Source organism: Watersipora subatra, chromosome 6 (genome assembly GCF_963576615.1).
Source record: "Watersipora subatra chromosome 6, tzWatSuba1.1, whole genome shotgun sequence".
In the NCBI taxonomy this organism is placed as follows: Eukaryota; Metazoa; Bryozoa; class Gymnolaemata; order Cheilostomatida; family Watersiporidae; genus Watersipora; species Watersipora subatra.
Genome location: NC_088713.1, coordinates 7,758,095 through 8,046,452, shown reverse-complemented (window position 1 = coordinate 8,046,452; position 288,358 = coordinate 7,758,095). Strand labels below are relative to the sequence as shown.

Genomic DNA, 288,358 nt, shown 5'->3' with positions numbered 1-288,358 from the left:
TCGGTCCCGCGTCTTGTGCATCTGCCAGCAAGCACAACGCTGCTACCAGTGCCAAACTTGCCAATACAACCTTCATCTGTAAAATATGACAAAGAATCTTTTGTTTCTGTTTAAAAAAACTTCAAACAGTGTACTCAATATACTGATACATTAAATGAAAATAAAAAAGAAACATTTAAAATCATTTGCAAAAACCAGTTGAAATCACTAAAAACTAGTACAATAGGTTATTTAGTGGGAAGTAAATTATTTAGTGGGAAGAAAACAATACATTTATAACCTGTTAAGCTCTGCGCTTCTCAAAACCAACTCCAAGTAAATGTGGTTATTATAACAGTGTATACAATAATCAGCTATGTCACATATTGTTACCTAGCAACAAAGTTTTTAAATATGCTAACCTACTAAAAACACACGTTCGTACAAAGTCGGTGTAACTGAACTAAATTGCCCCAAAAGTTATGTTCTTAAGTCTACTTACAAGATATTGAAAACCGTATTAAAAACAACATTGTTAGCTTAAAAAAGGGAAATGGATGCTTCTTTGAAATTATATATAACTGTATGGTATATCACATAATATATTAAAGAGTGAGTGAATTTAGGAGCTAAAAATATATAAAAGTTGTGGTTGCCAAAAAATGGAATTTTCAATTCTTTTACATTGTTTACTTGAAGTTGGAGTTTTAGTTTGCTCATATAGCATGACCTAGTTAAATACAGTTACACTATATTTAATATACTGACTTCTACAATACCATTACTGGTATTGTAGAAGCCAGTAATGGTATTAGAGACCAATTTAATCATCGCATATACTAGAGACAGCTAAAACAGCCTCATGTGTAAATTTACTTAAAATAATATTGAAGTCCTATACTATAATATACAGTAATATACATGTATCATAAGGAGAACATATTATGATGTATTTTACATAAAATACAGAATATGAAATAATATAGTATGAGAAAACATAAAACTGTACATTGGCATGATATAATATATTAAAATGTATATTTTTCATATATTGTATTTATTTTATAATAAAATACAGCCTAATGCAGTTCAAAACTATATAACATAGTGTAATTGAATTTAATTTGAAGGAGAAAATATATTATAATATAATGAGATTTAATATAGCTTAACTTAAAATCATGTAATTTTGTATAATATAGTATACACGATATACAGTAATATAAAATAACATAGTGTAATATAACATAATTTAAGGAAGGTTATTTTGAATTAATATAATTGCATTTGAAAAACTTAATAATACAATATAGTTAAACGGAATATATTTTGTTATAATGCTTCAAAATGTCTGTAAAGGATATACATGTAGTTCCATCTGTTAATGGGAAAGTACTTCAATGTCAATCAAACTTAGACCGCAAAAATGACTAACAAACATACTTTTGGTTGCAGACTGATCCCAGTTTTCCATCTTACAAATATTCCAATAATAGTTATGTTAATAATACTGTTAGTAAAATTAGAAACTACACTATTTAATATGCCTTGTACTGATGTTGAAGTACCTCCATACCTTGAACTATATTATCTTATTCCGATGAAGTCAGGCTACCTGAGAGTGTTTGAAATCCAGTAAGAGAAACAATTGGATCTGCCACGAATTCTGTAAATCAGAGCTTATATACATGGAGAGGCAGCCAGATCTAAAGCGCACAATAGGGTATTAGCCACGGTACACTGGCTGTTAATGACTCGATGCTAATCCGGTACAACTTTATGCTACCCTCGACGTTTTCTCATGCTCTTGATTTTGGACTCACCAACCAAACAGATCAAATCATATTTTCTTGATAGAAGCTGAAACAAATGCTAAGTTTCATAATCAAATAGTCAGCAGGTGGCTGTTTAACAGGATGGTTCTCAGGTACTTGGTAGAGTTTTAAAATCGAAAATGTATAGCGACCGAAGAGAAGGCATGGAACATAAATGAAATGCTTAGGATTTCCATAAACTTATAGACACAAAACTACAAAGCTATAGATACCTACAAAATTTATTAGCATAGATAACAAAATATATTTACCAGCCGTTAAAAGTGACTTTTGATATAAGCTTCCTTCTAAACATCAAGATAGTGTAGTGGTTAAAGCTCTAAACCAGTAACCAACAGGTCGGTGGGTCAAATCCCAGGAGACCCAGTGTATAGTGTTATCCGCATGCAGCAGGCAAGAGACCTTGGAAAAAGACCTTTCTATGGGCGATGCATTGCAAGAATATTCTTAGTTAAAAAAGTGTTAGTTAAGGTACTGTGAAATCCTTAGACCTGATATAGGCTGCCATATCTGATCACATGACCTGATATAGGGCTGTCATGCCTAGTCATGAGAAACCCTCTCAAAGTGTGTCTACAAAGCTTGGTGCCTCAAAAATATCCTAGAGAAGTCATCTCATATGCTATTAAAGTATAAAAATCATCTCATATGCCATTGAAGTGTGACAGTGGGATCATCAGTTAATGGTAATGTTAGAGAAAGATTAATTCTGGGCCTTAACTATTCATGCATTGTTGGGAAACACAATGATATCATCTGCTAACAGATTTTCACAGCATGTATACATGTATATTTGTCTAGTCTAGTTAAATTGTTTCAAAAAGTTGTTTGAAATTTTAGGAATGTAGGTATCCATAGTAGGTATCTATAGGTAGGTATATATACGTAGGTATCTATAGGTAGGTATATATAGGTAGGTATTTATAGGTAGGTATATATAGGTAGGTATCTATAGGTAGGTATATATAAGTAGGTATCCATAGTAGGTATCTATAGGTAGGTTTCTATAGGCAGGTTTCTATAGGTAGGTTTCTATAGGTAGGTTTCTATAGGTAGGTTTCTATTGGTAGGTTTCTATAGTTAGGTTTCTAAAGTTAGGTTTCTATAGGTAGGTATCTATAGGTAGGTATCTATAGTAGGTATCTATAGGTAGGTTTCTATAGGTAGGTTTCTATAGGTAGGTTTCTATAGGTAGGTTTCTATAGGTAGGTTTCTATAGGTAGGTTTCTATAGTTAGGTTTCTATAGTTAGGTTTCTATAGTTAGATTTCTATAGGTAGGTATCTATAGTTAGGTTTCTATAGTTAGATTTCTATAGGTAGGTATCTATAGTTAGGTTTCTATAGTTAGGTTTCTATAGTTAGGTTTCTATAGGTAGGTATCTATAGGTAGGTATTTATAGGCAGGTACGTATCTATAGGTAAGTATCTATACGTAGGTATCTATGTGGTTTTTATGCTCTGATTACTGCAACAATATTTTGTCATTAATGCTTTCTAAAGGCAAAACTTGGTTAGAAATGTAATATTTGTCAGAAAAAACATTATAAAATTGATATAATGTTGCTTAATTATTTACCCAAAAAATGTATTTACTGGAAGAAAAATTTTATTTTTGTTTATTTTCGTTTCCTGCTAGCCAGAAAAGCAATATCATTTTAAAAATTAATTAATTCTATTGCTTCTTGATATTTAATTTTATTCTTATCAAACTTTTGAAAATGTTTCAACAATGAGCAATGAGCATGAGCATAATCTCTGAGAACAATGAGCATAATCTCTTATTTGTATGTATGTGCTCTGACGATCAAAAAAACGAAATTTTAAATTTTAGCTAAATATAAACTATATCATAAAAAGTAAAAATATTTTGTTAGCAGCATCTCAAAATACGGTGATGTAAGGCTGGCTAATCAAGGCAAGCTTAAATTTGCTGTATTTACCTCTTTTATTGTTTTGGGTTTCTCAAAATGTTATTGTTACGCATTATAAAGCAAGACTGCATTGCAAAGCACATGAAGCAAACGAGATGCTATTTTTAGCTCTTCAAAGATGATATTGTACAAAGTTTTAGCAGATTTTATCTCAAAATATTGTTATTTTATCATTTGCAACTGTTTTTGATGTTTGAGGTGATCTGATTGCCAGATTGTTTCAAGATTAAAATCGATAAAACTCGATCGTGGTTAAAACGCTCAGAGAATATTTCTACAAAATGACATCACTATTTGCGTAAGAGCTGTAGCTGATAGGCACAATTACAATTCTTGTTGCGTTATGTAATATCAGCTATTACGTAATGCAATAGCTAATATCAGGTAATTGCTATAGTTGATATTAGCTATTACGTAAAGGTACGGCCACAGATAGCAATTTTTTGTTGGTTCTGACAGAAATCACGAAATGAACACAAAACACAGAATTTTTGGGGGAAATTCACAGAATTTTCAGAGCTTTGCATGCATACCAAAATCGTCGCCTTTAATTGCTTAATCAAATTATTAGTTAGCATGATTCTAGCAGCTTTTGCAATATATTCATATAGTCCGAGGCACATAACGTGAAACGCAACAAAAATACTAAAGCAATTTGGCATAGTAAATACAATGCAACTGACTTGATTACGCTAAAGATGGCAACTTTTTCTATAACAGAACTTTTGCTGCTTAAAAAGAAATTGTTATTATTTAAAAAATGATTCGCAGCCATAGTGTCCAAATGACAAAAACCAACAATAGCGCAATCTAGGCAGTTGCGTCGTATGTCCGTGCTGAATTGCACTTGTATTATTATTGTGTGTCGTAAAACATGTTTTGGACTATAACAAGACATGTGCCTCAGACTATATAAATTGCAAAAATTGCTAAAACCGCGCTAACTAATAATTTGTTCAACCAATTGAAAGCGTTTTGTCAACAATTTCGGTGCTCATGCACAGCTTTGACAATTCTGCGAAGTTCGGACAAATAATTCTGTGTTTTTCATTCAATTCGTGATTTTGGTCAGAACCAACGAAAAAACGGTTTTGTGTGGCCATACCTTTATGCTTTCTTATTCTGTCAGCCTCTCTGCACCTGTAGACATCCTAATTACACTTTCTCTTGATCTGAGTGTTTTAACAAAGATCAAGTTTTGTAAATGGTTATTTTTAAATATCCTGACACTCAGACCACCTCAAACATCACAGAAAATCACAAAACATCACAAAAATACTGATGCTTTCTAATAAAATCTTCTATTGTAAACATATGGTTAGGGTGTGGCAGGACCTCTTCTCTTACAGCAACTTCCGTCGTTCTTATTCACTGATAATCCTTTGCCACGCTGTGCTAAGCATTCATGTCCCAATGGTATCGCTTCAGCAAGTTCACGCCAGACTCAAGAGATTAGCTAGACATACTCATTAACTCCATCTAACTATCTGCATTTCATCTCATCTGCACCAGATAATCTCTTTGGCCGTATTCTCTCCTGCGATCTTAAAGGTGAGGAACTCAAACCAGTCCGTAAGCATTTGTTGACTCCTAGGCTATGGCAGCTTCCTTTTAGAGCGCAGTTTTACTTTCTGCTTCATTTGTTAGTGAACGTCATAGATGGAATAATACGCATCACAACAAATTTTTTTTAGAGAAAATGAAAGCTTCAGCTTTTACCAAAAACATTTTCAACTGCATATTTGTAAAATAGAAGCCTATTGGAATTTTCTTCTAATAGGTCCAGGTTATATGCCACTTGTTTTAGTAGCTAACTTGTTATATATATGTTATACTCTATATGTTTCAGTAGCTAACTTGTCAAAAACATCTTTCAATAACGATGTTATGTTGTTGACTAAAATAAAACAATTAAAATAAAGTATATTACTCATCAACAAATCGGATGTTCTTTTGTTAGTTTCTGCATTTCAACTATTTTATTTTCATCCCATTTTTATCACAGTTGCAACTTATTGTATTTAGTTTGTCAAAATATTTAGCGGTCTATTCTTTTAAACAATCAAAGCTAGTAAACAATGCTTTTCTTGTCTTCCCCACTAGAGAGTATGTCATCATCGTCACCATGACTACTAAACTAAACACTCTTGTTTTACCTTTTATGAGCAAGTTGTTTCAGGTGTTAGTTTTCATTGTACCCTTGAGCAAAGACTTAGCATGCTTTTGGTCTATTTATAAAGGTATATGGATCAGTTTCCGCCATCAAACCAACTTTTCAATCATTTCCTGACAGTTTATAACACTTCAGATTCCCTTTTTTAGACAGTTTTCTATATAACATTATTTTATAATATAACAAAACATAATATTATAGCATATTTTATTACATTCTGGATGGAAGGATGATTTAAATTGTTAGTTAGGAAACGCTTTGTGTTAGAAGGTAGCACAATTATGTCAGCCATTGTTTTATCTCTTTATTGTGTTTGCTTTAATATCATTTCTAACTTTCACGAAAATCTGTTGAATTATTCATGGTGTATGAGAGATAGGGAGAGAGAGAGATACGGAGAGAGAGAGATACGGAGAGAGAGAGATACGGAGAGAGAGATACGAAGAGAGAGAGAGAGATACGGAGAGAGAGAGAGATACGGAGAGAGAGAGAGATACGGAGAGAGAGAGAGAGAGAGATACGAAGAGAGAGAGATACGGAGAGAGAGAGAGATACGGAGAGAGAGAGATACGGAGAGAGAGAGATACGGAGAGAGAGAGATACGGAGAGAGAGAGAGAGAGAGATACGGAGAGAGAGAGATACGGAGAGAGAGAGATACGGAGAGAGAGAGAGAGAGAGATACGGAGAGAGAGAGATACGAAGAGAGATACGGAGAGAGAGATACGAAGAGAGAGAGAGATACGGAGAGAGAGAGAGAGAGAGAGAGAGAGAGAGAGATACGAAGAGAGAGAGAGAGATACGGAGAGAGAGAGAGAGAGAGAGAGAGAGAGAGAGAGAGAGATACGGAGAGAGAGAGATACGAAGAGAGATACGGAGAGAGAGATACGAAGAGAGAGAGAGATACGGAGAGAGAGAGAGAGAGAGAGAGATACGAAGAGAGAGAGAGATACGGAGAGAGAGAGAGAGAGAGAGAGAGAGAAAGAATGGGATGCACATGTGCACAAAATGAGTCATGTGCGATTACCAAGACAACTATTACATGTATATCATTATTGTATCATTATTACAATTATTTGTTGCTGTTCAATATCAAGTTAATTATTTGTTATCACAAATTATTTCTGTTTTTCGTTTTGCTATTTATGAGTGACTACTCTTATTACCGTCAAAATAATAATATAATTCTCTCATTAATCTACTAATAATTATTAATTATTAGTAATTACTGACTACATTTGTTCACTAACTTCAGTGCCAGTTGATATCAATTTATGTGACTTAAAATATTTCTTTCAAACACAAACAACTTCTACATGTACCTGTACATTAATACTTACAGAAATTCATTACAAACTGAAAACTTTTGCTATTATTTGTTTGTCAAGCTTAAATAGTTGAAAGCAGTTACTTGATTCTACTTGATACTAAGGTTCAAGGCTGATCTCGTTGCAAGGCTGACAGCAGTTGCAAGATCGGATCATCCATGTTATTCATGTTATCCATTATTATACCCAATCGTTATATTAGTTGACATTTGACCTTTGACTGACACAAATGCTTAAAATACACAGCCTTATGCAATGACTTATTTGGAATGATTTCATTTTTTTATTTTTATGTTACTATATATATTGTCTCTTAGCAAAATCAACAGCGTTTGCAAATATATTATTGTTACCATTGCAACAAAACACTACAGAGATTTGATTGTATGCGTTTAATAAAGTACATTTATAAGCCCAATAAAATCATCAAGTTACAGACAGCAGGTAAAAACATCTCAAGCTGTTTCATCTGTAAGCAAAGCTTTGCTGCTCGAATTTGAACCACTTCCATGCAAACTCTTCCAGCGCTTGTAGAGGGCAGTGATTATCTCAGCTGTGATCACATCAGTTGTGTTCTGACTGAGGAGACGCATGCAAAATATTCCATCAAGACTCAAGTACTCTCCTACAAGAAGTTATCCTTTCATGATAAAAGATTTTATGCAACCAAGTCAATGAGATCATTGAATATAAAATTAATGGAGACATCAGATTTATTTTAAATATTAGATCTCCAATCATTGTTTTTGCTTTGATTTGTTTAATTAAAAATGCATTAATCAAATGTAGTTTTTTTGTCTAAAATAGCATTGGTTTAAGGATTTTTATAACAAATGGACCATCTCAGATTAGGTTTTACAAGTTTAATAAACCCTGACTATACCTTGTACTTAAAGGTTGACTTGCAGCAATATTCACACTACAGTTATTTGATATGAAAAGATTCACCATGTCTTACTCTGTTGTGTTGTAGGTGCAAAATATGTGGGAATGTGATTACAAGCTCCTAAAAGCTCAAAAACAATCAGTTAATCGCAGCCACATGAGACCGCCGTAGTTTGGATTCTCTTTCCAAAACGGCTCAAATGTGACGTATTTGTGGGAGATGATTTCTGTTTACAGTTTCATGCAACCTTATTCGTCAAAATATTTCACAAATATACTTCACGCATTCAATAAAACCACGTCTATTGTTCTTACGCGTCTATTTTATCGTCATTTTAATGCTGTCATTGTCTGATAATCATGACGAGCCTGTTGGTCATTTGCGATAATCGAAAAGTGCTGCAAAAATTATTTGCGAAGTATTGGGTCACATGATCAGATTACGACTTGCCAATTAAACCAAGCCAAAACAATACTGTAAAGTAGCGCGCATTTATATTTGATACGGGGTCTTCGGTAAAACCCAAAGTGTTTGTCATAAACTAGTGCTACGATAAGTTTTATATTGAGCTTTTTATTGGTCTTTCAATTCACGGGAGAACATCACGTTACAAGCCGATAACCAAATTTCATGACTACGTCATCGAAATAAAGAGATTCCAATTCACGGCAGCTTTTCGTTTTTGAGCTTTTAAGAGCTTGTAATCACATTTCCACATATTTTGCACCTACAACACAACAGAGTAAGACATGGTGAATCTTTTGATACCAAATAATCGTAATGGGAATTTTTTTGCAAGTCAACATTTGATATTCATTCCGTTAGCAGAGAAATGTATTTAAACCCTTTAAACCCTGCCCATTCTTGTCAATGCGTGTCAGTATCCCCGAGCAGCTTTTTCAATGATCAGAGGTTTTTAAACTTTTATTAAACACTACATGTCCAATTATTTATTTGATTTTAGTGGCTAACTGTTACCCCGTCTCTCTTTTTGTTGTATAGCATTATTTGGAAAACATTTCTGTTTGAAATGAAATTAATGCCAGTAAAGTAATATATATATAATTATAATTTTCAGTAAATAATAGACTAAAGTCATCCTGTCTGTAAAGAACTGTAACATAAATGTCATAAAAATTTGCTATTATTCGCTAGTGCAGACAACTCCAGTGTAGTAACCCATTTGCTTATGACACGCCTCCTGGTGTAAACCAAGTATTAGTAAAATTGTTACATAGGCCAATAAGAGGTCATCAGGTGTACTGATAAAGCACAGAGAATAAGTTAATGGACAATTGTACAAAAATACCTAAAGATGGTCTATTGGTGCAGGTATTAGGTGTTAGTCTACCTGAAGTCATGAGTTCAAGTCTCACATGAAGCAATCTTTTATTTCGACTTTTAACCACGTCTGCAGACAAAAACGACTCTTATCATAGAAAAGATTATTGTAAAGTATGTTGGAAAGAGCGATGAAAGAAAGTAAATTGCTAGAATGTTAAATTTGTTAATAATATTTATGGTTAATAAATATTTTCCCGTTGTTAATAACAACGAGAAAATAATTATTATTTTCCCGTTGTTAAAGATGAACTTACACAATTATTTTGTAGATTTTATCAGAATGTTTGGGTATTTTTTTATTATTTGCAACTGTTTTTGGTGTTTGAGGTGATGTGATGGCCAGGATGTTTCTAGATTAACAACAATAAAACTTAATTGTGACTAAACCGCAATAAAATAACCCAAAATAAAGTCAATATAAAGTGTGAATATGGTGTTTATAATTGCAAGGCGATTTACAGAGTAAAGACGTGTAGTGTTTCAACTTGAATGCTTGATAGTTGATAAGAACTATCGCAACGATAACAACTAGTTACATCATTTCACAGGCTTTTTTTCTAGATTTTTTAATTTGTGATCAAGTTTTATTGATTTCATTCTAGAAACATCCGGGTAACCAGATCACCTCAAACATCAAAAGCAATTGCAAATGATAAAGAATACCCATACTTTCTTATAAAACCTACAAAAAAGTGTTCAAGTTAATTTTTAAATGCACTTTTAGTTGCTAACTAATAAGTCTAATGTCAACTACAAACTGGTCTTACGATTATTACTTCAAATTGTAAAACTGACAACCCCTGTTTACCTTTACTCAGAACTTGAGCTAAGATTGCTTCCCAATTACTAACCTACGTACTTTGTATAGAAGTTTTGTGTGTCCCTGCTTTTAGTGTATGTCACAGATTTTTGACAACCTTTCGTTTTTTGTGACGCCATTCTATCGTTGTCTGCCATCTTTATGGACAACTTTTATCGTTAAAAACACGAAGCTTCTGCAATTAATTATTGCAAACAATGCTTGCATCTTGCAAATTTTTTATTTTAGTATCAAAACAACTCCGAAAAATACTATTAATCAAGAGAATGACGATCGTTTTCTACAAAGATGGTGGCTTTTTCGTGGACGAGCGCATGTGTAAACAAGGTGATGACGTAAAAAAAAATGATGGACAGTTTTTAGCACTGAAGCTTAGTTTTGTATACAAGTTCCCTGATCTTCGATCGTATTAACAACTGTCAAACTTTTTATCTTTGTGTAACGTGAATTCTCTGCTACCTTCAGCGCAATCATTACCAAAAATTTCAATCAGTGTGTCACTACAAACTAATGTTCTGTTGGCTGCCATTTTTTATTCCTCGATCAATAAAAGGTGCTCTCAGCTTTTCGGCGATATTTTAAGAACTAATGCTATAATCACCTTGAACCTTCAGAAATGAACTAAAAACATATTCTCAACGGAGGGACTCAAATTTCACAATTTCACATAAACTAGAAGTTCAGAAAACTAAACAAAACTACACAGCCGAGCTTACTCAGACTTGAGATCAAAAACAATTCTCCAAATTATTTTGCATCCAGGCTTCAAAGTGTTCATACTCTGCTGTAATCACAATCACAAAACCCAATTTTGTCTAACCAAAAACACAGCGTAAGTAACAACGCTGCATTATTGCAACAATCTACCAAGTACTGCCTCAAAACTATTGACGTTTACTATCATAGCAGCGTTGTGGCCGTATCCTTCGTTTTTTCGTGACGACATTTTATCCTTGTCGGCCATCTTTATAGACAATTTTATTGTTAAAAACATGAAGCTTTTGCAATGAATTTTTGAAAGCGATGCTTTTGTTTGCAATTATTTTATTATAGTATCAAAACAACACCAAAAAGTACCTTAAATGAAAGAATAACGATCGTTTTCTACAAACATGGCGGCTTTTCCGTGAAGGAGCGCATGTGCAAACTGCTTTATGACGTCAAAAAAAGTGATTGATATGCTTGATTAAAATTTATTAGTGGCTGTTGCCTCATCAAGTCAAAATTACCACGAGATGTTTTGACAAGATGATTACCGATAAATGTATTTAGGTCATCATGGTCAGCAGCGCTCACTGTGTCCATGGCTCCCATGACCTTGAGGTACTTCAGTATGAATGACTTCCCTCCATTTGGTCTTAGATTGATCAGGAGACACCAGAGTAAACCTACAATTGAAATATGACTTTACTGATAACTAATTAATAAGTTTCAGGGTGGTCTGGGGTAGCATCTTTGATTGTTAACCGTGGGGTTGATGGTTCTGTTTAATGCCGATCTGACAAAAAAGCTGTCAGCAGGTTTTCAACCCTGAATTGCTTGATCTTTCTGATCTAGAACATAACTTTGAGGCCGTTAAAGAACCAACTCTGTCCTTCGCACACTGGCAAGCAAAATGGCTACTGGCAGACTGGATTTGTTGCAAAATGCATTAATCTGACAGTTTTGTAAGTAGTTTATCACAATGTATCAGAATTTTTCCATCAATCATGTATGTTTTGATGTTCAGTCTGCAAAGAGGCCAACCATGCGTTGCTGGCCCTTTTTGAAAAGCTAAAGAAAACCATTATAAGTTAAGTTTAGGGTTGAAGATGTCGTTACAGTGGTAATCGCTGCCAATCAGTCAGAGATGCCTGATGTCTGATTTTTAGAAAGTGAACAACCCAACTTCAAGTGAAATGTTCTAGACAAATGATCCGACAACAAGCAGGGGATAAAAATTTGGTCTGTAAGCTTCCAATGTTTTTGTTGAAGATGCACTCGCACAAAATGTTAGTAGATTTTATAAGAACGTATCAACATTTTTATATCATTTGCAAATTGTTTTGACGTTTGTTGTGATCTGATTGCCAGGATGTTTCAAGATTAAAATCGTGAAAATTTGTTTGCGGCTTAAACGATAGAGTAAATTATCTAGGGCTAAGTATGAACAGGTTTCCACAAATAGTTAAAGTGGCACTAATTACACAGGAGTACCTGCCTGTAAGTGTCATCAATTGGGAATAGGACAATATAAAATTAGGTCAATTAAAAGACATGGACATAAATATACACTTGCAAATAGGCATAGCCATAGAAAAGGGCGTATAAATAAGCATAAATAGAGCCATAGACATAGGTATACATGTACATATATGTATAGATATAGACATACACATAGATGTAGACATAATCATAGACATAGAGGTATACATAGGCATACTGTAGGCATACACATTAAAATAAACAACCATATACATCAATATTGACATATATATAGACATACACATAGGAAAAGATAGATAGGCATAGACATAAGCATGCACATAGGCATCGACATAGGCATAGGTACAGGTATAGGTGTATGTACTTATAGACATAGTAATAGACAGTGACATAGCCATATACAAGAATATTATCATGAAAGTAAATTAGGCTGGATGAAGCAAAGAAAACTCAATTTATAGTAAAAAGATTCTTTCACCTTAAATAAATTTACAAGTTGGTGCCTTACTGGTTTATTATGTTAAGTTAAACAGTGAGAAAAGGTAAGGATATTTAGGAGTTAGCAGCTCTTGATTTTCACAGTAATACATATGATGGTGGCCGCTTTTGCAGCTACACAACTCACAACTTATCCCTGTGTGTAGCTTAAACTAATAAGGTTTTAGTCATGATTCTGATTTTGTTTAACATCATTGAGGCCATTGCACTCTAAACAGAAACAAGGGAAAACAACAATGCGTGTAAAATTGAGACCAAAGAGCATAACTCTTGCATAAGGTAAACACAAGGTCTACATTTTAGAAGAAAAGCTTACCAAATGCTGTCAGACCAGCCAGCACCACCAGCCACCACCAAAGCAAGAGGAAAACCTTTTCGTTAAAAAGGTTGACAGAGAGCACGCACTGCAGTGTATACCTATGTATGTTTCCTCCCATTCGTCTTATCTAGAACAAAAGGAACATTTGCAGTTCGAGGTCTCATTCAGTGGTCATTCAGTGAAACATGTGACTGTAGATTGTAGTTTAATTTTATTAGTTATTGGCTATGCATGGTACTGATCCTTAAAGCATTCTGATATTTGCATATCTGAAAGAAAGGTTGCATGAAAGGCTTCATGTAGCACATCTAGGTCTGCTATCATAAACAAACCACAACCAAAGACAGTCGTAGTCGCCACAACTGACTACAAGAGAGATACGGAAAAAGAAAGAGAGAGAAAGAGAGAGAGGGAGAGGGGAAGAGAGGGAGAGTGGGAGAGAGAGAGTGAGTGAGTGAATGATAGAGAAGGAGAGAGAGTGTGTGTGAGAGAGAGAGAGAGAGAGAGAGAGAGAGAGAGAGAGAGAGAGAAAGAGAGAGAGAGAGAAAGGGAGAGAGTGAGAGAAGGAGAGAGAAAAGGAGAGAGTGCGAGAAGGAGAGAGAGAGAGAGAGAGAGAGAGAGAGAGAGGGAAAGAGAGAGTGAGAGAGAGAGAGAAAGAGAAAGAGAGAGAGAGAAAGGGAGAGAGTGAGAGAAGGAGAGAGAAAAGGAGAGAGTGCGAGAAAGAGAGAGAGAGAGAGAGAGAGAGAGAGAGGGAAAGAGAGAGTGAGAGAGAGAGAGAGAGAGGGAGAGAGAGAGAGAAAGAAAGAGAGAGAGAGAGAGAGAGAGAGAGAGAGAGAGAGAGGGAAAGAAAGAGTGAGAGAGAGAGAGAGAGAGAGAGAGAGAGGGAAAGAAAGAGTGAGAGAGAGAATGGCATGCACATGTGCACAGGAGTCATGTGTCATTACCAAGACAACTATTACATGTATATTAGCAACTCTACGAAGGAAAGAGAGATCAAGGCCATCTGAGAGATGAAGGTTTAAATAAGCATAACATGCGGTTGAGAGAATTTGACACAAACAGATGACAAGAAAAGTCAAACAACAGAGATAGCCAGAGATAAATCCTAAGCCATAAGGCGGTCATTGTCGATTGACTGCAAAAAAGAGAGAGAGATCATAGTATGAAGATATATAGTAAATATAGTAGATATATATATAGTAAATTTTATTATTATTTAATGTAACTGGCTAAGTAATCTAGCATTGTTAGAGATTGTAAGATGTCGTTGCTATGGAAGACAGATCAATGCAAATTGTTTTCCACTGCTCATCTCTGACAAATTCTTTTCCAGCCGGTCACTCACACATCTACATGTAGCTGACAATGCAATAAAGTGAGTCACCCCTGTTAGTTTTTGACCTCTGATAAGATTATTTCTGCTTGAATGCATTTCAGTAAAGCGCAACTTGCAAACTGGTGTTGGTTGAATTATCAAAGTTCAGGTGTCTGCGCACAAAATGTCAAATTACAACGACAAAGATCTCATTTCCTCTTTTAGGCCAAAATAAAGCTTTATGGTGCAGCAGCATAACAGCACAATAAGTTTAGTTATGGTTGAGTATAGTTTTTGGTCTTTTAAAACTCTTTAGCACAAAAGCTAACCCAGTTTGTAGCAAGATTTTTGTTCCGCAGACATAGACTTGTTTCTCGCTCCATGCTTACAAATTTCTTTGCATTTGTTTCCTTTATAAAAGTTGTGACAAAACTTACTAATATGAATGCATAGTTTCATATAGACTGTAAGTCAATCTCTCCTTAGGCCTCTCATTGCTACAGCCAAAGTATTAAAGAGATAGCTCTATTATACTAGGATGCAAGAAACTTAATAGAACTGAGGCTATGAACACATGTATGGGGTCATGTCTCAAGATGGAAATGCATAGCCTTGCTGATTGGTTTATTTTCCTTTAGATAAACATAGACAGTATCAATGATTGGTCACACAAGGGTTCAAAAGACCACTGAACACCAGTCAATGCCTAGTTCAGCATCCATTATATCAAGAAATAGCTTATTTTCCTAATCTTTCTGTAGAAGAGCATGCAAAGCCCAATGATAATTTGAGTTAAATATGTAGACTAAAGGCTAATTTATCAATAAAATTAAGATCAATAAATAAGTATTCAATTTGTAGTATTTGTTGATTAGATATGACTTTACAATCCTTGTGTGAATGAATCCAAAGCTTACATCATGGCAACGTAATGTCGCAAAAACCAAATGAAACTCATCAAATTTAGTAATTTAGCTTTAGTTTTATGGTTCACGGAGTACAAATATGAATTATTAATAACCGCTAAAATGATAGATAGTCATTTTTTCCTATTACTGCTAAAAAAACTAAAATAAATTTTAAATTTCAATTTAATTGAAAGTTATTAAAACTGTGAAACAATTAAGAATTTTTCAATTTGTAGTTTAGTTTATTGTTGCAAAAGTATTTAAAGATAATACATAGATAATGTTATTAATCTTTAAATGTATCTTATTAGTAATAGAAGCAGCAACCAACTTTTCTGATCATTTAGAGCCCTGAATCAATGTTTGAATAACACCAAAAGCTATCGGAGCAGAGACTATCATTTTATTTTATACGATTAATTTATTTGCTTAGTCATAATTTTATCTAACAGTTTTGCTGCCGATCAGCTTTTAAACGATTCATTCACTTTTGTCATCATCTAATAATGCAATTGTACCAGAACCTCAATCTAATACAACTATAGTATGCAGATTAAAAAAGGTAAAACCTGCATTTCAAAATTTTTTTCAGAGTTAAAAGTCATAAATTGCTGAAGTTTTTAGTTTAGTTGAGAAATTCTTTTAAGTTAAGTTAAACTGGTACAAATGTTACCGGAAAATATGGTATGTTCTTACATGAATACTGCAAGTTATTTGTCATTTTGTAATCATAAGTAGCATTCATAGGTCTGTGGACTAAATAAGTACCGCAAAGTCGCAATACGTTATCCTTGGAAACATGGGATTCTCTAGATATTTGCCCCTCTTATCATTGAGCGAAGTAACTGCTCTCCACCCATAGTCAGCAAAGCCAGGACCTAAAAAAACATCAAGAGTAGATGATAGACTTACCAGGAATGCTGCTGCATTTATAGTTCAGTTTGCGGTGCAACCTATGTGTAAGTAAAGATAGTTCTTAGAGTTGCGTTTCCTTTATTTCAGTAAAGACAACTCCAAAAATGCAAGTACTTACCCATCATTCCACTAAGCATGTAAATAAGAACAATCGGGACAGCGAGATAGAGGCATTTTGTTATGACATACATGATGAAGAGGTAGCGGCCATATCTGTTTCCCAAATGCACTCTTCCCTAGAAAATATATACAAGTAGTTTGATTCATTGCAGTCCTATCTATGTGTAAATCTAATTGTTTGTCCCTCATCTGTTGTTTGTATGTCCAGTTGTAGCAATTATAGCCTAAAATAATAAAAATATGCCTTTCACTGAAATTGACTTCGGAACCACCAGTTCTGCAGACATGCGATCTAACCACTATGCTGCGCATACCTATGCAGTGATTGCAAAAATCCTATTGGTTACTAGTAGTACTGTTGAATATCATGATTGCATGAGAGATCATGAGTAGTAACTGAAAGATTATAAAGCCCTTATAAACACAAGCTGTTTTCAGAAGGATAGACACGGCTTTTATTATAGTAAAGATTTAGACTAACTCAAGTTACTAGCTTTAGGTAATCATTTTATTACCCGAGCAACGCGGGCATTCAGCCAGTTTTTTATATAATAGACTTGGGTTATCAGCGCTTTCAAAATAGATGCAACCTTTGACTAAAATATTAATTTATAAATTAACCTACTATAGAAAAACTAAGAGTCTTTCAGATGATAAGTTCTTGAGTCTCCAGGGGATGCATGAAAATACATGCAGTTGAGTTGACTTGGAATACATGATGAGCAGTAGTAGAGACTCTCAAACTTAAAGCTGTCTTCTCTACATATCAGTTTTGGAGTTGACACAAAACTTACTTTATCAATTAAAAGATGAAAAACCTTTTTAGTTCAAGTTTGAGATTGTCTACCCATGTCTCATTTCCTCTCACCATTTGCTTTTACAAGGTTTCATCGACGGGATGCTGCAAAAACTCAGAGCGCCCTTTACACAGACTTGTTTATGACTATCCATCAGCTGTTGCTTAGCACACAGTTCAGAGTACTCAAGGCTTCTCAAGATCTCAGTGTTGCTATCATGACTAGTGACTAGAGATAGGCAATGTCAAAAGTGCTGATAAGCTAATCTGCTTTTATTACTTGATCGATGTTTGCCAGTTTGTTAGGAGAGATGAGGACCTGTTACTCATTGTCATTAACATTGCTTCAATATTCTCATGAGTATCAGAACATGAATATCTCAGCCCAATACCTTCAAGCCTTTTATTTTCTTTATATACTTCATGAAATCTACTACTTATATTTACAGAAAAAACTCGGTTTCTGTCATTAAACCAACTTATCGACCATTTCTGCCAGTTCATAACACCTCAGATGAGTTTTTGCAATTTGCAATTTGATATTATATTACATTATATCTTATTGTCTTATAGGCTACTATGTTTTTATCAAATTATAATATATTATATTGTATTATATCATGTTTCCTTTTCAATGAAAACAATTTTGCCACTGTTTTCTGTTTTTCTCCACATGCTACACTTGCCATCATTTTTAAAATGGCTAATCAGACGTGAAAGTGATGACCTTTTTAAATAAGAAATGGAAAGATAACTCTTTACCTTTTTGAAAAAAGTTGTTACAAATAAAAATTCTAAATAAGGAAAATAAAGCAGTATGAATTATTTTTTATTCCTTATATTTATTTTTATAAATATTTTTATATTTTATTTTATGAACTTTTATTTATGTAAATAATAGATAATAATTATTATAAATAGTTACTAATAAACAAAGCACTGGGTAATAACGTTCAGAATAAAATATGGTAGCCATATTTGTTTTTCAAACGTGCTTAAGCTATAGTATGTCCAAAATAACTCACTTTTTCAGGAGTCCTATAGAAGACCTCAAATTTACTAAATTTGATAAGATGAACCAAAAAATAGGTAAATCCATATTTAATATTGGTTCAAAAAGGAACATGTATGTAGTTGCTCGGTGCTGGAAGCTCTGTCAAGAAGGACACCAATGTCATAATTATGTTGCATGGAATCAAGATTATGTCACAAATACAACCGCATTGTACTGTTTAAATTGAGTCTACTGTAATAAGTTTTGCAACGTGAATGCAATTCTCAAAACTTTGTGAAGTAAAAAACAATGTGAGAATAAAAGCTGCACTTTTCTCTTTACTTATGTTATATCTGATTTCGGTAGTTTTCGATTAGCACTTGGAACTTGGAGTTGTCTCTTCTTTGGATAGCTCATAGAGCGATGTGCAGTCACCGGGTTATTTCGCGTCGCTTGCGTTGTGTTACGGTACTGGTACCTATCCGTCTCACATTGCGGTTGACGTTTGAATTAGCCCAAAGGTGGCGCGATTTTTCCTTAGCCAATAGATTTGTACTAGCAGGTCTGCGTCACAAACTCAACTTTTCTTTTAGTGGGACAGTTTGCCAATACCATTCCTCTCTTGACTGGGAACAGCAAGTGATCCTGTCTACACTTCCCAGAGTTTAGAGAGATCAGATTTTGCTATTCTACGTGGCGTGGCTTCTCTCTTTTGGATCCCTGGTGAATAGACGTGAGATTTTGCTGCTGATGACATCAAAACCAAAAATCTACGCTGGTCATGGCGGGTTGTGTACATCCCAGAAGGGGTGACCAACTCGCCGTGCGCACTCACTACAAAATAGGTATGTTGAATCCCCGTATACTTTCATTCTCTTTGAATTTAATAATAGGTGTAATCATGTAATAATCGTCTCTCTGAATAATCCTTAATCAGAAGCAATAATAATACTTTTTCTTTAAGTTAAGAATAATTTAATAAACATAAATTTTTGCTCTAAGTGAGTGCAAACATTAGCAATCCTTGTTATGCTGAATTGTGTGGCTAGTTCGATCGTGTTATTAATCCCCTCACTCCCTCTTGTTAATTCGAGTAACTGAGAACGCCCAAATCCCATCATAACATTTGGCGGAGATGCCAGGTACTGAAAACGCCCACGTCTCGTCATAACACCTACATGTATACAGATGCTTCCCAACTTATGAACAAGATACGTTCTGGGCGTTGTTCATTAAATGAATTTGTTTGAAAGTTGTTTTAGACTATAACTTGTGCAGTGCGCATAGACTAAATTGGGCCTGCACTGTCCAAACTGGGTCTACTGTAATAAGGTTTGTACCCAGTCATATAGCAGCGTGAATGCAATTCTCTAGACTTTTTCAATTATAAAACATGTGGCAAGATAGTCTTATATAGAAAAAACTATGGTCGTGCTCAGACTTTTTATCTATATACTTATGAAACTCTGATCGTCTTGTAGTCTTGCTTGATAACGTCGCACTAAATAGCAAAATAATCTATATATAAATCTCAGAGTCCATCGTTTGGTCTGTCCAGTTATAGGTATTAAAATCTAGGAATAAGAGATCCACTTCGTGCTGGATTTTTGATCTCGGAACATCCCATACACAAGGTGATAGTGGAACCAATTAAGCTATGTGAGATACAATGAACTCATTAGACAATATGAGTCATTATCTCAGTTAAAATATGCATAGGACTCCGCGCTACCAACATCACTAACGCTTGCTCTCACGTTTCTTATTAGTATGTTTAGCAATACGGATAGTAGCTTACTCAAATTAGTCATTGAAAATGCGCCAGGCTAATGGCAAATGGCAGACAACTACATTATCAGCCACTGCTTATAAGCTGTTTTTAATACTCATGCAACGCCAACATTCGGTTAGTTGTAATTAAAGCCACCAGCCGTAATTAAAGTTTTTCACAAAAGGTTGCAATGCTATGTACTTGATTACATTACATTCAGTTTATCATACTGACGGCCTACTAACTCTACCAATCTGACTGCCACCAAAATTTGTTGAACAATCGTTACTACAATAATAGCGGCGTTACATGGTAGTGAAAAATCCTGGCATGAAAAAAAAGTTATAAGAACAGAGTGCCAGAGCTTCATGCATAAAGCCTGGTTCCCATATACATTGCAAAGCACTGGCGATAGCACAGCAGGCTATTAGCGGTGAAATGGGAAACCTACGCGCCGGATACCGCCGAAGACCACCGGTAGTTGCCGGCGGTATCGAAATAGTTTAGCTCTGTTCAGTTTTCGCAAAAGGTTGCAGGCAAAACTTTCCCGAAATGCACTGTACATGCGAAGGTCACCGTTATAGAAACGGCATGGCAAACGAACATTTTATTTAATTACACAATTATGTTTAGCGATGCAGCTTATATGTGAACATATGCCGCTGAGCCTAACGTCGCAAACGTTTTGCTGCGCAAATTACCGCCGGAGTCTCGCAATCGATATGGGAACCAGGCTTTACCTACCGCTTAGTTAGTGTAAAAAGTCTGGCCTCCTGCAGGCAACTGGTCACCGTAGAACTTAAAGGTTTTATATGGTAAATGTGCCACATATATTTGAGAAGAAACTCAAATATATGCCTTCACTTGATTGCTCTCAATGAACAGCTCATAGATTGTTGTCAGAGAAGCAGTGTAGCAATTAGGATAACAAATGTAGGAAATCCCAAGGTTGCTCTAAATCAGTGCCAGGCTTGCTGCTAGTATGAAATATTACCGCTGACCTTGGTAATATTGTGTCAGCAACCAGACATAGTAAACATGAATCACAAAGTCGGTCTTTATAGCCACAGTCTTCTATACTCAACTGTGATTGGCTGAGTCGGTGTAACATTTACATTTCGCGATGCAATAGCAGATTTTAGTGCCCACATCTAAACTGGTCTACAATCATTTGCAATTTTCATTTTGAAACACCATAACTAATTAAATAACTAAATGTGTTCTATCGTTTTGACTATTACCACATATGCAACATTTGTTTTGCTTTATTTCTTGAAGGAGGTCTTGCAGTATTTAAAGGCTAAAGAAAACTGAAATGCTTGAGTTTTCTATAAATCAATTGCAAAGTTTCCGTGCATCGACAGCATAGTGACGCACCCTTGTGGTGCTGCAATGCCATCGGGGATACAGCGGTGTTAGTCTCATTCCGTTGTTTTGGTGCCGCGTTTTCTGGTGTTCCGGTGTTCTGGTGTCACTTTCAACTCTTTTTTCTAATACTGGCATTCAAATAGAGGTGGTGTTCAATTAGAGGTTTGACGGTAGTTTAATTCTTTACTATAATAAGAGCCGCGTCTTTCCTTTTGAAGCCAGTTTGTGCTCATAAGTACTTTATATTTGTTAAGTTACGAGTCATGACCTCTCCCGCAATCAGGATCTTCAATCGTACTAGTTCTAACCAATAAGATTTTTACAAGCACCCCACAAGTATGCGCAGCATATGATTAGGTCGCCTGACTGTAGAACTGGTGGTTTCAAGTTCAATTTCAACGCAAAATGTATGTTTCAGTGTCGCTGCTTAGAAGGGATACACCCGTACTATGCACCATCTCTGTGCCATGGAAGCAGCCTTGGTGGCTGATGGTGTTGCACTTGTGTGGGCGCATAGGTCTTACTTTTCTGTCACTTCATATTCAAAATATTTAGTTGTTGAAGGGCTATAGTTTATCTATTTTTACTTGAAACTTCTTTTAGATACAACCTTGACATAAGGCACCAGACAACCATCTATAGCATCCTATGGAAACATGATCTGATTGTCTGCCCATTGTAGCACATCGGCATTTGTGTCGCTGCACATTCGCTTTATGGAGACTTAGTAAAAATGAAAGTAGAATTAAATGCATAAAAAGTACCCATTGAAATTCAACAGTAAAACCTTTAATATATAAGTTATGTCTTTTCTGCAAGCAACAGATTATGAAACTGCAGATAAAATTTTGTTTTAAATTGAAGACGCGTTCTCTCTAAATCTACAACTTCCAGACCAGCTATGGCCAAATGGCGGATCTAGATCCGGATCTTCGTAGTTTTTGATAAAGATAAATTTGTCAGATTTGGCTGTGACCGATCATGGCCAAAATCACGTGGCCATCTAGACATCAGAATCACTTGCTCTAGACCCTATCTTGTACTCACGTGGCCTGTCATATGCCTATGGTACGAGATGTGTCGATCTAGCTGAGACACAATGTACTTGTTTGCCTCATCTCGCTTCTCAGGATTCAAGTTGTCAGCATCGCTAGTGACAGATACAATAGCCTCCACATCATATCCGCTCGACCACATGGCAAACTGCCAAAAGTACGCTACAACATAGAGTTATCAGTTTGTAGAGAGCTGGTAAAAGGCACTGTCAGCCATGTTGCAATTGGGTAAAGGATTATCGGTTCGACGGAATCAGAAAATTTGATAATCTTTAGAAAAAGTAATTATGTGAACTACTTGAAAGACAAATAATGACTACAGTATAGATAATAATAAATTAAATAATAAATTGTCATGATCACAGAAACCATGGTTAAGTCGAGATTATAAAATTTAGAGTTATCTACACTAGCAGAAGGAGAAAATTTTCACAGCTATTTTGCGAAAAGATTTTGGTTCTAGCTTAGTTACGGCAGATTTTATGGTCAATAAACTGAATACACGTTTACCATTGGTGTGAAACCATAGTTCCTTGTGTTACTTTAAAGTCAGATAACTCAACTTCGTGATTTGCGACTTAACCATGGCTTCTGTGACCGCGACTATTATATTTATATCAGAATCACTTCCTTAGGTAAATAGGTTGAGGAAAAATGTGGTGAAATTCACTAGAATCGCTTTTATATAAGTTTTAAGCTGACAAATATCATCTATTTTCCTAGTTTTGAGTAGACATATTTCTTCTTTTCTGGAATATACATGTTGTATAATCAGAATGTATACAATGGCTTAGTGGTCTACAACGCCTCAACCTGCAAACAGCAGGTTGAGGCTCTATTTTTATTAAAAAAAAAGCCTCTGGTAGTGACAATAAAGATATTCAACCTTAAATTTCTCTCTGTAACTAGGCATGGATCCTGCTGTTGAGCTTCCTGTGCCACTGGACTCAGACATGTCCAGCCAAGATCCCAATAATTGAGTAATAATACTCTTAAAACATGTACACCTCTGCTTGGCATCAAGCTAAGCAGACATCATACTCTAAGTATTTATCAGGGGTTAGGTGACATTTCGAATATGTTGTCAACATTAAATACTGCACATCTGGATAGGATTATCAGCACTAACTACAGCGTACCTATATAGGAAGGTCAACACTTGCTACAACACACTTGTATAGAAGAGTCAACACTAACCACAGCCTACCTGTATAGAAGTGTCAGCACTAATTACAGCAAACCTGTACAGAAGTGCCAACACTAACTAGCACACCTGTATAGGAGTGTCAACACTCACTACAGCACATCTCTATAGGAGTGTCAACACTAACAACAGCACACCTCCATAGAAGCGTCAATACTAACTACGGCACATTTGTATAGGAGTGTCAACACTGACTACAGCATACCTCTATAGGAGTGTCAACACTGACTACAGCGCACTTCTATATGAGTGCGCAGTTATAATGTTATCTAGCCTGTGTTCCTTAGTTTTGCTTACCAGGAATTGAGAAAACAAACAGCATGAAGGCAAGAATGATGGGCACCCACTGGTAGTAAGGCAGTTCTTCTCCAGAATTATGGTCAAGTGTTGGTAGGCCTTTGGGGCCAGGCAGGCTGTCATTTATGTGCACCCGATAGGTATTTTTTATCTACAAGATAGTGATAAGCATTAAAGAGGGAACATGTTATCACTGCAAACATTTATGATAAATAAAATACAAATATGTACTCAATGCCAAACAGTTGGCAAAACTTAAAATGTTTAGAACAGAAAAGGATAGATATAAAATAGTGGAGCCGCGCTTTTAATCTATTTAGATTAATCTATTAATTTAATAATCTATTAATCTTTAACCTTTTAATCTATTTAGATTAAATCTACTTCATTTTTAATATGTTTCTTTGCTCAATCATTTTTTAGCTTAATGTGTGAGTAGAAATGTTTACTTATAGCCTACTAAGGTAGTTACAATGTTATATTACGTTGTACTATATTTATAATGTAATATATCATAATATAACGTATTACATTAAAATTACAATATGATATATTATAATATATTATATTATAAATATAATATAGTATATTATATGTACTATAATTATAATATATATAATATACTATATTATAATTATATAGATAGAATATAATATATTATAATATATTATATTATAATTATAATATAATATATTATATATTATAATATAATATATTATAATATATTATAATAGCCTTAGTTCCTTAGTTCCTTAGTTCCTTAGTTCCTTATAATATATTATAATATAATATATTATAATATAGTACAATATTCTTTAATAAATAATTTTACAATAACTTATAACATTATAAAAACTAAATATTATAATATATTATAACGTAATATATTATATTATAATAAAATATATTATAATATACTACATTAAATTATACCATATTATAATATATTATATTACACTAAACAATACTACCTTATATTGTATAACAATAAAACAACAAATAAAAATTAGGAAACCATTCATTCTTTATGGACTATATTTTACTTGTTTCTCATAATTATGTACTTAATTTATTTTAGAGTACCATACCATGGTCCTTATTATGGTCGTTATTAGCTCACCCAGCAATAGTTGTCAGCATACTTGACCCAGTTGTCATGGTATTCCTTCGGAGTGAAGCAGTCAATCGGATCACCGACATAGGTTTTAGTAGCGAGAAAGAGAGAGACAGACATTACCACCCCTAAACAGAGCCAAAGTTAAGAAGTTAGGCTACTCAAGTTTATCCCTTTAACACGAGGTAATTATAAACAATAAATTTACAACATCGAACACCCGGAACCTTAAATTTTTTGTGAGTAAATACAGTTTGTATTATAAAAAACAAAATGGCGCTGAAATTTAGTAGAAGGGACGGCGTGAACCTTAGTTTCTGACACCAATTCTTACTGAAATATTTGCTCTAATAAAATCTGTGTCGATCTATTTGCCCAAAGCTAAGGTTGGAGGTTAGGAAAAAACTTACTCTCAACACAGGATTCATAGTCACACCTATTCAGCATGGTGTACTAACACTCTAACACAGGGGTTTCCAACCAGAGTTCCAAAACAATTTCTTAAACTTTTCTTGACAATCTTAAACTACATGTATATGCAATCTTAAGCTATATTTAATTAAGTTTTAATTATGTGAGAAATCTTATTAGCTCACACTAAAATATATATACATGTAAAGTGAGAACTATTGCTCAATTTTCATGTAGTAATTGGGAGCTGTTTGTGAATAATATGGCAACCTGTCTGCTCCTTCTATGGAAACTAAATCTTGTAGGGATTTTTGAAGTTATCTCCCCATGCACACATTTTTTACACATTATCCGATATTGACACTTGTCAGAGTGCATTTCATGATGTGTTTTGCTATTGTAGTATTGAGTCTTTTCTTTGAATCAAAATTGTACCATTACATCACTGTCTGTATATCATATTCTATGTCTACTAGCCGACAGGTATAAAAACAGTTTATAAACAATGAGAGGTAATGTAGTTGCCCGTCACTTGCCATTAGCCTGGCACATTGCCAACGACTAAATTGAGTAAGCTACTATCGGTATTGCTTAACTTGCTAATAAGGGCCATGAGAGCAAGCTTTAGTGACGTTGTGTAGCGCAGAATGCTATGCATATTTTAACTGAGATAACGACTCATATCACCTACTGAATTCGTTGCAGTGTTTTGTGTAGCTTAATTGGTTAGGTTATTGCCGGGTGAATCAAGAGGTTCTCAGATCAAATCCAGCACCAAGCAAATCTTTCACTCCTATATTTTACTAGCTATAGCTGGACACACAGAATGACGGACTTTGATATTTTTGTGTATAGCTGTGGTTCACACCCTTTTCTCCTAATTATTTCTGGTAGTCAAAGTCAGACAGTGATTTCAACCTGTGGTAGATACTTAATGACTAGCTGGCTGTATTTGAGATGGAATGTGTACTATCAGAAAGCTGACAGCCCAAACACTCTGGTTGAGATGATCTATAGATGTCTTTGAGGTCTCTCTGGTAAGCTTCTCAATATTACTTTAAAGAAGAACTCAGGCAAAATTTTAGTACATTTTATCAGAAAGTATCGATATTTCAGTACATATTATCAGAAAGTATTGATATTTTAGTACATTTTATCAGAAAGTATTGATATTTTAGTACATTTTATTAGAAAGTATCGATATTTTAGTATATTTTATTAGAAAGTATCGATATTTTAGTACATTTTATCAGAAAGTATCGATAAAATTTTATCGATATTTTTAAAAATGGGTATGACAGTAGCCGTTTTCCAGTCTTTAGGGACAGTATGGCTGGATAAAGAGTGTTGCATTATCTTGGTAAAAGTGGATGCTATATAGGAGGCTAGGTGTTTCAGCAACGAGGTACTCAGTTCATCTGGGCCAGCAGCCTTAAAAGGGTTAAGTTGTTTTAAGAGTTTTAAGACACCATGGTTGGAAACAGTTATTGCCTTGGTCTTTTTTTTGGTGGAGTTTACTACAGTTTCGTTTGTTGGGGAAATGGGATAAGCATTATTATCAACTGTGAAAATGGAAGAAAAAGTGTCAGCAAAAGTGTTGGCTATATTATCAGATGGCTTGCCAGTGTTGTCGTGCAAGGTTTTGACTGTGTTACTGGAACCTCTTTTTGAAGATATGAATTTAAAAAGTGGTTTATTGTTGCCTTCCATCAATTCATGGCAGATATGGATATTTAGAAAGTTATTATAGTCTTGTCTAATAAGTTTTTTACATTTTTTAATCTGAAGCTGGAGCATCTGTTTATTGTCGACGGTCGGGTACTTTTTAAATGTTTTAAACAATCTATTCCTTTTATGAATCTCTTTAATGCTGGTGTGCTTAATCCAAAAGTTCTGTTTACATTTTTTAAGAGAAAAATGAGGGATAGAGGCCTTAGCTGCTGCCATAATTCCAGTTTTAAAGGATTGCCAAATGTTGTTAATGTTGGATTTGATTGATATTAAATTAGTTATTTGTCTGTCAAGGGCTTGGGATTGGGTTGCTAGTTCAGTGTTATTAGTTTGGTTATATTTAAATTTAAAAACGGGCGATAGTTTGGAGAGGTTTGCCTGTTTGGGACTATCAGGTATGCTCACATCAAAGTGCACATAAAAATGGTCAGATGTGCTTGGCTCTCCATGGGCATTATTAATTTCCATGGAGGATAACACAAGGTCTAAAGTGTTTCCTTTAATATGTGTTGAAAAATCAACAAGTTGGGAGAGACCATGTGTTTCAAGGAGGTGAAGAAAATCAGTATGCATTCTCCTGTTTTGACTGGATTTCAAGGTCCTACCAAGCCACTGTATCTCAGGTAAGTTAAAGTCACCGGTAATGACAAAAAATGGGCTGGCAAGGGATTCAACCCAGTCGAGTAGGCCATCGATGTTTTTTACACAAGGTTGATGATAAAACAAGAAAAGTGGAAGGTAAAATTATGTATATTTATTTTGAGAGTAAGAATTTCTGAATCCACAAGTTCATCTACACATAATACGTTTATAGGGGAACTGTCTTTGATGGCTATAAGGACACCACCGCCTAAGCCTGGGCCTTTAGTCCGGTCTAGGCGGTAGATTGTGCAAAGATTTGTTAATTCACCATCTTGCACACTGGTATTAAGTTTGGTTTCTGTTATGGCTATGATGTCAGGGGAATAGGTGTAGATTAATATGTTAAGTTCGTGTGTTCTATTTCTTAGGCCATTGGCATTCTAGGTAATGCATTTAATAGATTTCAACATTGAATTAATTCATCCCCTGAGACCTTATATATTTTATTATTTTTTATTTTATATTTGATTTCTGGATGAGATACCGATAGCTCTTTTCTCTTTTGACTTGACTTGACTTGATATTTTCTGAAAAAATGTACTAAAATATCGATACTTTCTGAAAAAATGTACTAAAATATCGATACTTTTTGATAAAATGTACTGAAATATCGATACTCTCTGATAAAATGTACTAAAATATTGATACTTTTTGATATCGAGTATCAATATTTTAGAACATTTTATCAGAAAGTATTGATATTTTAGTACATTTTATCAAAAAGTATTGATATTTTAGTACATTTTATCAAAAAGTATTGATATTTTAGTACATTTTATCAGAATGTATCGATATTTTTCTGACATTTGAGATTGTTTTGATATTTGAAGTGATCTGTCTGCCAGGATGTTTCAAAACTAAAAACCAACAAATTAAAATGCTCAGAAAAAGATTGTTACGAAATAATGTCACTCATTGCTATAGTTGAGATCAGCTGTTGTGTTATAGTTGCAGCGTTACATCTTTTTTTGCATGGTCTGTTTGCATATATTGATCGGAGTGCTTTAATCGCGATGAAGTTTTTTGATTATCATCTTGAAACATCCTGGCAGTCAGATCACTTCAATCATCCAAAATAATAGCAAATGATAGAAAAATATCGATACTTTCTGATAAAATACTAAAATGTCTATACTTTCTGATAAAATATACTAAAATATCGATAATTTTTGATAAAATGTACTAAAATATCAATACTTTCTGATAAAATATACTAAAATATCGATTCTTTCTGATAAAATGTACTAAAATATCGATACCTTTTGATAAAATGTACTAAAATATCGATACTTTCTGATAAAATGTACTAAAATATCGATACTTTCTGATAGAATGTACTAAAATATCAATATTTTCTGATAAAATGTACTAAAATACCAATAATTTCCAATAAAATCCACAAGAATTTTGTGCAAGCTCATCTTTAGTGAACATTAAATATTTTCTCTAATAGAAGCTATATCCGCTGGTTGACAGAGTTAGTTTGTGAAAAAAGATTGCATCGCTCTGGATTTGAACTCACATAGTTCAGTTTTGCAGCGCGGCTCAATATCTTCTGCACCAATGGATCCCTCATTAGGTATTACATCTTGTGGTACACTAGACTATCAGGGTACTAGTGATTATAAAAATTATTAGATTATATTCAAGTTATAACTCAGATTTAAAAGGAAACATTTAACTAGTTATTATAATATACTAATTATTCGCTATTAGTATACTGAAATTTCCAGTGTGTGCTCACAGGTGCGCATTTGAAAAGGTACGGCTACACGTGCCGTTTTTTTTGTTGGTTATGACCGAAATCACGAAATGAACAAAAAACACAGAATTATTCGGCCAAAATTCACAGAAATGTTAGAGCTGTGCATGCACACCGAAATCATCGACAAAACGCTTTTAATTGGCTAAACAAATTATTAGCGAGCACGATTCTACCAGTTTTGGCAGTTTATATAGTCCAAGGCATATAAAATGACACGCAAGACAAACACTAACACAATTTGCCATAATAAATACGATGCAATTAACTTGACTGCGCTAAAGATGGCAACTCTTTCTACCACGGAACTTTTGCTGTTAAATACAATTGTTATTATTAAAAAAGAAACGATTTGTAGCCATAGTGTCCGGACGATAAACAACCGACATTAGCACAGTCTAAGCATTTGCATCGTATGTATTATGTTGAATTTCAGTGGTACTTTTATTGTGTGTCGTAGTACGTGTCTTGGACAGTACCAATTGCGAAAATTGCTAAAATCGCGCTCGCTAATAATTTGTTGAGCTAATTAAAAGCGTTTCATCGACGATTTCATGTGTGCATGCACAGCTCTAACATTTCTGTGAATTTCGGCCAAATAATTCTGTGTTTTTCGTTCATTTTGTCATTTCGGTCAGAACCAACAAAAAAACGGCCCCGTGTGGCCGTACCAGAATAGTTGGACAAACAGAGTTGAGCAAATTGTGCTTTTTGAATGTAATGAATGGCATTACTAACTTACCTATCGTGTATCTGTTACTCAGCCTATCAAATATGTCATCGTCTTTTCTTTTGAGAATTTTGATGCCATTTTGCAGTGCTTCAACGAGAGACGTCATCGTGTTCTCCGTGAATCACTGAGTCACCAACTACTCTCACCTGCGCCTTTGCCCTTCTATATTCCTTCTCAGCAACCACTAACTGACAACTGATAACAATGTAGCCTTAGGTCCAGGGTTTAATATTTTTGTATTGCATGTAAACAAATACCAATTCGATCATTTTAGAGTATGAACTAAGCTTCGAGATAACAGGGCTTAAAATGTAGTCGGGTTGACGACAGGTCGATCTTAGGCTGTGTTATCAGTAGCAGTAGGATGAACGTGCCTACTACTAAGCGAAAAGGGTTTCTTCGTTTGTTTAGCTTCAAGGAACCCCCGTAGCACTGGCTGTTCACCAAATGTGAAACAGCACTGCAGCACAACATTGGTTAAAATGTTACTCCTTCAATTCAACTTATAGCAAAATTAGCCCAAGTTCTTTCCCTTTCATTGACATTATGGTGCACTGAGCAGCTAATGGTAAATTTAAGTTATGAATACACGGGCTAATGTTTTAGTGCATGGGCTTTTGGTATAGGGCATCAAGATGACTGCTCTATACTAGCTGGGCACATCTTATGCTGGTGGTTGCTTTATGATGCTTTCTCTAAAATCAACTTTTAACAGTGTATTGATATGGAAACAAGGTTATTTCCTAAAGATTTTCGTCGTTAAGGATAAAGTTACACAAAACTTTAATAGATTTTATTTGAAAATAGCAACATTTATCTATTGTTTGTGATTGTTTTTGATGTTTGGGGTTATCTGACTATCAGGATATTTCAAAATTAAAATCGACAAAATTTGATCGTGGTTGCAACGCTCAAAAGCAAAACACATAGCGAAATGACATCACTAGTTGCTATCATTGCTATAGTTGATATCAGCTATTGAGTTCAAGTTGTAGAGTTACGTGTCTCTATTCTGTCAGTCTTTTTGCAACGTGATCTGAGCGTTTTAACGGCGATCAAGTTTTGGCACGGTTGAAACGCGACAAAACTTTGTCACGTTTGTTGTTTTGTCACTTAATTTTAAAATACCCCGGCAGTCAGATCATCTCAAGCATCAAAAGCAATCGCAAATTATAGAAAAATACCGATACTTTCAAACAAAGTCTACTAAAATTTTGTGGAGGTTCATTTCTCAATGGACCATTTCGTCGTCATTCGTCAAAATGGTATCGTTCACTTTTCCCTCTTCTATATATTAAAACCTTATTTACCGTTTTGGTAGTATATCAATATCTTATTTAATTTTTTCATCATAAATTTCAAGATGCTAAAAATCTATACTAGATTAAAATATCAGATGTGAATGTGTCTAGCAATTCTGGTATTATTCGACAATATATGACAGAAGTGCACCATTCTATGTATAGTAATTTTCCCTTTCTATTTCTTTATCACAGCATAAAACTTGCATTTTGTGCAAAATACGTTTGGATTTTGATAAATTATAGAATGTTTTCACCAATCTTTTTTTATAACAAGAAACATGTTTGTCTATCTGTTCGGAGCCAAGCTAAGAGCATTAGGAAAAATCCATAGATATAAACATATGATGTCTGTGTTTATTTTATCTGTGGAAAATGGATATGATAAACCAATATTATATCTATGTTTATTATATCTATGGAAAATGGATATGATAAACCCACATTATATCTATGTTTATTATATTTATAGAAAATAGATATAATAAACCCATATTATATCTATGTTTATTATATCTATGAAAAATGGATATAATAAACTCATATCATATCTATGTTTATTATATCTATGAAAAATGGATATAATAAACCCATAATATATCTATGTTTATTATATTTATGAAAAATAGATATAATAAACCCATAATATATCTATGTTTATTATATTTATGGACAATAAATATAATAAACCCAAATTGTGAAGAATTGGACATTTACACTCGTCACTGGCTACGAGTACATCTATTGGCATCCTTAGAAAAGCACGATCGACTATCATATTATATTACATAACTTTATATATCCTTTTTTGTTTGTCTTGTTGTATTACATAACCTTTTATACATAGCATTTTACGCATGCATACCTTATATCAACCATGTATTATTACATAATATTCGTATGCACTCCTTTTATGGGCAGGAATGGAATAGTAGGCGGAGAGTACCAATATATAAGCCGGTGCACAAGTTGCACCAGTGGGATTGATAGCTTTATGTTATTGCACACGCATATTCATTATTATAAATAGTAAATAGACTAAAACTTTATTCACAAGGACTGATTGCATTCACGACTGCCTGGGTGGCTTAAAGGTAGTAGAAAGCAAGGATTTATCTGACTCCAGACCGAACTGCCCGAGGGGGACCTAGGGAAGGCTAAGGGGTTAGTCTACGCTCCGACTAGACCTGATGAGAAATGCAATAGCATAAGGGATCAGGCCCTAGACCGAGCTACTCAGGGACCTAGACTAGCCAAATATAGGGACACAGAGGGGCAGGCTGCATTGGGTTTAGAGCAGGCCTTGTTCTTGGGTAGTTGTCATGGACTGATCTGATGATCAAGTGTTTCAGGCAGGTCTAGCAAAAGGGAACACCCAGAGTCAGGCTGCGTCTGCCTGTTAGTGCAGTAAAACTGGCTCAGCTACCGGGGCCAGACCTTTACCCTGGTGGCAGCAATGGGACTGATCTAAACCCACAACAGAAGAACTAACAGGGGCAGCAAGACACAAGTATGACCAGACGCACTCGCAGTGCAGAACGACTGGGAGTTCCCCAAATGGAGAGACTAGAGGGTCTAGAGCGACTGACAAATGCACTGAGAGAATATTTGTGAACCAAGAAATGCAGGGAACTCAGGGACCTCCTGTACCCAGAGAGACATTCAAGGCTCCTGAATACAATGGAAGCAGTGATGTGGAGGCCTTTATTAGACAGTTTAACCACTTAGCCATTGCAAATGACTGGGGAGCCAGATTCGCATTACTACACATCCGAGGAAAGCTGAGAGAGCAGGCCAAGGAATTTGGACATGGATAGACGTTACAGGCGGTATTTAACAACCTCTGAGCGAGGTTTGGCATGACACCCAAGGAAGCGAGAACTGAACTACAGAGCCTGAGGGAGGAGCAGCACACTACTATATTTGAGCATGCTACTCGAATAGAAAACTTATGGGTATCGCGTTCGAAGAATAATCGGACCGCATGAAGGAGGAGATGGCGGTGGACACTTTCTGCAGGTCTTTAGGAAACATATACCTACAAAGACAGCTGTTGGCGGTACCAACCCCCACACTAGAAGCGGCCGTGACAGCTGGAAACAAGTATCTACAGATACGACCTGAAATGACTCTTAGGCAGGCCCACCCGATGAGATCTGGCATAAGAGCGGTTTAGCCTGATGAATTTGAGCAGGCTGAAGAGAAGCAGGCCCTCGGAGAGCAGGCTGTAATGGCCCGGACTACACCTGACACTCTGGGGGCACTATTGGCAACTATGAGGGCAACTATTGGCAACTATGCAACAAATTAACCAGCTGCGACCTCTTCCAAGGAATATGACCCAGGAAAATTGTGTGGCTAAGTGCTGGGAGTACAACCAAGCAGGTCACTAAAAGAAGAGTTGCCCCAGAAGACAGACCAGTAGCAACACCACCCGGGTACAGAACCAGGGTTGGCTGCAATAGCTGCAACCTACTGGCTGCAATAGGGCACCAAGACTTCTGAACCGCAGAAAACTAAGAGGGGCAGAGATGCATGGTCTGTGCTCTGCACGGACCATGCATCTCTGAGATGGCTGTGCCAAAGGAGGGAGCCGTCGGCTCAAGTGGCCCAATGGCGAGAGATTCTGTTGGAATTTACGCACCAATTGGAACATCGACCAGGAGTCAAGCATGGAAATGCTGACGGACTAAGCTGACAAGTCTGCTAGAACGACTGTCGGCAGTGTGCAAGGATAGAGGAAAGAGGTGGGGATCCTAGCAAACAAGCAATATTGAAGGGGGAGTCCAACACAGTGGCAGCCATCAAGCTACCTGGTGATCGGAACATCCGACAGTTAGTACAGAGCCAAATGGAGAGCAACCAAGTGGTGGCCAAAATGTATTGAGCTGTGCAGAACGATCAGGACCTGTCAGAAGAGGAATAAACCCTGGGGAGCCACAAACTCTGAATCTTGTATAGGAGACGAGAGGCTATGAGACTGTCGGTAAACAGGGTATTGGAGATCAGGCTATCTGCGAACGGTCATGTTAAGTGGTGTACCATATGCTCCAAAGCTGACCGGAACCGGGTAACCTGAGAGACACATAGATTGGCCCATGCGGGAGTACAAAAGACAGTGATGAGGTTACTACTAAACTGGTACTGGCCGGGGTTGAATGCAGATGTGCGACATCTCATCAAAACATGTGAGGTCTGCCTGGTGGCAAAAGCCGGTGGGAACCACGTGACAAAAAGTAGACACCGGCTATACGCCGGACAACTTTGGCAGAAGCTGGCAGTTGATCCGGTGGACCAATGCCAGAGACGGAAAGAAAGAATAAATGGATCCTAGTGATTAGCGACCATTTTTCTAGGTGGCAAGATCCGGAGCCCTAGCGATCCCAAATGCAACTGCCCCCGTGGTAGCAACGGCCCTAGATGAAAGGGCTTTCTGCTATTTTGGTCTGCCCGAGGAGTTACATTTTGATCAAGGGGCCCAATTCAAATCCAAACTCATGAGCGAGTTGTGTAGCTTATGGAATATCGACAAGACGCGAACCACCTCATACCACCTCCAGAGGAATGGCATTGTAGAAAGGAACAATAAGAGCCTAGGAAACTCATTGAGAGCTCTACTCTTACGCAGAGGACCTGCTGAGTGGGACTTGCTATTGCCCCAAACAATAAGGGCCTTCCGAGGCACTTCCCATTCAGCCACAGGTGAGACAGGCAATTACATGATGATGGGTAGGAAACTCCGGTTACCAGACTAGCTCTCGGAATTGATTGCAGTGGACAGCCAGGACAGACAGGCCTATGTGCTGGAATTAGCCAATAGGCTGGAAGAGACATACGAAATCCTCTGAGAACGACAAATGAAGGTCCGGATCGAGGATGACGAGGAGCTCCCCTTGTTTGAGGTAGGGGACTTGGTGCTACTAGTAAACAAGAGGCAGAGAAGAGGGGAAAACCCCAAGTTGCAGCCTAAGTACGTGGGACCCTATACAATTACCAGGTTTCATGGCAACAGCACCTACCAAATGGAAAGGCAGGGCCAGGTGTCTGTGCAGAATGAGGAATGCCTGAAGCCCTACCTTGCATGCCCGGCCACCAGAGAACCCGCTAGGTGACCCAACATGCAAGGTGCTACTGGAAAAAGGGAAGGAGGAGGGAAGAGCTGCTAGAGTTACTGCCTACACTAGAATTCAACAGGAAGGAGCCCCTTCCCTGGCCACCCACACAACAGGGGAGACAGAATTTTTCCCCACAGAAGCAGACACTGATATGTTCAGGAGACGACTTCTGAAAGCTTTGTCTAAAGGAGAAATACCTGTCTCGGTAGACCACGACACTACGGGAGAACTCAAAGATGTCGCGGACCAGCCAGATGTTTCAAACACAGAACCGGATGAACCAGACCTCGAGTCAGGCCCTATACTCCCAGGTGAGCCCACCAGGCCAGGCTCAACGGGAGAAGAGGCAGGTGGTACGTCGAAACTAGAATCACAAGTCCCAAAAACGCCTGAGCTGGTAGCTCAGTCACCTCCTCCTCTCCCCTCCCCCGATAACTCTAGACCGGCTTAGGCTGGGGAGAGATCCGGGCAGAACCAGGGCTCTCCGGGACAGAAGGGCACATGGAAATGAAGAGGGATGGGAGGCCCAGTAGGAAGACGGGACCACCCATAAGGTACAGGCAGGAAATATGCCACCAGGTTGACCCTGAGAGCAGAACTCCAGCCAAACCACTAAAATCTGAAAAGGCAGGGACTACGCCGAAGCCAAGGAAAAGTACGAAGCAGCAAGAGCCATGATCGGAGAGCTAGAGAAGCTGTTTGAGGAATAAAAACTTAGCGTCAGTAAGGAGGTAATAACACAATACCGGGCACTAAAAAAATTGATGCCGGAGTTAGAAGAAACACTGGCTGCTAAAGTCCAGCCCATAAGGACAACGAAAAAGGATCGAGAAGTCTTGGAAGAAGGGGCGAAGATCGAAGAGGCCGTGGAAATACCAGAAGAAGAAAAACATTCCGGCCGGGAATGATTTCGACAGAAAAATACCGGCGACAGAGTTGACCAGGGTCAAGGACTATATATCACCGGCAACTGGCCGCTATTTAAATCATTTAAATTTAGCGCTACTCCTGGCCAGTTCGTTCACACTATACTCAGAAATGCAAAGATCAACTCATTCTACCATTGAAAAGCTATATTGATCAAGTCCACGTGGAAAACAAACGATTAAACAACGATACCACGGAGAACAAAGAAATGCAGCAACTACTAGCCGAGTTGGATAACATACTGGAAGAGACAGAGGTCTCGGCAGCATTCGATGAATCAGACTGAAGAAAATTGTATAAGAATACGAAATCGGGTAAGAGTGTTACACCTATAGCATACAAGGGAATAAGGCCTGAAGAATGCGGTTCAGCCAACGTATGAATAATACAAATAACCGAAGAGCCAAACGAAAAAGAGCAGCCACTGAGCCGGACTTTTGAGAAACCGGACGAAATAGTGTGGCAAAAGGAATCGATAAGAAAGATGGAAAAGGAGAACAGGGTGCCCCAGGGTAAGGCTAGCCTAAACAAAGGCAAGCCTGATACCGCGGGCCAGAGTTCTCGGGTCGGGAGTGGAGAGGTACTACTTTCGGGCAGACCTCCACTAGAGACCAGGGGTGTGCGCTGCCAGGAGCTCCCCTCAAAAGCCAGACTAGTAAAAGGAGACAAGGACACAGACAAGCCAATACCAATGAGGGACTGCTCTGTCGTGTTGGAACCGGTTCCTACCAACCAAAAACGTGCAGTAAAGGAGTCCATAGACGGAGTGGCCAGAGATATTTGGTACACCCCCGCATCCTACCAAAAATGGAGGCAGCTGAGGATCGAGTGAGGCGAGAGTGCCGCCTCTGTTGCTTCCAAAACACGGAAAGCCAGATAGTCAGGTGACACATCCGACAACATTACTGGCGTTTCTGGTGCTGATGCCAGAAAAGCTCTTCATCCTTCCTTACTATATATAAGCACCATAGAAAGGGGGGAGCGCAGAGGACCACCCTTGCGTAGTGTACCAGGTAGACCAGGAGTCGTTTCCCGACTTTTGTAAGTATATGGTATGGGAAAAATACCTCCCTTTGGAACCTGTCTGCCTGTGAAGGATGGGGCTGGATGGGTAAAGAATAAAAAGGCGGGACAAAAAAGGGTGAGGCCCAGTCAGCCGGAAAAAAAAACAGGGAGCTCCGGACAAGAAACCATCCAGAAGAAGAAGGCAGGCCTCCCTAGCATAACAATCCGAATAAACAACTGTCAAGTGATGGAAGGAAAAAAAACAAGATGGACCGTTCCTCCGGGAATACACAATTCCGAAGAAGGCCAGACAAGGGACGGAAAACACAGTAACCACTCAGCAGAATGAAGTTTTCCCACCTACTTAGGCCCCGGCAAAAATCCTGAAGGAAACAGAAGGAACCGATGAACCGGCACTGGAGGTACACGCTAGTGCCGTCGACACGGCGGGGATCGACTCAGATTCTGGCACAAAAGTTTGCACTCCAGCCAGCAGGGATGTAAAGCCCCATAAGGATGCCAACCGAAGCGGTAGATGAGAGAGTTACCTCCGCCGAGCTGAGCGTGAACAGAGGGAATATCAACGATACAGTCGGCTGGCCCGAGAATGCCAGCGGGAAGAATTACCAGAATTACCAGAAGAATGCCAGCAAAATTACCTTCGTAGAAAGAGTTGCCATATTTAGCGCAATCAAATCAATTGCATTGTATTTACTATGGTGAATAGCGTTAGTATTTTTTTTGTGTGACGCGATTCGATTCGTGTTGCGGACTATATTAATCGCAAAAGCTGATAGAACCGTGCTAGCTAATAATTTGTTTATCCAATTAAAATATTCTCGTCTACAATTTCGGTGTGCTGCTCTGACAATTGTACAGTGTACAGCTCTGACAATTCTGTGAATTTCTCTAACTGTGGCTGTCACAGCACTAATTATCGCTGCCAGAGTTTTAACTAGAGATGCCATAACTCTAACTGGAGCTGCCATGGTTCTACATGTAAGTAGAGCTGCTAGAGCTATAATTACAGCTGCCAGAGCTTGAACAAAGACCACCCAAGTTCTAAGATTTACAGGTTCTAGTTAAAGGTGTTAGACTTTCAGCTAAGCTTATTAAGACTGCGAAACTGTCGCTGCTAGAGTTCTAATTGAATCTCTGAGTTTAAATTCATTATGATGCAATCTTTTTCCAACTGTGGATTATAACAGATGAACAGACACTGCCCTTAGGATAAGTTGCCAACAGCAAACATTTGTTGTTGTTTTGCAATATCACATTATGATTGCGAAGTAAAGTTGATAACAACCACATCTACAATGAAATATTAATTAAAGTTACTGTTCAGGAGATCCTTACAATGTTCAGTTGAAAATTAGCATACACAAAACTTTAGCAGATTTTGTCAGAACGAAACTGTACTTTTTATCCTTTGCAAATGTTTTTCCTTTGGGGGATCCGACTGCCAGGATGTTTCAAGATTAAAATTGACCAAACTTGATCACGGTTAAAACGCTTAAATCAAGCAAAAGTGCGATTATAACATTCATAATTGCAAAGAGACCGACAGAATAGAGAACGTAACGCTGTGGCTTGAATGCAATAGCCGAGAGTTTTTCTGGCCGTTTTAACCATGATCAAGTTTTGCCAATTTTAATCTTGAAACATCCTCACTGTTAGATCACCTCAAACATCAAAAACAATTGCAAATGATAGATAAATACTGATCCTAATAAATACTGATTTCTAATAAAATCTACTGAAACTTTATGTAAGTTTATTTTAATAACAAGCAAAACTATATTCCAATAGAATAGTTAGGTGTGCATAAACTTGGAATCACCAGTTAAATCTTCAAATATGTATGTTTATATGCTATTGTCTAAGAAATTCATTGGAGTTAAGTGCCTCAACCCCATCAATATATATATATCATTTGAAAGGGAAAATTCTGAAGAACAAGATGATGCTAAATATTCAAAAATATTTTCGGATTTTTATCGCTAGGGGTGGATCTACCGAAAGGCAGACTTATTGCAGGCTATGAATGTTGTTAGTGAAAATTGATAACATAGGATACAAACAAACTCTTTTATACAAATTGGTGGCCCTTAAAAGGGCCGTTGGGTTATTGTTGGTCTTCAGAAGGACTGGTAAGGTGTCTTGAGCTGAGCATTAGTATTTTATTGGCCAGCCCTTGTTCTTGATCACCATCTGACACCGTCGAGGCATGCTGTTCACCAATTTTCTGAGCTCTTCAATTAGCTCTCAGGATTAATATAAATCACTCAGAAATGATTGTGTTAAATCAATCAATGCATTGTTTGAAAGCACATCTTCTGCTGATCAGATTGATATATAATATCTGGCATGGCATCATAATTGGCGGGAAAATAGAAAGCAAATGGAAGATCCATTCGATATAGAGTGAACAAAACAATGTAATTCCAAGTTTATGCACACCACTGTAGTTAGGTGTTGGCTTAAAATTTCTTTATATTTCTTAACATATACATGTAATTTGTCTAGTTGATAGAAATTTGAGCTGCTAAGTGGCGGGTCGGTAGCTCCCTGCTACGCAATGTCAAAAAAGGCACTCCGTGCAGCAATGCTTCTATGCTAAGGGAGATAACCTTGACAAAAAAGCTGAGACAGATAAAGATAATGTGTTTTATAATTACACAATAGAGGTAACAATAGAGGAAGTATGCATGAGTATTACAGGTGTAACAGTTTTCTAAATTTAGTATTTGAGAAGTATGAGATGTTATGACAAACTTACCATAGTAGCAATAAATTCCTGCGAAGGCAGCTAAAGAAATACACATATATGCTTCAAAAAATGTTCTCCTCATTTTTTCAATTACCTATTAATAATCTCGCATTAAAATGGAGTATACAGCATTCGTTTGCGCCTCAATAGATTTGATCCTGAGTTCACTGAACTTGTGGACAAAAGAGTTTTTACATGCAGTTCAGCTGTTAGCAGGTCATTTCGTTGCACATCATAAGAGCATATCTAGTCTATTCATGATCAGCTACTGTTTCCACTATGCTGACGCCTTGGTGCTCACAGAGATATGTGACTAGCACAGTTATTACTACTCTAGCAATGATCTGCAATCCATTAATAGATTTTTAGCGCAAAACGAACACTTTATTATAAAGCGGGCATTAAGTTATCCCGACCTAAAACATCAAACTACTCATAAAGGGTTCATGCTACAATGTTTAATGATACCAACATCAACACATCTGATAGTTCTTAGCAATAGGATGGATGCCTGAAAAGATTCCATCAAAATACCAAGTATTAATTTTTAAAGAACTATGAGAAAATAAACAACAGTCTCTAAAATGTTTCTACGGAATTCATTGAGCTCTTTATTTATAGAAGTTTGAGTTGCGCACCCTTATCCTTAAGTAGTCACACGAGAGGGCAACTCCCAAAATATTCGGTCTGTTCAGTCATTCAGTGCGTTCGGCTTTTCGTATCTACCGCTTGGGGAGGGAAATCTTTTTATATTATCAGGTCATACTGAACTCCTTGGTTCTCTCGGTACACATTAAGGTACCTACCTACTAGCATCATCCAAATTCCCTTTCAGATTTCCTAACAAACATGGTAAATACCACATAACTTTGTTGGTTTCCAAACTGATTAGCGACTTGGAAGCTGATAAAGGTCACATAACTTTGTTGGTTTCCAAACTGATTAGCGACTTGGAAGCTGATAAAGGTCACAACCTCTGACAGTTAACAACGGTGTGACTTCTATTTCGTAACGTTAGGATCAACTCGTTTTTGTGGAAAAACAATCTGAATGACAAACTAGATTACAGTAAGCGGAAAACTGAACAAAAGGAAGGTTCCAGAGTTTCGTATATATACAGTAGGCCTATCAATTTCTTTTTAAGAAACATAGGTTTTTTCCATTCCTCTAATATCATTTCCTGTCTGCATGGAGTATGATCTCCCAGATAACACTCTGTCACAAGATAAGACATTCTTAAGTCAAGCATATGAATAACAAAATTGTGGGGTATATATAAACTACGCAGCTGTACTACCCGGCTTTGCCCGGGTAATAGAAGTCTTTGGACAAAAAATTGATTTGTCTTTAACATATAGCAACATTTTCCATTCTAACTTACAAACTACATATCATGAGAACAGTGTTTTGTTTTATAAACAATGAGAAGTAGTGAGAGTTGCCCGCTATTAGCCTGCGCGCTACTAGCCAGTACATCTAATAATGGGAGCGAACAGCTTCTCGTGACGGTATGCTATGACCCGTGTCGTACGCAAAGCAGTGAGCTATTTGCTCCCATATAATGACTCATATGGGCAAGCTAGCAATTCGATTTCTATAGTCTAGTGGGTAGGGCATCAGACTGGTGAATGGCAGAGTCCAAGATCGAATCTTCTTCGGTACGGAATATTTATTCCAAGATTTTAAGATCTATAGTCAGACAATCAAACCTACGAATACACATATGATGATCAACTTTGAGAATTATATTTATAAATATAAATATATAAATAATTGGTTATATAAATATAATAGAGACAGTATTTATAGTCTCTTGGGTAAAAGTGCTTAATAATAAAATAGACTAATGTAAAATGAAATTTTAAATTTAGTTTAAAACAATTTTAGCACTAGCAGTTTCATATTGCAAAGCAATGATCATGAGATAAAATTGCTAACACTAAAAGCATCGGGTATATATAGGTTGAAATAAAGGTTGCTAAAATACATGAAAGCATCGCTGATAAGTAGGATTAAAATATAAATAATTGGTAATATTTTTGTATTATAATTTTTTTGCAATTCTATCAGCCCTGATCAAGCTCAAAGTCAACTTCTATCTGTAAATTTGTCTCTAAAACAATATATTCTTGCTGATGTCACAAATTTGGGTCACATTGACCCAAATGTCATAAATTTGGGTCAATGTCTTTAACTGCCCCAATTATTTATGTCATTGCTGGGTGTATTAGTTAGCGATAAGCTAGATTAAGCTGGAATTTCCTCCATTTTCAATCAGATAGGCAGCAGTTTGAAATTTAAGAGGTTGTTCATCAGGAACAGATGGAGTATTGAGACCAATCAATGTAGTGACCTGGTAGAAGGCACAAAGCATATGTGTGGGTGAAGTTCAGATGAAATCAGCCAAGAAATGTAAAAACTAATAGGTTTTAAGTAGACTAACAGACACACACACACGCACGCACACACACATTGACAAAATATGGTTTATTAATATACTAGCTGTGCTACCCGGTGTTGCACAGTCTTAAAAATCAGCTTATAAACAATGAAAGGTAATTAGAGTTGTCTGCAACTTGCTATTAGCCTGGCAGATTGCCAATGGAAAATTTGAGTGAGCTTACTAATAAGAACTAACTACATAAATAACCGCTATCTAGCCTGGGCATGGCTCTCGTGGGGGATTGGGAGAGAGAGCCTGGGACACATAGTGAAAAAAAGGTAAGATAACTTCGGCAAAACGAGAGACATATGTTACATATGACGCTCAGACTGATACTAATGAAAGCGTGTCAATAGATTCCGATCTCACGATGTATTAGATGTGGCGCATTTAAAAGCCTATCGTCACGGTAACGTGACTTGATCTAGTGAAAGGCTCTATGTTTTTGATAGACTGGGTAGTTATGCAATACCCGGTTTGATAACAAAACGATAAGTACCATAGGTTACTATTCTCTTGCGTTTTCACGTTTGCAGTTTCATTTCATTTACTGACAAAAAATTGAGCTATTCAAAAATCATCTATCAAAGCTAGGCATAGTCACGCTGAGACCAAAACAGTCTCAAGCTTTACAACATATTATCGTAGGTTTTGACTAATTTATAGTTCTTCTTACTGGCTTCGGAAAGAGTATGTGCTTTCAGATGGCACCGTTTTGCAGTGGTAGGTCCGAGTTGTTCATAATAGCTGTCGCGAGTAATCACAATACTCGCGAGTAAAATATAACTGAGATTACTTTTTACTAGATAAACTTTTCTTTACTAGCAGCGTGCGATTCATTTTTGCTGTTCTATTGCTATTCGTTTGTATTGTTATTATGAAAATATTTTATTCAATCGATTTAATTTTTGATTATAATTAAATCAAAACCTAATTAATTAAACATGAAATAATAAAACTCCAGTGATTGATTTATTATGCAACCAACAATTCATACTTACCAACCAGCGTTTGTTTACTGCCAATTCAGATTAAAAATAATACATAATACTCGCGAAGATCATAAAAAAGACCGTCACATGATACTCCTTCGGAAATAACGATTGTGATATTAGCGACTTCAGAAGTCGACTTTTAGAGTTGTCTTCCCCGCGTGTTGCTATGTGTGAAAGGCTCTCTCTCCCAATCCCCCACGAGAGCCATGCCCAGGTTAACCGCTATCCATGATGTTACGAGCAATGTCATGGAGAGCAGTTGTGTATCTGCGCCCATATAACAACATCTATCACCTAATGAATTCATCAAGCTCGCGTGGCTCAATTGCTAAAAGATTGGATTGGTAAATGGGAGTTCCAAGATCAAATATCCTGCGATATGGGCTCATCATTTTAAGATTTTAATAGGTATAGCTAGACATACACAGACACACGCAATCTTCGAGAAATGTATATTAAAATAATATTAATTGCGGTGTTTATTTTGGTAGCATAAACTTTATTCATCATTTACATAAGGTACATGATAGTTCTGGTCACAAGCAAAAGTCATTAATACCTACAATAGACTGTTGTGGTTTCCTTCGCCTAGAGTTCAAGTTGGTGCTGAGGCTAAACAGCTTAATGTAGAAAGAATGCATGAGTAAAGTGAGCATAACGTCTCAAAATCGAAGATTGCATCACTTTGTGGGGCTTCGTTACACTTTATTTATTGTATTATTTTAACTAAAACTGCTATAACTAAAATGGTTACATCTACAATTATTCCAATATATGACAAGATGGCTCGTTAGTTTAGTGGTAGTTCGCTTGGCTTCAAATCTGTAGACACAAACAATGGGTTCAATTCCTGTCTGCTGCCTTTTTTTCAAATGCTCTTAGACGGAACGAACTGATGGAAGAAAAGAATGATGAACACACCTCTTGTAGTAGTGAAGAGTTTTATTAATCTAGTTATTAAATACTACTTTAATTCATTATTCTAATTGATTAACTTACGTGTGCTTTGATTACTGATTTCTATAGATTACAGATTATAGATTTCTATAAGCTAACAGAGTAAATTTTATGAATGAAAAGATTGCAGGCATGTTTCATGTTACTACTGAAACAGAGGGTCTTACAGAAAATATGCACGCTATTAGAATTCAAAGTAAACAATGAAAATTATTTAGTTTTTGCTCAAGACTCTAGGGAGCGGGTGTGATTCAGTGATTAGAACATCCGTTCAGGGTCAATAGGCTGCTGGTTTGGGTCAGACGAGGGCCATCAGTGGTGGAAAGTGGGATATTCCGCTAAAATTGGTTCTGTGCCAAATCTCGTAAGGAGCGGAATGACCACACTAAATACTATACAAGGAGAAAGACCATTTCTTTGTTAGCTCCTAGTCGAAAAAAACCAAAAAGAGAAAAAAATTGTTCAGAACTATCTCAGAGTCACTGATTAGTTTAGTATTATGCCATAACTTTTTTCAAACATCTTTTACGTGTGTGCGTGCTTTCATTCATTGTGTATCATACCCTTCAGTCAAGATTAGTTTCAGATAAAAGATTGCTATAAGCTGGATTTGTACTCACAACATTCAGTTTAAAATGACTTGACTTGACCTTGAGCCTTGACTAGAACCAAAACTTGACCTCTAGAAAGCCATTTAAGTGCCTTGTCATACTGAGGCATGGCCTAGCAAGTGGTTAGTTTCCATGCTTTATCGGCGCTACTGTGTGGTGAAGTAAACATGGTGGATAAAATTAAAACTAGAATAAAAATCAAAATTGGTTTCTCTCAGCTTTGTCAATGGTCAACCGAAGACTTACAAGAGGAGACGATTGCCTGCGTTAAAAACTAGTAACTTAACAAAGAGTACACAACCTTGAAATTTTCATGGGTAAAAGTTGAAAGATAAATAAACATGTGCTTTGTTATCTGACCAATGACAGCTCGTGAATCCTAAAGACGTATACTAATTACTTTTATTTAATTTGAAGGCTTTTTATATCTTTGTAGGTTTTTGGTTTTTGGTTTGTGTTTTTAGACTATCCATCGTTTTTTTTTTACGTCATCAAGTCGTTTGCACATGCTCTCGTTCACGAAAAAGCCGCCATTTTTGTAGAAAACGATCGTTTTTCTTTGATTTAATAATACTTTTAAGTGTTGTTTTGATACAATAATAAAAAATTGCAAACACAAATATCGTTTTCAAATTATCATTGCAAAAGCTTCATGTATCTAACGATAAAATTGTTTATAAAGATGGCCGACAACGATAAAATAACGTCATGAAAAAACGAAGGATTAAGGCTGATACTGCCATATCTCAGTGTTGATGCCACAATAATTCGGTGATCGCCGGTGGTAACAATTTTCAGACTATCACAAACCCATCCACGTTTACATCAGGAAGTACTCCGTGACATAGTGTTTCTATGCTTCGTTTTAAATTTTTGCGAAGAAACTTCTGTGTTTCCGCCTGCTTGAATCAAATACTAGTCCGCAGCGACTATCATAAACGAAAATAAATAAATCACGCTATCCGCGACCGTGAATTTCTATTGCCAAAACAGTTCACATTAAAAAGGCAATCGTCGATGCTCAGCGAAATATCGGGAAAGTTTGGTAGCTGCAAGCTTTCCCAACTTATCCGCATTGCTTCGTCGATGCTATCAGTTTATGTTCCCATAATCGACGATGAACGCCAAAAAGAAAACGCCGACATAAGGCGTTATAGTGTAAACCAGCCTTTAGAAATGTGAAATTTTCCCAAGATCCAACTGAACTTATAAAAAGGTTAAAATTTGGATTCGGTAAGAGGAGATGACCGGCTATGCTACACAAAGCACAAATAATTGTTCAGCCTTCTATAAATAGCTGAACAAGTTTTCCATAAGGGCTGTTTCCTTCTGGTGGCAATCTTCCAAAATGGAAAATGACATCAATAGCAGCAGTTATCCTTTCTCATAACAAAAACTGCTCAATTCTAATTGGATGAGACATCGTTAGCCTTGAAGCCATCAATTTATAAACGCATTTGGTTGTAGACCTTCGGATGAGCTATAGGCTGAAGACTGCCAACAGGTGCATTGACTCAGTTGTTGACACTCGCAGCAAGTGCTTGTTAGTAACTACAGAAATACAGCAGGTTGGAGAAACGGGGTTCATCAAGAATGAGTGCGGTAAGGACATACTTTTATCATGCCTAAAAAGAACTACTGGTGCGTGCAAGACATGAATCTGGTTAAAAATTACTTAACCAAGTTTTGCACTGTGTACATAGTAATTTTTACATATCAGTATGTTTCACTTGTTAAGGTTAGCGGTTCATTATGTCTTCGGAATATTTTGTAGTTTAAATTTGTTTTGATCGCTCATAAACCTTGACTATATTCTTGTAAATTGGGACAACACAACTCTTTTTCTAAGAAACTGTCTATTTTGACAAAGAACAATTGACAAGAACAATATTATACTTATATATAAAGATATATATAAATATATGTATATAAATTTGTATATGTATATATATAGATATAAAAATGTATAAAAATATATGTGATTATATATATAAATATATATAAATATATATAAATATGTATATAAATGTATATATAATTGTATAAAGAAACACATATATGTAAAAATATGTACACAAATATATATAAATACATATATAAATATATGTGTAAAAATATTTATAAATATATATATAAATACATTTATAAATATATATAGTACATTATATAGTATACGTTCTTTCGAGAAGATCGGTGTCGTATTGTCTTTTTAAAACAACTTAGTAGGTTTTTTAGCTGTGCCAACTAGACATACTCAAGGAAATCGTCTAGCAAGCTTCCTGATATTGCAGAGTACCCTTTTTGCTAATATTTCAACAAAGAGGTAACCATACAAACTTGTCATATATTTTTAACAATATGTATAATTGGGAAGTCAAGTTTCAAGTTGTCCAGATTTTTATCAACAAAACTAAAGTTAATGGAATGCTAAATCAGGGGCATATTCAGAGCTTAATACTTTTGTTTTATTGTTTTTGGGCTTTTTCTAGTTTATACGATAAACAATTAGACATAAGCTTTTAGTCGATATAAGATATGTATCGTCACACGATAGTAATTTAACTTGGTTAGTAAGTCATGTATAAAGAACGCATCAATTATTAAATATGCTTGTAAGCCTAAACCAAAGATAACTTCAAGCAATTCTTGAAGCCAGCGTCTATAATTTTAGCCTCATTAGTATTATAAAAGATGACCGTAGAGTAGGTTAGTAGTTGATTCAATACTAGATAGTCTAGTATTGGTCATACTTTGTTCTAACAATAAGATTTTATTTCACGTTAATAATTAGTTAATATTAGTTAGTTGCCCATTTACTCAAGTTTTTACATCTAAACAAATGAAGACTAACAATACGGGGCTTCAAACCAAATCTGTAATTATATCGCTTTCATTATATTATAATTATATTATAATTATAATATAATATAATTATCCTGCTTTTATGGTCTAAACATTTTTATCTAGATTTACGTACTTATAAAAAATTATATGGATTGACCTGAGATAAAATTTCATGACATTGAATTTTTTATCAAAACCATAGAGCTGTACAATAAGAGAAGATAACTCAAACGTGTATGTGTCCACAGCTGAGCCAGGGTTAATAAATGATGTCATATAGTTTCTTTTTATAGTGAATTGGAAAATATATCTTTGCTCTTTGCATCGCTGCTTTTTGCCTTTCTCAGGACGTTTTCTCTTTTCTTTAATCATCAAAAACTGGGTCACCGTGGCTTATATAAGCAATTGTTGCACACTAATTTTTAGTTTTCCTTGCAAGTTAGATTATGTATTATATACATAATCAGAGAAAAGCCGAGCTTGACAAATCCATCAACTTATTGCCTTTTTTACTTTTTCAGAATGATATTAGTTATTTTACTTGTAAACTTTTTGTGGTATGTTATGACCGAAGAATAGCATTGTAAGCATAACATTAAATATATAAATCTTTTAAATATCTGGCTATGTTGACATCAGTGTACAAAAAGAATTTTTATGCTAAACGCATTTGACGTATTTTAGCTAAAGTTTAAATTTTTAATTCTGTGTAACTAAAACCCAAGGTTACAAAGCTTGCGTAGAACTATCAAACATTTATTAGCAATTGTGAAGAAATCAGCTATAAGAACTGCATCGTATTTAATTTTGTTTTAGTTTCAGATCATTGTGTATCTTTTGTTTTGGAACAAAATGCTTTGTTTTTTCCTATTGCCAAGCAAAAACTGTTGTTTCTGTGTGGCCTTAAGCTATAATTTAACCTTGAAATGAACTACGAGGCATTAACAAAGGTTAGGTGTAAAATAACCTACGCAAGTAATTCTTGTTTACAGCGCAGAGCTAAATATGTAAGTACATTTTGTAGAAGTAGGTTATTGTTAGTTTTTTAGTTGATAAGCAGAATTGAACTTGTCTGTGAGTCAATTAGATTATGAGTTACATTGTATGCATGTATAGAGATGATATGGTCAGTTGCATGCATGTTATCAGCACTGATACTGCTTATGATTTTGTTACGTATTACTACAACATTTTATAGGCGTTTTAAGCACACAAAAATTACAACAATGCAATATTTTGAATGTTAGTCAATTGTTTAAATTTCGGACTTTGCTTAGAGCTCATATATCTTTTTACTCAACATATTCCCATCTCTCACAGCACTACTACACTCAAAATTCTAAATTCAACTTACCTCTACCTAAATCATCTTCCGCTGCTAGTCACAAAAAACAATTTATCAAGAAGCTGTTTTATGGAACACTCTGCCTATTTCTATTCGCAGTGTACAAAACACGTTAGGTTTTAAGAGGAGCTTGAGGGCATGGCTATTGGGATAATTGATTTATAATTAATGCTTGATTAAATTTTGCCTGTAATCTTATATTATATAAGATAATATATATTATATATTAGCTTTTGCTATCGCGCACATGGCCTCATCATCACCTTCTCTGGATGCTCGTTGTCTAGTTTTCTTTTCTTTTGTATATATTCATATATAATTATAATTATTATTATAATAATTATTATCATCAATTGTATATATTCATATATAATTGATGAAATAAAGCAAACAAACAAACAACAAAAATATCACTTGCTAGCATTGAGTTTATTAGGTTATGTTCAGTTTAGTAGTTAGTAATAAGTATTACAATGGAACCTCGAGTCTGTAACATAATCTATTCCAGAAGGTTGTTCGAGAAACGAGTCTAGATCTGAAACAACTATTACTATTAGAATTAATGTATGTAAATTTTAATCTGTTCCAAGTCAAGAAAATAACTTCGGTAAAGTATTTTTTTTAACATTTTACACTCTAAACTGTACAGTATACTGCATACTATAACTAAAAACATGTAGATATATATAAACTTAGCTCGTTACAATCAACTTTTATTACAACTAAATATTTAGATATTTTTATGTAGAATCATATAGTATAATTATTTAGGTTAAACAGAATAAATATAAATAAAATAAATTTGAATTAATTGTTTTAAAAAGTTTTAATTATCATTAGCCTATTGTAAGACGTTTGATAGTTAAAGTTCACCAGGTCAATGCATGTCACAAGGTCAGTGTAGGTCAAAAGGTCAACGTATGTCAGAAGGTCAATGTAGGCACAAGGTCGATGTATCTTCAGCCCTGATTAATTTTCATTCAACTTTTTCATTCATTATCCTCAATCTTATAATAAAAAAATAATTTATATAATATAATCAATATAATTTTGCTTACAACATATATTTTATATATTAAAATGATAAACAAATTTTAATTAACAAAACTGCTAGAAATTGAAAAGGTCTAAAACCTCCAAATTTAAAATCTGTTAACAATTTATTTTTTTCAACAAGTTGATAAAAACAAAAAAGAAACCAGTGATCTTATAAATTGTATAGCTACTCTCTGATGTTTATTAAGTGTTACATATTCCTTCAATGAAAAACTCTGTAATTTTAAATATTTAAAAGTAGAATTATTTTATTTATTTCAATTATTGCTAAACATCTGTTGACAGCACAAGGCCAAAGAAGTAAGTGTGAAGAAATTATGATGTAGATAGCTAATAGTTTTACAAAGCTGTGCGTTTATTAGTATTATTATTATTAGTTAGATTACATGTATATCTAATTATTTTGCATGCAATTTTTTAATTTATTTACTAAGTTTGCTACATGCATATTGCGTTCAAATCAGGCTTTAAATGTGAAACAATTTAACTTTGTTGTAAGTTCTGTCATAGTTTGAAGCCTCAAGGCCGGAAGGCTAACCAGCAGTAAACCAGTTGATGCGGTTCTTTCCTCTTTGAATTAAATAACTCGCATGCGGATGTTTGAAGACGAGCTCTCATTTTATTTAAGCTTTACGTAATTTTATCTTTACTTTTCGATCATTTGCGACTGTTTTTGATGTCTGAGGTGATTCGACTACCAGAATGTTTTAAGATTAAAATTGACAAAAAGTGATCCCGAATCAAATGCTTAGAAGAAAAAAATGTGGGAAATGGTGTCACTAATTGTTATCATAGCCATAGTTGGTACAGGTTATTGGGTTCATTTTGTAGCGCCATGTGTTCCTATTTGGTCGACATTGTTGTAACTAAAAACGTCATAATCACACTTTTAATTGATCTGAGTGGTCTAATCGCAATCAAGTTTTGTCAATTTGAATTCTTGAAACATCCTGCCAGTCAGATTACCTCAAACATCAAAAACAATCGCAAAATATGGAGAAATATCAATACTTTCCGATAAAATTTACTAAAATTCTCTGTAAGTTCATTGTTGTAGGTTGTGAAAATGATTGCATCACACAGAATTTGATCTCGTGACATTTGGCTCAAATTCTTAGGACAAAAATATGTGCAGAATGATGTCACTAATTGTTATCATTGTATGGGTCCCAGAAACCAGAGTTTTGGAGCAAAATATTTTTAACAATATACATGGTGGAAGCATATCTTTGAAGTTTAAATGAAGTCCGGCGAAAAATGTGAAAAAGCAGTTTTTATGTGAACTAACCGACACTCACAATGACAAAATGAAATTTATTAATGTCGATAAAAAAGAATTAAACATTGAATATAGCCATCTTATTACATAATGTGGCAACTCGCAATTAGGACTACATCAAGATGCGTTGATATGCTTCCATTTCTGCCAAGGGCTGCAAGTGGTTAGATGTTATGTCGCAATAAAATGGCATCTCAGTTTCCATCAGTCACATATTCCGATATTGCATAATTGATTAACTTGGCAAGATTTCACAGAACTGACAGGTGTCTGCAAGTGTCTGCAAGTGTCTCACGCAATGCATAGTGATGAAATTATAGCAAAAACAATGTTCTTGAGAGAAAAATACTGTCATGTTTCATTTTTTATGAACTTTGACTCTTCTAAGAATTATCATCTGGTGGGTACTTGGATTTTACTTGAATAGCTTTATTATAACTTATTATCATTGTTGTCATTATTATTGCTCTCCATTTATTGTTCAAGCGTTAAGTAAAGGTTATTTGTTTACACTTAAAATTTTATGAAGGCTGTGAAAGTTCAGCAGTAAATTTAGAGGTAACGACTTGACACATGGGTCAGACCTTTAAAATAAGCCAAACTAAAACACTTGTCAATAACGAAAGAATACAAGTATGTTCCATATAAGCTAGCAGCTATCTGTGTATTTATAGTTTTAGCATAAGGATTAGTTTTAAAACGATCAATTCAAACTTGGCTTCAATCTTTAGATTATAAAAGCTGTATCTGGCTGTTTGTAACGACAGTTGGATGTTCAGAAAAGAGTGTGACAAACAGGATTCGATCCTGCGACTTACAGCGCAGTAGACCTAAGCTCCTACGTCTGTGCTAATGGATCATATTCTGTTTTGAGTGCATGATTGTGCACATATTCATTCTCTTTGGTTTGTTGGCACACCTGGCAATATCACATGACACACTACACTGCCAGGGTACCAGTGCTTATAATTCTTAACTAAAAAATACTTTGGATATTTAACTTTTGGCGCACTTTGAGAATTATGTCATCCAATCAATTAGCTTTAAATGTTTCATTTTCTCATGCATAGAAACCTGATTAAACATCTCTGTTAAATATGTGTAAGGATACAGGCAGGTTGTGTCTTAGATGTAAATAGACATGAATTTATTTCACTTAAACATAGAAATGCACGCAAAGTGCCGCCGACATCAAGTCAATAGATTTCTTGTTATAAATAAAGTGACTAAGCATGCCTATCGGCTCACAATATTTTGAGAGTAAACAACAGAATTGCGCTTCACAGAGGAAGTAGCGTTGTGTAACTATAAATACTCCACCAGAGCCTGAGAAATATCCGGGTGGAATCCATCACAGACATGTCAGTTTTAACTAGGGAGGGGTAACATCCGTCCCTCATTTTACTGATGACCTGATGGCATGCACTAAGTAAATTAATGCTTTGCACTCAAGCTGGCAGAAGGGAAGGCATTGATTATGATTCAAGTTTGCTGGTAGCAAGCACACTTTTTGTGAGTTCTACAAAAATTCAAAAATGGATAAATTGTTTGGTGTTTGCGTGATGTCATTGTGTAAGAGCTTCAATTTATTTATGCACAAATATTAGTGTATAATTAGAAGAGTTTTTGATTGGTCAATTGAATTATTAGAAAGCGCCACTCAACGATGCGATATTGTTTCATAAACCATTGTTAGATATAATTTCCACCTCAGTGCACCCAGCATCATGGCATGCTCATGCAGGTGCTATCAACGAACATATAGCTTATAAAGCGTATTAGAAAGAAAACATTGGCTGTTACCACAAATACATCCGCATGATAAGCCTTGATAAGTACTATTGCTTGTATAGTCAACTTTCTGCAGACTCTGGCTTATCTGCTACTCATTCTAAATCGACAAAATATTTCAGAGAACTGTTGCATCCAATAGATTTCAACAGAAACAATTTATGTGAAATTTGCAAGTTTTTAGCTGAATCTGTTGCATGACACAGATTAATGCTTTGAAGCCTTGTCATGTTACTACAGTTTTCCATTAACTGTAGAAGCGCATATGAATTTAGAAAAAAATTTAGTAGATTTTAACAGAAAGAATTAGTATTTTGGTATCATTTGCGATTGTTTTCCATGTTTGAGGTGATCTGACTGCCAAGATATTTTAAGATTAAAACCAACAAAACTCGATCGCGGTTACAACGCTCAAGTAAATCAAAAGTGTGATTATGATAGCTGCAAAGAGACTGACAGGATAGAGACACATAACACTGCAACTTGAATCAATAGCCGATATCAACTATAGCAATGGATTAGAGGTGGAACGAGAGGTTTTTTAAGTTCGAGACGAGACTCGAAACACTGTCTTGTAAAAATTCGAGACACGAGACAGTAAATTAATGAGCATTTGGTGATAATTTTACTACACAAGTACTAGCGTACTTGCTATATATAAAACTGATAAACCTCTTTATAAATTGAATTTTCACCTGGTGTAAACGATTTAAATACAACATTTTAATAGTGATATGCATGTAGTTTTTGTAAACAAAAGTGACACAAACAGCTCTAAAATACCGAAGTTATATATTCTAAGAATTTTGAGCTTGATTGATCATAATTATTACAAACATATTGTTTTGTACATGTATATTTTTACCATCTATTGAATAGTTCTTACTTTTTAATGTAATGTGTAATGAAACCGATAGCCGTCGATCTACAATGAAATACCGCAACTAAAAGAACACACGAGCACACTTTCATTCTTATCGTTTCATTAATGTTAAGTTTCATTTGTGTATTAACTGTAGTATGTGAATTATATTTAAATTGTACTCATGAAATTATATGAATTACTGTATACATGTACATGTATATTCTTCTATTAAGCTAACAGAACGTCATTTTTAACCGAACACGGACTATGGTCGACACGGCCTTTCGTTCGTTTCTCTGTGTACGCCCAAGTTTTACCCGCAATTGGTAGTATATGAAAGAGACTCGAATTTTATGAAGGGCAGTTGGTGTTTAGACACGATAAGATAAAATACAGACATTTTACTCGCAACAGTCTTATTTATTAAATTGGATTATTCTGAGGGTAATTGGATACGACCCGGTATTTGTTTTAAGGACACAGAACCGAACTACAATATATTAACAGGGCCGTTGTCCGGACTACATGATTAGACTCGGTGGCCAACATAATCAATGGCAACAGGTAGTAACGGACCAGGTATAACTTTAAAGGCAGTTGCCCGCAATCCATTACAATATATGGAGTTGTTGCTACCGCAAGAAGTCATGTTTTAACAACCGTGCGCAGGCGCTTTGGTTCTATTTCCTGTCTCGAGTTTGGCAATAGTTAAGTCGAGACGAGACCGATACGAGACGAGACAGGTCAATACTCGAGACGTCTCGTGTCTCGTTCCACCTCTACAATGGACAGCAGCTAGTAAAGTTATTTTGAACGTATTTTTCTTCTGAGCATATTAACAACAATCAAATTTTGTAGATTTTAATCTTAAAACATCCTGGCAGTCAGATCACCTCAAACACCGAAAACAATCACAAATAACAAAAAAATACTGATACTTTCTGATAAAAAATCTATTAAAATTTTGTATAAGTTCATCCTTGAAGTGGTACAATACTCTTTGAGTTAAATATTATCTTGAAGCTCTAAACCTGTAGAATACAACGAAAACATAATTAAAATAGATTAAGCAGTTTTAACTTCAGACTTGCTGAAAGAAGAGATGCTTGAGAGGTAACTGAGAAGACCTAATGATTGTAATACACTGAGTCTGATAGAGTCGGTATGATTGTAATACACTGAGTCTGATAGAGTCGGTATGATTGTAATACACTGAGTCTGATAGAGTCGGTATGATTGTAATACACTGAGTCTGATAGAGTCGGTATGATTGTAATACACTGAGTCTGATAGAGTCGGTATGATTGTAATACACTGAGTCTGATAGAGTCGGTATGATTGTAATACACTGAGTCTGATAGAGTCGGTATGATTGTAATACACTGAGTCTGATAGAGTCGGTATGTTTGTAATACACTGAGTCTGATAGAGTCGGTATGATTGTAATACACTGAGTCTGATAGAGTCGGTATGATTGTAATACACTGAGTCTGATAGAGTCGGTATGTTTAGTATAAGTAGAGAAACAAATAGCTTTACTGTGAAGCTTTTGTTTCTGAAAATACCTTTTCTAGCTTTGTCCGTTTCTGCGCCGTGAATTTTAAGGGGTGTGTTTTTAGAAACTAACGTACTGTCAGCGGTTATCTTACCTTTATCGGCTAGTTTGGAATGCTTCAAGTATTTTGGCAATATTTTAAAAACTAATAGTCTAAACAATTTGAAATTTTTAAAATCTGTTAAACGGATATCAAGCACAAAGCGACCAAAATTTTGTTATCTTACCTAAACTAAAAGTTAGAGAAAACAAAGCGAAAATATGCTAACGAGTTTGCTTTGGGATAAGATCAGATGTAAAAACAACTCCCAAATTATTTCGAACTCGGACATCAAAGTGTCAAGTCTTTTGCTAGCATATTTGTTAGAAAAACCAAAGCATTTTTGAGTTAATGCTTCTCACTGTACTCTGATAGCGTTACATCTGGTTCTCAAGTTGGCCTATTCACAATGCTTAATAGGTCTGCTGCAAAGTGATTCCTTAAACCCATACGCCCTACGATACGCATGATTAAATATCAAAGAAAATTCTATCATTGAATGGGTACAATATAAGCGTTTCCTTTAGTTTACACATTTTCATCAATCCGTAGTTGCCCTCTCAACAACGCGCAATCAATTACTGTGGTGAAACACATACAAACCAAATAAACGTATTTTTAGTCTACAACAAAAACATTTGTGGAAGACAAGTGTTTGGGTATCGTAATTTACAAACTTTAGGCATTTATGGGTTTATTATACCATGTTTCTGAATTTTAATCTTGCAAAATCCTGGCTGTCAGATTATCTCAAACACTACAAACAATCGCAAGTGATAAAAATATATCATTACTTTCTGATAAAATCTATCAACGTTTTACTAAAGTTCTTGCTGATTTTACCAAATGGTTTTATTACAAAATCTGCCAAGATTTTGTTACAATGCATCTTTAATGATGTCTCTGATGACAATTAAGAGTGTACCCTCAAATAGCATAATCAGAACAAGAGATTTTAAATTTTCCTGCAATTGTGAGAGGCGCACATGTACTTGCTTGTGTATGCCATCATGTAACCTGTCATGTACTCCCAATACATGGGAAACTTGAATACACCTGTAACTGACATCTTAACCAATCCAATCATTTCATTAGTGAAGTAATGTTTTATCTGTATTTAATATCTCCCTAGTTACAATAACATTGGGTTTTTGAAGCCAGTAAAACCCAACAAATTTATGTAATACAATTAAATTGTTATTAAATTGATGATAAATCAAGTATGGCAATGAATAACTAGGACATAACATTGTAGTTGCTATAACAACACAGTTGTTAATATTGTTTTACTAACAACCGCTCAATAAACTAAAAAGTGCCTTTCCTGTGTGCAATGAAAACTTTGTGACAAAACAGTTTTAAGCCACCATATCCTCAATGGAAATACCGTTGTCACCACAATACAAACAATCTGGGGCGGTAACAAGCTGTGATACTGCGCCTTATGATTACATGAAACTGACTAAAGGATACATAAAGCTAATGAGATAAAGTCACACTTCCATGTTAGTTACTAAACCTGTTATGTAATATAGCGTTTTATATTGTTTCCTAATACAGAATACCAGGAGTCCACAACTCCAAAATACTGCGAACACACTCCTGTAAAATTTAAAACAATTTGTTCTAAATTCAGTCGGGTGTTGACATGATGGTCTAGAAGTTGTTTAGAACTTTTTGTTCTAAACTGTTCCAATTTAGAACAATTGAAATAAATTTTATAGAGTTTAGTTACAATTTGGCTGTTTCAGCAAATATATGTACTGAAGTAAAATGTTTTGTTATCGCTTTTATGAAAGTGACTTTTCCTTATACGGAGCATAAATCTAAATCATCAGTCGGTGTTGGTATATCTACTCGCATCCTGATAGTGTCGTGTGCTGTGAGAGATTGTCAGGTGAGCCAATAGAATAGCCCAGAGAATAGCCATGAGTGTGACTAGTTCAGTTGGGAAAGTCATGGTCAACTAGGCATACTGCAGTGTGTTCAAATCCCAATGAAAACAATTACTTTTCTTAACCAAAATGTGTGAATATTTAATAAATGATCTGACACACTGACACTCCTGTGTGCTGTGAGAGATCACAATGGGTAATAATTATTGTGGTCTCTTAATTATTCCACAGGGCAGCAAAAACATGAGTAGCCCAATTGAAAATATGCCTGGCTGCTAAGCTGAAGATCTAAGTACAAATCCTGTAAGATGCATTTTTTTCTAGAATTCTAAGAGTAGCTTCAAACGGACAGGGCTCTTACTATAGTAAACATTAGTACACTAGCTGTACCTTGTGTCGTGAGAATTCATCGTGTGTAATAAGTATGGCCACAACTAAACAGTGACGGTTCAAGGCGGTCCAGTGGCATAGTTGTTATAGTACTTGACTTCTAATTGTAATATCCAAGAGCGATTCCTGCATGAGGCAATATTATTTCCTTAAACACTTTTAGTGAGGTTTCAGACAGACAGACAGATGAACACAACTTTTACTATAATAAGATACTAGCTGTACCGACTGGCATTGCCCGGGTAATAAAAGTCTTTGAACAGAAAATTGATTTGTATTTAACATATAACAACATTTCCCATTCTAACTTTCAGACTACATATCATGAGAGAAGTGTTTTGTGTAGTTGAAGTAAATTAAGAGAAAAATAAAAACAACTGTAAAGGTTTTAAAACCTTGTCAAACAACTGTGCCTTTCAAGCTAGTAGCATGGCATAATGCCAATGGAAAATTCCACTAAGCTAGTTAATAAGGCTAGGCATCCAATGACTACTCCAGGACTGCGCCTGCATTGTTGTCCAGCTCCACTGTTCTAATAATAGCTATAGCTGGAATGCGTACCAACAGACCAACATATATACAGACATATTTTGAGAAATATATATATATAGATTATATATTTAAAGATTGTTTTTACAACTGTTGTCAGTGTCTTTCAGTTTCAGTATCTTGGTTCCTTTTGTTGCTGGCTTAGTTTACATCATTGAGACCAAATGGTATTAAATTAAATATTTATATGGTATTTAAAGAAGTATTATAAATTTATTTTCCCAAAAAGTAATTACTTTGAGTTTTCCAATATAAAAAGCTCTTAACTCTTTTACTGCCAACCATGTGCAAATTCGGCTATCGGCCTATTGCCAGCCATTTTACCGAAAATTGCCGATATTGCTTCATGATATGTATACAGTATTTTTTCAAGTTCAATCTCTATCTAGAACATTTTTGTTACATATTTTATTTTGCCAACATGTTAACCAACCTTGCTATGCAAAAATTCAATATATCTATACTTTGTGCGATGACGAAGCTATGTGAAGCGATCACTACAAAGCTTAGGCGATCCTCCACAATGTTCCTTACTCTTACAAAACTATTACTTTCACCACTATCAGAGTCACTGCTGCTACTTTAATTATCTGTATAATCACAAAAATCTAAATCTGAATTGGCTATAATGTCATCAACATATGTAATTACCTGTTTTCTGACTCGCACGCGTTAGTTAATGAACTCACACAAAAAATGTTCGTTTTTAGATTAGAAATTCTCAAACGAAAGCTTAAAATTGCTTTGTTGTTTTAGGCTGATTTTATAATGAAATCTTCAGACAACACTGTCAATAGCATAAAAGTCTTAAAGACCTTGGGTTAAGGACCGTGGGTTATGTTGTCAACGAATAATAAAATCTAGTTACTACGCAATTGCTTGGAAAGCCGCAAAAATGCGTCTATGGCAGTGAACCCTAAAAAAACGCATAAGTGCGTTTATGGCAGCAAAAGGGTTAATCTTTGCTATAGTAAGCTGTGGCCGTCTGCGTCGGTCTAAAGCCACTTTTTGAAAAAAAGATTTCACCACGTGAGAATTGAACCTATCTATTTAGATTCCCAGCCACCCACATTACCATCTGTGCCACTTCACTATTCCACATTTAGGAATAATTGTGCACATAGTTATTACTCATGATGATCTCTCACAGCCCACGGGGCTACCAACGTATTAGTTCATATAATTTTGAACAATTTGAACTCAATTCCGATTTAGAACCTCACAAGCTTTGACTGTAGCAGTTTTGAAATAAAAATTGACATAATTTAAAAAAACTTTCTGGCTGCTTGCTTCCCCCCTTTATGACTACGCATATTTCTGACAGACAGCCTATTGTATAGTCAAGCAGACTTGTTGACAAGTGCAAGCACTTGCCATTGTCTGTCGAATGCTGTAAGCCTTTCCTCACTTGACTCACTGACAGATCGCTGCGCTGCGCACACTTTGAATAGAGGTCAAGCCTAAAACCATTATTAAAAGTATATTAGCTGGTGCGGAAAGACAAGTCATGTGATTAGAGAATGCCAAATCTCTACTCTTTACCTTTACTCTACCACAGTATAAAAACAAAATTTTAAAATATAGTCTTCAACTGGCATTGTGCTAGTAACGATTAATAGAAAATTGTATGTAGTAGTCTAGTGGGCTATGAGAGATCATCAGGAGTGTCAATAAATGGTAGGGAATAACTATATTTACAACCTTTTTTATAATGTCCACTCATATGTTTGAAGTCATGGTTAGAGGATGCAAAAAAGTTGCTTCATACAGGATTCTAACTCGTGCCATTTGGCTTACTAGCTCTATGTTTTAACAATTGGTCAATTAGAATGATTAGAATATTTGTACACTTAATTATCATGCCCGATGATCTCTCACAGAATTGTTTTAAAATGCTATAACGTGGTCCACTAGCGCAGATGTTAGTGTTGGTCTACCATGGACACAGCTTTTATTACAGTAGACCCCCCCCCCTGAATTACAACGTCCCTGTCTGATGGTTTTTTTGCCTTACGGTGGGGAACACGAAGTTTTTCCTTACAGCATTTTCCTCGTCATACGTCATCAAAAAGTGTCTCTCAAAATTGAAATTTGGTGGTCAGTGTTCTGCATACGTTAGAGTCACAAAAACGCTGATATGCTATTTGGCGAAATCCTTCCCGCAATGCCTAAAAAAGATACAATACTCTGTCAGTTTGGCATTTTTCATCTTTCGTAATGGCCTGATCTTGTGTGAGGGAAACGATATCAAATCATTGTGCAATTTAGTGTTTGATATAATATTTACTATAAAGTTTGAAATATTAACGTTAATATACTATTTTGTAACTAATTTTTATTATATACAGTAACTACATGTATATAAAATTTGGTTGTTTTTTTACCTGTGGACGTTTGCATTAGATAATTACTATGGGTTCCTATACCCCTCTATACAACAATTTTTACAATTTACTGTACATTACATTGCAATTACATTTTACAACCCAAACACCAGAATGATATAATGTCGTATGGCAAGGTCTCAATCTATAGTGAAAATTGGGCAGATGCTCCTGGTGGGAAAATGATTTTAAAGACTGAGACAATCACAAAGTACTGTCCACTAAAGTAATTGAGTTGCCAAACAAGAAAATTCCAATAATGCCACTAATGCCAATAATTGCATAGTAATTCTGCTACTAAATTTGGGAGCTGAGCTCAATTCGGGTCAGCTAGCTCATGGAGCATATGCGAATGTTTACGGGGGAGTAAAAATGTTAGCTATTTGACTAGTTTGCAACCGGGTTTGCTACTAGACTTCAAAATATACAGTATTATTTTTTTTAATTTGATTTAAAAACTTACCTACGTATTTACGGATAATACTCTCATTTCTTTATTATCATGATAACAGGAATCAGCTCCAGTATGAGTTGCATAAAAAATTTTAAAAGTACAACCAAAAATTTAAAAGTTACATCGAAACAATCATTTCAAACCCACAAATCTCTAATACTGCTGATGATTATTTATTTAAAAGTAGTTCCAACTAAAAAAGACTTCTGAAAAAGTAATGAATTATAAAAGATTCTATGTACCAAAATTTTATTATAAATAATAGTGAAACTTCTATTGAATTTGGTACTAAAAACAGACAATAGAGTTTACATACAAAATTGAAAGCTAGGTATAATTAATTATAAAGATATTTTGGCCACTTTAGATGACAATGTATATGTATTCCAGTGTTAGAGAGGAAATAAATCCTTGAATAGAACATTGAAATAATGAGTTCAATCTATATTTTCAGTTTGCAACCTTTATCTCATCAGTGAGAAATGGCGCTAAACTGTTTGAACGGAGAGATGATGATGGCTTTGATAGGCTGAGTAACAGATACTCTATAGGTAAGTTGTATGCAAGGTACGTTACATGTAAGGTAAGTTATATGTAAAGTAAGTAATATGGAAAACATGTTATTGCAAAGTAAGTTATTATTCAGGTAAGTTATATGTAATTTAAGTTATATATAAGGTAGGTTATGTGTCAAATAAGTTATACGCATGGTCAGAATAATGCTTTACCTATGGCTAGTTGGATGTGTACGATTTATGTTGTAACACTATGCTCTAAATGTGACACCTGTCTATGTCCAGCTTTTAGTATTCATTTAGTAAAAGCTATGTCATGGTCAATATTTATTGTTTTTTATATTTAAGGAAACAGAGTTTATGATAGAATAGTGCCAGTTTGAGTCAGTCGAATGTCAAAAAAGATAACTTATTCTAATAGGCCTGGTGTTGATGATGGCTGGATTTGTTGGACTAAGATCTTACACAGGGGAGCCAATAGCCTGCATTCCTCCTGCTGAGTTTACCAGCATTACATGGAGAAAGTGGGTGGACAACATGTGCTGGGTGAGTAGGTTAAATTGGAGTTATGCTCACTTGGCAAGACTAAAAGTAATAAGGCTCTTTCAGATGCCTGCAACTTTAACATCAAACTTGAAGTTACCATACTGAGAGCATGATCTTATACTTTAGCTACAAAAACATTCGAAAAAAGATTTGAATTCAAGAAAATGTGTTTTTTCAAACATGTTTTGTGAGTTTCAGTCAAGTGCATGAATGGTTTGGATAGATGACTTGCTTGAGTGCAGGTCTTGTTTAAGTGCATGACTTATTTGTGTGCTTGACCTACTTGAGTAATTTATTTACTTGAATACATGACTTATTACTTGAAACCGTAACTTACCCGAGTGCATGATTTACTTGAAGGCTTGACTAACTTGAATGCATGACTTACTTGAGTGAATAATTCATTGGGTACTTTGATAAATGATTTACTCAAATGCATGACTTATTAAGGTGCATATTCAAGATACTATACAAAGACCACAATGATTAATTTAGCACATCGTTTTGCATATTTACCAAAATTATCTTAAACTTGTTTGCTAGTTTGGCAGTTTTTAACAAGCCAAGACTAGTTTCATTTCAAACAAACCATTAACTGAAATTCTGTATCTTTTTTAGGAGAAAATAGGGTATTTTTATTAAGGCTGATACACATTGATCACCGTATGTTAGGGTTGTCCTCTCACCAATTATTCGCTAACGATGTACACCATAACCTAATGAGATCACTGAGGCAATGCGGATATGTCTAAAACATTGCAGCTATTAAAATCTCTTAATACTTTGCTGGGCATCCGGCACAGTCTGCAAAATGTTTATCACTTTGACGATTGCTAAATCTATGCTTTCTTGTGTGATAGTCGCTGTGGAATTAGTATTTCATTTCAGCAACCGCATCGAGTAGTAGCACACTGCCATTAAGTGCGTGGCAGAGTGCTCTTACTATCCTGCAATAACAGAATAGTAAGAGCACTCTGCCATGCACTACAACAGACCCATCCACGTTTAAATCAGTAAATAGAGACTATTTACCTACGTAAACATGGATGGGTCTGTCGTAGTGTGAACAATTGTATCATAAACAATCACCGAAGTGTTGTGTGGTTAATGTCGGGATTCCGCAATACAGTATTAACCAAATTTAGATTATATATATATAATTTTATATTTATTCTTAAATAACCCTCTTCACAGAGGAAGGAGTGTTTTTAGCTATAAATACTTCAACAGAGCCGTAAAAATATTGTTGTTAAATCTATAACAGGTATTTCAGTTTTAGCTAGGGAGGGGTAACATCCGCCCCTCATTTTACTGATGCGTGGCTGACTATGTAAAGTGATGCTTTGTGCTGAAGCTGGCAGAAGTGAAGGGCGGGGTAACACCCGCCCCTCATTTTACTGATGCGTGGCTGACTATGTAAAGTGATGATTTGCGCTGAAACTGACAAAAGTGAAGGAAGGGGTAACATCCGCCCCCCATTTTACTGACGACTGGCTGACTATGTAAAGTGATGCTTTGCACTGAAGGTGGCAAAAGTGAAGGGAGGAGTAACATCCGGCCCTCATTTTGCTGATGAGTTCCTGACTATGTAAAGTGATGCTCTGCGCTGAAACTGGCCAAAGTGAACGGAGGGGTAACACCTGCCCCTCATTTTACTGTTGACTGGCTGACTATATAAAGTGATGCTTTGCGCTGAAGCTGACAAAAGTGAAGGGAGGGGTAACATCCGGCCCTCAGTTTGCTGATGAGTTCCTGACTATGTAAAGTGATGTTTTGCGCTGAAGCTGACAAAAGTGAAGGGAGGAGTAACATCCGGCCCTCATTTTGCTGATGAGTTCCTGACTATGTAAAGTGAAGCTTTGCGCTGAAGCTGGCAGACGTTAACGTATTGATTCAATAATATTGCAGACAACTAACACCTACTATGTTCCGGATACTATACCTTTGCCTGAAGACCCGTCGCTGGTACATGATACCTCCCTAGAAAGATACTCAGAGACTATCCAGTATTATCAGTGGTCTCCTATTCTTCTCACCTTCTGCGCTATCATGTTCGCTGCTCCAGGTAAAGTCTGGGAATAGCCTAAAACACCTGAAGAGTTAGAGCTAAATCAAGGCCATTTTTACTGTATTAAGAGCCAAGTCTGTCCTGAGCCATGGTTGAAAATAAACTTACCAAAATTTTAATATATTTTACCAAAAAGTATCGGTAGTTTTTGTTTAAAAAAATATATATATATAAAAGTTATGGTTCAAGTTTTTTGGGTTACAATGTTCAGTTTTTGACACTGATTTAGTTCTTTGTCTACTTCTTTGCCCTTCAAAACAAAAACAGAGAATCAAATGAAGAGTTGTTTCTTTCTCGCTTCTATGTTGAATGGGTGTGTGACCTCTTCATAGCCATGGAAGGTATCGAAATGGGTTTCAGATTGGATGGAATGATAGATGCTGGTATTATTATTGCCTCTTTTTAAACTGGCCCAAATATGAGTATGCAGGTCGTTACTTCGAATAATATTCAACCACTCAGATGCATGTCTTTGACTACATCTTGTATGTACCGTAGCAACCTTGAAAGTGACCATAAAGAAAAATTTGCACAACATTTTTAATAGATTTTACCAGAAAGTGTCGGTATTTTTCTATCATTTGCGATTGTTTTTGATGTTTGAGGTGATCAGACTGCCAGGATGTTTCAAGATTAAAATCAACAAAACTTGATCGCGGTTAATATGGTATGGTATGTCCACAAAATGCACTTGGCTGCCAATCTAGATATGTGAGTTGAATTCTCCCGCGGTGCAATCTTCTTTTTTAATGATCTTAGAGATGTGGTTGCATCAAATTTGAGTTGATCTTAAAAGAAAGCATGTTTTTTCTCTATCAGTTGATATGTTGTTTGTTGTGTTAGGCAATCTCATTGCCAAGATATTTGAAGATTAAACTCGAAAAAATCTGATCGCGGTAAAAACGCTCAGGCCAAAAAAACATGCCCAGACTTGCCTAAAATGATGTCACGCGTGATATATCTGTCAATATATCTCGTATTCACATCGGCTATTTGCGATAAAAGTCTAGTCCTATGTGGCTCTATTGGCATATATTTTATTTTGTATTTACTCATGTTGGCTAGAATAAAATTTTAAATGCAGCTACAGATGCATTATTATGACTGTTTCAAAGGCTTCAATTAACGAAGATTTGATTTAGACGGACCGGCACTTCTTTTATTATGATAATTATTGTTTATCTATTTAGAGTGCATGTATGTGAAGATAATGTGAGTTTTGGCATGGGTGAGCAACTTCCATTGTTCTACACTTCAAGTTAAATATTATTTATATAAGACATTATTTTCAATAAAAAATAGTAGTAAGTCTTATTAACTTTTCGTAGTGTTTATAAAATTGAATTTAATATTATATTACTTATTAATGTGATTTGCGCTTGTTGATTTGCTTTATTGATCTGACACATCGTCTGTTTGACTATTCCGTTTTCATCTAAGAGACTAAACCTTTTAATAGCAACACTACATGCGTAGCAATCCGTTATAGCTTTTAATCTCTAAAAACTGGCTCACACTATATCGCCATATGTCAGCATTAATCGCACAATACTTCAGTGATCGTCTGTGATAACAATTTTCACACTACCACAAAACTATCCGTTGTTACTTAAACGAATTGTCGTGACTAATATATGCGGTTGCGAAAACGTTGAAATACTAGTCCAGCAGCAACTGTCATAATAAGAAAATATAATTTGTGATAGTCAACCATCCTCGCAAAAGTAGTACACATTGCACAGGCTGTCATGGATGCTCAGCGAACTCTCAGGAAAATTTGACGACGCGGATACTTCTTTATCGAAGTGTTCACGTTTCCTCGACGATGCCTTTGGTTTGAGAAGCATATAATCGACAAATAATTGCCGAGCAGACATTGCCAACATAGTGTGAACCAGCCTTAAAGGCGATTTGTTTGCTCTTGGCGGTAGTCGATCTCTTCTCTCGCTCATCTTCAACCGACAGTTCATATGAAATATGTGAAGAAAGTTTGGGTCTCAGCTATCGAAACTGCGGCAGGATTACAAGAAGTTATGAAAAGATAATCTTTGGGATAGTTGTCTCTCCATGACTAACAGCCTTTGCCATTTCATAGCAACTGTGTGGTCATGGGCGAGCAACAGCAGAGGATATGATGTCAATGCAATGGTAAAGGCCACTAGTGGGACAACCCATATTAATCCTGAAGTTCGAGACAAAACTGTACGATACCTGGTGGCGCAAATGGATCGACTGCTGGGCTATCGGCGTGCTCTCCCCAGTAGGGTAAGGCTATTTCTTATACATGACATAGTAAACAAACCTTTCAGATAGAACCTTTCTAGAAATTCCCCTGTCATACAGCCCACGACCTGATAATGGAATAAGTGATAATGGAAAAAAGAAAGGGTAGTGCTGGTTGTTGAAAAAGTAGTTGTCAGCAGGAATTGACAGAGTATAGTGTAAATGAGAGTTGTTCGAGATGATATAAAATAAATTTGTGGGAGCACGACTTCAAAAAGGAAATTCTAGTAATCTAGAAACTTGACAGGGGAACTTGTTGGCACGTATGACATAGTTGTATTTGAGCATTGTGTGTAATGAAATGTTTCTCATTACATCCAGTACACCTGAGCTGTGATATGTTGTTGTCAAGTCTGCCTAGAATATGTTGTAGTCAGAACACGACGTGGTGTTCTGGGAAGTTGCATGTCCATGGTAGTTGTCAAGTTGTTTTGAATTTAAATTAAAAAAGTCAATTATGCAAAACAAAAGGCTGTAAGAAATTTACACCTAATCTACTATTATCTCAAACCTATGTTTTACAACAATAAAATGAATATTAATTAAAGCTGTAGGCCTAACCTACTGTAATGTATGTAATTTAACAACAGCAACAAGGAAATATGTTTATTATATCTCTGAAATGCAATATTAGAAGTGAAATGTCAAGCTGCTGTGTAATATACACAGTTTGAAAGTTGGTTGTGTTGAATGTAGAATGGTTTTGATAGCGATCTAGCAGAAAGCAAGTGTGAGCGCTCACACGTCTGGAAGTTTTCTGCAAACTGGAGCAAAATAAAAAAATATTTTCATCATAAAGAGGCGTTGTAGTTCGGCCCTAGCTTGTACATAAAATGTAAAGAATTTTGGCCAATCTTTTAAATAGTTTAATGAAACATTCAGTAATTGGAAAAAAACATAGGCTGATAGACTGTGTGCCACAATTTCGTACCTGTAAATTGGTCTACGCCTCAAACTGTCTACGTTTATTACAGAAACCTTCAAACAAATAAATTTGAACAATTATTCTTATGATAGTTTTATAAAATCAAATAATTATTCTTATAATTAAATATTTTTGCAAGATATTAAAAATGGAAAAATATTAAAAACCTTTGGCAATTTGACAATGCTATAGACTGGTGAAATGCGCACGGTTTTTTTTCATGAAATGCGCACGACATAATCGTTCTATTCTCTGTCGCTCGGCGTTTCGTTTGCTGGTCTTAATTTTGATAAAAATAAGGCTTGTCAAGTTTTAATAACGATTTTAGGCAGAATTAATCTGTCTATTTGTGTATAATCCAATCAGATGAGTAAGTTTTAGGATATTGTCGACAATTTTCAAAGACTTGGTAACATATTTAAATAGGTTTATATTGGTTTTGTATCGTTATTATACTTAAACGACTCCATCGAAAAATGATTAAATTTGTTGATGAGATTTCGGTACCAGGGTTTGCGGCGGTGTTGATGAATAATTTTTATGAGTTGTGTGCACATGCATTTATCATAAATCTCTCAAACAATCGCTCTGCTCGCGTTTGGTCATGGGATTATCTTGTAGAAAATTTTGTTCTGAATAAGATGCATTTTATATTAAAACGATATCCGTCTTGAGTCTCAAGATATTGTGTAAACACTAGCGATATATCGGTTTTTCGAAAAGTTCGTTCAAATTCATTTGGGTGGCAAAATGAATTTAATGCGGCAGTAAAAAAGTTAAAGATGAACTTGGAAAATTTTTTAGCAGATTTTATCAGAAAGTACAGGTAATTTTCTATCATTTGCGATTGTTTTCCATGTTTGAGGTGATTGTGATTAAAATATTGAGTAAAGAACTAGGTGCGTAATGACATCACTAGTTGCAATAGTTGCTGATATCGGCTATAACTTTAAAGTTGGAGCATTACGCCTGTTGAATCTGTCAGTCTTTCTGCAACGGTAGAAGCCATAATCGCACGTTCGCTTGATCTGAGTGTAATAATCGCAATCAAGTTTTATCAATTTTAATCTTTAAACATGCTGGCTGCCAGACAGTCAGATGACCTCAAACATCAAAATCAATCGCAAATGATAGGAAATACCAATACTTCCTGATAAAATTAACTCAAATATTTTGCAAATACGTCTTTTAATACGTTTCTGTTGGCATTGTCTGTCTGTTCTTAACTTTTTTCTTCATTTTCTAGAGCATTCTTAAAAAGATCAAGGTCGGGAAGAGAGCTGGCAGCTTTCTTATTATAGCTTACCTCTTCTCAAAGCTTCTCTATATAGCTAATGCTGTGGGGATGTTCTATATTCTCAACGCTTTTATTGGTAAGTTTAACATAGACAACTGAGCAAAACTCAGGCTTGACTTAACAGACTTAACAGATTTAACAGACTTAACAGACTTAACAGACTCAACTGACACAACTGATGTAACAGACTTAACTGAGGACTTGATTAACTAGAATAACTAACTAATCAAGATTTGTAATGATTCATTGTGGTGAGACTAAAAACTGGTTAAAATTGTATTGCTGTATATCAACAGTTGCGTTTTGGCGTTCATCGTCCACTATGGGAATCGTAAACTAGTAGCATTGATGAAGCAATGCGGATATGTCGGGAAAGTTTGCATTTGTCAAACTTTTCCAATATTTCGCTGAACACCCACAACAGCCTGTACGATGTGCGCCATTTTGGTGATAGGAATTCGCAGTCGGGGATAACATGATGTATTTATTTCCATTTATGATAGTTGCTGCGGGACTAGTATTTTGTTCAAGTACACAAAAACAAAGAGGTTTCTTTGAGAAAAACCACAACCAAAAATGAGAACACTGTGTCACAGAGTATTTGCTGATGCAAGCGCAGATGGGTTTGTGATAGTTTGAACATTGTTATTATCAACAATAACTGAAGTATTGTGGCATCAACGCCGAGATATGGCGATATAGTCTGAACCAGCCTTAATAAAGCAGAAATAATTAAAGGCTAGTTCACATTATATCACACGATGTTGGTGTTAATCCCCAACAACAATGTAAACCAATGTTCACACTATCATAAACCTATCCGCATTTGCATCAGCGAATACTCCGTGACGTAGTTTTTTCATTTTTCTTTTCAATTTTTTTCAACTGAGCTTCTTTGTTTTTGCCTGCTCGAATTAAATACTAATTTTGCAGCATCTATCATAAACGAAAATAAATAAATCACACTATCAGCTACAGCGATTTACTATTACCGAAATGAAATGGTGCAAATTTTACATGCCGTCATCGATGCTCAGAAAAGTATCAGAAAAGTTTGACAGCTACAAACTTTCTTGCTGTACCCGTGTTGCTTCGTCGATGCTATTGGTTGACGGTTCAGATATTTATTTAGTAAATATATATTTAATAAATATATATATTAATTAAATAAAAAAATATAATTATACATGCATGACAGGCAACCAAGAACATACATTTAGAGAGTATGTGCGCAGTACGCCACTGCTTCCACGATCGACAGTTTCTTCTCGGTCTTCTTCTCGATTCGCTGGTCTCCTTCTCAGTAGTCCAAGTTCTTACCGGTGGCCGAGCCCTCCTCGCTATTTCGGAGGCTTGGTCCTTTGACCGTAGTGGCTAGGAGGTCTATCGCTACGGCCCTGATCACAGTGCTCTGCCGTTACAATACCATATTTAAAAAGAGAGGAAAAATGACAAAAAGTTTCAAATGTTGCTGTCTGACATTCTTAATTGCAATGCACAAAAATATCTATCAATATTCCAAAGTTGTCTATGCCAATATTGACATAGTTGTATCTTACAAACTTTGTCAATAAATGTTATTTTAGCAACAGTTTACGCCCTCAAATTAAGCCACGGCAAAACATTTTTGTTTTCAATTTGAGCTTATAAAGGTTTAGTTTGACCCACCCAAAAATTTTAATTTTAAATTATAATATGACAGGAAAAGGATACAGATACTACGGTTTAGATGTTCTGAGGCAGCTAAGAGACCCAGATTTCCAAGGCTCGGAGAGGTTTCCTTACGGCACTGTATGTGACTTCTGGTTGCGTCGAATGGGAGATAATGTCCAGAGGTATACCACTCAATGCGTTCTGCCTGCTAACATCTTCAATGAGATGGTAAGTTTCCGTCACGGATTTCTTACTAGCTACTAACATACATCATATATATTTTGGTAGCTAATGACTAGCTACTAACATAGCAACTGATAGTTGGATAAAAATGGCTACTAAAAATGGCTACTAAAAATGGCTACTAAAAATGGCTACTAAAAATGGCTACTAAAAATGGCTACTAAAAATGGCTACTAAAAATGGCTACTCCATGTGGTACCTAGTTTAAAGACGAGCTTCCAAACAGTTTTATTAGATTTCATCAGATAGTATCGGTAGTTTTCTATCGCTTGCAATTGTTTTTTTTTTGTATTTGAGGGGATCTGATTGTCAGGAGGTTTAAAGATTTAATTCGAGAAAACTTGATCAGGGTTTAAACGCTCTAAATAAAAAGACGTACCCACTCAGTCTTCTCAAAAATTATGTCAGTAATCGTTGATATTGTTTATAAATTCTGGTATCAACTATCACATTGATAACGACTAGTGATGTCATTTCATACATTTTTGTTCTGACCGTTTCAACCTTAATAATTGTTGTCCATTTTAATCTTGAAACATCCTGGCTGTCAGACCACCTCAAATACAAAAAACAATCGCAAATTAAAAAAATACCAATACTTTCTGACAAATTGTACTAAAATTTTGTAAAAGTTGATGTTTAAATCACAATAAAAATACAGACATAAACTAAACAGAACTATCAAACTGATTTCGATTAAAGAAACAATTTCTACCAATAAAATAAAGAGAAATTTTCAAGTCAGAATGAATGATGTCGGATGACAAAACGTGTTATTGTAACATTTAATCTGACTGCCTGGAAAAAATGTGAATTCAAAGTTCATTGATGACTTTTCAGAGCTATAGTGTCCCAATAGCGCTCTAGTTAGATCTTCGCGATTTTCAAAAATCAGCGAATCAAATCGATATTGCTAATAGACGATTTGTGATATATCGCAATATTCTAATGTAAAAAAATATTTTATTAATGTCTTTCTGCAGAGTTTAATTAAAAAAGACTGTTTTGTTCAAGTGTCAATCAAAAATAATTATTTCATGAATGCCCATGCGTGTGCAGGCCATGGAATGAGTTTATGTTATGATAAAACTAAAATGCCCATAAATTTTAGTTCCAATATCGATCACTCTGATATCTTCAAACGTGAGATAAATTGCCATGATACACGATTATATTTTTCATTTTCTTCCATATATAAATTTCAAAGCCTGTCATTCGATCTTTCCAGTTATAGCCGAATAGTATCTAGCAATGACAAATCCGTACCGCAGAAGATTTGATCTGGGAACCTCTCGTTCACCAGGCGAAAAACTAACCTATTAAGCTACGTGAGATACAGAAGATTTATTGGGCAATATGAGCCGCTATCTAGGTGAGAATACACATAGCACTCTGGGTTAAAACGCAACGTCATTAAAGTTTGCTCTCACGGCTCTTGTTATTAAGTTTAGCAATAGGGATACTAGCTAACTCAAATTAGCCATTGGTAATGTGCTAGGCTAGTGGCAAGCAACTACATTAGCTGCCACTGTTTATAAGCTGTTTTTAATACCCGTGCAACGCCAAACATTCGGCTAGTCATTTATACGATTGACAATATCTGTTTCAATTATGGTAGTTTTCAAGTCACCGCCAACCAATTAAAATTGCCATATTGTGAAGCTCTAGCTACAGTTTTCTATGTCTTCGCATGTACAAAGGTATTCAGGCACCAGATTTCAAAGTGAACGTTGTCTCCACTTCTTATTGCAGTGTTTCTTATGTCTATGGTTTTGGCTAGCACTTGTGGCAGCTGCAAGCATACTCGGTCTCTTGCTTTGGGTCTTCACTTTGATTCCTGCTGTGAACCGAGCTTTTGCGAGGAAGTACTTAGCCATCATGGGCCGTGAAGCTATGAGTGAGTTGTCTTCTTTTTGTCTTTCACACTCGCGAGTTCCTGGTTACAGTTAGTCAGACTATGGGTTTTAATATACATACTCATCGGCAGAGGTGCGGAAGAGGAGTAAGATACTCTTTTTATTTGCAGGAGACGACGAGTTACTGAGAGAGTTTGTACATAACTACCTTCGTCAAGATGGCGTCTTCTGCATGAGATTGCTAATCAAAAACACCAATGACGCAATAGGTAAGACTGTATTGGCTGAAAATCGCGTTATAGAGAGAAAGCATTGATGCTGGTTAAAATAAAATGATTGACATCGAACTGACCTTGAACTGACCTTGAACTGACTTTGAACTGATCTCGAACTGACCTCGAACTGACATTGAATTGACATTGAATTGACATAGATGTGACATTGAATTGACATTGAAGTGACATTGAAGTGACATTAAAGTGACATTGAACTGATATTGAACTGATCTTGAACTGACATTTACATTTATACAGGTTGAAGAGATTTCTGTAACCCATATAAATGCTACTGATTACAATGATGAGCCAAATTGCGAATATGTCAAAATTTGCAAAAATATGTGCCAAAAGTATATTTTTGGTATAATTTTGAAATTAATTTTAATATATTATTTCAAATTATTGAAATTTGAAATATATTCAAAATAATTAATTGATATATTCATTATTAAATTTATTTTAACATAATTAATTGGAAATACATAAAAATGAATTTTAAGATATTTCAAATAATTACCAAAATTCATTTTTGAAACGTAACTTCAGAAATGAATTTTAGTAATTGTTGCAAAAATTACCAAGTCATTTCTGAAATTACGCTTTCTCTAACTTTTTTTTCCCAGTCAAACAAATCTACTCATCTGATTGTCTAAAACAGTTTTTCTTTTTCTAGCCAGGGACAATCCATAGAAGTTATAAATCAATACTCAACAATACTATCTACCTACTCAATACAATTTGCTTTGATACGAGACAAAATCAATTGTAATCAATGCGGAGATTTAAATCATTTTTGTATGAATCTCACAATAATATTAAGTGGCTTAAGTTTAACGAATTTATTCAATAAAGGCTGGTTCACACTATATCGTCGTATCTCGGCGTTGATTCCACAATACTTCGGCGATTGTCGATGATAACAATGTTCACACTATCACAAACAGATCTAAGTTGGCATCAGCAAATACTCTGCGATGTAGTGTTTTTATTCTTTTTTTCAATTTTTGCCAAGAAATCTCATTGTTTCGTTTGCTCGGATGAAATACTAGTCCCGCAGCAACTATCATAAACAAATCACGCTATCCAAAACCGTGAATCACTATCGCTAAAATGGTTTACATTGTACAGGCTGGCGTCGAAGCTTTGACAGCAGCAATCTTTCCCGACACATCAGTGTTGCTTCGTCGATGCCATTGATTTAGGGTTTACGTATTCTGAGTATTCTCCCATGAACGCCAAAAAGAAAACGTCGACAAACGGCGATATAGTGTGAACCAGCCTTTAGACTGCAGGGGTCAGGAACCTTTTTGACTGAGAGAGCCAAAAAAACCCACATGTTTCAAAATTTAATTCTAAGAGAGCCATATGTATATTTGGAATCGCGAAAATATAAAATTGAAAAGGAAGACCAACAAATTTAGAATGTTTGAACAATTTTAGAGTATAAGAAAACTGGATTTATTTTGAACAACAGTTCAAATAACAAGTTTTTCTTTAAGCCATCTTTTGGTTCGAAGGGTTTACCTTTTGTTCTAAGAATTACTCGTGCGGTCTCTGTGCGCAGAGCGGAGTACAGAAAGCACTAGAAACTCTTTGCTCCAAGCACCACATCAAAAAGTTGCAAATGAAAATATATTTCTATTAAATAGACATTATTTTTTATTCTGTTTATTGTTACTGTAATTTCAGCATTATTTGTATTATTATGTTAATTAGATTAACAGCTAAATTATGGATTATTTTTCCACTGATTTATCAAAGAGCCAGATGCAATCATTAAAAGAGCCACATTTGGCTCGAGAGCCATAGGTTCCCTAACCCTGACTTAGAGTGTACTAGCAGTTTGGCTGGAATTTTTTTGAATTTTCTACCAGATAACTCCCAGATAGGCAGCAGGTGGGTGCTTAAAATTCTAGCTCTCAGGAGCCAAACAGAGTTTTGGAACCAAATATTTTTAGTGACCTGACAGAAGGCATGGAGCAACTGCATGTAAAATTTGGATGAATTAACCATGAAATAATATTTCATGGTTTAGTTTCATATTAGTGCCGTTAGTGCCATAATATGGCACTAACGGAGACACACAATAACATGTGTGGTTTATAATTATTGGTATATGTAATATCATTGTGAGTTGTTACAAGGGTGGATAACTTCAGTTGTCATACCCTTCAAACTAAATAATATTCATATAATAATAAATGAATAATATATCGTTATATGAATAATTAGCTTAATTATATATTGTAATATCATATTATATCTAGTAATGTTATATATAATATATATATTACTATATATAATATAACAATATTATATAAAATATTATTATATATATAAGTGTATAATAATATATGTATTATATATAATAATATATTCTATATAATAATACATATAATATGATTAAATTATGTTATATGAGTAATATTATTACATGAATATATACCAGGGATAATATATTATATATTATTATTATATATAATAATATATATAATATATTCTTATATTAGATAATATATTATATATATGATTTAATATAATAATATATATTATAATATTATATAGATAATATATTATTATATATAATAATATATATAATATATTATATTATGCATAATATTTTATATATTATAATATTATAATTATATATAACATATTATTATATATAATAACATGTTATATATATTATTATATATAATAATATATATGTATTATTCCTGTTAAACATTCATGTAATAATATTATTCATATAACAGGAGGAGAGATATTCGCTGCATGCTGGGATCACTTTCTCCATTCAAGACGACAGCTATCCAGGGACTCGACAACGTCTCTACTCCGGACAAGAAGTACGTCTGAAGATGTTTAACCAACAAAACTTCTACCGCTAACAGAACCACCACAAATTTTTTTACATTTTTAGCTATAATTCAACAACTATAATACTATCTGTAATGAAATTTAGTTGCGGAAAACGGAAAAAACTTTTTTTCAACAATGAAATTTTTATTTGTATGCTTTACTCTTACATTACGAAGCAATTCATAAGCTAAGTTTTAATGTATGGGCCAATCAAAACTTTTGTTATATTTTTAATCGTGATACGTTTCTATTTTTACTATTTTATGCATATTGAAAACCAAAATGTCCTCTAGGTTATGCAATAATTCAATAAAGTGGTATGCGTAGATAAGCATAAAGCAATCTTGCATGTCACCTCCACTTTACCTGCGACTTTATGTGATGAAGCAATGAAACTGAATTGTGCAAAAATTTTCGGCAAGTTCAAGAACTTTCAAAAATCAATGTTTTACCTAGTACTTTCGCACATGACTAGACCACCCAAAGATGGTAAAATTTACTACATATAACTAATACTTTGACACATTGTTAGTTTAGAAACAGGAAGTGAAAGATTGAAAACATATCGATAAATTCAGGAAATGACATAATTTTATTATTGCGATTGTGACAAAGTAACAGGAATTCATCGGCTTTCAATCATCAAACTGATGTCACTGTTGTTTAAATATTGATTGGAACACAATTAATCTTAAGAAATATAGTTATGAAAGAAAATATAACAAACCGCCGTTTGCAATTTTGCTTAAAAAAGCACAAGATGTAAAAGTAAATTATATATTTAAAAATTCAGAATTTCATAAGTTGTTTCAGTTGCTAACCATTTACGACTGAATTCAAACTTCCATGCATCAATCAGGGCTAAAAGTAAAATTCTATGTTTCCATGATTGATTGAAATATCAGCAATACCTGAATTTGCAGTGTATGTGCGACATGTTATGGAATTTTAACATGTACGTGTTAAAAATGTACGGGATCGGAAAAAGTTGAAACAATTGAAAAAATTAAAAAAAGGTAAGATGCAGTCGTGGTGTAGTGGTTACTGTAGTGTTTTCAATAACATTGAATCATTTTATGTGCCATTTATTTATCTTGTCAGCATACCTTCCCTATGCAAATGATTCATTGTTTACTACTCCATGTCACCTATTTATAAATACTTCCCGTTATACCACCATCGATATATAAGTGCTGTTCTGTGTTTGATAAAATATAATTATTCCTACCACCAGACCAACATGCTAAGCTCTCTGCACATCCAGTGATTAATACCTTCAACACGAGTATAACAGTTACCATGCTAACATGCCATGTAGCAGTCAGAGGTTCAAATCCCGACACAAGATAAAAAACATCTGATCTGGAGCTGCCCTAGCGGCAACCAAATGACTGCCTCAAGTCTCTGCATCCCTAAAGAAAACAAAGGAAAACAAATTTTCGCTGTGTTTCTTTAAGAAAGACAAAGAGAAGGTCTCTCTTAAAGAGACAAACTCACCACTTACAAAAAAGTGAGGCAGACAGGGCAGATGTTTTTTTGGCAGGCCTCATAAAAGCTGTACCTTTCATCAAAACTCATGAATGCTCAATCAAACAGTTGGTGAACAGTCATGAGGGTAGCTGTTTACAGTCTAGAATATGTGATCTGTGAATAATTTTTTATTTTACCATACTAACAAGAAGAAACTAATATGATTATAACTTTGTTATATTACAGCCACTTATATTGGAAGCAAAGTAGTGAACGTTTAGAAAGCTATTGGGTGGTAACATATTTTTACACATCGTTAGGTCTAACTGATCAGATATTTCACAGAATAACCAAGCCATTAGTTTTCTAATATCGCTCAATGCTCTGAAAATTAATTCCATTGCCAAAGTTTTGACTGAATGCAAAGTTTAACTTCATCGACTTATGAGATCATTTGGTTACTCAATGAGGTGTCTTATGCTACAAATATCGTTGCTTTCAGATTACGAAAGAGGCTCAGGGTGCCAAAATATCTAAAAAATATTTTTCAAGGAATAAAAGACACAGTTAGCACTTGCTTAATACTGCACATATCAATAAATGAGAAGTTATCTTCTACATGCCGCAATCGGCGATGCAGGAATTACTCTATGGATTACTCGTGAATAAATCTAATAGAAGCATATTTAGCTGACACAGAATGCATTGGTTATAATTGCAAACTTTTGGTGGCCGTAGCCAAAAGACAAGAGTGCTTATAAATATGGTTTATAATGATTCATTGTCTCACACCCGCTGATCCAATGAACCTTAGGCAATTTGGTTATTGCATAGTCTTGTACACCATAGCAAGAAAATCTACTGTAATTACGATCTACTTGTGGAGTTATGTCATAAGAAGCCAGATGCCTCACACATGCCTCAACCACTTACCCTTAAAGGCTGACTTGCAATAAAATTTAGATTAGTTATTTGGTATAAAAAGATTCACCATGTCTTACTCTGTTGTGTTATAGGTGCCAAATATGTGGAAATGTGATTACAAGCTCTCAAAAGCTCAAAAACAAACAGTTAATCGCAGCCACACGAGACCGCCGTAGTTTGGATTCCCTTTCCAAAACGGTTCAAATGGGACGTAGTTGTTACAATATGGTTTCTGTTTACTTTCATGCAACCTCATTCGTCGAAATATTTTTACAAATATACTTCACGCATTCAATAAAACCATGTCTATTGTTCTTACGCGTCTATTTTATTTTCATTGTAATGCTGTCAGTTTCAGCACTGATATCCTATAATAACCTACCGTAAAAATTTGTTTAAATTTTCAACCCTAGCTCGAAGGAGTACATATCATTGTCTGATAAACATGACAAGCCTGTTGGTCACCTGCGACAATCGATAAATGCTGCAGAGATTATTCGTGAAGTATGGGTCACATGATCAGGGTTGCAAGTCAACCCTTATGACTTAACACCAAGTTTTACTAGACTACTAGAAAGTAACGTTATTTGTTTATCCTTTGTGGTTGTTGTTTAAAGTGATCTGACTACCAGGATGTTTGTAGATTAATATTTACGAAATTTGACCATGATGAAAATGCTCAGAAGTTGGCTCAGTCACATGAGTGATGCCAACTTTCGTGAGCCAATCTATTTGTAGCCACAGCAAATATTTACACTAAATGTTGGCGATACATTTTGTCAGTATGTGTAGTCAGGCTTTCACAGAGGGAATATAAAAGCACCCATATTCTAACACATATCCCATGTATGATGTTAAATTGAAAAGAACATGCGAATAATGTCGATTGGTTATCAATTTCAAAAAAGGAATTGTCTCCTCTCGACCACAACAAAACTCATTGAGTGTAACATAAAATTATCTATATATTTAGATGAATGATAATATATTACAAAGAACTATCTCGAACTAATAAAACTTGATATGAATTATGTAACAATAAACTAGCGGCAGTAATACTAGGAGGGCACAGAACAAGTGCTTCCAAAAGTAGAAAATCATGACATGAGAATTTCAATTGAACACTCAAGCGAATGCCCCCTAGCTACACCATGCTGCAAATAGGAAGTATCTATAAAATGCACTGACAACTATGAGATGACCATAGTGTACTATAAAAAACAAACGGATACGCCGAATATAAAATAATAACTGACAGTAGAAGAGAATGACTACAGCTGTACAGTAGGAGAGGAGCACCGACAATAACATTTGGTCTAGAAATAGATAAATTGTGAATTGAGAAACTGACAGCAGTTTAATGGTAAAAGTTGACCTTGAACCCTGCGTTACACAACTAAATGCAACTCGATGTCTCTTTGGCAGTAGTAAGATTAGGTGCTAGTCATTAGTAACCAGCAACCATCAGTTGTACAAACAGGAAACAAAGTGTCTCACACCGTGTGATTGGTTAGTCCTGTGAGAACGAGAGATTTGATTGGACGTTCCTATTTTTTAGCTGACATATTGTCCTGGTCTTTGCTGTATATGCCTGGACTACTGTATCTACGCGCATCTTCGACTCTCTACAAAAAGTGAGGACAACTGACAATCCTAGTTGAACAATGCTCATGATGCCAGATAGATAATCAGCGATGAATTTATATTGAGAGAGGGTGTGTCTGAAGGCAGTTCAGTAAATGCGTGAAGCAAAACTCACAAGTAGACAATCTGGTAAAAGAATTTAACATAAATATGATTGGCTAAGCATCTGAGTAAAACACTTTTTAAATGAAGAAAAAATGTTGTATAAATTTAAATAATCAAATAAAACTATTCACGGCATCAAAACCCACAACACTTTAAATGCAAGACACTTAATAAGGTCTCATAATGCATGTCTAGCCAGTTACTGTAGTAAATACTTTTAAATTGACAAAAAAACTAGCAGATCATTTCACTAGAGTTATAGCAATACTAGCAGTACAAGTTGGAAAACTGAACATGGCGTTACCAATATATACAGAACATAGAGATACCAATATATACAGAGCATAGAATTACCACTATATACAGAACATAGAGTTACCAATATATACAGAGCATAGAATTACCACTATATACAGAACATAGAGTTACCAATATATACAGAGCATAGAGTTACCAATATATACTGAACATAGAGTTACCAATATATACAGAGCATAGAATTACCAATATATACTGAACATAGAGTTACCAATATATACAGAGCATAGAGTTACCAGCATATACAGAGCATAAAGTTACCAATATATACAGAGCATAAAGGTACCAATATATACAGAGCATAGAATTACAAATATACACAGAACATAGAGTTACCAATATACACAGAGCATAGAGTTACCAATATATACAGAACATAGAGTTACCAATATATACAGAGCATAGAATTACCAATATATACTGAACATAGAGTTACCAATATATACAGAGCATAGAGTTACCAGCATATACAGAGCATAAAGTTACCAATATATACAGAGCATAAAGGTACCAATATATACAGAGCATAGAATTACAAATATACACAGAACATAGAGTTACCAATATATACTGAACATAGAGTTACCAATATATACAGAGCATAAAGTTACCAATATATAAAGAGCATAGAGTTACCAATATATACAGAGCATAAAGTTACCAATATATACAGAGCATAGAGTTACCAATATATAGTCAACATAGAGTTACTAATATATACTGAACATAAAGTTACTAATATATAGTGAACATAGTTACTAATATATACTAGATATAGAGTTACCAACATATACAGATCATACAGTTACTATTATATACAGAGCATAGAGTTACTAATATATACTGAACATAGAGTTACCAATATATAGTGAACATAGAGTTACTAATATATACTAGACATAGAGTTACCAACATATACAGAGCATACAGTTACTATTATATACAGAGCATACAGTTACCAACATATACAGAACACAGAGTTACCATTATATACAGAGCATACAGTTACCAACATATACAGAACACAGAGTTACCATTATATACAGAGCATACAGCCACCAAAATATACAAAGCATAGAGTTACCAATATATACTAGAAATAAGGATACAGTCCTCGAGACTAAACAAAAATTCATCATTCACCTACTAAATATACTTGTGCGATCAGCTGCCCAAAGTTCCATGAGAACGGTAGGACAACCCCGACACGCCGAACACAAAGTTATCTAACTATCCCATTAGCTAACAATGAGTCATGACCTACTTGTCTGTCGGCTGCTGACAGGAGATGGTAAACATCAGGAGAGTTGTAATTCCCTGCAGCTTGTGATATAATGTGTCTCATTGAAGCTGTAGAAGACTGAATATTGGCAGCGACTTGCTCGGGGAAGGCTCCTTCGCCCGCCCCTAATCCAGACATAAACTGTCCTGCAGATGCAAGGCTAGCTGGACTCATTGAATAAGCTGCAACAGACGATAGCGCAACAGAATTAAACAGAACTGTTACAACAACTGTAACCTGGTAGTCAAGCTGGCGGCAAAAAACAATGGTTGCAATTCAGAATATACCATCAAGAAAAAGGACCTTTTAAAAATATATTCCGAAAAAATAAACACTAAGCAATTCGCATTATAAGTGGCATTGACATTGATTTGTATATATTGATTATAAATCAATAATAAATCAATATATAAATCAATATATATATATTGATTCTTTTGTCGATGACGATAAATTTGTTTGACATCTCCTCATTGAACTGCTGATGCTAGTACTAATGTATTGCAACATTTGCTATATAGCCAGTAAAACTAACTTGTTCTGAGAGGCCAAAATGTGAGATGAGAAAAGGATGGGGGAATGTGAGTGCGAAAAACAGAAAAAGTCATATATACTGATGTTTCATGTTTTTTTTATCTCATTCAAAAATATAGTGAAATAAAAAAGAGCAATAAACCAAAACAAAAGAAACAGGTAGACAGGGAACAGGAGAAGTAAAAAAATGGAATGGCAGGATAAACAAGAGAGAGAATGACAGGGTCGAGAGGGAGCACAAGATGGACAAGGATCGTTGAACAGTAAGAAAATGATAAGGTTAAAGTTGAAGAAAAAATGAAAGACAAAGTGGCAAAGACTTACGAGCACGACTGGCCTCCCTATTGGCAGCTTTGGCAGCGTACATAGCAGCCTCCTCTTGTTGTTTACCAAGATTTTTTTTATAGCGGATTCTCTTGTTGCCAAACCAGTTGGAGACCTGCGAGACAAAATATAAGTGCTCTAACTGCTGGTCCCTTATTTGCTCCTGAAGCATGTTTAGAATCCTGTACGTAGCAATATTTTATTTTGACCTACAGACATATACGGCTCCTATTATAGTAAATATTACATACTGAGAATCCCATATTTGTGCCTCGTGGCACTCTATTTTCCTACCCTCCCCTATGGTGGCATTCTATTAAAGATAATATTTAAATAGATGGCCGTGCTTTATTTTTTGATTAGCTGGTCAATATTTAGGAAAAAATGAATATAACCCTTTTACCTGTGAAACGATGCTAAAGTAGCCTACAAATTGTAATCCCTTTCGGGCGGAGCGACATTAATGCCGTTGGCATCCGCATTTTTGCTAACTGATTTTTCATATAGGATGAAGTATGAGATCGAGTTAAAGAAAGAACTACTTTGAGTAAAGCATATTATCCAGATACAGTTATTACTTAATTCTATGGTGTCGCTTTCAAAGTTTTGAGGAAAAGACCAAAAAGCTATGGAGTTAGAAAACGGACATTGATACGCCATAACGATGGCTGCTATGACGTTGTATGCTGTTCCTGAAGATTATTCTATCGCTCATCAAAACATTTTAGAGTCTTCAAATCAGTTTGTAACTACCTAATGCATGAATTTGAAAACCATGGACCGAATTTAGACTTAATTGACTTCGAATCAGAGTGTTGTTCTTATGATTGTGACGATCGATCTTCACAGGTACACCATCACGAAAAGCATGGCAACCACTACAGCCACAACGAAATAATTAATTGTTATTGATGTAACTGAGTTATTGATAGTACTATTTTTGTGGACACTTCTACTGATCACTTGCTATTATGGATTCGTAAGGATCAAACATAATGAATGTTGAAGTGGCGGTCTAATAGAAGTGGCGTTCAATTAAAGAAAGGCTCTGTATTTTCCAACCCTCTCCTATAGTAGTGGTGCGCTACTAGAGACGTTTAAATTGAGGTGTTCAAGATGTTCAAATATAGTTTCAACGGTATGGCATAGAATTATTATTAAGATAGTTCTATGGCGCTCGGGTAACTTTAAACAGTCCTTACTGTTTAGGACTTCCGAACTAAACCTTTGATTTTAGGTAGAAAATATCAGCTTTAATTTTCAGATTTCTGGTAAACTACTGCGAGAGGTTGTAATTGCAAAAAGAGAAGACAGTTCCTTTCTTTGATTTACAACACCCTAATAAAAAGACATGAACATAAGTTTTCAAATCAACTCTCGGAAGTTATCAGAGGCGCTACCAAGAAAAAAAATAGAAGATAATTGTTCTAACGAATATAAAAAAAATAAAACTCACAGAAATATATAAGCAGACCCTCGAAGATCAAATATATCTGCCTAGCAAGCGAGGCTTGCACGTGTTTTTAAATGCACTGTGGCATAAACAATGACTCTCTTATCTTGGCTGGACATGTCCGAGTCCTGTGGCAAAATAGCCTTGACAACTATGGACATGCCCAGTGACAGAGAGCAATTAAAATTTGGATGTCATTTCTATTCCCACCAGTGGCTTTTCTTGAGAATTGAACCCCCAACCTATTGTTCGCAGGTGAGGGGCTGTAGTCTAGACCAATAGGCCACCACTGCTATAGGTATCAGATGATATCAAAAACATGCAATGTGAAATTTTTTAGTCTAGATAATAAACTTAGATGCGAAAGAATCTTTGTTCCAACCTCTGACTGTTTTTACAGACAAAAAATATCCGAATGGATACCTTAGTACGCTGCGGTTAGGCTGTAAACTCAAACATGATCAGCGTGCAAGAAGGGGCAGTTGCAGACCCACCCACCTGTGAAACAGAGATGTTGCATTGCTTGGCTAGATCATCCTTAGCATCCTCTGACGGGTAGGGATTAGATATATGTGAGTAGAAATACTGATTCAGTATCTCTGTAGCTTGTTTCGTAAAATTTCTTCTCTTCCGTCTGCATAAGAAGTTTACTTTTATTAACTCAACATAGATTTCTAGGTTCTTTTTAGTCTTCAATCCAAATTAACATCTTGTTAACAAACTTTGGCAACCATACATACCAAAATACAAGCAAATATAAACAAACCGGGTCTTCTGAAACGATTAATTTTGTTCACTTAAAATAACATATATAGAATCGCCTAAAATGGATATGCAACCAAGCAACATGCCTAGAAAACTACAGGATAAGAACTTAATGACTAGACATACTATAACACAGTTATGAGTGATATGGGACCAATGAGAAATCTAACGCAGACCTAGCTAAGGGTCCCATGCTCGTAGCCTTAGAGTAAAGGGAAGGAAGGAAAAGCACCCCCCATTGGTTAACAACAGTTTGCCTGTTGGCCAATGTTTACACAAAAGCAAGTTTTGCATAAACACAAAAATAATGATAGATTTAAACTAACACCTATTATTCACTATGTTTCCATGTACGCAGTACTGCGAAGCAGCCCCCTCCGAAGTCGAGGGGATTGTACGTTTCCATGCTGCACAGTGGTTTTCAGCAAATTAGCCAGAGAAGAGAAATTGTATTAATCGAATCGCCTGATGGAGAAATTGAATCGATCACGAATACCGAACGTCAGAAACGGTCTTTTTATGCTTCTGTCATCATTATACTTTTATTTACAATATACATTCACAAGATTTTACAAACCTTAACACAATTTTTATAAAGTAATATATTTTCAATAAGTATTTTTTAAGTAATATATTATTCAAACGTTAATTTAGGACTTGCCACCTATTTTTCGAAAAGTATTGGCATCGATAACAAAGTCTAGGAAAGTAATCACCTCATCATCCTCGTGGGTGCAGACCATAATTAAATTTAGGTGAACGAAGATCGGAAGAATAGAAAAAAACAAGATTAGCAGGACAACCTTTGTACTAGTTTATGGCCCTCGAAGAATCCGTCTCCACGGCATGAGAGCTATGCGCAGCCACTGCGCAGTCGCTGTTTCCTTGCTGCGAATTTAGACTGGCTTCGCACTGATCAGTGCGCAGTGATTTCAGTGCGAAGACGCCGTTTCCATGATTCGGAGATAGCGCAACTCCGAAACACTGCGCATCATGGAAACATAGTGATTGTTTGTCTTAACAATCACGAGACAAGATGCATTTGACACTTGTCATATCATGGCAAATGACACCTGACATGACTGACTACATCAATCACTGTTTCCATGATGCGCAGTGCTTCGGAGTTGCGCTATCTCCGAATCATGGAAACGGCGTCTTCGCACTGAAATCACTGCGCACTGATCAGTGCGAAGCCAGTCCAAATTCGCAGCAAGGAAACAGCGACTGCGCAGTGGCTGCGCATAGCTCTCATGCCGTGGAGACGGATTCTTCGAGGGCCATAAACTAGTACAAAGGTTGTCCTGCTAATCTTGTTTTTTTCTATTCTTCCGATCTTCTTTCACCTAAATTTAATCATGGTCTGCATTCACGAGGATGATGAGGTGATTACTTTCATGGACTTTGTTATCGATGCCAAAACTAAATTAACGTATAAATAATATATTACTTAAAAATACTTATTAAAAATATATTACTTTGTAAAAAGTGTGTTAAGGTTTGTAAAACCTTGTGAATGTGTATTGTAAATAAAAGTATAATGACGACAAAATCATAAAAAGACCGTTTATGACGTTCGGTATCCGTGATCGATTCTATTTCTCCATCAGGCGATTCGATTTATACAATTTCTCTTCTCTGGCTAATTTGCTGAAAACCACTGCGCAGCATGGAAACGTACAATCCCCTCGACTTCGGAGGGGACTGCTTCGCTATACTGCGCACCATGGAAATATAGTGATTGAATAGCCAGAACATCACGTGACACATGCCACTACTGCCACTATTGTCATTAGCAATTAAAATGATAGTTGTCATACCTGGCATCCAAAAATCTGCTCTTCAGTACCATAACAGCTTCACATGTGCTTTGTTTTAACTGTGTCTCAATAGTGGAGAACTTCTTTTTGATGATGTTGACCATTCCGTCCATCTCGACGTTAGTAACAGGCCGCGTACGGCTCTGTTCCCGCAGTAGCTGGGTAACATGGTTGGTGAACTCTGAACATGCCTGGAACCACAGAGCAAACCATAGACAAGTAGAAAAAAATCTGAATTTAGATATGAACTTGCACAAAATTTCAATAGATTTTATCAGAAAGTATAGGTATTTTCCTGTCATTTATGATTGTTTTTGATGTTTGAGGTGATCTGACCGCCAGGATGTTTCAAGATTGAAATTGACAAAACTTGATCCATGGTTGAAATACTCAGATCAAACGAAAGTGCGATTATGACGCCTGTAATTGCAAAGAGGCGGACAGAATAGAGACAAGTAACACTGTAACTTGAACGCAATAGCCGAGATCAACTAAAGCAACTAGTGCAACTAGTGACATCATGTCGCACCTTTCGTAGTGACTCATTTCGGTTAAACCGCCATTTCATATTTAAGGATAACTGTGCACAGAGTTATTACACATGTTGATTACCATAGTTAATCTTAAAAGTATCATTTTCTCGCTTGTCAAACTTGGAAAACCGGCGAATAAGGGTATCAGTGATAACGATTAAATATATATTATTTTACTTTATTTTAGAAATATACAATATTTTTTCCTTCTTGCAGCCCTTGCTATAAAGGACAAAGGGGAAAAAATCAATTTGAATTAACATTGAAGATGTGTGCTCTCTTATGGTAACGTAAAATTGCTGTAATCATGGACCTTAAACTAAAAAAAGGGATAAGTTGTAAATACAAACCAATAATACCACAGTTAGTGTACAGTCTTTGTGTAGACTATGTGTACAGTGTATGATTAAGTCTAGTTCTTTTTTCTTTTCCTAATGAGAGAGTTTATGACCATCTTGGAACGAATCAGATAATCTACATGGATCTTACTGATAGTATAACGTGAAATCTTTACAACGTAGGGTGGTGTAAAAAAATGGACCGCCGTAGAATTTGGACCAATTTTAATACATACGGTATCGTAGTTGCTAACCAATTCTTTAAAGTTGCACTTATTATATATCCAAATGGAGATCTGAGTCTCCTCAATTCAAATAAGTTATTAAACACCATTTGAAGTAGTTTACCACTTGAAATGCAGACTTGTGTCCCTGGCTAACATAGAAATTTAAAATCAGTAATTTCATTTTTAGCAACTTCAAAGACAAAGTTTTCTATTCAGCAAGATATAATAAAATGAGGATTGTTCTACATAACGTCTTTGAATGCAAACATAATAAAGGTTTAGCTTTAGTAAAAAATGAATGAGAATAATCAAAAATAATTGTTAACTTTGACTCTCGAAAAATTATTTAGCGTCATTTATTACATTTTATTTACTAAATTTATCTATTTTATAAATTTTTATATTATTTAATATTTACTATTTGTTGTTTCAAGCTCAAGTTATTTTTATCAAGTTCTACTCATGTTAACCTTTCTTTTGATGTATACTTCACACGGGTTCTACTCATCAACAAGAGTTTAATGAGGGATTTCATCACCTCGAGTGCTGAACATTAGCAATGATTAATTTTTATAGGGTGGTCCATACATTTTTCACACCACTGTAAATATTTTCAGAACAGATCTTTTACGTTGTAGGGGTGCCTACAGTAGAAGGAAATAAGATTCCAACCTGACTAGAAGTAATGCGCTTACTATCATTGAGAAAAACAAACCTGTTCATATTTCTCCAGCTCCTGATGATAAATATTTCGAATCTGGTTTAGTTTGCTCTTATAGTCAGCATGCTCTGTAATCCCAAAATGAATACCTCTATGAATACTTCTATGCGACACACAGACTCCAACTACTAACCAGTTTGTAAGATAAACTTACACAAAATGTCATTAGAGTTTTTTAGAAAGTATGGATATTTTTCTATCATTTGCAATTGTTTTTGATATTTGAGGTGATCTGACAGCCTTCGAGATTAAAATCGATAAAATGTAATCATGGTGAAAGTGCTCAGAAGAAAGATACGTGCGAAATGAATAAACTAGTAGTTATCGTTGCTTTAGTTGATATCAGCTGTTGCTTTCAAGTCACAGCATTACGCATCACTATAATTCTGTCGGTCTCTTTGCAACTATAGACATCATATCACACCTTTGCTTTATCTGAGCATTTTAACTACGATCAAGTTTGGTCGATTTTAATCTTGAAGCATCCTGGCACTCAGGTCATCTCCAACATCAAAAACAATTACAAATGATAGAAAAGTACTGATACTTTCTGATAAAATCTACTAATATTTTGTGCAAACTCTTCATGATTGGTCACTTTCAAGGTTGCTACGGTACATACAGGATGTAGTCAAAGACATGCATCCGAGTCGTTGAATACTACTTGAAGTAACGACCTGCATACTCATATTTGGGCCAGTTTAAAGAGAGGCAATAATATTACCAGCACCTATCATTCCATCCAATCTGAGACCCATCTTGATACCTTCCACTGCTATGAACAGGTAACACACTCATACAACATGGAAGCAAGAAAAAAACAACTCTTCATTTGATTCTTTGTTTTTGTTTTGAAGAGCAAAGAAATAGACAAAAACCTAAATCAGTGCTGAAAACTGAATATCGTAACCCAAAAAACTTGAAAAATACTTTTTATAATTATTATTTTAATTTTTAAACAAATAAATCATCAATCAAACGATAGAGCAATGATTTGCATGAATAATACAAATAGTAATATGATCTATGACCACAAAATCAATTTTATGCTCAGTGATAGATGAGCTACTTATTCAGTGATTGGCTGAAAATTGAACTATTCATTCAGTGATTGGCTGACCGTTGGACTCCTTATTCAGCGATTGGCTGACAATTGAACTATTCATTCAGTGATTGTCTTGCCGTTTAGCTACTCATAGTAATCTAACTTACCCCTTAGCACCACCATCACCATCACTGAATGTGTTTGAATAACCACACAACCGCTTTGGTTTCCACCAAACTTATGTATTGTCTAAGGTGCTTTGTGATGAATGATGAGAACAAAATAATACTTCTACCGAAATTTCTAATAACCAAAACTTTAACCTGAAAAATCTGGAAAACCGGCGAAAAATGTCACACATGGGTATAAATTTTTGTCCTTGACATTCACAAAGATCAAATTTCATTTTGACACCTAAAATAAATTGAATGTTTATTTGAATAAATTTTGAACAAATTTCAATTTTGAATAAATTGAAAATAAATGAATCTAGAATTTAGTTTTAGTAATGTTATTTAAAAAACAAAAAGCAGTTTGATTGAGGCGTCCGCTATCTTTCTTTATAACGACTGAGTTATAGTTATAAGTCGAACTACTGGGGGTTTCATTTTGAAACATATCCTCCGATGATCACCTAGCCAATCACGACAAATTGACAAACAGAAAGCATGACAACAAACAACAAACAACAGACAACAGAAAGCATGACAAACAAACAACATGACAACAGACAAACAAAAGCATGTATGAGCGTGTTCACTGCTAGCTTTAACTGTAGCATCCACACCAGCAATTTCACCCATGACATTGCTTGATGTTTTGTAGTTCCAATGTGTTTTCGCGTTAGGCAATTTTCTAACCAAACCCCAACAAGTACCAACTCTCCAGGTAAACTCTGACTCACCACCATCTAACTCTTCAGCCCATAAAAATTTGGAGAGAGCCTTATTCAATGATCTTACAAATATCAGCTGATGTGAATCACAGTAAAGTTTCAACCACATACCAATAGTGTTTTCGGACGGAGTCGTCGCTCCTGGATCAGGGCCGCTTACGCCTTCTGCCTGCAACATGTTGTTCATCCTCATCAGCTGAGCATCCGGCGTCTCTTCAGCCTGCCGAGTCATTGAACCTAGTCCTGAGACAGAAATATGGATGGCTATTGAATCATCTGCAACTTTGTCGAAATAATGGATATCAATATGCAAGAAAGGGAAGCAATTTCATAGTCCGACTCATGTGCATCAAAAAAGAAAATGAGGTATCTTACTCATGATTGAAGAAGTTAACTTTGAAGTTTTGGTAAAAGGCGGCATATTTTGGAGCTAAAGCCCTATGATTGACCAACCAAATACCACTATTTTTAGGCCAAGCAATCGACCAATCAAGCGCCACTACTTTTAGACCCTATAATCGGCCAATCAAATGTCACCACTTTTAGACCCTACAATCAACCAATCACATGTCACTACTTTCACACCCTACAATCAACTGCAATTACTTTTAGATCCTATATTTGGCCAAACAAATGGAACTGCTTTTAGACCCTATAATCGACCATTCAAATGCCTTTACATTTCATTTTCATCCTCCTCTAAATGGGTCGCTAGGAAGCAAACAATAGCTAGGGATTCTAAAGAAGTGTGCTCTTCCAATCAGCAACCACAGAGCTAACACATTCTTTTATGCTTTAGAGAAACTATTTTATAAGTTTGCCGTTTACTGTTAACATGGTGGATTGAGCTAAAGGCAGGTTCACACTATATCACCTTAAGGTCAGCGTTTTCCTTTCGGCTTTCATTGTCGATTATGTGAACTTTAAATCGATGGCATCGACGAAGCAATGCGGACACACCGAGAAAGTTTGCAGTTGTCAAACTTTCTCGATATTTTGCCGAACATTGACGACCGCCTTTCAAATGTGAACTATTTAGGCAATGGTAATTCGCGGTCACCAATAGCGTGATTTATTTCCGTTTATGACCGTTGCTGCAGGACTAGTATTTGACTTCAGTCATGCGAAAACAAAGAGGTTTCTTGGCGAAAATTTCAAAAGAAAAATGAGAGCACTACGCCACGGAGTATTTGCTGATGTAAACGCGGATAGGTTTGTGATAGTGTGAACATCGTTATCATCAACGATCACCGAAGTATTGTGGCATCAATGCCGAGATACGGCGATATACTGTGAACCAGCCTTGACACAAAATTTCACTAAAGTAAGTGGTTCTTAGAGAAGACATTTTTAAGGTCATAATGAAAAGATATATAGAGTGAAGAGCCAGGTAAGTTGAGGTAAAGGAAAACTAATCAATCATCAACTTTGACAGAGATCCTGATGAATGGGCAGTAGAGAGCAAGGCGGTACAATAGACAATGAGTAGCACTTCTACTATGATAAAATAGGGCAGCCCATGATGACAGATAATGCCAGAAGCAATCGACTTACCAAATGGCGAACAAATGAAACTGCAGTCAACCGAGAGAGAGAGAGAAATGATTAAATAGTTAGAGATAACATTTCAAGAAAGCGAAAAAGCAACAAGAAAACAAAAGATATACTTGAAAAGCCAGAAAAACAAAAACTAAAAACTTTTACAGAAGGAATTTGAGGAATGTGGTTTCTGCGGTATAACGCTGTGCCATCTGACACCCATTTCCCTTTTTATACTTGAGATCTGCAACAACCAAATCTCTTACTTTTAGTAGTGACTGATGAGATTCAATATGGAACACACAATAGTAACAGTGACCTAATGACTAGATTAATTTCCTTCTAAAAATTTAGCATGTCAATAAATGAACCTGATCACCTATTGTTAAAAAAGCTCTCCAACCCAATGAGAACAGATAATTGGAAGTGTAGGGGAGGTAATTACAAATCAACACTTGTGCACAAGCCTTTGGTAGCACATGAATTGAGTACGTAATTTTAAGTAAAATTAGCCTGAGGCAAAAGGAGATCATGAGCACAAAAATAAGAAACCGAGTCCAATTTTTGTAAAAAAAGGTATCATACATGAACCTCAATGATTTAGAATTCGATAAAACAACATTAAATGACCCACAACCGACAACATCGCAAAACATCATGTTTACAAACGCAATTTGTCGAAAACAAACGGTTACGTGTACATCAGATAAATCGGCTCATATCATTAGTTTATAACAGGATATTAACTCTATTATTCAAGAGAAAGCAAAAATATAAGTCCTGTTATCTATATAAAAACCGAAATATAAGTCCTGTTATCTATATAAAAGCAGAAATATAAACTCTATTGCTTACTGGGTTTCCATGCTTCGAATAGATTCGGGGTTTCTTGCACATCGAATCATAGATACGAAAAAATGGGAGTAGATTTGAAGCTATTTCGCTTCGCAAAGTTTGTGTTAAAGCATTCCCAGTGAGACTACTATTCGACGTCCCAGAAATGTTCACTGCGGATCGATGCGGATCGATAATATCCAGTGAAGCTCTCCCCAGTGGAGGTAGAAAATTCAGTGCATTTTATCACACTACCGCGTGGGTATATTCTAACTACTATGGGCAACGCTAGATTGGTCATACAACAACGATGAAGTAATTACTTTTTATTTACTGTATTATGGTTTGTGGTTGCAACTTCCTGTCATATCTTTTTTGTTTTGACTACATTGTCTATGTTGTTAATATCACACTTTCATCTTTTCTGCAAATAGAGGCTTTTTCCTATCCAATTCAATATATAGAAACCATCATCATAAAATAGACTATAGTTCATGCAAATTGCCAAGTATTAACTATATAGCAAGTAGTAAGTTCTGTTGCTGTTTTGTGATGTAAAGGGCAGCAATAAAGAAACATAATGACACTACTCATCAGGCATCGGAGCTGAGTTAGTGCAATAAGTATACAAAACGTGAGTTGAAAAGCGACTATGACCCAAAAGCGATTCTATTTTAACAGTTCTGTTTTGAAGAGTACATCGATAGTCGGGGAAAAATTGATAAAGTGCAACTCCGAATCGTTGGAAAAGTAAGGTGTGAATTAGTCGGCAGTGGTCAACTCCGAATCCATTCGAAGCACGGAAACCGAGTGATTGAGATAAAAGCTGGGATATAAGCTCTACTATTCAGATAAAAGTAAAGATATACTGTAAAATCTCAATTTGATCAATTCAGGTTGAAAAATAGCGTGTCAGCCTTTAACATTCTTTGATCTTTACGGCCATAATAGCAAGTGCTCAGAAAATAGTTGTCCACAAAATCGTACTAGTAATGACCTAATTACATCGATAACAATTAATTATTTCGCTGTTTCTGTGCATATCGAAGTCTGTTTTCCGACTCGAAAGCTTTTGGTTTTTTCATCATAACTATGAAAACAACACCATAGAAATAATTAATAAGTGTATCAGACTAATAGTTGTTCCTTATTTAACCTGACCTTGATACTTCGAAGTATGTGAAGAACAGTTTACATTTATGATGGATTCTATAAGTATAGAATCCATCATAAATGTAAACTGGTGATGTAAAAATGGTGATGAACTTTTAGCCTAACTGGTAGTACTACCAGTTAGGCTAAAAGTTCATCACCATTTTTACAAAAGGTTTTTCAAATAGCAACGCATAAAAACTTTGCTCGGCTAAAAACTTGTTTGGACGCTAATATCAACTAATTCAGCAGTACAGAAGAAGAGTTGAAGTCAGCAGGCTCTGTGTAAGGTATTAGAGAGTCAGGAGATGAAATGGGTTCATACGAAAGCAAAGCAACGATTAAAACGCAACTTGCAAACAAGTTGCAAATCTTTTTGTTTCAAAAATGTTAATTTCCGTTTCTCTATACATGTATTATAATTATGGTTTGTTTACGCAACTCGTTCTTGAATATATATTTGTAGCGTTTGATAGATTACGACTATATATATAATTTGTAAACTTTTAGTTTTATAGCATATTATCTGATCGCATCCTTGCAGTTATTTAAACTCGGCTCAACATGGATCGACGCTCATAACTCCTCTTCTATTGCACACAAAAAACCATTTTTGAATGCAAACATACCAATGTGTACAATGAGATTTTATGCACAATTGTTAAATATAGGTTTCGAATAAAAAACATGACTTCAAATTTAGAACGAAATAAAAATGGGAAGTTACAACATATTGCAATGCAGGGCACTAGTTATATCATCGCAGGTAATTGCAAGCAATAGATATCAACTGGTAGATATGCTACATAGCTTCTTAATGCATATTTATTTAGAGACCTATGACAAGTCGGAGGTACGTTAGCAGATTTCTTGCAGCCAAAGGGTCAATGTAGCTCGAGGGATAGTGCAAAATACAGGCGACGTTCGCTTCGCCCGTAAAATGGTGAAATTTAGCTTTCTAAAATTCTGACAAGTTATTTGAAAAACACAATGTCACCCTCTATTTGAAAGTCGCCTCTAATACAACGCCACCATATGAAAAAGGTTGAAAAAATAGGGCGAGATAGTGTTCAAATAAAGATTTTACAATAAGTTCTACAAAAAAGCAGAAATGTAAACTATTATTCAAATAAAAGCAGGGATGTAATTTCTATTCCCCCACATGAAGCCAAAATATAAACTCTTGCTCAAATAAAGGCAGAGATTTAAATTCTACTATAGTGATGAAAGCAGAGTGGAGTAGTCATAATAATACTGCACATGATGATTCACTTCTGGGGGGGGGGGGGAGGAACAGGAGACAGCTGTAGCCATCTTAGATACTGAACAGTGAAATAGCAACCTGTCATGCCTTGTCTCTAGGGCTGATGTTTTGACATGCTAAATGAGTGTTTTGACAAGGTAAACCAACTTATAACCCAAACTGGTGAATATAGGGTAGATAATAACACGCAACTGCCAATTTCATCAACTCAGAATGGGGAAGAAGTGACACACAGGTACACAGTTTTCCATGGGAATTGCATATTCACAGTTTAAAATGCATCTGAAAATTAGAGCATTTAGCAACAAATGGATTACATTGGAAATTTAAATACAAGTTGAACAAAAAATGGATTAGATTGCAATAAAACTGAATACAAACTTCATAATAAGTTAATAAAAATCTATGCGCATAACCATTTGAAATTATTGCAGGAGACCACAATACCTCTACTTATCATGGACAAATCTACATACCGCACTTTTCGGACTAAAAGCCGCTACTTTTTTCTGATGATTTGAGACATGCAGCTTATATAAGGGTGCGGCTAATGTGTGGCTTTTTCTTTCACAGCTAGGGCGCATTAACCAGAATCTCCGGTTAGTGCGCCTCTAGCGGTGAAAGAAAATACAAAACAATGCGTAACGGTACTGTTCCGTTAGGCACTAGGTTAAAAAGTGCTGGTTAATACGAAACAGTACCGTTAGGCACTGTTCTGTTTTAAACAGCTAAGTTGCTGCCGCATTAAAAAGCACCGTCCTGAGTTTTGCGGCCTATACAAAGGTGCGGCCTATGTATTGTTTTATTGTCGTTTTTTGAAAAAAAAAGCAGACGCGGCTTATATAGAGATGTGGTTTATAGTCCGAAAAGTACAGTACTTCCAGATGAAATTCTTTTAGTAGAAGTTCAAATGTAAAGAGATGACCACTATTTCATCCTAGTATTGTTACATGGAATTAAAATTTTTGGCAAAAATCAGATGAAACCAGCAATTCAACTAACTCTCAAATGTCGAAAAGCCACAAACAACTATTGACTAATGAAGAATGTTTGTGCATATCTCAAACGAATAATTGTGTTTGAAGTGTACAATGGGGAAAATAACAAGCAATCAAAACACATGGTATGAAGCTGTATTTAACGTCAATATTTCGACACAACTGTTCAGTCCAATGATACTACATTTATTTCAAGTTGACGGCGCATTCCTCAAGATTAATGACCCCCTATAGCCGTGAGCAAACTGTCCAACCCAACCCTTTTCCAGCTTACCAACACTTCATCAGCTTACCAACACTTCAAAGAAATACGCGCTCATCTGAAATCCTGTTGCGATTGATCACACCATGAATGTGAACAAGTTATATGATGGTTTACCAGTCTCTATGTAGAAAGAGTTTGTTCTTTGTCTTTTGCAAAGTCGTGTGACCATGAGACAAAGAGGATACCGTGGCCTAGTGGTCTAGAAACGCCTGACCTGTTAACAATCGTTATGTTTCCATGTTAACTGTTATTGTTAACAATAGGATTGAGTTAAATTTCTAGGAAAGGCCACTAGCGGGCACCCAACCTTACATCGCTCTCTGCAAGTGGGCATGCCTCTAATCACTGAGGCACCCTTGACACTGGGCTCTGACAAGGGTCCCGCAAGGTTGCATAGTCTGTGCAGCAATGCTCTCAAAAACATGCACAGCCTTTCCTTACATACACTTACTATGTTTGAAGCACATCATGCGACTTTGGAGTTGTTCGCAAGTTGCGTTATCATGCGAATTAGGTGTATCTATGGATATTCGCATGATGCAGATTGACTCCGGCAACTTGTTGAAAAAAGGTAAGGAATTGCACTCTATATTTTAATAATTATCGACGCACGTGTTAGCGATGCAAACACGTGAAACTCAATCGAGGAAGGACGACGGAAGCAATGAAGATGTTTAAAGTTAAATAGGTGGTGCGGTATTTTAATGCGCATCATTCGAAAATGCTGTTTTCCTTATTCGCAAGCATGATGGATTCGATAAAGTTTTGCGAATCCCAAAACTCGCTTAGCTTGCGGATTTATGCCGTGTCCATAATGCGATTAACTTGCGGATTGGCTCAAATTTGAGAATCATGCGTGCCATGGAAACATGGTGAATGTGATAGAGTTATATTCCAGAAAAGGCCACTAGCTAGCACCCATCCTCACATCACTTTCTGCGAGTATGTCTCTAGTCACTGAGTCACCCTTGACCCTTGCCATTAGGCTCTGATAGGGGTTTGCATAGTCTTGTTTGGGCAGCAATGCTCTCAAAAACATGAACAGCCTCTGCTTACATTCGTTATGTTTCCTTCGTGCGAATTCCTTTGATGCGGATTCGGAAATGTGTAAATGTTGAATTACAGCAACAATTTGCAACAAGTATTTCAACGGACATTTCTACATTACAACTTAACACCAGCGTTTTGTTAAAAATGATACATGTTGCTTCGCCATTTATATTTATTAATAAACATTTATTAATATTTTATTAATGAATAATAAAATTTTTTATTATTTATTAAAATGAATATCATTTATTTTTACGTAAAATATATACATAATTCACGAAATTATTTCGTCCTAATACATAATTTATTTACGAAATATATAAATTTTTATTTCATAAATATTTTTACGACAAATTTAGATTTTTCGTAAATATTTACGAATATTATTTTAGTTCCTAATGCGTCGAAGCGACGCACTAGGAGCTGCTTAAATTGAAATAGGAAAGATTGAAATGTGGAAAATGTTTTAACATTTAAAATGCTCAAAATTGAGCGTGCGCAACATTTGTTTGAGTATCAATCACAAGTGCCATTTCCAACTTTCGCATGCATTCGGATTGCCAACAGAACAAGGATATTTAATAAGTTGAAATAAGTTCTTAGTAGACTCAATATGAACTAGTAGTAGAGTGCAAGATGAAACTGAAACACGACTAGAAGATAACCATTTTGCTTTAAGCAGATGCAACAAGTTCACTTGCTATTCTCACTAAGGATCTTTGTCAGGCCATGATGAGACAAATCTTTATTGAACATCAACAGCTTCAACTGCACTCAGTGAGCTTCGGCTGAATAGCAAATCCAGCCAATAAAAATCGTTTTAAATCATTTTAAGTAGAAACTGTGTCCAGTATAAACTGTGTCCGGCACTGTAACTCATAAAAACATCCGTTTTTATGAGTTACAGTGCAACCTCAGGCTACATGACCTTGTTATACGATTTATCTGCCTTACGGTATTAAACACAATGTTTTCCCGCTCTGCCATACGACAATTTTTGTCGCCATACGATATCAACAAAAGTTTCTCTCCAACTTCAAATATGGCAGTCGTGTGCTGAATATGTCGGAGTAATGAAGATGCCAATATGCTATTTGCCAAAATCTCTCCCACAACGCATGAAAGAGATATGATGCTCGTTCTCTCTCAGTTCAGCGTTATTGAAAACAAAACCGGAAAGATGATAAAATTTTAGCTGATGAAAAAGCTGAACTCTGATAAAATACATATTAAAGCTTAGCTTTAAGTATGTGTTTAGTAAGCTAAATTCATTCAAGTTAAATTCAACGTTTATCTTATACGTCTGTCTCGAAGTTAAGTACTTCCTACGGTATGTACTGCATATAGTAGGCTACACTGTAATGTTACCTTTCGTTGCAGATCATAACCACCAAATATACTAAAGTTACTGTAGATAAATTATAGTTACTAAGGTTGTACAGTACAGTTACCTGTACAGATATAAAAGTTTGATAACTTTTACCAGGTGGGTGTTTTGCATTAAATATTTATTATTGGTTTTTATACCTCTCTACCCCTATACACTAGTACAAACTCAAACTATCTCAGTCAAGGTAGTAAACAAAGCTCAAATGCTGCTTTTCCATAGGTCAAAAATCAAACCCTTGGCTGCATCCGAACAACTGGCTCACAACGTTTTGATTCACAGCACTCGTTAGCATTTAATATTGACATCAATTAATTTGTTACAGTGTGAGCTTAAATCTAATGTATATGAATGAATGGCTTGAAACACTGGAGAAATGTGGAATGTTGCGGCTGGCGAATACACAAACATTAATGTGGTCGCTGATGCTGATACTAGGGTATGAGTATTTACGGATGTGAATGCCTGCCCCTTCATTGTGATTGGTTAGCTGATCTTCAAGGAGTATATTTTAAAATTAAAACTAAAATATGCGTGAAAGAAAGCAGATCGACTTTAAGTAATAAAAACTCAATCACAATACAATAATATCATTTAGAATAAGGATGTGCTGAAAATATATTCAAGAAAAACAATGCTAAACAATTCACATCATAAACATCATTAGCAATGATTTGTATATGTTAAGGACGGAATTTGTTTGACACCTCATTGAAAAACTGACGCTAGTAGGTCTACTAGTGTATCGCCTCATTTCTAATTTTGCCCCAGTATGCTTAAAACTGACCCAATAACTAAAACAATAATGACACAAAAACAAACAAATTGAGTTATTTATTCATTTATTTCGTTTATTTAGTATTTTAATTGTTATACACTTAATCTATTTATCAAAACTTTTCGTTTAGTTGTTTTATGTTTGAATTTGATAAACAACATAAAATAAGGCATGCATATGGAGACTCTCACTGGATTGTAAAACTGCTGGTCGCAATAAATGACAGAATTGGGGCGACCAGAACTGAAGCCAGAACCAGAAGTGACCAGAACTCTCTACAGACTCAGGAAACATAAGCAATTTTGAAATCATGCAGATGCCAGCTTTTAAATTCTAAAAAACTACTATTTGGCACGTGGCATGTATATGAGCATTCCGTGGAAGATCGAGTACCTGCTGTCTACAGGTCAGGTGAGTACAGTAACAAGGGAACATCATCGACTGCAAACAGCTCAGTTGCAAAGAGCGATTTAAGATTGGATGTCATCTCTGTCCCCACAAGAGCTGTTCTTGAAAATTGAACCTTGACCTGTTGTTTCCAGGTCAAGCGTTCTAGACCACGACTGCTCTGCTCCACATGGCATATCTTGTGCACAAAAAAACAACTCAAAAAGAATCAAACAGTCAACTAAAAATGTTAGAATGGAAAAGGGCTGGTGCTCTTGTTTGTGTTCGTATTGAGAAGAGATAAACCAAAGTTAAATACTCTTCAGTGCAATCTGACAAAGTGAAATTACTGCGTGGTGTTTGGACTGCTAACTATTAGACATTACCAGGAGTTTACTAGTTACTAACTGCAGATGTTTAATGAGCATGCAAGTCGTAGCCTCACATGCTTCTCAGCATCTTCGAGTTGAAGAAGCTCTTAGAGAGTCCACTTTGGCTCCATATCCTAAGGCTATGTTGAGTACAATTACCGATGAAAACTGTCAAACAACCATCAAACTCAATTACAGCTGACAGCCGTGCAACTGAAGCCGTTAGATAATTTCTCATCCTCGTTCTATTGACTAGACTAGTAAAAGAGTGGCAAGAGTGGCAGCATTGGCGGGTGGCAACATTGGCGGGTGGCAGCATTGGCGGGTGGCAACATTGGCGGGTGGCAGCATTGGCGGGTGGTAGCCTTGGCTCGAGATTAGACTGACAATCAAACTTACATCTGAACGCTTCAAGAATGAATGTATACAGAATTTTAGTTGATTTTATTAGAAAGCATCGCCATTTTTCTATCATGTTTTTGATGGTTGAGGTGATCTGACTGCCAGGTTGTATCGAGTTTGAAATTGACAGAACTTGATCATGGCTAAAATGCTCAGAAACAAAATAGATGGTGAAATGACATCATTAGTTGCCTCTCTCGTTATTAATATCGGCTATTGCATCCAAGTTGCAGCGTTATGTGTCTCTATTCTGTCCGTTCCCTTTGCCGAAATGCAATTATGAACGTCATAATCGTGCTTTCGCTAAAACCTGAGCATTTTAACTACGATAAAGTTTTGTCAATTTTCATGTTAAAACATGTTAAAACGATCGCAAATGATAGAAAAATACCGCTACTTTCTAATAAAATCGACTAAAATTTTGTGTAACCTCATATTTAATAATTTTAGAAAACTAGCCATGCTTGACAGACATTCTTGATTCAAAAACAGCTCTCAACTCCAACAAAAATAAACAAAAAAGTAGTCCATCTGCCTTTAGAAATCTTCAAGGTGTGGGCAACTCTCAAATTTCAAACTTTCAAGTAAAATGCCCATATTGTCAAACGAGCTACATAACTTAAATAGCAAATATCCAGCACTAAATAAAATATTTGGTCCACCGACACTCCATAAATAATATCGTAGAAAAGGACAACCATCAATCTATTGTAAAACACATTCTAAGCCGTAGATCGACCTTCATGCACTCATCCATGAAACAACCTTGCAAAACACAGACTGCCAATTGTGAAATAGGCCAGTGCCTAAAATACTCCTACGAATGATTCCACTCGACTAGTGCCAGGGAGACGGCCATCAAATCTGCCAGTCTGATCACGCGCTAACCGCTAATGAGAAAACTATGCAAATCCAACTCTCCTGCTCCCCTAGAGCTAATTATTAGGACATCATGAATACAGCTTATTGACCAACTCTTATAGAGAGGATGACTAGAGACACCAGAATGGTATGTAATTATCACTTAGCATGCCAAGAGAGGATTAACAGTACCATTTCTAGCAAATTAATAACTACCACAACTGGTCTCTGAATAGATACGTAATAACACGGAGTACCTGCGAGTACCTGTAGGTTGTGCGCTCTCAAAAATCTTGATTGCGATTTTTTTTTCAGAATATCAACAAGTAAATTCAAAAGGTTTTTCGCTGGGTAAAATAATTCAAAAAACAAACTAATGGTGAATAAAAAGAATTAATAACACAAAAGTAATAAATAGATATATGAATTAGCATCACCTTCACTGCTCAATAACACCCAATAATAACTTTTGCTTCGTGACAAATTGCTAACTGCATTATTAATCTAACAATAGAACAGAGTTGGACAAGAAAGCAGGAAGACACACGGGTAGGGACAAAAGTTGGTTGAACAATAATGGGCGAGATGAATGGAAGAAAGGTTAAAAAGTAGGTAAATCGCAGGATGTAGCTTTTGGAGTAATGGCAATGACAAAAATCAATTATGATTAATCAATTATCCTCAATACAGACAGATACTTTTATTCTGAGAAACAGGCAGGCTTGCAGGTATGCTTTAGGAAATACTTTCATTTACTCTTGCTTCAGAACAGAAACAAATTTTGTAGCGAACCAATTTTGCCTAATGACATGCTAGGAAAAACGTGATGTGAACACACATTTGAAGAGTATCTGTACAATTGTCTCGAACACAGTGATCTAGCTATTATTTAGCTTTCGATACTTGTATATCCTTAGATTTGATGATATTCACAACCTAATGAATTGTATGAAAACAAACCTAACGGCTGACCCTACAAAACACTAGAACACCGTTGATGGTTTAACACAAATTCAGAGGGCAAATGATGGTAATGAAAATGTTAACTTTTGCTATTTTGATGCTAACAAAATAGGCAAAAATAAAATGAATAAACAACACGTTTCACCACAACTACTATAAAATACTACTATACACAACTATAACAAAAAAATTTGCTTACCTCTCTTCTCCTTGATTTCCTTAAGTACTTGATATAAAGCAGGTTTCATTATATGTGCATTTAGAGAAAGTTTTCTACAAATAGTAAAGGGAGTGCCACTGTCATGAATGGGAAGCACTAATAATCATTATTGCACAAAGCATCATTTCACCTTCCAAGGAACAAGGAAATTATGTGTATAATAAAACAGAAGTATGTTTGCCAAAGCACAACGGTACCTGTCCTGAGCTTCATCTAAACTTTGATCTGTGATAGTCATGATTTGCTGCAAAATTTCGCCAATATCTTGCTGTCGGCTTTCGTGAGTATCGTCGAATGTTCCACTATATTGATTCTGCGCCATTATTGAACAATATGACAGATATTTCTCTCCTGTTTATCGTCCTGCGATAACTCAGCACTACTTCAACTAGCAGGTAACCCAACTAGCGACTACCAACGGAAATACATTTCCTGACCTCTCTAGGTCAAAAATAAAATTTATTTCGAAAGCCAGAGCCATTGAGTGTAATACTCAATGGCTCTGTCGAAAGTCACACAAACCTGAAATATCTGCAGACCCCCGTCACAACAACAAAAGCTGCGGCAAAATTGAAGAACGTCCATAGATGTAAAGCGAGATGAGTAGACAAATCTGGACTTTACTTGCCAATCTACAAATCTGGACTACACCGTGCCCTTTTCGAGTGTAACAGATCGTCTGCTAGATGCCAGAGCTTTACAGACTTTCGCAATAGTTCCCTAGAACTAGTGGAAGGCGATTAGCTCTACATGAATTTTCTTATTCTTTTTGCTTGAGTGTGAGCCAACTAGAGATGTGCATCTTTCTGCTAAAATATGCATTTTACACATTAATTTTTGTGTATGCCGTAATACAGCAAACTTTATTTTAGATAATAAATATAATTTTATTGTTTAAAATCCATATCAACCAACAAAAGTTTACTAAAACAACCATACAACAACATTAAATATAGTCAACATGAAGAAAATGTAAATAGTCAAATAATTTACTGACTACAATAACAAATTTTTATACCGAACAGTCAAAAATATTTATTAACATATACATGTATATTGTATTAATATATCTATATATATGTTTATATATATTTATATTAAAAATATATAATAATATACTATATGTATTAATATATTATATTACGTATTAATATAATGTATTAATATATTATATACATAATATATATATAATATATTATTATATATATTTAATATAAATTAATATATACTAAAAATATATATACAATAATACGACATGTAATGCTATTGAAAAATTACAAACTAGAGTATGATAATCTTTAGCCAAATAAATGATATTTGACTCAGCTGAAAGCTTCCATGGTAAACAGTAATGCATTCATATTGACGAATCTCAAAGACAGTTTGTTGAATAACAATCCAAAAATATATTATGTTTACAATATTAAATTTGCGTAGAAGTAATGCGGCAATATTTTCTATTCGTGTTATTATTACACTGAAAGTTTCCTGTCTCTATCTTCAGGTTACAAATTTAATAAAGTTCCATTTCTTCTCGCTTCGTGTCCCCCCTTTTTCCGATCTGTACTTACGAGCAACCAACAATGAGCACACAAACAACAGGTTATGGGCCCAGGAGGGCAATTTTCGGACTAGGACACATGAACTACGAGGACATACGTAAACTCGAGACTGTAACGACTGGAATGACAATTACACAGAAGGACTCTACACCACCCACATGCACGACCTGCACACAAAACAAGATAACTAGACAACCAAAATCACAAGACACACAGACAATACTAGCCATGACGCCACTAGAGAGGATTCACTCTGATATATGCGGGCCCATAAATGCACAATCACACGAAGGACACCACTATGTCATCAATTACATCGACGAATATTCCAGCATGATATTTACATACTTCATGAGGAACAAAGACGACACTGCTCTAACACTACAAACATTTCTGGCTGACATTGCACCGATAGGACAAGTAAAGGAGATCCACACTGACAATGGCACAAAGTACTTGAGCAGAAGTTTCCAGGACATTCTACTAGCAAGAGGAATAAAACAAACTACATCTACTCCATACACACCTTACCAAAACGGTAAGGTTGAACGTTCAAGGAGAACGCTAATGGATATGGCCAGATGTCTCAACACTGACGCAGGATTACCAAAAAAATATTGGACTTACGCTGTTAGACGCTCTCAATACCTTAGAAACAGAGCATACCAGCGCAGAACCAACAGCACAACTTATCAACTGTTCACTGACAAGCAACCAGACATGAGAAACGTACATCGTTTCGGATCACAATGCATATTCTACATCGAAGGTCACAAATCTAAACTGAACAATCGAGGCCAACTTGGCACCTACCTAGGTGTAAACCTGCGTAATAAAGGATTCTACGTAATGAACAATCTAAACCACAGCGTGGTCACCACAAGAAACATTATTGTACACGACACTGCAACCAACCCTGACTATGACTACGAAACAACTGAGGCCACACACGGTTCAACTGAGCCACAGACTGACTCAACTGAGGCCACACACGGTTCAACTGAGCCACAGACTGACTCAACTGAATCAACTCATGGTTCAACTGAATCATTTCCACTCACTACACCATCTCTGCCACAACCTACATCACAAGGCAGATCCAAGCGAGTAACTCGACCACCAAGCTACCTAGCTGATTACCACACTAAGACAGCAACTGTGGAATACGCCTGCAGCACAACGCAGCAGATACCCACTACATACAATGAAGCAATAAACTCGGAGGACTTTGATGAATGGCGTACTGCTATGGACAAAGAAATATCAAAACTTCTCGACAACAACACATGGGAACTCACCACCTTACCAGATGACAGGATGGCAATAGGAGGAAAATGGGTATACACACTCCAACAATCCAAGGACTAGAACAACAACCAATACAAAGCGCGATATGTAGCAAAGGGGTATTCTCAAATACACGGACTAGACTACGAAGACACCTTCTCACCAACTACCCGCTTCACCTCAATCAGAACACTTCTACAGGAAGCTAGCAACAACGGGCTATTCCTGCACCAAATGGATGTCAAAGAAGCCTACTTGAACGCAGACATCGACAAAGAGATCTACATCCAACAACCCCCAAGATATGAACAGACACAACAAGACAGTAAGAAACTGGTATGCCGACTTCATAAGTCCTATATGGACTTAAACAGAGCGGTTAAAACTGGCACAACACCCTGACTGACTATCTGGAAACACTGGGACTCACACCAAACAAACTTGACCCATGTATCTACACCTACACAAAACTAGACAAGCAACTCATTATTCTATTTTGGGTAGATGACATAATCATTGCAAGTGATATCAGGACACAATAGCACAGGTAAAAGAGAAGCTAAAGTCACGATTCAAAATGGACGACCGAGGACCATTACAATGGTTTCTGGGAATTGACTTCACTAGACACCTGGATGGTACTTATCCGATGAGTCAAGAAAGATATGCAAGATCCATCCTACAAAGATTCAACATGGGAGACTGTAAGCCAGCAGATACACCAGCTGCAATGGGACTTCAACTTACCAACCCAACCGACGAGGAACATAACGCTTTCTTAGACACAAAATTCCCCTACAGACAAGCCATAGGAAGCCTGATATACTTGATGACTGCAACACGTCCCGATATAAGTTGGGTAGTATCTAAACTGTCACAATTTCTGGAACGCCCTGGACACACCACAGCTGTTAAACGGGTCTTCAGATACATCAAAGGAACTCTCACACACAACCTTCATTTCACCAAGACAACTGGAACACTAACAGGATATACGGACTCGGACTGGAGACATCAACAGCAGACGATCAACAACCGGATATGTATTCGACCTCGGAAGCGCACCTATCAGCTGGAAGACAAGAAAACAGCACACAGTAGCACCATCTTCTTGTGAAGCAGAATACTTGGCACTAGCTGAAGCAACTAAAGAAACACTATTTCTACGAGGTTTATGTGCATCACTAGGTATCGGACAATCGGCACAGACTACACTCCACACCGACAACCAAGGAGCCATCGCGCTCACAAAGGATGGTGCTAAACACTCAAGATCAAAACACATAGTTGTACGTTATCATTTCGTAAAGGAATAGACGAATATCACCTACAAATATATTGCGACCCAGTGTAATCCAGCGGACTCTATGACCAAACCAGCATCCCAACACAAAATACAGACGCTCGATACACCAACGCTATCCTCGCTGACATAATGGCCACGATAATATATGCTGGATTGAGGGGGGTGTTAAATAACAACCCAAAAATATATTAGTAATGCGGCAATATTTTCTATTCGTGTTATTATTAAACTGAAAGTTTCCTGTCTCTTCCGGTTACAAATTAGATAAAGTTCCATTTCTTCTCGCTTCGTGTCCCCTGTATTGCGATCTGTACTTACGAGCAACCAACAATGAACACACAAACAACACAGTTACTAAACTTTTTGAAAAAAATATTAACTTACTCAAATATTTTATACAATCTAGTATACTGTATATAATGTGCAAACATCTAAGTGCGACTTTAGTCAACTAAGGAGCTGCCCCACCCAAAGGTATGGCCAAACATATTCCCAAACATCAACGTAACTATAATAATGTGTGTATATAATATATATAATACAATTATTATTATACTATAATATATTATAATAATTATATTTTATTATAATATATTATGTATAATAATACATTATAATATAATGTATTAAAATAACATAATGTATTATAATATAATATACTATAATAATATTATATTAATATAATATGTTACAATAACATATTATAATATAATGATGATTATAATAAAAATTAGTTAAAAAAAATAATAAGCATCAAAATAATAACTAACACATATTCTTATAATAGGCTCTTGAGAAAAAAAAAAAAAAAAAAAAAGTGGACAAAAGAGGAATGAAGCAATAACACAAGTCAATCGCAATTACGAGTCACTGACAGTCAGGCCTTGCATGAACTCTGCTAATTGAGCCTTGAAGTCGTCCATCCCTGATTGGATTTCTTTATCGCGTTGAACCAAGCGCTTTGTAAGCATGGCAGCATCATATAGCCCGCATTCCCTGAGAAAGGTTTCAACCATCTTAACAACAGGTGAATAAATAATATACTATGGTGAATAATAGTATATTATTATGTAATAACAAGAAATAATAATATAAATAATAAAAAGTCCCTGAAAAAAATAACAGTCATCTGCTGATACACCACCAATGATCTATAAAAGAAGCATTAAAATAATCTAACTTGTTTGTATAAAATTTTTGCCAATGTTGGATCATACACCAGCCACACATTTTTCTTTTTGATAATACACCAGAGAGCTCTATCTGAACAATTAATGCATCAGTAACAACATACAGTCAAACATGGATAACTCGAACTTCACGGGCCGAGCGAAAGTGTTCGAGTTATCAGAGCACTGTCACAAGTCCATGTATTTATTTATTTATTAGTAGATACATGAACATATACAAACTATAATAGAAACCAAATGCATATATGGCTTGTTTCAAATTAAATGGTTCTAATGTAAAGTTTAAAACTTTTTTATCAAAAAGTATAGGAGATTTTTCTATCACTTGAGATTGTTTTGTTGTTTGAGGTGATGTTATTGCCAGGACGTTTTTTAGATTAAAATTGGCAAAACTTGATCGTTGTTGAAATGCTCAGAATTGTTTGCTTCATCTTTGTTAATATCTGTTATAATATTTGCTCATCTTATTAATATCTCTGTTCTGCTTACTCATTTGTTAAATAAAAAAAGAAATTCGAGTTGTATTTTGGACCCGAGCAATGCCGGGTATGTCCACTTCTATCAATATAAATCATTTAATATTATAACAATTATATCAATATTATATAATATTTTATTGACAATATTATGTTTGTATAAAATTATTGCCAATAAAAACCAAAAAGATTGGCTTATCCTGAAATCTGACCGAAAAACTAGAAGACGGAGTCCTCAAAAACCTTGAATATAATAAAATTTAGCTTTCAGTCTCTAACGAACTGAAATAGCTGCCTTTGTAAAAAGTTTTTTATATAAAGCTCCAAGAAGCAATAAACTTTCTATGTTCTGGTTCATTCCGGAGACCATGATAGATTTACTTTTTTTTGTTTACAGCTATTTAGGTTCTAACTAAACCAGATATTATATGCTTTCTATTATATCATACTTTTTATAATATTATATTACTTGTTTAATATTAACAATAGATTATAAGCTTGTTATAATATTATATGCTTTCCATTATAATATATGTATTTATAATACTATATTACTGTAAAATCGCTGCGTGAATGCGATGAAACTGTATTTTTCCACCCTTCCTCCATGGTGAAGTTTTATTTGAGGTGGTTTATAAGATTATAGTATATTCATGAGATGACAACTACTCAATGGTATATTTATTAGTTGATACTCGACTATTTATTGAAACTGTATTTCATAATCTGGTGTGTTCTACAATGAGAAAAATGTGGTGCTCAGAGGATAGAAAATACATTGAGAATACAGGATACAAAATTAAAACAATTTGGTGAGCCACATACACATCATCCCTTGAATGACATGAGTACTAATACATGAAGTAATGAGAACTGGGTTCAAATCCCACGTATCGCTGTTCTTTTTAAAGCACATCAATTATATCAGTACTGTTTCAGCTTATTCAGGTTCTTCAATATCTTGGCTTTAAAATGAGCTATTGTTTGACATGGTGAGACAGACATTGGTTGGTGTTTATAGGATTTCCCCAGAGCTCTACCACAGAAATGTTCAACGGTATATGCTCGCAAATTATGACGTCACAGCTTTCATATTCGGTATTGTGTGCTCTTACCACCTATTTATCGACTACGTTAATAACGTTAGTGGCAGGCGAAGGTAGGACAACTCCAGAGAACCAATAGAGATGACAAAGGAATCAGTGTCATTAACTCTCCATGTACAGATTATTTCTATGATAAATAGCTCAGATTTCAAGCACCATAATATGTTTCCCGATAATATCAAGCACTAGCCCTCTTTTTTATTGTGATGTTGAGGGGCTGAGGCTAATGAATTTCAAACATTGCGTGATCTCGCGAGAGTGCAATTTACATATAGTCCAAGGGCCACGCCACTGCAGGTCACAATTTAATCGATGTGATTTCATTACTTTTATCAACGACAGTATATTTATTGAATCATAATCATATTTAGAAAGCAACATGGAAAGCGATACGAATTCTTCAGATAATAATACAACTACAACAGCAACTACGTCCACAACTTATGGTTCTTATGGCAGCAAGCGGAGGCAGCCATGCTGTGCTGAAATTGTGAAGCTTGAGATCATGTTTTCATTTCCGCTCTCTGTTTTCATCAGCTGTTTTCATTAGCGCTCTCTGGGTTTAACAGCACTGATTGTCACAGAAAAGCGCCGCCTCAATGGCAGCGAAAAGGAGCGACGACCTAAGATTAAATGCTAATTATGACATCACATTGTAGGAACCACAACCAAGTGTGTTTTTTATTGCAGGACATACTTTTGACACCCTGCTTTTTATATTTCTATTATTCTTTGTGTATTGAATACAGGCTCATTCAAAAGCCAAGTACTGAAATATAATATATAAGTACTGATATATTTGATGTGCTTCAAGGATAAGCATAGTAAATAGTAATAAATGATACAAACCTTAGCGATCGTTCAGTATTCTTGCGTCGATCTTTAATTGGCAGAGAGCCTGAAGAAGTAGACGTTTGACAGCTGACAAATGGAAATGGCTGCTGGATCGAGATAGAATTGACGAAATGGTTGTTAGAGCTGATCGAATTGGTGGCATGGTTATTAGAAGAAATAGGATTGGGTATATAGCTAGGCTGACTCGAAGGGCTCACTGCATAGTTAGCAGAGCCAATTGTATTGCTTGCAAAATTGGAAGGGCTAACAGGATTGGCTGAATAGCTCATGGGACTAGATGGGTCATTGGAACATTTGTTAGGGCTAGCAAGATTGGCCGGATAGTTGTTGGAACCATTAGGATTAGATCGACAAGAATTCGGGCTAACCGTCAAAGAGGGTGGGTTCCTATTTGAAGAGCTGTAACATGTGGATGGTGGGCCTTGGGCTAGCCACTGAGGAGGAGCAGAAGATGGAACTACATACTTTGAAGGGGAACATTGATTAGGAATTTGCCAGCCTGTGCTAGCGCTATGGAATAAGGCGTCTGGAGAAACTTTAATGGGAGCCGGAATTTGATTGGACGAAGTATGATGTTGGGAAGCTCCAGCTACCTGCTGACGTGGGGATAAGAGACTGTTTGGATGCTGGGCTTGATGGTTAGGTGACATGATGTTAGGAGAATGATGATTAGGTGACAGAGCGTGTTCGATGTTATGAGGATGCTGATTGGGCGATATTGATAGATGAACGCTATGTGGTTGCTGATTAGGCGAAATCATTTCTGGCCCTAGGAAACCAGAGAGCTGATAGGATGCATTAAACTGATTCCTCAAATGAATAGGATTGAAGGTAACTCTGTTTGGATCATCATAGCCTGTGAATATGAAAATAAAGCCAGTTATAATAGAAGCATGGTAGGTGCCATTTACTGCCCTAACTTGTAGTGAATGATATGTTAAAAAAATACAAAATTCCCGTGAAAACTTAATATCTGTAAACCTTATTGGTGAGTCGAGTGAAATAAGAAATTGCTATACTTAATCTATACAAATATCTACATATTGGCATTATTGTACATATTAATTTGTACATTGGTATACCCTGTATGTATATACAGTATCTACTATATAAACGGCTATCGTTGTCTGTCTGTGTGTGTATCCACCTTATAGAGCGGTCTTTCCTTTTATTGTCGTACGAATTTCTGTCGTACGAAGCGAACTGAAATATTATGAGTAGTAACAGTAAATAAATTATAGAGCGATCTTTCTTTTTCCATTCGGTCGTACGAAACCTACTGAATTAATATGAGTACTAAATATCGTAATTTTGGACTATTAGCCGCTACTTTTGATTTGAGCCAAGCGGCTTATATAAAGGTTCGGCGATTCTGTTGTTTTTCTTTCACCGCTAGGGCGCATTAACTGAAATCTCTGTTTAGCGTGCCTCTTTACAGTGCCACTCGGCCCTGTTCTGTTTTAAACAGCAAAGTTGTTGCCGTGTTAAAAAGCACCGTCCTGAGTTCTGTGGCCTATACAAAGGTTTCTAAACAGCTATACAAATGTACTACTCATTAAATTAAACAAATTAATGAGTAGTTATTTATATGCAATTAATATTTAGTGCCAACGTGTACCGAGAAGGTCACGTAAAGGTTTGTTTCTTGCGGCTACTGGAAAAAACGCAGTTCTCACCTACTAAATTTCCACATCAAAAAGGTAAGTGCTTCTTATTCAATGTTGTATTGTCTATGAATTGCCACACTTTCAATACATAACCCTTTCACTTGCGTCCATGCACAAATTTAGCTATCTGCCTACTGCCAGCCATTTTGCCGATATTGCTTCATATGTATACAATATTTTTTCCATTTCAAACTCCATCTAGAACGTTTGTTTTAGTTATACATTTCCTTTTGTCAACATGTTAACAAGCACTGCTATGCAAAAAATTCATTGCATCTATACTTTGTGCATTAATAAAGCGATGTGAAGCTACAAAGCTGAAACGATCCATTACAATGTTCCTTATTCTTACAAAACCATTACTTTCACTACCATCAGAGTCAGTGCAGCTATTGCTTTTTTAATTATCTGTATAATCATAAAAATTTAAATCGGCTATAATGTCATCAACATAAGTAGTTATTTGTTTTCTAACTCGGACGCATTTAATGAACTTGCACAAAAAATGTTCGTTTTTATGTTGGAAATTCTCAAACAAAGATTTAAAATTACACTTTAGGCTAATTTTATAGAGAAATCTTATGACAACACTGTCACTACCATAAAATTCCTAAAGACCGTTGGTTATGTTATCAACAAATTATAAAATTGAGTTACTAGCAATTGCTGATAAAATCGTAAAAATGCGTGTACGCGGTCGACCATAGAAAACGCATGAATGAGTCTACTTCAGTGAAAGGGTTAATAACGTTGGATTTGCCACTGTTTGTGATAGTAAACATGTTCGTTTCCTTGCGCAGCCGAGTTACTTTTACTTTTTTCCAGCTATGAGTACACAAAACTACAGCTACTACAGAACGTGCACGGTGCTGCTATTGCATTTTACCTACTAAATTTCTACTTCAAAAAGGTAAGTACTTCTCATTCAATGTTTTAGTGTATTGTCTATGAACTGCCACACCTCAACTACTTAATAACATTGGATTTGCCACCGTTTGTGATAGTGGGACAAGTTCATTTCCTTCAGCAGCTGAGTTACTAATTTTTTTCCAGCTATGAGTAGGCCTACTGTAACTTACTACTACAGAACTTGAACGAGTACTCCGAGGGTTGCGATAGGCGATGATGAAAAGAAAGAGAGCAGCCAGTACTTACTGTCACCCTGCTTTAGCCATGACCAGCTGTACGTCACCTGCTCAAAAGTAGGCACAAGCCGAAAAGTGTTTGTTCATACATCCGATAGAAAAACAAAAAATGTTGTCTATCTGCAAGTGTTGCGTTGAACTAACATTGTGTTATTGTTATGTCATGATATGTTCTTCATGTTCTGCTATACCACATGCAGCATTTTCTAACATATTTTTTAGTAACTATATCTTTTCATGCATTTATTTTCCTTATTGTATCTTAGATAAAGGCTAGCAAGTTGACGCTATGTTTTATTATTGTAAGGTGCTACTACTTTATCTGCCTTGACACTGCCTGTGCTGTTATACACATGAATTTTATCGCAACAACCTCATTACTGTTTGTATATACCATGTCAAAACACAGGCTATAGAAAATAAAACTGGTGAGCTATGATTAGTGTTTTAAAGGTTGACTTGCAATAAAATTCACATTACAGTTATTTGATATCAAAAGATTCACGTGTCTTACTCTGTTGTGTTGTAGGTGCAAAATATGTGGGAATGTGATTACAAGCTCTTAAAAGCTAAAAAACGAACAGTTAATCGCAGCCACACGAGGCCGCCATAGTTTGGATTCGCTTTCCAAAACTGCTCAAATGGGACGTAGTTGTGAGAGATGGTTTCTGTTTACACTTTCATGCAATCTCATTCGTCAAAATATTTTCACAAATATACTTCACACATTCAATAAAATCATGTCTATTGTTGTTACGCGTCTGTTTTATCGTCATTGTAATGCTGTCACTTTTAGCACTGATGTCTTATAACTTACCGTAAAAAATCGTTAACTTTTCAACCTTAGCTCGAATGAGTACATATCCTTGTCTGATAATCATGACGAGCCTGTTGGTTACCTGTGATAATCGAAAAGTGCTGCACAAATTATTTTCGAAGTATTGGGTCACATGATCAGATTAAGACTTGACGATTAGTCCAAGCCGAAAGAAAACTGTAAAGTAGTGAGCAACTATATTTGATACGGGGCCTTCGGTAAAACCCAAAGTGTTTGTCATAAACTAATGCTACAATAAGTTTTATATTGAGCTTTTGATTGGCCTTTCAATTCCCGTGAGAACATCACGTGACAAGACGATAACCAAACTGTAATGAATACGTCAAATAAATAAAGAGATTCCAATCTATGGCGGCTTTTCGTGTTTGAGCGTTTATGAGCTTGTAATCACATTTCCACGTGTTTGGCACCTACAACACAACAGAGTAAGACATGGTGAATTTTTTGATACCAAATAACTGTAATGTGAATCTTGTTGCAAGTCAACCTTGAAGCATGGAGAAGTCTCCATTCAATAAATGCTGGCAATAGCAAAATATTTTGTATAATTTTTTAAAAGAAGCAAAAATTTTCAATGCTGCCAGTTTGAAGAACTTCAGTTTGCCTAGCAATGTCAATTTCATTATCAGTTCTCTGTACACAAATAGGGCAACTCCGATTTGAGTGGTTTGAGACTGATGCATTGTAGACTAGCTGTAAAACGTATTGCAGATTTCCATTGTTCTCCCCAACATTATTGACATATATGGCTGCATATGTGTATGCATAGTGTGATCAGGGCAAAAAATTTCGGTAGACTGCATATTTGGAGTTGTTTTACACTATGAAAAACAACTCTCGATAAACCTCTTGCTGTACAGAAATCTTTTCCTATGGATGGGTAAATGCAGCTAGCGGCTTGAGGCCGTGCCATCACTCGGGGATGGTCAGGAGACCTTTTTCGCCCCGAGTGCAGCAGAAGTGTCCATCCAGGTGCAGCTTTTCGGATGAATGATTTGGCGAGTGCGAGGCGATTGATTGCGAAGCGCTTGAGTTTTGGGCAATTGACTGCGAGGCGAGTGCAAGGCGATTGAGTGCGAGGCGGGTGCGGGCTGATAGATTGCGAGTTTGAAGTGATTGATTGCGAGGCGATTGCAAGAGTGCGATGTTCAACTGCTCGGCGGGTAAAGACTGGTCAGACAAGGCAGGGGCTCAGCGGCAGAAGTGCGCGATTGTCAACTTCAAATATAGAAGGATATGAACGGATGCATAAATCTAGGCACATGAATCTAGAATATTTACTAGATTTTACACGCATCTAGCTGTAAAACACATTGCAGATTTCCAATGTTCTCCCCAACATTATTGACATGTATACGTGTATGCATATTCAGGGCAACAATTTCAGTAGACAATTTACATAATATACATCAAGGCAACATATTCAGTAGACTGCATATTTGGAGTCGTCATACAGTATGAAAGACAACTTTCAATAAACCTTATGCTGCACGTAAATCTGTTCCTGTAGACGGGTAATGCAGCTAGTCATTGTATATACACATTTGGGTACGTTTGTTTGTTCGTATGTCCTCTATGTATGTAATCTATATAAACCAATTTTAATTAAACAAGTTGTCTAAAAATCTGCATGTGGTTTTCTTTGCTATTTAGGCTACAACTAGGGCCAAAAAATTAAGAATCACTCGCCCTATAGTTAAGCCTGGTTCCCATATATGCCGCAAGCACTGGCGACAGCACCACAGACCTATCAGCGGTGAAATGTAAGCCTACACCCCGAGTACCGCTGGTAGTCAACACAAGAGTTCCGCGTTGTTCAATTTTCTCTAAAATCGGCAGTCAAAACCTTTCCAAAATGTACTGTACAGGTGAAGGCCAGCATTTTCAAAACGGCATAGCAAGCGAACATTTTTTATGCAATTATTAATGATGCAGCTTTATGTGAACATAAGCCGCCGAGCCTATCATCGCAAGTGTTTTTCTGCACAAGATTACCGTCGGGGTCTCGCAGCAGATATGGGAACCAGGCTTTAGTTGGCCTAAATGTGATGTTTTCATGAATAAAAATGACGCTAAATATGATTAGATAATATCATGGACTGCTGAGATTAGACGAAAAACATACTGATACATAATATATATATATATATTTTATATATATATATATTAATTTTATTAATTAAAAAAAATTGTTTGCTTTACTTATTAATATATTTGTTTTGCTCATTTGTTTGACAAACAAGAAGAAAAAATATATTTAATTATATTTTTAATAACTAATTATATAAAAATAAAATTAGAAATTGAGTTTGTATTTTGGACCCAAGCAAAGCCGGGTCTGTCCGCTTTTATTAATATACGTATATATATTATCTAATATGATAATTATATCAATATTACATTAATTATATCAACTTAATCATATTTTTAAGTGCAAACTATAAACAAGGCATTATCTGATTTTACTGGACTTGCAAACCAAAAGGGCTAAACATGGAGTAAAAACAGCAAGGTTTTTAGCAAACACTGACACAAAAAGTGCCTGAGAAATCATTGGAATCTAAAGCAGAAAGCTGACACTTTCCATGTTATGTCTTCTTGAACCTGCCTTTAAATATTGGCACGTAAAATCCACATTTCATAATATTGTCCAAACTTTTTATAAATAATGTGGCACATTGGTTGTCCGGATAATCGGCTACCCCGACCACCCACCACACTTATTAATTCGATTTAACGATAGTCGACTGTATTTGAAAGAGCAAAGCTGCGTAGATTAATAAGTTGCAGTGAAATTATAATCGTGTAATCATAATATAGTGCAGTTAACATAGTGCCCTTAATATAGAGCCCTCAATATAGTGCCCTTAATATAATGTCCTTAATACAGTGCCCTTAATATAGTGTCCTTAATATAGTGCCCTTAATATAGTGCCCTTAATATAATGTCCTTAATATAAAGCCCTTAAAATAATGCCCTTAATATAATGCCCTTAATATTGTGCCCGTAATATAGTGCCCTTAATATAGTGTCCTTAATATAGTGCCCTTAATATAGTGCCCTTAATATAATGTCCTTAATATAAAGCCCTTAAAATAATGCCCTTAATATAATGCCCTTAATATAGTGCCCGTAATATAGTGCCCTTAATATAGTGCCCTTAATATAGTGCCCTTGATATAGTGCCCTTAATATAGCGTCCTTAATATAGCGCCCTTAACATAGTGCCCTTAATATAGTGTCCTTAATATGAAGCCCTTAATATAGTGCCCTTAATATAGTGCCCTTAATATAGTGACCTTAATATAGTGCCCTTAATATAAAGCCCATAATATAGAGCCCTTAATATAATGCCCTTAATATAATGCCCTTAATATTGTGCCAGTAATATAGTGCCCTTAATATAGTGTCCTTAATATAGTGCCCTTAATGTAGTGCCCTTGACATAGTGCCCTTAATATAGTGTCCTTAACATAGTGCCCTTGATATAGTGCCCTTGATATAGTGCCCTTAATATAGTGTCCTTAATATAATGCCCTTAATATTGTGCCCTTAATATAGTGCCCAAAATATAGTGCCCTTAAGATAGTGTCCTTAATAGAATGCCCTTAATATAGTGCCCTTGACAGAGTGTCCTTAATATAATGCCCTTAATATAGTGCCTTTAATATAGTGCCCTCAATATAGTGCCTTTAATATAGTGCTCTTAATATAGTGCCCTTAATATAGTACCCTTAATATAGCGCCCTTAATATAGTGCCCTTAATATAGTACTCTTAATACAGCGCCCTTAATACAGTGCCCTTAATATAGTGCCCTTAATATAGTGCTCTTGATATAGTGCCCTTAATATAGTGCCCTAATACAGTGCCCTTAATATAGTGCCCTTAATGTACTGCCCTTAATATAGTGCCCTTAATATATTGCTTTTAATATAGTGTCCTTAATATAGTGTCCTTAATATAGTGTCCTTAATACAGTGCCTTTAATATAGTGCCCTTAATATAGTGCCCTTAATATAGTGCCCTTAATGTAGTGCCTTTAATATAGTGCCCTTAACATATTGCTTTTAATATAGTGCCTTTAATATAGTGCCCTTAATATAGTGCCCTTAATGTAGTGCCTTTAATATAGTGCCCTTAACATATTGCCTTTAATATAGTGCACTTAATATAGTGCCCTCAACATAGTGCCTCAATATAGTGCCCTTAATATAGTACCCTTAATATAGTGCCCTCAACATAGTGCCTCAATATAGTGCCCTTAATATAGTGTCCTTAATACAGTGCCCTCAATATAGCGCACTTAATATAGTGCTCTTAATATAGTGCCCTTAATATAGTGCCCCTAATATAGGGCCCTAATATAGTGCCCTTAATATAGTGCCCTTAATATAGTGCCTTTAATATAGTGCCCTTAATAGTGGCTATCTAAAGTATGGCTGCCGCTAGCACACACCACCAATCTTCATTACTCTATATGTAACGTTTTTTGTTAGCAGACGATGGATCGCTGCCCAGTTTATAGCGATCTTTAGCAGAGATGAGCCATGTTTCGCTTATCAACTAGTGATCTGTATTGTGGAAACTAATAGGTACCTTTTATTTTATTCTTTTTCGCTTCGTCACGTTTTCGGTTTTGTATTACATGCTTACAAATTGAACACTTGGAAATTATTGAATAATGTTATTTTAGTCTTGACGGTGTCATAGTTATGATAAAATAAAATCAATAACATCAGTGAAGACCTTCCAAGATTCAATTAGCTGTACTAATAATGACAGCAGAGATTGCCAGGACAACTACGCATCTTCAGATCTTCCTAGAATTTGTTAATAGGTGTTAAAAAAAACCCACACCCACCTGCTGGGTCGAACATCGGAAGCATTGATGAACGAATGCTGCTCTCATCATCTTGACCTGAATAAAAACCTGGTCTGCTAGGGTACATCCCTTCACTACTTGTAGCACTCAGGTCGACACCCAACTTCCTGTTACAAAATTACACAAGTGAATCCAATATATTGACACAAATGAGCCAGGCACTTAATGAATCTATCTATATATATATAAATCTCAAAGTCTGTGTATCTGTGTGTAGTTCAGTTTGTCCAGCTACAGCTATTAAAATATTGGAATGAAGGATCTGTATCGCAGAAGGTTTGATCTCAGAACCTCCTGATCACCAGGCAAATGCTAATACCAACTCGGCTACGCCGGATTGATAGATTCTTTGGGCTAAATGTCGCTATGTGGATGAAAATAGGCTACCGCTCTCCGTTACGGCGTAACGTCATTCTATGTATTAGTAAAAGTCGTAGATAACGAGCTTACTCAAATTAGTCATTGCATTGTGCCTGGCTAATGGCAAGCGGTAGGCAACCACATTACATTAAAAGCTGGTTTTAATACCCGTGCAACGCCAGATATTCTGCTAGTTTACATATATAAATCTCAGGATTTGTTTGTCTGTTGTTCGAGTGTCCAGTTAGAGTGATTAAATCTAGGAATAATACACTTGCTTAGCACTTTATTTGCAATTGGAAAACCCAGTGCTGCAGACAGGCATGCTATCCACTACGCCACATGGCCTACTTACCATACTATGGCCTACTTACAATACTATGGCCTACTTACAATACTATGGCCTACTTACCATACTATGGCCTACTTACCATACTATGGCCTACTTACCATACTATGGCCTACTTACAATACTATGGCCTACTTACCATACTATGGCCTACTTACCATACTATGGCCTACTTACAATACTATGGCCTACTTACCATACTATGGCCTACTTACCATACTATGGCCTACTTACAATACTATGGAAGAACTGCATATTCTTATTGGTTAAAATACTCATGCTTCAGATAGCTAGCACACAGGAACTAATTTACAAGAAAAATTTTACAAGAAAAATACAGGTCAGATTCTTTCAAAATGTTATAAATATAAACACATGAAGCATAAAATTAATTAAACTTATGGCACGCACCGAAATAAAGAGATGTCTTCATGTAAAAGTTAGAATGGTGAATTAAAAAGTTTTATGATGATTAAAAATAAGCTAATAAATTTTACGTGCAAAATTTTCATTATCACCCGTGCAACGTTGGGCATTCAACTGGTATGTTATATAAAAGGTTTGTTCTACGACAAGAGAAGACAACTAGCTGTCAGCTGACGAAGACCTAAACAAGGAGGAGAGTTATGTCCCAATCTCAAAGTTATTTCTTTTTATCACATTAAAAAGGGACCAAAGCAAAATACAACTCTTAACTTTCTTTCAATATCTTTTACCGACTTTCGCAAAATCTTGATGATAACCAACACAAAAGATATTTGGATTTTGAAAAATATTTGCAAAATAACAATTTTAAAATACAAAAGGAAAGTCGTCTTTTAAATTTTTTGATTATTTTGTTTTTGTTATTTTATTTTGAATTTATTTGTTTTATTTTATTTTGTTTCTATCAAATTTTTATCAAGTATCTGTTAGAAGTGTAAACTAATATTATGTGTGAAAGCCTACTTCTATATATAGAAAACTCAGTGTTTGTTTGTCTGCCGCTCGTGTATTCAGTTGGAGCAATAAAATTTTAGGAATAAACTTGGAAACCCTGGTTCTGCAGTCAGGCTTGCTATCTACGCCGTACAACCACCTTGCATTACTATGGAATAATTGTGCACCTACTTATTACACCTGCCAATCTTTAATGGCGATTAATTAAATACCCATGCTTCATTTAGCATGCCTGAACTGTTTGACTAGAAAAAAATATTAACTAGAGGAGAAATGCGTGCTCAGGCTTCCCCAAACTACATGTAAATATAAATATATTTATAGTTATATAAAATAAACTTAATTAAAGTTATAGCTCTCACAGAAATAAACAAACACTTTTATTTAAAAGTTAGAATAGAAAACGTTGTATATATTATGCTGATTAAAAATAAATTTTTTGAGCAAAACTTTTTTATTACCCGGGCAACACTGGGCATTCAGCTAGTATTTTATATAAAAAATCTGTCCTGAAACAATAGAGGACAAGCTATTGACTGAGGAAGTCCAGGATAAAAAGAAGAGCAGTGCGCTCAGATTAGTCGTAATGAGCAAACGGCTCAAGTTATTTTTTTCTATAACGTTGAAAAGAAACTCAAACAAAATACAATCCTGAACTTGCTCCCGATATATTTCGCTGACTCTCACAATATCTCGATATAATTAACACAAAAGAAATTTGAATTAAAAAAAAATTGCTAAATAACAATTTTATAATTATGTTAGAGATTGCGAACTGTAGTAATATCCTAATGTATAATAAACAAACCCACAAAAAACAGTAAACTAAAAAATTGCAAAATTTAGCTTTTCGCTACTCTAAAAACCTGCTGCTGAGGCTGTTCAGTATCGATAAATGATTTCAATTTTGAGTTCTGTTTAAATGGCTTTTTAACCATAACCGTTACATTCACAGTATGTAACTAGGTGAATGTCCGGCATTGCGCGGGTATTAAAAACAGCTTATAAACAATGGCAGGTAATGTAGTTGCCTGCTACTTGCCATTAGCCTGGCACATTGCCAATGATTAATTTGAGTAGGCGACTATCTATATTGATACACTTACTAATAAGAGCAAGCTTTAATGACGTTGCGTAATGCCGAGTGCTATGATAGTTGACCTGACATAATGACTCATATCCCCTGATAAAGTCATTGCATCTCGCGTAGCTTAATTGGTTAGGTTATCGCCTGGAGAATGGGAGATTCATAGATCAAATCCAGCATGAAGCGGATCGTTAAATCTTAGTTTTAATAGCTATATCGGGACATACCGAACGACGGAATTTGAGATTTATATATATAAACAATAAATACCAAATAATGATAAGACAACAAATACGATATGAATTATTACATCATCATGTAAATTCTAAAATAAAATCTCACTTGTGTTGATGGTAGCCTGTGGACCCAGACCCGGCATGCTGAAACTCAACTGAAGATAAATGATCTACACCCCTTGTATCAAACTCATTTCCTGTGCAGGCCTCTTGAGGCTTGGCATATGTTGGCTGATCGAAAGCACTGTGACTACTGCTACCTGAAGGCTACAAGAACAGATGACCTTTTTGTAGCGAGTCATCGATTAAATGAGATGCTATATTGACAAAGTATATAGGCTACAACCGAGGAGCTGTGGTGTAGTGGATAGCTCTTTGGATTGCCAATTGGCAGGTCAGTGGTTCAAAACCCAGCTATGGGATGACCTGTTTTTCATTACTACTCTGCTAACAACCATAATAAAGAACCTGAAACATGTAATTGGAAGGAACCCCTCCAGGAAACTCATACTCATTCCAAGCGATTGGTGAAGATAAAGAGTGACCGGATTATGGCAGCATACTTGTAGCATTGTAGATATCATAGATCAACAGTATCCCCTGATCTGGAAGTTTTTGCAGAAATGGAAGATGTTTGAACCCTCTATAGGTATCTTTCATGCTGCAGTATATACTTTGTAGCCAGTAACGATGAGATAGATGAATGAATGCTCTAAAACTTTGTAAGTACATATGAAAAGATGCTATGTTGGTATTGTTACCAGACTGCTTCATCTGAGCATAGTTCTACAGAGCCTTCAACCTTCAAACAAATAGAATACCAAGCATGGTTCAACAGGGCCTTCAACCTTCAAACAGATAGGATACGAAGACTGGTTCAACAGGGCCTTCAACCTTCAAACAGATAGAATACCAAACATGGTTCAACAGAGCCTTCAACCTTCAAACAGGTAAAACACCAAGCATGGTTCATCAGGGCTTTCAACCTTCAAACAGATAGAATACAAAGGCTGGTTCAACAGGGCCTTCAACCTTCAAACAGATATAATACAGAGGCTGTTTCAACAGGGCCTTCAACCTTCAAACAGATAGAATACCAAACATGGTTCAACAGGGCCTTCAAACAGAGAGAATACCAAGCATGGTTCAACAGGGCCTTCAAGATTCAACCAGATAGAATACCAAACATGGTTCAACAGGGCCTTCAATCTTCAAACAGATAGAATACCAAACATGGTTCAACAGAGCCTTCAACCCTCAAACAGATAGAATACCAAACATGGTTCAACAGAGCCTTCAACCTTCAAACAGATAGAATACCAAGCATGGTTCAACAGGGCCTTCAACATTCAACCAGATAGAATACCAAGCATGGTTCAACAGAGCCTTCAACCTTCAAACAGATAGAATACCAAGGCTGGTTCAACACTGGCCTTCAAACAAATAGAGAACCACCCAGAATACCAATGTAAGATTTATGTAACAAGTTCATGGATTACTTTTGTCTGCAGGTAATCCATTAAAAGTCAAGCTCCAAGCAGAGACTGCACATGTTCTAAGTGCATTGTAGCACAACCACCGACTACATGCTGAATGTATTATAGCCATGTGTGCTAAATGCTCCAGAAGAGATGTGTTCATATGTCTGAGCCCACTGGTGAGTTGTGGAGAGCAGGTCAAGGTTGGGTGCCATACCTGACAAAATAAGTGGTCTTTTCTGGGAATAAAACCACAACCTGCCGTTTGCAGGACATGTGTTCTAAACCACCACAATGCTGCAAAATAGCATTTGAAGCAGCTGCAGTTACTCTTCAGAAAACAAAATACATCAACCTCACCCAGTTTGCCATCTAACTGATCTCCATCTTACTGGTAAGAGAACTCGAGTAGCTTTTCCTATATATTATTCACTCAACGATCTTATTGTCCTTAGTTAATTAAAACATCGTTGTGTTCAGGTCCAAGGGCCACGACAGTGGTTTTGGCGTGTAGTGTGTTCAGCCAACTGTGGTGGTAGTTTGGCAAGGAGGATTAGAATGTTTTTGGTAGCAGGCCTTGTGTCTGAACAAGTTTTTCTTCCGGTATTTACCCTCAATCCAAGCTTGGCATTATAGTTTTTGAATTCCAACGAACAACACACAGCTGATGATTAATAGACAATTTTTTTGATTAGAACATTTTGACATTTACTCTGTTAACTGGTTTTGTTGGGCTGTTTGAATTAGCTCTGTGAGTGTTTTTAAAGACGGCAAAAGGTTTGTGCAAATAATTTTTCAATTTTTAAAAATCGATCTTTTTTGTATTGCCGTGGAAGAACTTGTTGTAAATATGTTGTTCAATTCAGTATATTTCACTGTTTTGGTGTTGGTTCAATACAACATCAACGAGTCATCTCCAAATCAGTTATTCAATTCCACCTTTAGATGCTCGCAAGCTACGAACCTAGCATAAACCGCTATAAGTGCATCTATTCAATAGGTGAAGACAGCATATCCCCACCTGAATAGAAGATGCAAGATTACCTTTGGGTCCGTAGTTCTCAGTACTTGATCTGTGAACTCATCCATGGTCATATTACCAAAGCTAAACTGCTCTTGGTTGAGCAGCTGAGCCCCTAGGTCAAAATCGTTAGACTGCAGTTGATTCAGCCAGTTTCCTGTTTCGCCATCGGTTAGGCCTACCAGATCTATGACGAAAAAAAATGCAGAAAATGTACTCGCTATTGGTACTTTGTTAAAAAAAATTCTACATTCGCAAACTGACATAATGATACATGAAACTCAAACACCAAAACATTTATTAAAAAAGTTAATTATGATCAATTATTAATTCATTATACAGTCAAACATGAATAACTCGAACTTCACGGGACCGAGCGAAAGTGTTCGAGTTATCAGACCGTTCAAGTTATCAGAGCACTGTCACAAGTCCATGTATTTATTTATTTATTAGTAGATACATGTACATATACAAACAATAACATAAACCAAAAGCATAAATGGCTTGTTTCATATTAAATGCTTCTAATGTAAAGTTTAAAACCTATTTTTTATCAAAAAGTATAGAGATTTTTTTATTACTTGAGATTGGTTTGTTGTTTAAGGTGATGTTATTGCCATGACGCTTTTTAGATTAAAATTGACAAAACTTGATCGTTGTTGAAATGCTCAGAAGAAAAGACATTTTTTCTTTTGAGCGTTTTAACCAAGATCAATTTTGCCAATTCTTTCTCAAGTTTATGCAAAGGTTACCTCACTTTTCCTTGCCCCCGAAGGACCATCGCTAAGTGGATGTTTGTTAAAAATCAAATTTCACCAAACCTTTAGAAAAGTCATTGGCAAAAACATTTTGCCGATGGTGGTAATAACGACGCCTATGAATTACGAAAAGTTGAAGTTTACCTCTATGGCTTAGAATAAAGTGATTTTCTAAAGCATTTCGGTAGCCGTTGGGCAAAAAACTGTTCGAGTTAACCAAGTTGAGGTCGAGTTATCTAAAGCAATTTATCATTACATGGGAACGGACCAAAGAAACCGTTCGAGTTAACCATGTGTTCGAGCTATCCGAGGACGAGTTATCCATGTTTGACTGTAATTACTTGAACAAAATAAAATAGTTCAACACTGAATCTACAATATGTGGCGTTGGACAATTAAAATTTCATCTTTAATCTCATCTTAGCCCATGGGGCATATATGTAACAAAGGTTCTGTAGAGTGGCCCTACCATAAAATTTCATGGTAGGGCAACTCAGGTCACAAAAAGTCATGTGACCCGAAGTCATATTTATGCAGCTCCTTCGAAATTTGAAGTAACTTGTAAAATAACTTATTGTACATAAGTTTTTTCAGACATGTCTCCCCTATTCGCTACTTTCTAACCTGCAGTTATGTATTGCGAGAAACCAGTCTCATCCTATATCTGGCAATCTTATCAACTCTCTCAATTACCAATATAATTACCTATGAAACCGCTAGGGCAGGGATGGCAAAATGATTTTAGCCCCGATCTATTACAGCCAAATTTGACAAATTAAAGATCCACAACAAGGTGAAGAGGCGCATTTTTCTAATTTTACAATATATGAACCTGCAATTATTTGTGTACCTCTTAAAACAGGGTGTCAAATACGGTTTAAAAAAGCTTTCTTTATATACATAATTTGACTAAAAATCAGTGAATGAATGTGCTGTAAGAAATACGTCTGATATCAGGGAGAAAAATGATGAGTGGGCTTTGACTTTACTATCAAAATACTTTACGATACAATATGACTCTTAACGTTAATGAAAAGGAGTTTTTGTGAGTCGTGTTCTAAAATTGTTTTTAATTCATTGCTAAAAACAATCAATTTACGAAAATTCTAAGAAAAGTGTACAAAAATATTTACAAAATTAAATTAAAAAAACTTGAAAAATATTTTTAAAAGCTAACTTGAACGATGCACAAAAATGGCAGATCGAAAATCAAACCACAAAAAAATCCACAGATGGTCATAGCTGAGCTAAAAATTTTAACTCAAAAACTAACCATGAAGACTGTTGGACGGAGTCAACATCGCACCACTTCTCTCTTCTTGTGCTTGATATTGAAGGGATGAGAGACTTGCGTTATTTTCTTCTTGACCCAACTGAAGGGGATTACAACAATCTAAGTTATTTATAAAACAACAGTCTTATAGGCTGAAAATTATTTATGAAGGGAAGGACGACATACAACAAAATGTACTATTAACATTACTATTCATATTGGAGTAGTATTTTTATAGTTTTCTAATAATGATTTTAATGACTTTGTATGCGATAGACAAACTGAGCAAAACAATTACTATGTAATAAGAATAATCACCAACAATAACTTGAACTCTAACACGATTACAGTGGACCCTCGAGTACAGTGGACCCTCGATTACAGTGAACCCTCGATTACAGTGGACCCTCGATTACAGTGGACCCTCGATTACAGTGGACCCTCGCCATACGCTTTGGTGAAAATATCGGATAGAGGGGTATAGAAACCCATAGTAATCATTTAATGCAAACACGTCTTAGCAAAAACATCAAAATTTTATATATGTACTGTAAATGTTAATTAGTAACAAAATTTTATGTTAGCCTTAGTAACCATAGTCACCTACAGTAACTTTAGGGTATTTACTGGCTACGTTCTGCAATAAAATTTAACATTGCAATGTAATATGTGCAGTACGTACTGTGAGGGTTCTTACCTTCGAGACAGACATATCACATAAACGTTTAACTCCACTTGAATGATTTTAGCCTACTAAACACATACTTGAATCCAAGTTTTAGTATGTATTATAGCAAACCGACCTTCAACTTTGTCATATGCTAAATTTTATCAGTTATCTTATCTGTTTCGAGTTTCATTTCACTATAACTAATAACAAATAATGCTGAACGAAAATAAAGCAAGCAGGAAGGGCTTTCGGCGAATTGCACATCGACATTTTCATTTTTCTGACATAATCAGCACATCGACTGCCAAATTGGAATTTTGAAAGAAATTTTAGTGGATATCGTAAGGCGAGGACGAAAAAGAACGTGTTCCATATAGTAAGGCTAAAAAATCTTATAGCATGGGCATCGTCACTCGATAGCGGACTGTATCTACTATTAATTTAGCGTATATTAACAGTATATGGTAAGAGCGATGGAAGCGGTAAGAACAGCTTAGCCTTGTGGTTAGGTGCGCGTGTTTACACACTTGCGGTTGCAGTCTTCATGAGTGCAAATACAACATGAGGCGCATTTCTCATTCCTAATTTTAATCACTATAGCTAAACAGATGACAGACAAACTTTGAGATTTACTGTACATGGATGCATAGCATGATACTCAACCTATGATTACTGGTAGGCTATGTATGTCAGGAAGCTGTATAGTCTACCTACGATTACTAGTTTGAACATCATCTAAAGGCAGGTTCTCAGCAACTAGAGGGAATTTTGCAACCAAATATTTTTAGCAACCTGACGGAAGTCACCTGGTGGAAGTTTGAAAGTTAGAATTGTAACTGTTGTTGTATGTTAAATAAGATCAAACTTTCTGTGCAAAGACTTTTTTATTACTCGGGCTTTCATCTAGTATAGATAATATAGATTATGTATCTAAAAGCAGGGTTTTTGTCTTAGCTTAGATTGCATGTGTGCCGCAATTATGGGTGGAGAATCCTTCGTTTTTTGTGACATAATTTTATTGTTGTCGACCATCTTTATAGACAATTTCATCGTTAAAAACACAAAGCTTTTGCAATAAATGTTTGAAATCGATGCTTTTGTTTGCAATTTTTATATTATAGTATCAAAACTACACAAAAAAAGTACTATTAAATAAGAAAAACGATCGTTTTTTACAAATATGGCGGCTTTTTCGTGAACGAGCGCATGCGCAAATGGCTTGATGACGTAAAAAAAACCGATGGATTATGTTATAACAAACTAGTTGAAACTATTCGTCGACTTGGGCTAAATACAAGAACTATATTTGTGGCACCAAAACTTAACTAGTCCCACGTCTGCTGGCAAGTATATAAAATAACCTTCAAGCCGATTCAAGGTTCACTATACTAAAGTTTTCCTACCATAAAAATCACTCCATTCAGTACTTACACTTTCTGGCACAGTGCCAGATAATATTTGAGCCATTGACGACTGATCAATCCCACTCATTTCTGCTTTTAAACTGGATTTACATTTGCTATTTCAATTCACATGAACATTCTCCAGAAGCTCCACCCTACAGAGACAAAAATTGAAAGTTACCAAGGTCATATGCATCGACCTTGCAAATGATGATATTAGATCCTAGAAAGTCATATTGTTACTAATAGAGGTCACAAGCGCATTAAGTAAAATATTTGCATAACAGCTATTAAAATATTAGGTAGTTCAAGGAAATATTCTATGAACATCAAATTTTATTTAAAATAGGAAATACCCGTAGAAGCGATAATAAAATAATTCGTATTTGACAAAAGGTAAGTAAATAGGCCTTTTCTTAAAAAAGTACCTGACAAAGGTAAGTATTTTCTTGCAAAGCTATTTGACAAAAGGTAAGTAAATCTTTTCTTAATCGCTAATTCAACCTTCTGTTTAACTTAATAAACAATAATATGCACACAAAAGAATACAAACATAATTATATAAACCTATTGTTTAGAAAAGATGTTGAAGATACATCAACAAAATTTCTAAATAAACCACATTCCTCGGGAGCTTTTTATATTTGTTCCACTGCTGGCTTTGTCTTGTTGTTTTGGCACATTCTAGCACTTCTATTACATACATCATTGTGTGGAAATTGTAGAATTTACATGCCATGATAGCGTGACATTTGAGTATTGATCCATTTGAATTTTTAATTTGCAAAATTTTCTTTGTTTGCTTTCGCCTCATAAACACAGAAGCTTATTTGCTCCAGTACATTGAGAAGCCTCATATGCTTACAGTTTCAACTCAGACAGTAATGATTGCACTATTTATCTGTTGTAAAATGCCATTGGATAAAAAAGTAATCCCACGACCAAGCACGAGCGAGGCGATTGTTTGGGAGCTTTATGATAAATGCATATGCGCACACAACTCCCGAAAAATTATCCTTCAATGGCTGTTACTAAACCCTTGTACCGAAATCCCATCAAAAATAATGATTTTAATGACTTTGAATGCGATAGACAAACTGAGCAAAACAATTACTATGTAATAAGAATAATCACCAACAATAAGAATAATCACAAAAAACAACAATAACTTGAACTCTAACACGATTACAGTGGACCCACGATTACAGTGGACCCGCGATTACAGTGAACCCCCGCCATACATACTTAAATATGTTACCAAGTCTTTGAAAAGTTGATGCAATACCCTAAAACTAACCCATCTGATCGGATTATACATAAATAGACAGATTAATTTGGCCTAAAACCGCAATAAAAACTTGACAACCCCTTTTAATCAAAATTAAGACCGGCCAACAGACCGCAGACCGCCGATAAGCCGTGCGACAGATAGTACAACTATTAAGCCATGCCTATTTCATGAGAAAAACATGCACGTTTCACCACTCTATGGCATTGTCCAATTGCCGAAGGTTTCTGTAATAAACGTAAAAGTACTAAAAAGTAATAGTTTCTTTTTTGCTGATTCAACTGGACTCTGACATTTTGGACACTTATAACGAGTACTTTGGTATTCCAACTGATGTCCAAAGCAGCGAAAGTAAAGGAAATGAGGATGATATTTTTTCTAACGATTCTATGGCATTGGCCAATTGCCGAAGGTTTCTGTAATAAACGTAGACCGTTTGAGGCGTAGACCATAGACCGATTTACAGGTATGAAAATGTGGTACACAGTTTATCAGCCTACGCTTTTTTGATTAATTACCAAAGGTTCAATTAAATTATCTAGAACATTAGCCAAATTTCTTTACATCTTATGTACAAGCTAGAATGACACGCGTATGAACTACAATGCCACTTTATGACAAGAACATTTTTTTATTTTGCTCCATATTGCAAAAAACTTCCAGACAGATGTGAATGCTAATGCTTGCTTTCTGTTACAAATTGCTGTCAAAACCATTCTACATTCAACACAATCAACTTTCAAACCGTATATTACACAGCAGCTTGCCATTTTACTTCTAATATTGCATTTCTCCTATTGCAGGGAAGAGATATAAACATACAGTCAAACATGGATAACTCGCCCTCAGATAGCTCGAACACATGGTTAACTCGAACGGTTTTGTTTGGTCCGTTCCCACGCAATGATAAATTGCTTTAGATAACTCAACCTCAACTTCATTAACTCGAACAGTTTTTTGCCCAACGGCTACCGAGACGGTTGTTATCGCTTTAGAATATTACTTTATTCCAAGCCATAAAGATAAACCTCAACTTTTAGTAGTTAGTAGGCTTCGTTATTACCATCATTGGCAAAATATTTTTGTCAACAAATTTTCTAAAGGTTTGGTGAAATTTGATTTTTACCAAACCCACGCTCAGCGATTACATGGTGGTCCTTCGAAGACAAGGAAAAACAAGGTAACCTTCGCATAAACTTCAAGAAAAATTGGCAAAAATGATCTTGGTTAAAATGCTCAAAAGAAAAAGATGTCTTTTCTTCTGAGCATTTCAACAGCGATCAAGTTTGCCAATTTTAATCTGAAAACGTCCTGGCAGTCACATCACATAAAACAACAAACAAATCTCAAGTGATAGAAAAATCTCTATAGCTTCTAATAAAATTTTTTCAAACTTTACATTAGAAGCATTTAATTTGAAACCAGCCATTCATTCTTTTGATTTATATTATAATTTGTATATGTACATGTATCTACTAATAAATACATGGACTTATGACAGTGCTCTGATAACTTGAACGTTCTGATAACTCGAACACTTTCACTCGGTCCCGTAAAGTTTGAGTTATTAATGTTTGACTGTATAATCTTTTCTTTTCATTATTGCTGTTTGTTGTACATAATAACACCTGTAATAAAAAGGTTGGCGGTAATTATGACACAGAATTCCTGCCATTGTCACCACGGGGCAAAGCTTTTTAGATGGAATGGTGGCCCCGAGGAGAGCTGAAATGGGAGAGGGAAACTAATGAAGTGACTATCAGTCGGTACTCATATTTATAGACTGCTAGCATGCGTAATAGAGTTCTCTGAATCTATCGCCGTTAATTCAAATCTGAGCAGTCAATTATAATGCGCTCGCTTAATACATGTTCGTTGTAGTATAATATTATATGTATGTTTTATATTAGCAAATTTTTATGTCAAAGGTTGACTTGCAATAAAATTCAACTTACAGTTATTTGGTATCAAAAGATTCACCATGTTTTACTCTGTTGTCTTGTAGGTGCCAAATATGTGGAAATGCGATTACAAGCTCTTAAAAGCTCAAAAACGAAAAGCCGCCGAAGATTGGAATTTCTTTATTTCGATGACGTAGTCATGAAATTTATTTATTGTCTTGTCACGTGAACTGAAAGGCCAATAAAAAGCTCAATAAAATACTTATCGTAGCACTAGTTTATGACAAACACTTCGGGTTTTACCGAAGACCCCGTATCAAATATAGATGCTCGCTACTTTACAGTTTTGTTTCGGCATTATTCAGTCGTCAAGTCGTAATCTGATCATGTGACCCAATACTTTGCAAATAATTTCTGCAGCACTTTTCAATTATCACCAGTGACCAACAGGCTCGTCATGATTATCAGACAATGATATGTACTCCTTCAAGATAAGACTAAAAAATTAAACGAATTTTTATGGTAAGTTATAGGATATCACCGCTAACAGTGACAGCATTATGATGACGATAAAACAGACGCGTAAGAACAATAGACATGGTTTTACTGAATGCGTGAGGAATATTTGTGAAAATATTTCGACGAAGAAGGTTGCATGAAAGTGTAAACAGAAACCATCTCTCACAACTGCGTCACATTTGAGCCATTTTGGAAAGAGAATCCAAACTACGGCAGTCTCGTGTGGCTGCGATTTTCTGTTCGTTTTTGAGCTTCTAAGAGCTTGTAATCACCTTTCCACATATTTTGCACCTGCAACACAACAGAGTAAGACATGGTGAATCTTTTCATATCAAATAACTGTAATGTGAATTTTGTTGCAAGTCAACCTTTAACCATTTATTACGATATTGTTTTAAGATTTGCATGTTATTATATAAATTATACTCAAAAAATTATTAATACTCGTATTGTGGGATTAGTTAGTGACAAATATCATCGATTTTGTATTCGAAATATTTTATGGTGGCAGCGGTTGACCTAATTATTGTGCAGCCAATCAACTGTAGATTTTTCCCTTGGTTTGCAATAACCTTTCAGTTTTGTCATTGCTGTTGTGTTACTGCTTGGTGCTGTGAGATATAACACCAATAAAGATACTGCGTTCTTTACAATAGCGCTGCTTGATTTTCAAAAGCAAAAAGTGTATAAAACTCTTGTCACTGTTTCTGACTTTAGCATTGTGATATTAGCCAGCGGATCATAGCTGCATTCACTATAAGTGCTATTGACCGAACATCAAGAATTATTGCGCTTGGCTTACTAGGGTGTAACAGTTGAGAAAAGACACCATCGAGTTTGTTTATCAACTCGCCCTTGAGTCTGTTTATCGGCTCACCCACGAGTCTGTTTATCGGCTCACCCACGAGTCTGTTTATCGGCTCACCATTGAGTCTGTTTATTGGCTCACCCACGAGTTTGTTTATTGGCTCACCCACGAATCTGTTTATCGGCTCACCATCGAGTCTGTTTATCAGCTCACCATCGAGTCTGTTTATCGGCTCACCAACGAGTCTGTTTATCGGTTCCCCCACGAGACTGTTCATTGAGTTTGCGTGAACTCGCTGTTAAGTTGGGAGTCGTCTATCCTTGTCTAGTACAACTTACTTCACACCCAGTACATTACAGCTACCATTGCAGCTGCCATTGTAGTTCTCCTATTGCACTGCAGTGCCATTTGACTGCTAATATTGCCTTTCTCAACCAGCAGTACTCTTTCTTTTTCTATTATCACTTTGATCGTGGGCTGTATGAGTGACCAGACCTGCCAACCCAAGAGTGGGACAATGCGTGAGATTTGGCTTTGGGGCAAGTGATGTATCAATGATAGAATATATAAAACTGTGGAAATTGGGGCAAAAATCTCACGCATTTTCATTTTTTCTTTGGAGTGATTGCGTGAGTCTTACGCCCAATGCGTGAGAGTTGGCAGGTATGTGTATGGCAGGGGAATTTCTAGTATTTGTGAGACGATATTGCTATCAAACTCATGATTGCTTTTGATTTAAATATGCAATGAAAAGTGCAAAGATTACAAACATACATTTTAACATAGTGTATCGCAAGTGACAAACTAACGATCGGCGCTATTAACAGATCCCTTGAGGCAAAAGTGCTTAAATCTCCTACCAGTACAGCTAGAACAGAAAAACGCACCACCGTTATCCAAAACCATTGGATATAAAACATTATGATGTTTACAGACATCGACAGGTTGTTGATTTTTTACCGTCACGTGTTTGCCAATGCATTTAATAATTATAAAGTCTAACAGAAGTTACCATATATGAGAAACTCCGTGAAGAGTGGCGTGAAATAATCTATCCACTAAATTTTATTAGATGATTCGTGCGCAAGCAATTCGTAAGACCGTAAGTCTCGCGGCTAAAAGCGTCATCGAGGCTAATTAAAGATCTACGTTCATTGCGGGACATTAACTAGGGGAGTTATATAACTACGTAAGATCTCGGCTATCCTTAGCGAGAGTTCTGCGAAATAGGTTCTCAAAACTACTCGAAAAATCAGTTCTCAAAAGGGGTACGATCATTACGACGGCAGAGTAACCACGTGACAAACCTTACTTACGCCCCTTTTTCGGTTGAGTTCCGGTATTTTTTTAATCGAATTTATGGGTTGCGTCTCATTCATTTGATACAGGTATTCTTTGAATTTTTTTTCTAAACAATGCAATATAAGTTGATTAAAACATTCTGAAAAAATCATATGGGTATATAGGTAGAGATTTTCTTGCTTGCAGTTATGTATGACGCTGTTTGCGAAACATAGTCAAATATATATGGTAACTTTGAAGTCTTTCGACTTTTAGTTTCTCGTGTTTCAACTTCATGCAGTGAGTTATCATGTGGAAAAACAACATCAATAATTACTACGCTACATTTTCAAGTGGTTTGGTCGGCTTATTACCAATTTTTAATGGACACTCTTGCTTAATTTGCGCGTCGTAGACAGATTGACCATATTGCAAATATCCTGGAAATCTTTTGGTTAACAAGACCATTAATTTTGAAAAATGAAAGAGAATATCTATTTGAAACACTGAGGTTGAGGAGACAGGTGAGCAATTAGTTTTTTCAGCAGTATTAATGACCAAGTTAGTGAAAGAACGGGTTGTGAAGCTGCTAGTGGGAATACAAGGCAGGGAAGCTCCAGACTTTGTAGTTTACTGTAATTGTTTTATTAACCTGGAATGATAGCCTATCAGCTGCCTGATTTTCTCATCTATCATCAAAAGTATAATTAAGCATTTTTCATTTATTATTAGAGCTAACTATTCTTGACATGCAGTTGGAGAAAATAAGGTAGCCTAACTTTTCTCATCATCAGCCATTTTTTGTTATAGAAGGCTCATCTTTGTCGGGATCTTTGTGGGCTTACCTGCATTATTCTTAGTGTAGTAAAACAGACAAGGGCTTTGAGTGTGCAATGGTTCATTACACAAAAACATTGGGCTATTCACTGTTCATCTAAACCTTACAGTTTATTAATACCCACTATCATGCTTTATTCACATGCACAATGAGTATTATCACAAGTCATAGGACCGTAATTTTGTCTCTCTGATGGTAATACACACTTTAATGAAAAGATAGACATGGTCATTACTATAAACACTAAGACTCATTCACCATCACATTACTGCCTTAGATGATGAGCTTTTGTTAGCGTTACAAGTTTGCTATCTTTAGTCATCTTCAAACCAAATCCTATGAACTGCAGCGAGATTCGAACAAACATATATTTAGGGGAGGATAAAAATACACCAAATTTGAGAGATGCATAATACAAAAACATTCTCGTATACTATCTGTCAACATTGGACGAAGTTCCAAATGATACTGTCAAACCAGGATAACATCAGGTTGAAATGTAGCAAAATCTGTGAGTTAACTTTACAATGAAAATTCTAATCAGAGAAGGACTGCATCCTATGCTCTCTTCACCTTAAGTTATACACATCGAGATATGAAGTCTCACCTACTGCTTACATTAGACCAGTAAATCAACTTTCTGTTTTGGATAATAACTAGGAAAAAATAGCTCTCTATTCCTTCTTCATTGCATGACCAGCTTCGTTGCCCCGAATTGATGGATACACACCATTATTTTCACTCTAAAACGATTCCTGGATACTGATTTCTTGCTGATCTGTACTGATGTATTGACTCGCCATACAGTAATAAAAAATTGGATTTTCTGACACGTCCAAGTTGCTCCTCCCCCCACACTGAAATGGTCATCTAATTATGCCAGATAATACGGAGCAGGTCACTTTTGTCGGAGGCTTTGAAGCTGCATATCGGTGGATGCAAATCATAAACTATCAGACATCATTGGCCTAGGGGACCGACAAGAAAAAATAAATAGATCATCATCAGCCATTGATTTCCTTAGATCAGATATACATGACAACAAGTTAACCAGTTGTTCAGATCAATCTTTTATCAGTTGATCACATGTGCACAGAACACCCTTTATCTTTCTGTAGTGACAATCTTGGTAAACAGCCATGTTATCTAGCACAGATGATGATGATGACGGTTTTTCCATTGGTGGGCGCTCTTCAATTTTTGGGTAAGACATTTTTTTAGGTCAGCGTTGGGTTGGCTCATTGTAGCATGTAAATGTGGATTTCGTCTACGAGTAGCATGGTTTTATAGTTAAGTCTGCGTGGGGGTGTAAGTGACTCATTTTACAGTAAATACGATAGTAAATAAGAATAATAGAAACCATTTTTTTACTTTATCATTAAAGTAAAGTTTTCATTTAGTGCTGATACTAGTGTGATCTGAATAAAAAAGCGACATATTTCTGAAAACTGAACCAGAAGCAAATATAGCTGTTCTTGATCACGTTACAATACCCAGTTTGAACCTTTATTATTCCTTTAAATTCATAACTGGTTTATTGATGAGATCCAAAAAGAGTTGTTTTTATTGTCAGTTGATCACAGACTATTTCTCAACTGTTCCATTTACGCAGAAATATATATTCTTCTGCACGCACTTTTCTACTTTATAAAACATCAGTTGTTTTGTACAATTCTATTTTTTCTGTGCTAAAAATAAAGCATGTTTTCTCAGTTGAAACAGCTTTTGCTAGCAGTTAGGGAATGTTTCCAATGGGATTACTCGCTAGGAGTCACGGAGTCCCCGTTTTATCAACTAATGATGTTTTTAATTATTATGTTCCATTATCTTTTATTAATTATGCTATGTTATGTTTTATTCATTATTATGTTATGTTATATTTTATACATGTATTATTATGTTACGTTTTATTTTATATATTAGGATGGTATGTTATATTTTTCATGTTATTATATTACGTTATAGCTTATATATCATTGTTACGTCATATTTTATATATTATTATGTTACGTAATAGCTTATATATCATTATGTTACGTCATATTTTATATATTATTATGTTACGTTATAGCTTATATATCATTATGTTACGTTATATTTTATATATAATTATGTTACGTTATAGCTTATATATCATTATGTTACGTTATATTTGATATATTATTATGTTACATTATAGCTTATATATCATTATGTTACGTTATATTTTATATATTATTATGTTACGTTATAGCTTATATATCATTATGTTACTTTATATTTTATATATGATTATGTTACGTTATAGCTTATATATCATTATGTTATGTCATATTTTATATATGATTATGTTACGTTATAGCTTATATATCATTATGTTATGTCATATTTTATATATTATTATGTTACGTTATAGCTTATATATCATTATGTTACGTCATATTTTATATATTATTATGTTACGTTATAGCTTATATATCATTATGTTACGTTATATTTTATATATAATTATGTTACGTTATAGCTTATATATCATTATGTTACGTTATATTTGATATATTATTATGTTACGTTATAGCTTATATATCATTATGTTACGTTATATTTTATATATTATTATGTTACGTTATAGCTTATATATCATTATGTTACTTTATATTTTATATATGATTATGTTACGTTATAGCTTATATATCATTATGTTATGTCATATTTTATATATGATTATGTTACGTTATAGCTTATATATCATTATGTTATGTCATATTTTATATATTATTATGTTACGTTATAGCTTATATATCATTATGTTACGTTATATTTTATATATTATTATGTTACAATATATTTTATATATTATTATGTTATAGTATATTTTATATATTATTATGTTAGGGTATATTTTATATATTATTACATTGCATTATAATTTATGGGTAAAGGTTAGACTCATTTGACAATTTGATTCCTGATAACCCTTTTTAGTTACTAAAATATTGCTATATTTGCGGTACAATTATAGATCTATTAAAATGGTGGCTCAAGCCGAACAGGATGAATGGTCAAATTTTTAGTGCGTAGGAATGTGTTTGACTTTAACCAATATGGTCGGGATGGTGCAAGTGGGTAGTTTATGGACTTCCAGTTGCAAGGCTGGAAGTTCAAACCCCATTTAAGAACATTTCTGATTGTGAAGGTTGACACTTCACGCATATGTCCAGCCAGCTGTACAAAATTTAACATATTTCATTATTTGTGTTAATTTATTAAGAGTTCCATATAAACTGATGCTACTGTATGTGTAATCAAAAATATTCACTGACCTTGACATTGCTATAAAATGTCATAATTTATGGTGTTTAGGAATGGGGAGGGCTCTAAACTGGCCAATCTCTTCGGAGATGCACCCAGGCAAGGACAGCAACAACAATCACTTACCTACACTGCCCCAAAGCAACCTCGTAAGAACACGGTCACGGGTTTGTGTTATTAATTGTTTTACCAGTGTACTTTAGACAGTTTTATTGGCCGTCATCAGATTCTGGTCTAGTCTTCAATCATGATAAAGAACATTTTAAGATATTCAATTTCAAACCCAAAGTGAATTCGTACTTTTCATGAATTATAAATGTACAAATTCATTGTGCATTTCTTAATACCTCATTAGTTATAATTTTATTTCAAACAAAATTTTTGCCAAATTATATCGGGCAAAATCATAAAAAGGGCAAAATTTAGTAAATAAAATAAATGGCTCGAGATATAGCGTTTAAGATAACATTTTTGTTAAAAGAACATATATTAGGTGGAAGGTTAAATTAGCTAGCAATGATAGTTTCAAAATAATTGTTAGTGGCTGTATGAAATTTGTACATATCAAGTTGAAATAAGTTGAAAGTTTGTAATCATCACGAAAAAATGAGATCGTGACACCACCTCGCAAGTGCTGTTTCAGTTATTCACAAGCATGATGGATTCGATAAAGTTCTGTGAATCGCACAACTTGCTTAGCTTGCGGATTTATGCTGTTACCATGATGCGGTTAACTTGCGGATTGGCTCAAATTTGTGAATCATGCGCGTCATGGAAACATAGTGATTTAGTGTGTCACAAAATAGCAACTGAGAGCAGTTATGAAATGCTTGTTAAAGTTCGGTTCACAAGTATTACTAGCAGACAGATGTGATGCATTTGTACAGATTTGTGGCGATGAGTCAGCAAAAACTAGTCTAAGAGCTTTATCAATATTTTAATGTTTTTAAACTACAATAACAGAGTACTAGCTTAGGAAGAACAACTGTGGCTCAGTGGTTAGGGTGCTGGCTTGTGATCAGTAGGTCAGTGGTTCAAATCACAGAAGGAGCATTGGTGGTGTTAGGAAGGGCACCCAACCGTACTTGCTCCTGCGCCAAATTTGGCCGTTGGTAACTAAACCGGCTCCCCATTTTGGATAAGGAGGGTGGCTGGCAACCCTGCAAGGTTAAAAACAAAGAGTGGAGGAGTTCCTCTGCGAGCCCATCACCAGCTAGCTAGAGATGGTGTCTCAATAAAAACACCCAACAGAAAACAATGACAAACCATAGTTGAAATATGCCAAGAAAGGTCATGGTTATAGGAAGTGGGGAGAACCATAATCGCTCACGTCCTCACAGGACATGGTACTTAGGGAGATCAAAGCGCTTGTCTCATCTCAAACGCGTTTGGTACATCGTAAAATATTTTATCTGGTTCATTCACAAGTAATCGATAGAGTAATTGTATTGTGTTGGTCGTATATTGGTGAAGAGATGGTGTGTAGATGATATCTCAAAGTTTATCGATACAAATGAGACTAAACAAATGCATGAGGTGTATCCATGCCTCGGTAGTTATATCTTTTCAAATATTTTTTATGCCTACCCCAATTGGGTAGGCAACTCCGAAAGTCTCCAGGTCTCGAAGTTTACAGGTGATCCGCGATATGGTGGTAAAATTGGTTTATTGATTAACTAATGGAAGAGTTTGTTAATTTTGCGCCACAAATATCTGTAGTTGCGCAATACATTGCGCAGTATACATTGCTCAATCTTTACAGTAGTAAAAGTCATGTCCGTCCCTAGTCACACTTAGAGTGTGAGGAAAAAAATGCATAGCACGAAAATTAAACTAAGGTATTTGGTTTGGTGTGCCGACGCACTAACTACTGCGACACTCGGCTGCCTTATCATGGAATAATTGTGCACGTAATGATTACACAGGATGATCTTTCGCGGGGCTGCTAGTATACCAATATCTATATAATACATGCGTTATTGCTAAATGCGCCGTGTGACTGCTTCCATGGACATGCACTGTGTTTATCTGCTATTGTCAGCATCGGTTTGGGTTAGGGCTCCTAGTCATTCATGCCTAGATAAGGGGGAAGATAATGGGGGTTAGCGTACGCTTGGGCACTTGATTGGGGGTGTAATCAAACTATTATTCATGGGGGTTAGCGTACGCTTGGGCACTTGATTGGGGGTGTAATCAAACTATTATTCATGGGGGTTAGCGTACGCTTGGGCACTTGATTGGGGGTGTAATCAAACTATTATTCGCTTACAATTTTGTTTAGTTTTGCTACTAGTCAGTCATTGAGGCTAATCTTAGCTCATTCTGAAGTACTTGTTTCTGTTAAAACTAAACTTGACACATTGCTAATATATCCGTTATCTTTACTATGACATGAGCTGCGTTCGGCCTTTCCGAAGCCACGGTTGAAGGTCGAGAAAAAAGATTACCTCGTGCGGGATTAGAACTCGCAACTTATTTCAAAGTAGAATAAGGTTCTATGAGTGTTCCAACTCACCGCCCACCAGAATTTTTGTATGTATAGTTATTAAACTTGACAATATCTCACAGCACATTAGACTGCCAGGGTACTAGTCTTTGCTATAATATGAGGTCAGTTATAATGACAGTGGCTCAAAACCTGGTCAGTTTCTGGGTTATTTTGTAGAGGTGGAGCTTAATCCGGAAATACAAATGTTTTGTCGGCACTAAGTGATGAGGTTTTAACCAATGTTTAGTTGGTTAGAAATTTAGTCTGTAATCTTTTTAGTTTTTTGTAACAAAATAAAGCATAAACATCTTTTTAGGCAAATCTTTAATTAAAATTATGAGATCTTTCATCAAACTAGCATAACGTATTCACATAGTTGTTTATCGTAGTTTTGTCGTGTTAAGACGAAATAGTAACATGCTCGCGAAATGGAAAAAAATCTTTTAAAAAATACATCATTAATTATTCTGTATTCGTTTATACAGTGTATATGAAAGATATCTTACATACGTTGTAATATGATTGCACTTTTATGTATGTAACGCGGTATTACATAAGTTATTGAATTTAGGTAGGCATGCTTAAAATAGGCTTTAGGTAGGTAAATGCTTTTAATGCTTTAAATGTTATTTTGCTTAAATAACTCATATTTGTAATTAAAAATTTGCTTGAAAAAGATGCTTACGTGATATTTTGTTAAACAAAAAGATAACTACTCGATTTCTCAACAACTAAACGTTTGCAGTGGTTCAAAACGACTAACTGTGGCTCAGTCAGTACGACTAACTTTAAAGCTTTTGCATTTCCGGATTAAGCGCCACTAAGCGCCACCCGTACAAAACGACCCAGAAACTGACCAGGTTTTGAGCCACTGCCATTATACCTGACCATAATATGAGCCCTATTTGTCTGTCCGTCCGTCCGTTCGTCACCAGGTTTAGAAGTTAAGATAAAAGGTTGGTTCATGCGGATTCGAACTCATGTCATTCACTTTAGCATCTTGGCCAATCAACCGCCTCCCGAGACTACTTAATAATTATGTACATACTAGAGGCTGGTTTACACCATATCGCTGTTTGTCAGCGTTTTCCTTTCGGCGTTCGTCATTGATTATGTGAACCTTGAATCGAAGGCATCGACGAAGCAATACGGACAGATCGGGAAAGTTTGCAGCTGTCAAACATTTCCGATTTTTCGCCGAGCATCGACGACCACCTTTCAAATGGGAACCATTTCGGCGACAGTAATTCGTGGTCACGGATAGCCTGATTTATTCATATCCGTTTATGATAGTCGCTGCGAGACTAGTATTTGATTCAAGTACGCAAAAACAAAGAGGTTTCTTTGGGAAAATTTAAAAAGAGAAATGGGAACACTACATCACGGAGTATTTCCTGATGCAAACGCTGATGGGTTTGTGATAGTTTGAACATTGTTATCATCGACGAACACTGAAGTATTGTGGCATCAACGATGAGATACGGCGATTTAGTGTGAACCAGCCTCTAGCTTCTGCGCATGAACAAAAGCCATGACCATTCGTCTCTCTGAAGTCATTGTTGGGTGTTGAGAAAAAAAAAGATTGCATCGCATGGGATTCTATCACGGAAACCCAGTTTAGCAGCTAGACACACTACCATCTGTGCTACTTTTTGGAAGAATTGTACAGTTATTTATAAGACCTGACGATCTCTCACACTGCATCGGACTGCTAGGTTATTAGTAATAATAAGAATTGTTATGCTGCCATGCTACGAATTTTTTTCTTTTTGTCGCTGGCAGTCTGCTGTGCCATGAGAGATTGTCAGGTGTAATATGTAACTGCATAGCTATTCTAAAATATGGCAAGGCAGTCAAATGGGCAGGTGGTAGAGTGCTAAGTCTATTTAGCTACAAGTAATATGTAGTTTGATTATGATGACTAGTGAAGTCAGCGATGGTGGCTGCTGCAAACTTGTAACGTATATATATTCACGGTGTTTCCATGACACGTATGACTCGCAGCATGGGGATTTGGAGTTGTGTTATCGTGCGAGTTAAGTGTTTCTATGGCATTCGCACGATGCGGATTGACTTCGGCGCCTTGTTTAAAAAAGGTAAAGAATTTTTTGTGACGTCATTTTATCGTTGTCGCCATCTTTATAGATAATTTTATCGTTAAAAACACGAAGCTTTTGTAATGAATTTTTGAAAACGATGCTTTTGTTTGCAACTTTTTTATTATAGTATCAAAACAACACTAAAAAGTACTATTAAATAAAAGAAAAATGATCGTTTTTTACAAATATGGCGGCTTTTTCGTGAACGAGCACATGTGCAAATGACTTGATGACGTAAAAAAACGATGGATGCGTTAATAATTACCGGTGCAGTTAGCGACGCGCTTGTATGATATGCATCGCTAACTGCGTCATTGCTAACTGTGCTCGTATAAGGAGTTCGAATCTTGTTGAAAGCCATCTTTTTTTCGTTACTTCAAATGGGCAGACACAGCTCTTATTATAGTAAAAAAAGATGACTAGACCTCATTCCGTAGCATGCTTTATATAAGTGATTTCTTCTAGTAGTATCACCGTGGCATGCAGTTCCAATTCAAGTGTTCCTTTGTGTCATTGTTTTCTTTTAGGTTTATCCCATAGATATATAAACCTATATATAGGTTTATATATATATAGATATATATATATATATATAAGGTTTATATATCTATGGTTTATCCATATACATGCAGGATGTACATCATGCACAAGTGTTTTTATGGCTGTATCCGTTTGCAGTGCCTTATGCAACCTCGTCCTGTTTCATCTTTTACTCATGATTTTTGACCTGCAGCTAACAATTAAAACGTTGTGTGACGGAGCCACATGGTGCACAATAAACCGTCTCAGCAACTGCGGTGTCACCATGGTTACAAACCACTAGAAAAGTGCCGAGTCGTATAGCTTCACAGAGTCTCGCGACAAAAACCAGAAACAAAAGCGCTAGTTTTCAAACAAATCCGGTCGACATACTGATCTCTAATGGAATATTCATACCTCGCTCTCAACATCTCACTCTTTTGCATTTACTTTACGTTTTTACAGAAAAAGTTATTAGTAGCTTTTTGTAGGTAATTTTGTCCTCTTTCAAATGGTGTACGATGCAACAATCAATTTTAAAGTGACTGCCAATGAGAGTAATTTTTGTTGGTTGATGTTGCAGCCTCTCCATTATAACTTATATAAAAATAGTGGGCGTGGCCTGTTTGTTTGGAAACGAACGAGCTGCCATATATGCCTCAGTTGGTCGCAGGACTCTGTGAAGCTATACAGCTCTGAAAAAGTGTAATTAGCTGAGTGAGGAGTAACAGTGATAAATTTATGTGCCTCTGTGGCCTAGCAGTCACTATCATTTCGTGTAATCAAGCAATAGTCATATGCCTATGTAACCTGGCAGTAACGGCCGATCATTTAGTCAAGCAGTAATACTATAATATCTTGCAGAGGATCCTAAGAAGAAAGCTGCACCTTCAGCTGTGCTTCAAGCTGCTACTGTCCACTGCTATAAATATGTCAATGGGCAATATGAGAATATAGGCAAGGTTGGAGCAGCACTCCTTGGGACCACAGGCTCTGCTGAGGTACACCCGCTCGCACCCTTAATAATTATCAAATTTCTGTTAACACGCACAACATAATATTGGCATGATTTAAGGCTGCCAGCTATTCTTTGTCGGAGTTGTGTTTTCTTACCAAAAATACCTTCATGTCTATTTCTATGCAGTCAGAGAAATTTGTATATCGGCTACAGTTATTAATCTGTGGATTAATAGCTAGACAAAAAATACCATGTTCCCAGGCTAAGAAATTTCTGAGTATGTATTATATTGTTGCTAACTGTTCCAGTTAATTTTTAAAAAGTGTTTGCGTTTTTAGTCGTAGCTTAAATTTCACTTGAACTTAATTTTTTAATAATTAATGGTCATGGATGTGATTTCAGCCAATCCTTTGCCAAAGCTGGTAACTTTATGAACCATTACAGTTTCATAATTAAATGCGTGAAAATTTAAAAAGTATAACATAAAACATGGTTTTGCACTTTTTCGAGTGATGCAAGGGAATAATCATTAAATCAGTAGAATACAGTGCTCATGCATCAGCGCTGTAAGATGCGCATTTACATATGCTGTAAGAGTCTGTCTTACAGTATTATAGAAGGCTTGTTTCTCGTCTGCAGATACGTATCAATGGAAGTACAACTCCAACTTTTGTGCATCTGCTCATCAGCTATACTTTATCATTTGTTTATGGCAGCAATAGTTTTTTATGAATAAATTGCACATCCTTGGCTGGTTAATTTATAGTCTCAAGTTGATGACATGTAAGTTTGATGGTGTTACAAATGCAGGATTTGTCATGTACCCAAAAGATAGACTGAATTGTTTGAATTAATAGTTGGTAGTTGAGAAAGGTTGAGCAAGTAAAATTTAACTCTCTTGTTTCCCTTCTGGCTCCAGATGCTTAGTTATGATCTTCCGAGTAAGTTGGACACGTTTGACATTTTTTATTAAAAAAAGGCTGATAATTATGTGAAAAAGAATAAATAAACATCGATCTTTTAATACTTTTTAGTTTGCAAAAAAGACCCTACATTGAGCAGCAAGTTAAAATACTTGCTAAACATGGAGTTGTTTACTCATGTCTTTATGTAATGATGTGGCAACTCCGAATTCGTAATTGTTTTTATTTTAGAAAAGCAAACTCTACACGTAGTTCTATGAAATGACATGAAAAATAAATACAGGCGTTGTTTATTAACTCGGTCTGCACAGTTGTATAACATCTAATTCATAGTTTTCCTGATCATCACTAATTAAACAAATTTGCTTCTATAGAATTATCTGCAGCGCATAAGCGATATTTAAATAACTGGGAGGGTTTTAGGCTGCTCTTGGCTAGATCACTAATATAAAGAAGATAGGTTGAGCTGTTTTACAGATCTCAGGATGACATATGAATTTTGATATTCCACAGAAAACTTTTCTTTTCTCATGCGAATTTTTATATACTGTAATATGGTGTCGGTACAACAGTTGTCTACCCTTTGAAAAACATGACTGTGAGAGAACAACTTTTGATCATACATAAACCAGTCCAGCACGCTTCAAGCTGAAATCTAATGTGGTTTTATTTTTACGTTTCCAATTTTGAGTTGTCTCAACTATTTTGATATAATTTCCCATACTTCTTATATCAGCCTAATCATTATTATTCCCGCTGTCCTAGATTGATATAGTGTTCAACCATTTAGTCCCTGAACCAATGTTCTTTTGTTTTTAGTATCGCATTTTACTGTATGTGAGTCAGCAGAAGCCAGTGGCTAATGCTACTATCACCAGAGGTTTCACCTTCGAAGCTCTTCCTAACAGATATGCGAGGTTTTACGATGACACAAAATCTCTCTACAATATTGTCTTTGATAGTCAGCAAATACTCGACAAGTTCTCTAAACAGGTGAGAACAGTTAATTTCTTTATTATCACACTCACCTTATACAGAAGATTCTAGAACACATTAATGAACTTTTCTGATCCAAAATATGATTTGAATTAATTTTAGTTGGACACTAGTAAAAAATGGATAGCTAAGATGGATAATGCTAGGTTTTGTTGATGCGCAATAAATCTTTATACACAGTCGTATCTTGATACGAGCTTAATTCGATCTGGGACTGAGCTTGTATGTCAGTTCTCTCGTATCTCAAAGCAATATTTCCTAGATAAAATAACTAAACACAAATTAATCCGTTCCCATGCTCCAAAAAGCTACCTAAAACAGAATATTACGACGGAAAATATGTTTTCAATTGTTGTAATTTCAGTACCTAGACTCACAAAGTAACAAATACCCACAGTGTATATAGTGGTTATGATCTGTAACATGACTGTGTACAATACTGTATGGAGTTCTTACCTTCGGGACAGACATTGTGGCTAACGACGGTGTGAGAGATACTTGATGGCAACATATTTGGTACGCTACTGTTCTGACGTTACGTAATATAAACTTTAAATTTAACTTGAATGAATTTAGCTTATTCAACACACACTTGAAGATAAGTTTCAATCCTACACTAAACTTATTTCTAATATTGCCTATTTTAGCATGGCAGTGAAAAGGTTGAAGCTTTTTCGAACTGATTTGAAGAGAAAGGGCCAAGTGATGCTGTTTTCATAGGCAGCCTTTTGCATACTTGGTCGCTTAGCGGCTGCATCACAAACCTGCTCATATCTCAAATTTGTCTCATATTTCAAGACAGAAATTCGGATGAAATTCGGCTTGTGTCTCAAATTTGTCTAATGCCGAGTCGTGGCTGTAGTTATGGAAGTAATTGTGTTAGCTGAGAAAAGGGTGCTCACCTTTCATTCAGTTTGCATCCCAAAGGTAAACGTTTACTTTTCAGTTGATAATTTTTGACATAACTACCTCAGTTGGGTTTCAGAACTGTGTCAATGTGGCTATTTTATTTTGGTTATAGTTATTTCTGATCAAAGGCATCGGCTAGGCTGCCAGATTCTCCTCTCGAACTTTGTAATGTTCAATATTTGGGACTTTTTGTAAAATACCTTCCCAATTTATCTTACGTCATCCTTTAAACTTCTACAAAATGATGTGAAGGTTCCAAACAGCATATGTGGTCTTTTCTGTTCATAATATGACATTTGTATCTATAGACGCGAGAAAGATACATTTCCTACAAAGGTTTTTACTCTCAACATCCTTGAGTGTTGCTTGGTACTCCACTCTTCTAAGTGCTGCCAGAGCTTACTGTTGGTTAATCACTTAAAAGTACATTAACCCTAATATAGTCGAAGTCCTCCGAATCTTTACACTGATCACTTAAAGGCAGCGGTTCTTAACCTTTTTCAGTGTATTTCCCACTTTGACAAACCACACTTCGAGATTTGCCCCTCTCTAGCAGCTAAAAGTTGTGGTATTTTTGCCACTCTCAGATTGAAGGAGACTTTTCAGATAGCATTTTGCCATACAGTCAAAATGAATCAATTATTAATTGAACTGTGAAAGAAATCATATTTTATGGATAGTTTGTCATGATATACTTTTTATTTATGGAAAAATAAAGTTCAAGATAAACACAACCATAGAGTAATTTGAATATCCAATAAGCTGCTTGATACATCACGAGGCTTAGTTTCCGTACCCACAATAAAAGCATGTATCTGCACCATGTATGTGGTGAAAATACAGTACAACAGCTATATCCTTGAAATGCGCGTAATCAATAATCTCAATCTGAAGCTTGAGAATTCCCACCTTAAATCCTCAAATTTCCCACTGGTGGGAAATTTCCCACTGGTTAAGAGCCCCTGCTTAAAGGGATGTGAGAGTTGTATAACTTATGACTATTATAATATACTAGCTGTGCTACCCGGCGTTGTCCGGGTAACAAAGTCTTTGGGCAGAAAATTGATTTGTATTTAACATATAACAACATTTGCCATTCTAACTTTCAAACTGCATATCATAAGATAATTGTTTTGTGTAGTTGAAATAAATTAAGAGAAAAATAAAAACAACCGTCAAGGTTTTAAAACTTTGTCAAACAACTGTAACTTTCAAGGTGTTAGCTATTGCCTCATTGCTCCATTGCCATTGCCTGCATTGTTGTCCAGCTACAGCTATTCTAATAATAGCTATAGCCGGAATGACAGACAGATATATACGACATACCGACATACTTTGAGAAATATATATATATAGATGTTTATAATATGTTTCTAATTTCTAAAAAGCAGGCATCATACTGGCATTGCGACGGAAAGCAAAGATAGATAGAGATAATAGTAAAACTCCTGACCTATCGACTGAGCACTTACCAGATTATCCAATAAAATTGATGCTCACAAAAGTTCAAAATATTCATAAAATAATGAGTTGTCTGCTCTTTTTTAATAATTCACTTGAAAGAGAAAACAATTCTAAATTTTGAGTTTTTGTGTTAAATAATGTTCAGCTATTTGTTGTAAATTCATGACTAGTTAACCAAGCTGTTACTTATAGAAAACATTCAATCAATAAGGAGAATTTACTCACAAAGTAGCTAATGAATAAATCCTTTACTTATAATGAAACTCTTTATGAACTCGTGAATGTCGCTTGTAAATTAGCTAAAATGAGTTGGTTCAGATCTTCGTGAACATTTCATGCAATCTTTTAAATATTTAACAAAGTTTTGGTGATTTAATTTGAATGTAATTTGATTTAATTTTAACTGTAATTTAAATTGGCTGTCTAGGTTTTACTTTGCCATAGTTTTATGAGGTTTTAATATATGCTGATTTTTGAGTGTTTCTACAGTTTAAAAACCCCTCTGACCACTATCGCATTTGTAAAACAGCATGTTGTGTAATACTAACAGCATATGTGATAATTGTCACAATCCCATCTAGTGATTTGCTTTAACCAATAAATAGTCATATTTTGGCGAATAAAATTTGTTGATGTATTAGTGTTACTACATTTGATGATATCTTGCCTTCCCAATAATTGTTCTTTTCAGAGGAAATTGAGTTGCTCAACCTTGCTTTGGTCATACTTCTAATGGTTATTCTATATTTTCTGGTGAATAAATCCTTCACATAAAGTCGGCAGTGCGTAACATCTATTGTATAATATCTATATATAATATTTGAACATAATATTTATATGATAGGATATATAATATTTATATATAATTTCTATAAAGTAGAGTATATAGTATATACATATAAAATCTGTATAATATAGATATGCATCTATATAATATAGATATAGTAGAGTGAAAGCATGAGTGCTAATTCTTGTTTCATAGAAATTTGCTCAGGGGATTTGATGAAAAGCGCTGCATATACCAATTATTTGTTGTAGGCATCCTAGTCAAAGCTATGTAACTCTGATATCATTCAATGCTTCCTCCTATTATTATTATTACTGTTACTGATATTATTACTGTACTAGTACTCTGGTGGTCCTGTGGGTTGTGATAGATCATCAGGTGTAATAAGTATGTGCACAATTATTCCGAAGTGTGGGAATGCGGTTGATTAGAGCAGGTGTTAAAGTGTTGGTCTTACTCGACTTTCAACATAAACTGAAAGTTGAGTGTTTGAATCCTGTTTTAAGCAATTCTTTTTCTAACCTCTAAGTGTGGCTTCGGTCATGGCTCTTAACTCTTTCACTACTGCGCTTAATTCGCTATTTTCACCAAATTAATTCAAACGGATTTTCGAAAAATCGATATACTGCTAGTATTTATGCAATACCTCGAGAATCAATACAGACTTTGTTTTGCTGCAAAAAGCATTTTATTCAGAACAAAAATCTCTACAAGATAAGTATAAAATTGTTTAGTGAATCTAGTGAATCTCACAAAATTTCTGAAACTTCCTTTGCATTGAACAAACGCGGTGTGTTTCTTATTGCCATGACGATAGCGATCTGGTTTTCCCGTTTTGAAAAATAATCAGAAATGGAATTGCTTAGTAAAAAGATTTTTGATTGGTTGCACTTGGCAACAAAGTTCTTTCGTCGGAGACAAAGTTTTATTAGTCTAGCTAATGTGTAGGCCTCGTAATAAAAAAGTGGACCCCTATTGATAAGCCGATACATCGGCTTACGGTCTCTACGTCTATTACCGCGAAAGCCGATACATCGGCTTACGGTAGCGTAAGAGTTAATATAGAAGATTATTACTGCTACCCTGGTATTCTATTGCACCATGAGAGATAGTCAGGTGTAATAGCTAGGAGCATAAGTGAGAAGGCGGCCAATGAAACTAAATATAGCAAGTTGAAATTCCGTATGATGCAATCTTTTTACCCAATTCTGACTTTGGATAGACGAACACACGGACGCTGCCCTGATTGTAGTAAAGATTACTGTTATTATTGTTGTTATTGCTACTGTTAGTGTAGAGCTAAAAAGCAACTGTTGAGTTTGGGTTTGTTTATAGGCAGGTCTGGCGATTGCTCATGTGTCTCTCCCTCTCACCTCAGTTCTAACTCAGGAGATGCAGGTCGGGGAGGGAGAGTGTTTGCAAGAAGGCGATGCTGCTGAGCTCAAGTACACCGGCTGGGTTTTCTCTAATGGTCAACTTACTCAGGCAAGTAGGGGGGGCTGGCTTAGCACCTAGTTTATTTGCTCGCCTGTACTAGTCTATATATATATATATATATATATATATATATATATATATATATATATATATATATATATATATATATATATATATATATATAAATCTTAATTTTTGTCTGTCTGCGTGTCCAGTATTACTATATATATACATTGTATATATTACCGCATAATGTATACTATATATATTGTTTGGTGTAAAGTATATTATAAAAATGTATTATAATATAATACATAATACTTAATATATAATACAGACATATGTTATAACATTTAATATAAGTTATATATACACCATATATATATATATATATATATATATATCTATACTAGCTGTGCTACCCGGCATTGCCTGGGTAATAGAAAAGTCTTTGGACAGAAAATTGATTTGTATTTAATTTATAACAACATTTGCCATTCTAACTTTCAAACTACTGTACATATCATGAGAAAAGTGTTTTGTCTTATAAACAATGAGAAGTAATGAGAGTTGCTCGCTATCACCCTGCGTGCTATTAGCCAGTACGTTTAATAAGGTGAGCGAACAGCTTCTCGTGACGTTATGCGATGACCCGCGTCATACGCAAAGCAGTTAGGTATTTGCTCTCATATAATGACATATTGGCAAGCTAGCAATTCGATTTCTGTAGTCTAGTGGGTAGGACGTCCGACTGGTGAACGGCAGTGTCTGAGATCGAATTACTTTTAGTATGGAATCTTTATTCCAAGATTTTAAGATCTATAGCCGGAATGCGTAACGACATATCCACATACTATATACATACAGACAGACATACTTTGAGAAATGCAATTATATAGATATACTCAGTATGTATGCCAGATTTGGGGTGACGATTAGCTGAGTATTCTTTCTTCTTACTCATCTTATTACGTATATATATGTATAATATTATAAATAATTTATATATAATATCTATATTATAGGATATATAATATCCGTATATAATATCTATAAAATAGAGTATATAGTATCTATAAGTAATGTCAATATAATTATAATATAGATACATATCTATATAATATAGATACAGTCGACGCTCCTATAACGTACACCTCTTATAACGTAAATTCCAGATAACGTAATGAATTTATGTTAAGTTTTTGCTTTTTGCCACATAAAAATTTCCATATAACGTGAAGTGTCAAGGCAGGCGAGCTCTCAAATTCGATTTAAATGATAAACTATCTCGTCGCCACACTTGCAAAAGAAAAACGATGCACATATAGCGTTTTATCTATTATATTTAAAACTTTTGTGACATTTTAGTTCATTGTGATAGATCGTCAGATGTGTCGACAAAACAGAAAATAGGGTAGCTGCGCAATTGTTCATAGGTGTTACAGCATCGGCCTACCAACCTGCATGTCACGAGTTGTAGCATCGTCGAAAGTTCTCTTTTATTTTAACCTTGACCTCTTACATGCAGATGCACGACGAACAGGTATTTCCGCTCTTTTTATAGTGAAAATATTTTTTTTTCTCTATTGTAAACGTATAAAATATTTGTGATCAGTTGTACTTTGCAGAATATACAAGTTGTTCAGTAAAAATAAGCAGATCATTGTAAATGAACATCGAATATGTGCAGTCCCATCAACTTGTTGTAAAATAACTGCAATCTTGGTCTATAAAACCAATGAAGTTGATCAGAAAAAGGAAAAAAGATGTCGATGCAAACCGATAATACTGCAGTTACGGTACAGTCAACAAATTAAAAAGTTGAGTCTAGTTTTTTCCTTTTGCATGGCAAAAGGGAAGAGTTTGGAAAGTTCTTGGAAAGGATTAGGCAATTTGCATCTATTTTACTGTTGGTATTGCGTACATTCCCTATAACATAAATGCTCCTGGAATGGATAATTTACGTTGTAGGAGCGCCTACTGTGTATAACGTATATATATATATATATATATATATATACATGTATATATATACATGTATATATATATATATTTATATATATATATTTGTGTATCTACAAATTTACACATAATTCAGCCAGCTACTCCATTAAACTTGTCACATAATATAGCCAGAATTCCTAGGAGTAAGACGTTTCTATAAATTTGAGTGAGGAGGTGACAAGAATGTTTATGTGGTGAAATCTAGTGCCTCTGCAGGTTTACAATCTAGTTGCCATAGTTACGTAGCTTGAGTACCAGTATTCTGTGATTACAGATGATAGATAGCAACATGGAAAAGGATAAGACATTCAAAATGAGGCTAGGTAAAGGCTCTGTTATCAAGGGCTGGGAGCAAGGTAAATTTTAGCTATTCCTGTTTTCTGTCTGTAATGCTACAAATTAATGATTGATGCTACATGTTAACCCCTTAGCAGACTAACTGAGATAATTTAGAAGGTATGCTTTTAAATTTTTGAACTATGCAAGAATTCTCTATCTCAGAGTTCTTATTCTGCTAAAATAAAACTACCTCAAGCTATCTCGGCATGTTTGGTCTTTTGACCTACTTTTTCCTCTTTCATGTGATTATTGTATGCCATAATTTCAAAAACATTTTCATTTGAAATGCAATTATAGCCAATAAAATGTTAGAAAAATTCCTTCTACTAAAATAATAACTACCTCGAGATATCTTAAGCTAGTAAACAATTAAGCTAGTAAACAACACTAGTTCTACATTACTAATAAATGACAAGTTTGTACTTTTGAAATACTGATCTAGTATTCTAGTAAGTTAAACCCTGTAAAAAAATTGCGTAATATATGTAAAGTTGTGTAGATTGAATTCATTATGAAAAGATGTTTCCTAAAAACAGCTTCTTTAAAGATTATCACGTTAAGCAATCAATCCTCTACTTTCTGTTACCTCTAGAGAACAATTTTTTACAGACACCAAGTGGTTGGAGCAAGAATTTGTCCTAACATAAACAAGGATGTTTCAACATGCAACACTCAAAATTTTTTTCAACTTTATAGATTTGTAAATGAAAGTTAAAAAACTGCTATGAGTTAAAAATACATTGTACAATTGATAAAATATTGTATAAATTAGTTGGTTTAAATTATACCTAGCGTAAGCTACAGTACATTACACATCACTTTGCGATGACTTACTGTATTCATGATCCTATGCATTGCGGAGGCTGCACTTCATTCTAAGTATCTATTATGTTTTTATGTGATTAAGGTGTGGTGGGCATGAAGGTACAAGGGAGACGGCTGCTAATCATTCCTCCTGAGCTGGGCTACGGAGAGCAGGGTGTACCACAGAGAGTCCCTCCTAATGCTACTCTTGCTTTCGAGGTTCTCGTGCTAAGGGTAAGTTTATTCTTAAGTTAAACTTTGTCTTTCGATCATCTCTACAAATAAATAATATAAGATATATAATATCTTATATAAGATAAACTATACGATAAACTTTGAGCAATTATTTGTCTGTGGAATAGTTTTAGAAAAATAAAGTTCGAAATTTCTCAAAACTTCAGTTTTGTAAGTAAAGGTAAAAAAGCAGTTGAAATTAAAAATGAAAGAAACTATTAAAAAAATATAGTAATTTAGTTTTAACTATATTTAGGGTAAGTAAAAGTAGATTAAATCGTAGTTCTATCACTTACTCTTCCATCAAATCTACACATCGCTAAGTCTACATTTCCGTTAATATGACTCTGAGATAATGTAACAACAAATACTTTTTTTCTTACTGTTTATTTTAATAATTTAGTTTTAACATTGTAATTCTTTACATCTTCTACATAATTCATTTGTTTCAATAATTACTGTATATAATAATGTATGTATTAACTATTTTATTATATATGTATTATAATTATAATTAATAATATACTCAATAATAATTGTATATAATTGGAGTATTTATCATTGGCTTTTGGTCTCGGAACGAATTAAATAAATATAATATATTCTTATAAATCTATTTGCTTCAACGTACGACAGTTTCAACATAATAAGCAAATGTTGGAACGAATTAACTTTGTATGTTGAGGTTTGTTTGTATTGTATTTTACGTGCTTTAGATTTGAGCATTATTATTATTATGTCACATGGCTGTCAATATCTTCTAGTTTACTTATGTGTGCACAACTCCAAATTGACCAGCTTTATGTCAGAAGCTGTAGGGAAATAAGAATAGTTCTTCACTTCTGTCATAATTATTTAAAGATGAAGAAGCCCGGTGCTGCCGTCCAAGCACAGCCTCCACAGCTGCCTGCTGTCCAATCAGAGCCTGTTAACTCTCAGGTGCAAAGTCCGTCTCTTCCAGCGGTGGAGGCGTCACCAGTTGTCCATGAGAACATGAAGACTAGAACTCAGTCTATGAGTGAGCAACTGGAGGTGAGTATATATTTGAAAGCCTTAAAGAGCTTAGATATGTTTTCGAAATTCACCTGTGCAGAATCGGAGCTTAATCCACCTCTGGAAGAGATCTACCTCTCCAAGCGCTCATGTATAGATGCGGTACTCATGCTGAGAAAATACTCATGCTGGGAAATGCTATCTGTAGGGTTGTGAGAGTTTGATGTTATTGAATTGTTATGTTCTTTGCTTTCTCATGGAGAAATTTTATCTGCAGCACTTTAAATTTTAAAATGTTATCTGCAACACGTTCAGTTTTAAATTGCTCGATCGCTTAGCTGCCTCATGGAATAATTGTGCGCATACTTGTACCACATGACAACCTCACAGCGAATGTGACTGTCAGTGTACTAGTATCATGATGTGAGAGAGGAGACGACTCCCATGAATTAACTTAATTTATATTTTCTCACTTTTTTACATTATAGTTTTTATTTCTAGCACCTGCACTTTTACTTAAATTGTAATGAAACTGTTTGACCTTTGACCCTTATACTGAGATAATCAGAACTTAAATTGTATTTTCTTGTGAGTGGCGGTTTGTAATTGTAGTCATCATTAAGCTATGTGCTGGGTAATAGTCCAGATATTTGTACGTGTCTGTTAGCTTAGCCTTAGATCATATTGGATACGATTCAGAAGCATTTTGGAACCACTAAGAGACCATATAAGCGTTTGATCTTAGATTGGCGTGACAAAAAGATCCCTGTATGTTAATTAACCATATAGGAGTACTAGCCTTGTGACGGCTTTCTCTTTTTACCTTCCAAGGCAGAGAGGCCTGCTCAGTCAGATAGTTCTCTCAAGTCTCGCATGGCCAAACTTGGGACAGCAATGCTTCCTATGCCTTCATTTGGTCAGCCCGCACCTTCTGTCTCTGGCCATGCCGACTCACTGGAGGGAGAGGTGAGCTAAAAGTTTAAGTTTTATTTTCTGTGACTGTCTGAGATTAGTTTTGATGTGTCCATATTAGTAAAAGTCATCACAACGTTTTAATACAAAGTGCGATGAAAATGCCATGAAAACGTAAGTTTGGTGGAAACAAATTCGCATCTAGTTAAATACTAGCTGAAGGCTCGGCGTTGCACGGGTATTAAAAGAACAGCTTATAAACAGTGGCAGGTAACGTAGTTGCCTGCCACTTGATATTAGTCTGGCACATTCCCAATGACTAATTTGAGTAAGCTAGTATCCTATTGCTAAACTTACTAATAAGAGCCGTGGGAGCAAGCTTTAGTGATATTGCGTAATGCAGAGTGCGATGCGTATTTTAACTGATATAGCGACTCATACCGCCTAATGGAATCATTGCATCTTGCGTAGCTTAATTGGTAATATTAGTGCCTGGTGAATGGGAGGTTCAGAGATCAAATCCAGCAGAATGTGGATATTACATTCTTAAATTTTAATGGTTATAGCTGGACACACTGAACGACGGACTTTGAGATATATATATATATAGAAGATGAATTATTTAATGCTCTTCAATTGTTCAACTGGTGGAATTATATCTGCATTTTTAATTGGATAAAATCATTACATAAAAAGCAGACCACATTGTATGAGAGTTGTATACTCTCTCAATCATTGTGTCTTATCCCATTTGTAAAATTAGATATACCTAGCGGTTTTTAAACTTCATTCGTACAATTTTATCCACCTTATCGCAAAATAAAAATTTCAAATATAGCGCAAGTTGTTATAAAGGATATAAACTTAGCTAAAATCTTTTGCCGGGGTAAAATCTTTTGTCGACAGCCAGGCATTTTCTACTAGCAGTGAGCTCGGTGATGTTCGGGATTGCTTCATTGTTTATCATATAGTCTGCAGGTTCGTGTTTAGCTTACTGGTTCTCAGAAACCAGACAGAGTTTTAAAAACAAAAATTTTAGCGATCAGGTGGAAAGCAAGAAGCATGTGAAGTTTGGATAAAATCAACAAAAAATGTGAAAATGTATAGACTGTCTGTCTGTTAGTCTGCGATTACACAGACATACAGACAGACACACTGTATGACATAATGGGATTTACTAATAGATATATTGCGTAATGATGATTTACTAATATAGGTTTTTGTTTTTAAAAACCTATAGGTTTTTATAAGTGTCATATTCCAAACCTTATAGGTTTTGGAATATGATACTTTGCATAGATGTCGCAGATTTTACTTAATGTTCAGCGTGTTTTATGGTGAGCCAACTAAGAAACTTATTTAGCCTCTTATTTGAGCCTAAAACTTTTGTGACCAGTTTTAATTGTTAGACCATTGAAAACATCAGCGCGCATAAGCTGTGCTCCAAGTAGATGGTGCCCCATTTTATCACCGTAAGTTCTTGGATTTGCTTTGTGGCTGAAAATTTTGTGTTAGTTTTTTTTCCTGTTTCATTTTTCACCGCTTTTGTAGGTGTTGAACTTTTAGTTAATTTTTGTAATGTCAGCCAACCAACTATGTGTGCACAGCTTTAGGAGGGAAATAATGAGACAACTCTAACCAAATTATTTTTAAATCATTTGACGCATCTATTGTTAATCTTTTAGAAGTCTGGGCACATCTGTTTCTTCTGAGGATTTGACCCGCCATCAAGTTTGGTCTATTTTAATCTTGAGTTTTGTCTATTTTAATCTTGAGTTTTGTCTATTTTAATCTTGAGTTTTTTCTATTTTAATCTTGAGTTTTGTCTATTTTAATCTTGATTTTTGTCTATTTTAATCCCGGCTGTCAAATCACTTAAAACAAGAAACAAAATTTTAATTGAAAGAAAAATATGTATGCTTTCTGATAACATCTTTTAAAATTTGACTCAAGTAAACCATTTGCAGAACAAATTATGTCATATTAACAGTTGCTAGCTTAAACTCAAGATTAAAGTTGATAAAACTTAATCGTGGTTAAAACGCTCAGAAAAAAGACATGCCCAGTCTTCTCCAAAAATGATTTCAGTAATCGCGCATATTGGTTATAAGTTCTAGTACCAACTATCGCATCGATAACAACTAGTGATGTCATTTCATACATATTTTTCTTCTGAGCGTTTTAAAACCGGGATCAAATTTTGTCGATTTTAATCTTGAAACATCCTGACAGTCAGATCACCTCAAACATCATGAAAAAATCTCAATTGATAGAAAAATATGTATACTTTTTGATAAAATACTTTAACGTATGACCTCAGTAACCCTTCAAATACAAGTTGTGTTGTATAATCAGTTGCTAGCTTAATGACATAAAAAGATGCATATTTTAGAGGCCAGCCAGTGTACACAGTGTGCATTCCATGACATCAGAGAGGCAGCCAGAGGTTGTTACTGACCACCAGTACCATCCGTATGCCAGCCCCGCTGTCGCCCACCCTGCTACTGCCCATCCTGTTGGACAGTTTCCAGTTCGTCAGGCATCACAGAGTGCATTCCAGGTAGTTGTCTGCCCTTTTTTGTTCATTTTCCGGCAATCCGACAGAGTATTTGTGGGTTTTCTGTCAATTATGGTTGGAGTACACTGCATAAGATGAAGACCAGATTGTAACAGAATGTCTGAATATCTCTGTTTGGAGGGAACCATCTTGGCTTAGCTGAGTTTCTTGAAACCAAATAGGTTCAATCAGGCTCAAACTAACCTCTATATTGATTGGATAATAAATATGTAATTAACTAATGCTATCATCATGTAACATTTTTATGTTGATATGTATTTGCTGCGGGCATGAATAGCTGGATGGGCTAGCCGCTAGTTTATGGCAATGGCAGCAGTTTTCAGTGATTTTGATTGGACGGTTCAATATTAAAAAAGCAACTCAACTCTATTCGTTCATTGTTGCTGTTTATCCATGTAGAGCAATTCCCTTTAAATACAAGTTATAATAAGCTCGCTTTGATTAATTGGATCATAGTATCAACTCTTTGAAAACATTACATGTTCCCTCACTCTAAATTAATGCTCTGCTATGTCAGCCATTGTAAGTTATGGGATTTGTGAATGGCTAGCTTTTTAATTATTAAAACGAAACTGGATAGCAAATTGATGACTTAGATGTTGTACTTTGATGCTATATAGCTACAAAGCTATAGAGATGTAAAGCTATTCAGTTATGAGGCTATAAAACTATGAAATCTAGCTATGATGCTATACAGCATCATAGCTATATAGCATCATATCTGTGGAGCTGTATAGCTTTAAATCTGTGAAGCTGTATAGATATAAAACAATAGAGCAGTAAAGCTATAAGACCACAGCCACACCCTGCTGAAGCAGTGAGTAGAGTAACTATCTACTATGATATCTCATGTTGGCAGATAGATTGGCCAAAGAGAATTGGTGCTAGTAGAGTGAAGGCTGTGCCATCTTTACTCCATTCAATTATAGTTTGGTGATTTTAAAGTTTTGTTACTGACAGTAGCGTTTGTATAAATACTTGTACTGTCATATTTAAGTATGCGTGTGTTTGTGTGCATGCATGCATGTGTGTGTGTGTGTATTTTATTTCATTAATTAGTAGAAATATAACATTGAGCAAAAATGAAGATAGGATTATAATATTGATAAGTTAAACAAAATAAATGAGAGCTTAGTTCCTATTTGTTAAGGCATGATGAGGTCCACATGCGCAGTAGCACTGCAGCTAGTCAAGGCGCTAGGCCCACAGGAATTGGCACTCAAACACAGCGAGTCTGGATTAATCTAAGCTTAACAAATGACTTTTAACATCAACTATAAAACTAGTAAATGCAGAGGTTTTGGTTAAGTCTATTGGAAAACTGTTCTATTGTAATGGTACTCTGTGTTCGATTGTTTTTGACCTGAAGCAGTATAAAATAATGGTAAAGGTAGAATAGTAACTCGCTGTGTAAGGCCACATGTTAATTGGTGTGATTGACTCAGATATATATATATATATATATATATATATATATATATATATGTATGTATGTATGTATGTATATATATATATATATATATATATTAATATATATATATATGTATATATATATATATATATATATATATATATATATGAGTAAAACCGTAAGATCCGAGCAGAGTGCTCAATGATAAAACCAGAGCAAGTTAAAATTGGTAAGAGCAATCTTAAGATTGCTCTTACCAAGCATGAAACTACTAGTAATCATGTGTTTTATCTAAAGCTATAGTCTGATTTATTGATTTTATACATATATATATATATATTTATGTACATATTTTTTATAATTATGTATATTTATATAATTATGTATATTTATTTATGTTTATATATATTTATTTATATATACACTGATTGGTCATTTTCTAGCTCTATGCATGTTTCTCTACCCAGAGTTAATTCTATTGTGCAGCCTATACACCACAGACCGTCCCCCACCAACTACTCCCCCAGCATGACCCCTCACCCTGTCACCGACCCTGCTCAGACCCAGCTCACCCAGATGTTTCAAGCTTTCATGGCCCAGCAGGCAATGCAGCCCCAGATGACGCCGCAGCAGGCAATGCAGCCCCAGATGACACCGCAGCAGGCAATGCAGCAGGCGTTGCAGGGAGGCATGGCACAGCCTTGGGCTATAGGCCAACAACCACAGATTTTGAATGGTATGTCTTGTTTAATCTTTTTTCAACTCAGTTTCAATTTTTTATTACATGGAGTATATTTTTGTGCCTATGCTCTAGTGCATGCAACTCTATGAAGTTGTTATGAAGCTGTGCACACCTCTATGGATTTAGTATGAAATTGTGTGGAACTCTGGAGTTATTATCAATTTATAAACAACTCTATGGAATTATTATCAATTGATACGCAACTCTATAAAATTATTATAAAGATTTTGGTTATCTTTGTTGTTGATTTTGTAACACCTCGGAACAGGTGATGAAGTCAAAGAGAAAATGCTTTAAAAATCAATCATGTGAGGAAAATTTTCGCGGTTTCACCTCTCCAGTGTTTTTCTCGGGTACTTTTTAACGTTTATTTTATCTTTGTCTGCTACTTGAAAATATACGTTTATTTTCTTTTATTCATTTTTGAAGCAAGATATAGTTTGGACTAGCCGACTGCCCGGTGTTGCACGGGTATTAAAAACTGCTTATAAACAGTGGCAGGTAATGTAGTTGCCTGCTACTTGCCATTAGCCTGGCATATTGCCAATGACTAATTTGAGTAAGTTGGTATCCGTATTGCTAAACTTACTAATAAGAGCCGTAAGAGCAAGCTTTAGTGTATTTCAACCAAGATCACTACTCATATAGATAACGACTTGCGTAGCTTAATTGCTTACGTAATTGCCTGGTTAATCGAGAGGTTCCAATATCAAATCCAGCATGAAGTGAATGTTTTGTTCCTAGATTTTAATAGCTACAGCTGGACACACTGAATGACTGACTTTGAGATTTAGATTTATATAGAATATAGAAAAAAATATTCATCCATTGAATAGCTTGCTTGCGAAGATTCTGTTACTGAAGTAGGGAGTGTTTTGAAATCTGACTACATACACAGGTGCTTCTACAAAGTGTGAACAAATTCTTTTTACTCAGTCTTTCTCAAAGACTTCACGTATAGTAGTGACTGTTACTTGGACTGGACACTGAGTCTAATATCCTTGATAACTCCGATATATCGTCAGAATATTTTACTTTCTGCTAATTCTGACGCATTCTTATTAGCAACACCGCCGAATGCTATGCAAGGACAGCTAAATCTCTCATCAGCAACTAACAGTTCTATGGATGGCTCTGCAGAGATAGGGAAGAAGTTAGACAACCTCTCTGAACAGGTTGGTTTCACTTGGAACTAAGGCTAGACATGGTATATTTTTCCGGAGTGGATTTGAAGTATTCCCATATGTGTATCGTCAGTTCTAGCCCCGCAGGTGGATTTTAGTTCTGGAGGAGGATGTTTCTATTTTGAATCTTTGCAAAAAAATTCCTTGTAATTTTAGAGCTACCTTAAGTGGTTAACTTTCGCAAAGGAAATTCTATCGTACAATCTTATAAAAGTTATGTTTTTTTATATTTGATACATGTATATTTTGGCATCCATGAAATGTTGCGGTAGTTAAACATAGGTCCAGTTTTCTCCCCGACAGCTAAATACATAGAGTTGCTGTCAGTAGGGAGGCTTTCTCTGTTTCTTTGTGTAGCCATGTATGTGACTCATGGTTCAGAGCATTGATTGATTTTATAGACATGCGTTGCTTAGTTCCTTAAAGGTTGACTTGCAACAAAATTCACATTACCGTTATTTAATATGAAAATATTCACCATGTCTTACTCTGTTGTGTTGTAGGTGCAAAATATGTGGAAATGTGATTACAAGCTCTTAAAAGCTCAAAAACGAACAGAAAATCGCAGCCACACGAAACTGCCATAGTTTGGATTCCCTTTCCAAAACGGCTCAAATGTGATGTAGCTGTGAGAGACGGTTTCTGTTTACACTTTCTTGCAACCTTATTCGTCGAAATATTTTCACAAATATACTTCACGCAATCAATAAAACTATGTCTATTGTTCTTACGCGTCTGTTTTATCGTCATTGTAATCCTGTCACCTTTAGCAGTGATATCTTATAACTTACCGTAAAAATTCGTTAAACTTTTTAACCTTAGCTCGAATGAGTACATATCATTGTCTGATAATCATGACGAGCCTGTTGGTTACCTGTGATAATTGAAAAGTGCTGCAAAAATTATTTGCGAAGTATTTGGTCACATGATCAGATTACGACTTGACGATTGAATAATGCCGTAACAAAACTGTAAAGTAGCGAGCATCTATATTTGATACGGGGTCTTCGGTAAAACCCGAAGTGTTTGTCATAAATTAGTACTATGATAAGTTTTATATTGAGCTTTGTATTGGCCGCTCAATTCACGTGAGAACATACGTGACAAAACGATAACCAAACTCCGTGGTTACGTCATCGAAATAAAGAGGTTCCAATCTACGGCGGCTTTCCGTTTTTGAGCTTTTAAGAGGTTGTAATCACATTTCCACATATTTGGCACCTACAACACAACAGAGTAAGACATGGTGAATCTTTTGATACCAAATAAGTGTAATGTGAATTTTGTGGCAAGTCAACCTTTAATTGTACGTTGAATTGTCGGACGGAATGTCCAAGCTGAAACTGTAAAGTAGCGAGCATCTATATTCGATACGGGGTCTTAGGTAAAACCCGAAGTGTTTGTCATAAATTATTGCTACGATAAGTTTTATATTGACTTTTTTATTGGCCGCTCAATTCACGTGAGAACGTCACGTGACAAGACAATAACCAAAATCCGTGGATACGTCATCGAAATCAAGAGATTCCAATCTACGGCGGCTTTTCGTTTTTGAGCTTGTGAGAGCTTGTAATCACATCTTCACATATTTGGCACCTACAACACAACAGAGTAAGACATGGTGAATCTTTTGATACCAAATAACTATAATGTGAATTTTGTTGCATGCAAACCTTCAAGTTTTGACATTACAAAAATATTGTCCGAGTGTTTTCTTGATCATCTTTTTAAAGTACTATTTAGTGGTCTACCACGGAGTTGTATTCTCTTTGTAACTTTTATAATAATTTTGAAATGCTCTATAGTCCCTGCTAAATTGTGGTGATTTCATAGAATTATGAGTTTTAAGTTATAGCTATTTGTTGTTTTAGTTTTCCTTCATAGAAAACATCCCTTTTAGTCTATTTTAGTGTATCTATCTAGTAGAAAGCAATTTTGTGGCATTTTTAATGTATCTCTCTCATAAAAAAGGATCCCTGGGCTCAGTACTATTTGCTGAGTTGATGCATAACTAGCAAAGGTATCAATGAGTTTATAAAACTTTTCTTTAGCTGAGGCATAATTCGCTAAATACAAGACACGCTTTTATGAATAATTTTGAGAAAATCGCTATTTGGTCATGCAAAGCATGAAAGGAAAAGTTATTCTATTGTTATGCCAGATTCAAGCCATACAGATGACGACCTCAAGCATCCCGAATATGGAGTCGCGAACTCTGCTTGAGAACCTCAACCGAATAATCAAAGACAATGAAAAACTGAGGCTAGAAGTTACCGAAAAATCACAGAAGGTCGAAGAGCAGAATATCAAGATCTCTTCTCTTCTTCAAGACAATCAAAAGTGAGTATCTGAAATAGTACGTTCTCGTTTCAGTGTTCTTGGTCAAGGTCTCAATAGAAGTTATTGATCTAGTAGTCTAAAACACTTGACTTGTATGTCAAGTGTTCCATGATTTCTTCCATGATTGCATATAATACATAGCACATGAGCGATTCAAGACCAAATGACCTTCCCATAGCTCAATACTCAGAAAAGGGGTGACAGGAATGGCATCTAACCTTCTTCACCCTCTTTCGTCTCAGTACCGATACAAAATATCGATCAAATATATATTCGCAGATTGACCCAAATTTTGTCACAGTAAACTTAGGATATTGGGCTATCATTTCGCCAAAAAAAAACAGTGAACGAATTAGGTTTCGTTTTATTCAGAATTCATCGCATTATATTGCGGTTTTGGTTCAAGATGGAAGAAAAAGGTTGCAAATATTAACCTAAACGTATCTCTGCCAGTGAGATTCTTTTTTATGCTAAGTAAGGGGGTCCGCATTTTGGTCAAATAGCGAAAGACGGCAATTTCTAATCTTCTAATTTCTAAACCAGATCGTTATCGTCATGGCAATAAGAAAAAATACCGCGTTTGTTCAACGCAATTAAAGCGTCAGAAATTTTGTGAGAGTGGCATTCACTAAACAATTTTATACTTATCTTGTAGAGAATTATTTTCTGAATGAGATGCATATTACAGTAAAAAGATATCTGTTTTTATTCTCGAGATATTGCTTAAATTACCAGCGGTATATCAGTTTTTTGAAAAATTCATTTGGATTAGTTTAGTTTGGACAGAATAATCATTTGGTCAGAATTCAATGCTGAAGTGAAAGAGTTGAAGGTTGAGATAAAAGAGCGCTATAAGGGGGATTTGAACTTGCAACACTCAGCTCAGTAGACTCGCACTTAGGCCAATTGACCACTTTTTCATTTGCCGGAATAATTGTGCCCATATTTATTCTCAGTACTTTATCAGCACACCTGTTGATAGTTGATTTAGTTATTACACCTGGTGATCTCTGTCGGCACACTAGACTGACAGCATTCCAAAATAATTATGTGTGTAGTTATTACACCTGGTGATCTCTCACAACACACTAGACTGACAGCATTCCAGAATAATTATGTGTGTAGTTATTACACCTGGTGATCTCTCACAACACACTAGACTGTCAGCATTCCAGAATAATTATGTGTGTAGTTATTACACCTGGTGATCTCTCACAACACACTAGACTGACAGCATTCCAGAATAATTATGTGCATAGTTATTACACCTGGTGATCTCTCTTGGCACACTGGACCTCCAGGGTTTCAGTATTGATAACATTGAAATAGAATGAAGATGATAAATCAGTGAATGATTAAATCAGCTAACAATAGTCCAACTGTCAGTCATACTGGATTTGAAGAATTTAGTCTAGCTTTGGTTTCTACAAGTGGCAAATTTTACTTGTAGACACGTTGAACAAAGTAATCAAATGTTGGAACAAAGGAATGACTCGTACAAGAGTACAGCTACTCAGAGTCAAGCCAAAGTTTTGGAGCTTGAGCAGGAAAAGGTAGGGGCGCTGCATTGCTTTTCTATTTCTTTATAGCCTTAGGACCAGGTGGCTCAAGCGTATGGCTCTGGGTGAGCCCCACCATTTTGCTATTTTGCGGTAGGAATATATGAGATTTAAGTAGATCAGTTTTGTAAACAGCCTTTCTGTAGCTACCAAATTCTAGTTTTGATTGGTTTGTTGGGCTTGTTATACGGGAAGTATAGCCATTCGAAGAAATTATTAACTCTTTCACTACGGAAAGCCTTAGTACCTATGCAAAAACATTGACCACGGATCACAGGGTTAACATATCCACCCCAAATGGTTTGCAAAATAAATTCATGACCTTGGATTATTATTTTGTTCAAAAAGCTAAACCAGGTTTTTTACTGATAATTTGCAGCCTAATATTACAGTTCAGAAATTTTATATTGCTGGTTTAGGATTGATGAAAAGAAGATTTATACACATTTCTGCTAGGACAGTTCTTTAGCACTGGGCTTGGATATTTCTGATGACTCAATTTGTTATATTAGAAACTGGGGTCTGACCTTTGGTCAAACTGCAAAAACAGTAGCGCCTTTCTTTCGCATCCGGTTTCGGTAAACTTAAAAACATAATTAAACATTTGCTCTTGTTGGTCAAACACATTGATTCTTGTGCAGAATTTTTCCTGCTGATTTTAATGACATGAATTCTCCGTCTGATTCTCTATGACAGAAACTCTAGCATTCACAGCAAAAATACAGAGCGGTCGTCAGCAAAGAGCTTTCGGCGTGTGAGATGATTCAATCTGAATGAGCAAAAAGTTCTAACGAGATCAAGTTAAGGTTCAGCCATGCCTCCAATATGAATTAACAAATATCAAAGTGTAGGTGACAGGAGGTCTGTCATCACTGGGTTAAAGCAAAAATTTCATACGTCAGCGTTTCCTCTGCTGGGTAGCAAAAATTAGTCAAAGTCGCCAATCGTAAGCGCTTTTACATTTTATATTTAAGCATGTCTATTCTAGGCTATGACTAGAATTTGTTGTTTCGCTTACTGCCGTTCATCATCCTTAACCTCTACTATAATAAGAGTCGTGGCCATCCGTCTTTTGGCATGCTTAGAGGTTAGGAGAAAGATTGGTTTGATCTCGCAACTTCCAGCATGGCAGATTGACACTTTACCAACTGTGACAATCAACCCCTTGGCAGCATTTTGGAATAATTATGCGCATAGTTATTACACTTGATGAACACACGGCACACTAGTATCAAGAAATTAGGAATCAGCCAATCATCAAGTAGCTACTCTAAACTCCTCCCATATCACTCATCCTAACGAATTAAGGACAAATAAGGAGTTGTTTACTCATGACTTTCATCTGAAGGACTCTTATATTTTGTGAATGAGTCAATGCAAGTGAGGTGCAGCACAAGTAGAAAACCATGTTTAAACAAATATTCAGACGTAATCTCGATTGCAAACCTCTCTACGTCGTTTGTGTTGCAGCTTATCCCACAGACATGCATATAAGGCTCATGTCATATGCTGCAGGCCTAGCTGTAGGCTTGTGCTAATATTTAGGTTAATGAAGGTGCATTAAGGCCAATTTCTGACGTGTGACAGAAATGCTTTCACATTTCTCCTGCAGACTGTTCTTGTTAGAAACAGTTTAATAGCTTCTGTGTTTGCCCGCAGGTTGAACTTACCTCTAAGCTGAGTACAGTTATGTCTACGCTGAGCAAAGCGCAAATGTCCTTGACAGAGCTGCGCAAGTCTGAACAAGAAATGAAAGAGCAAATAGCTGTACTGTCAGGTTAGTCGAGGGGATAACTACTAAAGTTTAGGGATCGGACGTGCTGTACAGTAAACAATTTTACGCATCAATTTTACTAAATGTCTTTTTTGCGCTGCAGCCGTGTTTAGGGTATCTAATACTTTCAGTCCTGCACAGCTACTCTGTGGCCAACTAATCGGACGATTGACCTTGAAAAAACAACCAAAATGGTAATTTTTGTGAAATTTTTCTATGCCGAGGAGTATTACCTATCAGCCACATATTCATTTTCCAAGTACAGCTGAAACTGAGGGTTTTTAAGTCTTCATTCAGCACAAAATACAATCAATGCGTCTCTACTTTTGGAATGGTTTTGGAGTTGCCCGCTGCCAACAAAGTTGCACCCTACCGCTTCAACAATTCAGAGTTACACTATATAGATGTTTCCATGATTTGCGATGTGTTCCTTAAAACAAAACTTGCTAAAGTGGACTCGCTGTCTCACAGTGAATGCTTTTGCTCGAATTTAGCGAAGTGAAGTCGCATCAAATGCTTTTGTATTTTACTGTTAATATTATTCGTAGTGGAAGCAACTCCAAACCCGCTTGAAGCATCAAAGCACAATGAATGTGCTTCAATATTATTAACCCATTCAGCACTAATTAGTTATCGGTTGACTGCCCCCCCCCCAAACCTAATCAATATTTCAGTAGCCTTACAATTAAAATGGACCTACATGAAATTGAGTATAAATACAGTAATTTTCAAAATAATCTTGATTTGTTTTTGCAGCTTAACGGAAACATTCCAGGCTACAATTTGATCTAAATATCTTTGTAGCTTTACAAATTCTACTAACCACAATTTCTAATCCTTCCGCGAAAAATATTTTTGATCAAGGTGAATTTTTATGTTTCAAAGCAGCTATCAAGCAGCTTTTTGGCAGTGACATTGTTGGACTATGTTAGATTGATAGGGAGCTTTATCAGCAGCAAATAAAAAAAAAGATTTCTCAATTCCAAGTAATAGAACAGGTGTTACAAGTTTCTAACTAACACTACGTCGCTAAAAGTTTTATCAATTACGTAATCGAACAGCTTGCTAATTTATATTGAAATGCATTGCAGAGGTTATTATGGATATATTATGCATAAAACAAGATAATAAGTTACCAGCTAACAGACAATCACCAGCAAGGAAAATATATGTAAAAATACAGTAAAATATACTGTAAAAACTGCAGTAAAAATGAAGATGCATGAAAAAGGAGCATTTTATACATGTATGTGTATAAAAAATATATATATAAAATATATATAAAAATGTGTTCATAAAAAATGATGAGACATTTAGAGTTATTTGATGCCAACTACCCATGCACATTTGCTCTCATTATAAATCAATTGATGCAGTATTTTCTTGGCTTTGGTAGTTCTTGTAGTTCTACAAAAAAATCATAAAATTATTATTTATTATAGGATAATCAAGTGATGAGTTCTAAAAATCAATAAAAATCTAAATTTTATTTGATTGAAAATGTTATAATCATGTATGTATCATTATGTATCATGAAAAAATCCATATCATACGCTGTTAGAATATAGTTTGTTCGAAATTCACAACAAAAATTTCGGCTTTTTATCGTTTTATTTTTCGGTAAAATTCTATATATAGCCACATAAAACTTACCTTCTTCTATTAATAAGTTCTCAATTTTTTCTTGAACATTAATTGTGTTGCTATTTTTCCCTCTGAGCTGATTACCACATCTGATTCACTTAAGAAGTTTGCCATCGTCCTAATAAACTTTTTCCAAAACGGCAATCAGCAAATTTTCAGAACAGTTAATATCTATCACGTAACTTGTTAGTTAAAAATCTATTGTCCAATAACATATTTGGTATCAAAATGTTGCCCAGGCTCTTAAACTTCGTTTAGTGAATAAATAAAACCGATGTACCTAAACAGCTAAGCAATAGAGTGAATCAAAATTTAACCCGGAGATTCCGGTATCAGGCCCTAGGAGAATACAATTCTTCCCGTAATAACTGGGAACAGGCCTGAATGAATTAATGTATAACACACAATATCACACGCTTTGAATTTGTAAAATTCACCTCGAATAATTACTGAGATTTCAAAAATTTTATAACTTTGTCTAAATAAAAATCAGCTAATTCATCTAGCCCCTATTCAGCCCTTTCTCAGCGTACTTTAGGGCAGCATTTTCGCAGTCACACTCCGCAAAAACATTGAAACATTTTTTTTATAACTTGGAGAATGAAATTGAGGTGCGCATCGCATTGAAACATATGAGTTCAACAAACATTCAATAATGAGTAATGACGAGAATAAAAAAGGCAAATCTTTACTATAATAAGAGCCGTGCCTGTCCAAAGCCACGCTAAGAGCTTTTAGGAAAAAACATTGCCTCGCGCGGGAATCAAACTCCAATATCTAGACCTGAAGCAAAGCACACTACCAACTGCGCAACTCAGCTACCATGCAGTATCTTGAAGTGATTGTGCACATTCTGATCACATATGATGATCTCTCATGGCACACGGGACGGCCAGCGTACCAGTTTAAGTTTAAATTAAATTGAAAATTAAACAGGAAAGTTTGATCTTTTCTTTCTCAAAGCATCCATTTTTAAAGAGGAGAAATTTTAATAAAACAAGCCATGGAATAAGTCGTAAATGTTGACCTCTAGAGTCATTTTCAAATCACATATAACTACTGACGAAACTAAGAAGGTCCAAACACACTAGGCGATTTTATCACGAGCGTCATGAAGAGGGTGGAGATATTGCTGGTGTGTGCATAAACACACTTGAGCGATTCACTAGCAAACGATATAATTGGAACTCACAAAATGCCAATAAAATTCCAAATCACTAATTTCTTCGGTGTTGCTAATTTATTTAGGTAAATCAATATGGCGCCATCTAAGCAACAGCGTAAACAACTTCTGCTTTTGTTATTAAACCTATTTCACTTTCACGGATTGTACACTACGAGAAGACATGAGAAAAAACGATTTTTTGTATTTTTAACTGTAATATTTTATGATTTTGTATATATTTTATTTTGAAGCAGTTTTTCATGTTTAATATATTAAATATTTACCGTTCTCAAGATGGTCAACCTGCGCAACGATTGACTCCAAATGTTGGTTTTCATCTCGGATTTTTTGTAATTTTTGTTTGTTATGGCGTACAGGACTGAGAGTGATTTTATTAAATTTATTAGCAATTCAGTGTTCGTTCTGATGATATTTCAATCATAACAAAATAGCAAATTATGGCTGCTGTACGTTGGTGAATATCGATAAGAAATAATTACCCGCCATAAAAGTGCCTTCTAGGAAAAACCAACCAGTCGAATGGCATCTTGTTAGCGATAAAGTTGTGTATAGAAAGTCTAAAGTTATGGCTGTGCATGCATGAGCGATTTCTAGCGCAGATTTGCACCACGCAGCGTGATATCGCGCTTAATATCGCCTAATGTGTTTTCACCTTGAGAAGTGGTTGGAACAATGCAGCAAATGGTTAATAGCTATATCATGGAGTGTTCAGTAGGTGAAGCATGTCTCCCCTCGTGGTGGGCAGGGCAGATTGTAGAGTATTCTAAAGATGAAAGATCTGTTTAAAAATTGGCTCGATAGGCCAATTTGTAAGTCAGTGATATTTGTCCAATGACATCATAACAAGGCTTTCATTGTAACACATCCTGATTCTTTCTTTACTATGATTTACATCCATATTTGCACCAGCTAGATATACACAAATATATATATATATATATATTTATATACATATTTATATATATACGTATATATACGTATATATGCCATAGACATATATATATATGCCATAGACATATATATATGCCATAGACATATATATATATATATATATATATATATATATATATATATATATATATATATATATATGTTATGTATGTGAATATATATGAATACTAGGTGAATGTAATAATAAAAGTTTTTGCAATTTATTTTCAATTGGCTAAGTTTCTTCACCTAATGAATTTGAGCAACTTGAGCTAGTCTAAATATTTACTATAATAAGAGCAGTGTCTGTATTTATATATATATATATATTTATATATATATACATTTATTTACATGCTATAATGTATACAGTAGATATATAGATAATTAAAATATATATAATATAAACATATATATAATAAATATATTACCCATTTAAGTTGTTGTTATTTTTAAATATCTCCCTCTGTTTGCATTAGCCATTGAAAAGTTAATACATTTATGAATTGATTGTTTTCAGTCAGTTACAAGCAGACTAAAAAGCACATGTCACTAATTGAATTAGCCAATGAGATTTAAACAATGTCAAGGTTGCTAAACTAACCCCCAAAGCTGCTGATTACATCTCAGTCTGCTTAGGAACGTTCGAGCTAGCTTCGCAGACACACTTGCTGTTGCCTTATCTGGGTATATTGTCATCGACTAACAGGGTTGGTAAACATTATTAGTTGTTAGGTAGATAAGGATGCAAATAAAGGCCTGGCTACACACGCCAACAAAGTATGTCATCTATGTTGCCAGCGCATTTTCCTCGCGTCGGCAATGCTTTGCCGACAGGGTTTCAACAGCCAACATGTTGGTCTATGTCGGAAGCGACGAAACCGTGATTGGCTGACATAGTTTATTAAGAGGGTTTCGATGGCAATCGTATTCATTTCCGCTGTGACAAGTTGTGTGCAAGACTGTCTTTCGAGTAACGGTTACAGCAGTTCTTCAAGCAAATAGTAATTCATGGAGAAAGATATTCATGTTTGTAACAACTCAATGACTTACAAATAGAATGTTTCATAAAATGTTTCAGATCATTCTTATCGTAATTAAATATGTTAAATTCATTTTTGTAGTTTAAAGTATGTCACAAACTGGCAGCATTTTTGGACGTAAAAGTCGGCTCGTATCTTGCTTATCGTTTTTCGCAAGTTGGGGCACTCGTATGTATAAGTGTGACTGTATATACATGTCCATAAACTTGGGAGTTGTCCTCTTCACATAACTGTCAATAATTTGCCATCGATATGTTACTTACTCGGAGAGGTAGAAGTAGACAAATCTAATACACACAGGTGTAACATTAATCAAACACATTTGTTATATGCACTGTTTCTATGTGTATGATGCTGATTGGGAGTTGTGTGCACATTAAGTTACTATGCGATAAGTGTTTCGATGGGCATGCACATGATTGACGAAAGCGCTTTTTTTAAAGATAAGAAATTTTACGACATAAATCAATAATTAGCGATGCAGTCATGTCACGTCATGCAGCATTCGGAACTGCTCTAATTGACGAACGATTGACGTGTGAAATTGTTTAAAATGGAATAGCCTGCGCAGCATTTTGTTGCGCATCATGCGCAAGTGTTAATTATATCATTCGCAAGCATGGAACAATCGATAAAGACAAGTAACAAGTAACAAAACGTTCGGATTTGTGCCCTTTCTACCTTGTGGATGGCTTGCGGATTTATGCAAACTTGCGTATCACGGCAACAGTGCATCACTATGGCAACTGTTTGATTGTCAGATCCTGTAAACATTACCTGTTTGTAAAAATCATAGGCTGTGGTTTGTGATTATGCATTGAGAGCTTAATCAATAATGGTCGTATGATTTTGTGCCCCCGCAAAAACTTGTGAAGGCTGCCATATTAAAGTCCATATATCACAACTGCCTTATACATATGCTACTTATTCATGAGTCTGATAGCATCCTAAATTTTTTAAGAGATCCACACATGTATCATTTTTATGACATTCAACTCCACTGGTTATTCATAACTCCCAGAGCTGCTGACATTAGCTTGTAAACCTGTCTACTGGAATCAATAAGAAACTGGCAGAGTTAATGTTAATTTTGGTCTTCAGGCTGTCGATCTACATAGGATACTTCAATAATAAAACTTGTTTTTATTAGTAGCAAAAAGTAAAAAATCACATTTGGACATTAATTGTACTGAAGTGTATTGCTAAGGCGTGGCCACATGGCAGCTGAATCGCCGCTTGTGATGCCGGAACTCTCGGTTCGGTGAAGCCACTGAAGCAGCCGAAATGCAATTCAGTAAAAGCTGGAGGTTTAATTTCATGTTTAATTGGACAATAAATTTTAGCGAATGTATTTTTTACTTTATTGCCTTTACCTTATTACTGTTAAAATGTTATAAATGGAATTGTGCACAGGAAAGTGAGCACAGGAAATCGTGTGGCTACTTTTCACAAACTTGATCTGCTTTGGCTGAGATTTGTGTACTTTGGAGGTTACATTTCGGCTGCGGTGTGGCCATGCCCTGCCTAGTGGTTGGCTATGAACTTTCAAAGGAAATGTTGATGGTGGTTAACACTGACTCAGGTAGTCAAGTTTTGACTCATCTCCAGGTCACATTGAGTTCATTGCTGATGAGAATTCCCACCCACAACTAGCTAATGATTCACTTTGTGTCGTATCCTGCCCACTCACTATTCAGTATACACCACAAGTCTATAGCAATCTCTCAATTCCTTTCTTGCCTTTTAACTCGTCGCAGCTCATCGCCTCCTAGTAATTTACCCGTGTAGTAGGCGCTGCTTGTCCAGCAGACGCTCACTGTCAATCGTAGGCGTGGCTTGTCCTGCATGCCAGCACCAATTTTTTTATCAGTAGTTACTTAGACACCGAGCCACTTGTAAGTATGTAATATTGCGTCTGTCGTTATAAACTAGTTAAGTTGGAACATCTTAGTAGTGTTTGTGGATATTTTCATCTACTATCGTTTTTTTTGTATAGTTCATCATGTTGTAGCAGAGAATCATTTTGATTTTTATCTTTGGCGTGCTGTATGCATTATCTTCCATCTAATACACTAGCTTCCTTTTACTGTATGCGATGATCTCTCAGTTGCACTCTATGAATTGTGCACAACACACGGTGTCATGCATTGTGTCTCATAGTCCTACAAAAGAAAAAGATGCAAAATAGATTCCCTGGTGTGTAGTACAAGCTGCTACGTAACTAGGTCAAGTGGAGAAATTATTCGCTGTCTACTGTCTTCACCTCGTAGTTCTATGTAATGGAATTCCTAACCATATTTTAGCCAATATCTATGCAATCTCTAATACTTTCTGTTTCCTGAACCCTTTTAGCTGATCGTGAACAGTCGGGTAAGATGTGAATGAGGGAAGGGGTGCACCCAACCTTACTCGTTTGTAGATCGATAGGCTAACAGGAAATGCATTACTCACTCCCACTGCTGACTATCTGTACACCGTGTAGCGGCACTGACTAACCTTTTAGTACAGTTCTGTCTTGTTCGCGTATCTGTATGTCTGTCTGCTCTCACCGTTTGCTCATTTTGTTATGGCGTCTCCGATGTCAAGGGCAAAGTTGCCACTATTTCTAAGACTCGCGATCAGGATTAAACTTGGTGCAAATGGACTTCCTGGTAAGAGCAGGTTATACCAAAATCTTTTCTGATTTCTTTAATAAGTTTTGTCTCCGTGGGTTGAAGGTTTCTGTATGAAATACTGTAAGGCCGAATTTAGCTTAGAATCTAGTTTTTAGCCTTAAAATATTACTCTACTTGAAGATAAATCGGCATGGAAGCATAGCAATTTGGGAAAAAAATGCTAGTACTAAAAATTAGAGATGCCCCGATTCTAAATTCACCAGCCGATTCAGATACCGATCCGATATACCAATCCTAATTGAAAAATAATCCGATTCAGATACCGATTCAGATACCGATTCAGATCTTTTGTGTTGCATAGATAGTAGCTCATTTTATTATGCAAATACAAACATAATGCAAAGAAAACATGAATATTATTGTATTTATTTGTTTGCATTTAGGCCTATGGAAAAAAATATATACATATTCACATACTGACATACCGTGCATGTAGTAACAAAACAGTCCATGTTTCTTGTAATTTGTAAATAAAGGTAATTACTGTTAGTGGTACAGTTCTATCTGTGATAACGAAGTCCCTCTTCTATTGTTGGATGAACTGCTGTGCCTGTACAAGTTTAGAGCAAATCAATGTTTCTTTTAAAAACTGTTAGTGATTCAATTATCTCAGTAAGACATCTCTTTTCTTCCATCATTATCAATGTAGCCAAGCGTACTGAAGGGGGATTCCCTTGCAACAGATGTTGGAGGACAGGCTACATACCGATACGCCACTGGGGTTACCGTTTTTTGTACAATACAAACGATCCATTGTATCGTCAGGATCAAGAGAGTGATAGATAGCTTTATGCGCCGACTGTTTAAATTACTTTCGTAATGCTAGTAAATAGAAATATTACACTGCGTTCTTGTTTCCCATTTTTGTTATCTTGTTCGTGATTGCTTGCAATAAAACCTATCGCTGTAATTGGGAAATACCACACTTTTTGTTTACGTTCTGGCTAAAAAGTTTCCTTCGCTGTGTTGATCAGGCTATAGACATGCCAGACATGAAATAAATTGTGTGGCAGGCCTGAAATTCATTAAGTAAAAGTTAGAAGCTTACAGCTGATGGTTTTTTATTAGTATAGCAGGCTAAAATACAGTTTTCTGCTAAATGGTTGATCTGTAAAAAGTATCGGAAGGTTCAGATTTTTTAAGAAAAGATCGGCCGATACCGATTCAGATACTTGACACTCATATCGGCACCGATACCGATTCCGATACCAAAATCGGGGCAACTCTACTAAAAATATTGAAAACTTGGCTGTGTTTTAGCTACGTATGACACACTTGTGGCTCTAGACTCTACACTCATCGGCATCGTGAATATATATATATATATTTACTATATATTTACTATATCTATATGTACCGTTCAGAATGGCAAACGACTCAAAGGGCCATTCAAAACCCTTCAGACACCAAACACCTCATGGAAATTTAAGAAGCGAGGAACGATTAAATTAAGGCTTGGTGTCAATGTGCTTTCCGGTTTCCTGCACATATCTAGGGGTGTATGCATGAGAAAATTGCAAACAATATCTACAGTACAATAAGGGACATTGTAAAAATCATTGTCGTGCGAGTACCCAAAAACTTGGAGTTATCTTCTATATGCTATTTTCAGTGATTACAATGAACATGGTAATTACTTTATGAACGGATCCAAAGAACGATTGTTAGAATGCGTTGAATGTGCTTCTCGTAAAACAAGCAATCTGTTATTTTAGCCTCAAAACTTAAAACATTTATGAACGATGGTATATGCCTACTCATCGCCACTCATAAGCCACCAATGTATGATAATTGGCTTGTTGATCTTGTACGGCCATGTGTCACATTCAAGACGAAAGCCTGTAAAACTTTAAGGCTGGTTCACACTATATCGCCATACTCAGCGCTGATGCCGCAATATTTCGGTTATTGTCGATGATAACGATGTTCCGCGTTTGCATCGGCAAATTCTCCCTGACGTAGTGTTCCCATTTCCCATTTTAATTTTTTGCAAAGAGACCTCTTTATTTTCATGTGTTTGTATCAAGTACTAGTCCCACAGTAACTATCATAAACGGAAATAAATAAATCACGCTATCTTCGACCAGGAATTACTATCGCTGAAATGGTTCACATTATAAAGGCGGTCGTTGATGCTCAGGAAAGTTTGCCAGCTGCCAATTTTCCTGACAAATTTGGGTTGCTTCGTCGATGCCATCGGTTTGTGGTTCACATAGTCAACGATGAATTTTGAAAGGAAAACGCTGACATACGACGATATAGTGTGAACCAGCCTTTAAGTACTTTGTTGATTTTGAACACCTTATTTACAGCTCGATTGCGTACTCCTATGCATAGAGAGTCCGTAACACATTCATTGTGTATCCAATTCTTTTCTTCCCTTGTCTTAACATATCTTTTAGATTTTCGACTTAATGCCCATCTTATTTCTAATTCTTTGGATCTGTTGTTCCCAGAGATGGGCACTCGAGTTAACATGCTTGCTCGAGCAAGCCTAAAGCCCGGTTCCCATATACACCGCAAAGCACCGGCGACAGCACCGGCGACAGCACCGGCGACAGCACCGCAGGCTATTGTGGTAAAATGGGAACCTCCACGCCGCGGATCGTAGTGCACCGCCGGTGGCTGCCGGCGGTCAACGCAAGAGTTTGTGCATGTTCAAATTTTGCAAACGGCCGCAGGCAAAACATTCCCGAAATGTATTGTACGGGTAAAGGTCACCATTATAGGAACGGCATGGCGAGCGAAAATTTTATTTGATTACGCAATTATGTTTACGATATTATTAACGATGTGGCTTTATGTGAACATTAAACTGCGCCGAGCACCGCAAGTGTTTTGCTGCGCGATATTACCGCCGGTGCTTTGCTGCATATATGGGAACCAGGCTTTAGGGCTCAACTCACAAATTAATTGAATTGAATCTCCGGTATCTTTTACTCGCTGTAGTATTGAATTGATTCCGCCCATCTGATTGTTAAGAATTGTATCGAATCGGCTCTTTACTGTCACCATAGACGAATTGACTGGATTCTTTACCTTCAAGCAAAACGTCTCAGTCAAAATGCACCAATGCTTCCCTTTATTATTGCTGCCTTGATTGTTTTTACTGCGCTGACTGGAAAGTTCATCACCTACAGTGATATTCTAAGTAACCCAATCTGTTATTTGATGTGTACTGACAGCTTCGGCAATGTTGCCAGCCTCTCACGTTTCCAGAAAACCTTGACATCATTACATAAACTTAATTGCTCAGGAATATGTACTCCGCACTAATATAGTATAGTTAAGATGGTTTGCCTGCGCACTGACAATAAGCCTGTTTATGCCATTTTTATTGCGGTACTATTGAAGGTGATTTTTTTATGCCTATTTGCACTAGTCATCTAGAAAGAAGTGCTTCTGTTTATGGTATATTTATGGCTTTGTTCCTCAACATAATACTCTTCATTTTGGTAGATACCTCTTTGCTAACCTCACGTTATTTTGGTTCTTACTCTATCGTAGTTAGTTTTTTACAACCCTCAGTTTATAATTCTTAACTTTATTCCTTCTCTTTGTTTGATGTTTCCCACCTTCTTACCTTCCATCTCTCAGCAGGATGTTATCTGGTGTGTCTCCCCTGACAGTATGACACGCATATCAAATGCACTGCCTTTAATATGCCTAGCTTTTTGTCTTTGTCTCCACTTGGCTTTACCTTCCTACAACTCACACTGTAATAACTTTAGGAGCTTTAAGCTAATACCATGACTTTAATGCACAATAAAAAAAGATGACTTTTTACTAACTTATGCTATTATACATATCGAGAAAGGGTTTATAGTAATTCTTCTATACCTGTAGTTCTAGAATCTTCCTAAAGATAAATCTTAGTGTGTTTCTAACACACTAAATTGGCCAATTTTTGCATTCTCAAAAGGAATTATAGCCTTAGTTCTATGGTTATCTGGTATTGGCTAATATAACGGTAGGTGGCTTTAGGTACCACTAGTAATTACTAGCTAGTAATATTGACATGCTCTTATTGATTCCTTGCATGAGAGCATAACAGGAAATATTTTTCTACTATTTGTTGTATGGGTAGACAACTGCTGTCGAGGCTGCAGTTGTTTCGAGCATCCAATCTCTCATCACTTTTTATGAGGGTGCTCTTACGAGTGTATTTTTACCAGTGTCTTTATGAGTCTGTCTGTCTATCTTTATGAGTGTACCGAAAACCTTAACGCTGTCATATTTTAAAATTACAGTATGAAAGTTTTAGTTTTAAATACGTATAAAATACTTGTAAAAGCTTTACATTATTGGTATAATTTTATCACATTGATTTTCAAAGTTTGTCTTAAATAACTTTTATCATTTTTAAATACTAATTTTACTTGACAAGTTTTATGAAACATTTCAAAAATATATAAATTGTTCGAATTTGGCAAATTTTCATGTAATTTTGGCTAACTTTAATAAACCTTGTGACACAGAGAGCTGTCTGTTTTGTCACATGCCACTTAAACAAAATAGGAACAAATCCGAGATTATTAACAAAAACTAATTGTCATACATCTGAGACCTACGTTTGGTACAGAAAGTATTTGTTTAGCATCTGGAGAGCAGGTTTACATTGATGCTTACGCGTATGTACGTATCTACAAATACCTACAGTGCTGTCTAAAATTATGAGACCGCCCTCAATGTTTCCAAAAATCATGAAATGTCTCTATTTTGCTCACTGTTACAGCCTCAAATTTCCACTTAGTCCTTACACTATGTATGTCAACAGACTCAGAATATTGTACCGAAGAGAATGGTATAAGGTGCAACTATGTGCATTGTACATAGACGCAAATACTTTTAGGTAGTCAACTTATCACACTTTGTACTTTTTAAATGGCATGTTATTACCCATAGCAACATTAACTTGAATGGTTGGTAAATTAATATCTTATTGTTATATCGTAATATCATAAACATTTGAATAAAATATGAAAATAAATTAATCAATATTTTTAATTTAATTAATCGCATTCAGCTTTTATTAGATCTGTCTTACTTTAATCTGGTGCCACTAATCTGTTAATTAGATTTAGTTAAATGGTTTAGCGAAAAATTTATTCGATACCATTGTATAGAGAACAAAAGTCTGCACTCATTGATATATACATTATTTTGACAATAGGGTAAGTTGGAGGTTGGAAGCTCCTATAGAACTCTACAAACAACTCAACATCGGAAGTGGTATCATAATTTTGCACAGTACATTCAATTTATGGTCTTGTCCACTAGTTGTACAACGGTAGTCGGTGTATATGAGTACATATGATAATACGGTAAACGATAACGGCAAGTGACATACATACGCGTGAGAACAGTCGGTTGTTGACAAGGTCACGGTGAATAGCTAATAATATACACCCAGGTTGGATTATGCCTCACATACACCCACTCACTAGTCATAATATCTGCTCTTTTTAGTTTGATGTCAATCATGCATGCAGCCTGCTGTTGGCATGGCAACCTTCTAACAACATCTCACTGCCATCTTATATTAGTATAATTAGACTAAAGCAATGGTCTCTATATGTAGAGAGCCGTTGCCTTCGGTTATGTTATGCTTGTGTAAAGCTGTTATACCGCATCTATGAGCAGGTGAAATTATATTTTTAAGTAGAGTGGTATACTGATGTCTATGGAAAGCTTTAGCCTTATTTTTATACGCAGTCGTGCTCTATGACTGTCTCCAAGTGTAATACACTGTCTGTGTGTGGAGAGCTGTACTCCTATTCCATGGATATCTGTTCTCCTATGTTTATGGATAGCTGCAGTTTTAAGTTTATGAATTGCTGCATTTCTATGTCTATGGATAGTTGTTCTATGTCCTTGGTAAACTTCAGCTCTATCTACATTGTATGTGGCCCAAGTCACCATGGCTTGACCTGCTGAGATTATTTTATCGTGTCTAGAGAATTTTCAAGTTGCTACCCTAGGACACTTATATTTCGCTAGTATTTAGTTTCGTGAGTAGCACACAGAGTAAAATTTCGCTGCAACTTAATTTCGCAGCTCTGATGAGTGCGAAAATATAGTGATGTGAAAATAAATACAGTGGAACAAACAAATTAGATTCCTCAGGTCCGGTCCTCTAGTAAAAAAGTTTTTATATTTGCGACTAGTTTGTATTTGTAACCCGCAGGTATAAATGTATGGCAGAAATCGATAATTCAACGTGATCGCTTGCTGTCATTTGTTTCTTGGACTATCAATGACGTCTCGGTCCTTTCCGTCGTGACCGATATGGTACCAATATTAGATCTCAAGTATTTATAGCAAGCGATGGCCATGGCACGTTTTGAGTTCACAATATTTCAAATTTAAAAAAAATCAAATACAGTACATGTCTCATAAAAAAGAAAATAGATAACAACCAACATCACAACCAGAACTGTATAACATGGTTGGAACTGGTGAGGGTTGTTATCGTTTTTGGTTGGCAGTAAAATTCATCACTACAATAAGTATTATTTAATTGTATGACTTCACCTACCAGACTTTCATCCTCATCAGTTACAAATTCGGTGACTAAACTGATATCATCATCTTCTTCGTTTGTCTTGGCTTTTCCAAAAAAACTTGTTATCTTAATTTGCTTTGCCATGCTGCTCATTCAGTGTATTAACGAATTTACTAGAAATTTCCCAATGAGCTCAATCACACACAAAATTATCTGCATTTCTAATATCACGATTTTGTTGTGGATATCAATGAACTACAGGGCCGTATTCCCTTGGACAGCTGGCCGGCTAAGACGCCCCAACTTTTTAGGAATTTCATAGTCCAACGGCTATAGAAAGGTTTTTATCGCTGTAGAATATCACTTTATTCGAAGCCATAGATACAAACATCAACTTTTAGTAGTTCTTAGGCGTCATTATTATCTTCATCAGCGGCAAAATATTCTTGTTAACGACTTTTATAAAGGTTTGCAAAATATCAAGTTTTAACAAACATCTGCTTGCCCATATCCTACTTAATGAACTTGAAATAAAATCGGCAAAAATGATCTTTGTTAAAACGCTTAAAAGAAAAAGATGTCTTCTTTCTGAGCTTTTTAATTGCATACAAGTTTTGCCTGTTTTAATTTTAAAACGTTTTGTCAGTCACATCAGCTAAAACAAAGCAAATCTCAAAAAATAGAAAAATGTTGATACTTGCCAATAAAATTTTTTAAAACTTCACGTGAGAGGCCCGGCTGAGGCCCTACATAAGAGAAACCTGTTGGGAGCTTACAGCACCCCCCCCCCTCCTTCTCCACACCCCAGATGTTCATAACTAGTCGTCTAACATTAGCCCCCCCCAACTTGCAACCAGTGAATACAGGCCTGTGTAGAACATAGCTATTAAATTTCGAATTTTCGCTAGTTCGTTATGATAGTTTAGTTTCGCGCATGAATTTTTCGCGTGATGATGACTCCGCGAAAACGCGAAAGTTAGATGCCGCGAATACTTAAGTGTCCTAGGGTATGTTTGAAAATAGGTTTTACAGCATTTTTAACAACAGTGTTATGATTTGCTACTCTATTGTAATAATTGGATAGCTTTATTTATAAACTAGTTTTAAGAAAAAGAAAATATTTTACAATTAAGTATTGAATTTTCATAATAACTAGTATGTTGTATTTAGAAAGCGCACAAATTATAGTATTAGCTTTCTGTCAGTTGGGAGGGGCCTTCTTCTGAGAGGATAACCCTCAATAGCGTCATTGTTGTACTTGTGACACAATACTAAAACTCTAGCATAGTACTATTTAGAATTGCATATTCTCACCTACAGTGTATAGCCCAGGTTTGCTACCAAGAACTTTGATCTGTGAGATTTAGGAACAGTAGTATTGGTCCCCTGGTCACCGCTTGACATTTAGATCGTCGGTTACTCATTGTAGAGAAAGAAGTGGAGGTCAAGGCCACGGCAGATAGTTTAAAGGCAGAAAGAGTAAAGAGACGAGAGGTTGAGAGCAAACTTAGCTTACAGGATGATGAATTAGTAGAACTCAGGGAAACAGTGTCGACTCTCAACAAGGTGCAGTGTTTCTATTAACTTTAGGGTGTCAGCATGGCGCAGATGGGTGGGTTGTGGATGAGTGGGTTGTGGATGAGTGGGTTGTGGATGGGTGGGTTGTGGATGGGTGGGTTGTGGATTGGTGGGTTGTTGATGGGTAGGTTGTGGATGGGTGGGTTGTGGATGGGTGGGTTGTTGATGGGTTGATTGTAGACCTAAGGTCACAAAGCTGGCCTGTCAAACTCTGTTCATGAGCATTTCTGATGGCGCTGGCTGATACTTCGTACATTCAGCCTTAAACCATAACTGTCACGAACAACTTTTATCGTATTTACTAGGTAAATCAGACACGCTGATTCTGATTTTGTACTCAAAATAAAGATTAGTCCACTAACCTTCAAAGTCATTTAGGCTTTTTTAAAGCGTTTCAATGTCCGTTTCGAAAACAACACAATTGACATTACAAGCTCCGCCCATAAATATGTGACGAAACCTAGCTTTTTCAGAAACGGAAGTTCGGAATGTTTAGTCCGATTTAGAATAATAGAGATGGGTGTCTTAAAACCCATTATTATCTAAATCCAGCCTGTAAAATAATTTCAGTTTTTTATGAAAGGGATATAAACTATTTAAAATTGCTCGCAGCTTGCTACATGACGTTTAAATGGGCTGGACGCCGAGAAAAATTAGCTCAAAAAGCGCGGTTTTATCACAAGCTAGCGTTGTTATCGCGCTTTTTAAATATGCAATGCTAAATAGCTTATCTACCTTTCTGAAAAGACTGATATTATTTTTAAGGCTGAATTTAGATATTAATGGATTTTAAAACACCCATCTTGATTATTCTAAATCGGTCTAAACATACCTACGTAACTTCTGTTCCTAAAAAGCTAGGTTACGTCATGTATTTATGGGCGGAGCTTGTTATGCCGATCGTGTTGTTTTTGAGACCAATATTAAAACGCTATAAAAAATCTTTCATTACTCTGAAAGTTAGTGGCCTAATCTTTATTTTGATTATAAAATCGGAATCAGCGTGTCTGATTTACCTAGTAAATACGATAAAAGTTGTTCGTGACAGTTATGGTTTAAGTGTTCCAAACAAACTGCTGCTGTTGTTTCATCACACAAAGCAACAGCAAGTGTCGTGACCTTTGCACCTAAATGCTTTTATTGGATAGAAAGCTTTTGTAGTTGCTCATAGACCATCTACATGCAAGAATTCATGAGTCTCTAGTATTGAAAAACTTTTACATCAAAAATGACTGGTTCTAATATTATGTTTAAATATTTTGCTTAAAACAAATGACAAAAGAATTCGTAATAAGCCATCATTTCCCATAATTTCCCCGATTTTTTTTATTATACATGTAAATTAATGTGTCACACTATGAGCCGCATGAAAGAATTATGCTTTCAAGCTGTATACGAAATGAGTGGTTCTGTGGCAGCAAAATAATGCATCTTGTCAGCACTATTTCAAAATTTTGGCAGCTTTAGAGAACTTTTCAAAAAACCATTATTTTACAGCCAGCGTTTTTTATATCATTTAAATTAAAAAATCATTATGCCAGTATGGAGATACTTACGTTATTAAATACTTACGTTATTAAATACTTAGGTTATTAAATACTTAGGTTATTAAATACTTACGTTATTAAATACTTACGTTATTACCGGTGGAAATGTTTCAGCTTACTAGCAGAATGAGGTAGTGAATGATTTAAGTTAATGTATATTTGTGTACTTTCCTAAACAATATGGCATACCTATCGCAGAATTATGTGTAAGTTGCTTATGTAATCAGAAAGTTCTTAATTAGCATACAACTGTAAATTTGTTTTATTTAAACAAAGGTTTTATTTTTAATTTTCACTCGCGATCAAAAAACAAAGAACAAATTTCTCTTGTCCGAGGTAACCAAAACTAGGTCACATGGACATAACAAGGGAATAACTCCAACATAGGTTTATACATATGAGAGGGTAACTCCAAATTAGAGTTAATTTACTAAACCGACAATAAAATACTTGAGACAGTGATTTTCTACCCTTTTAAAATGCAATATTTCACACTACCCGTTGACATAGCCAATGCTTTGAGAAACTCTGCTATTGCATCATCCCTTGATTTATTTTATAGCTCTCTGATACATAAAACAATTTACTAAAAATATCCTGAAGCGTGTCCAGTCTCTTTTTATCATATTTCGGAGTTCTTTTGAACAGGAAATATTTGCTATTACAGACATTGACCGAGAGGAAACAGAAGATTCTTGAAGAACGAGAAAGGGTCAAGGCAGAGTTGTTGGAACTGCACAAACAACACGAGCAGGAGCTGTCCTCTCTGAAGGAGCGGTATCGGGAAAAACACAGTTCAGAATCTAGCAAACTAGTATGTTTCCCGATTCCTATTGGTTGTTTAATAGACTGGTTTGTTTGCTTGTCTAGACTAAGGTACCTCGATTAAAGATTTTGATTGAAGCAATCATCGTCCTTCTTGACACTGACAGTTCAAGCAGGTGCTCATCCGTCAGGTATGCAGGATAATTAGTTGGAAGATAACGTACATACTACGTGGGTTATTTTGTGATGTACGTGTGTTTTTTATTAGGCTACTGATCTTGAAGAACAGTTAGAAGTAACTTGGAAAGCCAAGATGGCCAATGCTCTCGCAAATGCAAAGAAGGAGCACGAAAAGAAGCTAAGTGAAGCGAAGGAAGAAAATGAGGCTATTCGTGGTCAAGCTCTTAAATTCAAGGAAAAGGTATGTGCGTGTCCCACTCTATTCTATGGAGCCAGGAGCTGCCAGAAACTCTTGTTTCAGCTTTTTACTTCTTTAACCAATCATACAACAAAGAAGTCTTGAGCTCTCCTTCATTTTTCCTAACCACTATACAATAGACGTTCGCATTTTCATTGGGAGGTCAAGGCTTAATCATTTGGATTGGCTGTTTGTAGAGATCAGTAGTTGCAACAGCGCATCTAAGAATATTGAATAATTTATTTATGTATTGGTTGACTGTCTTCATTTATGATAATACTTCTGTTTGCCTGATGATAATCGTAAAAATTGTTCAATCATTAGAAGAATTCCCCGTGTTGGACGAGCAATATAAATCTTTTTTACAGAAAGTTTATTTTTAATCAACATGCACAACATTTATTACTCTAACTTTTTTACATGAAGGCATTTGTTTACTTCTGTGTGTGCTATGAGTTTACCATACTTTTCAGACTATTAGCCGCTACTTTTTTTTGTTGATTTGAGCCATGTGGCTTGTATAAGGGTGGGGCTATTCTGCGGTTTTTCTTTCACCGCTAGGGCACGTTGACCAGAATCTCCGGTTAGTGCGCCTCTAGTGGTGAAAGAAAAAACGAAACAATGCCTAACGGTACTGTTCCGTTAGGCACTAGGTTAAAAAGTGTTGGTTAATAAGAAACAGTGCCGTTAGGCATTGTTCCGTTTTAAACAGCAAAGTTGCTGCCGCGTTAAAAAGCACCGCCCTGTGTTCTGCGGCCTGTACAAAGGTGTGGCCTATGTATTGTTTTATTACCGTTTTATGGAAAATAAAGCAGATGTGCTTATATCGGGGTGCATTTTATAGTCCGAAAAGTATGGTAACTAAATTTCTGCTATATATACATATATTTGTAGCATTTTTGGGGGAAGACTGAGCACCAAATTATTTTTCTAGTAGTTCAAGCAAGCTAGCTGCAGCGTAAATTGTGCGTATTTAACCAATCGCCATGAAATATTGGCAGGTGTAGTAAGTGTGTGCACAATTATTCCTTAGCATGGCAAGGTGGCCATGTGATATATAGGCTGTTCTGTAGACCGGTTTTTTGTCTGCAAAACCCGATGTTTCCAAGTTTAAATCCACCGCAAAGCGGTATTTTCGTGGGAATTTTATCGCTCTACCTGGAAATACGACAGATTGACAAACCAACAAATAAACATTCATATATAGACTAGTTGAGTATTAAAAACAGCTTACAAACAGTGACAGATAATGTAGTCGTTTGCCATTAGCCTGGCTCATTGCCAATGAGTAATTTGAGTAAGCTAGACTTACTAATTGGAGCCATGAGAACATGCTTTAGTGAAGTTGCGTAATACAGAGTGCTATGTGTATGTTAGCTGACATAACGACTCATATCACCTAATTAGTCCATTGCATCTCACGCAGCTTAATTGGTTAGATTATCGCTGGGTAAACAGCTTGTTTCAAGATCAAATTCAGAACGAAGCGTATCTTTCATTCCTAGATTTTAGTAGCTTTAGCTTGACATACCGAACGATTGGCTTTGAGATTTATATATATACATGTAGATTGAAATATTTGAGCAAGAGTATCATACAAGCAATGAGACATAACAAATGTGTTTTCCTGTGATAAATTAATCTTTTTAGACATGACATATGCTATCAGGAGCTCTCTATAATATAGTGTATCAGTAGAAATAGCTTTCTATAGATTTGGTTCCTTCTGAGCTCTGTTGGAACAAATTACTTTTGTCTCAGACCTGCAGTTCTCTTCTTTTCAACTTTGTATGTTTTTTTTGCGGAAGAAAACTAGATACACTCGACACTTGCTAAAACAGACTCCGCTAGACCGTTTATCGGATAAGATGACAAATTTAGGTGTAGCAGCTACTTTAAAGTGCAGTTGCGCTCAAACAATTGATGGCAATCTATTTATATAAATCTCAGTGTTTGTCTGTATTCTGTCTGTCTGTCCATGTGTTTAGTTATGAGTTACCCAGAAATAAACGCAGTATGCAGAAATAAACAAACACCTTCATTTAATAGTTAGATTGGTAAATGTGGTATATGTTGATTAAAAATAATTTTTTGTGCAAAAACTTTTTTATTACTCGTACAACGCCGGACATTTATCTAGTCTTTAGTATACTCAGAGCGGTGTCTGTCCATAGTAGTGCTGCACGATAAAGCCATATAATTCGATGTGATGATATATTTCAGTGGATGATTTTATATTGGGTCAGTTTTCAAATCGATATGAATGTCGAAGCCGAAATTTTATCGAAATATCGGCTTATTTTATTTTGCAAAACTTGAGTTGTCCATTCTCCTTATTGTAAAGAGGGGACAACTCCTGTTTTTCAACCACTTATTAACCAATATTATCTCATATTGTTCATGTTAAAGCTTATCATTATATATCGAAAGAAGACAACTCCAATATTCGATATTTTTCGATATTCGATATATTTAGAAACCAAATAATCAAATGTACATGCAAAGATATCGTGCAGCACTAGTCCGTAGCCACACTATGAGTGTTAGGAAAACATTGCCTCTCACAAGAATCGAACTCGGAGCTTCAAATTCAAGCTCAAGCACACTACCACTGCATTTAATCGTTTTGCTGCATCTTGAAATAATTATGGGTATAGTGATTACACATAATGATCTAGACTGCTAATTTGCTAGTTATAAAAATATAAATAAAATGATTTTTACTAAAAACCTAGAAAATTACTAAATGCAAGATAGACTTGTGTATTGCAGGCATTTATAAATTAAATAGCCTTATTAATGTAATGTTTCCTTCCTATATGGGCCTATATATAGGCAAATCGGCTAAACCAGGCCACAAAACACTCCTATTAATCTGCTTTAACAAGGTTCAACTGTATCGACTAAGATATTGTCTCAAGTATTCTGGTTTTAATAAGGATCATGTTCTCATGAGTATTTGAAATAATCTATACTTGCTAGTTTGTCTCTTTGACTCGTGTCTCCCAGAGTTTTGATGTTGAGAATGTTGAGAACATTAAAGCTGTTTTTCTCTGTTAACAGCTGATTGCCCTAAAGGAGATGTATGATGAGAAACAGGAGGAGCTTGATACCAGTCAGTCTGAACTTGAGGAAATGAGTGTCTGGAAACAAAAGGTTTGTGCGCCTTCCTGTCAACATCGAAGAAATTATTTAGTGGTCGATTTCTGCTCCAAAGGCTTTTTTATGATTTTGATTTGACTAAAACAATTTTTCAAGCAGTTTTTTGTCTGGAAAAATGACATACTGTTTCTTCTTATTTTGTCAGCAAAGTTTTATGCGGGCAAAATGAATTTAAATGATGTTGTCATTGTGTTTGCTTTTTCATTGGCTGGTATTCCAACGATTTGTTTAGATTGGCATTCATTACTGTCCGTTTCGTAGATCATTAGCTTGTTCATTTATAAAGTTTTTGAAAAATCATTTGACCTTGTGTAAGTTAAGCTGAACAAATTAATTTTATGAATTCAATAAATCGATTTCATCAACTACCGATATATTTTATGGAAGAGTTAGGTAAATTAGGAAATCTTGTCTGCCGGTTATGTTTTTAGCACTTGCCATATTTTTCATCTGTTTACGTGTATGTCACTCACATGTTATTAGTCTGTCACTTGTATGTATTTACATGTCATCAACCTGTTACTTGTTTGTCACTCACATGTTATTATTCTGTCACTTGTTTGTCACTCACATGTGGTCAACCAGTCACTTGTATGTCACTCACATATTATTATTCTGTCCTGTGTATATGTCACTCACATGTGATCAACCTGTCACTTGTTTGTTACTCACATGTTATTATTCTGTCACTTGTTTGTCACCCACGTGTGATCAACCTGTCACTTGTATGTCACTCATACGTGATCAACCTGTCACTTGTATGTCACTCACATGTCATCAACCTGTCACTTGTTTGTTCCTCACACGTTGTTCAATTGTCATATGTCACTCACATGTCATTAACCTATCACTTGTATGTCACTCACATGTGACTAACCTGTCACTTGTACGTCACTCACACGTTATTAATCTGTCACTTGTATGTCACTCAGATGTGATCAACCTGTCACTTGTACGTCACTCACATGTGATCAACCTGTCACTTGTACGGCACTCACATGTGATCAACCTGTCACTTGTTTGTCACTCACATGTGATCAACCTGTCACTTGTTTGTTTCTCACATGTCATCAACTTGTCATATGTTTCTTACTCACACGTCATTATTCTGACACTCGTTTGTCATTCATCTGTCATGATCAAGTCAGTTATACGCCATATTTGCTTTTTACATTATTCGACTTTCAAACTCGTCAATATCTGACTTGTCTAATCAGTATTATGACTTGTGTGAGTACCATCCATAGAGTTATCTCCCCCTAGAGTGATAACTGTGCATTCAGCAACACGAGCGTTTCCGGTGCCAACAAGGAGCGTTTAGGCCACGCCCCTTTTTTGTGCTAGTCAATCGTAGTGATCGACAGAACAATAACGTCAGCCATGAGAATGATCATGAATTTCCAGTTAAGATAGTAATTATTGCTCATATTAAAAAAATGATGATTATAGTTTATTATTCTAATATATGCTTATTATTTAAAGCAATTCAATACCTACATGCATTGCAAAGGCACTGAATAGATGGTGTTAAGTAAGTGAGTTAATGCAATCAGTTACTCCAATGATATACAGCCCCCACACATGAGGGGCTGTATATCATTGGTTATTCATAGATAAGATAGATAGTCATACTGGGGTTGTATTACATTGGTGTGATGGGAAGCTAATCGACTGCCATCAACTGAAAGTATTGACATTGTATGGTGATAGAGTGATTCATTGTCACCTCAGTTCACAAACAGCCCTTGCATGTAATATTAGATTTCAATACATATCAATCAAATACATAGACTAGCTTGAAGCAAAGATGTCCACTAGTTAGTGGACATCTTTGCTTGATGTAAGCAAGCAAAAAGTTTGAAAGTTAGAGTGGCAAATGTTGTTATATGTTAGATGAAAATAAATTATACTTAATTATACTAAATTATAATTATTTAAAAATAAAATAGACTTTTTATTACTTTATTTATTAAATAAAGTAATAAAAAGTAGTTGTGAATTACTTTATTTATTAAATAAAGTAATAAAAATTAGCTATGATTACAATAATTTTTTATTGTAATTATAGCTAAACAGATTATATTTAGCATTACTAGCTAATTATTTTACATTTAAACAAATTTGCAGTTTCATTTTTCTTCTTAATTCATTTTAACAAAAAACTTCTTTCATGATATGAAGTTTAAAAGTGGTAGTTGTTTGAAAAAGCTTGAAAACATTTACAGTTGTTTTTATTTTCTCTCTTCTCTTCATTTATTTCAATTACACAAAACACTTTTTATAATATGTAGTTTGAAAGTTAAAGTGGTAAATGTTGTTATATGTTAAATAAAAATAAATTATACTTAATTCTACTAACTATAATTATATAAAAATAAAATAGACTTTTTTATTACCTTATTTATTAAATAATTTTTCATTGTAATCATAGCTAAACAGATTATATTTAGCCATTACTTGCTAATTATTTTACATTTAAACACATTTACAGTTTTTATCTTTTTTCCTAATTTATTTCAACAAAACACTTCTTTCATGATATGAAATTTAAAAGTTGTAGTTGTTTGAAAAAGCTTGCAAACCTTTAGAGTTGTTTTCTTTTTCCTCTTAATTCATTTAAACTGCTTAAAAATATTTTCTCATGATATGAAGTTTAAAAGTTAGAATAGTAAATGTTATATAAAAATAAATTTTCTGTCCAAATACTTTTTTTATTACTCGGGCAACACCGGGTAGTACAGCTCATAGTTGATGGCAGTTGATTAGCTTCCCATCACACCAATGTAATACAACCCCAGTATGACTATGTATGTTATCTATGAGTAACTGCTTGCATTACCTTCACTATCACTCACTATCTATTCAGTGCCTTGGCAAGTCATGTAGGTATCAGGGATTACGTGTATGTCACAATTTCCATTTTCATAATTCATTTCCATATTATTTCCATTTCCATAATTCATTTCCAGATTATTTCTATTTCCATAACATTTCCATAATTCATTTCCATATTATTTCCATTTCCATAAAAGTTCCATAACTCATTTCCATATTAATTCCATTTCCATAATTCATTTCCATATTATTTCCATTTCCATAATTCATTTCCATATTAATTCCATTTCCATAACTCATTTCCATATTATTTCCATTTCCATATTATTTCTATTTCCATAATTCATTTCCATATTAATTCCATTTCCATAATTCATTTCCATATTATTTCCATTTCCATATTATTTCCATTTCCATAATTCATTTCCATATTAATTCCATTTCCCTACTTCATTTCCATAGTATTTCCATTTCTATATTATTTCCATTTCCATAATTCATTTCCATATTATATCCATTTCCATAAAAGTTCCATAATTCATTTCCATATTAATTCCATTTCCATATTATTTCCATTTCCATAGCATTTCCATAATTCATTTCCATATTATTTCCATTTTCATACTATTTCCATACTTGTAAAATAAAATTTCCATATCCATTTCCCTAAAATTATGGAAATATTTATGTTTATGGAAATAAAAAAGTAAACATTTCCATAATATGTTTAGCAATCTCTGGTAGGTATTGAATTGCTTTAAATAATTAGCATATATTAAAGTAACAAACTATAATCATCATTTCTTTAATATGAGCATTAATTACTATCTCAACTGGAATTCATGATCCTTGTTTAACCCTTCTCATAGCTGATGTTATTGATCTAGTCAATCACTACGACTGACTAGCACAAAAGAGGGGCGTGGCCTAAACGCTCCTTGTTGGCACCGGAAACGCTCGTGCAGTTATCACTCTAGGGGGAGATAACTCTATGGTACCATCTCTCTCATCAACCTGCTCCCTACTTGTCAACCGTCTGTTGTAGTTTGAAAAACTCAAGGACTATACAAGGTCGCTCAAAGAAACATATGATGAGCAAGTACAGGAGCTCGAGGAGACCATCAATGGTGTAAAACAAAAGGTTAGACTGGTTTTTAGCGTTGTAAAGTTCTTTATAATATAATATATATTATATATATATTATATATAATTGGCATTTTAGTAAAACTGACTGTATATACAGTATATATGCAAATCTTTTGGAGATATACATGTATATCTATATCATTTGATAAGACTGGTTCACAGATACATAACCTGAAAAATTTCATGAGACAAGACAATAAAATTAAATGAAATCTGGTGTTGAATATATTTGATTGCCTTTTAAAGGATGCCATCAGATATGGAGTAAGTATAACAGTAAAACATTAGATTCAGTGAAATAGTATTGTCAAATAAACTGGTATGTACATATATTTACACATTCATATATATACTCGAATATATATCTTTGTATGCCTATATTTTCATATATGTATATATATATACCTATAGTTTCATATGTATATATATATATATATATATTTAAATATACATATGTGTATGTATACATGTAAACATATATATATATATATTATATATACATATATAGTGGTATATATAACATATATGTATATATATATATTATATATATACATATATAGTGGTATATATAACATATATGTATATATATTATATATATACATATATTATATATATATATGTATAGTATGTACATACAGTAGCATATACATGTATATATGTATGTACATATATATGTATATATATATATGTATATATATAACAAAATGGGTAAGAGGAAAACATACTTTGCTAAATAGAACACTAGACTGGAAATAGAATTTCTGTAGATAAAAATAACAGTATGAGTAACAGTAAAGAATATTAAGCTAGAGGTCACTACAAATAGATATGATTTCATTATATGATTTTTTACTGCGATTAAATGTATTTCAAGTATCTCTGTTTCCTCGTGCAAATTTTAATTTTTTCTCATTTTGTATATTATATAAATAGAAAATAAAAATTCTGATTTTATATTATATATAAAATATTAGTTCTATAAAGAATCAAATATTAATGACTCACTGTATAATCTGATTCATATATAAAATGTTTTACTATCATTTGGTTTGACTCAACTGAACTAATATCTTCACTATCCAATCATAGATTAGCGTATGCACCTTTTGTCCAATCGTGCTTCAGATTAACTCTTTTGCTACCGTAAGCCGATGTATCGGCTTTCGCGGTAATGTAAGTACAGACCGTAAGCCGATGTATTGGCTTACCAATAGAGGTTCACTTTTCTTCTCATTACGAAGCCTACGCATTAGCTAGACCAATAAAGCTTTGTCTCTGTTGAAACAACTTTGTTGCCAATCACGTGCAACCAATAAAAAATATTTTGGCTGAACAAATGTATTTCGAATTATCTTTCAAAACGGGAAAACCAAATCATTATCGTCATGCCAATAAGAAACGCACCTTGTTCAATCAACGCAAAGAAAGCGTCAGAAGTTTTACGAGTGGGATTCATTAAATAATTTATACCTATCTTGTAGAGCATTTTGTTCTGAGTAAGATGCATTTTACAAAAGAATGATATCTGTTTTGATTCTCGCGAAATAGCTTAAATACTAGCGGTGTATCGATTTTTTGAAAATCCGTTTGAATCAATTCGGTCAGATTAATCCGTCGGTCAGAATTTAATTCGGTAGTGGAAGATTTAAGTGGCTATTATTCAATCATATTTTAGCTTGTTTACCGGTTATCCAATCAGAAGTTCTGCTTGTCCGATCATATGTTAGCTTATTTACCTGTTATCCAATCAGAAGTTCTGATTGTTCAAGGATATTTTAGCTTATTTACCTGTTATCCAGTCAGAAGTTCTGATTGTCCACGGATATTTTAGCTTATTTACCTGTTATCCAATATTGACATGCTCTTATTGATTCCTTGCATGAGAGCATAACAGGAAATATTTTTCTACTATTTGTTGTATGGGTAGACAACTGCTGTCGAGGCTGCAATTGTTTCAAGGATCCAATCTCTCATCACTTTTTGCGAGGGTATCTTTATGCGTGTATCTTTACGGGTTTACTGAAAACCTTAGGGCTGTCATATTTCAAAATTACAGTATGAAAGTTTTAGTTTTAAATACGTATAAAATACTTGTAAAAGCTTTACATTATCGGTATAATTTTATCACATTGATTTTCAAAGTTTGTCTTAAATAACTTTCATTATTTTTAAATACTAATTTTAGTTGACAAGTTTTATGAGACATTTAAAAATATATAAATTGTTTGAATTTGGCTGATTTTTATGTAATTTCGGCTAACTGGGATAAACCTTGTGACACAGAGAGCTGTCTGTTTTGATCCGATTATCCACAGCTATCAGAAGTTCTGATTGTCCAATCATATTTTAGCTTATTTACCTGTTATCCAATCAGAAGTTCTCCTTGTCCAATCATATTTTAGCTCATTTACCTGTTATCCAATCAGAAGTTCCCCTTGTCCAATCATATTTTTAGCTCATTTACCTGTTATCCAATCAGAAGTTCTGATTGTCCAATGATATTTTAGCTAAAGCTTATGTTCTAGCTTCCACGTATGTTGTGCAAATGCTTGGCAATCGATATTGGTGCTATATTTACAGACAAGAACAGCTTTCACATCTCTCGCTGGTCTATTCGACTCCGAGGAAAATTACTCGGGTGCCGACATTCATAAAGCCATTCAGTCGTCTTTTAAGGTGAGTTGACTTTTACGGATGGTTTATAATGAGTCAATTTTAACCTTTAACCTTGGACCTTTAACCTTTAGGTAGGTCTTGCTATTTGTCTAGTGTCAGGGTAGTTCTTAGCTCGGCTGAAAAAGTTTGAATGTGGTGGATGTTTTGTACTGAATTGATTTCGTAGTATTGACTAAGATAGTCTGTCTGGTCGCGGTTTAATGAAGCGCTTTCAGTGTTTAGCTGCAAGAAAAATAATGTAACTATAATAGATCAAGCTGAAAAAATGATCAAGTTATAAACTGATATCACACAATCTTCTGTGCAATAAGGGCTTTGTCTGTCTGTCCGTTTGTCCAGAGCCAGGTTTAGAGGTTAGATAAAAATCGCTTTGTATAGAATTTGAACTTCTGACGTTCAGCTTAGTAGACACTCCAACATCTTCTCTAATCAACTACCTTCCAGTATTTCAGAATAGTTGTGCACGCACTTATTATTTGTGTTCTATCGTTACTTTATTTGCTCTATCTGACGATCTCTCACAGCACACTAGAGTACTAGTAGTTGTGGTAATTATACCCGGTCTACACAGAACTAAGAAAGTTCCCGATAAATTACTATCCTTTTTAGCAAGCCTATCGACTTTTCTTGTTTGTTCAAGTTGATGAAAGTACCAACTAGACTGTTCTAGATTTTCCAGAAGTTTCTTTTTTAAGTAATGAACCAAAATATTATTATGAGAAAAATGTTGGTAGTTGAAAACTTTTAATTTTTATTATAGTATTTCGAAGAAGTCATCAGTCTCTTCATTATTTTTATCATTAGATCTTGAAAGTTTTACAAACTAATATCAACTGACGATCTCAAACTGTCAAATATAAATTCGACTTACGACGTTGATCCGTACTTGAGACTCAGTATGGCTTGGATTTTAGGGACAGTTTGAATACCTTGAATAAAGCATGTACTGTAAAGTATTTTATGATAATATGTAAAAATGGCATGAAAGAAAACAAAAAGGAAACAACCATTTATCACATGAATTATAGATCAAAGACAAAAAATTAAAACTATAGTCAAACAGGCAAGAAAAAGAGAACTGGCATGCACAACCAAACTGGGTGACACACTGATGTCTTCTTTCCAACAAGCACAACAAAGCATATTGATTCTCTGCATGCTGAAAACTAAGTTACAATTGTTAACAGTGTGTGTACCTGTATGTTAAATATTTTCATAGGGTGTGTAACCTTGAAACAACATATGCTGATACCATTGTAGCAAAAGTACTAACAGTACAATGAAATTTTGTTCCCTAAATCTGTAGGCGAAAAAATTTGCAAATACAGATTTTTCGCTTGCACATTGAACAAAATAATGTTGATACATTGCCTATCAAGTCGTGTTTAGTTTCACCAATGATATGGCCCCCAAGGATAGCCGACGGCTATCATATTGGCGGGGTTTAATGATGGAGCTCTGTTAGGATTGTGCTAGCCTGGGTTTCAGAGCAAACACAACTCTCGCAGGGCGGTCGCGTTGCCTTGTTAGGTTTTGGAAAACACGGCTCGCTGTTATCATTTCATTAACTCAATCAGCCAGTAGACCCCGCGGTTCACAATAGCAAACCTTGAATTTCTACAATGTAGGGGTGATACCTAACCAAAATAATGGATCCATGCAAAATAAAACATTTCAAATTGCTTACTTTTAGTAATTTTAAAATTATTATTGGTCGTAGTATATGCTTGAAGTTGAATATAATTTACCTGAACAACGGCCTTTTTTTCCTAGTTTTTGATTAATAATTTGCCATCCCTAATATAAAATGATAAAGTCTTTTATCGTTTTCACATTGTTTTACCTGGCCAATAAGATAGGACAGTAGGCAAAGCTGTGCAGTGTAGTTTTCATACTCAACATCTAAATACAAAACCGAATTTTGGCTATTTTACGATTGTGACTATTAATACCACGAATGATTGCGAATGGCAGCTGACTGATCATAATGGTGACAATATTGGGATACTATATTTATTTGACAACAAAATGAATTCAAAAGATAAGTAAAATAACTACTATAGTTCATAATATTTTTAAATTCACAATTGGCTTTATTCAGCATATTTGTTTGTTCGGGTGCCGTGTTCGGGTTCATCCCAACAGAGCTCCATCATTAAACCTTCCCCATATGAGAGCCGTCGGCTATCCTTGGGGGGCTGTATATCATTGGTTTCACATAGAACATCCCAATATGAAAACAGGAGGCTTTTTATGATACCAAATCCTTTCGAAACATCACAAAAACACTAAATTTAGGAAAATCATGCTTCCATTAACCAAAATTCTATTTTTGAAGTGAACACTAAATAAAATATAAAAACAATTAGTTTTTCTATGGATTCTTTTGAAACCTCAAATACTCACTCTCACCCTTTTGATTGCAGGGAGGAGTGCAACAAAATTCTCAATAGATTAAAAGTAAGAGCCCCCTCCTATCACTCCCCCACCTGGGAAACTGCTCTCTGTCTAACAACTATTCACATGCATGGCTTGAAGCTTGTCTTTTGAGGTCATGTGATGTTTTCACAAATGAAAATTCTGGAAATTTCTAATTTTTACCATCAATATGATTGCAGTCTATTTCACTAAGCTCTGAGATGACATGCAATGAGATCGTTAATAAATGCATGGGTCAGAGACAGTAATTGACAGCGTGATCATTGCTGATTGGTTGGACGACTGACTATATTGAATTATATCGGTCCTGGGAATATTTTGTCCGCTTTAGTTATCTATATATTTTAGTTAGAACTGAACACTAACCCTTATAACTCTATCTGTCATATATAGCTCAAATGTACCCTAGAGTGTTAGGTTTGTTTTCATGCTATTACATACATAGTTTCGGTTAAGTAAATCATTCATATTATGGTAGATACCATTTATAAAATGATCTTCATAACACATTCAGAACAGAAAACCTGTCATGTTCTGACATGTTTTTTGGCAGAAAATCTCATCCGTTTTGTATGAAAAGTCATGCAGCTAAGGTTCTGAGTTGCTGCGTAATTTGGTGGAAAAAGGTTATATTTGCCAGCAATCCTGTTGCTTGGACACTTCTTCCTTAAAGTTTCTTTGTTCTGTCTGCTTGAACTTCTCTCAAACGTATTAAAATAGAGTGTGTTACAATCATTCATGTCGCTACTTCACTTTATGTCTATTATGCATTCTATGCAAGTTACTACCTATCCTAGAAGGCTCTTTACACTGTGTGCTATTGTATTTCTATTATAGTATGTGGCACTTCACTTACCTTGCTTGTAGGGGAGAATCTATTCTCTCTTTAAGACAAATAGCGAGTAAAATGTATCACTTCATAAGCTATGTCTTGTTGACTTTTAGCTGGCAACATATTCAGACTAATGGGAGTTGTAGCATGTATTCTTTTATCAATTGAATGTTTGATTCATACGAACATTAAGATGTCAAAAATGAAAAAAGAATGTTACTAACAATCCTTTTTTTTATTTTAGGGTCAAAAGCCCAAGAAAATTCGCCCTGTAGTTATCTCCCCATCTGCAAATGATCAAATTATCAGTGAATCATCAGTAAAATATGAAGTTGCCCACAACTCCGGTACCGCTAGGGAGGCCGATATCCAGCCTTCACATGTACATAACGTCAGTGAAAATGAAATTAAAAATTTCTCAGTAGAGTCAGAAATATCGTCAACAAGTGGGCACCTAGTAGGAGCTAATGACAGTACATCAAAAGCAGTTTCAGATCCTATTAGCATATCATCAACAGCCCACAAGCTTGGAAATAAGGGTATTGAGAATACTCCTAAAGAACCTGCAGTTGCACCAACCACAGCCTACAAACTTGGGGATAAGGGTATTGAAAATGTACCAAAAGAACCGGCTGTCGAACCAACCACAGCCCACAAACTCGGAGACAAGGGTATTGAGAACACACCAAAAGAACCTGCAGTCAAACCAACCACAGCCCACAAACTCGGAGACAAGGGTATTGAGAATACACCAAAAGAACCTGCTGTTGAGCCAACCACAGCTCACAAACTTGGAGATAAGGGTATTGAGAATACACCAAAAGAAACTGCTGTTGAGCCAACCGCAGCTCACAAACTTGGAGATAAGGGTATTGAGAATACACCAAAAGAACCTGTAGTTGAACCAACCACAGCTCACAAACTTGGAGATAAGGGTATTGAGAATACACCAAAAGAACCTGCTGTTGAACCAACCACAGCTCACAAACTCGGGGATAAGGGTATCAAAAATGTACCAAAAGAACCTGCTGTTGAGCCAACCACAGCTCACAAACTTGGAGATAAGGGTATTGAGAATACACCAAAAGAACCTGCTGTTGAGCCAACCACAGCTCACAAACTTGGAGATAAGGGTATTGAGAATACACCAAAAGAACCTGTAGTTGAACCAACGACAGCTCACAAACTTGGAGATAAGGGTATTGAGAATACACCAAAAGAACCTGCTGTTGAGCCAACGAAAGCTCACAAACTTGGAGATAAGGGTATTGAGAATACACCAAAAGAACCTGTAGTTGAACCAGCAACAGCTCACAAACTTGAAGATAAGGGTATTGAAAATACACCAAAAGAACCTGCTGTTGAGCCAACGACAGCTCACAAACTTGGAGATAAGGGTATTGAGAATACACCAAAAGAACCTGTAGTTGAGCCAGCAACAGCTCACAAACTTGGGGATAAGGGTATTGAGAATACACCAAAAGAACCTGTAGTTGAACCAGCAACAGCTCACAAACTTGGGGATAAAGGTATTGAAAATGTACCAAAAGAACGTGAAGTTGAACCAACCACAGCTCACAAACTTGGAGATAAGGGTATTGAGAATACACCAAAAGAACCTGCTGTTGAGCCAACCACAGCTCACAAACTTGGAGATAAAGGTATTGAGAACACACCAAAAGAACCTGCAGTCAAACCAACCACAGCCCACAAACTCGGAGACAAGGGTATTGAGAATACACCAAAAGAACCTGCTGTTGAGCCAACCACAGCTCACAAACTTGGAGATAAGGGTATTGAGAATACACCAAAAGAACCTGCTGTTGAGCCAACCACAGCTCACAAACTTGGAGATAAGGGTATTGAGAATACACCAAAAGAACCTGTAGTTGAACCAACCACAGCTCACAAACTTGGAGATAAGGGTATTGAGAATACACCAAAAGAACCTGCTGTTGAGCCAACGACAGCTCACAAACTCGGGGATAAGGGTATTGAGAATACACCAAAAGAACCTGTAGTTGAACCAGCAACAGCCCACAAACTTGGGGATAAGGGTATTGAAAATGTACCAAAAGAACGTGAAGTTGAACCAACCACAGCTCACAAACTTGGGGATAAGGGTATTGAGAATACACCAAAAGAGGTTCATGTTCAGCCAGCTAGCGCTCCCAAACTTGAAAACAAGACTAGTGAAACTGCAATGACAAACAGCAAGTCGAAAGAAGCTGCCGTTGTGAAGGACAGTTTAAAGCCATCCCCGCCTAGCAAAGGACTGTTTGACAGCGATTCCGATGACGATGATTTTGTAAAAGCAATGATGACACCGAAATCGGCATCCACTGCTGCTAAAGAGAAAGTAACCTCACTCTTTGGTGATGATGATGACGATGATGACTTGGATTGGGCTTCATAACATTCCTTAATAATTTAACTCATCCTCTGGCAGCGACATACGTAAATATAGTCTGCTGCCATTCAATTCCTGTAATTATGAGGTTTAGCAATTTTATAACTATAGTTATCTTCCCATGTTACCCAATTTCCTTTGTCTCTTGCTCTGTCATAGCTTGTACCAGTCTAAAGTAGGAATTTTTTGTGGTTTATTGAAAACAGTTTGCACCTTATTCATATCTATTCTTGGCTGCATAATATGTCATTAAAATTGCTTGTTCCTTCTTTCTGCCATGTCAATACTGAATTAGAATTGAATTATTTTTTTATTTGTTCTTGAATTTTTTATATTTAATATTCTTGTTTTTACTATTTATGTATCCAAAGGGCACGTTAGTAAATCTTGTTGAGACATGCAGGCTGCAATATTCTCGTATAGGTGATGTCTTTACATTGTATAAATACACCAGTTTTATCTCATATTTTGTAATCTATTTAGGAGTTTGCCACCCCGATTGATTTATTGAGCGATCATTGCATCCTTCACTGATGTTTAGTTAGGCAATTGATCGGATAAAATTTTGAAAGTCAATTATTTTGAGAAAATATTGCTGCTGTAAAAGCCAACCCTACAATTTGCAGGTAGTGGGTGTTAGAAAGAAAATATGCTGTTGAAAGGGTATCTAAAAGTCTATATAACTGACAGAGCTAAAAAATGAGGCTACAACAGGAGTGACCAACCTTTTAATCACACCATAACAAGTATTATCAACAGCTGGCAGGCCCAGCTATAAAAGCAAAAAAAAGCCACATAAACCAGTAAGCTATAACTACATTACACTAGAAACAAGCTATGAAAAGCTTGACAATAAAGACAATAATATTTCAACACTATAACACGAGCCGTGCCTGTCTGAAGTCATGGTTATAGGTTGAGAAAAATAATTGCTTCACATGGGATTTGAACCCACAACTTTCCACCACACTGAATCAGTGGAAAAATCATACTTGTATTCATTACCCACGGTGATCTTACTAAACTGCCAGGGTACTAATATCAATTAGTGTATTGTATGTTTTGTATCAATTATAGCAGTATTGTATTAATTATCAAATATTGATTTTTTCTGTTCTTGTTTACATGTTTCAGTTTTTGTATCTAAACAGCATTAGTTTGGGAATAATATTAATAATATTAAGAATAATAATATTGTCTCAGAATAGTAGCACGCAACTGCACTTTTGCAATAACTATTTTCTTTTGCTCGATTTTCTGCATTGTTATAAGTGTACCTTAATAATCTATTCCTAGATTCCTTTCAACTGTTATGTAAACTTGTAAGCAAGCTTCTGGAGTTCTAACCAGAAATGAATCATTAAACATTTGCCTTTCTAGCTCCATACCGACAATCCTTCAGTTTATTAAAAGACTAGAAGAGAATGTTGATTCCTAACAGAAATAAAATCTTGCTTGCTGCGACTTGTGTCCCATGCAAGATCAGTTACATGAGCTGACAACTTCTACAGTTGTAATTCTGATGACCCTACACTGAAAAGTCTATTGAGGTCAGCATTTTAGTTGTTTGTTCTGATTTCTATAATGGGTGTTTTTAAACTTTCGATATAGATAGCCTATCTTCTGAGATGATGTTTTGAATGTGGAGTTGTTCGCTATATGCAATATTGGGATTTAGCAAGCTTCTGAGTTGATGTCAACATGTTATGAGTAACTTTACCTAAAGTTTTTAGGAAGACTCTTAAAGCTTTACTCTAACAAAAACTCTGTATGTTTGTCAATTGGTTTGAAGCCAAGGTCAGAGGTCAAAGGTGAAAAGTTGCTTTCAAAGGAGTGCAACTTTTGGCGTTCAACTTGGTAGACTGACACTCCAAGACCTGCACCAATCATCCTTCTTCAGGTATTTCAGAATATCTCTACAGTTACTTATTCTCTGTGCTTAAAAGATGGATTTACACAAAATCTTTGTAGATTTTATTAGAATGTATCGGTATTTTTCTTTGATTTGCAACTGTTTTTGAGTTTTAAGGTGATCTGATTGCCAAGATGTTTCAAGATTAAAATCGATAAAACCTGATCGGAATTCAAATGCATAAACAAAAATACATGCGAATTGACGTCACTAGCTGATATTGTTGCGATAGTTGTGAAAAATTTGAAGCTTTTTTGAATTTGAAGTCTTTTTGCTATTATAGATGTCATAATCCCCAAACTCGATTTTATCAAGTTTTATCAATTTTAATCTTGAATCTGGCAACCAGACCACCTCAAATACCAAAAACATGATGGAAAACCAATAATAAAAAAACTCTCTAATCGAAAGTTTATCAGCAAGTATCGGTGTTCAAAAAGAATACAAATACTTTCTGATAAAATTTACTAAATAATCTGAGCAAGTTCATGTTTAGTCGGCACTCTTGATGATCTGTCATGACACGCTAGTCTACCAGAGTACAAGTGATGTACTTAATAAAAGTACAGTTGTTTATTTCTACATACATTTACAATATCAACAAAAATGTGTAACATTTTAGTTCAAGGTTGTCTTCAGAGATATAATTCTAGTTCCATTGAATCTCCATAAACCAAGTTTGAAGCAGAAATAAAACTACTAATCTAACATTGGTGAATATTTTATCATCTATACCAACTAGCCAATCAGTTTATGAACCTGCTCCGCATTTTACAATGAATACTCAACTCTTTATAAAGTGTTCATAGGTTAACTATTTCCCAGGTTGTAAGAGCTGAACTGGTAAAGTTAGATCATATACACATAACACATAAACAAAGAGGAAATCAAGTGAATGATTCTGTTATCATGTCATCTCTATTGTTACTAGACAGTTTACGTCTGTCTGAATAAATAAACAATTTCACTCTATCAACGACCAATTATCTCCATCTCATACAGCAGTAGCATGACATAATCCGATAGTATTTGGAGACGCACTGCATTTCCATGTACCCTCTTCATGCATTCAATAGTCTGAGAGGATGTGTTAGCAATCAACTGTTGTTGGCAAAGTGTCTGTCCACCATCGCTGTTGAAGATATCCACAGCTACCATCTTCCCTGCTGCAAATCAGATACAAATAATATTGTAGTGGCAGCCAGTGGGGCGCCAGAGCCATGTTCCTGGTCACCCCCAGTTACCGGGCCGAGCATTCTAATCAATGGGGAAGGCTCGATCAACGCTATGCACATTCGATAAAAGTCCTCGAGTAATAAAACTTGTTTGACTTAAAGGTGTTTTGTGGCTTTCATCTGGTGGATGACACAAATTTGCAGATTAACTGTGACATGAAAACATAGTGATTGGGTAGTAGTTACTTTCTGTTACTAGCTTATAAATACTTACTCTCTACTCCCCTCACTCTTGACTACTTACTCTTCAACACTATTTACTGTTCACCATGAACTGCATCTTTTATGATAGTTCATAAGATAATATGCAGCTACATACTACCAACAACTACATACTACTTACTAGAGTAAGGTTGGTACAGCCAAATTTGTACTCCTTCAATACAATAAGCCTCATCGAGATGAACCAGAACCCATGGAAAGGATTCAATCGTCGTAGCTAGCAAAGCCATTGTAGATATACCCTCAGTGTATACACCATCGACTGCAAACCTTCCTTCTAAAGTATGGCTTCTGTTTCCGAGTAGTATCATCAGCGTGGAAGAGGCTTCTACATGCTGACCTAATAAATGTATGATGGGTCACTCACGTCAAACTTTTGAAAGTTATCAGAAAATTTATATATTTTTCCATTATTTGAATTTGGTTTGTTTTAGGTGATCTGATTGTCAGAATTTTTAGAGATCGAAATTGGTAAAACTTTAGGTAAAAATTTGGTAAAACTCAAAAGGCTGTTATGATAAATGTAACTGTCTAATTATTTTAGGTGAATGTTTTTCGCACAAACATTAATAGCAACAAATTACAACATCTTCTTTTTTGGTGTGCTGCACCAAGCATTAAAGTGTGAGTGCCCAGTCAGACAAAGTCTAAAGTAAACCATGTAACTAATAGTTTTTATTCATTATTTCACTGTTTTTTCTTCTTGTGATGCATACTTTTTTCTTGATCATGTAGTAATATAATTCTAACATTTATTTGTTACAAATTTAAACAACCATTTATAGTTTACTAGCTGCATTACCCGTCTACAGGAGCAGATTCACGGGCAGCATAAGGTTTATTGAGAGTTGGCTTTCATACCGTAAAACAACTCCAAATATGCAGTTACATCTCCCTCTCTCCATCTCTCCCTCTCTCTCTCCTTCTCTCCCTCTTTCCCCTCTCTCCGTCTCTCCCCTCTCTCTCTCCCTCCCTCTTCTTCCTCTTTCTTTCCCTCTCTCTCCCCCCCTCTCCTCCTCGCTCTCCCTCTTTCCCCTCTCTCACTCTCTCCGTCTCTCCCCTCTCTCTCCCTCCCTCTTCCCCCTCTTCCCCCTCTCTCTCCCTCCCTCTTTCTCTCTCCTTCTCCCCTTCTCTCCCTCTTTCCCCTCTCTCCCTCTTTCCGTCTCTCCCCTCTCTCTCCCTCCCTCTTCCCCCTCTCTCTCTCCTTCTCTCCCCCTTTCTCTCTCTCCCTCTTTCTCTCCCTCTATCTCTCCCCCCCTCCTCCTCGCTCTCCGTCTCTCTCCCCTTCTCTCCCTCTCTCTCTCCCTTTCTCCCCTCTCTCTTTTCCCTCTTTCTCTCCCTTTCTATCCCTCTCTCTTTCTCTCCCCCCCTCTCCTCCTCGCTCTCCCTCTTTCCCCTCTCTCCCTCCCTCTTCCCCCCTCTCCTCCTCGCTCTCCCTCTCTCTCCCCCCTTCTCTCCCTCTCTCTCCCTCCCTCTCCTCCTCGCTCTCTCTCTCTACCTTTCTCTCTCTCCCTCTCTCTCCCTCTCTCTCTCTCTCTCTCCCTTAGTTCAACGCAACACATGCGGATAAACAACATTTTTGGTTTTTCTGTCGGGCGTATGAAGAAACAGTTTTCGGCGTGTGCCTACTTTTGAGCAGGCGACGTATAGCTGGTCATGGCTGATGCAGGGTGACAGTAAGTCGATAGCAGCTGCTCTCTTTCTTTTCACAATAGCGTATTGCAACCCTCGGAGTACTCGTGAAAGTTCTGTAATAGTAAGTTACAGTAGGCCTACTCGTAGCTGGAAAAAAATTAGTAACTCGGTTGCCGAAGGAAATGAACATGACCCACTATCACGAACAGCGGCAAATCCAACGTTATTAAGTAGTGGAGATGTGGCAATTCATAGACAATACAACGTCGTATAAGAAACACTTACCTTTTTGATATGGAAATTTAGTAGGTGAGAAACGCGTTTTTTCAGTGGCTCCAAAAAACAAACGTTTACGTGACCTTCTCGGTACACGTTGGCAGTAAATATTAATTGCATGTAAATAACTACTCGTTAATTTATTTTATTTAATGAATAGTACATTTGTATAGCTGTATAGACACCTTTGTATAGGCTGCAGAACTCAGGAAAGGTGTTTTTTAATACGGCAGAAAATTTGCGGTTTAAAAAGCGTGCTAACCGGGGATTTCGGTTAATGCGCTCGAGCGGTGAAAGAAAAACAACAGAATCGCCACACCTTTATGTAAGCCGCTTGGCTCAAATCGTCGAGAAAAGTAGCGGCTAATAGTCCATATTACGAAATTACGATAATTAGTACTCATATTAATTCGGTTGGCTTCGTTCGACCGAATGGAAAAAGAAAGACCGCTCTATAATTTATTTACCGTTACTACAAATATTAATTCAGTTCGCTTCGTACGACTGAAATTCGTACGACGATAAAAGAAAAGCCCGCGTGTACTAACCGGAGAGGCGTGTACTAACCGGAGATTCCCGTTAACGCGCCCAAGATACCTAGTAGCGGGTAATAGTCGGAAAAATACGGTACTCTATAAGGCGGACAATCAATCACACACACACACACACACAACGATTGCCGTTTATATAGTAGATAAAAATGTTATATGTGAGTTTTTTGGAAGCTTGAAACAGATTAGAGAATTTATGGGGTAAAATGGACCTCTACTTATGAAATCTTCTGCTTACGAAATGACATCCTGAACAGACTAACTTTGTAAGTAAAGTTAGCACTATATTACTCAGCTTGTGACTGACAGTCATAGAGTGAACTTACCTCGAGCCATTGAGCTATCCCTTCGGAGAGTGTACACTGTAGTACCCTCAGTTGGAGCAAAATGGGTTTCATTCTCTGCAATAGACAATTGTCGAATTAGTTTTTCGTTTTTTCCAAAATCAAATAATTTTTAGTGCTTTTTATGCCTAAGTCAAACTTTTAGTCACAATACTGCGCAACTTTTCATTCATGAATGTGTTGCTAAGAGGAAACAACTCTAAAAATGCATAAGTGTAACACACTGAATTCAGCCCTTTCTTTATACCACCTTGGTAACTCACATTTATTATGCACAAGGTAAATGCCCGGCGTTGCCCGAGTAATAAAAGCGTTGTTTACACAGAAAGTTTATTGTTATTTAACATATAGCAACAGTTACCTGTCTAACTTTCAAACTACATATCATGAGAAAAACGTTTTGTGCAGTTTAGATGAATTAAGAGAAAAAATAAAACCACTGAAAACAAGACAACTAAACTGTTAGCCAATGCGAAGCTCAACCCCATTATATTCATTTTCATACACTGAGGCCCTAACCACCTGAACTAATCAGCTACCTAGCAGTGCCTCCGAATGATTGTGCCATTTATGGAATAAATGTTGCTTTGTGACCGAAAACAGAAAAAAATTGATAATAATTATACATGTACATGTAGATATAATTATATATAGTTCGATATGGTTTGTAATGCTTTCTTCTAAACCCGAATTCTCATATTGGCTGCAAGACCCAAGGCACACAATTGCGGAGTTAGGCCTGACCTTCACCTGTACAGCACATTTTAAGAATTCTTGACCTACGACTCATTACAAAAGCTGAACAGCGCTGAATTCTTGTGTTGACCTCCAACAACTACACTGCCCTGATCTGGCAAAACCCAATAATTGCCTAAACAAAAAGTTTTCAGTACAGCCTTTCGAAGTTTAAATTGGTGCCAACCTGGAAATATTGCACTTAACACTTCATATTTGGTACAAATATTTGAACATATCATTGTTCACCTCCACTGAAAAATCACAGTTGTTTTTGCTCAGTAAAATGAATTTTGGGTCAATTATTTGGTTTTGACAGAACATTGATGCTACTGGCTTCATGTGAGAGTGATCTGGCAAAACCCAACAATTGAAGTTGTTATGTTTTGCATGACTATCTTGTTTGTGGTTAGCATCCTGAAAGGCAGGCATAACCAAACAATTCAATGAATCGATTCCCCCATTTTGCTAATTGAAGGGATTAAACTTGCTAATCTCATCAAATGTGACTTATTAGTCAAAATTTGATGCATATCGCTGATGATGCTCGATGTGTTAATCAGGTATCCATGTGTGCTCAGAAAGAATGTTTTACACACTTTCTGCCTTGCACCAGAAGGATCTTTAATGTGGTATGTGACGGTTCGGTCACGGTTAGAGGAAGCATCCCGCTTCAATGTTTTTGGTTCAGTCACATCTAGGAGGCTAAACATCTGAATGCCTCTCTGCTGCTTAGTTAGCTGCCAAAAAGCTGAGTATGTGTTGATTCAGGTTTCTTGAGATATCTTATCACGGCAGTTTAGCTTTGTGCATGTGCACGGAGGTCTGAGTTTGTGTTTTTCAACACCTGTTTTCCGCTTTTCTTCATCGGTGCGGCAGCGTGTTTTAGGCGGTGTCACGAATTCGTCCAGAATGTCTGCAAATAATGATGCATATAAAAGATAAGACGTCGGTAACATAATTACTTTTTGCAATTTTAAATACATCACAACTGATATAAAAAAGTAATATGTGAGCGTTCATTCTTGGTGACATGAGTGAAAATAGAATTGCCACCGAGACCAATAAATACAGTTAATCCCACACCGACAACCAGTATTAGATAAACAATGTTGGTCTACTAGCTAGTTATCCTACATTGCGTTGCGTACGAGTATGTGTGACATTGCGTTGGCACCAATTAAGATGTAATATTAAAATATTTATACCAATGGTAAGCATGAATGAAAACAACATTAAGAAATAAAACAGGATACTCACTGTCTCTGCTTGATGTACGTAAAGCCATAGTAACTGATCTGATAAACCACTTTAATCCTTGGGTAATCAATGAGATGTATGATAATCTGATCTACTGAATAAACTTGAATTGATGTGAATAAACAAGATTAGAAGTGCACAAGTGTAAGTTGTTTGTATTGTCTGCTCAGTTTGAAGCTAGCATTTTGCTTTGTACTGTGGCAGAACACAACAATTACAATGGGCAGCATGCTGTCATCCAATCATAACCAAACAAGCCCAATTGTTGGGTTTTGCCAGATGAATACCATTGGTGATATTGAGTTATTGGGTTATGCCATGCCAGAAAATCACACTTCTGGTAGGATTTGACATATAAAATTTTGTGACATGAATTTTCAACCAGAAAACAGGTCAAATCAAGAGAAAAGTCAATTTTGAAAAAAATGTCAATTATTGGGTTTTGCCAGATCAGGGCAGTACAGGTGGTGTTCGGTGTGTAAGTTCTAATTTTACCACCAATAACCATATGACCCTGTCACCGGTGTTAGCAACATATATAGAAACTAGGCTTTAGACTGTTGAGATACAAATGGTCAAAATTTGTGGCTTATCGATTACAATAACTTTCTAAGAGGAAAATGAGTATTCTTTCAGTGAGAGCATCAACCAATCAGGTATGAGCTCTTCAAGTACAGTAGACGCTCCGACAACGTAAATAAGTTATTTCAGGAATGTTTAAGCTATAGCCATTTTATGTTATACAAACAGTAAAAGACATGTAAACTGCCTCATAGATTTTGAGTTCTTTCCAAATTCATTCCTGTGGCAGCACAAAAAAAGCTGTTGACCTTATTGTGACTGTGATATTATTAGTCTGCGACTTGAAACTTGTCTTTTTTCAGATGAATTTCATTGGTTTTATAGGCTTTGACTGCTGTAATTTTACAATAGGTTGATGAGAAACGCACATATTTGAGATCTATTTACAACAGATGGGTTTATTTTTCTAGACCACAGAGTCTATTCTGCAAAGTAAAACTAATAGTACATATTTTAAGTGTCTACAAGAAAGCAAAACAAAAATCTATTTTTACTGCGATAAGAGTGGTGTCTACCTGTTCATCGTCTGTCTACATCTAGCGGTCAGAGTTAGGATAAAAAATAACTTTCAGCAACGCTCCTAACTCGTGACTTTTAAATTAGTAGACCAACACTAGAGCGCCTGCACAAATCGATCACATTTAAGTATTTATTAACATTTACGCAGCTACCTATTCCCTGTTTTGTTGACAAATCTGACGATCTATCATGATGAACTAAAATGTCATAGAAGTTGTATATATAACAGATATAACGCTATATTAACTTCATTTTTTCCCACAAGTTAATCAACAGGTAAACAAATCATCAAATTGCAGTTGAGAAATTGCCTTATTTGACACTAGACGCTATATGAGATTATTTAGTTAGGTCAGATCGAAAACTTTGCATAAGCTTTTTACGTTGTCTGGAACTTATGTTATAGTATGTATACCTTATTGGAGCATCTATTGTATCAGACTTGGAGTTATTTCTAAACACAATGGTATGAGCTTCTCTGGATAACAGTATCGATTTTCTGCGGCTTTTAAGAATATGTATTTTGAGTCTTTGACCCTTGACCCTTGACTCGGTCACTTAAGTTACTCCGCTGTCATACAATTATGTTAATAAACACAGCATCAAAATAATGCCAATGCATATTCAAATTAAGACCATTCTAGTGAATTAGTCACACACTGACAGGTGCATGTTCAAAACTATATAGGCCCCTTTGTTTGATTGATCAACTGAAGTTATTCAGTAACTGTTTATATATTTCTTGAAGTGCTGTTATGAAAAATGTAACTTTTTAATTTTTTTAAGTGTATGTTGTCTGCCACAAACATACACAGCAAAAAATATAACATCTGCTCTTTTGTTATGCTTCAGCAAGCATTAAAGTTTTATTTTGAAGTAAATTTTAATAGCTGCTATCAGTTTTCCCAACCAGTATTATATTTTTTAAGCTTATTGTTATTATAACTCAGAAGCAAAAAAAATAGTTTATTTAATACTTTAACCTGTAGTCTGGTTGCGTATCTGGTGACACATCCCCATCAGACACTTTGAAGTGGTGTCACAGAAAGAGAACTTCAAACAGTTGTCATAAGAATACACACAGGTTAGACCACACAAACTCAGTGAAGTGGCAGGTCTCTCAAGTTGAAATATGTCATTATTCTCGTCTGCTGCTTTCGTTTCAAACATCTTTTTGACCAATTTTAGCTCCTTTGCTACAAGTAAGATGTAACAGTCAGGTTTCTGATAGTTTTGATTGAAAAAGACATTTTATTTACAGTCTTTTGTATTGATAATTTGAAAAATGTGAAGTGGACAATGGCGGCACCTTATATACATGAAATGGGGAAAACGGAAAAGTCAGTCACTGGAAAAACCTCAACAAAAATAAAATGAATAAATACCAGTAACAAGCCACAACGGCAAGAGTTAAAAACACGCTACCAAAAATTTATTTACCTTTATTAAAAGTTTGTTTTTACATATTTTTGCGCAATAGGAAAAATTGTGGCCAGTTTGGCGACATCAATCGGAGAACCAATCAGACAACATCTTACAACTAATCACAGGACCAGAATTTTAACCATCAGAAAAACAAAAGAAAGGATGCTAATCCTATCAATGAAAATAATATAAACTAGTGAGTTCTATGAAACATTCAGGGGGAAAAAGTGTGATCCGCATTACGTATCGTAATGCAGTTCCAAGCTAAGTTTTGAGTATTTGCTGGCTGACGTTACATTTACTTTTGAATGTGATAGTCGTGGACCTCGAGTCCTAAATTTGGTAACACTCTGAGTAACAATACAGTGCACCCTCGAGATACGATTACCCTGATATACGATTTTTTCACCTTACGAAGTCAAATATTGTGATATCTTCACCTCGCTATACGAATTTTATTTCACCATACGAATTTGAAAAAAGTTTCGCCCGAGTTAAAATTTGGCCGTCGGTGTGCTCATAACACACGTCGAGATAAAAAAAGACACCGAAATATAGTTTGCCGAAAACATTCTTAGAACGTTTAGAAGAGACACGATGATCGACTTCTCTCATGTCCGCGTGGAAAATTTCGTGTAAAATACACAAGCGAGAGCAAATATTCATTTGTAGCGTTGTTATAGCTTTTACTATAAACATTCAAGTCAGCATACGTATATAACTACAACTATTTACATTTAATTCGTTATCTATGGAATCTGAGACCGATACAAACGTTACAAAACGAAGGAAAAATGATTTCTATGTCAACAAAGTTGGATGTCGTAAATAAGAAGAAGGGACCCGTATTATTAACATTGTCAAAGAATATGATCGCAACCAATCAGCATTTGCAATTATTATTAAAACAAGAACTCCATTAAAGCAAGCACAAGAAAGAGCTTCCGACTGAAGATTTGAATGAGCTAGGTCATGCACGCGATCAGCATTCAAAAGGAGCAACCATTTTGTAAAGGCGAGGATTTAGAAAATACAGAAAATCCCACATTCGCAGAAATGTTTCAAGTGTTTAATTTACTGATGTGGACTGGTACATTAAAACAATGCATGTATAATATATATTATTTATCTCTTGTGTGGCATGTTTTTCATATTTTATTTGTTTCCTTTTGATTTTATGTTATATTTTCTTGTTTAACCATGTATTTGCATATGGGCTTGTTATCTTCTACGTGAATAGAATTCATCGTATGTATGTAACTCATATAACTAGCTACTCAAGATAGTTGACACATCCACATTACTTTCTGAAACTTGCTAAAGCCCTGTCGCCCCATAGGGTATAAATACGTACAAACTCTGTATGTATGGTTACATTGATTCTTGTGCACATTTCGTACAAGACAAACTACTGTACCACATTCTCTGGATCCTTTTACAAGCGCTAGCTAGCAATCTTCTGCATTGCAGCATCAATCTTTTCGTAGAAAAATTGGACAGGAATGGACAACTTCTTTTAGTGTGCCAAAAAATTCCAATTCATTACGTTTTAAATTTATTTTCAAGTGTACAGCACCATAATTAACATTGATACGTTTTTGTCTCCTCTCTGCTTTACCCGCTACATGTACCAGCTACGTTACTCCAAAGGTATGTACGTCCAGTATAGAAAATATAACTTTATTTTTCTTTTCGGTAGCCATTAAATGGTCAAGTGTGCGAGAGGCCGCTTTCTATAACTGCATCGCTCGGCCTTATTGATTTAGGTCGAAAAAGATTTCAACCAGATAGGCTAAAGTTTATAGTGAAAGTGACGATAGGAACTGCTGAAGCATAAAATTTCGTAATAAAATGTTAAATTCAGTAAAATAGTTCAAAATACATACTAAAACTTAGTTTTAAGTGTAGGCTTAGCAAACTAAACTTACTTGAGGTGAATTCAAAGTTTATGTTATGCGTACCTTTTGAAGGCAAGAACTCCTTACCGTACGTACTACATTTGGTACACACATTATAATTTTGCGTTTTATTGCAGATCATAACCATTAAAATACACTAAACACAATACAGTTACTGTAGGTAACTATAATTACTAAAGTTAACATACTATTTTGTTGCTAATTGTCAATATGTACACATTTTTATAAACAAAATTGACGATTTTTACCAGGGGGTGTTTGCATTGTATAATTACAATGGTCTTTATACCCCGATATACGAATTTTTCACCATACGATGCCAACTCTGGAACGAATTAACATCGTATCTCAAGGGTGCACTGTATTCTCTCCATTTTTAGCTGGTATGCCCGCAGCGCATAAAAAATTAAACCAATATAAGTACAATAAGTAAAAGTGATAGCTTTATTTCATATTACATATACTGTTCATCTATAGATTTATATATCGTAAATTTGCTGTAATTTGCAATTGTGTCTCTCATTTGCTTTGGGATTGACTTGTATCTAACTAAGTGAATGTCAAGTGTTGCCCGAGTAATAAAAAAGTCTTTGAACAAAAAGTTTATTGTTATTTAATATAATATATTAAATAACAATACAATTCTGTTCAAATTTATATGTTAAATAACATTATATTATAATGTTGTTTAACATATAAAATTTATATTGTATTTATTGTATTGTATTTAACATATTGTTGTATTGTATTATTGTTATTTATAATATATTGTATTGTTATTTAACATATTATTTACCATTCAACACTTAAAATTTTATACCAATTGGTTTTTTGCAGTTCAAACAAAATATGAGAAAAGTGAACCAACAATAAAGGTGTTTGAATGTGAAACAGTTGGCAATTATTAGGAACTGAGAAAACAAAATAAAAATTGTGAATATGTGGAATTAATAATAAAGATTAGTACATATAAGTGTGGGTATAAACAAGTTAATGTTGCAACAGAAGCTGTTCCTTAGAATTTTGAAACAACAATATTGGTAGCTCTCAATATTGGCACAGACATACCAATGAGATACCAGACTTTTATCTCGCATGCTTTGTCTGACAGAGTGGAGAGAGAACGTAAATGCAATTCCTATTTGGGATAACACAATAGTTCATATGTAGAAGTTTAATTTGATAGCTCTTAGCGATCGCCACACGGAAAAACCAGAAATTAACACTTAATAGGACATTTAAAACTGAAATGTCACATTTGAAAATTATTAATTAAAAATAGATAATAAATTTTGAAATGGCTATTAAAACTTTTTAAAACCCAAAAAGTACGAAAAAGTAATATCAACTGCTAAAAAAATGCCTGTCTATTTAGCAATGAAGATACCGAAGATAAAATTCATGCAGCTGAAATTGATAAGAACCGCTTAGCCTTGTGGTTAAGTGCGCATGTTTGCAAACGCAGGGTTGTAACTTTTGTGATTTCAAATCCAGTTCGGAGTGCATTTTTATTCCTAAAACCTGTTTGTCGTCTTTCCAGTTATCGCTATAACTAGAAATATGACAAACATTGAGATGTATATAGACTAGATAAATGACAAGTCTTTCCACAGAAAACTAATTTGTATTCAATATATGAAACAGTTACCATTCTGACTTTTGAACTTCATTCCATGAGAAAAATGTTTTTGTGCAAATCCAAATAATTGAGATAAAAAATAAAAAATGAGTGCATGAACGGATGTGTATAAAAATATTACTGTTGCAGTAGAAGCTTGTTGTATTTATAGTTTGGATGAGCGGATAATGAAGAAGTCTGCGCAGAAAATGTATTTTTATTTAACACTCGCGGAATGGGCAGAGTTGCATGGGTACTAAAAACAGCTTATAAACAGTGGCAATTAATGTAGTTGCTTGCCACTTTCCAAATGCCTAGAAAATTATGAATGGCTAATTTGAGTAAGCTAGTATCATATTGCTAAACTTTGTAATAAGAGCCGTGAGATCAAACTTTAGTGATGTTGCTCAGTAATGCCAAGTTGCTATGGGTATTTTAACCTAGATAACGAGTTATACTGCCCAATGAATCTAATGAATCTCGCGTAGACCAATGGTGAAAAGGGATGTTCCCATATCAAATCTTCCGCGATACGGGTTCTTCATTCCAAGATTTTACTAGCTTTATCAGGACCATTCGAATCACAAACTAAATCACAAATAGACACTGAGATTTATATATAATAATAAAAATAAGAGTAGTTACTCAGAAATGTTCATTGTTTGTTGTATGTTATTGCTTCCTGTAAGCAGTTGAAAGTTGAAACAGTAAAATAGAAAAAAAGATTACCTGCGGTATGCATAACCAAGCTGTGAATTTGAAAGAAAGACTACTTGCGTTATATTTATGTAAACAGTAGAACGGAAAGAATTATTACCTGCGGTATACATGAGCGCACAGCAGAAGAGAGCCTGCTTGATATGACCCAGGACCATGATCGCAGCTCCACCAGCTACCTCACTATGACAGCTTCTTGAATCATAACTCCATTTATCTTAAAGCTAATTGAATTCATAAAATCAATAAAATACATTACGTAGACAAAAAATCAACTTAGTTATACTATTTATTATTTTACCGCATCAATATTATACGAGATTATAATTTCAAAGAAATCGATTTAAACTATATCTAAACTCACAGACAGTTCTTATTGATTAGAACAAATTATAGTAAACTAAATTAAAACTGCAAGATTCGTTTTACCACTAGTGGTCACTGACAGCTGCTGACAGTAAAATAGCCGAACTTTTCATACTTCAAAAATTCAATTGACTTGGGACCAACAAACTCTATTTGAATTTTAGCTTGATACTCACAAAATGTTAATGTATATTTAAAGTGTTTAAAAAAATATTATAAAACATAAATTATGTTATGCATTTGGTAATCTAAACTAAAAATTATTTGGGGCAATTGTGGGAGGACCAAGCAAAGTGAACAGATTGTAAAATCTAAAATTACATTCAAAAATGCATGTGCACCAATGCAAAATTTGTCATGTTACATTTTTGTCATAACAGAACGGTTATGTTTCTGGGTTTTGTATAAAGCAAATAAGACCATCTTCACCCAGTGGTGTGGCAAGTGCGAATGTGTCACTACTATGTAGTAGTGCTAAACACTTTGATGTCTTGAACTCACAGAAAAACTAAAAATAGTTCTCTAGTGAAAGCAAGTGGGTGAGACCACACATGTTGGGACAGATGCAATGAGTTGGAATGTATCATTACTACATGCATGTAGTTGGGTTAAAGAATATACACGTATATAGCATCTATTGAAGGAAAACTAATAGCAGTTGTCAAAGACAAGTGAATAAAACCGCAGATAATTTGACAAGAACAACAAATTGGAATATTGAGGCGGCCGTAGCACACATACATGAACATGTAACATACACAGGTTACTACTTTTCATAACCTTACACTTTACTTTAGTGATTTTCAATAGCAGTAGTTGTCATGTATGCATGTCTATATTTAGCCAGTTATTATATCATTTTCATTGTGCATTGAATAATGTCTTACCACAACTCATGTAAATGTTATTTCGAGTGTGACCATGCTATCTCATGTAACGCTTGTTGTTGTCGTAGGCCAATCATATAAAAGGCTGGCACTTTTTCTAAGATTGCAGAGTAGTCTTTAGGTGTGACTGTGCCTGCTATATGCAAATATACACTAAATCACTCTACTCTCATGTGTTATTATTTCTGACCTCAAAAGGGGAACTAGCTAGTTTGCCATGAAAAACCATGCGGGGTCTTTCACATTGATGAAAACGGTGGGATCAAGTCGGATTCGAAGGCTACGCTAGCAGCGATTTGGCTTGGACGAATATTTTTTGTCTGCCTTAAACAGCTGCCAGCAGTTGGGAGAAGATTGAAGTAGACAAAAAGGGATGAAAAATTAAACAGTGCTGAGACCAAGCTTTATGCTCGTTAAAAACCCGTCCAGTTTTTGAAGACCAATCAGTATTAGCCTCCTCTGGCTTCTGGAGTTCAACCCTAGAAAGGTTTTGGCGGCACCACAGACGCCAGCACCTCAGTTTTGGGCTCCCCAACAATCCAGTAAGCGGACCTTGAATATTTTATTTCCAGATTTCAGGAAGTGGCGTTACCAATAAGTGGACAGAGGCTGCAGCTTCTTCACATCTGTTTGAATGAGGAGGCTGAGAGTTGTGGACAAGAGTTTGATCGGATAAAATTTTAAAAGTCGATTATTTTGAGAAAATCCTGCTGATGGAAAAGTCAACAAAAAAGCAACGCTTTGAAAAACTCTAATCTTTGTCTGGAAGTGCTGACTGCTTTAACATGTGCACTACAACTATTGATGAATTAATAGAGTGAGATGTCATAATCCAGTTGACAAATATGGCAAATTTAAATTCAGTGAAGGCCAACTTTGACTGATTATATTGACTACAAATCTATTTCTCACGTTATCTACTTCAACATTGTTTTGAAGGGCTTGGGGCAAGAAAAATTAAACAACCCATACTATGAATTTTTCTTTAGGAAAAGTGCCGCACCTGCTTTATGAAATGTGTGAGATCATTTCCGTTTAGATTTTGAGCATTTTACACACACATAATCTTTACTATAACACGAGTCATGTCTGTCTGTCTGTCTGTCTGTCTGAAGTCAGGGTCGTAGGAAAAGAATTGCTTCACACTAGATTTGAACTCACAACTTTCTATAACTCTGAGCCAGTGGAACAATAATACTTGTTTTTATCCCACCTGGTGTTCTCTAAAGGCACGCTAGACTGCAATAGCACTAATATCAATTAATGTATCGTATATTACTGTATCAATTCATGTATCACAGTATCAATTATCACTTGTAAATATTTGATATTCTATGTTCTTTTTTACATATTTCAGTTTTTGTACACATTTTAGTTTTTTAGCAATAGTCTGTTTGTCCGTCAGAAGCTAAGGTCAGAGGTGAAGGGTGAAAGATTGCTTTCAAAGGAGTGCAACTTTTGGCAATTGTCGACTGACACTCCAAGACCTGCACCAATCTTCCTTTTTCAGGTATTTCAGAATAACTCTGCAGCTACTTACTCTCTGTACCTAAATATGGATTTACACAAAATCTTTGTAGATTTCATTAGAAAGTATCGGTATTCTTCTTTGATTTGCAATTGTTTTTGGGTTTTAAAGTGATCTGATTGCCAGGATGTTTCAAGATTAAAATCGATAAAACCTGATCGGAATGCAAATGCACAAACAAAAATACATGCGAATTGATGTCACTAGCTAATACTGTTGCGATAGTTGTGATAAACTTGAAGCTTCACACATTTTTTATCTGTTAGTCTTTTTGCTATTATAGATGTCTTAATCCCTAAACTCGATTTTATTAAGTTTTATCAAATTTAATCTTGAATCTAGCAACCAGACCACCTCAAATACCAAAAAAATGATGGAAAACCAATAATAAAAAAACTCACTAATCGAAAGTTTATCAGCAAGTATCGGTATTCAAAAAGAATACAAATACTTTCTGATAAAATTTACTAAATATTTTGAGCAAGTTCATGTTTAGTCGGCACTCTTGATGATCTGTCATGACACGCTAGTCTACCAGAGTACAAGTGATGTACTTAATAAAAGTACAGTTGTTTATTTCTACATACATTTACAATATCAACAAAAATGTGTAACATTTTAGTTCAGAGTTGTCTTCAGAGATATAATTCTAGTTCCATTGAATCTCCATAAACCAAGTTTAAAACAGAAATAAAAACTACTAATCTAACATTGGTGAATACTTTGTCATCTATACCAACTAGCCAATTAGCTTATGAACCTGCTCCACATTTTACAATGATTCGCCACTCAACTCTCTATTAAAGATGTAGTTGCGTCAAAATTTAAGTTGATCTTAAAAGAAAGCATTTTTTTTCTCTATCAGTTGATATGTTGTTTGTTGTGTAACGCGATCGCATTGCCAAGATATTTGAAGATTAAAACCGAAAAAATCTGATCGCCGTAAAAACGCTCAGGCCACAAAAACGTGCCCAGCCTCGCCAAAAATGATGTCACGCGTTTGGCAACCTGTCTCTATCTCTCGTATTCACATCGGCTATTTGCGATAAAAGTCTAGTCTTACGCGGCTCTATTGGCATATATCTTATTTTGTATTTGCTCATGTTGGCTAGAATAAAATTTTAAATCCTGCTACAGATGCATTATTATGAATGTTTAAAAGGCCTCAAATAACGAAAATTGAAAATTTGTTCTACTCACTTTCTCCAAATGTTGTGTAAACATTTGGGTACCGACTACCAATTCTACCGGTCTACGGTAATTCTGTCAAGTCACTTTTGTAGAACGCGGTCTTTGTATCAGCACAGTTCTGCATCTACCCATACAAACGATATACAGCCTCCCATAAGCCCCGCCCACATTATGTCGCCTATTACCTATTGCCTACGTACTCGTTTCTTGCTAGTAGTAATCTTACCGAATACTAGATAAGTGAAATAAGCAAGCCACCTCTTTGAAAAGAATATAGACAGGGATAGAGTTTTAAGAATGAGAAGTCTGCTGCAAACTGGATTTGAACTCACATTCTCCAGTTCTGCGGACACCCATATACCATATCCGATACACTACAATATTCTGCAAATCATGTTTTGCATTATCTTCAACAATATTATTTTATTATATAATTTTTACAAACAAAAATATTTTCATCTCGGCATAAAACTTTTATTAAAAATATTCATCAAGTCGTGGCCACTCAGATAGTATTAGCTGATACAATAAGACAAATTCATCTACTGCAACTAACTCAAACAAAACATCATGGCTTATGCAGCACGCATTCAAATCTCTCTTTCCACTTTATGGCAGTTTCCACACTGACAAAGCTTCTTCGGCTGGTGGGACGACATAAACATTCTGTAATCAGTAAAAAAAATGCAATAAATATATGTCATTCTAAAGCGCATCTATTGACAGCTTCCAAATTGGGAGTTAAATAGATTGCGAGTGTAATTTTAAAAACGAATAAACATTTAATAAAGGCACAAGTACGCCAAGCCAACGATTCGAAGCTTTGTTTCTGGAAATTAAAGATTTGCTATGATCAATCGATTTTACCCACTTCCTACGAGTGAAAATAATTTGTAATCATGACTCTAATTTACCAAAGAAAATTCGAAAAAAATATTACAGCTAGGTAAAACGGCAGATAAGCTATGAAACGATGATTGGAGATAGCAAAGAATTATCATTTTATTAAATAGTATAGGTATTTATGACTATAAAAAATATTACATTTACTAAAGTATAGAAGACTCTAAGTTAATTTACCTCCATTCTGTCTTCTTCTGCAGCAAAACGCTGCTGACGCCTGTCAGCTTTGGCCATAGGCTGTCTACTCTAATCTTTTACTAAAAGTTGCTCAGATAACTCTGAGTAGCGGTCGCTCGAACTTGAAGCCATTTTAAAACTATGTATAACTTAGTAATTGTTGAAACGCGTTGAATCAGTAACGATGAGGATGAATTCTCTATGATGAGAATCTTCGAGATCACAGACAACGCATTTTACGAGTGATAACATTTATTACGGCCTATATAAAAATTTCGCACGCATGATTGGCTAACGAATCGACCTCATATTTATCGCTTGTGGTTTCGTTTCAGATAACAAGCTTGTGACGTCACGAAATAGCCACCCGCTGGAACGTGAGCTTTTTAAAAGAGGGCCTCATTCAAACGCATATATCTCTGGACAAGGTTGGTCTACAAAGACAAAAATGGCATCAAATTGTAGCTGATGTTTTAGCCTTTTATGGGTCCTAATTTTATTTTTGACGCAACTACATCTTTAAGTGTTTATAGGTTAATTATTTCCCAGGGTTGCATGAGGTAATCTGCCAAAATGGTTTACATTATTAGCAACATTTATTTCTACATGTACAATATCAACAAAAGAAAGTGTAGCGTTTTAGTCCAGAGTTGAAGGAAAAGATAAAATACTAGTAATATATTACTAATAGTCATAAAATACTACTTAATTAAAGTACTAATCATACAGAAGTTCCACAAACCAGGTTTGAAGCAGACATGAAAACTACTAATCTTAAATTGGTGAATATTTTGTCATCTCTGCCAACAAGTCCGTTTATGAACCTGCTCTGCATTTTACAATGAATACTCAACTCTTTATAAAGTGTTCATAGGTTAACTATTTCCCAGGTTGTAAGAGCTGAACTGGTAAAGTTAGATCATATACACATAACACATAAACAAAGAGGAAATCAAGTGAATGATTCTGTTATCATGTCATCTCTATTGTTAATAGATAGTTTACGTCTGTCTGAATAAATAAACAATTTCACTCTATCAACGACCAATTATCTCCATCTCATACAATAGTAGCATGACATAGTCCGATAGTAATTGGAGACGCACGGCATTTCCATGTACCCTCTTCATGCATTCAATAGTCTGAGAGGTTGTGTTAGCAATCAACTGTTGTTTACAAAGTGTCTGTCCACCATCGCTGTTGAAGATATCCACAGCTACCATGTTTCCTGCTGCAAATCAGATACAAATAATATTGTAGTGGCAGCCAGTGGGGCACCAGAGCCGTGTTCCTGGTAACGAAAAAATATCGGACTGAGCCTTCTAATAGGCCTTCTAGACAATTAGTTTTGATGTAATTAAATAAGATCTTTGTTAATACTGTGTTAACTGGTCAGCATTGATATTTGGCTATGGAGGGCTTAATTAGCTTGAATTCCAGTCCTAGATAGACAACTTGCTGGTAAGAGGAACAGCTACCAGTCTTGAAATTGTCCTTTCTCTGCCAAACTACCAATGCAAGTACGGTAAAACCTCTATTTCAGCACCATGATGCTGTACTTTTTACCCTTTATCTTATAGTGGCAGTTTATTAAAGGCGTTATAATTTATGAAATTATAAATTAAAATTATAACTTAAAATTAAATTAATTGTAATTTTATTAACTATAAATATATAACTTATTATTTTATACTAACTTAAAATATAGCACAAAATCTATACTAATTTTGTAGATTAATTTTAGTTGTAACTTAATTTTAGATTAATCAAATTTTTTACTACCCCAGAAGTAATAGCTGTGCACACCTGTTTCATCAAATCGGAATGAAGTACGGACAATGTTTAAAATAGAAGAGTTTGTATAGCATTTCCATGTGCATTATCCAAAAGTGCTGTTTTTATCCCACCCAAGCATGAAGCATTCGATAAAAGTCTTGGAGTAATAAAACTAGCTTGACATGAAGGTTATTTACGGCTTCCATCTTGTGGATGACAGATTAACTGTGTCATGGAAACATAGTGATTGTGTAGTAGTTACTTTCTGTTACTAGCTTATAAATACTTACTCTCTACTCCCCTTACTCTTGACTGCTTACTCTTCAACACTATTTACTGTTCACCCTAAACTCTGCATATTTTATGATAGTTACTAACAGCTACATACTACTTACTAGAGTAAGGTTGGTACAGCCAAATTTGTACTCCTTCAATACAATAAGCCTCATCGAGTTGAACCAGAACCCATGGAAAGGACTCAATCATCGTAGCTAGCAAAGCCATTGTAGAGATACCCTCAGTGTATACACCATCGATTGCGAACTTTCCTTCTAAATAATGGCTCCCGTTTCCCAGTGGTATCGTCAGCGTGGAAGAGGTTTCTACATGCTGACCTAATAAATGTTTGATGGGTCACCCACGTCAAACTTTTGAAAGTTGTTATCAGAAAAATTAGATATTTTTCCATTATTTGAATTTTTTTGTTTTAGGTGATCTGATTGTCCGAAATTTTGGAGATCAAAATTGGTAAAACTTTAGGTAAAAAGTTGGTAAAACTTGAAAGGCTGTTATGATAAATGCAACTGTCTAATTATTTTAAGGTGTTGTCTTGCACAAATATTAATAGCAACAAATTACAACATCTGCTCTTTTGGTGTGCTTCACCAAGCATTAAAGAGTAAGTGCCCAGTCAGCCAAAGCCTAAAGTAAACCATGTAACTAATAGTTTTTATTCATTATTTCTCTGTTTTTTTCTTCTTGTGATGCGCACTTTTTCTCTTTATTATGTAGTAATATAATTCTAACATGTATTTGTTACAAATTTAAACAACCATTTGTAGTTTATAAAAACGTTATTATAATAATATGTATCGTAAGCCAATTACCTGTGTACCGAGTAAAGGTCAGAGCTTATCGGAAGGACAGGGACTGGCCGGCCAGGGGAGGGGTACTAACTGCTAAAGGGTGATCAGAATCTCGATCCAGTTCGTGTTTGTAGTATACTTGTTTATTGCACGTGCTTCCACTGCAGCTGTCTTTGGCGGTCTGACGAGATCGCAATTACGAGCTTTAAAACGTCACGTCCACTTAATTAATACCTTTACAGTTATGTCTGAGTTTTTTGGAAGCTTGAAACAGATTAGAGAATTTATGGGGTAAAATGGACCTCTACTTATGAAATCTTCTGCTTACGAAATGACATCCTGAACAGACTAATTTTGTAAGTAAAGTTAGCACTATATTACTCAGCTTGGGACTGACAATCATAGAGTGAACTTACCTCGAGCTAATGAGCTATCCCTTCGGAGAGTGTACACTGTAGTACCCTCAGTTGGAGCAAAATAGGTTTCATTCTCTGCAATAGACAATTGTCGAATAAGTTTTTCGTTTTTTCCAAAATCAAATAATTTCTAGTGCTTTTTATGCATAAGTCAAACTTTTAGTCACAATACTGCGCAACTTTTCATTCATGAATGTGTTACTAAAAGGAAACAACTCTAAAAATGCATATGTGTAACACACTGAATTCAGCCCTTTTTTATATCACCTTGGTAACTCACATTTATTATGCACAAGGTAAATGCCCGGCGTTGCCCGAGTAATAAAAGCGTTGTTTACACAGAAAGTTTATTTCTATTTAACATATAGCAACAGTTACCAGTCTAACTTTCAAACTACATATCATGAGAAAAACGTTTTGTGCAGTTTAGATGAATTAAGAAAAAATAAAACCACTGCAAACAAGACAACTATAGACTTTTAGCCAATGCGAAGCTCAACCCCATTATATTCATTTTCATACACTGAGGCCCTAACCACCTGAACTAATCAGCTACCTAGCAGTGCCTCCAAATGATTGTGCCATTTATGGAATAAATGTTGCTTTGTGACCAAAAACTGAAAAAATTTGATAATAATTATACATGTACATGTAGATATAATTATATATAGTTCGATATGGTTTGTAATGCTTTCTTCTAAACCCGAATTCTCATATTGGCTGCAAGACCCGAGGCACACAATTGCGGAGTTAGGCCTGACCTTCACCTGTACAGCACATTTTAAGAATGCTTGACCTACGACTCATTACAAAAGCTGAACAGCGCTGAATTCTTGTATTGATCTCCAACAACTACAGGTGGTGTTTGATGTGTAAGTTCTAATTTTACCACCAATAACCCTATGACCCTGCCACCGGTGTTTGCAACATATATAAAAACCAGGCTTTAAACTGTTGAGAAATAAATGGTCGAAATTTGTGGCTTCTCGATTACAGTAAACTTTTAAGGGGAAAATGAGTATTGTTTCAGAAAAAGCATCAACCAATCAGATGTGAGCTGTGCAAGAACTGTAGACGTTCCTACAACTAAATCATTTATTCCAGGAATGTTTACGCTATAGCCATTTTATGTTATACAAACAGTAAAATACATGTAAACTGCCTCATATATTTTGAGTTCTTTCCAAATTCATTTTTGTGGCAGCACAAAAAAAGCTGTTGACTGTACTGTGACTGTGATATTATTAGTCTGCGACTTGAAACTTGTCTTTTTTCTGATGAATTTCACTGGTTTTATAGGCTTTGACAGCAGTAATTTTACAATAGGTTGATGAGGAACGCAGATATTTGAGATCCACTTACAACAGATGGGTTTATTTTTCTAGACCACAGAGTCTATTCTGCAAAGTAAAACTAATAGTACATATTTTAAGTGTCTACAAGAAAGCAAAACAAAAATCTATTTTTACTGCGATAAGAGTGGTGTCTACCTGTTCATCGTCTGTCTACATTCAGCGATCAGAGTTAGGATAAAAAATAACTTTCAGCAACGCTCCTAACTCGTGACTTTTAGATTAGTAGACCAACACTAGAGCACTTGCACAAATCGATCACATTTAAGTATTTATTAACATTTACGCAGCTACCTATTCTCTGTTTTGTTGACAAATCTGATGATCTACCATGACGAACTAAAGTGTCATAGAAGTTGCATATATAACAGATATAGCGCTATACAAACTTCATTTTTTCCCACAAGTTGGACAACCGGGTAATCAAATCATCAAATCGAATGTGAGAAATTGTCTTATTTGACACTATACGTTATATAGGATTTTTTATGTAGGACGGATCGAAAACTTTGCATAAATTTTTTATGTTGTCTGGAATTTATGCTATAGAATGTATACCTCATCAAAGCATTTATTGTATCAAACTTAGAGTTATTGCTAAACATAATGGTATGCACTTCTCTAGATAACAGCATCGATATTCTGCTGCTTTTAAGAATATGTATTTTGAGTCCTTGACCCTTGACCCGGTCACTTGAGTTATTCCGCTATCATACAATTATGTTAATAAACATAGCATCAAAATAATGCCAATGCATATTCAAATTAAGACCATTCTAGTGAATTAGTCACACACTGACAGGTGCATGTTCAAAACTATATAAAACCCTTTGTTTGATTGGTCAGCTGAAGTTATTCAGTAACTATTTATATATTTCTTGAAGTGCTGTTATGACAAATGTAACTTTCTAATTATTTTAAATGTATTTTGTCTGCCACAAACGTACACAGCAAAAAATATAATATCTACTCTTTTGTTATGCTTCAGCAAGCATTAAAGTTTTATTTTGAAGTAAATTTTAATAGCTGCTATCAGTTTTTCTAATCAGTGTTATATTTGTTGAACTTATTGCTATTATAACTCAAAAACAAAAAAATTTGGTTTATTCAAAACTTGAACCTGTAGTCTGATTGCGTATCTGTTGACACAGCCCCATCAGACACTCCGAAGTGGTGTCACAGAAAGAGAACCTGAAACAGTTGTCATAAGAATAGACACATGCTAGATCACACAGACTCAGTGAAGTGGCAGGTTTCACAATTTGGAATATGTCATTATTCTCGGCTGCTGATTTTGTTTCGAACACCTTTTTGACCATTTTTAGTTCCTCTGCTGCAAATACGACACAACAGTCAGATGTTTTGATCAGTTTTAGGTGTTTTACTACAAGTATTTCATAACAGTCAGGTGTTTGGTAGTATTGATTGAAATAGCTGTAAAGACGTTATTCTTAACTTTTTGTATTACTACTTCAAAAAAGATGAGGTGGACAATGATGGTACCTTATATACATGAAACGGAAAAGTCAGTTGCCGGGGAAACCTCTAGTAAAACCGAATAATAAATAGGAGAAAGAAAATATAAGCGACTCTTAATAGAGATAATGCATCATTTCACTCGTAGAAGTTTTAAATTTGATCACTCTTAGCGGTCGCTACGCGAAACAGCTAGAAATTGGGAATGTTAATATGGCAGGTGAAGGTGAAATGCCACTTTTGAGAATTACAACTAAAAATGGATAACGATCTTTGATTTGGCTTTTAAAATTTTCTTTACACAGGCAAAACAATCATGAAAGGTATAATTAATTGATAATAAAAAGTGAAGCTCCAGGTAACAATAAAGATACCATAGATAAAATAGCTAAAAATGATAAGAACATCTTAGTCTTGTGGTAAGGTGCGCATGTTAGCTAACTTCAAGGGTTGTGGTATTGGGACAGGTATTATAACAGGCGCATCATAACCTGTTGATACACTGCATTAATTAATAATTTAACTGTGCAACCGGAAAAAGATTATACAGTATATGGTAAGATTGGCATAGCCTTGTGGTTAGGTGCGCTTGTCTGGGAAGTTGCAATTGCAATCTGTTTGAGTTCAAATCCAGTGTGAATCGCAGTTTTCATTTTTAGATTTTAATTGCTATATCTGGACAGAGGTACGACAAACATTGAGATTTATATTTAAATCACTATTCACTATGTATACCGTCACAAACGCTGCCTATGGTCGTATGATAGTATATATTATAGTGGGGATTAGAGTAGTTGTTCATAAACATTGACTGCTTGTTGTAAGTTTACACTTCATGTAAGCAGTTGAAAGTTGAAACAGTAAAATAAAAAGATTACCTGCTGTATCAGCAAAGATGCAGTGAATTTGAACGGAATATCACCTGCGGTATACATAAGCAAGCTGTGGATTAAAAAAAACTATAACCTGTGGTATACATAAACAAGCAGTTTCTTGAAGGAACATTACCTGTGGTACAGATAATCAAGCTGTATATTTGAAAGGTTACCCGCAATATACATATGTAAACAGTAGATTGGAAAGAATTATTACCTGCGGCATACATGAGCGCACAGCAGACGAAAGCCTGCTTGATATGACCCAAGACCATGATCACAGCTCCACAAGTTACTTCATTATGACAGCTTCTTAAATCACAACTCCATTTATCTCAAAGCTGACTGACTTCACAAAATTGATAAAATACATTAAGTAGACAAAGAAACAATTTAGTTACCCAATTTATTATTTTTTTGCCATAATATTATACAGGATTATAATTTCAAAAGAGCCGATTTAAACTATTTTTAATCTCACGGGCTGTCATTATTGACTTGAGGAAATTATAGTAGACTAAATTAAAACTCCAAGATGCGTTTTACCACTAGTGGTCACTGACAGCTGCTGACACACAAATAATTTTCTCTTCAACTGAACTTCACGTTTTACATGTAGAAATTCATTTGATGTTGGGACCAATAAACTCTATTTGAATTCTAGCTCAATTTTTACGAAATGTTAATTTACATTTAAAGTGTTTGAAAAAATATCATATAACGCAAATTATTTTATGCATTTTGTAATTGCATTAGTATTATTTGTTGTCATGTAGTTTCAGCCATCTTTCTGTTTTATGTCACTTAGTTTTAATTTTGCTTGTTTTCCATCTTTTACACTCACTCTACATATGCTTTACACCCACTCTACATTTGCTTTACACCCACTCTACATATGCTTTACACCCACTCTACATATGCTTTACACCCACTCTACATATGCTTTACACCCACTCTACATACATGTATATATGCTTTACACCCACTCTACATATGCTTTACACCTACTCTACATATGCTTTACACCCACTCTACATATGCTTTACACCCACTCTACATATGCTTTACACATGCGATACTAATGCTTTACACCCACTCTACATACATGTATATATGCTTTACACCCACTCTACATATGCTTTACACCCACTCTACATATGCTTTACACCCACTCTACATATGCTTTACACCCACTCTACATATGCTTTACACCCACTCTACATACATGTATATATGCTTTACACCCACTCTACATATGCTTTACACCCACTCTACATATGCTTTACACATGCGATACTAATGCTCGACACATGCTATACAACACATTTGCAAGATTTCAGCACTATTCAACTTTAAAAAGCTGTTGGCAAAACTTTCCCAAAATGCACTGTACAGCACTGCACAGGTGAAGGCCAGCATTTTCGAAACGGCATGGCGAGCGAACATTTTTTATGCGATTATTAGTGATGCAGCTTTATGTGAACAGAAGCCGTCGCAAATGTTCTGCTGCGCAAGATTACCGCCAGGGTTTCGCTGCTGATATGGGAACCAGGCTTTAATTACTCAAACTGCTAAGCAGCCTTGCTAAACTCTATCATGAACTGGTCATTATTATGATCAATTGAATCACATAATGGGTCATATATCATTTTGTTCAACAAACGCAATGTGTTGAACAACACAATGTTTAACACGTGGTTTACATATTCTCTGCACACGCTCTACATATGGTCAACTAACACTATACTCATGTACTACATATGCTTTATTTTAAGCATATTAAACAAGGTCTAACCTAACCACCATTCCCTTTTCAACAAATAACATGATTACTAGCATCCTGAGACAAAATTGAAGCCGAGTTTTAGGTTTGTCTCCCTCGGTGTCCTTTCTCAAAAAATAAAAAAGCTAGCAATGTTTGATTGGCTTTTTTCATAGCAGCCAATAAGATAGCTTTGCTTATTAGCCTAAATAAAAAAGACAAAGGCTGCTCTGTTTTCTTTTAACTAGATTAGCCTATCATAAAATTGCAAATTGTTAGTCTTCATTATCTAAACAAAAAGCATGAAAAAGTTATAAAAATATTTTTACATCAGCACGTTTTGCAGCGCGAAAAATGCCGAATGCAGTTTTCTTGCGCTGCAAAAAAATGCTTCTCGCAAAAATGCCGAAAGCATTTTTTAAATTAATGCAGACCAAACAGAAATTTAAAATATGTGTATAAACATTTTATGCGTAGCTTTGAGCATAACTGTTTGAAGTTAATAAAGCAGAGAGCAAAAGCTTGCTAGATTCAAAGTGTATAGCCGGTCTGTACATACAAAAATGGCTAGTCAAAACAACCCTATCACTTCGGAAGATGCCATTTTGAGTTATCTTTTTCAAGGGTATGAGTCAAAATCCTAAAATAATTTTGCATTTGTGACCCAAAGCAGCAAAGTTGTGTGCATTGTTCAAAGTAATCAAGACTATTAATTAAAAAAATTTAATTGCAACATTTAATTTGTATTTTTTTAACCTTTGAAATATTTTTTTGCATACTTCCACAAACCATGTATTCCACAGTCTTCTCAGGTAATCTCGAAAGCCAACAAAATTTTTATGTCGCAATATTTTGTAGAGCCGTTTTTTCGATTATACACTTTTAAAATTTTAACAAATATTAAAATTTAATAATTAAATTAAAATATTTAAAAATTCTAAATAAAAAAATTAGTAACTAGGATCTTTCTTATTTGCATAGTTAATGTGTTTTAAACTCTAACAATAAATTTTTTTAGTAATTTGTCTTGTTATTATTTCTGTACTTTCAAAATTTCAGTAAATTCAAAATGTAAATACTTGAAAATTAAATAAGTTTAGTAACTCAGTTCTTTCTTATACACTATACGTACTCTACAAATATCTTTATTGAAATAAAATTCATGTCTGTGCATCATTTTGAAGTCCTTTACCAGTAGAATTAAGGGCACCTTTAGGGTGAATAGCAGCGTAAAGCTAAATACTCTTCCTGACATTCTATAGTGGAGATTGACCTGCTGACCTATCATCTGCACTATTAAAATGTTCATCACTACACCACGACTGGTGGTTTTATATGCATTTACTAATTGAATGTGTTAATGGGCGGTGTCGCATAGGTAATCAAAAAGTTTTTTTTCACATAAAAATCATTGCTAATCAAGATATACAACACTCACCATATTAACTCTAAAATGAAGTTTTTTGTTTATTTCTGTGTGTGCTATAAGTTTAACAAGTTAATAGCTATGTGCACAATAATTCCATAATGTGGCATATAGGCTGGGCGCTAGAGTGGATAGCAAGCCTGTTTACAGGATGAGAGTTTCCAAGTTCAATTCTAGTGCAAAGCAGACTTTAGTTGTTTTAACTGGACACACAAATAACAGACAACCAACAGACACTAAGTTTTATATAGATATTGATGTTTTATTAGCTTGGTAACTCTTTTGATACGATTTATAGCAGCATTCCAAATTAGTTATTATTGTTAATATTATTATTATATTTACTATTATTATTTCACAGTCAACATATATAATTTTAGCTCTATATAATTCCCTAGTAAACTATATATGTATATATATTACTAGAAGCAAAAACTTTGCATAATTTCTTGACGTTATATGGAACTTACGTTACAGGAGGTATACTTTACATGAGTGTCTACTGTATTGCTGATTTCTGTATGATCACAAAAACATGTTATCTTCAATGTCAGCCAGGGAAAGTCTTTAAATGTCCAACTCTGATAACTATAATAGGTAGTATTGTTATTTTAATAAGTGTTATTAATAACATAGCTACTTTTGTATTACTAACATTAGTATTATCATCGTTGATATCATTATTAGTTAGTTATCATTAGTTATCATTACCAATATTATTAATATTATTATTTTTCCATCAATATTATTATTAGTAATACTATTGTTATTGCTATCACAGTTAATGTTATTAAGATTAGTATCATTATTATTCATTATCTATTATTATGAATAGTAAAAATTATTATTATTATTGTAAAAGTTTTTCTTCACAGTCGTGTGGTGGTAGGTGACTGGTTTTAGTCCGTGTTGAGTCCGGGCCTTAACAAAAGGCCAAAGGATCCATCATCTTCCTCAATTCCACTAAGAGAGGACCTTCCTCAATATGTGAGCTGTTCCTAAGATGGCTGTCTTCTGTATCGTCTCAAAAGACATGTTCACTCCCACATGTCTTTTGAGACTACAGAAGACAGCCATCTTAGGAACAAAGGGATTTATAGCAGCATTCCAAATTAGTTATTATTATTAATATTATTATATTTACTATTATTATTATTACGCAGGCTTGAATCAACTGCTTGTGTAGATCTAGACAGAATAAGGAGGACCGTTGCACCCAATTTTACCGATATAGGCAACCACCAAATCATTCAAGCGCTCAATGCCGTTGGTAAGTCATACATACACTTGATAAAACTGTACTAAATGCTACTTTTTAACACATGAAAATCTTTACTGTAATGAGAGCTGCCTTGGTAGGTCTGTCTGTTCAAATTACTAAACAAAAATTCCCAAGAATAAAATCCGTGTTCTGATAAAAGCCCTGTACAGGAACAAGATGCGCAGGTTCTGATTTTTTCAGGCACACTAACATCTGTGCCACTCAACCACCTTTCCACATATAAGAATAACTGTACACATACTTATTACACATGATAATTTTTACAGTGTGATTGTCGAAACACTCGGCTAATCAAGAACAAAACCAATCTTGACTAACTTATTGTTAGTTTTTCCATGGTGTGGGGTATACAGACCTTTCTACATTTTACCAAAAATACCTTTTTTATTTAGCGATTTATATAATTCAAAAATTTTAGCCAAAGTTTATTCAGAATCTGTGTGTAACATTAAAAATGTAAAATTTAGAAGCTCAGATCTTTCTTATACATTATATGTTCTTCAAAATTTTTAATAAATTAATTTTAATGAAAAATAATAAAAGCCATGTCTGTGTGTCCAACATCCGAATTAAGCCTTTTATTTTTGTACAAAAACTATTTGATAAGTGAAATTATTCAATTATTTCTAAAAAACCATTTTACATGTATATACATGTATTTGTTCCAATTTATTTGACACCTAAACTACTGTAATTGAATACTTTGAAGTATTTTCGAATAATTGTGTAATAATTGTACAAGAACCTACTTGCCATGTTTTATCAATACACCTGAAAATCTATCACAGTACAATAAACTGCCAAGGTACTAATATTTATAATTATAAAAAAATAAAGTGAAAATTTGATACAACAAATTATTAAAATTTTTCGTAAATGCTATTAATAATTTTTAAGCTTTGTTCATCTCTTAAAAACTCTATTACGCTGTTGGAGTGATAAAAACAGGACTTTCTCTAGTCTGTTGATTGTCTAGTTATTTTAATATCACCCATGCCAGCTGACCTTCCATTGAATAGCTGCATATTAGCTGGTTATCATAAAATAGGGAACAAGCAGAAATATATTTATGAGAAACGACCCACAACTCAAAAATCGCTGCAATCCATTTGTAATTATTTTATCCATAGAATCTCACATTTTTGTTTTTTCTCTTTCTTTGTTTTTGTCTGTTGCTGTATGTGTGACTTGACATTTGTTTGTCTCAGTGTCCACTAACAGAAAGTCTGGAATTCCTGCGTCTATCACTTTATCCGTTTGTATATAGAAGTACTGCAGCAGCTTTGCTGTTTACTTTACTGTAATTTGTGATCAAGTTATTGTTATTATTGTTATTCCTTTATTTGTTTTTCTACTATTGCTATTTTTAGAATTACGGTTAAAGAAAAATTTAAAATAAAGCAGCATTTTAAACTTTTCCATCATTTTGTGTTTGATATTCTATTTTGATTTTATTTGTTTTCAGTAATTTTGTTTTTTACCAAATTTGTATTACGTGTTTGTTAAAAGAATAAATCTAATTATAAATGTAAAATGTAAATTACTATTTCTATATATATCATCTCAGTGTCTGTTTGTCTGTCACAGTTAGAGCAATAAAAATTTTAGCAATAGCCTTGGAAACCCTGATTTTGCAGATAGGGGTGCTATCCATTTTGCCACACCGCCGATTTGCCTTACTATAAAATAATTGTGCCCATACTTATTACACCTGCCACTCTTTAATAGGGAATGGTTAAAATACTTATGCTTCATGCTTTGGCTAGCGAGCTTAAATTAGATTATAAGAAGAACTTTTTTAAGGAAAAAATATGCCAGACTTTCCAAAATGTTATAAACGTATTTATATATAGCATACACCTATTAGCACACACAGAAATAAACCAACAACTTCATTTACAATGGTTAGTTACTATGGTGAATGTTGAATACATTGATTATAAATAAATTTTTTGTGCCAAAACATTTTTTATTACCTGTGCAACGCCGGACGTTCAAATAATCGTATAACAAAAACTCAATTTATTTTGTGTAAATTGTCTAAAAAGAACCATAACATAAGACTTAGCTTTGTTCTGTGGGAGCTGTATGTAATTAAAGTTATTGCGTGATACTTTTGAATTATTGTGTAATAAATATCATAATGCGTTACAAGTAAAATTATGTAATTATTTGTGTGTGATCTAGCTCACTGCCCAGACTGATATCATAAGGGGTGACATGTCATTACCGTTTTTAATTGCACTTAATCTCTAATTATCTATTATTATTATTATTAGTATTATTACTATTAATATGTGGAATGGTTATACAGTATATACAGTAAGTCATTGACTTACGACCTATGCGACATACGTCCACCCAACTGTATGATCGGGCAAGGTGTAGCAAAAGCCGTTCTATGATATTTTCATTGGGCCTTTTCGTCAAGGCAAATTTTTACAGCCAAAATATATCAACAATAATTTCTCTCGAAGTTAAAATATGGCAATTTGTTTACTGATTTTGTACGTTATTGTGAGTGTACGTTGCTCCCCATGACAAGTTCAGTGTTATCCGTTGTGGTAAAACGGATTCGCAAAGAGTTAAATGATGAAATCTTAGTTCAAAGTTTGAAGTTTACTAAAATTCATACTAAAACTTTTTCAAACATGTGTTTAGTAAACTAAATTCATTTAAGTTAGATCTGAATTAAAAGAATATACAGAATCGACCTACGTTCAATTCGTCTTACCACCGGTCGGCCAGAACCAAACGAGGTCAGTAGTCAATGACTTACTCAATGTGTTTGGTGATCTATTGCTGGGTTGTTGTCATGACGACCTGATTAAAGTGAATGCTTTACACTTTAAGACGGGTTCACACTGTACTTGTATGTCGGTGTTACTCACATTCTTTAGTGATCGTCTGTAGTAACAATATTAATGCTACTACAAACCCATCCGCATTTACGGAAACGATGTGGTACTAGTCCCGCAGAAGCTGTCATAAAAAATGTGGATCGAGCAATCGTGACAGCCAATCATCATCGTCAATGTGTTACATGTTACACAGGCTGACGTAGAAGCTTAGCAAACTATCTGGAAAGCCTGACAGCTGGAAACTGTCGTATCGGCATCGCCTCAACAATGCTTTCGGTTCACAATGCGCAAATGCGGTGACAAATAATTGGTAAGAGAAAAAAAACGATGTAAGTGTGAACCAGCCTAAACACTCAAACTTATCTATAGTGATGTGTATATCTGTACATTTTGTTTAATTACCTGACCCTTTCAGCCCACCATAGAGTAAAGCAAGCCATAAAAAAGCAAGCCTCTAATATTTCATTATTTTATAAACTGCAGAGATCACCAAGCTGGCGTCTGTTGATGAATACTATGAATTGCTGCAGAATACATCTGAATTACAGAGACATGTCACCGACTCAAAAGAACTCATTACAGCACTTGGTGATATTTTCTGGTATCAGTACTTTCATGAATGGGATTGGATAAACATTGAAGGAGTTACTACGGTAACAACTCAATAAGAATTGTACCAATTGCAGTACAATCCAATGTAATATAATATGTTACAGCATGATATAGTACATTATAATATAACATAAAATACTGATGTTAGATATATAAACACAATATAAAATATTATGGCGAAATATAAACAATTTTCATATAATAAAATAGTATATAATGTGATAGTGCAATATAATAATATTTAATAAAATATATAATATGATACATAATAAAAAAGAATATAATATAATGCTATATAATATACATTATATATAATAATATGATATATAACATAATATAGTGTATAATATACATAATATATAATATAATAATCTATAATATAATAGTATATAATATAATAGTATATATTATAATATAATAGTATATAATATAATATATAAGTATATAATATAATATATAAATATATAATATAATATTATAGTATAGTGTAATCTTTACTATAATAAGAGGTATGTTCTTCCGTCCAAAACCTTGCGCAGAAAGTTGGGAAAAGATTGGATCGCACAAGAATCACACCGCCATATTACCGGCAATAGGAATCATTGGATTGCAGGATACAAGATTGCATTGCACCCGAATCAAACCCGCACATTCAACTGCCAGCCAATCAAGCAACCATCTGCTTTTAATTTGGTCGCCTTTCCACATTAAAGAAGAATTGTACAGACAGTTATTACCAAGATGACCTCTCACGGTGCACTAACGTAATATAATATATTATAATGAGATATAGCATCTTGTATTATAATATATTTCAATGTAACGTAACATATTCATCAATATATATAGATACAGTTCTTGGTGTTGGTGTGTAGGTGCATCAAGCTATAGCTATTAAAACTCAGGAATTAAAAATTTTACCTTATGATGGATTTGAACTCACTAAGATTGCAATCCCCGTCTTGCAATCCATTTTTTTAACCACGAGACCACAAAATCTCATATTACATAATGTATACATGCTTTGCCATTTTACACCCACCAAAATGATGAAACGTACTTAAAACTATATGAACTCTACTAACTCTATGAAACGCGATACTTTTTTGCCTTTTTGTAAACTTCTATTTCCAGTTTTTGTTAGGTTCAATTACTAAATCGCGGTGAAGGTCAATACTTTTAATGCAGAAAATTGTATTATCTCTGGTAAGAATGGCCTCAACGTTCTCTCACTGTTTGGTCACACAAAGACAGTCCGATATCCCATTTTTACATTTGTCCCCTTGTCGAGTTTCGTATTCAAAGTTTTGAACAATTTGATGTAGTAAGGGCAATGAATTGTAAGAGTTTTCGTTGTTTCATAGTTAGAGAACTGGATTGAAATACTGCGGTTGCAATCTACATCAGTGCGTGTCCAGCCAAATGTGAAAGTTTAATTCCAAAATTGTAACAGCTGTAGCTAGACTTACTGAAGGACAGATGACTGACAGACAGATGACAAACTTTAAAAAATATATATACAGATAAATATCAGTGTTTTTCTGTCTGGTTATAGCAATAAAATTAAAAACCTACTTTGAAGAAGATTTGAGCTCATCTCTAGCTGTGGAGTCATGTACTATATCCATTAGACTAGAGCGCTCAACTGTGCTCAGCACAAAATATTGGGGATAATATACATAATGTAATAAAATACATGCAACAGCGTTGCATCACACGTAGCAGTTATAAGCTGGCCTCCCTAGGTGAGTGCCTGGCATTGCTTGAGGAATGAAAACAGCTTATAAACAGTTGCAGTTAATGTAGTGTAAAGGTAGTGTAGCAGTAATGTAATGTTTATAACCTGTATTTCGTTACCCGTGCAAAGCAGGGCACTCATCTAGTACACATAAGTTACTCCACAATCATATAGTATGTTACAGGAAAATATAATATATTACAAATTATAATATAATATGGCATAACACAATGTAATGCAATATAATATAACCTAATACATTATAATGTATTGCAACATAACATATTGTGAATAATGCAAGTAATATAATAGATTAAGTATTAAATAATAAAAGGCTATATAGTATGATATAATATAGTATAATATGGTATAACACTGTAAAATAAAGTAATATGTTACAACAACATCATCACCCTAGTTGTTTAGTAACTTAAGCTAGAAAGTTAAACTTGTACCCTAGGATAATAAATGCTGTTTCAGAAGCCAACTTAATAATCGGTACGTTACGGTTAGTAATCTTTCAGGCAATCATGATATTCAAGCGTGCTAGTAGTTGTAAATTGTGTTTTCCTACGCTCTGAAAACTTGAATGTTTACTCAATGTAATGAGTATGACCACAATTATTCTGTAATATAAAAATGTAGTCGCTTAGCATACTGTAGAATTTTTGCCTGCAGATATAAGAGTTCTGAGTTCAAAGCCGGTGAGAACCAGATTTTTTAGTCCAAAAACTTTATGGTTATAACCAAACACGCAAACACCAGAATAACAGGCAAATGACAAACACTGAAGTTTACACATACAGATAGCATGATGTAATAGTTTTTTGTGTATTTGTATAATCTTACTAGATACCAAGTATCTTATGATAAATCTTAAAGACCTACACCCTTTTCCTACGACCAAACACGAGCGAAGCAATTGGTTTGGGAGATTTATGATAAATGCACATGTGCACACAACTCTCGAAAAATTATCTGTTAATGGCCATCATCAAACCCTTGTAACAAAATCTTATCAACAAATTTAACTATTTTTCTGTAAAGTCGTTTAAGTATAATAATGATACAAAATGCATATAAACCTATTTAAATATGTTACCAAGCCTTTGAAAGGTTACGCAAATTCCTAAAACTAACCCATCTGATCGGATTATACATAAATAGACATATTTATTTGGTCGAAAATCGTTATTAAAACTTGCTAATCTTCACTTTTATCAAAGTTAAGACTGAAAATTAAAACCCCGAGCGACAGAGAATAGAACGATTAAGTCGCGCGCATTTCACGAAAGAAATAGCGTGCACATTTCACCAGTCTATAGTATTGCCGAAGGTTTCTGTAATTAATGTAGGAGTACTGAAATCGTTTCATTTTTGCCGATTTCAAAGTAACTGACATTTTGGAAACTTTTGAGTACTGTACTTTGAAATTCTAACTGATATCCAACGCAGTGTAAGTAAAAGAAATGATGATGATATTTTTTCTAACGGTTCTTATGAGATTATTACAATAATTAATAATAAATTTGGATGACTACAGAACGATGACTACGTAGTACAGATTTTATAAAAATCTATATAAATATCACAATTTGATATTGTTAGCTATGATGTTTTGAAATGTAAACAAAATTGAGCAGTAGTTTTATATTATTACTATATTAATAATATTGGTTATTTTAATAATGTCAGTGCATTTTACTTGTAATACTGGCCAATATTGCATTTCTCCTATTGCAGGGGGAGAGATAAAAACATATAATCTTTTTTTTTCATTTTTGCTATTTGTTGTATATAATAACACCCACACCGAGTACATTACAGCTACCATTTCAGTTATCCTATTGCACTGCTTTGCCATTTGACTGCTAATATTGCATTTCTCAACCATTAGTACCCTTTTTTCCCAATATCACTTTGGTCGTGGGCTGTATGACAGTGGAATTTCTAGTTGATATAAGATGAGATGCATAAATTTGAAATGTTCAAAGTTATTCTAAAGGCCATTTTAATCACGTTAGTCATAGTATAAAACAAAGGCTATAATATAGGTTATAGGCTATAATATCGAAATATTAAACTATCTATAGCTGTGGCTTACATTATCTATTATTTTACAATCTAGCCAGCATATTCACATTTGAACCTAAGCGTTATTTTAAAAATAAACTTAAACAAAATTTGAGCATATTTTATCAGAAAGTAATCTGTTTCAAGAGTAAAATCAAAAAAACTTGATCGGGCTAAATAAGGTTAAAATGAAGAAGATGTCTGAAATGACACGACTGGTTACGACTAGTTACGACTGGTTACGACTAGTTACGACTGGTTACGACTGGTTAATATCAGCTATTGCGTTTAAGCTGCACTTCTAAACGTCTTTGTTCTGTCGGACCCTTCGCAACTAGATACACCATAATCAATAATACAATAATCACACTTTCACTTGATCTGAGTGTTTCAACCGCGATAAAGTCTTTGTAAATCTTAATCTGAAACATCCTGCTGCTCAGATCAGTTCAGATACCGAAAAATGGCAATGATAAAACACCGATATTTTCTGATAAAATATTTTAAAATTGTGTGTAAGTTCATTTTAATAATAAGCAGGATATATAATATGATGCCAGATATATATACAGTCAAACATGAATAACTCAAACTTCACGGGACCGAGTGAAAGTGTTCGAGTTATCAGAGTGTTCAAGTTATCAGAGCACTGTTACAAGTGCATGTATTTATCAGTAGATACATGTGCAAATTATAATATAAATCAAAAGAATAAATGACTTGTTTCAAACTAAATGCTTCTAATGTAAAGTTTGAAAAATTTTTTATCAGAAAGTATAGAGATTTTTCTATCACTTGAGATTTGATTGTTGTTTTGATTTGATTTGATTTGATTTGATTTTTATTGCGTAATAATAACATGACAATATGAGTAAAAAAATACACAGAGTAGCAATAGGACATGCCAGATAGCCAGAGGCTAGAGTCAAGGCAGCCCCAGCAAGCAGTAGGAAAAGAAACAGAATCAGCGATAAGCGCACACTCCGGAGCACCAGAGTCAGGAAGGACAGTCCCAGGACGCCCACAGGCGCTCTACCAACTTCGCCTTCAGCTGACCCGGAGCAGAGCCCGCACAATCACTCAAAAATTTATTATATAATTTCATTGCACTAAAAAATATCGATCTCTGTCCCTTAGAAGACAAACACTTTTTCAACTTTAATTGATTTTTACTTTTTAAACGGGTATCTTGACAATGATCTATCATAAAATCTTGCAACTCTTCCATGGGGAAAGAATTTGTTAAAAACATTAGCAGGCGATACTGGAATAAAATTTCAATTGGCATTATTTTTAAAATTTTAAAATTTTTGGAAACTGTTTGATTTGGTTTAAAATTGAGTATTATTCTGATTGCCTTTTTTTGCATGATTAAAAGTTTGTTTAAATCAGTTTTGTTGCCGTGGCCCCAAAACTCGATTCCATAAATTAAAAGAGAATAGAAAAAACTGTAGTACAAATTGATCATGGTTGATTTGTCTAGGTATGGGCGAATGAAACGTAATATTAGTAATATGTAATTAAGTTTTTTGATGAGACTTTGGATGTGTTTTTTAAAAGTCAAGTTGTTGTCTAACGTGATACCTAAAAATTGAGTCGAATCTTTGATTTGTAGTTGAGAATTGTTTAAAGAAAGGCTTAGATTATAATTTTGAGTGTTTTTAGACGGATTTTTGAAAACTACTTGAAATGTTTTACTGTTGTTTAAAATGAGTCTGTTTGATAGGCACCATTCATTAATAATATTTAATTCCTCTTGGAGTTTAGAATTATCTGTTGAAAATATATTGGTGTCATCTGCGAATAAAATACAATCCAAAGCAGGTGCAGCATTTACTAAGTCATTTATAAAAATTAAAAATAAGAGGGGTCCTAAAATTGATCCTTGTGGGACACCAATCGTAATTGCCCTCATTTGCGAACAATCAGTATCTGTTTTGGTAAATTGAAATCTATTTTGGAGATAACTTTGAATAAGAGAGGAAGACTTTACACTAAAATTGTAGTAAAAAAGTTTGTCAATTAAAATTTTGTGATTAATCGTATCGAATGCCTTTGAAAAATCCAAAAATACGCCCTGAGTTATATTACTTTGATCTAAATTAGTATATAAAAATTCCATTAGACTGTTTATTGCTGTAGTGGTGCTTTTACCTTTTCTAAAACCAAATTGTTTAGGCGACAAGATGTTATTGGTTTCTAAAAAATCCCGTATTTGCAAAGACAAACATTTCTCTAAAATTTTTGATAAAGCAGGAAGAATGGAAATGGGCCGGTAATTAGATGGATCTGTTCTATTTCCTTTTTTAAATAATGGAGTCACGCGAGCTATTTTTAAACAATTTGGGAAATTAGATTGTTGTATAACAAGATTTATAAGATGTGTTAAAACTGGAATTAGGACTAGTTTATTTTCTTTTATTGCACGGAGAGAAATCCTATCATAGCCGGTTGCTTTAGGAAGACTGAAAGAATCAATTATTTGCAGTGTTTGGTAGGGGTCAATTATCTGGAAGCTAAAATCAATATCATTTACACAGTTGTCCATAAATTTAGAAAAGTGAATATCGGAAAGTGGCAACTCATTGGCCAGTTTATTACCAACATTTACGAAATGATCATTTAAGGTCTCAGCTATATCTTGCGAGTCTGTTAGGAGTTTTCCATCTTTGTTTATGCTCGTTGGGCTATCTGAATTTTTAGAGTCTCTATTTAACAATCTGTTTATGAATTTCCACTTTTCGTTTTGATTATTTTTACATTTATCAAATTCTTTTTTATAGAATTTAGTCTTCGCAGTTTTAATTTCATTTGTGACTAAATTTCTGAAACTGTGGTAAGAGGTGTGGAGCGAAGTATTGAAAGGTTCTTTTTTGCATTTAATGTGCAATTTTCTTCGCTTATTTATCTGTTTAAGTAGATGGTGATTCATCCAAGGTTTTAAAAAGTTGAGCTTTTTCTGATTTGTGGAAATTAATTTTTTCTTCCCTTTAACTTTTTTCTTCCCTTTAACCAAAACTTTAATTAATTAAAGTTTTGATTTTTACCAAACCAAACTTTTATGAGATGCGACTGCCAGGACGTTTTCAGATTAAAATTGGCAAAACTTGATCGCTGTTGAAATGCTCAGAAGAAAAGATATCTTTTTCTTTTGAGCCTTTTAATCGAGATAAATTTGGCCAATTTTTCTTGAAGCTTATTCAAAAGTTACTTCGCTTTTCTTTGCTTTCGAAAGGCCATCGCTAAGCAGATGTTTGGTAAAAATCAAAACTCTCCAAACCTTGAGAAAAGTGGTTGACAATGAACTACTAAAGGCTGAGGTTTATCTCTATGGCTTAGAGAAAAGTGATATTCTAAAGCGATAACAACCGACTCGGTAGCCCTTGGGCAAAAAATTGTTTGCGTTAACCAAGTTGAGGTCGAGTTATCTGAAGCAATTCATCAATGCATGGGAACGGACCAAACTAAACCGTTCGAGTTAACCATATGTTCGAGCTATCCGAGGGCGAGTTATCCATGTTTGACTGTATATATATCAGTAATAATAATATATAATAATAATTACATGTTATATAATAATTATCTATATGATATATCCACTACATAAACGGCAATCGCTGTGTGTGTGTCCACCTTATAGAGTACCATACTTTTTGAACTATTAGCCGCTACTAGGGCGCATTAACGGGAATCTCTGGTTTGTTTGTCTCTATACATAGCTTATTCATCGTTTTACGTTTTTACACAAAAGGATGTAATAATTACAACTGTATGAATTTTCTTTAGTTTCATGACAAGCGATGCTTTTTTTGTCCTCGACGTATTAAGGCTAATTTGTTTTTGGCAAAACGATTTCGGCAATAGATTTTCTCGAAATTAGAATTTGATTAACTTAATTTGATAACTCTATGAAACACGGTGCGTTTTCGTGAACCCTCTATTTCCAGCATTTTTTAAGGTTCAATTGCAAAATCGCCGTGAAGGTTAATAATTTTCACGCGGACAATTGTATTATTTTGATTAGGAATAGCCTCTAGAATCTAGATTCTCTCACCTTCGACCAGACGAAGACACTAAACTATTTTATTTTTACATTACATATCCTCGTATTAGTTTCGTAGTATTCAGAGTTTTGATGGATAGCTGTTGGAGGAACAGTAACTTTTTTATACACACACTTCTATGCAAGAATTGTTATTATTAATTTGAAATATTCAGAATTTTTATTTTGTTTTCTCACTTTGTATTAACTCTATCATTACCGTATCATCTTTTATTGTGATTGTTGCAAAACCGACTTAATTTAGCTATTACTTGCTAATTATTTTACATTTACATCTAATCCCTTTTACAATTGTTTTATTTTTGTAATTTATCAGAAAAGCAGAAAAAATCTTCCTTATGATATCAAGTTTGAAAGTTACAGTTGTTTGACAAAGTTTGAAAAAACATTTACAGTTATTTTTATTTTCTCCCAAATTATTTCAACAAGACTTTTCTAATTACATGTAGTTTGAAAGTTAGAATGGCAAATGTTGTTATATATGTTAAATACAAATAAATTTTCTGTGCAAAGACTTTTTTATTACCCGGGCAACGCCCGGGTACACATACAACTTATGGTGTAAAATGTTGAACAAATAGTTTACCAAAGTTGTTTTCTCACTTTGGGAAAAATTGTTTTGGATCTCGAACAACTCGGTTTTTGAACTACTTTCTGAAACTGATTATGTTCAAGAACCGAGGTTCCACTATACGTAATCAAAAGATATAGGTCGCTGAAAGTTATGAAATTTTAAATTTACATTGGTTTGAAAACCTTTACAGTTGTTTTATTTATTTTTAAATCAGTTGTCCTGCATAAAACCTTTTCTACATGATATGAAATTTAAAAGTTGTAGTTGTTTGAAAAACTTTACAGCTTTGTTTTATTTTCTCTCTTAATTTGTTTCAAAGACGCAAAACACTTTTTTAATGATATGTAGTTTAAAAGTTAGAATGGGAAATGTTGGTATATGTTAAATACAAATTTTCTGTCAAAAAGCTATTTTTACTAGCTGGGCAACGCCGGGTAGCACAGCTAGTATAATATATTATAAATATATATATATATATTATTTTATTGGCAGATAGAGTAATATATACCAGAATAATACACTTAATATAATACCGGATGACTTTAAAAGTATTGAAAAAAGTCCAAATAAACAATTAAAAATTGAGCTAAAACAGTTATGAAACACAGACTACCTTTTCAAACTAAACTAAAAACGCTTGTTTTCATTGTAACTTTGAAAGGTCTATAATAAGCAATGGTTGGACAATCAATTCGTGACACTAGAGCAACTGTTTGTTGCAGGTGCTAAGCATTGTTCGAAGGATGGTTCGCGAAGCTCATAAAAATTCAGATTATGATAGAGTCCTGTTTTTCGCTAGGGAAACTCCATATTTATTTCAAGATCTCGGAGTCAATCGCTGGATTGCAGAAAATAGAGGCTGGGTATGTTTTTAAATTTTGTTTGCAAACAAAACATTTTGCTAAATGCGTACTAGTTTTAAATATTTGATGACTATGTAATGTTTATTAAGAGCCATAATATTGAATTAAGATGAAATTCTAACAATAGCGCAGAAAACTTGTTTTCAATAGTATTACATTACATTATTACCATATTTCGTTGTAGATTGAAACCGCACAAATAATTAGTCACTCTACCAAAAAATGGTGTTTGTGGTAGCCGTAGCACACAGACTTTATTGGCTATGTTTTAAAGCTTACACTTTATTTCAATGGTCTATGGTAGCAGTAGTTGTCATGTATCATGCATATCTATATTTAACCACTTATTATACCATTTTCCTTGTGCATTGAACAACGTCTTACCACAACCTACAAAATTGCCATCACCCGAGTTTGACCATATAACTTATGTAACACTTGTTATTGTCCGCCAACCATAAAAAAGCTGGCACTTTTTCTGAGAAGGCAGTCTAGTCTTTGGCTGCAACTGTGCTTGTTATATGCAAATATACACTAAAAGACTCTACTCTGATGCAGTATTATTTTTGAGCCTAATAAAGGGAAATCAGCTAATGTGCCGTGAAAGACCGACCAGCCTCTTGTACAAGTTGCATCTCATGTGGTCACGTTCGCGCACTTATTTATGGTATGTAAATTCTTCAGCGGTTTAAAACCAGCTATCATTTTCAAAAACTCACCATAAAGTTAACACGTGCTCAAAACAAACTGCAACTGTTTAGGGAACTACTGAGTGAGTTTATTTAAGAGGAGACAACTAATACTTTCAGATGAAAGTATCTCTCAGTAAATCCCTTATCATTAGTTCCATGTTTGAGAAGTCGTGAGACAAGGCAGAGTTAAAACTAATATGAACATTTCTGCCTTTTTGCCCCCTCTGCTTCTTTTTCTTTTGCTCACCTCCCCTCTCTCTCTCTTCCTCTCTCCCCCTCTCTCCCTCTCTTTCTCCCTCTCTCTCACTCTCTCCCTCTCTCTCCCTCGCTCCCTCTCTCCCTCTCTCTCTCTCTCTCTCTCTCTCTCTCTCCCTCGCTCCCTCTCTCCCTCCCTCTCTCCCCCTCTCTCTCTCTTCTCCATTTCACTCTTTCTCCCCCTTAATCCCTCTTTCCCCCTCTCTCCCTCTCTATCCTTCCCTCTCTCTCTCTCTTTCTCCTCTTCTCCCCCTCTCCCCTTCTCTCTCCTCTCACTCTCTCTTCCTCTCTCCCTTTCTTCCTTTCTGTCCCTCTCTCTCTTTCTCTTTCTTTATTTCTTTCTCTCTCTCCCTCTCTCTCCCTCTCTCTCCCTCGCTCCTTCTCTCTTCCTCTCCCCCTCTCCCCTTCTCTCCCCTTCTCCCCTTCTTTCTCCCCTCTTGCTCTCTCTCCCTTTCTCTCTCTCTCCCTCTCTCTCCCTCACTCCCTCTTTCCCTCCCTCTTTCTCCCTCTCTCGCTCCTCTCCATTTCACTCTTTCTCCCCCTCGCTCCCTCTTTCCCTCTCTCTCCCTAACTATCCATCCTTCTCTCTCTCCCTTTCTCCTCCTCTACCCCTCTCCTCTTCTCTCCCCCTCTCGCTCTCTCTCCCTCTTTACCTTTCTTCCTCTCCGTCCCTCTTTTTCCTTCTCTTTCTTTATCTCTCTCTCTATCTCCCTCTCTCTCCCTTTCTCCTCCTCTCCCCCTCTCCCTTTCTCTCCCCCTCTCGCTCTCTCTCCCTCTCCCCCTTTTTTCCTCTCTCCTCTTTCTATATCTCTCTCTTTTTTCTTCCTCGTTCTCTTTCTTTCTTTTACCCCTTCACCTGTCTTCACTTCCACTCTCTTTTCTCTCTCCTCCCTTTGTATTAAAATTTGTAATATACAGGCTCGCTTAATAACATGTATTGCAGTTCTATTTAATTGTGTGTTTGGTTTTGAAACAATTAGTTTTCTGCTGCCTATTATAGATTATAATGATCATGTACCATGTTATTGTGTTAAAATATGAAGTGTAGTTTCAATTGAAAACCATTTAGAAGGTTATTCAAGTTTTGTTATGTTCAAAGTTATTAAATAAGTAAATAAATGTTTTTCATTTGAGCATGTTTTATAGCATGGCCTGACAGCCCGAGCTCAGAAATTTCTAAATGAAACAGCCCAACGCCAAGGAAGTAAACTTGCACTGTCGCAACCAACCAATGCTGATTTAGTTCAGTACAATATAAATTTACAAACTATTGGAGTTCCACAAGAATGTCCTCAGGACAGTTATATAACCGAGCAAAATAAGCGCAAGCAACAAGCATCACCTAAATCTCCCAAAAAAGTCAGACTTGATGATCAACCTTCACCTAATCCTATTAACCCTTTCACAAAACATTCTCCAAAAAGTGCTTCAACCTGGTCCACAGCATATAGATCTCCAAACTGTTCACCCTTACAAGAACTGCCACCAACTGATATATGGGAAGATTTATTTGGAACTTTATCAGAGAGAGAAGATGAATGTTTTGATTTTCCATCAACAAGTGAACCCTTTTATAGACCACTACTACATGCATTTTCATCTAGTTCTGGATCAACATCGCCGTCACCAAGCCCTCCTCGACCAACTTCTCCTCAGCCAAGCACTTCCGCGGCATACCGATGGCAATAATCTCCGTCTTTTACACCTCCGTCATCGCCATTAGGCTCTTCAAAGAACCCATCAAGTTATTATTCATGCCTCTACATGCAGAGGCATGAAACTATTTAGTAATAAATTGATTTGAACTCAAACACATGTTTTTCCTGTGATAATTTAATTTTTAGCTCTGCTTTATGCATTGAGTACTCTGATTTCAGTTTCACAAGTTCACTGTATTTATATATATATATATACATATATATATATATATATATATATATATATATATATATATATATATATATATATATATATATATATATATATATATATATATGTATGCATACACATTATATATTCGCAATATATATGTATATACATACATGCATATGTGTATATATACACATACATACATACATGTATATAGATTTCAATGAACAAAAGTTAGTAGTGTACTTTCTTCTGAGAGACGAGTAACCTGTAGGGTTCCACAAAGTTCAATTTTGGGCCCAACATTGTTTTTGATTTATATAAACGATCTTTCCAAATCATTAAAATGCTTACAACCTATTCTTTATGCAGATGACACCACTATTTTTCTAGAATCGAGTAACCTTAACAACATGTTAGCTCAGATAAATGCAGATTTGGAAATCATCCGATGCTGATGCATCAGTAATCAACTCGCAATCCATATTAAAAAAACTAATTATATGTTTAAGAAAAAACCACAAAACAAATTTAATTTAAAAATGAACTCCCTGCTAATAGGAAATAACATATTAAACCAGACTGATCATTTTAAATTCCTAGGTGTTTAGCTTGATAATAATCTGAATTGGTCTACCCATATATCTAACATACTAAAGAACCTTCGTCCAGCAGTTAGACTTTTTTATAGGCTATCAAAGTACTTCCCACGAGAAAAAATGATTGCATTATATAACTCCTTAGTAAATTTTAAACTTGTTTACTGCCTCAAATTTTGGGGCAATTAAACCGACATATTTTTAATTAAAATTAAAGTCTTTTAAACTAATATTTTACCAATAGATAAGTTGTATACGTTAAACCTGCGGCTAAGGGGTCATACTGTATTTCATGCATCTGGGAAGATCAATGAAATATTATTATCATCATGAAGAACACTTAACATACTCATGGAGAACACTTAACATACTCATGGAGAACACTTAGCATACACATGAAAAACACTTATCATGCTCATAAAGAACAGTTAGCATGCACATAAAGGACATTCAGCATTCACATGAAGAAAAGTTATAATACACACGAAGAACACTTAGCATACACATGGAGAATACTTAGCATGCTTATGGAGAACACTTAGCATACTCATGGAGAACACTTAGCATACACATAAAGAACACTTAACATACTCATGGAGAACACTTAGCATACACATAAAGAACACTTAGCATTTTCATGGAGAACCCTTAGCATACTCATGGAGAACACTTAGCATACTCATGGAGAACACTTAGCATACACATAAAGAACACTTAGCATATTCATGGAGAACCCTTAGCACACACATGAAGAACACTTAGCATACTCATGGAGAACACTTAGCATACACATGAGGAACACTTAGCATACACATGAAGAACATTTAGCATACACATGAAGAACACTTAACATACTCATGGAGAACACTTAGCATACACATGAAGAATACCTAGCATACTCATGAAGAACACTTAACATACTCATGGAGAACACTTAGCGTACTCATGGAGAACACTTAGCATACACATGAAGAACACTTAGCATACACATGAAGAACATTTAGCATACACATGAAGAACACTTAACATACTCATGGAGAACACTTAGCATTCACATGAAGAACACTTAGCATACTCATAAAGAACACTTAGCGTACTCATGGAGAACACTTAGCATACACATGAAGAACACTTAGCATACACATGAAGAACATTTAGCATACACATGAAGAACACTTAACATACTCATGGAGAACCCTTAGCATACACATGAAGAACACCCAGCATTCGCATGAAGAAAATTTAGAATGCACATGAAGAACATTTAGCATAATCATAAAGAACACTTAGCATGCAAAACAAAACGTTTGCAACCATTGATGCTGTTTCGAGTGACACGGCTAGGTGTCTAAACCTGTCTGTGTACAATCTAATAGTTTTATTAAATATGGTTTTTATTGAAAAAAAAAAGATTTAGCAAGATGTGTCACAAAGGATTAAATTTGCTGCAAAAGAGCATTTAGCCTAATTGCATATTAATATCATACTCCAGCATACTTTATTCCAACTATTGATTTTTCCACATCTCTGCATCTTCCTACTCTGCCTATAGTAAATGCCTCTTCTACTTTAATAAAAGATTTTGTGTTCTCATATTTTACATGAATGTTACAGGTTATCACGTTATTTCAGCTTATGTGATATGAACAAGATGCGCACAACCTCAAATAATTATTTGAAAAAATATATCACACGCTTTTTTAACAATATTTCACCTGTGATCTGTTGTCATAATAAAAAGTTATTCAACACGTTATATGTCATACCATTTTTTTAACTTTATTAACTAACCCTAGTTTGTTTTATAATTCTCGTATAGCATAGTTTGAACAAGGTTTCTGTTTTTCTGAAAAAAATCAAAATGTTTTTTAAAGAAACAAATTTTTTTTCCAAAGAAGTAATGAAGAATTTAGATCAAGGTACTTACTTGCTACTTAAATCGTTTTATTGTTGTTTTGTTGAATCCAAACAGTTTATTCAATTGTTCTTGACGCTTTAATTTACCAAAAATTACTCAAATAACTAGCGATTTTAATGGTCTGTATAATTTCCAAAGAAGATAAATTTGATCAGTAACTTTCATTTTATGATACATAGATTGTCTGATTGCTTAAAAGTGCTGTACATTTTTGTCGGATTAAATATACAGAACTAGCATTGTTACCAGCAATATAAAAACTAAAAGAGTTAGAGAGAACGGTTAAATAAAATAGTATTTTCATTGAGACTTCGCAATTAAACCATCTGCATAATTCAGAATTTTAATGTTATTTCCAACACCTTACTTCAACAGTTTGCTAGTTCTCGAGCTAATTAGAATACCTATTATTTTGTCATTGCAACCAGAATCTGGCAGCACATGTGCTCTGGAACAGTTTTGAGAAGAACTCTGTTAATTTTGAGAAAAATTCTATTTTGTTTGAAACAAACTTATAGCCTAACAAATATAATAAAAGCTATTCTTTCACTTTGGTGTGTCACCATTTCAAGCACAACAAATGTGACTTACACTGCACAACCAATGAAAATATTTTTATTGGAGCCTCTGCCTTATGTGTATCAATGCATTGTTTGGCATATTTTAAACATCAATATCATATTATGGAAGTGTAAGGTGCAGAGCGGTGACCAATTGTTTGTTTAGCTATTGATTAATTGGGCTATTATTGTTTACATAAAACCAAAGCATTTTAATGAATGACTATAAAAACTGACCCGTTATTTTTTTTTAATTCTCCAAGGTTCTTTTGGTTTGTGATAAATGACATACTATATTGTTGAATGAGTGCAAAAACTATTATAACAAAAATTAACCCATTATTAAAAAAAACATTTTTAAGTTATTTTTTTAGTTGGCAATGAATGACATACAATATTGGTGAACAAGGACAAGAAATATTAAAATTGGCTAATATATGAAACAACATATCTCAGCATATCTCAAACATCTACATCATATTATGGAAGTGTAAGATGCAGAGCTGTGACCAATTGTTTGTTTAGCTATTAATGAAACTGAGCTATTATTGCTTAATAACACCAAAAAATTCTATTGAATGACTATAAAATTGACCCGTTATTTGTAAAAAACTTCTAAAAGGCTCTTTTTAGGTTGCGATAAGGGAAATACTATATTCTTAAACAAGTACAAAAGATATTAAAATAAAAACTGACCTATTACTTTTTAGAAAATTCTTCAAATTTTTTATTGGTTAGCGATAAATGACATACTATATTGTTGAATAAGTACAAAAATATTAAAATAAAAACGGGGCCATAGTTTTTTTAAAATTCGTGAAGGCTCTTTTTAGTTTGAAAATTGAATAAATACAAAAATATTTAAATTTGATAAACAAGAAAACAACCATATCATGGCGAAATGCGTTTTTAATTTCGTGACCAACTACTGTTTTTAGATCTGCTTTGACACATTAAAAAAGCTGTAGTGAGTCCGCTTTTTTAAGTCTTCCCTAACATAAGAACTTTTCAGCATCACAGAACATCACTTTTGTGATACTAAATAGTATTCAGCAATTTTGACATGCGGTTAAGCGGTGCGTTTGTTTTCACTATGTTGCTGTATTTTGAATTCATGGGATTTGGTAATAAAATCAAAACTAGTGCTTTTAGCAAACAATTAATTTGTTGATCTGATTAATATTTATTTCCAATAAGCAGTGTTTTCACCAACCTGCTAAACCTGATGACCCTTTGGCCTGTGCTTTCAGCTAATGACCATAACCAAAAATACTGAGCTGCACTAAAACCTCCTATATAAATCATAGTAAACAATGAAACAACAGAAAAATTGGTAATGTCACTCGTATCAACTTTGAAATAGAGTTGAGTAAAATAAGTAAGAGAGTTTTGATTTGACAAGCTGAATGTCAGTTTTGATAGTGGCGCAAAGCAACTTGTCAAAAAGCCTTTCAATTTGATGCAATGGTTGCAAAATTAGAGAAATTATATTAATATAGCTCTGGTGTTCTTTAAACTGTTGAGCAGCTGATAGAAAAAAGCTTAGCATGAGATGAAAACTACATAAACATACCGATGCTGCATCCTAATTAGCGATATTTTCTGCTGAGCAGTTATTGCATACCAACATGCACACGCACACACACACATGTGTACAAGTATGAACACACACACACATGTACACCCACACTTACAAATATGCTTGCACATGCACGTACACACATACATGCACTCGTTTGCATACACATGCAGACACACATGCCAATTCATGAAATGGCTATTTTAAAATAAATTGCAAGAGAAAATCGTGAATCGGAGTTTTCATTCCTCTTTCCTGTTGTTAGCTGGGAAAACCCAAACATTAAAAATAAATTTTCCATCATGACAAAAGTATTACAAATAATCATATGCTATTGCTGCTAACAATTCTCATAACTAAAAAGATATAAGTATAAATCTCAGTGTTGGTCCGTCTGTCATTTGTGTGTCCAGTTATAGCGATAAAATTTTAGGATCAAAATAAATGTTTTACACTGGATTTGAACTCGGAACCTAGCAGACTCTTGCAGACTAGCATACTATAAATTACATGAAGCATTAAACTAGCAATGCTAATGAATAATTGTGCACTTCATATTTATTGCACCCCAATCTTTAATGCCCATTGATTAAAATAGCACGCGTCACCCTTAGCTAGCATGCTTGAAGATCATGGTTGCATTAGAGATCATTACGCAATCTTTTTTCTTAACACTGGCTTAGGAGAAACAGGCATGGTTTTTATTATGGTAAATATTTAAAGTTTATGTTACTAGCATAAGATACTTATATTCATTGGGTAATTAAACCATGATTAAAAAATGAAAATACAAAAATAAAAATCAGATCAAAAATTAATTAAAAATGAATTTTCTACACAAAAAACTTTTGCAATCTATGCATAACTGAGCCTTCATTTAGTTATTTCTTAAATTATTTTATTGCATTTATTAGGTTTATTGTAGGTTTTAAAAGCCATGAGTTTTACCAAATATATTTTAGATACAACATTTCCAGTTTTTCAAAGCGAAATATGGCTTCACATATCATGAAAATGAGTATGAATGTACACTCATTTTCATGATATCAACTAAATCAAGCATGTTTGGAATGTTGCCAAACTATTTATAAGCATTATTACAGCACACTTCTTTTAGTGCGCAAGGAAAATCAGAAGGCTGCATCTGCAAACTGTATAGCTGGTCTATACTAATAAAGATGGCTACTTATATTAATGTATCTACTGACGATGTCGTCATGTCATTCTTATTTGAGGGGTATGAATCATTACTCTGTTTCTTTATTCATTGTTATTTTTATTATTATAATTTTTGTTATTACCGCTACGACTAATTAAATTCTATCCAATAAAACGAAACTTAATGAAATAAATTAAACGTATTTTAATTAAAACAAGAAACCAAAGCTCCTTTGCGCAAAAATATTTTTGAATTTGCATGTCTTAGTCTGTTCCTATTGCTGATACATAAAGATGTTTATGGGTGGTTATCATAAACTTTGACGGATTAGGCTGTTATTATTTTTCAGCAGCCAAAACTCAACACCTAACTTTATAACAATAATGAAGAAAACTTATGGAAGATATTTAACCATTGTCTGTAGTTTACCTGACGTCACCTCTTGCTATCTTTTGCTCATCAATTTTATTATTTATTCCATTTTTGAAATTCACTCAGAAATTATAGATATTTCTTAATTCAAAAAAACCAAAAATCTTGGTGCTGATTATTAAGAGGAAAAATAAAGTTTTTGTGTTTGTTTAAGTTTTTAGGAAATTGTCAAAAGTTATGAACTTCTGCATGTATCCTTTAATTTAGTTCCTTTTTTTATTGCTTGCTTTAATTCATTTAACCGCAAACTTAGTTAGAGAATTAAAATAAATTAATCATTGGTTAATAGCTAAATAGTAACTTTCATACCTAATTTTTCTCATACTTCATAGTTATTTTTCTACCACGTTAACTTCACCACCATATTTAACTTTTTCATTTAGTTAATATGGTACATATACATGTATGATAGTGCAGTATTGCCGTAATGCAGTACAAGAATGCTACGCTGTACTCTTGTATTTAACCAACATTAGTTTAGCAATCTTAAAATTCTTTAACAAAGCAGTAATAAATGCAAAAAAATTGAGAATGTCAAGAATGATATAATTCCCGAGCGTGATACTATTACCATTCATTTGCTAGTTTACATAAAAAACCTTTACTAGCAGAGCATATAAGACAGTTTTTACATTTTTAAAAATCGATAACTATTTACATTATATGTATGCGCAACAGACAGCTGCATGAAACGAGTTTTTTCCAGGTTCTGCTGTTTTTGTTTGATGGGCTCCTTTTGTATCGTGAACGTTGGCAGGCTACGCTTTTTTGCCAGGAAGGTTGACTCAGTTGCAAGTTGGTCCTTTCAGGCCCCAGCTCGGTAGCAGATCGGTCTTGGATCTGTCGGCTTGAAAGTGTGTGGGTCTTTATCTTTGCAAGCTTGAGGGTTGCCCTGGCTGTCCTTACCACCAAATAGCCAGCCAATGGCCATTGAGTAAAAGGTTTCGTCTTTCGCGGCTTTGTGGATTTTTTTTCTCAGTGCATGATCTTTTGAATCCGAATTGATTCAGGGGCTTTACTGTTGTCTTGAATTAAAAATATTGATGCTTTATTGTATTGTCTTTTGACTTTTCAACAGTTTTTGTACATTTTGCCAAATTTACGCTTGCAAATTTTATCCGAGACAAAAAACCACAATGTTGAAAAATTGTTCTGCACCGACAAAGAGGCCTTTAAAGGTGCTAAAGAAGCTTAGAAGTTGCTAATTATTGCAGAAAAAGTTACCCTTTTTAACATGTTAAAGAAAAGTAAAATCTATACGGCTGTAGGGCGCCATGACGGAATAAATGAGCCTTCGGCTCGTTGCATGAAGAATGAGGAAAGTAACCCAATGATAACAGCAGCGATATTTATTATCAATGTTAAAATTGTCATTTTTAAAACAAATTTTGGGCTTTAAAACAGGTTTTAGCTTTTGGTTTCATTCTATAGAACAGTATTGCATTGTAAAATAAGAGAAATGAAACGAACAACTTCAAGGATTTCAGCTATCACGGTTATTTTTGGAACGCAACTCTCGCGATAAACGAGAGATTACTGTATTTAAAGTACTAGCTGTGAACTGATCTGAAATGGCTTATTTTTCCAGACTCTACTCGGATGAATATTTCGATCTGGACTTCATAAGAGGAGAAATAGTTGAAGCCTACAGTGATATGCGCAATAACCCCATCATGCAAGCCCTGAATGCCCTTGGTGAGTAGACAGGGTGTATGTTTCTGTTAGGTCAGCGTGTTAAGATTTATTAAACACTGCAAATAATATGAACTGTATACTATATACAGTATACTATATAATGTATATTGTACTCTTTATAGTGTATACCATATATTGTATAATATAAACTGTATACTATAAACTGTATACTATATATCGTATACTGTATAATGTAAAATATTTACTGCATACTATATACTGTACAGTATACAGTGTATACTATATACTGTGTACTGTGTACTATATACTTTATACTATATACTGTATATTATTCATTGTATATTGTATACTGTATGATATACCCTGTATATTGTGGACTGTATACCATATACCATATACTGTATGCTATACACTAGAAACTATTCATTCTATGATGTATGCTGTATACTATATAGTGTATAGTACTTACACTGGGTATAGTATATACTCTATGCGGTGTACAGTATATACTATATGTTGCATAATATATAGTATATACTACACACTGTATACTATAAACGGTAAAGCATATACTGTATACTATATACTGTATACCAAACACTGTATACTACACATGGTATACTATAGAATGTATAGCATATACTGTATACTATATACTGCATACTGTATACTATATTTTGTATATTACATAATTTAATATAAAGTTCATACTATATACTGGATAGTGTTTAATGAATACTATATGATAAATGCTATAGACGTATACTATATGTTCAATACTTTTTGACACATAAGCTATACCATAGACCAAAATTAGTTGTCCTAAATTATGTACAATGTGCAATGGATGCTAAATTTGTATACTATAGCCTGTATACTACTATATACTGGATACTTTTTTGCTATTGCCTACTGTATACTACATACTGTATACTGCATACTATATGCCACATACTATATACAAAATGCAAAATACTGTATACTGTATACTATACACTACATACTATATATTTTATACTTCATAATATATACTGTATATTATTCATTGTATAGTGTATACTGTATGATATGCCCTGTATACTGTGTACTGTATACCATATACTGTATACTATATAGTGTATACTAGATACTGTATGCAATATATTATAAATTATATACTGTATATTATATGCCGCATACTATATAATGTATATAATATACCGTATATTGTACACTGCATACTGCATGCGGCATACTAAATGTATATACTGTATACTTTTATATAGCATATGCTGTATACTATACACCATTTATTGTGTACTTAAGACTGTATGATGAATACTATACACCGAATAATACATACGCTATACCATAGACAAGACTTATTTGTCATACGCTATACACAATATACTACACATTATATACTGTGCATCATATGCTAGGTAATATACAATGTATAGTATGTGCTATAAGATACATGGTATGTTGTAAAAACTGCAAATTACCTACTATTTATTTTGCATTTGTGTATATTTTGCATTAATCATAGACTCATAGACTCATGGAATCATATTGACCATAGACTCATAAAATCATTGAATATATTAACCATAGACTCATAGAATCATATTATTCATATACTCCTTAAATAAGTATTTAAGGAATCTGTGATATTAACAGTATATCAAAAACTGCAGACAATATGCTACAGAACAAAACAAATGTACTATGATTTATACATATATTCCACAATATGCACTCCAAACTACAAAAGTTAAAAAATATACTCTAAATTATAAAGGATATGACATCAGCTACAAGCAACTCAAAGCCTATAGAATATCAACTATATGTTTAAACTATGTGAACGCCTTGCGCCGTACGAATTATAAAAAGGTTTTCGAACATAAAATTTTCTTTTGTTCAACATATACAACATGCACCCTGTTAACTTTTATATGAAGGTTTTGGTTTATTTCTGTGTACTGTGTTTATTTCGATATATTGTTTATTCCTGTATACCCCAAGCTGTACTGGCTGCAGTGCCTACTACAGCTCTATAACTGTTGCAGTAGTTTTGATGGCGATATAAGTTCAAACATTTTTTGTCACATGGGCATGTATTTGTTGTTGTATAGCTGCACATGTAACACTAGCTAAAGTATTAAGCGTGAAGTCGTGAATGATTTGCGCAATTTATTTCACAGTAAAGCCAGTTTGAAAGCGTAGCATGTTTGATAAATACCTGTGGCAATGTTGGAAGGTTGGGAGCTCAAATCCTGCACAAATTGATTTTTTTATTTCTAAACTTTTACTGCTATAATTGGTCACGTGCGCAGACAAAATACAGACAAACACAGAAAATTCTATAAGTGGACTGTATGAAAAATTTTACTTGCCACTTGTTGCTATCAAAATTCTATGGTAACCAGAACTCTTACTATATTTTTTACTATAATTAAAGCCGTGTCTGCCCAACTAAAAAAAAGTTAAGAAAAAAGATTGCAAATTGAACTCGGATGTTCAGCTCATCACCAGAACTTGCAAAGATCTGCGGCACCTAATCACCTTTTCACATTCAAGAATAATTGAGCAGATAGTTATTACAGTTGATAGTTGTTCACGACCCACAGGACTACCAGGAAACTATAATAATATTATTATAATATTATTATATATTATATATAATATATATTATTTATAATATATATTATTGAAATATATATATAACATATATATAACATATAATATATAAAATATATATATATATAATTATATATAACATTACATATTATATATATTTTATTATGTTAATATCATTACAATAATAATACTATTATCATAATTATATTATTATTATGATAATTTCAATATTATTATAATATGATTATAATAATATTATATTATACTATTATTATAATTATAATCCCACGACCAAACATGAGCGAAGCGATTGGTTGGGAGAGTTATGATAAATGCATATGTGCACACAACTCCCGAAAAATTATCTGTTACCGGCTTTTATCAAACCCTTGTACCAAAATTTCTTCAACAAATTTAACCATTTTTCTGTGGAGTCGTTTAAGTAAAATAATGATACAAAACACATATAAACCTATTTAAATATCTTACCAAGTCTTTGAAAGGTTACCGTCATATCTTAAAACTAACCCATCTGATCGGATTATACATAAATAGACAGATTAATTTGGGCTAATAATTGATATAAAAACTTGCCAAGCCTATTTTAATCAAAATTAAGGCCGGCCAATGTAACGCCGATAAGGCCGTGCGACAGAAAGTAGAACTATTGCTGTGCGCCTTTCACGTAAAAAAATTGTGCACATTTCACTGGTCTATCACATTGTCCAATTGCCGAAGGTTTCTGTAATTAACGTTAAAGTACTGAAAAGTAATAGTTTTTTTGCCGATTCTACTAGACTCTAACATTTTGGACACTTATAATGAATACTTTGGTATTCCAACTGATGTCCAAAGCAGTGGAAGTAAAGGAAATAACGATGATATTTTTCTAACGATTCTTATAAGATTATTATAATATTTAATTGTAAGAATAATTATTCAGTTTTATAAGATTTAGTTATAAGAATAGTCATTCAAATTTACAAGATCGACGTGTATAGTGACGGATGGTGTGCAATATGTTACTGTTATTTCTTTTCTAAAGTATTTGTTGATAGTACTGCGGCTGTGCCCAATTTTGCGGTACTGCCACGCCATTTTTAATATCTGCAAAATTTAGTAATAGGCCTACATTTTCTTATAGATCCACATCTATTATATATATATATATATATATATATATATATATATATATACAGTCAAACATGGATAACTCGTCCACGGATAGCTCGAACACATGGTTAATTCGAACATTTCCTTTGGTCCGCTCCCACGTAATGATAAATTGCTATAGATAACTCGAACTCAACACTGTTAATTCGAACTGTTTTTTTGCCCAACAGCTACCGAAACGGTTGTTTTCGCTTTAGAAAATCACTTTATTCAAAGCCATAGAGGTAAACTTCATCTTTTCGTAATTCATAAGCGTCGTTATTACCACCATCGGCAAAATATTTTTGTCAACGACTTTTCTAAAAGTTTCGTGAAATTTGATTTATACTGCGATACGATGAATAGCACGGGCTAGCCGGGTCACGCGCGCAAGAATTTTCGCCACGCACATACAAAACAAAAATCGCATGTTGTTTTGTATGTGCGTGGCGAAAATCCTTGAGTGCGTGACTCGGCTAGCCCGTGATGAATAGTTTTCCGACGTTGATTCCGTGTTGAATCAACGTCGGAATGTTGAATGTTTAAAACGTCTTAAAAAATGTTGTAATTAAACGTATACGTTGTCTGAGCTACAAAAAACTATTCATCGTTTGACCTAAACACAGAATACGTGTGTACATTCAATAAGTATCTATTAAAAAAGCGTGAGTGATATAGAATGTACCGTAAAACCTCGTAAAACTTCTAATTGAACTGCCTCAGAGTGTTGCTCTTAACGAATCCCAGGTAAAGTAAGGTAATCTGCATAAACTTCAAGAAAAAACGGCAAAATTGATCGTGGGTAAAACCCCAAAAGAAAAAAATGTCTTTTCTTCTGAGCATTTCAACAACGATCAAGTTTTGCCAATGTCAATCTGAAAAACGTCCTGGCAATAACATCACCTCAAACAACAAACCAATCTTAAGTGATAGAAAAATCTCTATACTTTTTCACGAAAACGTTTTAAACTTTACATTAGAAGCATTTAATTTGAAACAAGCCATTTGTGCTTTTGATTTATATTATAGTTTGTATATGTACATGTATCTACTAATAAATAAGTAAATATATGGACTTGTGACAGTGCTCTGATAACTTGAATGCTCTGATAATTCGAACACTTTTGCTCAGTCCCTTGAAGTTCGAGTTATCCATGTTTGACTGTATCTATATATATATAAATATATATATATATATTATTAAAATAATAATAATAATATATATTACTATTGTAATATACTGCCAGGACACTATAATAATATTATTATAATATTATTTGTATTATATATAATATATATATTATGTATAATATATACTATTGTATATATATAACATATAATATATAAAACATATATATAATTATATATAATATTACATTTTATATATAATATATTATACTAATATTATAATAACAATAATAATACTATCATTATAATTATATTATTATAATAAGTTCAATGTTATTATAATATGATTATAATAATATTATATTAATTTTATAATTATAATAATACTATTATTATAATAACCACATTGTCAAAATGATAACATTATAATTTTGGCATATTATTACAATAATAATATTTTATATCATAATAATATGCCAAGACAGTATAATAATTAATTACTTGCAAGCATTTAAAAAATAAAGCATATGTTTATCCATTTCAGAACAAAATCAGCTTGAAGATCCGGCTGTTGCCCAGGGCATGCAGGAAAATATAGACGAGTTAAACTTATACGCTCAGGAAGACCAAGAACTTGGAACAGATCTTGGTCACCAAGAACTTGGAACAGCTCTTGGTGACATGCTCTGGAATCAATACTTTCACGATGAAGAGCGCATTACTTATGAAGGAATTGCCATGGTAACGTATTCAATTCGACTGCATAGCGACTTGAAACAATTGATTTGTAAATTATGACTAGAGAGTTGCACCTTTTTATTTAGTAAAAATAGACTTTACAAACAGCGCGATGCCCTTTAAAACTAGGAGATATTTTGAGGTGGCCATCACAGCAGTTTTTAGTGGTGCCATTGGGCCAAACTGGTCTCTGCGGCAAATCTTGACCTTTTTTAGTTTTCCAGCTGATCCCAAAGTACTATTATTTTAGAACATTGTCTCAAGGCTGCCGCATGCATGGGTATGTCCGATAAGAACAAAAAACAACTGACTGTTATTTGGGTGGTGGAGAGAATATTTATTTAAAAAGTTTTTTTTTATAAATTTATTTATGTATCTATTTATTTATATTTATTTTATCATTATACAAAATAATAATACCTTAATTTATGTTTCATTCTAAATAAGTGTTTATTTTGTATTTGTTTTTAAATAAGAAGCCATTTATAATTATTGATTTATAGTTATTTTGGGATTTTAATTATATAAAATATTCTTTTTATTGTGTTTTTGGTTTTGTTTGGGAGAGAGGAAGAAAAAATGAGGCGCAATTACGCGTGTCCGATGCCAAGCTAATCAACAGACTTTTTCGATGGCTATGTTAGCGCATGTATGTTTACATTCTCTGTATAGCTAGTAATAGAAACCACTCTCCAAATGCAGGCCAGCGGCCAGCAACAGATTAGTAAAAATAAACTTTTATTTTATATATTTATTCAAATTTATTTTTTTATGTCAAAACCATTGAGTTGTCAACGGGCTGAACAAAACAACCCACATAGTCACTACATGCTTCTCAGTATAATAAACCTAAGAATCTGTGGGAAGCAGTAGTACAATCATTGATCTCCGAGATACATTACAAAACTTAAATTTACAAAAAACTAGATTTTTTGAAAAATAGTGCACAAAAAACATTTAATTATAAAATTAAATTATTAGATTACAAAATAAAAAGTGTTTAGATGTGTAAAAAATTACAATGCCATATGCTTTTATAGAGAAGTTAAACGCATGCAAACTGTTCACACTAACATAAAGCCATATGTGTTTATATCAGCAAATAGCTTGTGGTACAAAATTTTACTTACATCTATATCATGCGGTCATGGAAAAAATGAAATCACAGTATTGCAGCAACTGTCAGGAAAGAAAAAATATATTTAGAGCAATCTGCAATGGTCAATCACCAATGCCGAAATGATGCCTATTGCGCAAACTGTCGTAGAGTCCTGGGCCAACTGTCGGAAAAGATTGCCAGATGAAAGTTTTTCCGACACGTCTGCATTTTATTGATGATGCAATCGTTTAATGGTAAGCATGATTGCCAAGTAGACCAAACCGAAATATGGCTATACATTGTGAACCAGCCTTTGTGGCCCCTGTGCCTCGTTATTATACACAATTTATGTAAAGGATTCTGCCAACCTTTACTCAGGCATGATCTAGATTGCAAGATATTGCTGCATAAAATGCAATAGAAGCGAGTATGTTTTTCATTCATTTTATTTTGAAGAAATTTCCATAATTAATCTAACTACTGATATATTTGTGAGTTCATCGCCATTGTTCCTTATGTTTTGGGTAAGCATTGCGAATTTGAGCAATGGTGTCATTACCGCTGCTTGAAAGTCAGTGAAGCTTGATGTTACACAAACATTTGCATTTATGCTATCAAAACATGTCTGAATACTACCAAAATGGTACTTACAATATTTGTAAAACAATTCCGAAATGGTGCCCATTGTGCAGGCTGTCGCGGATGCTCGACAGAGTATTGGAAAGGTTCGACAGCTGTTACTAGGATACTCTGCTCTCCTAGCGCGAGTGCTTTCTATATATATATATATATATATATATATATATATATATATATATATATATAGTGTAAGCAAATCTAGTTTATATATATATATATATGTATATAGAAAGCGATCGCGCTAGGAGAGCAGAGTAAGTTTCCTATTAACAGCTGTCAAACCTTTCCAATACTCTATATATATATATTTTTATATATTTAATTTCTCCCCGTACCACATCATAGAACCATATAAGAAATAATGATTAATAGAGTCACTAAGACGTTCACTCAGTTATGGTCAAACTAACAAAGTATTAGCAATAAGACACACAATAAAGACAAACACAATATGAAAAATATATATAAGAGTAATTAATTTTAGGTGAGTATGTAAGGATGCAACTTCAGAAATAAATATGTGGCCCAACATTTTATCTGTATTGGTCATCCTTTTTTAGAATGATATTGGTTTTATGCAAAGAAAATAAAAAGTGGAAAAATTCTCTCAAGATTTAGTAAGGAAGGGTTAAAACTAGTCTGCTATTTGCTCAAATTGATGCAAAATCCAGTTTATTTATGACGTACTACAAAAACACAATAAACTTAAATAAAGGTAAAAAGATAATTGTTTTTAGAAGTGATAAAAACACAAAAATACTTTTTAAATCATAGAAAATTTTAAAATAAAAATATAAATTTGTATTTAAAAGCTCTTCAACTGTTACGCGGTTTAAAATTTTATTTGTTTTTATTTTCACATGAACACAATCGTTGTTGCTTTAAAAAACTTTGAAAAAGCTATTTATTTAAGCACAGCAATAACTCATTTGGTTGGTCAGCATATTAACAGTGGAAAAATGTTTAGTGATATGCTAGCAGGCTAAGCAACTCAATATTGCATGCAACATTTGCAACGAAAGGGCACAATTTTGAATTATGATTTAGTCAATAACATTCATGCTATAGGTAGGTTCCGCTTAAGCTCTCCAATTGCTAAGAGATGGGCTTTTTGGGCCTTCCACATGTTTTTTAGCGCAGTATGTAATTTTTGTCAAAAGTGCTATTTTTGATAGCCCAGTCTCCAATTAGTTTCCCAGTGTTAGGTCTCCAACACTGGACTATTTACAGGGCAGTTCAGAGCACTAACCATTTTACCACAGCTGGTGATGTAATTTCCATTGCCTCCATCAAGATTGTCATTCACCCATGGTCCTTGTATGTCCTTAATCACCAACCTACTGATGAAAAATTAAGGCTTTCAATCTTATAGTTTTGAGCAACAAATAAATAATTGTTTTATTTACTTACCCAGTCCATATCACGCAGAAGTAAGTAAGTAAGTTAAGCAGAAGTATTCATGGAAACTGTTTTGCAACAATCTACACCAAAAATAATAATTTTATAAAATTACAGTAGTTACTCATATTTATTTTTTTTAGATTTGAAATAATTTTAATTAAAACTTAAAATTTTAGAACTGCTACAATTTACTAAAATTATATTTGGTAATAATTAATCTCTAAATTACATAAAGAAAGATTTGATAGCACATGAGTTAAAGCTTTCCATGGCGGAAGCTTCTTTAAAATTCACAAACAAAGATTTAATGACTGTTGCAGGTTTTTGAATGAAAGACATCATCTGCATTTACTGACACAAACTATTTAGCTGAAATAAACAATGTTTCTGTATTCATACATCAAATTGGCTATAAACATGTTCGATTATTGCTGATTGGCTAGAGCCCTGCCAATAGTACCAGACTGTATTCTATTGACAGGCATTGGGCATGGTGCGACGGCTCATGCGAGAGGCTCGTGAATGCTACAACGGTATAAGGATGGCGTTCTTTGGTCAAACAATTCTCTCACTGTTTGAAAACTTCGGGATTAACCGATTTGTGCGACGAAATGGCGGCTGGGTATGTTATTAAATTATTTTTAATTCAGTGAAGTTAAATAATTGAATAAAATAATTATGATCTCATTTAATATTACTCGGTTTAACTCTTTAAAATTTAAAACTAATTTCAACTTCTTTAATTAAAATTAAAAAAATTAATTCGAGTAAAAATAAATTCACTAAATATAATTTATTAATACTTTTGAATTATGTTTTACTAGCTCTACTTTCAGTCTGTTGTACTTATAAACTGGTAAATATTGTAATGACACACAAAACACCACACTTGCACACACCCATGACACCTGTGTGATTGCATGTGTGCCCGTGGTTGTCTGCGTATGTGCGTTTTTGCATGCATGCATCTTGGCGAGAATGTGTTAACTTGTGTAAACGTTATGCCTTGCTCCATTTTGGCTGATTTTGTCAAGACTTCAAGCGCATATGTTTTATGCCTTTTGCCAACTTTTCAACAAAATTTGGCTCCAAAACATTCTCTGATTTCTGACAACTAGTCCATAAACACCAAGCAGCGGTCCATCTGATTGACGATAAAACAATAAAAGAAAATTTGGGTAGCTGACAACTTAATGCTAGTAGGCGATACCAGTACCAAACGTAATGAATAGTTTGTTAACTTTGTAAAAATAAACTAGTAATGCTTTATAATTTTATTTCTTCATAAGCTTTTACACTTATTTACAATTTGAATGTTGAATAATAGTTTTAATTAATTTTGAACTTTCACTTTTTTTGGAAGTTTATAAAAGTGTTAAAGAATGGCAAAATTTTATTTCAAAATTGAATTTTAAAATTTCGCGCTCTGATCAAAGTCAGGTATGAATTCTTGCATTGTAAATAAAACCTGTACTTGCAATCTAAAGAACTGATCGTAAACACTACTGTGGTTTAAACTAATAAAATTTAGTCTTAGTTTATTCTTGAGATAGCAATTCGTAAAATAAATGAGTAATTGTTAAAATTTAAACCAAACTAGATTTTTTAAATCAAATTAAACTTAATTAAAAGATTTAAATTATTTTTAGTTTTAATTATATTTCAATTTATTTCAAACTTGAAATCGAAATTTAAATGTAAGTTTTAATTCAAATTGAATAATTAAAATTAAATTTTTTAAAATTTAAATTCAGTTTCAATTCTATCCTGTTTTTTTAGATGAATATGCCACGTCTCTTTCCTGATCTTCATTATCAAACTCCAGAAAATGATCCAGACATGCTAAAACATTATAGACCTTTGGAAGCTTCAACTGGATCCAGTGGTATCATAGATCCTTCCACAGACCCAAATCTATTTCCACCACGTGAATGGTCATCGGGCTCAGACTCCCCTGACATGGGTCCAATACCTGGCTGGAAAAAAGGAAAGCAGCTTAGAAAAGGTCAAACTCCATACACTAGAAAGGGTCAACAGAGCCCTCTAGCAAGCCCTGATTTACCACCAACTACTCGAGATGATAACCAAGGTTCAAGTAATCCTGCAGCTTGGCTAAATGACATGCAGACAGTTCGAAGACAATTAAAACTGGCAAGTTCTTCTTCCTCATCTCCATCTGAACCAACAGAGCCTCATGATATGAAAAGATGGGATCCTCTTGATCTGGGTGCATTTACAGAAGAAGACACATTTTTCGATTCGAGACCATTCTCGACACCAACAAGCCAAACCCAGCAGCCAATAGATTCACCACCATGGGCTTCATTTATTTCTCCACTTGGTTCTCCACGAGCATGTGGATCACCAACATTAACACAACCACATCCTGGTTCTCCACCTCGATCATCTTCACCAACTGGACCATTCCGTTTTGAGAGCCCACCACCTCCATCTACATCCGCTTATGAGCCAAACTTTCCAACGGAATCTGCACCATGTGCATCTTCTCCATTTTATTATCTACCTGGTTCTCCACAAGGCTTTGGGTTACCAACATTACCAGGAGCACGTCCCGTTTCTCCACCTCGACCACCTTCACCTCCTAGACCATTCCATTTTGAAAGCTCACCACCTCCATCTACATCGGACTATGAGCCAAACTTTTCAATGGAACCTCCACCATTTGGATCTTCACCAGCTCCATTTGCATCAGCCTATGACCCCGACTTTCCAACAGGATCACCACCATGTTCATTTTCTCAACTCCAATCTTCACCAACAGCTTCAACCAGTTATTCAAAATCAAAGCAGTATCCAGCATACCAACAATCTCCCTCAAGCTCTTCAAGGCAGTCTCCGGTAACTTCAAGATCTCCGCCACCCTATGGGCCATATTCGTCTTCTCCCTTCTCGACATCTCCACAACGACCGTGTCCATCAGGCAGCTCTGCTACTCCTCCATCCCCTTCACAATCTTTGCGAGGGTCTCCAAAACAATCTCCAAATCAATCACCTAGATCTCCACCGCGCAGTTAGCCAATGCAATCTAATACTTTGACCAAACGGTTTACAACTAAAAACAAAGTTTTCGGACGATGGAATAGCTGAAATCATAATTAACTAGGAATACCTGACAGAAATTGGCTATAATTTAGATATACTAAAAAATTTAAGCAATGATTTTACTTTAATAAGCATAAATAAAAACGTTTTAAATTCATGCAATACAAGTTGGTTTTAAATTTAATAAGCTTTGTTAAGATTAAATATTAATTCTCTCAGTAATCAGAACATTTAGGAAATAGTGCTTAAATTCATCACTTAAAATGACTTGGAAGGACTTGAGATACCCTAGGACACTTACGTATTGCGTCATCTAACTTTCGAGTTTTTGTGGAGTCATCCTCTTGCGAAAATTTCACGAGCGAAACTAAACTGTCATAACAAATGAGGTAAAACACGAAATTTAATAGCTTTGTTCATTGATATTCACAATAAAATTGTCATATAGAAGGGCCTAGACGTCATTGATAGCCCAAGAAACAATTGGCAGCAAGCGATAAAATTGAATTATCGATCTCGCCAACACATTTCTACCTGCGGTTTACAAATACAAACTAGTCAAAAAATGGAAATTTTTATTTACTAGCAAACTGGACCAGAGGAATCTAATCCGTTTGTTCCAACGCATTTATTTTTACATCACTATATTTTTCCACTCATCAGAGCCGCGAAATTATGTTGCAGCAAAATTTTAGTCTCTGTTCTACTCACAAAACTAAATACTAATGAAATAAGTGTCTTAGGATAAGTTAAAGTGACTGAACAAAAAATAAATCGCTAAATCACCTAAATCGCTAAAAAACCTTAAATTACAACATAAAACATGCAGACTTTTAAATGAGCTACATATATGTTGAGCTTCAACAAATACCTGATATCATGCTTAAAATGTAAGAGTTGAAACATTTTAAAACCTTTTAGTTTTGTGAGAAAATATGCTAATGAGAAACGGAAAACAAAAAAGCATGAAGAAATATTTAGAATATGTTAAACAATATTTAGAGCAGGTTATAAGATATAAAACAGGCCAGTTTGATTCTGAAATAAAATTTTAATCTATGCCGAATTTACATGTTATATTGTAATATCATAACAAAAACATATAATATGTTAGATTAGCACCTCATTGCAACTTTTTCACTTATCGCAACATTTTACCACAGAGCAACAGTAGGCCTCTTGAAAGCTCAGTGCTTTATTGAAATGCTGATTCAATGATGTAACAAAGTTCAAATTGGTTGTAACTGTTGTTTTATAGCCTGTTTGCTATAAAATAACGAGCAAATGAGGTGTCAAACAACTGACAGACGCTCCTAACAAGGTGGCATTCGCTTTTATATGAGCAGACAGAATTTAGCTAAGCTTGACATAACCCCAACCCCAACAAGACACTAAATGGTACAGAATAACATTAGAAAACTATTTTTTGTTCAAGGCACGCAGAGATAGAGGCAACAAGCAAACATTCAGATGACCCTTGTATAAACAGGCTCCACCATTAGAGCTGACATGCTATCGCACACTCAGTAGTGACACTGATCGACTTTCATTCACCCAGTGACTAATGTAGTAGAACTAACTAGTGGTAGTACTGAATAATAGTAACACAACTAGTAGTAGTAGTAATTGACATGACGCAACCTGTCAATCAAACCAAACTATTGACCAATCAGCGTTCAGATACAACAAGGCTTAGCAGCCGATGTTGCTATCCGCCATGACCTCCGACAAGCTCCGACAAAGCAGCAATAATGAATGTTGTTTTTAAGCATTAATTTTTCTTCTACTTTTACTGTTTAAAATGGTAAAACGATGTCAATGGGGTCTTTGTGACTCCGACAATAGATATCCTGAAAGACTAGCTGGGGGAGGGAAATTTATTCCATTTCCGAAACCGAAAAGTAAACTGGAAAAGTGTTTGAGATGGATCAAAGCGTGCGGGAGTCTTTACGATCAGCTTAATACAAACAAAATCAATGGAAATTACCACATGTTTGTTTTTACAAAGGTACGTTTTAATTTATAGAATATAATCGAAGTTGCCTTGCCGCTTTTTCAATCTATTTTAAACACAAGCGTCAAACCCTTGGCCGGGTTTTCCCTGTTTTGCACCAATAGCTTTATTCGTTTTATTTTTATTCAGAGGTCGAACTGCCATATTTGGTATTGGTAAATAACACCTTTTCGTTGACACTGATTAATATATAGGAAGGTTATAAAATAATTCTGAAAAGGCCTTTCGTCTTACTACCAAAACTTGGCATCAAAATTAGTAAGAGATTATTAATGAACAGAGTGTTATTTGCAATTTATCTTTAGTATATTTTAAACATTACTGCTGTACAGAACTGTACCTGAACCATATTTGACTTTTCATCTGATTCTATACATGGCAAGCCAGGAGCAAAACAAAATTAGGTACACATGTCATCTGCTGTTTTAATGTGAGCTGTTGTTCGACCCCCCCCCCCCCCCCCCCGATAACATATTGCCGTAAACTGGACATGTATACACAAATCCACAGATCCAGCAGAGCTTTTGTATTCTTGGCATATTCAAACGCAGTCATCGAAATGAGCCTTTTGGATTAGCAAGCTCAAATTCTTATGCTATTGCTTGGCATCAAGCATGTATATAATTCAGAATTTGAGCCATATTTTTAAAAACCATACGAAGGTGAGACAAGATCTGTTTAACATATTCTATTTTTTCTGCCAAATGTTCGTTATTAACTTGTTTTTTGATTTTATTTCAGCATTTTCCAAATGGGGGCCTCCTGCAGATTTCCCTGACTCTACACCAGCTGACTCATGTGCTGTTCAGCAAGCTACCAGAGCCAGAAGGCCACCAAAACGAGGGCACGAGTTCAAGCCAGTACCAAAAGGAAGAAGAATTTTTGCACAGATAGACATCAGGTATAAAATTTCAATAAAGATAATTTCTACAAAATTTTGACATCAAACAATAAACAGAATAAACATTAACATATATACATGTACATTATGCTAAGGGCAGAATTAATCACTATTCCAACAGTCATTTTTTTATCCGAATGAAAAAAATAGCTGGTCACTTGAAACACACATATAAATAATTGGACACAAGTACATTAAAGAGAAATAAATATTGCCAATATATTTCAGCAATCCTATCAATGATGAGAACCACACACCCACAACGACGTATGAAAATGAAAATCTGAATGCACATCCGAAGCCAAGTTCAACAGAAACACGTGAGTTTCTATTTAACCCACAAACACTTTGCAAAATGCTGAACACATTTTCAATAGTATATCTTCCATTGTGCACCTGTCAGGAAAGATACGAATGACATTTGTTTCCTTCCAGGTGTAGGTTACAAAGTCACAGAAATCTACACCAGTTACAAAAAGCTGGCCCTGCACTTGGTACCTAGTGCTGGGACGATATCAAAAATTCGTTTCGATACGATATGATGGCGTGGTGAACCGATATATCGAAATATCGGTTATGTTATTTGGAGTTGTCTGGTCTGTTAAAAAAAGTTGCCATGGAAGGACAACTCCCTAATGAATCTATGTACCAGTATAATTCTTTGAAGAATCGGGTATCAAATAGAGTGGAATATCCTTCGTTTTTCGTGACGTCATTCTATCGTTGTCCGCCATCTTTATGGAGAACTTTTATCGTTAAAAACACGAAGCTTCTGCAATTAATTATTGCAAACAATGCTTTTGTATGAATTTTTTGTGTGCTTTTGTATGAATTTGCTTTGTAAAATTTTTTATTTTAGTATCAAAACAACATCGAAAAATACTATTAATCATGTAAACATCAACGATACTTACACAGTCAGATGGTACAGACCATATTATAGTCATCAAATTATTAATAATAATCAATCTTGCCACAATCAATACTCATAGAATATCTATTCTTCAGACCTGAACTCTTGTATATAGTGTCAATCAATTTATTTTTGTAAAAGTTATCCTGCATTACTTACTTGAAGTCATCATCTCATGTAAAATTTCTTTTAATTTTTACAATAATAATCTCAAAGTAAACATGAATTGTTCACTACTATTTTGCATTCAGGATACTTTCACAGTTTCTATTTTATTTGATAATATGCCTGCAAATAAAAGCTTTTTGTTATTTTGTTATCAGCAAAATTGAATATTAAAACTAACATACTATTAATCAAGAGAATGACGATAGTTTTCTACAAATATGGCGGCTTTTTCGTAGACGAGCGCATTGCAAACAGGGCGATGACGTCAAAAAAACCGATGGATCTATATTATCGTCGATATCGTCAAATATCGACGATATCCGATATTTCGATATGGGCAGAAAGCACTCGGTACGGTCGGTATCAGAAAGTGATATCGACGATATACCGAAATATCGTAATATCGTCTCAGCGCTACTTGGTACCAATACTGGTGCGTCTTTTTCAAGGAAATATGTTCACCATCCATTTCAAGACAAAAGTCTTTAGTAGTTTCAATGGCTTGGCGGATTATTAAGTTTCTTGAAGAAAAAGGGCACTTGATTTCAAGGATACCGGATTTCCCATTTTCACAAATCCTTCTTTCTAGGCTGGCCCCAATACAAAGGAACTTCGGATTGATGATGAACCCACAGTCATGCACATGATTTTTTGTCCTTTTCTGATATATACTTTTGGCCACCTTTTTGTTACATATGCCATAGGAGATAGGTGTCGCTGTAAATTGCTTTGCTGACTTTAAGCTGTGGGCGAACTTTTCTGTAATTGGGGATTTTCTCTTCATTATCCGACCAAAATTGGATGCTGTGATCCTTTTCTATCTTTCAAGTAGCCAAAGTTCACAGTCTGCTTGACCCCGCGTGTTTATTTATATCTGCCTACTCTCTTCCAGTGTCACAATCACTGCACATAACTTTGCCTGATAGTCATTGACTATGTTCATGTTGCTAATCTCTGGTACCTTGGCAAAGGCCAGGTCACCACATGGAATGGGGGGCGGGCCACTAGGCAACTCAATTGGCTGTATCAGTGGTGCCTGTAAAAAGATAACATTTCATTGTATGCAAAGGTTAAAAGGTGAAAGTGAAAAAGAATGATTAAATTGTGCTTGGAATCATTTTTCAGGAACATCACCACTTGAGATGTTAGCCTTGGTTTCTGAAAATAAACAACAGAAAAGAATATGTGAAAAACTTTAGCAAGAAAGAAAGGCTTTGGAACAAAGACTTGTTGAGCAGATTCTACAGAATGTGGATTTGAAAAAAGAATGTGCTGCTCTGAAGAACAAACCCAAAGAAGACAAGAAAAGGCATGACTTTATTTTTACAGTTGAAAAGGTTCGGGACTGTTCAATAAGAGACAATTTTAAGTATTACACTGGGTTTGTCTATATTCAGTTTATGAACATTTTTAACTTTCTAGTGCCAAATAAAGTTGAGTGTCCATTTAATTGGAAGAGAAAAGTTTCTTCGGTGAAAAACATGAAACTACAAGACCAGTTACTGTTAACCTTGATGAAACTAAGGCTCAACCACCAATTTAAACATCTCGGGCACTTGTTCAACATTTCGCCTCAAAACGCAGGAGTGGTTTTCCGAGAATGGATAAACTACATGTTCTATCGATTTGAATCTGTGCCTCTTTGGCCTGCGTGAAAAATACTGATAGACAATATGCCACCTAAACTTAAAACTGACTTCCCAACAACATTGCCCATATTAGATGGGAATGAATTAAAAGTTGAACGGCCAAGCGCCTTGCGATCTCAAAGTCAGTGTTATTCAGACTACAAGTCAAGCACAACACTAAAAGGTTTAGTTGGTATTGACCCAAGGGGTTCATTTACATATATTTCCATGCTTTATTCAGGTTCAATATCTGACAAGGACATCACAAGTAAAAGTGGACTGCTGAATGTTTTGAGAAATCTGATAGACTGCAAGAGGCTACGTGTACGGGATGGCATCATGGTAGATAAAGGGTTCTTAATAAAAAATGAAATTGAAGGTCTGGGGTTAAAGTTGATAATTCCACCATTTGCGCCTGACGCTGGACAAATGTCAACTGGTGATGTCACTTTAACCAAGAAAATTGCAAAGCACACAGTGCATGTTGAGCGAGCAATATCTTGAGCAAAGAAGTTCAAAATTATTGACAATAGAATAGAGATCAGTTTGTTTCCAGTGGTGAATCAAATCTGGTTTAACTGTGGTTTCTTGACAGGATTCATGCCAATACTTATACAAGACAAAAAATAACCTGGTGCTCTAGCGTTGAGCCAGCATTCTGTTCACCACTGCTGATGGCCACTGTCTTGTATGGCTTGGATGCTAAGCACCCAAGTGGTGTACCCCCCATAGCCCCCCAAGAAGCTCAATGTCCCTGTCCAACAGCTGAACCTTTCTGAAATAAAGTGAAACAGAATGTATTATCACACTTTGTATATATTTTAGAGATTTAACATTAAATTTTATTATTGTAAGGAACACTTTTTCAGTTTATCCTTAAAAAATTGTTGACTATTTATTCATAGCATTGTAATTAAAACACGTGTGTTTTATTTATAAACACAGTGTCTTCAATAAAGTGTTGAAACTCACTACTTTTTTAAAATTTTATACCTATTGTCAGTTATGTCTGCAGTCAGTGGGCGTTTCTTTCGTTCTTCATTTACCGGCCGACTGATGATCATGGAGGACACTGGCTCTGCTATGATTTTTCTACCCCTTGGCCTGTTCCATTCTTGAGGTTTTGATGTGCAGGCTGGTTCACTGGAAACTTCTTGCAGGCCACTGCTCAGCCAGCCTGTCAACTTGAGAACTAGTTCCATGACATGGGCACATTCCCCTCCAGCTCTGAAATTTAAATGTCTTATTATGAAATAATGGGCCTCAATGGTGTGTATCTTGCAATAAAGGTCAAAACAGAAACCATTAAGTGCTAGAATACTGTAAGACAAAAATTAAATGTATTAATTAATGCACATCTTGACAGTAACATGCCTAAAATAATATCATTAGACGTGTTGCACAGAATTCTTCCAATCTCCGTTTTGCCATATCAAAAATCGTGAAAAAAACTGTCAACGTACAAATTATATGGTCTAATCTTGACAGGTGCTGTACCTGGTATAGATCGGACTCATGGAACGAAAATGAGGCAGTCATGTTAAATATTATTAAAACATACACATATTTTTGTAAGAATTAAAGATTTAATTTACAAGAACAGTGTGCATCAGTGACCTGGTGAAGCCCAATGGGCTTTACCAGGTCACTGATGCAAAGAAGCTGACCTTTTAGGCATCGAAATCTGAACAATATGCGGCTTCGCATTCTTTCGCTGTGACCGGTACGTTGTCGCCTTTACAGTACTTCCTCCATCATTCTTTTAACAAACACATTCACTGATGCAAAGAAGCTTTCACTTGCATACTTTCTTCCTTGAATTCGTTGCCTAAGAGTTAGATTATACGATAAAAAGCTTTCGCCAAAATCACTCGGTAAACAGTGTAAACTTCGTGTAGACATTTTGGTTGACGCGTGTCGGAGGTTGACTACTTGTTTGGTCATGTGACGAGTGGGTGGAGCTACTCTGGGAATCAGCGTCATTTCAATTGTGGACTTAAGCGATAGCCATAGAACTAGTATTAGAAGTGACTCAATTGTGAAATGTTATGCCATTTCCCTTGAAAGTACACTCCTGTGGTTTTTTGCAGTTGATGGAATAGCACTGTGCGCCTACAGTACATTCCTCTGTATTTTGCATGAATTAGTAGTAGTAATCTCATTAGTAGTCTGTCCCTTCAATTTAGAAGTGTATTCATGATCTTCCATAGCTGTTAAATCTCAAACTAGATTTCTTTTCTCACATTGAACACAACAAATTTACTTTAGATTAACTTAACACGGCGTCGGCCAATTTTCCATACTCGTGAATGACCTTGGCCATTCCAGATGTTTTGAGTTCAATGTATGTGTGCATGCGTGAATGCGTGTATGCGTGTAAGCGTGTATGTGTGTATGCTAGAGGCCCGTATACACGTTTGTGCAGACGTGTCTTTGTGTGTTTGTGTGTATGTGTATTTTACTTTCTTTAAATATTTTTTACTCGCACAAAATATTGTTCTCCTGATATGAAGTTTGAAAGTTAAAGTTGTTTGATAAAGTTTGAAAACCTTTACAGTTGTTTTTATTTTCTTAATTTATTTCAGCTACGGAAAACACTTTTCTCATGATATGTAGTTTGAAAGTTAGAACGGCAAATGTTGTTACATGTTAAATACAAATAAATTCTCTGTGCAGAATTTTCTATTACCCGGGCAATGCCGGGTAGTACAGCTAGTTATATATATATATATATATATATATATATATATATATATATATATATATATATATATATATATATATATATATATATATATATATATATATATATATATATATATATATATATATATATATATATATATATATATATATATACTCGGCTTCGTTTAGTATTTCTGCGTAACAGCTAGTTTGTAATTTAAGGCAGTAGTTGTCTCCCCTTGTGCTTAAAAATAGAACTAATTATTTGTGGAATTTGATAATTTGCGATATTGACTGTTCGCGAAATTCCGATTTTTCATATCCATCAAATATTTTCATCCTGTAGGGTAATATCTTTGTCTGCGTATATATATATATGTATATATATCTCAAGATGCTTATTTGTTAGACATGATAATATATATAGAATATTATAATAATATTATAATCATAATATTATATTATATAATTATGTTATATGTTACACACAAATAAATATTCTATACAGATTCTTTTATTACTCGGGCCACACCGAGTGGTACAGCTAGTATATATGTATACACAATGACGGTGTGTGTTTATTTCTGTGTGTGTCCAGTCAATGCGTAATTCAAACATTTAAAAGCTCCAGGCATAGCTAAAACAAACCATTGAAACAAATTTTTAGTGCTCATTTCTTATGCTACACATTTGCGCAATATTTAAAATAGCTTAGAAGAGTGGACGATATTATAGTTGCCATTGGCTAAGTTTCTTTACCTACCAAATTGAGTAACATAAGCCAGTAACTTAAGCTAATATTTTAATCTATTATATAAATCTAATATATATTGTGCGCATGTGTATGTGTGTATTTGTCCACTTTATACGTAGAGCGGTCTTTCCTCTTTTGATTCGGTCATACGAAGCGAACTGAATTAAATATGAGTAGTAAATAAATCAATAAAATTAAGTAAAATTAACTCTTTAAATAAATTAATGGGAGTAAATTACATGTAATTAATATTTACTGCCAATGCATAAGATAAAGGTGTTGTGAACCCTTGTATTCTTCGTCCACCCAGACAAATTGTTTTCGCATCGAAAATTACCTACCAAATTTTTACTTCAAAAAGGTAAGTACTTCTCATTCAATGGTGTATTGTCTATGAATTGCCACTTCTCTACTGCTTAAAAACGTTACACTTTTCACTGTTCGTGATAGTAAACATGTTCATTTTCCTCCGCAGCTGAATTACTAACTTTTTCCAGCAATAAGTACTGTAACTTACTACTACAAAACTTGCACGGGTACTCCGAGCGTTGTGATAAGCAACGGTGAGAAAAAAGAGAGCAGCTGGTATCGACTTACTGTCACCCTGCTTTTGCTATGGCCAGCCGTACATTGCCTGCTCAAAAGTAAGCACAAGCCAAAAATTGTTTGTCCATAACCCTGACAGAGAAACAAAAAATGTGGTTCATCCGCAAGTGTTGCATTGAATTAACATTGTGTTATTTCTATTTTCTATCTATTACATGCTTGCATTGAATTAACATTATGTTATGTTTATGTCATGCTATGCTCTTCATGTTCTGCTATACTAACACATTATCCACATGCAGCACTTTCTAACATATTTTTCAGTATGCATATATTTTCATGCATTCGTTTTTCTTATTGTATTTCATAAAAAGGCTATCATGTTGGCGTTATGTTTTATTATTGTAAGGGGCTGTCACTGTATCTGTCTTGACATGCTGTCTGTGCTGTTATACATATAAATTTTATTGACACAACCACATTACTGCTGCACTGTATGTATATACCATGTCGAAACACAGGCTATAGATGAAAAACTGGTGAGCCATGATTAGTGTTTTAAGCTTGCAGAAGTCTCCATTCAATAAATGCTGGCGATTGCAAAATATCTTGTATAATTTCTTAAAAGATGCAAAAATTTGTCAATACTGCCAGTTTGAATAACTTCAGTTTGCCTAGCAATGTCAATTTCGTTATCAGTTCTCTGTACACAAATAGGACAACTCTAACTCGAGCGGTCTGAGACTGATGCATTGCGGACTAACTGAAGAACGCATTGCACATTTCCATTGTTCTCCTCAACATTATAGACATCTATGACTGCATATGTGTATGCATAGTCTGATCAGCACAAAAATGTCAGTCAACTGCATATTTGGAATTGTTTCACAGTATGAAAGACAACTCTCAATAAACCTCTTGCTGTATGTCAACCTGTTCCCCTGGACGAGTAATGCAACGAGTATATGTATATATTTATCAAAGTTGGTCGTATGCATGTATGTGTATATGTGTGCAGCTATGTCTATTGAAACCTTAAAATTTAAAATTTGCTTTTGGAAGGACTCGAAATACTAATGACTGCAATCGCAAGTTAATTATCTATGCGCTCCACCACTGAGCTACACAAAGCATATTAATCGTTGCGGTTACCATATTCCCTATATTGTATGCACACGGTAACTATTTTAGCACTGCACCCACACGTTACGATGCCCCTGTTAAAAAATATTTTTTGTAAGGTTGAGTTATTATATCGGGGGTTGAAGGCAATTTTTCTCACGCAGACAAAGATATTACCCTACAGGATGAAAATATTTGATGGATATGAAAAATTGGAGTTTTGCGAACAGTCAATATCACAAATTATCAAATTCCACAAATAATTAGTTCTATTTTTAAACACAAGGTGGAACAACTACTGCCTTAAATTAAAAACTAGCTGCTATGCAAAAATATTAAACGAAGCTGAGTTCCAAAACTTTTTTAAAATCGTCGCCGGGGCTTCGATGTAACCCCATTGCCAATGCATTACACTTCTTTACAAATTACTCCGGGCTTTCACAAGTTATTCGGCATTGTATCATCATCGCAAAAATCTCTCCTACAATCTTCTTGCATTGAAATCAACTCCATCAACTTCTAATACTAAAGTTGATGATGGTAATGATTCTGATGTGGACATTATGGTATGTATTTGATTTGCAGTGCAGATACCTGTTTCCATAATTAACTGCGTTAGTTCCTTCTCTTGTTTAAAAACTGATCGCTTTCATTCAATACTTCAGCTATTGTTTTTTGTACTTTCTTTACACTTATTAATATTTTTCCCTTTTATGTTTACTGCAGGTTGAGAATAAAGCATAACCTATTCTGATTACAAAAACTAGACACTAGTAGTAATATTCACCAAGGCAGGAATATTGGCAGAGAAGCAACCAGTCAACCTAGACCCCTTAATCAACAACAACTCCTTAATATTTCTGCAGCAAACATGATTACATTATATTTCATGTATAGATATACATGTATTATAATTTATTACAAACTTGAGTGTTCAAATAAAATATTTCAAACACAAATAAAATTTTACAAACGATGAATGGAGTAAATATAAACAGTTTAGTCCATATGGCGGTTGTCTGGCAATAAAATTAAACTGATACTCTTGATAAGTAAATTCTAGCGGGTAATGGTGCTCTCTGACTAGTTATTTTTGTAATAGCAGCTCTATATTGCTGTCACTGTCTTGGGTAGATGTTAAAAGCGATTCTCTCGCTACTACATGGCTGGTAAGGGAGTTATCGTTAAAATTCTCCTCGGAGCTTACTACTGCAAAGTGCTGCCAGTTGGCCAAAAATTTGTGCTCGTAAAGGCGTTTTTGTTCCTTTTTTAAAACAGATATATTCTCCTCGTTAGCAGCTGCGGTCACTTCCACCTTAATTTCAAGACCTCACTGAATGATTGGTGATCTTCTAGGAATGACATCTACCACCCTTGCAGTCATTGTGCCTCTGTGTGTGATGAAAAAGCTTATTACTCTACTTATTTCATGGGGTAGATGATCAACCGTTGCACAGTCTGCGTTTATTAGCTTTACCGCAAATAAGTCGTGCAAATTATTGGACTTATTGGACTATTGGATTATTGGTCAAAAGAAAAAAAGTGAAAAGTGATGAATAAATTGAATAGAATTACAATTGAATTTTGAATTTTAAGATATGTTGGATGTTTGGAAATTTTAGAAATTTAATCCATGTCAACAAACCCGATACCCAAAAAACCTGTTGGCCAAAAGGTAGTACTTGTGCCACGCACTACTACTCATAAATCTCAAACAGATAGGGGTGAGAAAGGGAAACTCGTTGGTCAAAAAATACTCATGTTCAGCACTAGTATATACCTATATTATATATCTAGTATTGGGATCTATACTAATAATTTTTAAGTGTATCGACATATGAACTATTCAAAATTTTAATTTTGGTGAAAACAGCATTTATGAGTAAAACGACTTGGAAACTTGAAAATGACAGCTAGTTAAAAACAGATTTAAAAAAGAATACCAAAAAAGTAAAAGAGTTTTTAAAATAAACTAAATGCTATTAACTAAATTCAGTAATAATAATGAGTGAAAACTGATTTTATGCATTTTTAGCGTGTTTGGCTAAAATAAAATTACTAGTCAACTGCAGTTTGCAAACTCAATTCTGGGTAAAATGCTGCCAGATATTGTAGAGACTTATGCTCTAAACAGGTGGAATGATTTTTCACCAGATGCCATGGTTTTCATATTTACTAATCCTGCTGATAGTAAATGACCTTCCTTGCTGGCTAGTGATAGTGTTCCTACACACAATGTATGGTGGGTTAATCAGTGAATTAATGAGAAACACGCCAACAACAGGTTTGGGTTTCCCATAAAGGTTCCTTTTGGAAAAAGGTTAAACTGCTCTCTGTAACTAAGCATGTTGCCAGTTTTTGAAATTCTCTTGCCACTGGAATCAGACATGTTCAGGTAAAATCTCAGAGCGTCGTTTGTGCAACCATGTTTTTGAAAACATGTACAGCCACTGCTTGCAGTAAACTAGGCAGAAAGCATGTTCGATCTTCAAGGCAATTCTGACAGAAAAAACAAAAATTGTTGGTTCTATTTTATAGACTTCCCAGTATGATGCAGTGTTTTCAAATATACATTATATGCTTTTAAAAACAACTTTGAATTCAAAACTTGTATATGACCAACTACAATAATACCACTGGATAGTTTATGCAAGGGAGATAAATCTGGAAATAAATAAAATGGTCGCTGCACTAAATCTTAATAAGCTTACATAAAACATACATTTATATTAGGACTAACAATATTAGCCGGACATATATTATATGTCCGGCGTTGACTGGGTGACAAAGGAGCAAGGCAGATCTTTTTTAACCCGTACAGAATTTACCACTTTAACTTTTAATCTTCATGTCACGGAAAAAGTAATTTTGTGCAGCTCGAATAAATTATGAAAAAAAATTAAACGACTGTAAAAGTTTTCAAATTTCTTCAAACAACGGTAATTTTCAAATTTCAATTCATGAAATAAGTGTTTCGTTAAAATAAACTAGGAGGAAAAGTGAAATTACAGAGGCAATGAAATGTAAATGTGAAATCATTAGCAAGTAATGGCTAAATATAGTTTCTTTTGCTATGATTACAATGAAAAATAATTTAGCATACGATTATATACTTTTAGTTGGTTTCAGTGTCGGCATCATACATGTAAGGTGAAAATATTGTATAGACGAATAGAGTAGCATAGAAACCTATAGTAATTATCTAATGCAATCACCTCTTGGTAAAAACAATCACAACCATCATCATTAACAATTTGTAACTAAACAATATGTTAACCTTAGTAACTATGGTTACCTACAATAACTTTAGTGCATTCTGTGGTTATAATCTGCAAAAAAATGTAACATTACAATGTACTTCATAAAGAATTCTTAACTTCGAGACAGACATGTAAAATAAATGCTGAATATAACTCATATAAATTTAGTTTACTAAACATATATTTGAAGGAAGTTTTAGTTTGCAATTAAGCAAACTGACAATCAAAATTTTATCACTGACCTGTTTGCTAACCCCTTTTTACTATAATTGTTGACGCTGAACTGAGATACAATCGCCAAAATTTTATTTCGAGAGAAATTATTGTTGACATCGTTTTGCGGAAAACAAATTAACCTTAGCACAGTGAAGATAAAAAAACCTCTATGCAACTTGTGGACAAAGCCTTAGTACAGCCTACAAAATTCTATAAAACTATCATGTTTCATAAAGTTAATAGAGTTTCAAGTATTTTGTCATTTAGCGCTTAAAAATGGGAAAATGGTGGATTAAGTATATAGTAAGAGTTTTGAATTGTAAGAGCTTTTGTGGATTAGTTGGTAGATAACTGTAGTGCACACCTGCAGTCACAATAGTCAAGAGTTCAAATCCAGCAGGATGTTGAATTTTAACCCCATCACTGCTGTGTCCACATTTATGCGATGTCAATGGTCGACTATTGTATGCACATTTTTTCGAATTTTCCAGCAATTATGTAGTAGCTTAATTTTATTATTTGTTGACAATATAACCAACAATTTTTAAGACCTTTATAGTGTTGACAGTGTTGTCTAAAATTTTTTCTATAAAATTAGCCTAAAATCACAAAGCAATTTTAACTTTTTGTTTGGAAATTTCTAACTCAAAAACATACATTTTTTTACCTTTTACGTTCGAACTATTTGGTGTTATTATGGCTTTCGTAAGTACCTCTCAAGTTAGAAACTTGAAAATTACTTATGTTGATAGCATTACAGCCAATTTATGTTCAGATTTTAGTAATTACACAGATAATTAAAGTAGCAGCACTGATTTTGATGGTAGTGAAAGTAATAGTTTTGTAAGAGAAAAGAACGTTGTAGAGGATTGTTTAAGCTTCGTAGCAATCAAAGTTTCACATTACTTTATCAATGCACAATGTATAGATACATTGAATTTATTGCATGACACTATTTGCTAAACATGTTGGCAAAATAAAATATATAACATAAATGTTCTTGATAGTTTGAAGTTGAAAAAATTGTATACATCTCATGAAGCAAAATTGACAATTTTTGGTATGGCTGGCAATAAGCCCATAGCTAAATTTGCACATAAACGGCAGCAAAAGGGTATTTCTATGATTTTACGAACTGCCGAATAGACAGATATCTTAAGATATGACGACAGACAGAAAAACGCTGGAATTTATATATATAAATCAAATGAATGACCAGCGTTTCTCTTGTAATAAAAATCTTTGCACAAAAAAGCTATTTTTATTTAACGTATAACAACAGTTATCATTCCAACTTTTGAACTTCATATCATAAGAAAAGTGTTTTTCTGTGGTTCAAATAAATTAAGAAAAAAAACAAAACAGCTATAAAAGTTTTTAAACTTTGTCAAACAACTGTAACTTTGAAGTTTCATATCACAAGAAAAATGTTTTTTACAGGTGAAACAAATTGAGAAAAAAATAAAACAACTCTAAAAGGATTTAAATGCTAATGTAAAATAATTAGCAAGTAGTAGCTTAATTAAACTTGTTTTGCTATGATTACAGTAACAGATGATTTGGAATTGATAAATTAATATGAACTGAGAAAACAAAATAAAAATCCTGAATATTTTGAACTGTTATTAAAATTTTGTTGCGTAGAAGTGTGTGTATATAAAAACGTTACTGTTTCAGTAGAAGCTATCCATCGACACTTTGAATACGGCAATACTGGTAACTCAATACTATTAAAAATGTAAAAATGAGATATCGGACTGTCTTTGTCTGACCAAACAAAGAGAGGCTGTCAAGGCTCTTTTTGCGGAGATAATACAAGTACCACATGAAAAAAATTGGTTTTGATCGCGGATATAGCAATTGAACCGCAAAAAAGCATTGTGCTTCATAGTTTTAATTAACACATCATTTAGCGGGTTCAATCGGGAAAAGGGTGTATTCAGTATATAAAGAAAGACTTTCAACTGTAAGAGCCCTCGTAGACTAGTGGATAGACAATTGGATACCAAACCTGAGCTGGCAACAATGGTGAGTTTAACTCCAGTAAATTTTAATACTACGATTTTAATAGCTATTGCCAAACCGACAAGTATCTAAACAGATGACAACGTGTGACGACAGATAGACAAACAATGATATTTATAAATACATACACCAACTGCTCCCCGGCGTTGTGGGGATATTAAAATAAGCTTATAAACATGGAGAGGTATTGAAAGTTGCCTGCCAATGCTATTAGCCTGGCACAATGTCAATGGAAAATCTGAGTAATTACTAATAAGAGCTGTGGCTTCTATGGAGCTAAGTTGTGACTTTGCGTCATGACATAAAGCTCTCGCCTGTTTGCTTCTATATAGGGACGTATATTGCCTAGCAAATCAATCAGGCTCTGTAGCTTAGCTAGGTAGGAGGTATTGAGATCAAATCTTCTGCATTACAAAGTCTTTATTCCAAGATTTTAATAGCTATAACTGGGCATGCATATACACATACACACAAACTTTGAGAAATAAAAATATAGATTGATACCTAATCACCTTTAATAAGAAAACTGTAGAACTCCGTACAGACAAACCTGACAATAATAATATTGCAAACAGTTTAAACAAGGGAGATAAATATAAAGTTCAGTGCACACAGATGCTTCATATGCGGATGGACACTTTTTTTGATTGATCAAGTTTAAATTCAAGTCATACTTGCCAAGGCTCCCGGTTTGGCTGGGACCCTCCAGTTTTTATGTTAGTCTCCCTTTTGCACAAATTCTCCCGTTTTCCTCCAGCTTTTTTAATAAAAGTAGTGATTTAATTTTTTACTTGTCATTTTCCCTTTGTTTACTAGTTGTGAGCCCTCATCATCATACAAAGTTAGCAACAATGAAACATATCGCTATTAAACCGTATGCTCGCCATAAAACCTGGGCTATCTAGATTTAGGAATATTGATGTCTAACGATTTCCTCTACAGTTTTTCGTCAATAAACAAAGATTATACAAGGAGCGGTGACATATTGTTGGCAAACGACCATGGCCTCACATTAATAGTAGATTACCTGAACATTGAATAAAATCGCGGAAGGGCCTCCTATGTAGGTACTAATGAAGAAAAAAACTTCACAAAGAAATCTAGGCTTCAGATTCAACTACTACGTTTACCATCAATCTCACACTTTTTTTCTCAACTACTTGGCAAGTATGGTACAAGTTTTTTGGGTGTGCAAAATGTAATTTAAGCAAAAGATAGTTTGTATGAAAAATGCAAGTTATAAGATAGCGTGTATAATTTGGTAGAAACTAAGTATTAGCCATAGAAACACAAAATTCTCTTAAATGAAGTTAACATACATTAGATAAATCACATGTAAGTTATCCGCTGCTTAACACATTTCTCTACTAGCTTTTCCTAGCCAAAAATTCCGAAAGTTAAATATTTCAATGTGCAGTGAACAAAAGTTTTGTATAATTGGATTTACAGTAACCATATGAAGATTGGAAAAAGTTTACACAAAACATTGCTATGACAACAAAAGAATAAAATTGATCAATGAATGAACATAATTGATAATTGTACAATTAACTGGTAATTTATTGTACATTTAGATTTGAACACCGTAAAAAAAATAGGATCATGAGATGGCTTATCATGTTAACACCAGCGTTTGGTAAGTAGATTTAAACAACTACATGTAAATGTAACGTTATTCCTTTCAAAAAATCTGGCCTTGACATAGTCGCGGCCCATCTAATTGCTATAAGGTGGAGGTTGTTGATAGAAAGGAACTTCTTGAAAATCTGTAAAATACTCAGGAGCAAACAGGTCAGGATTTGGTTGAGGATTGTACGTTCTTCTAGGAGTGCTGCCATGATACCAGACAATGTTGTAGTAACACTCCGCTCTAAGTCTTTCTGCTTCTGAAAAAAATAAACTCTATCTAAATCTTCATCTAAAAAATTGTTTCTTTCACTTTCGCCATTTTGCTGGTTACTTTTTGTGTTATTGTTGTCAGTGTCACCATTATTTGGTAAAGTAGGCCTAATTCCTAAAGTGTTATTTGGGCTGTTAGCTTGTTGAGGTAGCCTAGCGCCTAGAATCTGGTTTTTTAGCCAAGTTACCAGCGCCGCAAACTCTAGTGAATCTACTGGATTCCGTGCCGGCACGACTTCATTTTGTAGAAGAGCATGTGGGAGGCCACTCCAAACAAATGTTGGCTTTGATGCTCTTACACTGAGATGGTTGACCATGTTGTTGGTTTGATGAGGTAGTCTTTGCTATGGTGCAAGTGCACCCCGATGCATACCACGACCACCAAAGAAAATGGGTTTGAGTTTGTCGTAGCTGTGATGCAAGTGCACCCTGATGCATGGTACGACCATGAATAAAGTTGATTTGAGGTTGCCGTAGCTGTAATGAATGTCCACCTGGATGCATACCACGACCACCAACAAACCAGTTTGATCAGGTGTCAGTTCTTGTTCTGCAACTCGAATCCATTGTGCACCACGACCATGAACAAAATAGGTTTCATTATATCGAAATTGTTGTTAGTAACTGGAATTAAATGCCCACCACGTCCAGCAACATACAAAGGCCTATTGGGTAAATTTTGCATGTTTCTGAGTAGAGGATTGTTTAAAGGAGGTACTTGTTGATGCGGGTTAAGTTCATTTTGGGCAGGATCTAGAGGTACTTCTAAATGTGGTGGTATAGTCTCATCAATTAAGCTTGACGCAAATGTGACTAGGTCTATGCCATAAGAAAGAAACTGACATGATACTTCTTGTGCTACAAGTTGCATATCATCCTAAAAATATCAAAAGTTTTCAAGAAGACGCCGATTACAAATATGCTAGTTGAAGCGGAATTTCATTCATTA

General features: G+C 34.9%; 6 protein-coding genes across 7 annotated transcripts; 3 read left to right on the top strand and 3 right to left on the bottom strand.

Annotated features, from left to right (window-relative positions):
* Nucleotides 1-7,551: 7,551 nt before the first annotated feature.
* On the bottom strand, nucleotides 7,552-30,618 carry LOC137398684 (innexin unc-9-like). Its single transcript, XM_068084876.1, has 9 exons — nucleotides 30,463-30,618; nucleotides 25,181-25,302; nucleotides 24,061-24,211; nucleotides 22,552-22,721; nucleotides 16,574-16,691; nucleotides 16,309-16,418; nucleotides 13,315-13,444; nucleotides 11,552-11,683; nucleotides 7,552-7,870 (listed from the first exon to the last, which is right to left on the bottom strand). Exons 1-9 carry the CDS (start codon nucleotides 30,557-30,559, stop codon nucleotides 7,701-7,703), a joined length of 1,200 nt encoding a protein of 399 aa, XP_067940977.1. The 5' UTR covers nucleotides 30,560-30,618; the 3' UTR covers nucleotides 7,552-7,700.
* Nucleotides 30,619-47,104: 16,486 nt separating this feature from the next.
* On the top strand, nucleotides 47,105-76,915 carry LOC137398683 (innexin unc-9-like). 2 transcript variants are annotated; one of them, XM_068084875.1, is made up of 10 exons: nucleotides 47,105-47,179; nucleotides 62,479-62,575; nucleotides 62,961-63,085; nucleotides 64,994-65,150; nucleotides 67,249-67,418; nucleotides 69,608-69,734; nucleotides 71,361-71,539; nucleotides 73,307-73,451; nucleotides 73,584-73,679; nucleotides 76,445-76,915. In XM_068084875.1, the coding sequence occupies exons 1-10, from the start codon at nucleotides 47,171-47,173 to the stop codon at nucleotides 76,555-76,557; spliced, it is 1,218 nt and encodes a 405-aa protein (XP_067940976.1). In that variant the 5' UTR covers nucleotides 47,105-47,170; the 3' UTR covers nucleotides 76,558-76,915. The 2 variants fall into 2 exon arrangements, with proteins under 2 accessions (XP_067940976.1, XP_067940975.1); XM_068084874.1 differs by having other exon boundaries at nucleotides 73,581-73,679.
* Nucleotides 76,916-79,891: 2,976 nt separating this feature from the next.
* On the bottom strand, nucleotides 79,892-103,857 carry LOC137398973 (pre-B-cell leukemia transcription factor 1-like). The gene is made up of 9 exons (XM_068085137.1): nucleotides 103,617-103,857; nucleotides 103,399-103,472; nucleotides 91,060-91,191; nucleotides 89,003-89,076; nucleotides 87,190-87,380; nucleotides 85,103-85,238; nucleotides 83,152-83,266; nucleotides 82,276-82,475; nucleotides 79,892-80,569 (listed from the first exon to the last, which is right to left on the bottom strand). Exons 1-9 carry the CDS (start codon nucleotides 103,739-103,741, stop codon nucleotides 80,492-80,494), a joined length of 1,125 nt encoding a protein of 374 aa, XP_067941238.1. The 5' UTR covers nucleotides 103,742-103,857; the 3' UTR covers nucleotides 79,892-80,491.
* A 2,988-nt stretch (nucleotides 103,858-106,845) lies between these two features.
* On the top strand, nucleotides 106,846-107,385 carry LOC137398007 (uncharacterized). The gene has a single exon (XM_068084105.1). It carries the CDS (start codon nucleotides 106,846-106,848, stop codon nucleotides 107,383-107,385), a length of 540 nt encoding a protein of 179 aa, XP_067940206.1.
* A 940-nt stretch (nucleotides 107,386-108,325) lies between these two features.
* LOC137398715 (TGF-beta-activated kinase 1 and MAP3K7-binding protein 2-like) lies at nucleotides 108,326-134,894 on the bottom strand. The gene is made up of 8 exons (XM_068084900.1): nucleotides 134,839-134,894; nucleotides 129,339-129,465; nucleotides 127,238-127,337; nucleotides 125,230-125,393; nucleotides 122,814-122,974; nucleotides 119,716-119,843; nucleotides 111,196-112,057; nucleotides 108,326-108,570 (listed from the first exon to the last, which is right to left on the bottom strand). The coding sequence occupies exons 2-8, from the start codon at nucleotides 129,396-129,398 to the stop codon at nucleotides 108,435-108,437; spliced, it is 1,611 nt and encodes a 536-aa protein (XP_067941001.1). The 5' UTR covers nucleotides 129,399-129,465; nucleotides 134,839-134,894; the 3' UTR covers nucleotides 108,326-108,434.
* Nucleotides 134,895-135,153: 259 nt separating this feature from the next.
* Nucleotides 135,154-202,947, top strand: LOC137398006 (FK506-binding protein 15-like). The gene is given in 23 exon segments (XM_068084104.1): nucleotides 135,154-135,214; nucleotides 137,064-137,149; nucleotides 139,288-139,409; nucleotides 145,207-145,343; nucleotides 147,070-147,216; nucleotides 151,715-151,864; nucleotides 154,095-154,176; nucleotides 155,067-155,197; nucleotides 156,059-156,229; nucleotides 157,028-157,156; nucleotides 159,495-159,662; nucleotides 161,578-161,827; nucleotides 162,899-163,008; nucleotides 165,179-165,357; nucleotides 166,808-166,910; nucleotides 168,576-168,693; nucleotides 184,103-184,239; nucleotides 186,466-186,612; nucleotides 186,832-186,984; nucleotides 190,045-190,137; nucleotides 194,024-194,119; nucleotides 196,705-196,800; nucleotides 200,316-202,947. Coding segments are annotated over 22 exon segments (4,956 nt in total). The 5' UTR covers nucleotides 135,154-135,214; nucleotides 137,064-137,084; the 3' UTR covers nucleotides 202,488-202,947.
* The last annotated feature ends 85,411 nt before the right edge of the window (nucleotides 202,948-288,358 follow it).

Excerpts from the sequence above, each read along its gene's own strand:
- LOC137398684 (XM_068084876.1), bottom strand. The coding sequence starts at position 30,559 with ATGACGTCTCTCGTTGAAGCACTGCAAAATGGCATCAAAATTCTCAAA. Across the intron at positions 24,212-25,180 it reads ATGCTGACAACTATTGCTGG|ATAAAAAATACCTATCGGGT; the intron begins GTGAGCTAATAA and ends ACTATCTTGTAG. Across the intron at positions 16,692-22,551 it reads ATAGGCATATGACAGGCCAC|GGAAGAGTGCATTTGGGAAA; the intron begins GTGAGTACAAGA and ends TATATTTTCTAG.
- LOC137398715 (XM_068084900.1), bottom strand. The coding sequence starts at position 129,398 with ATGAGTGGGATTGATCAGTCGTCAATGGCTCAAATATTATCTGGCACT. Across the intron at positions 125,394-127,237 it reads TCCGTCCAACAGTCTTCATG|ATCTGGTAGGCCTAACCGAT; the intron begins GTTAGTTTTTGA and ends TTTTCGTCATAG. Across the intron at positions 108,571-111,195 it reads AATACTGAACGATCGCTAAG|GGAATGCGGGCTATATGATG; the intron begins GTTTGTATCATT and ends AACCTTTCTCAG.
- LOC137398973 (XM_068085137.1), bottom strand. The coding sequence starts at position 103,741 with ATGGCGCAGAATCAATATAGTGGAACATTCGACGATACTCACGAAAGC. Across the intron at positions 89,077-91,059 it reads TCCGTCCGAAAACACTATTG|AGCATGCTGACTATAAGAGC; the intron begins GTATGTGGTTGA and ends TTGGGATTACAG. Across the intron at positions 87,381-89,002 it reads AGCTGGAGAAATATGAACAG|GCATGTTCAGAGTTCACCAA; the intron begins GTTTGTTTTTCT and ends CTGTGGTTCCAG.
- LOC137398683 (XM_068084874.1), top strand. Across the intron at positions 62,576-62,960 it reads GAGTAACAGATACTCTATAG|GCCTGGTGTTGATGATGGCT; the intron begins GTAAGTTGTATG and ends TTATTCTAATAG. Across the intron at positions 65,151-67,248 it reads TATCATGTTCGCTGCTCCAG|CAACTGTGTGGTCATGGGCG; the intron begins GTAAAGTCTGGG and ends GCCATTTCATAG.
- LOC137398007 (XM_068084105.1), top strand. The coding sequence starts at position 106,846 with ATGGACGACCGAGGACCATTACAATGGTTTCTGGGAATTGACTTCACT.